The sequence below is a fragment of the Rhinatrema bivittatum genome, chromosome 12, assembly GCF_901001135.1.
Source record: "Rhinatrema bivittatum chromosome 12, aRhiBiv1.1, whole genome shotgun sequence".
In the NCBI taxonomy this organism is placed as follows: Eukaryota; Metazoa; Chordata; class Amphibia; order Gymnophiona; family Rhinatrematidae; genus Rhinatrema; species Rhinatrema bivittatum.
In genome coordinates, this window is record NC_042626.1 from 16,749,522 (window position 1) to 17,009,538 (window position 260,017).

General features: G+C 45.6%; 3 protein-coding genes and 2 long non-coding RNA genes across 13 annotated transcripts; 2 read left to right on the forward strand and 3 right to left on the reverse strand.

Moving 5' to 3' along the window:
• Positions 1–289: 289 nt before the first annotated feature.
• Positions 290–24,186, reverse strand: TMEM183A (transmembrane protein 183A). The gene is made up of 8 exons (XM_029572787.1): positions 23,939–24,186; positions 22,966–23,055; positions 20,512–20,676; positions 14,764–14,923; positions 7,311–7,491; positions 6,246–6,326; positions 4,551–4,709; positions 290–2,792 (listed from the first exon to the last, which is right to left on the reverse strand). Exons 1-8 carry the CDS (start codon positions 24,000–24,002, stop codon positions 2,607–2,609), a joined length of 1,086 nt encoding a protein of 361 aa, XP_029428647.1. The 5' UTR covers positions 24,003–24,186; the 3' UTR covers positions 290–2,606.
• Positions 24,187–24,498: 312 nt separating this feature from the next.
• On the forward strand, positions 24,499–32,685 carry LOC115073874. The gene is made up of 3 exons (XR_003852146.1): positions 24,499–24,619; positions 31,358–31,483; positions 31,912–32,685. It is a non-coding gene; the product is annotated as an uncharacterized LOC115073874 (long non-coding RNA).
• Positions 32,686–57,734: 25,049 nt separating this feature from the next.
• Positions 57,735–133,793, forward strand: PPFIA4 (PTPRF interacting protein alpha 4). Of its 8 annotated transcripts, XM_029572608.1 has the most exons (29): positions 57,735–58,328; positions 65,337–65,360; positions 67,147–67,248; positions 67,890–68,054; positions 69,350–69,424; positions 77,977–78,078; positions 78,701–78,922; positions 79,657–79,803; positions 80,532–80,666; positions 81,729–81,812; positions 82,179–82,310; positions 84,067–84,158; positions 87,254–87,395; positions 93,916–94,124; positions 96,154–96,394; positions 99,545–99,580; positions 100,164–100,297; positions 100,614–100,780; positions 102,781–102,874; positions 103,533–103,614; positions 105,730–105,930; positions 107,424–107,486; positions 108,795–108,970; positions 110,416–110,513; positions 110,956–111,131; positions 112,076–112,144; positions 123,311–123,485; positions 125,181–125,281; positions 127,779–128,194. In XM_029572608.1, exons 1-28 carry the CDS (start codon positions 58,080–58,082, stop codon positions 125,237–125,239), a joined length of 3,651 nt encoding a protein of 1,216 aa, XP_029428468.1. In that variant the 5' UTR covers positions 57,735–58,079; the 3' UTR covers positions 125,240–125,281; positions 127,779–128,194. The 8 variants fall into 8 exon arrangements, with proteins under 8 accessions (XP_029428468.1, XP_029428463.1, XP_029428469.1 ...); XM_029572603.1 differs by lacking the exons at positions 125,181–125,281; positions 127,779–128,194 and adding an exon at positions 129,764–133,793; XM_029572609.1 differs by lacking the exon at positions 125,181–125,281.
• Positions 133,794–134,462: 669 nt separating this feature from the next.
• Positions 134,463–203,793, reverse strand: MYOG (myogenin). 2 transcript variants are annotated; one of them, XM_029572612.1, is made up of 3 exons: positions 147,353–147,893; positions 136,211–136,292; positions 134,463–134,611 (listed from the first exon to the last, which is right to left on the reverse strand). In XM_029572612.1, exons 1-3 carry the CDS (start codon positions 147,851–147,853, stop codon positions 134,490–134,492), a joined length of 705 nt encoding a protein of 234 aa, XP_029428472.1. In that variant the 5' UTR covers positions 147,854–147,893; the 3' UTR covers positions 134,463–134,489. The 2 variants fall into 2 exon arrangements, 1 of the variants encoding a protein (XP_029428472.1); XR_003852103.1 differs by lacking the exon at positions 147,353–147,893 and adding an exon at positions 203,658–203,793 and having other exon boundaries at positions 134,562–134,611.
• Positions 203,794–220,705: 16,912 nt separating this feature from the next.
• On the reverse strand, positions 220,706–240,160 carry LOC115074572. The gene is made up of 3 exons (XR_003852279.1): positions 240,095–240,160; positions 226,404–226,642; positions 220,706–220,890 (listed from the first exon to the last, which is right to left on the reverse strand). It is a non-coding gene; the product is annotated as an uncharacterized LOC115074572 (long non-coding RNA).
• Between the last annotated feature and the right edge of the window lie 19,857 nt (positions 240,161–260,017).

Here is a 260,017-nt window from a genome sequence, read left to right on the forward strand (position 1 = left end):
CGTGCAGGTCTGTCATGCACACAATGGGGGGGGGGGAGGGATCTTTAAAAAAAAAATTACGTGCAGCGACGCAGGCAGGCCTTGCCCAGTTAAAGGTGGGAACTTCCCTAACCCTATCCTTCCTCCCTGACTCCTAAACTATCCCCATACTTCCTTCCGCTCCGGAGGAGCAGTATCTTCTGCGCGCTTCCCCGGGTCAGTGGCTATTATTTACATGCACGGCCCTTTTAAAAATCGGGCTGAAAGTGGTCAAGTACTCCGTTTATTAAATAAACTGCAAAAAAGCTGATAAACTTCTCTTAAAGTTTAATATTCTTTTTGGGAAATAAAAACCTTTAAAATGTTATTTGATTTTGCAATTGACATCATAACTCCTAGCCACGCTACATTCTTCATACATTCACTCTACACTCAGCTGCTCCTGCCGATTCTGAATTCATTGGGACAGCATCCCTAAAACAACTCTGTACATGCAAATCATATACAATTTATAGTTTACAAACCTACCCATCCCATATTCCAAATAAGTCTTTAAACTATACATGATTTTCAATATATACTTAACCACAGTGTTTTGGCCTTAAACCAAGCCACCCCCATCCTTAATCAGATACAATCTTTGTAAGATTAGATGAGACTGCAATAGCTTTACGAAAAAGCAAGGGATTCCAACTTTACTACGCACTCTTTCATGTCCAGGGATAGCCAACTCTGGCCTTGCTGTTCACCAGGCTTCATTTTGGCTACACTGAAAAGCAGACCCACTTCCGGTTCCTAAGGACGGAAGTGAACTACCCTTGGTCGGGTGACACAGACGGCAATTTTCTGAGATTTTGCATGGCACTACTGGTCCTCAGCCTAAGCCAAGGTTGATTTTCAGTCCCCCCTCTCCCAACCCCATCCCTGGGATTAGTAGGTCCTGCCAATTGTGAGCTCTTTGGCGAGTGGAATTAGGGTTTCTCTGGATTAGGAACGATCTGCTGCTCAGGACCTTTGCCTCGTGAGCACTTGAGTGATGTTTTAATAAACACAATTTTAAAAAGACATTTTAGACTGCATGTGCCCAGGCACAACACGTTAATTTGAGCCCTGAATAAAATGCAGGTTCGTGAAGGCATTCCCAGACCTCCAGTACACCTCAGGTCTTGCACACAAGCTGTGCTCAAACTTATGCTTACAGTTTAGAAGCCACCACAGGGGAATATCCTCTCATGCATGGCAGGAGATTTTTTTTTTTTTTTTTTAATCTATGAATCAACAAAAAGGTTCTGAGCTGAAAGGCACTCAGCAACCCCAGGGATGGTCTGTAGCCCGGATTCAGGACAAAGACTTTCAGTCGGGCCTGGTTTCCAGATTTCCACTCTAGTGCAGTTGGATCTGTAGTCTGTGTGCATTACACTGGACGGCGCTTCCAGACCAGGATTTACTCAAAGGCCTAACGTTTGGGGCAGATGATTATAGGTAGCCCAATTATTGGAAAATGGGACTAATCACCCAATCTGCACATGGACCAGACATTAAATACAGAAAATTATTATTAGTACTCCACTTTTTAAATCTGACTATTCTGACACACCAAGTACCAGCTTAAAGAAAAGAAATCACTCTTCTGCCAGCAAAATGAAGCAAGGGCTGGATTCTGATGACCCCCTAACATGTGTTAATCTGGAGGCATGACAGCATCTCCCCAATGATTCACTTTATCCAGATGTTAAGGCCAGGGGAGAAGCAGAGGATGGAACCACAAAACACAGACTAGAGAAGGGCAGAAAACCCAGACAGAAGTCCTCTGCTTTGTGGCACTGTCTCCCCTTACTGGATGCGACTTCTGACACCATAAACTCATTCACCTACAGCAGAGGTTAAGTGACAGCTGCTTGTGTTTTTATTTATTTTGGGGTTCTTGTTTATAGCTGCAGTGTTTTCTGAATATAATCTTACATTTGCAGAACAGGAATAAACCTTCAGTTCTGAAATCATCAAGAAAAGCCGTAGCAATAATTAAAAACAGTAATCCTTAATAATGCTTCACTGCCCATGGCAGGTCTCCCCTGCTCATGCTAAACTCTGAGACCAGGACTACAGAGTTCCTCTTCGAACCCCAGCACTAGCTCTCATTCACAAATGATACAGGGCAGGAGACACGAGAATGTTAAAAGTACAGAGGGAAGGGAGGGGAAAAAAAAAAAAAAAAAGGTAACATTTTATCTTAACATAAAAGTTAATAAACAGAACCAGGGCACCTTGCGGCAGAAACAGCCTGAGAGTATGTACAGAACACAAACAGATATCCAAAATGCTGCCTCAGCTCCAGACCTAGGGAGCTGCGAGAAAGGTGCATGGCAGGAGGAAAATGCGAGCACAACAGGGAGAGACAGGAAGCCACCTTAACTCTCACTTATTTTAAGCCCTGTTCATAGCACAGTAGCACCAAGAAAGGTTTCCAGACGCAGGGATCAGCAAACGCTGCTGCTCCTCTTTGTAATGCAATGCAGGTAAACTGTCGTCAGCTCTGAATAACTTCACGCGCGTCACCCAAGTGATTCAGAAGATACCGGCATCTCTCAAGGCCCTCTGGAAGCTGCACACTGGAAGGCGCAGAGAGACTAGGATTTGGGAAAGAAGGGGTACTGGGGGTGCCACCAGTCCAGCAGTCGTACACTATGTACAGGGTCCAGCACCACCTGCATGCCTTGCTCCACTCGCGGCTTCTTCCCATTCAGCACCGGGAAATCCTGAAAGAGCAGCCTCACCCGGTGATGCCTCATGTCCGTGCTCACGTTGATTGTGAACTGAAGGGAAAAAAAAAAAAAAACGAACAAGTAGGGAGGGGAAAAGGCCTTTAAATAACAGCATTACACCCCTGAAACAGGGAGGGTCAGAATTAAGGCAAAACACTGAAAAGCCTGGAAATCAGTTTGAAGGATAATTCATGTTTCCTGCAAACGTCTGAAAAAAGCCACAGGAAAAAAAAAAAAAAAAGTGAAGGGGAAACCTTGCACAAAGCCCAGTGGGCGGTCTGGTGGCTGTGTACTGTCATGCAAGAAACCTGGGTTCAGATCCTAGCTCAGCAATTCTCCCAAGGGCCCCTGGGACAAAGGGAATCCCAGTCACCTGCCGCATGGCGACCTCTAATGAGCGGATTCAGAGCCCATGACGGTGGGACCCTGGGAGGAGCCCAGCCAAGGACTGGCTCTAGGCTAACCGGCACTCTGTGCGGAAAACAGAAATAGGTGCCCCCGCCCGGTGGCAGCTCTGGCACAGCACTCCCTCCTTCAGCGGTGGAAGGGCCTCCATCTCTTCCCCTCCCCCTCTTTTCTCTCTCCCATTTCCTGCCCAGCAGCAGTTGCACCCTTATTCTCCCCTCCCCTCCTCCGGCTGATCTTTCACCCACCACCACAGACAGAAGCTTCCTCCCTCATGCTCAATGCCCGCCCCCCCCATTCTCCTGCTTGCAGACAGCACATGGAAGGAAGCAGGACCTGGGCAAAGGTGCCTCTTTAGGCAGGGCGCTCCGTGTGGCCACACCCTCCAAAAAGCCAGCTCTGGTTGCTGTGATGACCGGACAGTGCTGCGAGGGAGCATAAAACAAGGGGTCCTTCCCTCCCCCATGTACCTGGAAATGAAGGCTCACAGCGCCGGTTCCAATTGAGCTCGAGTCGTCGTACACTGTAATTTTTTTTTAAGCAGTGGTTGCCCGGCCAGTCTGGGTTTCAGGATATTCCCAATGAATATGAGCGAGATTTGCAGGGCATGTAAATATACGCCATGCATATTCATGGTGGATATCCAAAAAAAAATAAAAAATGGGCTGGGTGGGGCCAAGCCCAGGGCTGAAAATACTGTTTTAAAAAAAGGATTAACAAATAAAGGTGATAGAATATGTGCTTTCCGGATCCCACGGGCCTTTGAAACCTGGTGAGGTTTGTGCCCTTTAACAGATATCGCCACTCTCAAAGCTTCTGGTTTTCCCCAGGATCCCAGGGCCACTGGAACCGTGCACCACATGAATCCTAGTGGCGTTTTCTCCCACACGGCTGCAAGGGAGAGAGCACCCAGAGCCTCCTGTTTTCATCCAGCAGGATGTGGGCAAAGCTAAGCAGTCTTAAAACTCTCATAAACACATCAGGCTCTCTCCACAACCGACTAGATACCAGCACCTGAAAAGCCTGGGCTATAAGTGGGTCACACGAAAGGTAACTTAAGGATGAACCTGGCTTCACTGAAGAACAAAGTCGGCTGCATGCCGATGAGTGACCAGCGGGCTGTGAGTTACACACAAATTCCAGGTCACAGAAAGAAAAAAAGAAAAGAAAAACCACAGAACATGAGAAGCTGGACTGTGTGTGTGACTTTTTTTATTCCCTGCTCTTGCTCCTTGCGGTGGAAGATGGACACAAACCTACCGCTTGCAGTTCATGATCGGACACTGAAAGAAGCCTCTGCCGACTCAAATCAAGCAAGAGACGAGGAGCACTTCAAAGCAGAGCATCAGGAAACTGCTTCCCCCTCCCTTCCCCTCCCCGCCCGCAGAACCGACGAGCACTTACGAAGGCCAAGGTCATGCCCATGACGATGGGGGTCCAGATAAAGTTGAGTGTGGTGACTTGCAGCAGGCAGCAGTCTTGCTCTGGGTTGCTATGCACCTCCTTGTACTGCACTGGGGGATACAGGAGCCCATTATGACAGCTGTTCCTATATCTGGGAGGCTGAAATGCAAAGAAAATAAAGAGTCAACATTACAAGGAAGCTGGAAGGAAGTCATTTTGCAGTTAAGGTTTTTAATGTTATGGAGACTTATGTTCATTCCATATTCCCCTGAACCTAGTTACATGAGCAGTTATCCCATTCCAGAGCCTTACTATGTGGGACAGAAAGTACATTCTTCCTTTAAAGAGTGTTACATTAGGCCCTCTGGTTTCATCTACTGGATTTACTGTGTACTTTTCTCCAGATATGGGAGACAACAACTCATCTTCAGCTGCCTCTCTGCCGGTTCCTTACTGCTCATCAAGGGGGAAGCATCAAGAAATATCACAAACATCTCCCAATAAAAATATCAGCATGAATCAACATGCGAAGTCAAAGCTGAAACCCCCCCCCCCCCCCCCCCCACTGATCTTTCTCTTCTCCGTAATGTCATCCAGCCTTCTTGCAAGAACATCCAAGGATGCAGCCAAAATTACTTCCTCTGGAAACATCCCATAGCTTTACCTCTAAGGGACTGATTTACTGAGCCTTTTCTCTTTGTATCTATGGGAGGAAAAAAAACTTAGTAAAAGAGGCCCTAAGAGTGAAAATAAAAATTCTACTCTGGAAATGATTAAACTCACATCTCTCTACCCTCCTGTTGTTCAGAAAAAAGTCAATAGTTACCCTTGAAGAGCACAATATAACTGTTCGGTGAATTCCTATAGAGCAATCATGGTCACTCGCAGCCTTTTTCCTAAGCAAGAGCTAAGGACTGACAAATCTTTCTTCTCCCGATAACCCTCTGCTCTGGATAGCTCCTCATCTGACACTTTTCCCTGATAAATGGAGTCCAGAATTTATTCCACAATTCGAATCTGGGTTGGCAATGCCCCTAGACAATAAGAAAATCCTTCTCTCTCAATTGCGCCTGTACATCTTAAGGGTCAGTTCCAGTTGGAAACCAGCACAGATCTGGATTTCTGGCACATGGGACAGCAAACAGGAGCAGGATAAGGAGGAAGTGACCGTGGAAGAGCAGGACTTCCAGATCATGTCCTACGATTTCTCCTGGCACCTACGCCATTGTGTGAACCACTAAATCTCACACCGATTCCCAGCAGGGTTCCTCCTAGTTAACATAAGTGGGTCAGACATCAAGCCCAGCATCCTGTTTCAACAGTGGCCAATCCAGGTTACAAGTACCCAAACATTAAATAGATCCCATGCTACTGATGCCAGCAATTGCAGTGGCCATTCCCTAAGTCAACTTGACTAACAGCAGCTTATGGACTTCTCCTCCAGGAACTTGTCCAAACCTGTTTTTAAACTCAGCTACACTAACTGCCAAAGTGGTAACTCTTCTTTCATGTGGCAGCAGCCAGATGTAGAACCACGCTCCTTTCTGATCCCACACACAGGCCCTGTGGATGTTTATCCTCCCTGCACTACACAGATGCTGTGAATGCTTACACCCCCTCTGCACACAGGCCCTGTACCCCCATGCATGTTTACCCACTCCCACGTGGGCCCAAAATCAGGGTCATCTTACATACCTGTTTTTTGAATTTGAAATTAAACTCCCATACTGCTTCTTGCCCGTTCCTATAAATCTTTCTGCACCAAAAAAGTAAACACTAGAAATAAAAAACAAAAAAACACAATCATACATTTACAATTTAGTTTGAGACTTTGCACTGAAATACAGAAATAAAAGAAAAGTCTGTAAGGTCCTAAGAATTTAACGTATACCAACATGGCTTTATTGCATTACTCAACATGCCTTTATACTTTAATACATTTAAAAACCAGGCGGCAAACTAACAGCCTGGCTCCAATCCAGGGTTCCTCGTCGTCTTTTACTAAAGTGCTCTGGCATGGAAGGACACAGGGGGCTGCGGACATCCTGGTCTAGGCCCCAGCCTACCACAGGTGGGATGAGTGGCATAATATGTTGAGCATGTGGTATCTGACCAGTTACGGGACGAGGATCCTTCTTCATTACACAAGGCAAGTTGCTGAACGATGGCATCCAAATGAGCCGTCTATAACAGACAGAACCCACAGCCATCTGTCCTGAGAATCTTTTACGCCATTCACCTACTGGCCCAACTCCTTGAACTCAGCTGAGTATTTAATAAAAACCGGTAGCTATATTCTCTGTGTAAACATTTGCCTAGATAAATCAAGACATTTACAACACAGAAATGGGTGTCCATGAGCTTGGTTTATTTTACAGGTGGAGACAGGTTTCACTAGATCAAATAATACATAGAAGTCATAGTACGTTAACTTTTGGGGCTACACAGGTCCCTCCCTCAAACATCTTGCCTCACAGGCCCTAAAAGTCAACGTAAGGTAACTTTATGCCCAGTTTCTTTTTGATGATTCAATAACAGACAGAAATCTCCAAAAGATCATTTTTCCTGGGACCAATGTATAAATTTTGTTTATACGTTCCTTATGTCATTGATTAGTTGTCAGAATTATTAAAAATGCAATAAATTAAAAAAAAAAAACAAACCAACCCCGATTCATACAAATTAGAAAATAAGTGTTCATTGGCCAAGAAACATGCATCGTTGCGTACTGTAGAAGTCACGGGCCAGAAACTCACTTACTTTGGAATTGGCGAGCGTGCTGGGAGTAGATTCAGGAACAGCAGGGTTTTTGGAGATCCGGGAGCAGAAGGGCTCATACATGTGGTACAAGGAGCGAATGACCCTGGCACGCAGGCAGTACAGCACCTCTATGCATTCTGGCTGCAACCGCAGGGGCAGGTAGACATCCCGGTGGTAATGCCTGCAAAGCAACAAGGTCACTGAGCACCAGAGCAGTGATAGGAAGAGCAGCCTAGTGCGACTGCAGAGAGCTCCACGTTTTCTCAGTCAGATTTCTGGAAGGGCAATTTCTCCCCTCAATTTTTATTGCCATTTCGAGGCCTGGCTACATTTTTTTTTTTTTAACCACTCTGAGGAAACTTCCAAGACACCAGCGCCTCACACTCTCAGATCTTCGGAAACACAAAATCCATCCATTACATGTGCTGTGGCAGAGGACATTCACATTCGACAGTAGCTGGCAGGGATTGGGTTTGCCACAGAGGCCTTGTGCTGAATCCCTACTGCAGCACCACTGCCGAGAGCGAGACCTTCTTACTATACTAGAGAGCACGCCAAAGAGACATGCGAGAGGAAACGGGGGGAGCTTAAAGCATCTTTTCCCTGCTAGATTCTCCAATTCAAAGAGAAGGAGAAAGCACAGCCTCAGGGAGGTACTCAAATTATTTTCTTAGATCCCCATACACAAAATGTCTGGGCATCTACTTTTAAATGTTAGGAAACTAGGCCTTTTCCTGGGCTCAGCACCTAAACTTAGATCCTTTAAATCACAAGGCTCCTAAAAAGTGGAATGAACTTTGGCTCTCAACACTAATGCCCAGCTCTGGCTCCCTAAGTTAGGAACACGACAGCAGATAAAGACCCTATGGTCCAGCCAGTTCCTGATCTCCCCACTACTAGTGGACACCGCAGCTGCCATGTCCCAAGAAACATCTGGCAGACTGAGACCACCTAGCAACAGCCCCTCCCTATATCAAAGCAAGTTTGTGAAGGTCTTCAGTTAAATCCCTATTCCTTTTCTTTGCCTGCGTCCCCCCACGCAGGCAAGGAATATTTCAGGGAAGATTCCCTGTCCGCCACTCGTTTGCTCTGTCACTGACTCCACAAGGCCTTAATCCTAGAGGCCACAGAAGCTCATGCAATTGTCATGCAGCAAAACTCAGAGTAGTGAAGAGCTTCTCAAATGATATTCAGCTTGGACAAAAGTGCTAAGGAGACCTTCTTTAAAAGAAAATTAGGCAAGTCTAACAACTTTTTGACGGAAGAACAACAAAACCCTGAAGCAGGAAGGTGTATCTAAAAATCTAGAAGTAGAAGATGCAACAATACTGCATAGATTAGAGAGAAAAGATCTCCAAAATATTATTATAGGAGACTGAAACGGATATTGAAAAGTGCTTTAATAGCACAGAATAAAATACAAGATATCAATTTGCAATACCCATACTCTTCTACAGTTTTAGAATTGTAGACTGGCTTGATAAAGATCTCAAACAGTTGGATGCAAGAACAAGAAAACTGCTCTATGCCCACCCAGTAACTTAAAGAATCAGAATGCCAAGATTGTATCGCATATTTTAAGAGCTGATGGCCTTTAGAAGCAAAGTAAACACAGTGCTGCCAATATGGGCTTTCAAGCATACTTAACAGCATCAACAGATTCAAATAATCAAAAAAGTGCAGAAGTACAAAAGTGAATGGCCAAACTCAGTCTCCATCCTTAAGCTTGGACAATCGTTTTGATGAGCAGAAGCAAGAATCAATCAGCACATGACAAGACAGCAATAGAATTTGGAAAATGACAAAAAATTAAATAAAAACTAAAGAAATCAGTTCCGCAAACAAGAGTTAACCAGCAAAAGCACAAATACAATGGGAAATACAGATCTGATACAGAAATGGCTGAGTTGTGAATTTAAACCGCAGCATTGAATAGTGGACTGCATTCAATACATAGGCACCGCTCATCCACTGGAAACTGGAGACCACCGTACCCAAAAATTTGTGGGATCATGACCCTGAAAGAACTGTAGACATTACCCCATTGATATCACTCCCAACATAATCTGGCTTACGATTAGGTTCTTTCCTGATGAGCTATGTGCAAAACAAACCCCATTTGGAGAGACACTGCCCCTCGAAAAAAAACAAACTGTAAAACACCAACATTACTCTACCAGCAACTCACTGGGATCACCCCCCACATGACCCTGGTGGAACGGTAGAGAATGAAGTTGTAAGCACCTGGGACATCCTCATTGCAACTGAAAAAGCTTGCAGGCAAGAAAACCAGACAATGGCACTGCCAGTCAAAGTGTCAGTACCAAGAGATTACTCTGTACTACCTATGGGGAGAGAGAAAATTCTTAGGTATGACGAAAAGCAATCAGAACAAGAAAAATGTGGCAGAAAGATACAGGAAATAGGCCCAGTTGTATTGGCCTGACTAAAAAAAAAACAAAAACCAAAACCCAACTTTCAAACACATCTTGATATGCAACCTGTACATATTACATTCTCTGACCTCCAAAAGGAAGGTTTTTGGCACAATGCAAGTGTTAAGAAAAGCATTGGCAGTCAACTGGAGACCCAAATATCCAACAGACCCTGGGGCTTTCAAGGTTCACTCCTGTAATGGCGAGTTTATGAAGCCAAGTTAGAGGACCGTCAAGCAACGTCAAATGACATTATGTGGGAATAAGAATAAACCGGTGAACCCCCGATGCAGCTGCGAGAAAACACAGGAAAGCTTAAATGTGCCTCCGAGATGAGTACTTTTGGGACATTTTATTTGTTCTGGATTTTTGGGAGGGGCTCGCATATGAACTTTTTGGTGATATGTCGACTTTGCAATGTAATTTTATTTGCAAGAAGTAAAATTTAAAAAAATCAAATTTAAAAATGGACCAAGTGGATGTCATCACTCTATAATTTCACATATCTAGGCTATATATATATATAGCAGTCCTACAAATATAAATAATTACTCGTGAATGTTTACAGTACTACGGGAGATTTTCTGGTTGTGTTGTGAGTATAACTAACATTTGGAGACATTACCAACCCCTTCCCCCATCAAGTATAAAGTTGTGATTGTACAAAAGAGTTTTTAATGCATAAAGCTTCAGTGATGGCATGCAACGTGCAACCAGGAGTTCATGAGAGGTAGGCACGACTTTCAGAATAAAAGCTACATTTTAACCTAATGTCTAAGGTAAATCCTTTTACTTTTGGGTACATACAGTTAGCATTTCTGAACGGGAAAAAATACTTAAAAATTCCCAATAGCTGAGACTCTGGGTCGTAGAGGATAATCCCTCATAGAAAACAAGATGCCGAACCTGCTAGCACAAGTATGTAAATAGCCAAAAAAATCCAACATCCAGAAAATGGCGAGGGATGAGCGGCTAGCATCTCGAGAAAACCTGCGAGATCAATCAGAGAAGCCAGATTAGCTTTCAATCAGATAGCTTTTGGTGGTTGTCACTGGAAACTGGTTATGTCATGCCCAACGCAGCAGAAAATAAGCAGAACCCAGCTGTGAGTCAGTCACTGCCAGAATTCGTGTTAGATTCAGTCTTTCTGCGGCTGAGGGTGGGCAAATTTTGAGACTGCAGCGGGGTTTCCTTTGAAAATGAATAGGGATCTCAAATGAAAACCCCCATACATAAATTTACCTCCTTCCACCCTATTTCTGCCTAAATTTTCCCAATGGGTAAAAGTATCTGCTGGAAGAAGGGGTCAATTTTCAGTAGGGCTTTTAATTTTAATCAGGTAAAAACAGTTGTTTATTCATTCATAAAGCTATGAAAATTACTCTGCTCCCTAGCAGTACGAGTGTTCTGTCTCTACAGTGTATGTTTCTTTAGTATACTGCCACCCTGTGGTAATTTGTGATACTGTTTAGCTTAGAATTTCTTCAGGGTTTATTCCCCTTGCCATGACTGAATATTTGAAGGTTTCTGAGATTTTTATTGGATCTGTTCCTGCTTGCTCTCTTCCTATTGGTCCCTAGCCCCAAAGCAGCCTGGGACAATTTACTTCCTGGAAGGACTTTCCTTAGCTCTTTCTGAACCCCATCAAGCTCCGCAGAAGCATTGCTTTTCACCATTCATACTCTACAGCTTCCACGACAGCTCCAGGTGTTCCCTTCAGACTACTGGGTGTCCAGACAGGACTTATCACAGCTGTAACTCCCTCTCCTATCCGCGTGGCTACTCTTGATGCCTTCTCATTCCATGAGTCTTGAATTGTTCATCGTTCTAATGACCGTTGCTAGAGTTTTCTCTGGGAAGAAGATTTAACTGGCTGTCTACGAATGCAGTGCAGTGAGCTTTAATAAATTTGTATTCTGGCAATAAGATTACATGTACAAAATACATAAAACAGGAAAACCCATTTTGGTTGCCGTCTCTAGTCAAGTCTTAAAAATAGGGGGAAAAAACCAAATGAAGTACCTCATAAGGGAACATTTTTCAATTAGCAATATCTAATCCCAGCAGGCCACACCTTAATTTGCGCTTAAGTGGAAACTAAGCTATTTCACAATTTTGCTGAAGTTGTGGCTGAGGGATTCGCTCTTTACAGGGGAGTGACAAGTTTCTACTGACTATTCTTGGCAGTCACGTTGTCAAGGTCAAAAAAAGCAAATTGATTCCCTTCAATTTAATCAGACACTTACGTGGGAACATAAGAAATTTAGCACTAGTGGTTATAATCTCTTGGTACAAGACAAATTTCTCCTGGTTCACTTGAGTTGCCCTAATATCAGGGATACCCCTGCTTTGAAGTCAGTATTCGAAGGGGTTGCCTGGGGGTTAAACAGGTATTTACTTGCAGTGAAAAGTCTGTTCAAAAGCATCTCCTCCACCAGTGCAAGGGAGAGAGGCACGTCTGGGACAGGCTCAGCATTTTTAACTTCACACATACTTCCTGGCAGGGAGTTTTCACCTTTCGTACCTGTAGCCAGATTCAAAGGGAAACTAAAATAAGCTTGCAGGCCCAAGGATATAAGCTCCAGGGGCAAAGGGCCCAGAGACTGAAAAAAACGCCTTCTTTAGGTTTAAAAAAAACAAAACAAAAAAAAACTTTGTAATGAAAAAAAATAGATTCCAAGACCATTTGGCCTGCTGTAGAATTACAAGCTAATTTTCAAAAGGGAAAGCCCAAAGGGGAGGGTTTCCCTTTGAATGTGCAGCCAGCTATGGGAACAGGAATCCTTTTTTGTCTGTACATTTCACCTACTTTCAATAAGATGCAAATATACCCGCCAAATGCATGAGTGAAACTTTCATTTTAAAAGCCCTGCGTGTGCTCTCAGGCAGGTAAAAGTATGTGCGCTGTTCACTTTTATCCGCTGGAAGTTATTTTCAGGGGTGGATTGGCCTATCGGGGGATCGGGCATCCCCCGGTGGGCCGGTCGCTCTAGTCACGTGGTCTGCCGAGCGCGGCTGTGACAGAGCCGCGCTCGGCAGACCAAGTGGTATCTCCGGGGTGGCGAATCCTCGGGCCGGTTGTCAGCGGGAATCCGCCCCTGGTTATTTTTCACAGGTAACTCTCCTACAGAAATCCCTTTGCAAACTCTCCTCACATAGGACCCATTCCTCACACGTCCCTGAGAAATTTCCAGTACTGGAGAGGGTTCCAAACCTTCCAAGGGACATCTGACTCATCCTCTCCTCTCCCATTTGGGAGAGGAGAGGATGAGCCAAGGATATTCATGGGAGACATTGACAATGTACGCTGCTCTTCGTTAATTTCAATGTTCTTATGCAGCAAAGGTTAAGCTTTAATACAAGCAACATTCTGTTCATGTAACAAATCCTCCTCCAGGGCAGTCACACGAGACTCCTACATCAAATTCCCATGGGCATCAACCTTCGTCAAAATTAGACATAATGAACTTCTCTGCAAGTCTCTATCCTAGGAACCATTTTCCAAACTTCTGCAAGTATAATATCCTTTGGTTTCTGCTGCACACACAGAGACATACCAGCTCCTTCCCCACCACAACGAAGGCTGCCCACCGATCCACCCAGTGAAACACCAGGCAACATCACTGAACTCCATGCCAGCCAAGCTCTGAATGCACAGGACGAAACCGCTGCGAGCAGCAGCCACCACTCTGGGGACGATCTCGGGTCCTCCAGGCTAAAAGCTGTGTCGGGATCTGGGGGAAGGTCTCTGGAGAGGCTTTGCACCACTTGCCTCAGCTAAGGATGTCCCAGGGCCAAGCACCTCGAGCCACAGAAGAAGCCACTGATCCAGAGGCTGACAAGGTGGGTCCAACAGGGTAAACCTTGGCCTTGCTTTTTCTGCTCCCCCTCCATCAATTACATTTGTTACTCTGGAGCACAAAAAGAAAAATCATGAACTCTTGAGCTCTGCTTGCCGACTGCTGCTAGGATCTGCTATCCTAGCAGTGTGAGCTTTCTTGTCACAGCAGCAACCTGGCCATATTGTGCCAAACATATGGTTAAAATATTTAAAAAACAGACAGAAGAAGAAAAGTCTTTAATTGCATCAAGTGTAAAAATATTATTATTAAAACATTCTAGGGGACTGAAATTAGCCTCTAATATCCCAGTGCTTCACTAGTACAGTGCTGCGTACTGTGACGGCTGAAGCTGCTTCTTTATCGGTTTGGGGGAATTCCTACATTTTCTTTTAGTTCATGGAAGAGTTGAAAAATGTTCCCGATTATACTTTTACATTACAAGGAAAATGGAGTCAGCCCCATTTCTCCCCCACTTCCCCTAATCTGTGGGACAAGTCACCTAAGAAGGGGGGAGTTCCCATCCTCCAAGACAGATTTAAAAGTGATCCCAAAGCTGGATACCTGTCTTTAAGAGCAGGTCATTGCCTGGCAGATTAGATACTCCAAATACACTATTGGTGTTACTAAAAATGCCTATATGTAATGGATATCCTGCATAAATTAAAATCCTGCACAGGCTTTTAAAAGGAGAGACTTTTCTGATAACGTTTTGACATAGTTGATTACCTATACAAGGAATTCCATTCCATTTAAAATACTAGAAAGAACTTGCATCTGCCTCTTGTTTGTTCCGAGTAGATCAGTGTTGGCGAACTCTGGTCCTCGAGGGCCACAAACAGGCCAGGTTTTCAGGATATCCACAATGAATATGCATGAGAGAGATTTGCTCGCACTGCCTCTGTTGTATGCAAATCTCTCTCATGCATATTCATTGTGGATATCCTGAAAACCTGGCCTGTTTGTGGCCCTCGAGGTTCAGAGTTTGCCATCACTGGTGTAGGCTATTAGGCTGCATGCAGACCGCTCACCACAACCTGTGCAGAATTTGGTCACAAACATGCCTGCCTCGGGGGCTTAATGTCCTCACAAGGAGCTTCCCATTAGGTCACAAAGAGGGAGGAAAAAAAAATGAAGAAAAGTGCAATACTTCACCGGCTGCACCGTTTCACATCACACCTTTTGTACAATCTCATCCAAAAGACAGCAGTGCAAGAAACGGTCCAAGCATTCTTACAAATAAGAGAAAACTTCCCCACATCTTCTGGGCGAATGTAGGAGGCCAGCACCAGCCAGATGTCTATGGGATACTGCGCCCCCAGCTCTCTGTCCGTATTGTCTGAAAGGAATGCAGAGAAGGTCATTAAGGGTGGGGGTAGCCCAGCTCTGGGTTTAGCACGTGTGATTACATGGTAGGTACAGGAAAGGCTGCTGATCGCAGCACAAGCCTGTGTGCACGTGACAGTATATGAAGCACATTCAAAGATTTACTCCAAAATGAAAATCCTGGGAGTATCCTCACTGCTCACAGGCATAAAACAATGGGGAAAATGCTGCAGCAATGCTCTATGAAGGAAGGAATTTCACCCCTATCTCTGCCTTTGAGGTGACTAAATTCATTACCATTTACAGTATAAAATGACATAAATGATATACCTTATAAAATCTATACCAAAACAGGAACTGATAAACCAAGGTTAGACCAATTCCTTCTTGAAGTCAGATAGAGCCAAACCACTGTTTAGGGTGGCAACTGCCACTCACTGCTCATTACCCCAACACCTCTGCCACCTCTGGTAGATCCCATACTTAATCCAACATTCAGTGCCCCTCCCCACCCCATACCTTATTAAAAAAAAAACCCAAAAAAACCAAAAACAAACCAGAACTAGACAGCTATCAAAACCAGTAAGGTTTTTTCTCAAACATCTGGCCCCCTTGGACAGTATCTGGCCTCCTTGGACAGTATCTGGCCAATGCCAACCTGTCAGCATCAATTTGGTTGTTTCCGGGAAGCTGCAACCTCATGGCAACAACCTGGCCACCCCGTGGCCTGGAGTATCGCTAAGATGTGCTTTTGTTTTGTCCTGACCACCACTCCCCTTGCCTCTGTTCTTGAAGGCATGAAGGGAGGATTGTTTACAATACTAACCCCTCCGGTTCTTGTCTCTACCACTATCAAAAGAACATTTATTTATTTAATGAGTTTTATATAGTCATTCGGTTTTGCCATCACAACGGTTTACAAAGTTATAATGTTTAACAGTGTTTCAAAAAATGGTTTATATGGTTAACATAGAATATATCATTTGTGAACTAGGTTCTTATATTACACCAAATATTACATAACTGAGAAATAATAAAATGAAATAAATAGTTTGTTGGGTCCATAAGTCTTCTTAGTGTTATATGATGGTGGTGAAGTTTTGATTCATCGGGCCAGTTGGTAATCTTTAGTAAACATCCATGTTTTTAGATCTTTTCTGAAAGTTTTTAAGTTTTCTTGTGTTCTGAGATCTATTGGGAGGGTGTTCCAGAGTTTGGGGCTTAATTAACATGGCGTAAGGCAGGGACCATGAGGCCTAACTTCACTCCAAGTGCAATGCAAAGGAACCAGATGTTTCCAGCAAGCCCCTCAACTCTTTGCCACTAGGAATCCTCTGTTTATCTCTAACCACTACCAAAAAATTAGACACCTCACTACCAAAGTCTGCCCAGCAGTAATTTTATCTGCATTTACCCAAAACAGATTAAACTCCCACATGGAACAGTGCTGAAGGCAGCACCTTCATAAGGACATTGAGAGGATGTAAGTGTTGAGAAGGGGTTACTGCAATATAAACCTTACACATAGGCTTAAGAAACATTCAAAATATACTTGTTAGGGGAAGGACAAAAATGGTGGGATATGATAAAAGCCTCCAGTAAAGTTTAGAATGGTGACATTTTTCATAGGTCAAAAATTCAAGGCCAAGGAGTCATACGAGTTACAAGGAGGTAGGCTCTGAGAAAATACTTTGAGTGACACAAAAACTTCTCTAACAAGTTCCAAACATACTGTAATTATAAGTGGCTAGCTTCACTAGTTCTGGGGACTTTGGCAGGGGCCCTGAGTGTTTGAATAAATATGGATTTATAAGAATGGAAGATGGAGGCCTTCAATAGCCTCCCTGTGGAGTACTGTAATGGAATCTGAACATCCTTGGGACAGGCAGAGGGCAGTGGTAAGAAGAGGCTGGACAGGTTGGGTAAAACACAAGAGTGGGAGGAAATTGCTGTTGATTTGTGTAAGGGAACTGATATGCTCATCTACCCAGAATGGTAGAGAACTAGAGAGGAAGACCACAGGGCAGAATGGATTGGCCTCCTGGACTTTCTGCCATCATCATCATACACGGCTAACTTGAGTACAGCTCTATTTGGTTGCAATATACTATATCAAGGCATAATTAGGTTTAAACTTGTGCCATGTAATAATTATCAATCTATTTTTCTCATATGCATTCTGAGCTGAACTGTACCGAACAAGCCCCCAGATCTCAGCAGCAGCTTATTTTAGGCTTTGCATATAGATTGCTTTTTGACAATTTGCACAAACTTTCCATATCCTGCAATGCACATATTAGTAACTAGCAACTGTACCTGTTCTACGCCCAGGCGGCGAGCCTTTTGATTGGCACATCTGCTCTTGTTTTGAGCAGAATTTCCCTAGAAATTAACTATAAGTGTCCCTTCCACATACACACATCCTCATACAGGCTCCCTCACTCTCTGGCACACACACACACACACATCCCCTCATATAGGCTCCCTCTCTGAAACCCACACTCAAGCATCCTGCACACTCCCCCTCTTACCAACCAAGCTGTCTCTAGCACTCCCCCCCCCCCCCTCTCTGTCACCCCCCCTCTCTCAAAGTCACATTCTCTCTCACCGGCATCCCTCTCCTGTCATAAAGGTTCCCTCTCTCTGAATCCCACACTCAAGCATCCCCCCACGCTCTGTCATACCCTCCCCACCCCCCTCTTACCCACCATGCTCTGTCAACCCCCCCCCCTCACAAACACACACATTCTCTCTCATCTGCATCCCCCATGCTCTCTCCCACCCTCCCCTCCCCGACACACATTCTCTGTCACCGGTATGCCGCGGGACCTGCGCCGTTCGCGGCCAAGATGAAGGCTCGGCGCGCCGTTCGCGGCACACAGGGTCCTTCCCTTTTCACTGCGAACGGCGCGCCAGGCCTTCATCTTCGCCGTGAACGGAGCGTGTGCCGCGGGATGCGCTCCGTTCGCAGCATGCCAGGGTCTCCTCAGCTATTTTCAGCCTGTCCCGCGATGGCCGCTGCAGAATCCCCCCCGGAGTACCTCTTGTACCTAGTGTAGCGGCGTGTTTGAGCCTCTAAGGCATCCAGGGAGCCGCCTGTGCGCCCAAGCCCGATATATTATAGCGCCATCTATCGGCGGGCTGGAGAACATGCACGAGCACTGACAGACACACTACAAAGCCCGATATATTATAGCGCCATCTATCGGCGGGCTGGAGAACATGCACGAGCACTGACAGACACACTACAAAGCCCGATATATTATAGCGCCATCTATCGGCGGGCTGGAGAACATGCACGAGCACTGACAGACACACTACAAAGCCCGATATATTATAGCGCCATCTATCGGCGGGCTGGAGAACATGCACGAGCACTGACAGACACACTACAAAGCCCGATATATTATAGCGCCATCTATCGGCGGGCTGGAGAACATGCACGAGCACTGGCAGACACACTACAAAGCCCGATATATTATAGCGCCATCTATCGGCGGGCTGGAGAACATGCACGAGCACTGGCAGACACACTACAAAGCCCGATATATTATAGCGCCATCTATCGGCGGGCTGGAGAACATGCACGAGCACTGGCAGACACACTACAAAGCCCGATATATTATAGCGCCATCTATCGGCGGGCTGGAGAACATGCACGAGCACTGACAGACACACTACAAAGCCCGATATATTATAGCGCCATCTATCGGCGGGCTGGAGAACATGCACGAGCACTGGCAGACACACTACAAAGCCCGATATATTATAGCGCCATCTATCGGCGGGCTGGAGAACATGCACGAGCACTGACAGACACACTACAAAGCCCGATATATTATAGCGCCATCTATCGGCGGGCTGGAGAACATGCACGAGCACTGGCAGACACACTACAAAGCCCGATATATTATAGCGCCATCTATCGGCGGGCTGGAGAACATGCACGAGCACTGACAGACACACTACAAAGCCCGATATATTATAGCGCCATCTATCGGCGGGCTGGAGAACATGCACGAGCACTGGCAGACACACTACAAAGCCCGATATATTATAGCGCCATCTATCGGCGGGCTGGAGAACATGCACGAGCACTGACAGACACACTACAAAGCCCGATATATTATAGCGCCATCTATCGGCGGGCTGGAGAACATGCACGAGCACTGACAGACACACTACAAAGCCCGATATATTATAGCGCCATCTATCGGCGGGCTGGAGAACATGCACGAGCACTGACAGACACACTACAAAGCCCGATATATTATAGCGCCATCTATCGGCGGGCTGGAGAACATGCACGAGCACTGACAGACACACTACAAAGCCCGATATATTATAGCGCCATCTATCGGCGGGCTGGAGAACATGCACGAGCACTGACAGACACACTACAAAGCCCGATATATTATAGCGCCATCTATCGGCGGGCTGGAGAACATGCACGAGCACTGACAGACACACTACAAAGCCCGATATATTATAGCGCCATCTATCGGCGGGCTGGAGAACATGCACGAGCACTGACAGACACACTACAAAGCCCGATATATTATAGCGCCATCTATCGGCGGGCTGGAGAACATGCACGAGCACTGACAGACACACTACAAAGCCCGATATATTATAGCGCCATCTATCGGCGGGCTGGAGAACATGCACGAGCACTGACAGACACACTACAAAGCCCGATATATTATAGCGCCATCTATCGGCGGGCTGGAGAACATGCACGAGCACTGGCAGACACACTACAAAGCCCGATATATTATAGCGCCATCTATCGGCGGGCTGGAGAACATGCACGAGCACTGGCAGACACACTACAAAGCCCGATATATTATAGCGCCATCTATCGGCGGGCTGGAGAACATGCACGAGCACTGACAGACACACTACAAAGCCCGATATATTATAGCGCCATCTATCGGCGGGCTGGAGAACATGCACGAGCACTGGCAGACACACTACAAAGCCCGATATATTATAGCGCCATCTATCGGCGGGCTGGAGAACATGCACGAGCACTGGCAGACACACTACAAAGCCCGATATATTATAGCGCCATCTATCGGCGGGCTGGAGAACATGCACGAGCACTGACAGACACACTACAAAGCCCGATATATTATAGCGCCATCTATCGGCGGGCTGGAGAACATGCACGAGCACTGACAGACACACTACAAAGCCCGATATATTATGGATTTTTCCTCTTGTGAATTTGTAATAACTCTCAAGTTACAAACTTAGGAGGTCATTCTTCAAATCACAATAGGCTATCACATGCATTAGGGCGTTACACTTTTCTAAAAGTCTTAGCATATCAGGACCTTTGTCCCAAAACATTAGTCACTTCACTACCAAGTCCGCCCAGCAATAACTTTATCTGCATTTACCCAAGATTAAATTCCCTTATGGAACTGAATCCCCAATCGCACTGTCCTCCCTTTACAGTTGCAACTGCTGCACTGTGCAGGTTTCTCCATTGTTGTTACTGAGCAACCCATGTCAGTACCCTAAAAATGCGGTGAGGTATAATTTGGCACTAGCTCTCAGGATGGTGCCATATTACCCCTGGAAAGAGGATCATACCTTTGCTTCTTTTACTTTTCTTCTTTCTGAAGGTGGAAATCTTGCAGGTGCTCTCTAGAGCATCCGACTCATCACAGCTTTCAGACAACTCTCCATTCTCATGGGCAAAGGTCAGTCCCTCCTCCATAGGAACCTGAGAGGCCTCCAGGCCACATAGTGCTTTCACTAAAAGCAGGAAAGTGGTACAGGTATTACAAAGCTGTGCTTTCAAGCACCTCTAACAGTGGCCAACTGCCTTGTGATGTCGTCATCAATTACTGAAAGAATTGCTTTATTCCTGATGGCTCTTTCACAGCCATATATACAAATGAGCTTTTCTGCTGCTTCCTGCTACATCATGTTCTCACAAAGCAAAAGAAATATTTTATGACCAAGCTTTGCAACAGGAAGAGAAAAATGAGCAGAGAAGCTGTGTCTTGTGGTGCTTATCCACTCATGTTTTATTTTTCTGTGATTCTAAGTATCTGAAATAACTGCCGCAGCATTTGACATTGGGGGTCGACGACTATAAAAAGCAATAGTAAGCTGTGCCCTAAGCTTTTTAATACTATTGCTCATTAAGTTGTGAGAGGCCAACTGTCATAAAGCAGTCTTTAACCATCTCAAACTCAGCATATGCTTATTAAACTTGCAACATCTGTGTTGAGAACTTTTCAGCACTAGTCTGGAATTGCAATTCAATAATAAAATAATCAATATCAAAGTGGCTCAAGAGGACTGCTTTCTCAGAGGCTAACTGCATTACAAAAACATTGGGAGATACAGTGAGAAGGACGAGTTTCCACAATGGAGCACCGAGATGGTAACAATGATATTTTCCAGGGCTTTTTTTCAGGGTGTATTCACCAGTACCACCACCTTTTCCTCAACCTGTTTGAGGAACCTTGTGGTTCCTCAAAAAAAAAAAAAAAAAAATGCATCCTGCATGCGAGTACAAGCATCTTTTTTGCCCAGAAATATAGCACTGATATTTTGTATTTCTAGACCATCAATTTCTCAAAGCTGTTTACAATATTTTTTCCAGTACAGGCCCCAGTTTACCATTTAGGTGGGTACCTGAGATAACAGAATACAAACAGGCTCAATGCACGATTGGATGCATGACCATAACCCTTGATGCAAAACAGGGGTTAGCACGATCGAAACGCACGTCCAACTGAGCGTGTAGCTACTAGCACTCATCACATGTAAATTAATGGTGATGAGGCTATTAGCTAGTCCCCTCGATGCTAACAAAAAAAAAAGAAAAGAAAAAAAAAAGTGCGCCCAACATGTACAATTTTACTTCCCAAAATAACACCTGCCCCAGAGCAGGCATTAATTTTTGAAGAGCCCAAAAAGTGTGCAGAAAAGCAGAAAATACTTTTCTGTACTTTCTGCGACTTAATATCATGGCGATATTAAGTCAGAGGAACTGAAAAATTAGAAAGAAAAAGGTGTGCAGGCGGTCAGGTTACAAAAAGGACACTCAATTAATGAGCACCCATTTTCTTAACCCGCTGACAGCCACCTCTCCAGGGTGCCCACTGCCAAGGAGGCACTAGGGGTGCACAATGTCCCCATGTATTTATTTATTTGATGCTTTTCTATACCGGCATTCATGATACAACCGTATCATGTCAGTTTACATGGAACAGGGGTACAATAACCTTAGATATTAACAAAGCGAAGAGAAGCAGAAGTTACAATAAAACAGGGGCGCTGGAACTGGGGGAAGAGGAAGAACACAGCATAAGTAACTCAACGGCAAGAAGAGCAATTATTTACATTGTGCTGAATGTACAGTAATGATTGCTATGTTGAATCAGTGAGTTTCTGGAAAGGCTTGTGTAAATAACCAAGTCTTAAGCCTTTTTCTAAAAGTCACCAGCCTCCTTTTTACCAATCGCAGCCCATTTGCATATTGCATTGGTCACCCCGGAGAGCTTGATCTGTGCGCATTAGGAGAGTGGGCGCTTATGATCGAGCACCTGTTTTCCGTGCACTGATATTGCATTGGCCTGAAAGTGACTTGCTTAAAGTCATGAGGAATAGCAGTGAGCGAAGCAAGATTTAAATCCTGGTTTCTAGCCCATTGCTCTAATCTCTAGGCCACACCTTCCTCCCAGGCAGTAAATGTAGCTCAATTCAGTGCATGAGTATAGCTGCTTTTTCAGGACAGTTGCTACATTTTGCATACAGAATTCTATGCCCCATGCCACCTATTTCACGTACCTCCTACATCACAACTCCCCCGTGAAATACCCTCCTGCATATCTTTCATTCTCTTTCCAATGATCCACCCACATTAAGTCTCCATCTCTCCCATCATACTTTGATCTATGCTATTGGTCATTCCCCCTCCAGTAAGACTAAAAATAAAGTTAGAAAAGAATACAAGTAGAACAAGTTTTAAAGGCTAACCCTCACATTCATTTACAAACCTAAAATTCTAACCATAGCTCATGTGCTCACCCTCCTTTTGAATTGCATTGGCCACAGCTTTCTTCACTCGCCCAGACTTCACTATGGCTGGATCAGAATTGGCAAAATCAGCTACTGTTACTGAAAGTGGAAAAACAGGTACATGTGTTTACATGCTGTAAAAGCTCTAGTTCTAGAAGCATCAAAGTAATCTCATTAACAAAAATGCACATGGCCTTCCTCACCTTGAATACTTCATGACAAGTCACAAAATTTATAACATAAATATAAGTCTGATTACTGAATGCCAGCCAAAAACATACAATTTTGAAAGCCGATTGGAATTCTGTAACTGTGGCAGCAACCTGCATCCCATCTGCATCTACTCAGTGTAGAACTGGGCACAGTGGGTGGCCTAGTTAGTCTTTTTCTGCTGTCATCTACCACGTAACTAACTAGAGGCTTTGTTAAAAACCATAACCCAAAGAACTTTGCAATGCAGGGATACCCACTGGAGATGATACCTCCTTGTGTTCAGAACAAGTAATACCAAAGGGAAATACAAGTGACAATATGCCTGCGTATACTCTTCACCCCCAGTAACCTGTTTCCCCAAACTAATGGCAGTCCCACATTCCCATGCATGGCAATGCTACCAAATAAAAACCAACCAGAAATGCCTGGGGCATTAAGCCATGCTGACACCAGCTACACGTCACAGAGAAAGGCATCAAGAGTATAGCATTGTCAGCGAGGTCATCAGCATGGACGCTGGCAGCAAGCAATGTTGAGATGTTTTGCTGCAAGACAAACTTCTTCCAAACAGTCCGAGAAGGGAGGTTTGAGGGTGCACACAATAAGCAATATCCTACAAACTGACATGAGATCTGCCATCAAACTCACAAAACAACCGAACTGGCCGAATTTTATTTGCTCAATTCAGCATTTATACATTGAACAACCGTGAGACAGAGCCCCCCCCACCGCCCGTCCTCCCCAATATTTCTTTCCGTAGTGCCCTCACCTCTCCCCGGGCTCAGCTCCTCCGAGCGGAATTTGAGCCGCTTCCTGCCCCCTTTTCTGGGCATGTCTGCGGCTCCCCCGCCGGGGTGGGCGCGGCGCAGGCTAGCGGGGGGCCGGGCAATATCATGACGCGGGAGCGGAGTCGCTGCGGAGACCCGACGCGACCGGACACCCGCTGTCAGGAACTCCGCTGCTACCGGCCGCCATGACACGAGCACCCCCCCGCCCCCCCGGTCAGCGCCGCCTCTCGCGAGATCTCGTGCCCGCCCTCCCTTCCAGCGAAGCGCTCCAATTCTCGTTCTGGCCCACGAAGGGGAGGCTTAATTGGTTGCTACAGCATGACTTCCGCTCTTCGCTCCCCGATTGGCTGATTTAGGGTCCAAGTATGGCAGAAGTTGATTGGCTGAGTTCGTCTTGCCTTGGGTTTCTGTTCGTGCTGGGGGCGGGGTGAAAGCGGTAGCAGGTTCGTGTGAGTGGGTATAGGGTAGGTTGCGAGCTCCTTTCACCTCTTAAGGACCTGGGGGAGGGTCATGGGCTTGCCTGCTCCTCCCCTAGTGAAATGGATCAGGTTGTGGGGTATCTCTTCCTCCCCAAGGACTGTAAGCTCCTCTGGGGCCCTTAGGGCACCAAGACCTCCATCGCTCCCCGGTAGGCTCTCGGGGGTGTACACCATCCAGTCCAGGTGATTTGTTACTCTTTAGTTTGTCAGTCTGGTCTACCACATCTTCTAGGTTCAACGTGATTTGGTTCAGTTCATTTGAATCATTCTTGAAAATCATCTCCGGAACGGGTATCTCCCCAACATCCTCTTCAGTAAACACCTAAGCAAAGAATTTGTTCAATCTTTCTACTATAGCCTTATCATCCCTAAGTGCCCCTTTAACCCCTCAATCATCTATCTGTCCAACCTACTCCTCGCAGGCTTTATGCTTCGGATATATTTTAAAAAGTTTTTATTATGAGTTTTTGCCTCTACAGCCAACTTATTTTCAAATTCTCTCTTAGCCTCTCTTATCAGTCTCTTGCATTTAACTTGCCAATGTTTATGCTTTATCCTAGTTTCTTCTGACTGCTCATTCCAATTTTTACATGAAGATCTTTTGGCTAAAATAGCCTCTTTCACCTCACTTTTTAGCCATGCTGGCAATCGTTTGACCTGCTTTCTCCCTTTCTTAATGCATGAAATACATCTGGATTGTACTTCTAAGATGGTATTTTTTAAGTGTGCATGCCTGTTGCACACTCTTAACCTTTGTAGCTGCACTTTCCAGTTTTTTTAAACTATTTTTCTCATTTTATCAAAATTTCCCTTTTGAAAGTTTAGTGCTAGAGCCGTGGATTTACTTCCTGTCCCCCTTCCAGTCGTTAGTTCAAATTTGATCATATTATGATCACTATTGTCAAGCGGCCCCACCACTGTTACCTCTTTCACCAAATCCTGTGCTCCACTGAGAATTAGATCTAAAATTGCTCCCTCTCTCGTTGGTTCCTGAACCAATTGCTCCATAAAACTGTCATTTATTCCATCCAGAACTTTATCTCTCTAGCATGACTTGATGATTCACTTACCCAGTGAATCATCAAGTCATGCTAGACTTGAATCGCACCAACTTAAAGACTTAAAATCGCACCAATTTCGACCGCGGTCGAAATTGGTGCGATTTTAAGTCAGTGGAGTTGCCGCTTAAAATTGAATAAAAATTTGTCCTGCTCTGTAGAGCTTTTGAACTTCCTTGTGGTTTGGACTAAATTCTTTCTGCACTTTTTGTCTGGATAATTGAAATCTCCCATTATTACTGCACTGCCAATTTGGTTAGCTTCCCTAATTTCTCTTACCATTTCACTGTCCTCATCATTTTAGCCAGGTGGACGGTAGTATACTCCTATCACTATACTCTCTCCAACACACAAGGGATTTCTACCCATAAAGATTCAATTGTGCATTTAGTCTCTTCAGGATCTCTATCCTTTTGGACTCTGTCATTCCAGTTATAAAGCGCTACCGAGTTGCTCCTCTCTATCATTGTGATATAGTTTGTATCGTGGTATAGCACTGTCCCATTGGTTATCTTCCTTCCACCAGGTCTCTGAGATGCCAATTATGTCTGTCATCTTTCACTGCTATATCCTCTTAACTCTCCCATCTTACTTCTTAGACTTCTGGCATTAGCATACAAACATTTCAAAGTGTGCTTTTTGTTTGTATTAACATTCTGCCAATCAGTTGACAAAGATAAATTGGAATCTTAGCTCAAGTGAGTCTTAATTATAGGCACTTGGACTACTTTTCTTATTATTGGAATCTCTCTGTTGCAATGCCCTAACTCTAATGTTTCAATAGTATCCTTCAAAGATACCTCCCTCCGAACCATGCACAGCTGGGTGACTGTCTGCTTTCCCCTTTGATTTAGTTTAAAAGCTGCTCTATCTCCTTTTTTTATTACCTTTTCTCACCTTTCATCATCATCTAGTTATTTCACACTCTTCCAGCTGGTGAATTCAGAGCTTGTTACACAGTAAAAGGTCTACAGAAAGCCCCTCGAACAAAATGAGAGGGATTACAGTGTGCAGGAGTGCAAGAAGGATATAGGTATAATGTACAACTGCAATAAAAGAACAAATCATATAAGAAAAGGGGAAAAGAACAGTAAAGGAAATCAACTTAATCTTTATAAGATGGAGCGAGGTGAGGCAGTCTAGAATATCTGGGACTGTAATTCACAGGTAGATGTCAGGGGAGATGGAAATGGTATATGTGGATTTACAGTGTTCAAGGGGTCCATAAACTCATTTCTATCTGGGGGCTCCATTCTCTTGCTGTCATTCCCAGGGATGGGCTCTTGCTGTCGGGGGAAAGGACAAGCTTTTAGGCCCAAGACAGGTGTATCTTCCTTTGTGTGTACATTGTCCTGGCTCTTTGGGGCAGGAACAATTACAGACCAGGCATGACTTACTGGATGGGTGTTCAAATAATATTTTACTGTGATTGGCAGTAAAGCAATAAAAATGTATAAGCAACATAATGTCCAAATACATCCAGGTTTACTGATGGCCAGAGAGTACAAGTTCTTAGTGTCTCTCTTCCTGTGTAAGCATCCCTCAGGGTAGGTCGTTGAGGTGTTTGTATCCTTTTTTATATCCCATTGTGGCCGGGGTGTCCTAGCAGTGGGTAGGGTCCCTGGTTCCCACAGTAGCTGAGGTTCAGGGTGCACATTCTGATCTCTGGCCTGGATGCTGTCCTGCATCCTGGGGTGGAAACTTTGGTTGGGGTTCTCTATAGGTGTCCTCCTCCTCTTCTGTCCAACTCACATAGCAGGGGACCTTTCTGGGGGAAAGGTTTGTTCTGGAAGCAACTCTTAACTTCCAGATCTGGGCAAGGAAAGGAGGCAGAAAAATACTTCCTTCCTAAAAAGATGGCAAAACTCAATCTTAGAAAAAATACTGGAACCTTTATGTGGTGGCTGCAATGTCCTCTTGGCTGGCGAGAACTTGTACAGCTTCCTCTTGCCCTCCTGGAGAGGGGTTTCTGTCTCCCAGAAGGTACAGGTCAAATACACAAAAATCACTGAACTCATCAAAAGGAAAAAACCTCTCTCTGTCTTCCTTCCTTCCCAGCAGTCTTTATTACAAAGACCTGGCATGACAGTGTCTCCCCTTCTCTGTGCTAGACTGAGGGCTGAACTTGGAGAACACACAAAATACTTCTTCCCTCTTCAAAACGACACTGTTTCCATTGTCCCTAGACTCGGTCGCCTTTCTGGAATGAGAATATATCACCCAGCCAGCATCAGGGGGAGGTACTGTAAGGTATGGTATATCCCTTCTAGCTGCAAGGACAGGGATCTAGGGCCATCTAGCGGAGACTAGGGATGTGCATTCATCACATCCGTTTCGGCGGGTATGCACATACCACCTCGCTGACTTTCTAGTTCATGCAGGAAATGGAGCGTGTGCATGTATTTTTAATAATGAGATACATGTAATAGTCTCCATTTTCCCGTGTGTACTAGAGGTACATGCATGTCCGCCAAAATGGATGTGATAATGCACATCCCTAATGGAGACCTCTCGGTCAGTAAGGGAAATGAGGTAGATTAAGGCTGCAAGACTAGCATAGAGTTCGGTGGCCAAGCTCGAGAGAGGCAAAACAATAGGGCCTAGGTTATGGGCCAAAGACTTCTACAAACAGCCTGGTTTGTTGAAGGGCCAGAGATCAGGTGTACGCTTGATGTCAATCCGATCCTTACCACGTATCCTTTTATACTATTCCTTCCCTCCTTTCTCTTCCTACCTGCTGTTTCTGTCTCCTCAGCCCTGCATTTATTGTCCATTCCCTCTTCCCCGTGTCCCCTCCCTCACCACATCCTTTTCCTCTCCCTCCCATTCCTCCCTTCCCCTCTCACCACTGGGTAGCATTTATAAACCAGAATCCCAATGGTGGGGGGGCTTGCCTTGGGTCACGGATGCTGATCTGAAAGGAGCAGGTTGGTAGCGGAGGGACTCAGCTGTCTTCTGCTGTTCCTAATGGTAATGGCTTGGAGGGAGTCAGGTAGATGCCTCCGTCTGTTTCAGAAGGGAGTCACCAACTGTCTCCCCGATTGCGTCCTTTTGGGTCCTTTGTAATTGTGAGTATGCCTTCCTTACACTAGCAGAGGAAGGAGACAATATCAACAGATTCAGTACTGCCTGCGTCAACCAGGGCTGGCCACTGTAGGAGACCCTGGGATTTGCTGGATACTTCCAGGCAACCTGGACTGGCCATTCTATGAGATAAGATGCTGGGATCAGTGGACCATCGGTCTGAGCCAGCATGGCATGATGATCTGTTTCAGTATTTTGGTACATTGCAATGTCCTTTCCAGGGAGTGGATCTAGATGGTTTCTTCTTGAGATATTTGGCAAAGGTCCAGCATCACCCTTAGTTTTTGGTTGGAATGTCATTGTTTTATGAGTGGTGGCGGGGTGATTTGAAACTATCCTCCCAGTTAGGAGTGGCACGAGTTCCTTTTGCTTGATGAATCAATAGGTAGGGGCATCTGAAACTGTTCATTTTTTTTTGCAAAAAGGAAGAATGAAGATTGTTTTCCTACGTTATCATCTGTATATTGAAGCAATATCTAGACTATGATTATCTTTACCTTAAAAATGCCGTTGGTACTAAAATTATAGTTAAGACAAGGAGCAATGCTCATAGTACACGGAATCCAAAATAGACAAGCTCCTCGGTATTTCAGTAGAATAATATTGTTCATAGGAGAGTTTTCTGTTTGTTGTCCTGACAGAATTTTATACCGCTTGAATATTTGCTCTCTTGGCACATCCATGCAGCATATGGCTGTCTTGGCACATTTGTATCATTACACAGACACTACTGCTGTTACGTCATCTCACGGAGCAGTAGATTCATTGCAACAATTGTGTTTGGTCTAGTCATGTGATCGATTTTCCTCTCTACATTGCTATTCCTGGGAGGTGCATGTAAGCATCCAAGAGAACCGGATGGTATTATTTCAAGGGAAACACTGATCTCTCTTAGGAGTAAGGTTCAATCCACCTTTTTGAGAGTTTAACAAGATATTCTCCTTAGGAATATTTTCGTGTTCTTCCACACCTCCCAGCCTAGTGGTTAGATCTCAGGGATAAAAGTTTGAATTTTGGCTTTGCTACTGAATCTCTGTAAATATGGGCATGTTGTTATCTCTTAATCCTGGTTATTATACTATCTACTAGGCAATTTTGGGAAAGTCACTGTTTCCCTGTGCCTTTGGCATGGATTCTTATTTTGGGCAATGTAGAATTAAGGGTCAGCAATCAAGTTGTAGGTGATACCAGTTTATGGGATTTAGTCATTCCCTTCCTAATAATTCCTAATATTCTGTTTGCTTTTTTGATCGCCACAGCACATTGAGCCAATGATTTCAATTTATTTATTTATTTGTTGAGTTTTATATACCGTCATTCGGTAGAGCCATCATAACGGATTCAATGTAGTACCCACTCTGACACCTAGATCTCTTTCCTATGTGGTAACTCCTAAGATATAACCTAACATTGTGTAACTATAGCATGGGTTATTTTTCCCTATATGCATCACCTTGCACTTGTCCACATTAAATTTCATCTGCCATTTGGATGTCCAATCTTCCAGTCTTGCAAGGTCCTCCTGCAATTCATCACAATCTGCTTGAGATTTTAGTGCATAATTTTGTGTCACCCGGATGTTACGGTCCCGGGCCGTGCCCCGGTCCCTCCACCTACCTCGGGGCCGGCCTGGACTGCTGGAAGGCTTCTTCGGCGTCTAGGCCTGACCTGGCTCCTGCCGCGGTGTTTCCCCTGCGAGGGAGACACCGCCAATCCTCGATGCCTGGCCCCGCCCCCTTAGCTCACGTGCGCATAGGGGCTCCAGATTTAAAGGGCCAGCGCGGGAAAGAAGGACAGCCCTAGAGATGATGTCAGACGCTGCTGGGATATTTAAACCCTGCAGCTGCCTCAATGCCCTGCCTTGCAACGAGGCTCCTTCTGAGTTGAGTTGTGATTCTTCTGAATTCTCTGGCTTCTGACTTCTGGCTTTCGACCTTGGCTCATCCACTGACTCTGGCTTCAGCTTCTGCCCCTGGCTTTGACTCCGGCTTCTGACTTCTGGCTTCCGACCTTGGCTCGTCCACTGACTCCGGCTTCAGCTTTCGTCCCTGGCTGGACTCTGGCTCCTGACCTCTCGCCTTCCACAGGTATCCGGTTCTTCACCTGCCAGGAGGTGTTGCCTAAGTCCCAGTGGCTCGGGTCCTCACGGGCTTCTCCCTGGGGGGGACGGGGGGACCGTGGGCTTCCGAGGGTGAAGTCTCTTCTGACCTCCTGGCTCAGCCGTTTCACTGGACTACCTCTTCAGCATCTCTCTTCAGGTCCTTGGTCGCAGAGGATCTTGCATAAGTCCAAGAGGCCCGGATTCCTACAGGCTCCTCCTGGGGGGACCTCAGGCTTCCAGTGGTGAAGCCTTCCCAGGACCACCTCTTCAGTGCCACCTCCCGGCTGCGACATCCGCTGTGGGCTCCCCACAGTGCATCACCATCCGACTCAGCCGGCCCAAGGGTCCACGAATCTAACACCGGAAATTTGATCATCTCACTCATTATACCCATTTCCAGATCATTTATATACATATTGAAAAGCACTGTCCAAGTACAGAACCCTGAGGCACTCCACTGTTTACCCTTTTCCACTGAGAAAACTGACCATTTAATCCTACTCTCTATTTCCTGTCTTTAACCAGTTTGCAATCCACGAAAGGACATCGCCTCCTATCCCATGACTTTTTATTTTTCTTAGAAGCCTCTCATGTGGGACTTTGTTGAACACCTTCTGAAAATCCAAATACAGATAGTTTAAGTTGACACCCACCCCCCTTTTTTTTAACCAATGCAAGGGACCTGTTGGAGTCAGCAGCGTGCAAACTTTGGTGAGATGGATCGATGAGAATTTAATTTACATCAGAAGAATGAAAGGACTTGAAAGGGAGAGGATTGCCAAACTAGTCAAAGGATGTAAGAAGGTATTGTACATATCCATATCATACATATCCAACACAGCAGCTGTACCTCATCTCCTTGTATATAATGTAGTCTCTGCTAAACTATCTTTATTTCCTCTGATCCCAGTTCAATAGTCCTTGTTAATTGTAACTGCTTTCTTCGACACATTATTTCTGTTTTGATGTATTTATTGCACCCCTGTTTATTTGTAAACCAGCATGATGTGATCGCTTCATGAATGCCGGTATATAAAAACCTTAAATAAATAAATAAAATAGTTTCCCACAGTTTTCTGATATTTTAGTTCCTGATTTAAAAAAACCCAACCCAAACACATCTGTCATAGCTAGGTGATAGACCAGATTTAAGATCACTGGTCACAAGCTTGCCTCTAACAATGAGGAATTCACCCTCTCATGCTTTTCTCTCTCCTCCCATCTTTCACCAGCACCCCTGTTATATTCATCAGCAGGGAGCCATGAGGATCTTTTCGGGAATACTGAGATCAACATGGCTCGAATGGCTCCCAACACCCTGATGTCTGCAAGGAAAACAGTCTTTTAGAAAAACACCCCCAGCTGAGATGGCCTGTGGAACTGTTCTTTTGATACAAGATCTTAAAAATCTCCCATGTATTTGCTTGAAGTCTTGCAGCTCTTCTTGAAACACAGCTCGCATCTTCCAAACTGAGGCCAGCCCCACGTCGAGATGCTGCAGATAATGCCATCAAGAGAAACTTGGTATCTGACCCAAGTAAGGAAGTCGCAGGGTTGAAACTCACCTGGAGAATTTGGAGAACCTTGAATCATCTAAGATCAGGCCATGGAAGGTGGGCCTACCTGTTTCATAAACAGAATGTGAGGAGCAGCCCAAAGTGTTACTGGCCACCCAGATCGGTCACTTATTGAAGTTCTCTGCAGAACAGCCCATTCCTCATCTGAAGCCCTGGAGTGGATTAATGACCTTGTCACTAAACTACAATGCGCTGCCTTCTCCAGCCATGCAAAGAAGAAGACATCTCTCCATTATCATTCCCCACCCTCAGACTCCCATAGCATTGTCATCAGGTCCGAATTTATTCGTTCTAACTGCATTTTATGTCTCCCTGGAGAATTCGTTTCATTGGTGACTCAGCGGGGGAGAAGGGCTTGGGTTGACCTTTTCTGCATTGTACTACCAATATTCGCCAGAGCTGAGTCCAATTTAAATCTCTTTTTCTTTACTTTGCCACTGTCTGTGTTGCATTTAATCCAAACTGTTTGCAGCTCTGGGGGAGGGCGGTTGACTCATAGAAGCTGTGAACAATGAAGCCAGGTGGCACTGTTCATGTAATTAGAGATTAGTGATTTCTTTGTTGTGCTGTAACAGTTAGACGTACATCTCCATGTCTTAAAAAAGTAGTGGGGTGAAAAAAAAGCTATGGGAGTGATTTAAAATAGACATCTGAGAACTGGATACACCAGTCCTGTCTGCCTTCCACACGAGTAACACAGCCAGCATTTTTGGCAGTCGTGCAAAATCGTGGCTGAAAGGGGACATCACTTGTTACATACATAACAATGTGCTGCTTGGAGACAGGGCAGCAATATCCAGCCTAAAACAGCGGGGAGGCCTCGATTCCTGGACCAAGAGTTATGGGTTTTCTGGTTTGTCAGAAACCAAGACTAGAAGGGACCTCAAGACGTCATCTAATCCATCTCCCTAACTGCAGGCAGCTTCCTCCCTAACTGTACATCCCCAGATTAAATGCTTCTCTAACTTGCTGTTAGTCTCCAGTGCTGTGGATTTTACCATCTCTCTGGGTATCTTACATTACACACAAAGTTCTCCCCTACTGTTTGAAGAACTGGTCCATGTCCTCATAGGGCTGCTGTTGCATCACCCTGATGATACTGATCCTGTGAACAGAAAAACCCACACATCTCCTTTTCTCAAGGCTAAAGGAACCCAACTCCTTTCATCTTTCCTTGTGGGTCACACTTTTGCTTCTGCTGCTGAGATTGCAGTTCCCATGTCAGAAATATCAGCAAAGTGCAGTGCATCCACCATGCCATGTCATTATTGGCTCTGTTATTGATACTCTTGAAGGCAGTACACATAATTTTCCCATTGGGGAAAAAAGTAATATAAAAAAATTATAAAAAAGGACCCCCCCATCTATGAATCCCCCTCCTCCCTGTTTAGTTTGCATGAAACAAACGATTTGAGATGCTTTGCAAAAGAAATCTGTTGTTTATTTTTATTTATGTTTTTACCTCCCACTGCCCCCCTATCTTTAGAAGGCTGCAAAATGACTGGATTCTCGGCATGCACTGGAACTCTTTGATGGCTGCCTGGCTAATTAACGTCATCTGATCCTGTGAATTATAAAAATAGCGGTGGAGTTTGCGCCTCGCTCGCTCTCGCACCGGCTGTGATGTTTCCCAGCATGCAGCAGGGCAGCGCCTGGCAGATGACAGGTCCGGGGAGCGGTGCTGCTCTGTTCTGCTGCCTGGCACCAGCGCCTCTTCGCGGGTCCCGGCCGTGGTGGTCGCGCTCTGGGGAGAGGGGGGGGGGCGCGATCCTCGCTCCTTCCTGGGGCTCCGCTGGCGGTTCTTGGTTGCTGTCACGGGGAGCCACCCCCGACCCCACCCCTCCCCCGGTGCCGGGAGCTGGCTGCTGCGCCGGTGAATCCCGGCCCCCCCCCCTCCTCCCTAGCCCCGGAAGAGGTGAGTGCCGCTCTCTTCTCTGCTTCTTACCTCATCCGTGCGCTGCCTGCGGGCGCGGGTACCGGGGCGTGCAAGTGTTCAGGCTGCACTTCTCTGAAACTCTTCCCCGCCGCTGCTTGAGGTGGAGCACCCCTAAAGTTATTCTGGGAGTAGCTAAGCTGGGAGAAAATGATGGGAGATGCAGAGCTTGCCAAGTGACCAGCTCCGGGGGGGGGGGGGGGGGGAGTTTTGGCCAATCCTGGTTTTTGAACTTACATCCCACTGCATCGTGGTATTTGTAGTCCCCGCTGCCATAGGAAATCAGCACTGCAAGGTATAAGAATGCGTCTGGATAGGGGATGGCGGAAAGACAGGGCTGACCTGAAATCTGCCTCCTTGAAATGAGTCATTCAATAGCTTTGGATGTACTTTAAGGCTGCAAACTGCCTCCTTTTTCTGTTGGTCAGGTTGATCCAGTCCTGGTTTTACTTCATTGCATGATTGATTTTTGCTGTTGTTGTTTTGTTTTTTTTTAAGGGAAATTGGAACTAGAGGTCCACACATGCAGTGCAGTAAAACCAGGGCCAGATCAGCTAACCAACAAAAATGGAGTCAGTGGGGAAACCCTAGAAATGCTGTTGGGGGTCAGTGTTAGGGGGGGGCACCCTTCCTGCCAACTGGGGGAAATCGTATAAAACCCACCTCGGATTTTATAGGATTTCTAGGGTGGGATTTGGTTGGGAAGTGAGACAGCTGCATGGGGCTGGGAGAAGAGGGGTTTGGGGGTGGGGTGACTGCTGGAACAGTAAATACATGTCTGCTAAAATAATGTTCCTAAGGTATTTTGTTCTGTTTCTGTTACAAAAGGGGCATCTGGTGTTTACACTACGAGCCCCCAGATCATTCTCAAAATATCATTGTGACAGGATGGGGGTTGAGTGGCAAAACAGAAAAGGGACAGGTGGCTCATTTATCTAAACTTAGCATGGTCCTGATATATGTGTGTGTGTGTATGTGTGTCATTCCCCCAGTGCTGTCTCCACACGCTTTCTGCTATTTGTGTGTATTGTCTGTGTGTGCTTATGTGCCCCTGCCATATGTTTGTGTGTACTGTCTGCTGTGTATGTGTCTCTTTATTCTCTGTTTGTGTTTGTGTACAGCCCAGCTCAATGTGCACGTGCTTGAATCTGTACATCCTATGTGTGTATGACCCTTCTTTGTACCCGATATATGTGTGTCATTTGCCCAGTGCTGTGGCTGTGTACTTTCTTTTGTATGTGATCCTGCCATGCATGTCTGTGTTTCTGTACCCTCAGACATTTGTGTTGTGTGCATCCCAGCTCAGTGGGGGTGTGCTTGTGTAACCCTCTCCTCAGTCCGTCTTAAGATAAGGGAGTTACACAGAACAGTGCCCCACGTTGGGTGTCAGTCTGTGTTACTCCTTTCCAGGTCTTGCCCTATGGTGAGGGGGGGCTCACTCAGTTCCGCAGCTGAGTCCTAACTCCCTCCTTACAACCTTGGGAGTGAGAAATTCTCTTTCAGGGCCTGACACTGCAGATTTTCCCAATCAGAGATCTTCACATGGTGATGGTGTTTCAGCAGGACAAGCTATACTGAGCACGTCTTCAATGAAAATAACTTCACATCAGTGCAATTATCTGGTGTGGCATCCATATTAAACAAACCTTCAGAAAGTAAATCTGCTCTTCCCTGGAATGTTCCCTGAGGTTCTCTCCTAGATTTTAGGGCTCTTCCTTTTTACCTAAGATTCTGCTTTGTACCTGGGATCCATTGCTTGTTCTCGGCTGTTAACTCCATTCCTGCCCTCTGCAACTTAACAGGTTGGCACTGATTCCACTGTCTACGCTGGTTCAGAACCGGATGGCTAGCTCGCGTTTCCTCCCCGACAAAGCTTTCTGTGCTGTGGGTACTGAGTCCCTCGGGCTGAGTAACACTGGAGTGAACCTCCAAGTTTTCCAAAATCCACTGCGCAACCTCCAGTCACAACGGGTCCCCCCTCCAAACTCTTAGCTGGGCTCTCCCCTTCAAGAACCTTGAGGAAAAATGAGGCTTTTGTCAGGCTTTTGGGCTACTTCTTTCTTCTGCTAGGAAGGGTAAATTTAATTTAATTTCAAAATAAAAAAACTACAAAAAATGAGCCCCAGCTCCCTAGCCCCAGCAGAGGGCTAGTATTGACTCTGGAAACAAGTCCCAGGATATTGGGCCTGCAGATCTAGTGCAGGGGAGATGGAGCCATAAAGCTCCTTGAACCCCTGTCTGAACAACTCCTGAAACACTTAAGGGTCACTCACTAACTTAAAACTGAACTGGACCATTGCACCAACCACCACTGGAGGTGCTGTGGACAGTGCTTGGGATCGGCCACTGTTAGAAACAGGACCCTGGGCTTGATGGACCTTTGGTCTGACCCAGTATGGCAAGTCTTATGCTCTCTGACCTAAGCGGCGTAGTCTGACCCTTCTAATGAGACGCCCTCCGCCGCGAGGTTCCCTTTACGGTCTCACGCTTGGATCTGTAGGTGCACGGCCCTTGCCCTGTATCTGGCCTGTTGCATGCGCCTGCCTTCTCTGTTACTTCGTGTGCACCTCCATGTGTGCGTCCCTTCCAGCCAGAACCTCCTGCAATCACAGGTTTGGCTCTTAGGGCACCTCCAGGTTAGACAGTTTTGTAAAAATAAAGACTGTGTGTTTTGTTTTAAATTTTGCTAGCTAGGCCGAGAGCTCCAAGCTTTCTGACTCTGCCTTTTCACAAAAAAAAAATACAATTTATTTTCTTTTATTTATTTATTCAAGCATTTGATCCTCTGCCTTTCTCCAAAGCGGATTGCAATCGGACAAGGACTCGTGATAACATTCGTTCCAGGGTCATGTGCTGTAATCCTTCACTTAGTCTGGGGAGCACTTGATAAGGCTTCCTCACGAGGGAATGGTCTGGGGAAGCCTTGCCTTGCTTTCCTTTGGACGGTGCGAGGTGAAGGGCTGGGGGCGCGTTGTTCCAGATTTTGGGTGCACGGCGGCTGAAAGCCCAAAGTCTTGTGCAGGCCACTTTCACAGAAATCAGAGGAAAGGGCCTTTTGGAAGGGTGGTGGGTGGTATAAGAGACAAAACGATGAGGGAGGTACTCATGGGCCTGCTTATTCGCATATTTAAAGACGGAAGTAAAGGGTTTTAAATGTAATCCTAGTTTCTACCAGGAGCCAATGCATTTTATGTAATATTGGGATTACGTGCTCTGCTACTTTGGCTCCCTACCAAGATTTTGGCCGCAGTATTTGGCAAGAGTTGGAGGCATTTCATACTGTAGTGGGAAATACTATTCAGTAGAGTTAAAATAGTCGATCCGGTTGGGGATTAGTGGATGAATTACTGCAGTTAGGTTGTGTTGATCAAGGTAGTTTCCTCATTGGCGGACCTGGCATAGATACATGAAGGAAGCTCTTACTACCTTTGAGCTATGGGATTCCATCCTAAGGTTTGTCGCGTCGAATTCCGAGGCACGAAGGTGGGCTCCTGACAGAGAAGGCAGGGGAAGCAGGGGATGAACTCGGTGGTGCAGCCAGAGGCGGTCCAGTTTAGATGGCTTTCGTGTAAGTTTGTGGTTGCCGCAGTATGACAGCTATTAGGATTAGCAATGGAAGAGGCTTGCTCAGGTCCGGTTTTTAAAAAGAAAATTTCAGACTTTTAACATTTTGATCGTTTTACCTCTCGTGTCTTGGGAGTTCTGAATCCAAATGCGTGGGCTGCCATTGCATGATGACCGTGAGTCCTCCCTCCCCTCCGCTCCGCCGGGGAGCTGCGAACGCTCAGCCCTGACCAGCCTGGGGAGTGGCGATTGAACCCAGGTCCCTCCTGCATGACTACGGGGCCTCGGGGCCGGTGCAAACCGTGCCACCAATGTGAAGCTGGACACTTATTAGCCTCAGGAGGCTGGAGCGCTAGGGCCGTCATTCCTGCAGTTGAGTAACAACTGCTTTGGCCCTTCAGCTGCACCAGCCAGGGCAACAGGGCACCCCCACCGCCCTGGATTTTGATGCTAAGCACAGCCACCTTATTAATGCAGATGTCTGGGCTGGCGCTGTGCCATCATGGAGACAGGACCTGAACTTACCAATTGTCATGGCAAAACGGTGTGGCCATCTAGAGACCAACATACAGGCAGCTGACCACATAAAACCGCTGTGTTCATGCGCTCTGGCCATCTCGGCTCTGCGAGTAGGAGAGGCTGAAGCAACAGCGTCGGGTTGGATGCTGCAGCCAGGGTGAGCTCCCCAGCCTTGTCAACCGAAGTCAACAGGTTGATCATTGGCCTTTATTGATGGGGAAGGAGGTGTGGAAAATCAAAGTATACAACGGATTTAAAAAGTGGAAATTCATGTATAAAAATGGCATCAGCGTGTTCGAGTTGTAGCCTAAATGAACAATACAAACTTCAGAGTCCTGGTCACCATGGCAACTGTAACAGCATGGTTTTTGTATTATTATGACATCACATGATATCGCAAATGCTTTTCTATGACATCGTCCCAGAATTATGTGACATGCAAAAAGGAGAGGCATAGGAAGGTGGGAAATGGGAGAGGAGCTGGGGGCATATGGGGCAGATGCCACCAGGAGGAGGAATATTTGGGAGATGGACACTTGAATGGTGTGATATGAAGGAAAGAAGCCCAGGGATAAGAGACACAGAAGGTGCAGGAAGGAGATTGGGGGAGAGGAATGGGAAGAAGAGTAACATGGACATAGGCAAAGGGACCCTCCCTTTTAAGTGTATCTTAAGTACAGGGGAAAAGAACGTTCTGGAATCGTCTGGTATATTTTACATTATTGAGCTATTGAGAAGCAAGAGCTGGGGAAAGCAGGATTTTCTATGGGATAACAATCTGGAGTCTCTAACTTGCTAAACTATTTTGCTTGCAATTGGGATTATGAGAGAGATTTATAGTGCAATTTTATAAAGGATCTACGTGCAGAAATCCTGGTTTCTGCAGATAAAAATACCCGTTTGAAAATCAATTCAGGGTTGTCTGTTCGTAAAAGGGGCAAAACATGATTTCACGCATAATTTCACGTGCATAGTGAGCAAGCGTTCGAGGGAGTGGAGTTGGGGGCAGAGAGAGGATTTCCAGGCACACTTTCGATTTTCAGAAGTATGTGTGTGAATCCACTTGCACAAAGTTATACCTGCTCTCGAGTGTGTACGGTGCAGGTGGTTCAGCGCATACCCTGGAATTTTCAAAGTGGATTTATGCGTTTAAGTCCACTTTGAAAATTCTGGCGGGTTAAAAAGTACCTGTGGTCTTTTTCCTACGCAGGCTGTTTGAAAATTACCTTCCCTAAATATAATCATTTCTATTTGGGAGTATGATTGAGCTGAGAATACAGTATAACTTTAGGTATATTATTTGCTGCTTGAGAGTATGAACATTTTAAAGCATACTATTTAGCTCTCTGAGAGTGTGACAGCGCTGTTTCCTTGTTTGCAATTGAATAACAGCTAATTTGTTTGAAGCGTCAGTCATTACAGGAACTATTGGGATACAGATAAATAGGAAGGCAATGGTAGAATAAATCTGTCTTGAGGGAGATGCACTGGATAAAAACTGTGGTCTGTAACTTACTAAAGTATTTGGGATAGAGATTTAAAGTATAGTATTTGCTGTTTGGGAGTGTGATAGAGTTTTCAGGTATATTTTCTGTTTGGTAGTGTGATAACATTTTGCATACTCTCTGGCTTTTTGAGAGTATGATAGTTCTGTTTCCCTGTTTATTTTTCCCACCCACCTATCTCAAATCTACATTTATAGACTATTGTGCAATTGGGGTAATTTTCAAAAGGATTTATACAAATATAAATAGCATATATCACAGCAATTTTCAAAAGTGCACTTGTGTGTGTAAAACTTATTGACAATTCAATAACATAGAGCGAAGCAGTTTCCAAAACCCCACTTATGCACATAAAACCTTTTGAAAATGACTCCCTTAGGGTGCTGGAAGAAAATTTACATAATAGGAATTAACTAGTACTTTGGACAAATAAGTGCAAAATAAACCCTAGCTGAAATTTAAAAAGAAATAGGTTAATTTTCAGGGATGTACTTTGGTTGGAATCAAAGCAATGTTCACCAAAAAAAAAAGAAATTCAACTTGGTTTGGGTTTTGTTTAAAAAAAAACAGTTTAATTTGGGACCGCTGCACACCATTGAAGACTCTTCAGGGGCAGTCGCTTTTGCCCTGCTGTTACCATTGTAGAACATGGCGCCAGTCAACCCAAGCTTGGCACCATTGGATATAATCAGGCATGGGGCTGGCTGGCGTTAGTACTGCTGGCCTTGTTTGTACATTTACATCGATGCCTTCTGACTCTGAAGAGCCTTCGAAGCCTAAAGCTGTACTAAGAAGTTGGGCTGTTGGACGCGGCAGCACAGGAGTTATTTTTTTGTGGTGGTTCAGAGTGCACTGAGGGGGAGGCTGGAGCTGACTTATTTGTTTTATTTCATTTTTTTTCTCTTTGATTATAAGCAAAACAAACAAAAAAATTCCCCCCCCACACAAAATGTCTGTGCACGCTGGTATCAGTTACGTTTTTTTGGCTACAAACCAAAACGTTAAATTTACTTAAGAAATTATTTTTTTATAATAGCATAAAAGGACGCAGACAGCGAGATGGAGTCTACCCATCTCTTGCACCGAGTGCCGTGTATCTAATTAGCTGCCTGTGAGGGGGAGGTTATGTGTTTGCATGCGGTGCAAAGAGCTCGTGGCTGTCGGAGAACAAGGCCAAACGCTGGAGGCTGGAATGGCAGACCTGGAGGAGCCGAGGCAGAAAGCGCAGTATATAGAGGAGACTTTCAGGGACACAGTAGAGCAGTCCCACCCCTATGTTGCGATCCTGTAGCTAGGACCTGCCCTCCAGGTGATGAGCTATCCTCTTACATTGTGAGATTGTCTCCAAAGGGTTGTGCCCGGGTGGCACGCGATAGGACTGCCATTATTGGTGGTTCGATCACCAGAAATGTAGATAGCCTGGTGGCTGGTGCTCTGCTTATTTGGTGTGAAGGTGGCAGGACCTCAGGTGTCACCTAAATAGAACTTTAGAGAGTGCTGAGGAGAACCTGTGGTTACCAATGAGATAGGAAAGTGTAGGAGAGAGGTTCTGGAAGCCAAACTTAGGATTTTGATTAGGGAAACTGAAATGCAGAACCTGCAGGAGAGCATTCTCGGAAATGCTCCCAGTTCCACATGCAGGAAGGTTGAGCTGCGGAGTCTCAATGCACAGCTGAAACAATAGTGTAAGGTTTTACGTTTCTTAGGAACCAGGGAACATTTTGGGGAAAGAAGAACCTATTGTGACCGAATGGGCTGCCTTCTCGTATTAATAAGTCGTTTTAAAGTTGCTCTATCTCCTTCTTAGATCAGGGAAAGCTGACAGTTGCTCAGGATACTTTGCATCAAAGTTATCTTCAACGAATATTCTTAAAACAGAGAAGTCAGAATTTCCTGCCAGAGAGAAGGTAATAAAAAGTGAGGTAGCTCAGGTGCACTTAAATGAAGAGTAGACAAATCTGAATATTTCAAACTTACTCGAATCACCCACTAACAATAAGGAGGCTGTGATTGGGGATGAAAGACACAGATTTACTTGTCTGTAAACAAATGCCAGAAGTCTACAAAACAAGATTGGAGAGTTAGAACGCAGTAGGATGTGCACTTGTTTTCTCTGATTCGGCGGTACTCGTGTACCTCACTGACTTTATGGTTCACGCGGGGAAACAGAGAGCATGCCTGTAGTTTTAATAATGAGATGCACGCATACTGTGTTTCTCCACGTGTACCACAGTCAGCGCGTACCATGGAATCAGAGGAAACTAATGCACATCCCTAGAGCCTATGGCACTGAATGAAGATATAGACTTAATAGGAATCAAAGAAGATAACCAATGGGACACAGTGATAGCAGGGTACAAAATATATGAAAATGACAAGGCAGATAGAATTGGGGATAGGGTGGCACTATATGTAAAGGATGCAATCAAACAGGAAACAAACTGCATTCTGGGATATCTATGGCCAGATATTCCATGTGAGATGGGGAAAAGTATATATAACAGTAGGAGATACTATCGTCCTCCTGACCAGGATGATGAAACAGACTGTGAAATGCTAATCATTTTCTTGATACAATAAAGGGGATTTCAATTACCCCAATACTGATTGGGTGACCATCTTGTCAGGGTTTGCAAGGAGATAACGTTTTCAGATGCCCTGGAACTGGTGCAAGGGGGTAATGGTGGTGGGGTCATTTGGCAATGGTGATCATAATGCCTCAAAGTGAGCTAATTGTGAGAAGCTGCAGGAGAATGTTTATGGAACTGGGGAACTGGACATCTAAATGGCAGATGAAAGTTAATGTGGACAAGTTCAGAGTAGTGCACATAGGGAAACATAATCCCAACTATTTATACATAATGTTGGGCTCCATATTAGGAGTTGCCAGGAAAAGGACCTTGAGGCCATTGTGGACAACATGTCGACATCGTCGGCTCAGTGTGCGGTGGCCGCCAAAAAAGCAAATAGAATGTTGGGAATTATTTGTAAAGGAATAGAAAACTGGGAATATAATAGGGATCCTGTATCGCTCCATGGCGTGCTATTCTGGTCAGCTCATCTCAAAATAGTTTTAGCAGAACTAGAACAAGAACAGAGAAGGGCCAACATAGAAACATAGAAATGACGGCAGAAGAAGACCAATCGGCCCATCCAGTCTGCCCAGCAAGCTTCACACTTCTTTTTTTCTCATACTTATCTGTTTCTCTTGGCTCCTAGTAACCTTTGGTTCTATTTCCCTTCCACCCCCACCATTAATGCAGAGAGCAGTGATGGAGCTGCATCCAAGTGAAATATCAAGCTTGATTAGTTAGGGGTAGTAACCGCCGCAATAAGCAAGCTACACCCATACTTATTTGTTTACCCAGACTATTTTATTCAGCCCTTATTGGTTGTTTTACTTCTCCCCTGCCGTTGAAGCAGAGAGCTATGCTGGATATGCGTGAAGTATTAGTTTTACTTCTCCCCTGCTGTTGAAGCAGAGAGCTATGCTGGATATGCATGAAGTATCAGTTTTACTTCTCCCCTGCCGTTGAAGCAGAGAGCTATGCTGGATATGCGTGAAGTATTAGTTTTTCTTCTCCTCTGCTGTTGAAGCAGAGAGCTATGCTGGATATGTATTGAAAGTGAAGTGTCGGTCTTCCTCCCCTGCCGTTGAAGCAGAGAGCTATGCTGGATATGCGTGAACTATTAGTTTTACTTCTCCCCTGCCGTTGAAGCAGAGAGCTATGCTGGATATGCGTGAAGTATTAGTTTTTCTTCTCCCCTGCTGTTGAAGCAGAGAGCTATGCTGGATATGTATTGAGAGTGAAGTGTCTGTCTTCCTCCCCTGCCGTTGAAGCAGAGAGCTATGCTGGATATGCGTGAACTATTAGTTTTACTTCTCCCTTGCCGTTGAAGCAGAGAGCTATGCTGGATATGCGTGAAGTATTAGTTTTACTTCTTCCCTGCCGTTGAAGCAGAGAGCCATGCTGGATATGCGTGACCTATTAGTTTTACTTTTCCCTTGCCGTTGAAGCAGAGAGCTATGCTGGATATGCGTGAAGTATTAGTTTTACTTCTCCCCTGCTGTTGAAGCAGAGAGCTATGCTGGATATGTGTGAAGTATTAGTTTTACTTCTCCCCTGCCGTTGAAGCAGAGAGCTATGTTGGATATGTATTGAAAGTGAAGTATGCATTGAAAGCCACATTATCTATCAACAAAATGGTTATGGGATGGATCAGACTCCCTTATGAAGAAAGGCTAAAGAGGTTAGGAAAGGTTATTTACACTCTGATAGTCTGAAACTAATAGCTAGCAGATTTAAAAGAAATGTAAGAGTATTTTTTTCAGTCAGCACCAAAGCTATGAATACCGATTGCAGAAAATGCGGTGAAGGCTTGCAGTATAACTGAATTTTAAAAAGATTTGGAATGACAGAGCTGTAAATAAGTATTAGCCAGATAGTGTTTGGTTTTTCCGCTTGTTAATTCTTTGGGAGAGCAACCTGGAACAGACTTTCATAGGGGGACTGGCCAGGTACTTCCCGATGACTGGCTGCTGGATTGGGCTCGATTGGACCATTGGTTTGATCCAGCACGGCACTTCTTCTGTTCTTAAACCCAGAATTCGATGGCAGATAAGTAAGACCTGCGTCGTCTGACTTTTCTTCCTGTCGTAGGACCCAGGACCCCACCAACTAAGGTGCGTCTGTGCTTATTCCATAATTTACAGTGTTTGCCTCCACCACCTCCAGTTGGGGCCGGAGTTGGGACACCCCTCAACTTCCCAGCCAGAGGAGGCTAATACACCCCGAGCACCTCTACTTCCACCGGTTCTGACTGAGTGAAGGTAGGAATAAGAATCAAGCTGCTAACAGTTTGCCTACACTCATACTTCCCCATTCAACTCTAGTTATCCAGCCGCTTTCCCCCAACACCAGATCATGTGGGGCTCAGATTTCATCCAATCCAGTTCCCCCCACCTCTGACTGAACGTCCTCGCTCCATCAACCCGAAGATCAGTCCTGGGAGCCCCTTCTTTCTAGAATACCAGCAGCCTATTTAATGGCAAAGCCATTTCCAGAGGGAGTCCAGCAAAAGATGGATTCATTGCAGAGCCAGCCTCTGTTTCAGATGTCACAACCATTCCCACAGTGACGCTGGCTGTCATCATCCCAGAGTTTGGTAATACTTCAGGAGACATTTCTATAAAAAGGTCATCGCTTTATTTCATAGAAAGGACAGTGGAGACACTTGAGGCAGGCGCTGAAAACCCAAGGAGGCCTAAATCATGTTAATTTAATAAATGCTAGGGTTTGACTTGCACGGATTCAGGAGTGATGACGTTTCTCCTGCTCCAAAATCATGCAATGTGGACTGGTACTAGCCTGATGTATGTAAATCAATAAAGAGGGCTGAGACGGTGGCACCCTAGAGAATCAACTGCAGACATCGGCCATTCAGGCTAAGAGCAAGGGGACACTTGGTGGTGGGTGAGGGGCTGCAGCCACCACCTGCCAGCTGTCATCTCCTGCTCAGGCTGAGAGGGAGGGAATCAACAACCCCCCCCCCCCCCCTGCACAGACTGAAAGTGGGGAGGGGAAGTTACCTGCAAGCTTCTCTTGTTCTGAGGGAGTTGAAGGCTCCTGGAGGTGGGGATTCAGCTGTAGATGTTGCTTTTTCACACCGAGCCAGAACCCCCCCCCCCCCCCCCCCGGTGCTTTAATGCCAGTGGGGAGCACCTTGTGCCAGCCCTTTCTGCATAGCACGGGCAGCATTATTGAATGCGAGACGAGCTGATCGCTGCCCGCTCCGAGACTTCTGCTCAGATGGCAGCAAACAGCATTTTCTTCTCGCCCCTTTATTTAAAAGAATTTTGTTTGCCTGCCCCGGCTACAAACTCCAGGCAGTTTTACACGTAAGACGTTGTTCTATCATTCACAAAACTGGCGTCACGGGAGCATTAAGTAAGGAAGAGCAAAAGTCTGGTCATAAGTCGGCACCCGTCTACGCTGGGATGAAAGCGGGCGCAGAATCTGCACGAGGAGCCTTGGGCGACTTCACTTAAAGCCGTAAAGGTGCGGGGGAGGGGGTGGCGGGTGTTTGACAAACTCATGTGAATGCCGCAAAGCGATGAATATCACAAGAGGCAAACTCGTCATGGTAAGAGGCTGAAAGGGCGAGACTTTTAAACATGGCAAATAGCTCGGGTACTCGCCCATCTGCACGCTTAGCGGGTCGGACGATGGGATGGGGGTTCACCTGCTGCTTTAGGGAGCTGGCAGTTGGATGAATGGGTAGAGCAGCAGCATCTCTGGATGGGGATACCCAGGGAAAAAACGTTCTCAGAGGAAGCTCATTCTGCGCATCTAAAGATCGGAGCGCGGCCGGACCCAGGCCCAGAAAGACATTCACCTTTTTTTTTTTTTTTTTGTGTTGGTTTCTTTGGGTGGAGAATACGAGTAGCTGTACTGGAGAACGCTGGAGTCTTTCTAGGGCTCCGAGACGGCACAGGCTTTGGGCCTGTACTATAAACACGTAAGGGAAGTGAAAGAAACAGCTCCTGCTCTCTCAAATGCAAACTAAAAATAAAAAATAAAAAAATCCACCCGGATCCCAGCGGTCATTTGCTAAAATGGAAAGCTGGACTGAACCCTGGCAGCAGCCAGCAGTGAGGGTGCAGTGGCAAAGATGGTGTTACGCTGCTTTGACCTAACGTCTAGGGCATGAAACAAAATGCACACAGTCAGCATTTTGTTAAAAAAAATACATCCCTATCACGGAGCACTTGCTGGCAGATGACAAATCACAGCAGCTTCATGTTTGAATAGGGCACTTTCAGTACAGAAACTGAAGCCACTCAGCACCGCCTGGCAGTAGGCATTCTTCACAAGGTCCTCCCCACCCTCGGTACTTGCAAACTGGATCCAAAAGGAAAGTGGAGCTTTCCCCGTGCACTTCAGCCGGCCTTTACCCGATGTTTTCCCCGGAGCCAGCAGCTCTGTGAAACCTCCCCCCCCCCAAGAACTCGTCTTTCTCCGAAGCACGGAAGAAATCCGACAGACGAGGACCAGGAGACCGAGTGACCTCTTCTCTGGTTCCTTGGGATAACTCAGCAGTCCAGATCCTAAGGGCCTGGCACCCCCAAGCGTGGGACTCCATCAGCCCCACGCCCTCAGGACAGGAGACCGAAAGGGAGGGACTGAGCCCCCGAACCAAGTGGGCTCATGAGTTCTGTCAAACCCTTTGCTTCAGACAGAGCCATCCCACTGGGGAGTGTTAGAGCCCCCACGTAACTCCTGCTCGTCCTGGCCTCATCTGCCGGTGACGGTGGAGACCCTGGACGCTGGGCCGACACCCTTAACCCCTTCACAGAAAGAAATAATAAAGGTCAGTATGGCCAAAAGGAAAAACGAAAAGCTGAAGCATTGAGAAATGTAACGGCTCCTAAAAATCTGTGCTTAGGGCCCAAGCTTTCTATAGGTTTTTCCACTGCTGGGAGGAGACGTCTACAGGAAAAGAAATGAACATCACAAACTCATTTAAGCACATGGATCGTTCCCCTGCAGATCAAGAAATGTGATGTAGCTCATCCCAAAAACAGCTGTGTGCGAGGCCAGACCAGGCCCTCCAAACCAAGATGAAACCCCCTCGTTTCACAATATCTAATTTGTGACTAAGCACATCTTCCAGCATGGTTAGGAGACAATTTTAAAAGCGTACAGGATAGATGGACATAGGAACTGAAATATATTCATTTATTAGATTCTAAAGACAAGGAACTGATTTGCGACTCTGGATTCGTGACTCGGGATGGGAGCCTCTCGCACCTTGCTCTCAGTCTGGAGGAGGCGTTAGATTAACACCCTGTTCACAAGGATTGTATCGCCTCCAGTGGCTAAGTTGCTGCTAATTTGTCTCTTAGCTGGTGCTAATCCGGATAACTCTTATTGCAGGAATTCCCAGCCCACCGCAGCCCCTCGACATAAAAGCTTCCTTGGCACAGCCCTAGAGCACCACATCTGAAAAGGGGACCGGAGTAGTCGCGAAGGCTCGTGTGCTACCATCATCTTCCTCCGTGGTCCTTTAAAAGAAATCAACCTGCGATCATTCCCGGTTGCTTTTGGGATTCGGAGAGCTGCTGGGCACGGTGCGTGCAGCGGCAGGAGGGGACACGATGACAGTATGCCGGGCAGCCGGTGCCAGTGTGCCCGCTGTGATCCAGTTGGAGTCACCACTGCTTGGGTTTTTTTACACTTTCTGCTAGGAAGCTTTTAATCTAAACAGAAGGTTGCTGCAGGCATTTACTGTGAGTTAGAATCAGATGGCAGGGCGCCCTCTCTAACAGCGACCCTGGGCCACAGGGACGAATGACTTTTCTTATTCTCAAGAGCTGTTTCTGTGTGCAGCAGCGAGATAAGACAGCTACAGCGATCGACGCGCTGGTAGTGGCATCCACTTTTTATCTGTGCTAATATCATACGGGTAGTGCCACCGGCGTAACTGGGGCAGGGAAGGCCATTGCGGATCCCGCAGGTTGGACTTGGATCTGTTGTGGAGAAAAGAAGACCCTAAGGGCGCCAGCTGGCAAAGCGGTAACCTTACTCATTAGTACCTAGTGGTACACTGGCATATAAATCTCCAGGTGTCAGCTGGGGTCAGCAAGCCTTGCCAAGATGACCTCAGCCAGATATTTATATGGGAGACTATTTTGGGTCCTGCAATTTCCTCTTCTTTTGGGCTTCCAGCTCAGTTGGAAAACAGCTTCTACTGGGCTACGGCGCCAGGAGGCTCGATTTGCAACTACCTGGAGTTTTTCCCCTATCTTTTTTTTTTTTTTTTTAATAGCCCCTGTCCAACTCAACCCAACTCAGCCATTCCAGCCACAGCTCTCAACCCGGGGAGGCCACAAACTGCAGTTCCCACTGGAACCAAGCCACCATAGACCCGAGGTCCAGCCACTAGGTGCTGCCAGTGAGCAAGGGCTGGAACTCTCTCCCCCCGCTGCTGCAGCATCCCCCCCCCCCCGGCCACGCCCGGTCCGAGGAGCAAAACCCGAGCCTGCGAACGAAACCCAGGTCTTCTATGTGGCGGAGCCCCCCGAGCCCGTCCTGTGTGAGGGATTTTAAAATTACACACCCCACAGAGACAGCAGATGCTCAGCACCAGGCAGGGGTGCTGAGCCTACTTCTACACTGGGCCTTTGGAAACGACCTCGCCCCGATCCATGACCCTGAACAACGCAGGACATTTCATTCTGTCAGGAGAGAGATGATGGTTATTCACCTGACCTGTGTTGATGGTTAGTTTCATCGATAGCCACCCTGAGTTTAATGTAATTTTAGAATTTATAAACTGCCTTTACAGCAGATCCGACCAAGGTGATGTGCACACAGCATAAACCCAGTAGATAACCAGCATGGCGCCAAATCCTAGAAGACTTTCCACGCAGTCAGCAGAAGCATCCCTTATACACACTGGCGCGGTCATCCAGACATCAGCAGCATGAAAAAGGTGCAGTGGAATTTACGTTAGACCCTGCTGCAAAACACTGGGATAATAGCAATTCATACTATTTTAGTATTAATTTGGATAGCTCTGTCAGGCGTACACAGTGCTGTACAAAGACATGAGACGCAGACCCTGCTCCCTGGAGCTTACATTCTAGTCAAGACAGACAGACAAGACACCCAACCAAAATTTAAAAAAAAACAAAGAGGTGGCTTTGAGTTAAGACAGTGAGGCCGTGATTTGGGGAGAATTGAGTCAGGTGGTTTAACATTGGGATTAATTGAGGAAGAGGCATCTTTGAGAAGTGCTGGCAGGAAAGAGTCTTGTATAAGGAAAGAGCCAGGAGGGTGGGGTAGAATAATAAACCATTCTCCTACCTTAATATAGCCCTCTGCAATCCTAAACAAGCCACACTAGCAGGAAAGAATGGGGGGAAATAGTTTAAATCAGCAAATGACACCCCCCCCCCGCTCCTGTAGAGATCCCATCTTCCTCAAATCCATTTAATCCAATTTTCTCCATAGTGAAAAAGATGAACCATTTTTTGTGATGCTTCAGTACATCACTGCCGACCTCTGCTCATTACACAACTCAATGCTGAGAGCACAGCGCTCTTAAAAGAGTACAAATTGACTGCGAGCCTGATGCGGCAGGCCATCTTACCAAGCCCCTGGATGCTGTCCATCACACCAAGTGGGAGGAGATGGCAGATCTCAACTTCACCCATTCCAGCCATGAATGCTAGAGCCTCTTTAATCTGCCACCTCAGAGCGGCACAAAAACCATATGTCCCAAATCGCACCTCCGTAACCCTCAATCAAGTCGCCAGCCATCTGCCGTGTGCGGCCAAGGCACCAGCGAAAAAAAGATTATTATGCATACCATTCATAAACTGCAATAGCATTCCCAGCAAGACCATAAAAGTTATAGCCCAGATCCCTTTGAGGTTTCTGAAATGTGCCAAAGCAGCTGCCTAGGAAAACATCTCTGTGCAAAAAAAAAAAAAAGGCCTTTTTTCTTGATATGATAACCTCTCCAGAATTTCTGAACTCACTCGCACCCTGTGTTGATGTCTGGCAGACCTGGTTCAATGCAAATCATCACATTGGGAACACTCCCCGAAGATCTGGTATATGGCAAAGGTTCTTGCTATTCCAAAGCCTTAAGTTGGTGACCAGCTCTCAGCCGCAATCGTTACTTTTGTTGCATTTAAAGATCCTGGAATTCCTGATCCTCCAGCAGATCTCTCTACTGGGGCAGAGCATCGTATAACGAAATGATTTAGTCTGAGTCTGACCACCCTGGCTAAGGATGTATTCGGAAGCTAGGCCTTTAGTGGATTCAGCGTTCTCATGCAGACAAATGTCACATAACTATAACTGTGATAACATAAGAGGGAAACATGTGCAGAATAACATGAAAAGCCAGTTGTTTTGGGAAACCACTTGTGTTTCTCAAAACATTGTTTCAGATGTGCAGACGGAAAGGGTATAATTAACGGAGGCAGGAGGAGGGAAAGGGCAGAGCAACAGACAGGAAGAGAGTCCTCACCGACAGAAGCAATTCAGCTGCCCTAACCATAATAAAGTACATGATCAACTATTGCCTTTGCTATATCTGGAGTCAGTCATTTCTAGAATGTAACAGCATTAATAATAAGCACTGCTAATCTCTGTATCTATTGTGTGCCGACTCCGATTGTGAGTAAATGTGGATAAGTATGGCTTTGTGCTTTTCTTAAATAGTGGGTGCTGTCGGGAGGGGAAGAGCCTGGGGATACCAGCCTTTTGTGTCTTTGTTTTTTGTCATTTACTACATTCACACAGCGTGAACCTGCAACACATCCTTAGCATGGATCGTATAGGATTCTGCAAAGACTGCAGCGCATGTGATGTAGTTCTGGTGCTTACTGACTGCAGAAAATACGGGTGCCAGAAGAACCTGAAGATAGGTGCTCAATTGTTGAACTCACGGTTGCCTTCAATAGGGTGACACTGGTTTGTTAGTGATGACGTCAAGAGTAATTCCAGAGTTGCTGAGATGCTCTCTGCAACAGGAAATTTTATAGGAGCCAATGGCCTCAACAACTCCATTCAACCTGTATACAATGATCTACCAACAACTAGGTCTCCTAAGTTCATATATGCAGATATTTGCTGTACTAGTCAAGCTCCATCATTTTATGTATTAGAGCTTGTATGGAGGCCAGCAGCTTAAGAAAGGCTTGAATAAATTCCACCCAAGATAAAGCAGCTGGGTCCAAACCAGGCCCAGAAGGAACTGGAGCTGGTCCCACAGAACTGCCCTCGCCAGCGGAGGAACCTGTTAAGGGAGAACCAAGATCTGGCTTCCCCCCCCCCCCCCCAGTCAAAACCGTGACCAAACCATCATCAGAATGGGAAGAGCCCGGCTTAGCAAAATCCCTGAGCGTCTGAGCAGTGCTGACACAGGTTAAAAGCCAGGTCAGGCTGAGAAGCCCTAATGTGACAGGCAACGCAAACAGGAAGACGCTTAGACTTCTTGTTTATCGGCACCATAGTAACCGTAAGTGTGCGTTGGCACGATTCGCGCTTAAAAAAAGAAGTGCGCCTAGAATTACGTGGCCAAGCGCATGCACAACTTGTGCGCCCAGTGAAGCTCGTAAAAAGTTTGTGCATAAAAAAAAACTAAGCACACAATGCGTGCGCAGAGCCGATGGACTGCACACATCGACAGCCTATAGAGGGCAGCAGAACACGCACAAGAGCGCACGAAAATGACTGCCGTGGCCTACCACGCGGTGTGCAAGAACAACGCCTAATTGCGGGGCCTAGCCCACTGAGGGCTGCTCAACCTGCCTGGCTGATCAGTTCCCCAACCCCAATGGGAGCGGGAACGAACGTCGGTATGGTGCGCCAAGAACGGAGAGCGGAGGAAGTGCTGAAACCCCTCTGTCTCTGATTCAGGTGAAAACTTTCTTTTTTTTTTTTTTTTAACCTTACCTGAACTCAGCGCTTACCAGCCGAGTACGGAGATGGTCTATGGCTGTGGGGTGAGAGGGCATCTGCCGTCACTGCCACGCTCTGCCTCCAGCACCTGCTGCCTTTCAGATGAACTAGCAGCTAAGTCCACACCAGGAGACCCAGCTACTGGACCAAGGCAGACCTCTGAGGGACCATGGAAATCACCTCAGGAATTCTCAACTGGGGGGAGGTATCACCGCAGGAAAGCGGGGCTTTTTCTGAATTTAGAATTTCAGATTTCTCCTTCCAGAAAGCTCGAAGCAATCCCCTTAGGGAAAGCATGTCTGCATCTGCTGGAGATGGAGAATACTGGCAGGCTGGGGTCTCTGCAGGGTTATATATATACTGTGAGGTCAGCTTGTACTGTCTCCATCAGCTGGCAGGGGAGCATAAACCCACTGGAACTGAATCCATCTGTCTACATGCTAGGAAAATGTTTAATCAGAAGAGCAGGACATTGACCCAAGAAGAGAGACAATTTGGTTATATTTATTGTATATTCTGTTCAAAACTTTGAATCTGAATTTAAAAATATTAAATCCAAATGTTTTTGAGGGGGTGGAAGGAGGAAGGTAATGGAAGCGTTAATTGAGAAACTGCCCATATTTGAATTTCAAAAGTTGCTATTAGGGATGTACTTTTGTTGAAACAAAATGGGAAATTTTAATGAAAATTACCAGTTTTGTTTAATTTTTAAATTGAAAGAAAAACAAAATTGTTAAACTACCAGCTCTTCCCTCTCCCCATCCCACTGCTAGAAACAAATTGTCTCCAATTATTTTTTTTTTTAAGTTCCTCATCCCAGGTCTTCCCCGTTGCTGCTCTCCTACAGCCCCATTACCCTTTCAGATAATACAAGGGAGGCACTCAGAGAAAATTCTTTATCACTCAATGCACAAGCTCTGGAATTCGTTGCCAGAGGATGTGGTGAAAGCAGTTAGTGTAGTTGGATTTAAAAGGGTTTGGATAAACTCCTGGAGAAATCCATAAACTGCTTTTAATCAATAGGGCATAGCCACTGCTTGTTGCCTGCATTACTAGCATGGGATCTATTTAATGTTGGCTACTTGCCAGGTACGTGTGACTTGGCTTTCCCACTGTTGGAAACAGGATACTGGGCTTGATGGACCCTTGGTCTGACCCTGTATGACATATCTTATGTAGAAATCCAAATGGCACAGGAGCAGCCCCCAGGGACTCTTGCCCAGCTGGTCCCCACCTCTGTACCTCCACCTCTGTCACTGTCCTAGGGCTGGCTGACACCATTTTTAAGAAGGGATCTGATCAGTCAGGGGCACCAAGGGATCACTCCTGCCCCATTTGGATTTCTATAGACCCATGAATGGGGTAAGGGTCTCTGGAGGAGAGCAGGAGGAAGGGGGCAAGGCCTTGGGGGCTTCAGGTTTTTTTTTTTGTTTTGGGGCGGTGCTGCATGTTTTTGCAGGGGAGAGGGTCCCCGGTCCCCAGGTTTTGTTTTTCATTTGATTTATTTTGGTTCAAACGAAACAAAATAAATGCAAGCGCACACCCCTGATAAATTCGGCACCCAAACCCTTGCAGGGAGCAGAAGCCCCGGTGTCTCGTGGATCCCAGGTGCCAATGGGTGCGGCTCAAGAGCCAGAGAATCCCTCCTCGCCACTATAGCGGGGCTGTAACAGAGCCAGCAGGGGCTTCCGGGCACGAAAAAGGGGAGGGGCCGCCGCCCTGCTCCAGGGCGGAGTTACCGAGACCCCCCCCCCCCCCCCCCCCCCCGCAGATGTCCACACCAGCTGATGCCTTTAATTAGCGTCAGCGCGAGCGCCGCTTCCTTCCTCCCTCTGACAGCAAAGCCCGCTGTTCCCGTGCAGCACGCGCCCGGGCTATAATTACAGGGGTGGGGGGAGACGTGAGTAAAGGGGGCGGCCCTCTTCTGGCTTTTTCCACTGCCAGAAGAAGAGTGGGAGGTAGTGCCTCTTTGCTGGGCAGCTCGGAGGTTCTGAGCTTTGCAGGATATCTGTAATGAATATGCATGAGCACACGATATATATGCATACGTTGCAGACCGCCTGTAATGCATGTTCACTGTGGCGAGTCTGCAAACTCCACGGGTTTAGGTTTGCCTCCGCCATTAGGTTACACCTGTTAGTGTGTGGCGTGCCCCCCACCCCTCCCCAAATTGGGGCAGTTATTTTCCAAACATGGGTCAGAACCCACGGAAAATGTGTCCGGAATGGATTACTTTAAAATAAATGACAAAAAAGTCAATCGAAAATACATCTCTATTACAAAACTACTTAAAATGTTCTGAGAGAGCCATTGTCATACATGCAAACGCGCATATGCAAATTATAAGAGGACCATCAGAGCCACTACGGAGTCAAAAGCATTGCAATCGTTGGTCCTGTTGAAATGTATCTGTTAGATGTGGTTTTGTAAATTTCAGAGAATGCAAATAAAATAAATTGACTTATTTTCTTGGGAATTCTTTAAACTCCTCCTTCAGCAGGTCATGTTTGTAAACACAAATTGTTTTTCAAGTTTGCAAGTAGCATGCACTATTTACTGAAAACAAAAAGTACTCCAATTTTTTTTAAATGTTTCCGTTCCTTTGAAATGAAATGAAAATGGGCTTATTTGTCCCATTTTATACTTTCATTTCACCTTTCATGGCTGCTTGGCCACTTCAAAGCAGAGTACAATCGGATTAGATTACTATTAAGTCACAGGGTTGAGGTAATACAAAAACATAACAGTTCAGTTGTAGGGATGAGTTGGTCTAAGAACATTACAGATAAGTCATGGGGTAGAGGGATTGCATGAGGTTCAGTCAAAGTTTGCCTTCCATCCCCAACTGAAAACGTGGCTCTTCAGCCAACAAAAGCACAACCATAACAGACCGGCCCCCAGGAACCCCCAATAGACCAAACAAACAAATATTACTAGGGAGGCACCTTCGTTTCCGACGCTCCATCTTCCCATATGTACCGCCGAATCGGAAACGAATGAGTTACTGGGGGCCGGTCTGTTCTGGCTGTGCTTTTGTTGGCTGAAGAGCCACGTTTTCAGTTGGGGATGGAAGACCACGTAGTCACTGGTGGCTTGAAGGGGGGAAGAGAGAGAGAGTGCCACGGCTCAGGTGCCACTCGCTTCAAGGTTCTAAACCTGAATTACCCTTTTCCGAGAGGCCCTTAGGAGAGGGAGCGAGCAGACGTGGTTTTTGGCTAGATCCCAGATTTTGGATGCGGTGCTAAGCACTTCATTTCTCAGAGAAGAAAGCCCTTCAGTGCCTTGAATGTGAGGGATAGGGTTTTGAACTTAGTGCACAAGGAAATTGGAAGCCAGCATAGCGAGTGTAGGAGGGGGAAGGCCCACATCCCAATTTCTGTTGCCAGCTCGGCTGGGCTGTGACTGTTCCTAGAATTAACTGATTGGATTAAATTCTCCTGGAGACCACTTATCTGTCCCTGGGTCGGATATTCTTATACTGTAACATAGAAATGACGGCAGAAAAAGACCAATCGGCCCATCCAGTCTGCCCAGCAAGCTCCCACACTTATTTTCCCATACTTATCTGTTTCACCGACCACCAAGTTCAGGATCCTTGTTGGTAACTGTTTGATTCAAATTTCCTGCCACCCCCTGCCATTGATGCAGAGAGTAATGTTGGAGTTGCATCAAAGGTGAGCATAAGGCTTAATGCTTATGGCTAGTAACTGCCACAGAGATGCAGAGACAACTGCTGTCTGTGAAGTTTTAAGAATTACACCTTGTTGCATCTGCACTGAATTAAGCCCAGTTCTTTGCACTTTTCTGTTTGCTACTGCATTAAGGGGCCGATGCAATATTTGTGCGTAGAAAACGGGCGTTCAGTGTTGAGTGCCTGTTTCCCCAGCCACCTCTCCTGGGCACGCGATGCAATATTTAAATGAGAGTTCACACTAAAAAGGAAGCACTAGGAAAAATTGTGCGTTCCTAGCGTCTCTTCGGCATCGGACGTACAGGAGAAGTGGCTGTTAAGCGTCCGTTTTCTCCCGCTACCGGCACAATATATACGCTCAGATACACAGCCTGGACTGTGTATTTCGTGCGTTTATATCGGGCACCCAGAATTAATTTTTTTTTACCTGAGACTTTTTTTTTTTGTACTGGAATGTGCTTTCTGTAAAATTTGCTGTGTTGCAATGGTGCATTGGCCATACGGCAAATTTTTGGCATTGCTGGTATTAGCTAATAGCCTCATCTACATGGAATCTACGCGGTGGTTTGGATGCGCGTTTTGGAAGCGCTAATCCCCGTATTGCATCTGGGGTTATGGATGCAGGTCCAAAACATGCGACCAGACAGTCTGCAACTGTAAGTCTTAATTTACGACAACGCTGTTACTACAGAGACTGAACTGTGTTTTGCTCTACTGTTTGAATTTTAACCACCTTAGAATATCAGTGAGCATTTAGGAAACAGCCAGAATATTGCGTGCGCTGTGTGTCTGTCAGTGTTGGAGGGGGGGGGGGTGCTACATGTCTCAGTGCTGGGGGGAGGGGGTCATTCCTCAGTATTACAGATGCTGTGTATCTCAGGTTTTTTTGGGGATGGGCAGTAGGGAGGGTCAGTGCTGAATATTGCATATTTTGTGTGTCTGCCCGTATGTAGGGAAGTTTGTCTTGGACCCTGGTTACAGAATTTGTGGAACTTGCACTTCAGAGACAAATGATGCCACAGAATGTTCACTTCTTGCTTTTCTTCTGACAGGAGAGCCACCAGTGGTGCAGAATAATAGATCTGAGAGACTTCTGTGGCCTGTGGGACTCACCCTATAAACAGCTGCTGCTATCACGGGCCTGACAGGAGGGCTTTCGGCCTCATCCATCGCAAAATTGTAAATCACGTTTCTGAAGGAAGATGGAATGTTCCGAGAGATCCTAAGTCTTCCGAAGGGCTTGCACACATCTTCAGGAATCAGAGGATACTACAGTAAGAGGTGCGGGTGCAGTCTGCAGCATTACGAGCGAGTGGAGGGCTCCCGTCTGCGGAGCTGCAACCTGGGAGCTTGGTCTGCAGCACCCAGGGAACGGGGAGGATTCTGGTCTGCTGAGCTGTATGGGGGGGAGGGGGCCTGGTCCGGAGAGCGACTCTATGCAAGCGTCATGCTCTTTCTGGTTACACATGTTATCCTTTGGCCAAATTGATGCCATATTGGAGTTTGAATCTACAACTTATTTTTGTGAAGTTCTGAGTTACTTTGGAGGAGACCACAGTCAGCAATGCCGATTCTTTTGAATGAGCATCTGGGGGTAACACAGCTGATGATTCCAAAATGCACTGTTGCTAATTGCAAACTTTTCTAAAGAAGAAAAATGTTATTAAAAAAGGTAATATGTTTGAAATGCACAATGTCTAGCGCATCATTCTACTGAGTATATCAGTCCTGGAGACAGCCGAGTGCTTTGCAGGTCCTGACACCTTTTACTAGACCAACCTAAAAGAATTCTGAAATGCACCAGTCCCTTCAGGATCACATAGGTCCCTTCTGCAGGTACAAACCTTTGGACATTTCAGAAAGAAATGTGGATTGAGGTATTGGAAAGAGAGGATTCCCTGACCCTTGGCTACTCCATCCACTTCTCACTGAGCATCTCTCTCAGGCGATAACCTGCTTTTGGGCTGCTGTAATGACGTGAGCTGGTAATCCTGGGACTGCGCTTGGTCGGAGACGGGCAGGGAGCAGCAGGAGAGAGTCGGCCCATGAATCAGTAGGCTCTCTGCTGCCTTTTTTTGACACTTGGATATTACGGGGGGTGGGGGTGGGGGAGCTGGAACCCCAGAGGCGCCATGATGTGTGAGGTGATGCCTACCATCAGTGAGGGGCAGCCCCTGAGCCCTGCACTAGGCCCCCAGAATGGATCGGACTCTGACTCAAACTTGGAGCAGCTGATGGTGAACATGCTGGACGAAAGGGACAAGCTGCTGGATACGCTGCGAGAAACCCAGGAAGCACTGGGCGTGTCGCAGACCAAAATGCAGGAGGTCATTCATGAGAGGGATCAGCTGCAGAGGCAACTGAGTAGCGCCCTCCCACAGGTAAGGAATGAGTCCCAGGCCACGTGCTTGGTATCGCAGGCTGTGAAATCTGCTTCTAGAGCTCCAAGACTTGTTGCAGTTATAAAGTTTGGTTCTGTTATAGTATATGCATTGCCATGCATGGTGTTGGTGATGTGGAAGAGGTGTTGGCACAGGTGGCTTGAGAATGAGAGAGGGATGTTAACACATGGTTTAGGGATGTGGGAGAGGTGTTAACGTGGCTTGGTACTGAAGGGGAGCTGCTGACATGGGGCTTTAACATAGGTTTGGTGAAGTAAGAGATTTTGATGTGGGAAAGGTACCGATGCTTAGGACTTGAGGATGTAGAAAAGGTGTTATGGCTGTGGCTTGGTGATCTGCCTGATAGAGGTGTTGATGCGCGTGACTTGGGGATCTGGGAGAATCGTTGACGCACGTGGCACAGGGGTATTGGAGTAGAGTTGATGCTTGTGGCTTGGTGATTTGGAAGAGATGTTGATGCACATGGCGTAATGATGCGTGTGACTTGGGGATCTGGGAGAATCGTTGACGCACGTGGCACAGGGCTATTGGAGTAGAGTTGATGCTTGTGGCTTGGTGATTTGGAAGAGATGTCAATGCACATGGCGTAATGATGCGCGTGACTTGGGGATCTGGGAGAATCGTTGACACATGTGGCACAGGGCTATTGGAGTAGAGTTGATGCTTGTGGCTTGGTGATTTGGAAGAGATGTTGATGCACATGGCGTAATGATGCGTGTGACTTGGGGATCTGGGAGAATCGTTGACGCACGTGGCACAGGGCTATTGGAGTTGATGCTTGTGGCTTGGTGATTTGGAAGAGATGTCAATGCACATGGCGTAATGATGTGTGTGACTTGGGGATCTGGGAGAATCTTTGACGCACGTGGCACAGGGATGTTGGAGAGGTATTGAAGCATATTGCTTGGTGATTGGAAGATGTCTTGATGCACATGGCGTAATGATGCGTGTGAGTTGAGGATGCAGGAAAGATAGTGAGCTGTATAGCTTGGGATGCAGGAGAGATGTGCAGTTTAGGGACGTGGGCAGTAGTAATTTTCCAAATAGAAAAAATATGAGGTTGGATTCAGCGGGGGCCTCCACCTTCCAGTTTGTTCCTAATAGGAAAAAGGAAGCAGGTTCCGATAGGTCAGGGTTGGTGAGCCGGCAGAAAACCAATGCTGGATGTGGGAGAGGTGTTTGACTGTGGCTCTGGGATCTTGGAAAGGTGTTGCTAATGCAGAAAAGTGATTCTTGAACTGTTTCAAGCGTGCATTAGATTTTTCTGTACTGGACGCATAAGTAAAGACTTTCTAAAAGAAAACCCGAGCTACAGTTGTACAGTGTAGCACCTCCCTCAGGTAATACAGATCACCAAGAGAGGGGAGTCTACTGCCACGGAAGAGAGAAGCCCACCTGCACCTGTGTGGATGGGCAGGCAGAGCGGGGGCTGCGGGTTACCAGTGCCACATAGCTTCTGGGATAGAGGAGCCCTGCGCCTTCCTGTTCCAGCTCCCCTTTTTCATAACAGGGTACCCAAACAATCGCCACAGGTGACTGATAACTTATAACTGAACTCAGGCATAAGGGGAAGGTGGGGATAATGAGGCATAAATCAGCAGAAGCCCCCCCCCCCAATAGGAAACAACCACTGAAATAAAATGTGCAAACATCACAGCAGGTGACAGTGGGGAGACAGATCATGCAACTGAATAAAGTTTTATCAAACCTTCCCTGCCGCTTAACTTCTGGGTACCCAGGAGCCTGAGTTTTTCCCCTTCTGCCGAAAGGGACGTGAGCTTGAAAAAACAAAGAAGAGGCAACTGGGGATGACTTTTTGTGTCAGGGAAATAGACATTTTATTCCATCTGCAGTGTTGATCAAGTTTCCTGCTATCTGTCTTCTTGTAGGGCAGCCTGGGCCCGGTTTTGTTTTCTGTTCACACAGACAATGACTGTAACTGAAAGGTGTATTTTTCTGCTGTCTGTGGACCCTTGGGCAGAGGCGAGATTGACCCCTCCCTGCAGGTTCTCACCGTCGGCAGGCAGCGCAGAGACTGCTCAGGAGCGTCACCTTTACCAGGCAGAGACTGCTCAGGAGCGTCACCTTTACCAGGCAGAGACTGGTCAGGAGCGTCACCTTTACCAGGCAGAGACTGGTCAGGAGCGTCACCTTTACCAGGCAGAGACTGGTCAGGAGCGTCACCTTTACCAGGCAGCACACGTTCCCCTTTGGGTGCCGGGACCAGCAGGGCTTAGGCGAGGGTCTCCGCTGACGACTGGAGACATGGTCCAAGGCCAGGCCAGGGTCGTGGGCAGTGGTCAGACGTGTTGAGGACCCAGGTCGGGGGGCAGGCAGTGAACAGGCATATCCAGACTCCAGATGAAGGTCCAGGGCCCGCAGCGGTCAAGCGTATCCAGAGTCCAGGCGAGGATCAAAGCAGGGATCCGTCTGAGGAAGGCAAGAGGGATGGAGAGGCAGAGGCAGGCAAGGCTGGAACAGGTAGGGATGAAGACCGAAACAGGCTGAGACAAAGGCAGGAACACGCACCACACAGGGTAGCTGGGCCTGTTGCTGAGGCAAAGAAGGGCCGTGGGTGAGGTCCTGAACTAGGACTCGGGCTGGTGATGTTACCTTCGGGTGCTGCGGTCTTTTCCCACTGCGGGCCCTTTAAAGGTCGGGAGCGCGTGCGCCCACGGAGGCCTCGGGGAAGCAGCAGTCGCGGCGGTGTTCTGCAGCGCGACAAAGAAGCCGAGAGGCTTGGCATGGGAGATGAGTAGCGCGGCTCGGGGGTGCTCCCTGCGAGCTGCGAAAGCATTTTCCAGATCATTTCCTGGTTACGAGGACCTTGACACGAACCCCCCCCTAGATTTTCTGTTAACCGGCTAAAGCAGCAACAAGGTCTGAAATGTTTGCCGAGATAAAGTCCCTCTAGATTTCTTTGTCACTTATCACTCAGCTCACTGAGGGGAGTTCTGGGCTGCAGCTACAACTCCTGGATCTGTTTACAGGTTGTAACTCCCAACAATCTCCCTCCCCAGCCTCTCCTCTTCTGCTGCACAGCTCTTAGCCACTCCTCCAAAAAGCCTCCCCCCCCCCTTCTTTTTTGTTTCACTCTTACCATTCCTTCCTGGTTGCTGGCCAGTTCTCATAGGCTCTCTAAGGTCATGGGGTCTCCTCAGTAGGAGATGCCTAGTTAACCAAGTAGCTGCTGGTTCTACAAGAGGATTCAACTTCATGCAACTGCGTAAATCTTTGATTTTTCACAGAGGGCCGTGCAATGTCGATGCCCCTATGGCAGGTCTGAGACATAGTTTTAATACTTCAGTCTTAAGACTTTCCCTACTGAGGGTAGTAGGGACTCAGATTATGGCACCCTGCTAGAATAGTCACTTATGTAGTCCAATACACAACGGTGTATATATTTTGTTCTTAATGTTATTCGATGACTTTTTTGTAAAAGCTTGTACATTGCTTGTAAGTTGATGTGCAAACCATTTGCCTTTTCTCCATGAGACAGATAATGACTCACTGCAGACAGAGATGCAGTGAGTGCAGGAAGTGTGAAAAAGCAGCAGAATATTAATGCAGGGAGTGCAAGCTCCGAGACACTGCAATTCTGTAGGAAAGTATTTAATGCTCTGCTAGCAGGAAGTGTTAGCTGCCAGGTGTGAAAATGTAACAGATTAAAATGAGCGAATAAAACAGAGATTGGCCAAAGAGAGATGATCTGGGTCATGTAAAATCTGAGCCTTTAAGCGATTCACCTAAAGACCTTTGCAATGAAATGTTGACAGAGGATGCTGCAGAGGGAAGGGACATTTTCACAGACGCAGTATTATCCTAAGTGCTGCGTTCTCCAGGGGTAGGTGCTATGAGCTTGCTTGTATCGACAGGAATTAGAGGAAATGAAAGCTTCTTGTAAGTTTTGGTGAACTTTTCATTTGCTTGGACACGAAGCCAAGCAGAATTCTTTAAAAAATTTTCATTCCCCTATGTTGGTGTTACTGCTGTGTTGTATGGTTTCTGGTGGGGGGAGGGGGGGGGGTTGGGCTCTATATTTGTATCATTGTCTGATTTTTTAATGTTTGTTGTAATCCACTTTGGGGTGCCTATAGGAAGAGGAATATCAAGTATGACAATCAAGTAAATACAAAATATATTGAAAGAAAATTCAAAGGCATTTTGCATGTGAATTGAGAATTTTTAAGGGGGGGAGGGGAAATGGGGCAACATCAGAGTGCACTTTAAATTTCTTGTGAGCGCCGGTTCCAGTAATACCAACCAAACACAGTCATAAATGTCCACTTCTCCTTTCAGAGCAATGGTGATCCCCTCCAGTGATGCAAGCTTGGCCACCTTGATCCCCCAATTGCGGGGGTCAGCTTCCAGAAAACGCTATAGTGAGATGGGCAGCGCGTAATAACTGATCAATCAATTTACTGTTGACTTGTGGCCTATGTTGAGATCTGGAAGGTTCCCTTTAACAGCCCAATAAGCATGAAGAGGTGGACAGGGGAAAAGGAGTCTTAATTTCAGAAGTAGCCTGTCTCACTCGGTGGTGTAGCCCGAAATGATCTTTTGGGTGGGCACAAGGTGAACATGGGTGGGCTGTAGACATGCAGGGCTGAGACCTACATGTTGTATTCTTATTGATAAATAATGCCATATACTGCACCTACAATGGCTTTCTAAGTCATTTGCAACAGCCATTATGCATCATGCATAAAGCTTTAAAACATTTTACCTCAATTATTTCAAGCACTTACCAGCATTAAAAAATTCTATTAATCTGTATTAATTTACTTTATATTTATTGCAGTTTATAAATGCCCAAGTATGTCAGATCCAATCAATCATGTAATAAAACAAAAATCAATGTATTCATGAATCCTCTTTGCAGAAAGCCAGAATTCATCATAACTACAATAAAATAGCATTAATTATCAGAACAGGTCCACAGCAGAGCTAGAACAATTCACATTTTAATCAACATGAAAAAAAATTCAAATTCTGGTGTCACCTCAGCAAAAAATATCCCTCCACTGCTAAACATTTTGTGAAGTTAACACACACTCCTGCAAAGAAAGAGACATCTAGAAACTTGCCATACCATACAGTCACAGCACTGACTCTCAGGACTCAAATAACAGCAACCTTATGAAAAAGCAGCAATGCAAATACTGAAGAAAGAGAGCAAAATACAAAAATATAAGAATTGCACATTCCCAAAGATGGCATATTCCAATTGCTAAAATCTCAAAATTTAGTGTCTGATCTTTGTGATTTTCTAATCAGTTGGTCCCAGTTTTCTCTTTCCCCTTGTTAATCATTTCCTAATTCCTTTTTAGAGTCTCTCTTCTTATTCTGTTTCTTCTTATACTGTCTTCTTCCCTTCCTCTCTCTCTCACACACACAGGCTCATGCGTTCTCTCACAGACGCTCTCACTTTCATTTGCTATCCGTTTTTCCCGCGTGTACTAGAAAGTCGGCAAAATACATGCGTTCCCACCGAAACGAATGTGACGAATGCACATCCCTACAAATTTCTGTAGCATTACTAGACATGCAGCTCTGCACGGATACATATATGAGAGAGTCTCTGATCCGTGGAGCTTACAATAGAGTCAAGAAATACAGACAAGATGAATAAGAGTTGCCAGGAAATATTTTTGTTGCAATAAACATTATTAAGATCAATAAGGCTATGATTTCATATGTAACCAAGAACTGGATAGAGGTTTATTGTTTGACAGTAAATATTTGCTTTGGGCACCATAGAGAGAACCTCATCTTGCTCTGAGCTACACAAAGATTGATTTGGACTTTCCTTGTGACATGGAGCTTGGGGGCAAGCAGTGACATAGGGATATACAGTATGTGATAAGTGTTTATCTATAGGTTGGGGGGGCATGCAGCATCCTTGAGCAAGAAAATAAGAGATGTGGACTGAAATTGGAGTGAATCCCATGGTTCTATTTAGAGGTTGCATGAGAGCATGGAGGTTGGAGGGACTGGGAAAGGGAAGTACCCCTTGAAAACGCCTGCTGATTGAGAGACACTGCACTGGCAGGTTACAAATTGGTGCCCAACTTGGAGCTTTTGGGTGCAAAATCGAATGTGGAAACTTTTTGTGCATTAGCGACATTTGATGTAAAGGTGACATGTTAAATCTAGGATGGCCACAAACACAAACAGGTGCCAAAAACTACTCTGTAAAAATCCTACTCTAAAATACTCAATGTAAACAATCGAGGAAAGGGAAACTGTATCAGCAAGCAATGCAAAATCCAATCTGCAGTCTTATGCCCTCGGTGGACTTTAGACCGGATCATATCAAAAGCATTGAATTTTAAACATTTACAGCCGTGCTTCTCAACGGGAGGCTGCTCTCTCGCCAGCCCTGGTGGGAGCTGGGTGACATCTCCTTTATCTCACTTCCTTCTCCTCTTTCTGGCCTAGTGGGAGGCTCTTCCCTCCTTCTCCTAGATCAGAGCGAGAAATTGCCAACTGCTACTCTTCTGGGCCCGATGGGACACCAACGTTATCTTCCCCTGCCGGGCCTGCTCCCTTCACCTTGTGGGATGCTGGGCAGGGAGACGTAGGAGCACGAGGGCTGCTGAGTCGGAAGGGGTGGGAATCAAGGGGTCGAGGGTACCTGGGCGAGGAGGCAGGGAGCTTCAAGCAGGGGAGAGCAGGAACCCAGAGAAGAGGATACAGGGTGGGGAGTCGGGAATTCTGGGCAGGGATGTGAGTGTGAAGGGATGATTGAAAGGGAGAGAAATGAGGAATGACAGGGCCATGGAAGGGGAGTGACAGGCTGCAAGAGTTAATTTGGGGAATGTGCATTTCTTTTATCTCTATACTTTGCTTAGTGCGGGAGAAAATGTATTTCTGTTTCTAGTTCTCCAGTTTTGCACTGCATGCAGAGTGGTTTTTGGGGTTTCCATTCCAGTTTTAGTCTCCACAACTGTAATTTGTGTTTTTTTCATTCTGTGTTTGGTGCAGGTCAGTTCTATATGTGTGACCAAGGTGAGGTATTTTACATTTGAATCCATCTTATGTGTTGTGTTTTCTCATTAGGTCATGCATTGCTGCCTTCTCATAGGTAGGGCTCTTGTGCCTAGAGTGAGTTGGTGTTGCTGTTACTGAGATGACACCAGCATCAGAGGTTCTTTTGTGTATGGCGAGTTGTACGGGGAAATGTCCTAGCTCTGCTCTGCACCCATTGTTGGGGGATGGGAGGGATGCGGAATATACGTTTAATCATGTGTTGGGTGTGGCACGCATGTGAGCATGGGTAGAAAAAACGCCGAGAACCACTGATTTACAGTATTTCCCCCCCCCCCAATCCTCCCTGTACATGTGCCAGTCCTGATGGCAAGGCTGGTGTTACTTTCCCAAATCTTCTTCAAACAGAGCAGTTTCACTGTTTGTACTTATCTGGATCAAAACTGGGCTTCCAGTAGAAAAGATCAGTGAAGAACCCCGACATTGCTGATGTTTCGGCATTCAGCGCCTGCTTCGGGGGATCGTTGTAACTTTTCTCTTTCCGGAATGTCGGGGTTCTTCACTGATCATGCAGGAGGCGTTACTTAAACGAATAAATAACTGTGTGCACCAGCCTCTCGGAAGGACTATAGAGGGATCTACCTTTCAGTTAACCCTAAGGCAGGCATGCTGAAAGCCTATTTGCAGTCTTGCCCCACAGACTCTTGAAAACGATAGTCCCATGCAGTGGGTGCATGCTGCCAGCAGGCAGCGCCCTGACACAATCAGATGCTCCTGGAGGACTAGCGGGCTCTGAGCTGCTAAATCCCATTAAAACAGGTGTGGGCCACTCCAAATGCTCTTTCGGCATTCCTCCCCTCCCCCCTCCTGTTTCTGTATACTTGACCGCCTGCCAGGAAAGGCTTCTTAAAGCACACGGCACAGAGTGAGAGACCGAAAATATTGGCAACATGCAGAAATTTCAGTACAATGCAGTGGCTGCAAATGCTTGAAAAGCACATGGCCTTTGACAACCTGATAAATATTCCTCCTGGCATTTTAGGCTCCCAGGACGCACCCATGGATAATAGTACCTTTCTTCTCCATTCTCCCCTTTCACCCGTCAGAATGCGTTAAGCATGGAACTATTTCTGTACCTCACCTGATGTAACAGAGGGATTCCCGTGTTCGGGAAGCTTTGTCACCTTTGTTCCAAGATAGAGATAGGGAGAAACATGTAGCTTCACGGTGAGAACGTTGATTGAGCGCCCGGTCCTTACCATTGGCAATCAACACGATCTAACATGTCGGTGGATCAATCCAAGAGAAAATCTCTGATGGGAAATGGGTTGACCTACTGGAAAAACCTTTGCTGAATTAGACAATGTATACAGAAATAAACATTGTTACCAACACGTCACACAGGAACATCAAGCCCGCCTTCTTCCACAGTCTAAGAAAAATACAGATTTCATAAAAATATCACAGAGCCAGGACATTGTGTTAACCATTAGTAAACTCACCTACTCAAAGAAGCATAAGAATAACACTGACAGGCATGAAAAATAGAAATTTAGTAGTCTGACTCGGATCACTAATCATTGTCAGTTGGCCATGTCCATTGGCAAACTGAAAACATCCAACAGGTTTTTAGAAAGATTAAAGTCATAAGTGATGAAGGGAAGCCACAAACCGATCTGTTTGAAGAGAGAGAAAATATAACATGGGGAGATGGTCTTTTGGGCATTCTTGATGGATCACCCTAGGGTCCATTCCACATGGCGCTGCAAACGTGGGCCGGATCTTCTATGTTCCTTTGCTTTTCCAGGAGTTTGCAACACTGACCAGAGATTTAAACGCATGCAGGGAGCAGCTTTTGGAGAGAGAAGATGAGATTTCGGAGCTGAAGGCAGAGCGCAATAACACAAGGGTGAGCAGAAAGAGCTATCTTCCTGGGGGAATGGAAGGAAAGTCAGAAGCTTGTCTTGCTCCTAACCATTAGAATAATGACCCCACTCATTGAAGGAAGAACACAAGTTGGAGCTGGCTAGTTTACCTAATTGTTATCATTTTTCTTTATTACTTTGAGGTTGAGATTCAACGCCACTTGGCCAGGTAAGTTCGGACTTATCCAGCTAAGTGGCGCTGTTTCAATATTTGACTGCATGTAGCAGCCGCCACTTAGCCAGATAATTATTTATCTGGGTAAACAGTTAGCCAGCCAAGTGGGGGGAGGGACAGGGGTGTTCCAAGGTGGAGCTATTTATCTGGCTAGTTTAGCTGGATAAGTGAAGATTTTCAGCCGCATCTGGTTAAGTTAGCTGGATAAACTTATCTGGCTATTAGTTGCAGCTGCACCACTGAATATCCCAGTCAAGTTAGCCAGATATGTCTATTCAGCTAAATGGCTCAACAGCTGAATATGGACCTCTTAATCCAACACCTCATGTTATAAAAATGTATGTGCTTAAACTTCCCAATGAAACAGGTCAAGTCTACAGTCCACTAAAAAAGACGAAAATAGTTTGTTTGCCGTCTATATGCAATCAAATTGCTCTTTTTGACTTGCAGTTGTTGCTTGAACACCTGGAGTGCTTGGTTTCGCGGCACGAGAGGTCACTGAGAATGACCGTGGTCAAGAGGCAGGCTCAGTCTCCCTCCGGCGTTTCCAGTGAAGTAGAAGTTTTAAAAGCCCTGAAATCATTATTTGAGCATCATAAAGCTTTGGACGAGAAGGTGAGAAAGTCCATCATTACCTGCTGCTGGATGAGAAAATGAGAAATTCTGTCATTTCCAAGTTTTGGGTGAGAAGGTCTGTTATTACTTGGTGTTTGGTGATGAGTTGAGAAGGTTTGCCATTGTTTGATTGTGGTTGAAAGAATAACAGTTTCTGTTATTACAGTACTTGTTATTGGGTGAGAAAGTCTGTCAGTACCTGGTAGAGGGTGTGAATGCCTGGTGTTGAGTAAGAAACTCTTGTTACTACCTGGTGGAGGGTGCAATGATGAGATAACCTGTCATTGCCTGGTATCTGGGAAAGTCAGTCATTAGTTGGGTATTCATTGAGAAGCTTGCTATTACCCGGTGTTGGAGAAGAATGTTTGGTGGAAGGTGACAGAATGAGAAGGTCTGTCATCACCTTTTGGAGAATGAAAGGTTGAGCATGGGTGAGAAGGTCTGTCATCACCTGTTGGAGAGTGAGAGATTGAGCATGGGTGAGAAGGTTTGTCATCACCTGTTGGAGAGTAAAAGGCTGAACATGGGTGAGAAGGTCTGTCATCACCTTTAGGAGAGTGAAAGGCTGAACATGGGTGAGAAGGTCTGTCATCACCTGTTGGAGAGTTGGAGAGTGAGAGGTTGAACATGGATGAGAAGGACTGTCATCACCTTTTGGAGAGTGAAAGGTTGAGCATGGGTAAGAAGGTCTGTCATCACCTTTTGGAGAGTGAAGGGTTGAACATGGGTGAGAAGGTCTGTCATTACTTGATGGTGGCTGAGAAGGTATATGACATGCAGCTGGAGAGTGAGAGTTTGAGCATATCTGTCACTAGCTGGTGGGAGCTGAGAAGGTCTGTCCTAGTCTGGTGGAGAGCAAGATGATGAGAAGATCTATTATTCCCTGGTGTTGGAGGAGAAGGTCTTTTTCTCTATTAGTGGTATTCAGAGTTGGTATTCAGTGAGCTTGCCCACCACTCTTCCTCCTCATGATGATGCCCTGTACAGACAAACTTGCTCCAGCCCTACATCCCCCTAGGACCTATCCTGACTTAGAAGCTTTGTTGTTACCTGGTATTGGATGAGAATGTCTGATAGTGACAGAATGAGAAGGTCTGTCATTCCCGGCACTGGGTGAGAACATGCATAATTGACGATAGGGGTTGTTAAAGGGTGAGAAACCCAGAATACAGCTATAACTGTGGGTGGAGGGATGTTAATCTTAGACATTATTAGGTTCAGAGGCATCATTAGTACAGGCAAAGTAAAGTTTTTTGGTAAACTAACTGCTGTTAACTTTTTATATCTAATTCTAGGTGCGAGAGCGTTTGCGTGCATCGCTGCAGAGAGTGGCAATCTTGGAAGAACAGCTGGCAGCTGCCTGTGAGGAGGTATGCTTGCCCAGGCAAATTTACCCACCTAAAAAAAGGGGCGTTCATGATATGCACATGTGACCAAAATTTGTAGAACTTGTACGTTATAAATGGTGCGTTGCTTATGTGCAGAACTTTGCATCCCGTTATTCAGCTGCATAGCAATCCGGCTGTTAACGTGAGCTTCTGTGTGCATCTTAGGCTTCAAAACTGTCTGGGTGGGGCTAGCTCGGTGGCTCAGTGGTGGCACTGCTTGAAATTACGCATGTAACTCTGTACTGGCAGGTTTCCCCTAGTGTACACAGGAACTTGGTTTAGAACATGAGAACACTTGGAGAGTCCCTCTGGTGCAGGTGATTCACATCACCTGCAGCAGTTTATCATAAGCATAGAAAGGGGTGTGTCTGAAAGGAGAGAGGGGGCTGAATTCTCTGGGCAATCTCTGTAGCTCACTTTCCACAGATATGTTGTCACATGTAAAGGTAACCAATGTCATGCTTATACTGACGGGTTATTTTGCCTTCCGTTGATGTGCTCACATCAGATGCACGGCTAGCGCCCTGCACAACGGCAAGAAAGGACACAGTCCTGGAAGATGTGGATGAGTTCACATTGAAAGAATGGATACCTCAACAAGGAGAGAGGGTAGCCCCATGTTTTACCAGGACAAAAACAAGAGCATCTTAGCAAAGCTGCCTTACATTGTGAACTTGTGCAGAGAAGCTCTTTACCTCAACAAGCACTTCAAGAGTTAACATGTAAGATGTCTTGGCATGCTTAAAGTGAGAGCCCTCATTAAAGGAATATGTTTGACGGCCTAGCGTTGACCAACAGGTTGAATGATCAGGAAAGGAATACTTTGTGTTCTGAGCTCAAAGCATGCCAAGATTAACAACTTTCCACCCGAAGGACCAGCTAGACTCAACATGACAGAGGATTCCCATGGATTTTTCTGGTCCATTTAGTAGGGTTGATAGTTGATAGGTTGATCCCATACTGTTTTTTTTTCTCACTGCAAGCAGGGACTTGTATTTCTGTTTTTCTTAGAGCGGGGCTTCCCAAACTTATCCTGGTGACTCTACAGCCAGTTTGGGTTTTCAGGATATCGACAACGAACATGCCTAAAATAAATTTGCACATGCTTGGTCTAAGGTGCAGACAAATATAGCTCATGCATGTTCATTGCGGATATCCTGAAAATCCGGCCAGGATAGGTTTGGGAAGCTTCATTGAGAAATCAATTTGGAATTCAGAGGTCCCTGCATAAAATGGGGTAATGCCAGGACTGGATCAGTGCCAGGACTGGATCAACCTATTCTTAAGAAAAACAAAATGGAGCCAGCTGCTAACCCTTCCATATTCTTTGTCATAGAAGATGGCCGTACATATTCCACACATCATGGACCTTGTCACAAAGTGTGGCTATGGTCCTGAGGACCTTGTTTGATCGTTCTGATATTCCCAGGGCCTGCAGTCTGTGAAAATGATCCACAGTGTGCTGCTTCTTTTCATACCTTCCTGGAGTATGTTCCATCTGCTCCATGCCACTCATGGCTGAGCTGAGTGCTTCCTTCAGACTGTGTAAGAAGGGTCACGAGGCATGGTAGCACACCGGGGAGCTGTACAGCACGACCTCGTTAGTGTTTTACAGCCCTGAAACAACACAGCGCCACAAATCAAACTCCTGTTAACTATTCCCTGGGAGGAAAACATTCCATTCTGATCAACCGTCTGTCTAACATAGGGACAGGAAACGTAGCATTAAAATGGTTCTCTTCTTTTTAGAGCTTTCGTTCTTAATCAGTATACATCTCTGGACATTGGTCTCTTGCTACTGGGGTACCCCAAGGGTCAGCCCTCTCAGCCGTTTTTATTAATGTTTACATTGCCCCAATCTACAAAGTTCTTTCACGACTTGATGTTGGCTACCGTCTGTTTGCTGATGATTAGTTTTTTTTGTGCCAATTTCAGAGTCATATGACTGTGCCTTAAAGAAGATCTCTCACTGTCTGAATTCCCTCAAGGAATGGTTATTGGGAAATAAACTTCAGTTAAATATGTCTAAGACTGAAATCTTATATCTTATATCCAGATATCCTAATTTGAAGGTCCCTAAATCTTTGATTTTGGATGGTGTTGAAAGTCCAGTAGAGGGTGAGGCCAGAAATCTTGGGGTCATTATGGACATCCCCCTATCCCTAAAGCCTCAAATTTCAAAAGTTGTGAAAGGTGCCTTTTTTTTTTAAGCTCCATCTGCTCCGAAGACTACGACCCTTCCTAAATGTGAGATGGATTTAAGAACTGTTCTTCATTCTCTTGCTCTTTCATCTCTTGATTATTGTAACGCGCTGTATTTTGGTCTTCTACAAAAATCCTTGAGGGCTTTACAGCTTGCCCAGCATTTGGCTGCTCGGGTAATAACTGGGACAGTGGTTCGTGAGCATATTTCACCTGTCTTGAATTGGCCTCCATTTACTTCCCATCAAGTGGAGAACTTTCTTTAAAAATCTTAATGCTGGTATTTGAATGGCGTTGCAGCCCCTAGCTTTAATACAGCTTTAAAACTGTACCGTCCATAACGTACGCTTAGATCAGCCAATCAATTCCTATTGAGTGTTCCTTCACCATGAATTATTCGCTTAGACCAATCTAGGGAAAGACTTTTCTATGTCTTATGGAATTCCTTGCCCCGCGGTCTGAAGGAGGAGTCCTTGAAGTTAAAATATCGGAAGCTATTAAAATCCTTCTTGTTCTCTCAAGCATTCCCCGAGGATATGTAGCATAACACATCCAATTATGAGTTTTTATAACTACCTTTGTTACCGTAAAATCTTGGCACATGTATAGTGATAGAATTCATAATCTGTTCCAATTTTAATATTTGTGCCATATTGTAAACCGTTATGATGGTACCTAACTTAATGACGGTATAGAAAAGTTTTTAAATAAATAAATAAATAGCCAGCAGGGAGCAGTCAACCGCATAAAAGTCTGGAGCAAGAACTATAAACTGAAGGTAGTTATAATAGTTATTTTCTTATGTACTGACTATGTCAATGTCTATTTATGGTTTTTATGAATGTTCTTTTGTCAAACTGATTAGAAATTTTGAGTTGCGGTTTACAAGCTTTAAAATAAAATTAATAAAATAAAAAATAAATTGAAAGTGCATTTTTACTAGATGACTGATAGCTGCGATAAGTGTTATCGTCAAGGTTCCCTACAGGGAAACTGGTCTTGCCTGCCCATTGCCCCTCTAATAACTTTTCAGTTATTCATGCGATATCCTTAAAGATTTTGTTATGATAGTAGAGCACCCAGTGACCCTTGGCTCACGTTTAACCTGTGCCTTGGTCTCCCCAACATTTAGAATGCCTGTTTTCCTAGCGCGTGGCCGGATGGACTCAGGACCAATGGGTTATGTGCTCCCCTGTTAGCAGATGGAGATGGAGTCAGGTTTCACTATTTCTCTTTCTCCCTTCCCATTTGAGACCTACACTCATTATCCCCTCTTGTTTGTCCCAGTTCTTACTCAAGACCTTGAAGTTTTCATTATTTAGGGGTTGTAAACTCCAGGCAGTTTCGGGATTTATATAATAGTAACCAAAGCCCTGAAATTCTACAGCTGAAAAGGGACTCGGAGGCTTGGAGCGATCTCCCTGCAGCTGGCCTGGAAAGCTAAATGTACTGAGAATGAATGTATAACCCTGGCTGATGCACCTCTGTCAGCGTGTGCCGTGCTCTGTACCTGGCAGAGCTTTTAATGTCTTGGGGGGGGGGGGGTCATTTTTCAAAAGTCGATGGGCCGTTAGTGCGTGCGATAATGCCCTAACGCAAGCAATAATGACCGCATCGTTATCGTTGTATGCACAAATGGTGACAGTGTCGTGCCTTTGTACAATATTTGTACTTAAATTATATGCAATATATTGATTCATGCTTACCAATCATTGGAGTCTGTTCTGATCCATAGCTGGCTGTTCATGGTACAAAGTCTTCCAGAGACCTAACTAGCTTGCCTAAAATTATCCTTACACATTATCGCCGGCAGTAGTGCCGGAAATAGCAACACCTTTTGCAGGGGCGCTATGGGGGCGATAGTATGCGTCATGGCCGCAACCGCGGCGGCCAAAAACACTGCCACGATGCGGCAGGGGGTGCATGCTGTCAACCCCCTCACCCATTTTCTAGCCATGGCTCTTCATTCCGCTATATTTATAGTGGAATGAAAAATCCTACGGTTAATTGGCGCAGTAACCTGTGTTATTTGGTGCGAAAACCCTTTGCATACAAAGCTCAGCACTGTATGGCTCCCCACAACTAAAGGTGTCTCAGCATGTCATAATCTTCAGCTATATTACTGATCTGCTTGTCTAGCTCCCCTAAGAGATGGGCTTAATCCCTCTGGGGCCATCTCGGCACAGTTTACCCCACAGTTGTGTGCACATTTTTGTGTGCGCAAACTTTATTCTGATGTGGCAAGGAGTTTTATGCACACAACAGTGAGCATTTAAGATAACAACACCCTCTCATGCAAATCCCATGCTAATGAAGGCATTAGCTATTACCCCCTCCCTCCCCCAATGCAGAGAGATGCGCTGGCTTACCTCGTGCTGTCTTAGCCCTGGAAACTTAACTCTTATTCCGAGGTGGAGTAAAATTTCTAGAGCTAAATTTAGTGTATGGGCGGAAGCTGGACTTCCAGTGCCGAGACCTGTAGTTGGGATTTTATGTCCAGAAAACATGATTTAGGTGCGTCAATTATATTTTTATGTACGCTGAGCCTTTTCTGTGCGCACATTTTCTGTTTTGTACATATTTTTTTACACTCCTGATGCATTAGCAGACCATTAGCTTACTGCATCAGGAGTTAAAACATTTTTTGGCATGTGCATTAAGAAACTGTGGGCAGAATTTCAGTATGCAGTTCTAACTCTCAGCTTATTATGGCCCCTCTGTGTCTGTGGCTTGGGTTTCTCTTGGAAAAGCTTTTGCAGTGGGCAAAGAGTTGGCACAGTTAATTACCTTGGAGCCCTCTCATCCGCAGATTTAGAATGTATCTGCAGACATAGTCCAACGAGTGGCGTCTGGGCTGTGCTAGGCCGGGTGCTGATGACGAGCAATCACCTCCACTTTCTCCTGTTCTTGGTACCCCACCTAGCTCATATTTGTTCCTTTTTTTTTTTTTTTATGAACTTGGGAGGCGTGAGGTTTAAAATGTGTTAGATAAATAAATAAATAAATAAATAAATAAATAAATAAATAAATATTAGACCACACAGATCTTCAGATCAAATTATACCTTTCGACTACATTATTCATAAATATAACATACTGACTGTAAGCCTTCCAGTTTTCAATAACCCTAAACACTCGTTAGTAAAAAAGAAAGCTGGGGGATGAACCGCTAGGCAACTCAATCTGATGGATACTTGTGCACAGTGGTCGTGAGAGGTATATTATGTCCTAGAAGCAAATGTTGCAAAAAGAAAACTTAGTTTACTAAATGTTGTAAATATATGGATAATAAATCAGCAAAGTAATATCAACATTGAATACAGTAGCACAGTATGCTGTATATAAAGCAATACAGGTAAATAGGAGACAGACAGACATAAAGATAGAATATTAACAAAGAATAATAAAGAACAGAACACTTCCCTTATACGCTCTCCTCTATATAAGCCAGTGTTCATAGAAATCTGAAGGACTTTACGAGCTCGGGGATTCTGAAAAAGACATGCACCCTGGTCATTTCAGCTCGTCCAACTAAAATAAGCAAATGCTATGTCTTATATATCCCTCTGCAAGTTAGATGTTTCAAAGGCATTTCGGTTCCAGTCCTTTGATCTCCCATTTTGGTAAAAGACATCAATTGTTATAACTCATTATCAGCTCATTGGTATGGGTTCTAGTCTTTAGCATTTGATCTTCCCAGGTGATAAAGAAATACCAAATGTCTTAGTCTTTGATGTCCCCAGAGATACCAGATGTTCCTTGGGGCCATCCCAGCTCTTTATCAGCACATTGGTGCCAGGAAGTCTCAGGAATAAGGGAACAGATGGTGACAGTATCATACCTTTGTACAGTATTTGTACTTAAATTATATGCAATATATTGAGTCATACTTACCAATCATTGGAGTCTGTTCTGATCCATAGCTGGCTGTTCGTGGTACAAAGTCTTCCAGAGATCTAACTAGCTTGCCTAAAACTATCCTTACACAATACTACACCTCAGGTAATCTACTCTCTACCAACGTTTACTTGAATCAGTGCTTGGCGATGCATGAATGCATTCTTAATACATAAATGGAGTACTGAATTACTAATTAATCTTGATGAGGATGACTGGCGTGACTTATGGTCTGAGGCTCATCATTTTTCTTTGGGTCATAGGAGGGCTGACTTAATACTTAAACTTCTCCACCACACATATAGGTCTCCAACATTTTTATACTTTTAATTCTGCTGGAGATCGTGTGGACTTCCGGTCACATATCCATGTTTGGTGAACTTGCCCTCTGGCCCAGAGGTTTTGGGTGAAATGTTTTCTCTGAAATGTCTCAAACTTTGGGCTTTGAGATGACTCCTTCCCCTGAGTTGTTTCTGCTGGGTGATTGGGGACCCATTCAGTCCTCTGCTAAAATGAAGAAGCTCGTTTCTCAAATGTTACTGGCTGCCAGATTCCCCATATTCAAATTTTGGATACATGCACTACCTCTGGTTAGCTGGCATGCTTAAAGGTGAATTTTAAAAGCCCTATGCGTACCAAAGCCGGGAGATACGTGTGTGACTGGGACGCGTGTGTGCCGCGTGGATTTTAAGAGGCCCACAGCCACGCACGCAGTATAGGATAAAAAAGGTTAGGTGAAAAAGAGGTGGGATGGGGTGGAGTCTGGGAGTGGGCAGGACATGGGCAAGCCAGGACTGTACCCATGAAGTCTGTTACGTGCACTAGAGCGTGCCGGGATCCCACAACCGCGTAACTTGCTTCTGCTATGGACAGCGTGTAGTAGCAAAAAAGAAAGGGTAGTCAGTGGGGTTTAAGGGATCAGGGCTAGTAGGGAGGCAAGTTAGGGGGTTTAGGAAGTCTACTCCTTTACTGGGAAGAACTGTGAGGGAACTGGGAAATAGGCCTATTGTGTTGCCATGCGTACCTACTAAAATTCCCCCCCTTACGTGCTCGAGACGGGATTCGTGCACACGGATAGTGGATTTTATAACATGCATGCATAGATGCGCTCATGTTATAAAATCGGCGTGTGCCCAGAAAATGCACGCATATTTGAGCACATGCATAAGTTTAAAAGTCACCGTCTTAGTTTTTCCAAACAGCTCAGATAGATTCATGTGTTTTGGAATACTATACAGCTTTAATCTGTGTTTATTGCATTTAGTCTTGACAGTTATGCTTTATTAATTTATGAGTTTGAATTGTTTTATTATGTGTGATTTTATTTATTTTATTTTTTAGAGGGTTTTTATTTTGTGCGTGATGTTATTTTTTAGAGTATTTTTTATCATGATTATGTATGTACTGTTAGGACATGCCGTGACCTTGTGGAACATGCAAAATATAAATGCTGAAATTAAATAAATAAATACTGAGACACTGGTATGCTGTCATAAAGATACTGGTGGAGCAAGGAAGGAGGTGTAGAAATGTAATATCACACAACATTTGGAGCAGATTCTGGACTTCATACCCTGCTTTCATTAAAAAGATGGCATTCATGTTTTTTCTGTCACAGAATTAAAGGAGTCAATTAGTAGAATGCATATAATGTGACAAACAATATTCAAAGAAGCATTCAAAAACAAAATTAACCAAACTTTTACACTGGCGACATAGCTCAATTGTTGCCGTTAAGGACCATCATAACACCCATGCATGTCACATAATTGATGTATACGTGTCCTTAGCAGGTCATGCTTAATCATGGGTCCTAAATTAATGACCTTTTTTTTTTTTGAAATTTTTTTGCATATAAAATAGTTACTTCCCCTCTTTTTTTTTTTTTTTTTATTGGGATGAATTTCCGTCCAGCTGGACAATGACATGGCGTGTTACTTTGGATGCAAAAATTGATTGAGAAACGCCGACCTTGCTCTCCCGATGCAGATCTTCACTTGAAACGTAACGTTGTGTCCGGTGTTTTGCGGTTGTAGAGCTGCCCACCACCTTGGAGCCACCTTGGACAGAAACTCATCCCGATTAAAAAAAAAAAAAAAGAAAAAAAAAAAGGGGGAAAGTAACTATTTTATTTGCAAAAAAATTTTCAAAAAAAAGGGAGATTAATTTATGTCCCGTATACATCAGTAATTATTTTTCTGTCATCGAGATTTGTTATTTTGCCAGAGCAGCACTGCCTTTTTCTTGTCAATGTGGTCTTTTAGCTGTGACTTACATTGTTTTATAATTTGTAACTTGCTCATTGTCCTATTAAGAAATAGTTTTGTTTTTTTTTTAAGTTGTACCATAGAGGCCCTTCTCCAGTTGTTGCCTGTGGTGCATGCCCTGTACCTTAGCAGTATTCCTGCCTGGTATATGTCTGTGCTCCTTGCTAGGTGAGAGCCCTGCAGCAGGGCCACCCAAAGAAGCAAGCCACTGCGGGAGAAGATGAGGCACCGTGGCAGGAAGGGGAGACCGGGCCAAAGGTTCTGTGGAAGGTGGGGCTTGATGACGCTCTCTACAGGAAGAAGTACGGAGCGGGGCGCTGGGCCCCCATCTGACTTTCACTTTTTGGGTGGGAGGGGAAGGGAAAGGCCCTGCTGGCCGAGGAAATTATTTTTTTTTTGTTTGCTTAACTGGCGATATAATCTTAATATAGCCGATTAAGTTCTAAGGCATCCAGGTACCCAGGTAACTTTAGCTATGGTGCTAAATATGCCTGAATAAAGTTATCGGGATAACTGGCGAGTATGTTCAGCGGGAGGCTTGGCCTTCTGAATATCTGTGACAAGTTATCCATCTAACTTGTCTGCTCCCCGGACCTCTTACGCCTCCAACCTAACTCCACCTCTTGCATTCAGCGGGGAGGTGGGAGCAGTTATCAAAATGCATTTTTAGGTGGGTAAAGATGCAATTACCAGTGTAAAATCCTTTCATTATTGCCTCCTTAAAGCCTAACTGAGATTGCAGAGATATGCACAGTTCTTGGGGTAAGCGTATTTTGGGGACAGATTTGCAGAACTGTCTCTTCTGGGGAGGTACCATTTCCTTCTCTTTCCTTGTAGAGAGCTTTTTCCTGCTGGCACTGAGGTGTAATAATAATGTTCTGACCCATTGCAGCAATTATCCAATGGCTCTGTACATCCTGAGGATGAGGAGAGTCGGGTAGTGGAGCTGCAGGAGCTGCTAGAGAAACAGAACGGCGAGCTGGGGCAGACGAAGGACCGCCTGTCCTCACTGGGTGCGAGGGTCGAGGAGCTGGAAGAGGATCTCACCACAGCCAGGAAGGACCTCGTTAAGTCAGAAGAAATGAACACCAAGCACCAGAAGGATCTCCGAGAGGTGAGGGGCCTGCTCCGTTTAACGTTGGGTGACGCTGCCCCAGGGCATGTCCTATTCTGTCTCCGAGAGGCAAGGCCACACCGCTGCCTGCTTCTCTATCTAAACCTCTGTCTGAGAGATGACATCCCACCGCTGCCCCTGTCCTGCTGTGTCACATTCTCTCCTCAATATTTAGTTTAATTTTGTTGAGTCTGGATACTGTCCCCCTCCTCCCAAACACATGGTCTGTACCTTACTCCTTGGTGTGTTCTGATCTCCTGGACATAGCAGCCATGTCCCACAGTATGATTTGTCCCCGACATGAGCTCTGAAAGTGTCCCGGTGCAGCTTCTCTTTGGACTCTAGTGCATGCGTGTGTCTATTTTCATGGCAATACTCTCAGTTCCTGAGGATGTGGTGCGTGTGTATTTGTTACCAGGGGAATACTCCCAGTTCCTTATGATGGTGTATGTTAATGGCAGAATACTCATGGTCAATGTTCTCTCTAATTTTTTTGTGGACTGTGTGCACAAAAAAAGTCCTTGTGTGTAACATAATGTACAAATTTGTGTGCAGTGGTCTCTGCTCATGCTGTGTGTTCCTGTGTGTGCAGCTTACAGGGAACATTGCTTCTGGTTCCTGGGGATGGTGTGAGGGTGTTGCTGTGGAAATACTACTGATTTTTGATAATATGCTTTTTGTGTTTGGGCCTCTCTCTGTCTTACTCTGCAAATACTCCCATTTCCCTTGTGCAGGCCCTGGCTCAGAAAGATGATATGGAAAAACGAATCACAACCCTAGAAAAACGCTACTTAGCTGCTCAGAGAGAAGTGACTTCCGTACACGATCTTAATGACAAACTGGAGAATGAGTTGGTCAACATGGAATCTTTGCATCGCCAGGTAATGAAGCAGTGCGACTGCCTGTCACTCTGGCACTAGTTTCTGTCACTGTGCAATGCACGTACAACCCTAAGATTACTGCACAATGGTCTTTGTCCCAAAGTGAAAAATTGTCCTCCCCACCTGTATGTCATTCTATATTCCTCTGCAGTACTACTACTATTTAATATTTATATAGTGCTACAAGGTATATGCAGCCCTGCACACAAACACATCAGAGACAGTCCTTGAACAGAGACAGAAAAGAAACATAAGTATTTGTGGAGAATGAGGGAAAAGAATCTGAAAGATGGGTTTATAGGTAGAGTTTAATTGCAGACAGGGATCGTTTTATGTAATAGGGTAAAGCTGGGAGAATTGAATGTTTGCTTCTCAATCAATCTATAATAGGAAAAACAGGAAATGGGGTGGGTGGGAGGGTCCTTCTCCTTGCTAGGGAGGCATATAGCTTTTAACACACAAGGCATTAAGCATCAGAATTAGAAAGGCTGACGTACCCGTACAGGCTCTCTCAGGTCACCGTGTGTCATGCAGCTCTCGTATCTCTGTCACTGTGCTTCACTCTGTAGCACTCACGTCTCTGTCGTCATGGAATTGACGTGCACCTCTCAGGTCACTGTGTCCCACGGTACCACGTAGCACTAGTGTCTCTGTTCTCTTTCTGTCACGTATAACCAGCAGGATTCTTGTCTTGTGCTGTGCATGTCTCCCCCTGGGGTGTGTTGCAGTCCGAGGACAGGGCCCGGAACCTCCAGGAGCGGCTGGAGCTGGCAGAGCAGAGGCTGCAGCAGATGGAGAGGAGAGCCGAGACGCTGCCTGAAGTGGAGGCAGAACTTGCTGAGAGGATCGTGGCCCTGAGGAAGGTGAGGGTGCAGAAACGCGGAAATAGGAAGGGAAATGGGAGCCTGTCCGAGGTCTTATCTGAACTGCTGGAGCCCGTTTAGATGCCCCAGGGCAAAAACAAATGGCATGGATTGAGCCTGAAACCAGAAAACCAAGGAGCAGAATGTGTATAAGGATTTAGAAGGTCACTGTATAATGAGGATACAATTTAACGGTACTCAGACAGAAATTTGGTTTGATTTTAAGAAAGTAAGTTTTATTGCTGTGGATTCTACTGCCTAATGCAGCTTTGGGTGCCCTATAGAGGAAACAGGATATTTTCAGGAGAATCCATCCAGAGACGCAGAATGGGAGTAAATCCTCTCAAAATGATGATTGATGCTATGGAATACTATCGGTATCGGTTCCGTGGACATCCTGAGCTGTAGAAATCTCTCTTCAGTTTAACAATCCTATGACTGATTCCTGGGAGGTCTTCTGCTTACCTGGAGGGGGGTGGGGGGGGGGGGTGTCCTGTTTCTCATCAGCGTCCTGCTCCAGCCCTCTTCAGGGACCTCTTTACAAACTGCTTTCATCACTCCTGCAGGAACATCCTGCGACTCGCCCTTCAAGGCGGCAGGATTAATATCAAACGCTTTGTAGATAAGGTCAGGCAAAACCAAAACCGCTAAGATTCCCTCTCTCCATGTGGAATTTTACCCCATTCCCAAGGGACTGTTAAGACGTTAGATGTTTCCTCTTGCTTCACCACTACCACTGTTAGTGGGGCACTGCATCGGAGCCTCCTGCAGCCATCAAACCAATGCATGTAAAATACAAATGTAATATGAACAGCCGTAGGGTGGACTTGGAAAATGTTTCCAAAATAGGGGGCAGGATTATAATTAAAGGTGCATGTCACTGACCTAAGACATTGCGGGTTTTGAAACGGAGGGTGTGACTGCAAGGAGAGCGTGCGCGGGGAATATTCCCGTAGGATGTCGAGGTCATGAGAGGGGGCTTGCACGGGATGTCTGTGAGGGGTGGGGGGTGTTCCTGCCTTTAATGAACACTCCCCATGAAGTTTCTTGTGATTTTCGCAGGCCGAAGAGAAGCATGGAAGCATCGAGGAACGTCTGCGGCACTTGGAGAATCAGCTAACGGAGAAGAACCAAGAGCTGGCCAGGGTAAGGGGAGGCCAATCCTCATTAACTGGAGAGAGAATTCCAGGGATTAACAGGAAGAGTTATCCTACCTCTGTCCTGCCGAAGAAAATATCGGCAGGACGCAGCTTGGAGAAATCCCCCATTGCAATGCAGTTCTTCTGGAAATGCCTGGTACCTGGCAGCATCTGGATCTCCTGTAATGTGCTGACTCTGGATATAGGTCTGTGGGTCTCTAGATCTGGGTATCCTGTCAGGGGTTGGTTCTGGGTCCAAGTTCATGCATCTTGGGTTAGATATCCTATAATGGGATGGGTTTGCATGTTCCGTCATGTTCTGGTTCTGGGCGCAGGTTTCCAGATTTATGTAATGGGCTGGTTCCATTTCCAGGCCCGTCAGCGAGAGCGAATGAACGAGGAGCACAGTAAGCGCTTGTCGGACACGGTGGAACGATTACTGACCGAGTCTAATGAACGGTTACAACTGCATCTGAACGAGCGGATGGCGGCCTTGGACGAGAAGGTAAAATGCTATGGAGCAAGTCGAGATGAGCTCCCAGGGCAGCTACAATGTTGGGAAGCAAAGCCCAGTGAGCAGGAAGCTCCAGGAGAATGCCAAGGCCACCAAAACGCTCCGGTTAGGTTTAGCAGTATTGCCCACTGGAGCAGGTGTGACGTAGCGTGGCGTGCTGTGCCGTTAATGTGCAGGGAGGAAGAGTGTGAGAGGTGGGCAGGCCGGAAGAGCATTGGGGAGGCGCAGGGAGGAAGAGTGTGAGAGGTGGGCAGGCCGGAAGAGCATTGAGGAGGCGCAGGGAGGAAGAGTGTGAGAGGTGGGCAGGCCGGAAGAGCGTTGAGGAGGCGCAGGGAGGAAGAGTGTGAGAGGTGGGCAGGCCGGAAGAGCGTTGAGGAGGCGCAGGGAGGAAGAGTGTGAGAGGTGGGCAGGCCGGAAGAGCGTTGAGGAGGCGCAGGGAGGAAGAGTGTGAGAGGTGGGCAGGCCGGAAGAGCGTTGAGGAGGCGCAGGGAGGAAGAGTGTGAGAGGTGGGCAGGCCGGAAGAGCGTTGAGGAGGCGCAGGGAGGAAGAGTGTGAGAGGTGGGCAGGCCGGAAGAGCGTTGAGGAGGCGCAGGGAGGAAGAGTGTGAGAGGTGGGCAGGCCGGAAGAGCATTGAGGCGCAGGGAGGAAGAGTGTGAGAGGTGGGCAGGCCGGAAGAGCATTGAGGAGGTGCAGGGAGGAAGAGTGTGAGAGGTGGGCAGGCAGGAAGAGCACTGAGGAGGCGCAGGGAGGAAGAGTATGAGAGGTGGGCAGGCTGGAAGAGCGTTGAGGAGGCGCAGGGAGGAAGAGTGTGAGAGGTGGGCAGGCAGGAAGAGCATTGAGGAGGCGCAGGGAGGAAGAGTATGAGAGGTGGGCAGGCTGGAAGAGCGTTGAGGAGGCGCAGGGAGGAAGAGTATGAGAGGTGGGCAGGCTGGAAGAGCGTTGAGGAGGCGCAGGGAGGAAGATTGTGAGAGGTGGGCAGGCAGGAAGAGCATTGAGGAGGCCTAATCTGGCGTGGTGGGAGGACGAGGAGCAGACGCATTCCTGACTGGGGAGGAGAAGCCCTGGAATGCTCAGGCTTGTTCTGCACAGCAGGATGGGGCTATAAGAGCCTCTCTCCAGGAGCAGATCTCTGAGGGCTGCCGAATTTGTGGGTATTCCTGGGGAATGCCTTGCCGAACATTACAGCAGTCGCCTCTTCTGAGGGTTGCCGTTTCCCTCCTCTGTCTCTGGGTCTGAGCTCTTGTGTTCACCTGGGGAGAGGTAGGGAAAGGCTTTGACTCTTTGGTCAGTGCCAATGAGAAAAGGTCCAGGACTCCCTGGCGTCAGTACTGAAAAATGATCTGTTTATCTCAGCCTTGCTATTGAGCAGGTCTAACTTGGGCAGATAAGCAGCAGTGCTCTGATCCGCCCGGTGCCCGCCCCCAAATTGTCCGGCTAACCAGGTAAGCTAGAGAACTGACTTATCCGGCTAACTAGCAGCCGCTGAATATAACCAGATCATTCCTACTTATCTGGCTATCCAGTGTCTAAAGATTGGGCCGCCTGGGCTTTTCTTTGCCCGGTTCCTGTGTGGGCAGTGAGGAGAAGGCCTGCTGAAGGGGAGGAGCTGGGCAACACCAAGAGCAGAGAGAACGGGGATTGGGATTGCATCTTTCACCCCAGCAGCAAACGCTTTAGAGTCTGAGCAGATGACGTGCAAAAGTCTGCCTCTTTTCCGTTAGCCATTTTTCTAACTTTTTTTTTTCAGGGAAGGCTGGCAAACGAAATTGAAAAGTTACACGTTGAGGTTGAGCAGTTGAAATCCAAAAGTGGGGTCCCCGCTGAGAGCACGCATGCAAGGTAATTCAATACTTCTCAGTGCAGCAGTAACCAGCTGTCTGCCCTGATTGTCTCCTGCGAAAGACCACAGGCGATACAGAGCCCCTCCGTATTCACAGCGCCAGCGAGCGGGCAAGTTATCCGCATAACGTCACTGGCATGTTCCGCAGAATGCAGGCAGTGTGTTTCGCTGAGTATATCCGGAAAAAAGTTCGTTATCCTGATAACTTTTAGGACTGCCGTTGTGGGCTGTAAAATAAACACTTAATACTGCAACTTCAAGAGAAAAGTCTTTATTGGAAATGGGGTATCCCAGGAGAGTGCAAGATTACCAGCAAGGCAATTTGGAAGCAGTGTCAGAGAACATTGTTGATACATTAGATTAAATAGGTCACCATCTCTAATTAACACACCAATGTGCTAGTTTGTTTGCATAACATTCTCCTAATTGGTTGGCATGATCAGACTACCTGGATAAGGCTGATTATAAAACACTACATCCTCCTATCCATGACTGATTGTTATATTTTGCTGCATTATATATTTATGTGATGTATTTATCATGTTTGTTTGAATTCTTGTTTTGTATTATGTTTATGTATCATTTATTGTCAATGTGTATATTGTATCCACCTTGTTATGGCTTTTACTTAAGAATGGCAGGCTATAAATGATTTTAAATTAATTAAATGAATGCTGTCACAGGATGTCTATACAGTCCCGAACAAGCAGAGGTGGATGTGTGGCATCACAGGATAAGACTTATCTGGCTAACTTACATGGGATATTCAGCATTATTATTATTATTTATTTATTTTAGACCACCAATACCTAGGCCCTAGGTGGTGGACAATAAGACATCCATAATTCAAATCAAAATAAAATAATGGCATAGACCCGCCTGCTCCTCAACTCAACCCTAAACTATGTTAGAAGATCTTATTGTGAAATTGACTGCTCTCCTTCCAGGAGAGAGAATGCCAAGTGACACATGGAACGGACCCTGAAGTTGGTCATCTTTCTCTCCCTTACATGTCCACTCTCCTTCCTCCTCATCTGGCTCTCACTAGGAGTTATCAGACACCGCCTGTCTGCTTATTGGGTCGCTCTTTGCTTCTTCCCAGCAGTCCTTTCGGTCTTCCTTATTATAGCTCCAGCACTGAGGTCCCCTCCTGTGGCTGAGAGGCGGGCTGGAGCACTAGTTAGTGCTTCTTTTGGGGGTTGCTCGCTGACCGCTGGTTGTCCCGAGTCTCCCAGCTCAGCAGCACCTCACGGCCATTAGCAGCGGGGTCTACAGGATTTATCTCCGTGAAACATTTTGCAGGATGATGGGCTGAGATGTAGTCGTTTCAAGGAAGGGGCAGCTGCATACGGAACTAAAGCATCCCCACCAAAGAAACAGCAAATGCAATTGTTCTTTATCAGACGATCTGGCAGCCTGGCTTAAACAGGTGCATTAGTTAATGGATCCCTCTGGGCCACGATGCATCTTCTCTTACAGGCTTTTCTCAGCAGCTCCAGAGCACAAATGCAGTCCAGCAGCGGGAAAAACGAAAGTGATTTATTTAATCTACGATAGCTTCTGAAAGGTGCGTGCCCGACACGCCACTGAAATCTTTAACGAGAGCCACCCGGGTGTCTTCACGTCGATGGCACCCTCCCTCATGGGGCGCAAGTGAAGTGAGTGAGCCGCTTATCCGCAGGACCTGAGGCAGATGCCTTTCCCTCTGACCCCCTGGGCCTTCTGGGGACTCCCATACTGGATGCTTCCAGATGGGATTCAGATGCAAGCACCTGGACTCGTATGGATTCTGCGGTGTCCTCACACGGGCCCCCGTCCACAGCTTCTCTTGCGATGGACTCTCTCCGGTCTCTTCTTCGCATATTACTTTTTCGCGGGGGGGGGGGGGGGGGGGATCTGATGCTGGGTGCAGATTGCGATTGCATAGTTCAGGGCTCCTTAGACACCATGCTTACTACCGCTCACAAGCTCTTGCTGATCACGGACAAGGGTCACAAACGGAGACGGGAGCTGCAGTGGATGAGATCTGGGAAAGCTTTCCTCTCCAAAGGAATCTTCTTAGACTCAGACTCCCTCACAGTAGGGGCCACTTTGGAGAGGAAAACTATCCAGGTTTCTTGCCTTGTAGAGCCCCAGACGCTTCCACCTTGAGGAAGAGGGCCCAAAAGGAAAGAGCAAAGAACCCTCTGGCATCCTTCACAATAATTAATCTCCAAACCCTCAGACACCTCCCAACTGGGGAATGGGAAGCCCTTTCTGACATTATGGCTTTGTGTCTGGGACGGTTTTAGAACAATTATTTAAAGCAATGCAGTTCACATAGGTGGCAGGGATTGTTCCATCCTGTCAGCTCCTGATTCCATTTCTTTTTCAGTTATTAAGCATTCCTTGGTTTAATCATCCACAAACGAGAGAGCCTTGGAAGGTTTTGTGTGCTATCTTCCCTTTCAAGATGAGCGATGGTTCATGCTCCCTGGCTCACTGGCCTTCTTGTTCCTTCTTGTTCCTTCTTTCTATTTTGACCAAAGACTCCTTCTGTCCTCATGGTTTTTTTTTTACGCGGTTACGTGTAGGTGGACCATCAAATTCAATCCTTTCCTAACCCACATCACGTATTTCCTTTCTTGGGGCTGACTTGTTAAAGGTGTGCAATATCTAACTTGTGATCACCTGGCCACATTTCCTGATTTTTAGTAGCTGTTTATCAGCTGAAATCATAGGTATGGGGGGGGGGGGGGGGGGGAGCTGACAAACTCTGTGCCTAAAAGTCGGGCTGAGTCTGTCTTCTTACTCCAGTGCATCAGTGGTCCATAGAAGCATCGGGGGCGACATGAAGCTTGTTGGCATTCCTATGGCACGGATGTCTCAGGTGGGCGCTGCAATACCAGAGGAATCCGACGATAAACTCACCACCACCCTGGCTTCCGTTTGTCTGCGGTGGGAGGAGAAGCTGTTGAGCGGGGCAGTGCTTCTGTTCTGGGAGCTGGCAGAATTATTGGGCGATGCATATTGGGAGCAGCACTGCTTCCCTCCAGAAACTCGTCACACGCAGCAGGCGAGCCCGCCGTTTGATGTCTGTCTGTGTTTCTTTCAGCTCACACGTCGGCAGCACTTCGGATGTGAGGCACCTGCCCAGCTCCGGCGTGGAGGTGCTGCCCGAGGCTGTCGGCTTGTCCCCCATGCTGCGACGAACTCTGAAGGGACGGTTTCCAGGTCTCCAGGTGGAAGCGACCAAGGTGAGGGAACACTTTGTGCCACATGTTCTCCTTACTGCCGAAAGAGAGGCTATAGCAAGGCCAAACTGTATATTTATTTATTTTTATTTATTTGATGAGTTTTATATACCGTTATTCGGTAGAGCCATCATAACGGTTTACAAAGTGAATATTATTTTCTTAACAGTATTGAAACATTATAACAGAATGAGCATATATAGAAATAAACAAGTCAGGTCAAATAACTATTCTTGGGTTGGAAGTGGAGGGAAGCGAGTTTGGTTGGAGATTAGAGTTGAGAGTTCATTTGATGGTTGGTATGGTCAGTTGATAGTGGGTCAGTGAAGAATTTGCGGAATAAAAAAGTTTTTAGGTCTTTTTTGAACGTTTTTATGTTGTGCTGAGTTTTCAAGTCTTCAGGTAGTGTGTTCCAGAGTTTGGGGAATGCGATGGAGAAGACTCTTTCTCTTGTTGTAAGATGTGCATCTTTTATGGTAGGGATGTTTAAGTAACTTGAGTTATTGGAGTGTTGGTTTCTAGAGGGTTTTTGATGAGTTATGTTAAGCATGTTTAGGCCTTGGTCATCTTTGTTTAAAATTTTGTGAATGATGGTCATTGCTTTTCTAGGCAATACTTGCAGTGATAGGAAGCCAGTGGAGTGATGTTAATATGGGCGTTATGTGGTCATTTCTTTTTGTTCCTGTTAGGACTCTGGCTGCTGAGTTTTGTAATATTTGTAGAGGTTTGAGGGTTGAAAAGGGTATTCCTACTAGTAAGGAGTTGCAATAGTCGAATGTGGAGAAAATGAGTAGTTGCAGGACTGTTCTGAAATCGTCTGGGTTGAGAAATGGTTTCAGATGTCTTAGGGTTAAGAGTCTGTGGTATCCTTCTTTGGTTTTATTTATGTGCATGTATATATATATGCATGGCTGCACCCACCTCCCCCAGTGAATATCCCTTCAGCCTGTCTCCCACCTCCCCTATTCACCAGCTCTGTGATCCAGACGCCCCCAGTCTCACACCCACCAGCCGCACTCTCCGTGCCTCCACCGGCACTAGTCTTCCCCTCTCCCAGCTCCCAGGCTCAGTGGTCCCTGGCCTCACAGGCCCATTCCCTGTCTCCTACCTGCCTGCTTGTAGCCTCTAGCCCCTACCTGCAGCCTTTTTTTATCCTGCTCTGTAACATAGGAACACAACAGCAGAAAAAGAGCATTCAGCCTGTCTTGTCTGCCCATCCAGGCACATGTCTAGAGGTTCCAGCACCGTGGATGTGGAGTGCACAGGGGCTCACTGTCTCTGTGGGTGCCTGCCGCCTCCTCCTCCTCCTCCTCGTCCTTTCCAGCACTTCCTTACTAAACTGGAGATGTGCTGTGGGGGGGGGGGGGGGGGGGGAGGCGGAGGCAGGCATCCCCAGAGACGAGGAACACACATGCATGTGCTCTGCTGTCACCCCCACCTCCTGCCCAATGGGGAGAAGAGGAATGGTGCGAGCTGCAGGCTGTTTTTGGTTTGGGGCCTGCGGTCCCTCTCCTTCATGAGGGCACAGGACAGCGGATCCTTAGTCACAGACTCCTCGTCAGGACGTCCACGCAGGTGAATGTCTGAGTGGGGGGGGGGGGGGGGAGGGTTCTGTGGATGCAGCCCGGCTGCCGCTGGTAGGAACTTCTCCTTGGTGAACTCCCAAGCTTCCATCCTGTGCTAATTCAATCAGTATTATTATTATTATTTTTTTTGTGTGTCTCCAATACGGGTGCGTGTATTTGTTTTCCCACGGAAAACCGAAAGCCCTTTCTCGAAAGCGTGCCAGGGAAGGGAACGCGGTGCGCTCTGGATACGGGGAGCGATCGGTGCTGAAGCGCCATGGGCTTTTCGGCGTTCCCTGCCTGCCGATTCTGTAATGAATGGCCCAGGAGTGCTTAATTGGGCTGGATCTGGTTACTCCCTGAGCCGCACAGCCGCTCCGGCGTGTGTCGCAAACCTCTGCCTCCGTGACAGCTGCCTTGGCCTGTAAGAATTCATGGGGGGGGGGGGGGGGGGATTTGCCATTTCATAATGCAGTGACAGCTGCGGGGAGCTCAGCCTAAGCCCACCTCTCCGAAAGGCAGAAAGAGGCCTTTATTGTGCCCGTGGAAGAGCCTGGATTTCAGCCAGGGCAGCATGCTAGGTTATTTTCAGCAGTGTGTATTGGGGAGGGAATAACTTTAAGATCTTATTCATTTTTGTTCCTGAGTGTATATCGACTTATTTTTATATTGATTTAGTGCTTGTGTGCCTACACAAGTATTGTAAATGGGTGTGTGGGCATAAACATGAATTTAGCGGTTATCCCAAACTATTTGAACATTGAACATTACCCCATTCTCTCGACCCCCTCCCCTTATAATGATTACAGATGTATCCTATATGTCTGTCTTTGAGGTACACCCTTAGATTTGAAATGTTTCCTTCAATGTTTACCTGTATGCATGCCTACCTTTGTCTGTGAGTGTTAAACCTGTGCACCGTTGTGATCTAGTGATTCTCACATGGAATGACGGTACATAAAACACTCAAATACATTTCAAAGAAACAGCTAATTCTACACTGCAGTACATTCATGTAGGTGTGTGTGTGTGTATATTTATATATATTCATGTGTGTGTGTGTGTGTGTGTGTGTGTGTGTGTGTATGTATATATATGTATATGTATGTATATATATATATAGCAATCCTAATATTAGGCAATGCTACTCTCTCTTCTTGTGCCTATTAAATAATAACAATCAAAAACACTCATTTCAGAGTGGAGTAAAAGCACAATTATATTCTTTCTGATATTTCCTTTATTTCATTTTTATATCAACAAATATCACAAATTCAGACTTTCATAAAATGACACATATCTCATCTCTACCTCACTAAAATCAACTTTCATTCATACTCAACCACACCAGTCTCACTTTGTGCAAAATTTTCAAAATAGAAATTACATAATATTTCCTTTAAATACTGTAATGATAAACATTAATGTAATTTTATACAACTTGATATAACTCAACTTTATATTAGCAAATTTCAGTAAAAATACATGGTACCAATATTTCTATTTGACAACTCTGGGTAATCACAAAGTGCTTAACCCTGATGTTATTATTAACAGTTCTAAATTATATATATATAGGGATGTGCTTTTATCTGAAACGAAACAGGAGATTTGAACAAAATTTCCATTTCATTTCATTTTGAAAACAAAACAAAACAAAAACAAAATTTCACTTGTTTCTTTTCATTTTCAAATGCAGAGGGACCTCCCCCCACCACTAACCTCCTCTGTGGATCAAAGGGGCAGGGGCACACCCCAGACTCTCCTGCCCCTCCAGGACTCTGTTTCAAAATGATGCTGGCGGGCCAGGATTCCAGCGCCATTGTGTGGCGTGGATGTATATCTGTACCTCCCTACAGAGTCCAGTCATCGTAGCCATGGTCCTCGGCTGCTGGACACACATCAGGGCTCTTTGCAAAACCTTACAGTGGTGGACTTTCAATCCAGTCAGTGGGCGTTGCTGTGTTAAAACGACTGGGACTCCCCTCCACAGCACCCTCAGCCCCAGTCAAGCCAGGGAACGCCGAAAAGCCCATGGTGCTTCTCAGTATGCAAAGTGCCACTTTGACTGGCCCGCATACAGGTTGATGCGCTCGCGGAAAACGGGTGGCTCGTGATTGAGTGCCCGCTGACGCACCTCTCTGGGGCGCCCAATGTTATATTTAAATGGGCTGCCATGATAAAAAGGAGGCACTGGGAAAATTGTGCCTCACTAGCGCCTCGTCGGCAGCGGGCACTCAGGAGAGGTGGCTGTCAGCGGGTTAGGAAAACAGGTCCTCAATTTTACTAGCATCCATTTTCCTAACCTGTGTACAGCCTCGGGCTAGGAAAATGGATGGCACACTTTTTATTTATTTTTTAATTAATATATATATATTTTTTAGGGTTCTCCTTTTTTGGTTCCTCCAACTTAATATCGCCATGATATTAAGTCGGAGGAACTACAGAAAAGCAGTATTTTCTGCTTTTCTGTACACCTTTTGGACGCCTCATGAATTAAAGCCTGCTCCAGGGCAGGTGTTAATTTTTGAGGGTAAAAAATGTGAGCGTGGGAGGCTCATTTTCCTTTGTATCGGGGGCGCTAACCCCTATTTTGCATCGGGGATATGGACGCGCGTCCAGTCATGTGTTGAGCCATGCGCTGCATGGTATTTATTTATTTAAAGTTTTTATATACCGCACAAATGGATATGATATATCCGTCTAGGCGGTTTACAAATGTTCAAAACACATACATAATTTTAAAAACAATGCAAACACTTTATACAAACAATGTTAAAAATAGGATGCAGATACAAGTGATTTAGATATTATTGTAAATGAAAAGCTTGAATGAATAAATGAGTTTTTAGTAATTTTTTGAATTCTTTACGATTAGAAGTCATCCACTTTTGTGTGTTGCTACAGACACACTACAGGAAACCTCACTCCTTCTGGAAGGCTGCATTATTGTGCCATCTCTTGCCCCCCTGCGCTCATCGGGGATAATTGTATGACAGCCTGCATACTTTTGTGGGCTCTTACATGCACAAATTGCATCAATTTTCAAAGCTAATTTTAGGCCCGTAAGTTTTTTGCCCAGACAAGTTACGTCTGCTGATTTGTGCGGGGAGTTGTTACAAGAAAATGCGTGCATGTGCTTTTCAAAATCGAAAAGTAAGCCCAAACCCCGCCCAGTCTCATGCACCCCCCGCCCCACCAGAACACCTTTCCACTATGCACCTAAAGTTACGCCCATGCAGACTGTACCTGCATATTGGGCGGGAAGGTTTTAAACGGGTCATTTCTGCAGGTAAAACCCCATTTGTCATGCAGAAGTTCATTTGACAATGACCCTTGTTATGTGATTTAATTGCTTGCCCTACAGCTCCAGATCCACACTAGCAGTCGCCTTTAACACTGATTCCTTCTCAATGCCTCTAACGTTTCAGCCTGCTGCTGCACTATTAAATAAACCACACTTTTATCTGAGATAGCAGCTCTCATACAACTGTAAATTGCTTTATAATCTCCTGTCCTGTAGAGATGAATTTCATTCCATATATTAGGTTTCCAGCCCATCTTGGCGCAAAACACCCAGAACAGGTTACAACAATCAAATCCAAATCCAATGAGAGAGAAATACAACGCAGAGAACACGACAACATACAACCACGCTATAACTTAGTCCCGGCAACCCTCTCCCTCTCATTCCCAGTACAAATCCCCTGACCCATTCGCCTTGAGCTGCCAATGAAAAGGTATAAGCTGTCCGTACTCAGCCACTGTGCAGCTCTGCTAACTAGCATTGTATATTCAGTGGTGCAGCCGTGCCGCTGAATATACCCGGCCATCTTAAAGTTAGCCGAATAAGTTGAACTGGCTAACTCTAGGACAGCTCTACGGGCCGACCAGAATTAGCCAGCTAACTCTGAATAACACGTCCGGCTAACTAAACTCCTCCCCGTTATGCCCCTGGAACGTCTCTAACTTATCTGGCTAAATTCTACTAGAATGTAGCCGGCTAAGTGTCCAAATATTAATTTAGCGGGCTAACTTGTGAATATGGACCCCCTATATAACTAAATACAAATATTCATATGTTGAGATTAGGAAGAGGATCCGAGGACAAGATCTTTCCCTCTGTGTTAATGCTGGCAAATTTAGCACCAGGCTCCAAGCGGCTGCTAAATTTACCAGGGACCCATGCCCTTAGTAATATTTAGCTCTTGTTAGAGAATAGGGTGAGAATAGCTAATGAGGGTTTTAGTGCTCTATTTGAAGGTTTTGCATGCACATCCCCATCAATTTTTAATTGATTAAACAAAACCCTTCGTAATTGCACGAGCCTCTTTGTAAAAATATTGTGATGCGCGTCCTCTTAATAAGAAATGGGCAGCCGATCACTGGAGAGGATTTACAAATTGTGCTTGCTGAGGGTCTTCGTGGCCCGGAGGAGGATCTCATAGATATTTAGCCGGAGAAATCTGAGCTAAAGCCATAGGGTTGACTTGTCCAAGGGTAATGGGATCGCAGAAGGTGTTCTGGTGGTGTGCAGAGGTTGAACAGGTGGATCGTATTTGGAAATCTGTGCGTGTAATTCTCCATTCACAAAGTATCTGTACACAAAGCAGGTGCAAATTTTCGTGGCTCCTAAATGAAGTAATTGACATGATAACAGTCTATTAATAGTATCTGGCAGTAGCTGATAAACTCCATCTGTTGTATCGTGAAAGGAACTGCTTATTCAATAGGGGAACATTAATATCCTTGGAAGCCTTATCCTGCCCTGCCCGCAGTGCTCCATGAGGCAACTGCCACACCAGTTATGTTCTGTTCACTCCCAGTGCATTTGTGATCCAGGCGGGAGATTGTGATGCTGAGGGGGATAAAGGAACGGCCATTGGGCCAAGAAAAGCAGTTTAATGCCATTGAATGCCTTCTTCCCTCTGCTTAATGTTGTGGCTTCTTCTTGGCAGGATCTGGACCATGTTCCGCTGCCCGGAGTACCCGGCACCATGGCGCACACTACCGACAGCGATCTGGAGCTGTCAGACCTTGACGAGGACGATGGCAGAGACACGGTCTTTGGTTCCATGGAGGTGCTGTCGTCCAGCGGACACTCGGACACGCAGACCCTGGCGTTGATGCTGCAGGAACAGCTCAATGCTATTAATGAAGAGATTAGGTACAGCCGTTCTCCCGCGTTTTCCGACACCAGCCTAGCCGTACAGCCCATAGAATAATTCCTCTAGTAAATGTGCATGGCCAGAACTGCTCCATCATCAAGCCTTCATCTGACAATAAGGAGGATAATTTGAAGTGAAATAAAACTCAATGGAAGAGTAGATTATAGTCCCCAGTGCCTGAGTAGATTGAAATAGAAGCAGAGATGACAATCTGCCCATGCTCCCTGCGTACTGCAATATCACAGACCCTATGGGATCTTCACTTTCCCACTGCTATTAATTCTTTCTGTTTATTCCCAGGCTTTCTTGAAATTTTTTTTTTTTTACTGTTTTTGCCTTGCCTTGCCTCCGCCTCTCCCGTGAGGCCATTCCATGCATTCACCATCCTTTCTGTAAGAAAACATTTCCTTATCTAGTTTCTGTGTCTACCCACTTCCAGCCTTACATCAGGACACCTTGCTCTGGAACATCCTCACCGAGAAGTGTCTGCTCCCTGTGCGTTATTAATACCTTGCAATGTCCTTCCTCTACTAGTGGGTGTGCCTGTTTGGGTCCTCAGGTATCCCTTCATAAGGTTTCTGGAGTACTCACCGCACACACCATTTTGGTTTTCGTCCTCTAGAAGGTCTCTTTCCCGTCTATGCGTTTCTGGATGTGCAACCTCCAGTACCGGACACAGTACTTCCCTTCCGGAGGAAGTGGTGAAGAAAAGATCAGTCAAAGAATTCAAAGGAGCTTTGGATAAATACTGGATCTCTAGAGGCTAGAGGACGGCAATGAAATAAGCGTTCAGGGGGTAACTTGCTGGTACAGCAGTTACTACCCCTTAGCAGAAGGCATGGAGATTACTACCCTTAACCAATAAGTAACCAATAAGTAACCAATAAGCTTTTCTCCCCTGCTTAGACGGCAGGGGAGAAAAGAGGAATTGGATTCAGATGACAACCGAGGGCCCCGACTTCCATGGTCTGGGATTCTGTTACGCAGTAATGATAAATCAAATCTAATTATGAATGGCTTTAAATAAACACAGCAGACATAAAGGAAAAAGCACAGGTCTGCTTCTACGGCCAAGTCCTACAGGAAACGAAGAAAGCGTGCATGGGGATAACTTGCTGGTGCGGGGTTACTACCCTTAACCAATAAGCCTTGATACCATTGATGCAACTCCATCATTGCTCTCTGCTTCAATGGCAGGGGACAAGGGGAATTGGATTTAGACAGCAACTGAGGAGCCCGACTCTTACAGTTTAGGAAACTGATAAGCATGGGTGTAACCTGCACAGAGCAGAAGTTACCACCCTTAACAGAAGGCATGAGATTACTACTACCCTTAACCAATAAGCCTTGATACCGTTGATGCATCTCCATCATTGCTCTCTGCTTCAACGGCAGGGGACAAGGGGAATTGGATTTAAACAGCAACTGAGGAGCCCAACTCTTACAGTTTGGGAAACTGATAAGCATAAGTGTAACCTGCACAGAGCAGAAGTTACCACCCTTAACAGAAGGCATGAGATTACTACCCTTAACCAATAAGCCTTGATACCATTGATGCAACTCCATCATTGCTCTCTGCTTCAATGGTAGGGTTTAATGCAACTGCAACATCGTTCTCTGCTTCGAAGGAGGGTGGTGGGGGGTGGAGGGAAAGAGGAGTTTGGATTCAGGGACAACCAACATGAGCCAAGACGTTTTTACAGTCTGGGGTACTGATGTGCGGACATTAAGGAAAAAACACAGGACTGATTGTACGGCTAAGTCCATAAGCAAAGCAGGTCAAGCATAACTGACTGATCATCCATGGGGGTAGCCTGCACGGCAGATACCACCATGGGAAGCTTGCAGGGCAGACTGGATGGACCATTGGTCCTTTTCTGCCGTCATTTCTATGTTTCAGATGAGGTTTTGACGATAAATGTTACAGAGATATCACCATTTTACCTTTTCCTGACCCCCACCTCCCGCCTGCCCGGCCCTTTGCTTTCCTCTGGCTCTCACCACAGCCTTGTTGCATTGTTTCCGCAGGATGATTCAGGAAGAGAAAGCATCTGCCGAGCTCCGAGCTGAAGAGATTGAGACCGCTGTGACTGGTGGAAGCATGGAGGCCCTGAATCTCACCCAGTGTCGCAAGAGGCTGTCCATCCCAACGTCCCTCACCACCCTGTCACTGTCAAGCCCCTCAGCCCCCATCAGCGGCCGCTCAACACCAAAGCTGTCCTTATGGAGTACCCCCCACGAGCTGGGCCGCATGGGCATCATGACTCTGGTAGGTTTCCCAAACCTTAATACCCAGGCCATGTTCTCCTATTGCACATGAAACAACAGTCACCATTTCCAAAGAGAGATGATTGTCTTCTAATACTGTGCATGTAACATGATGGCAAGAGCAAAGAAGGCCATTCTAACGCGTGCTCTACTATCATGCAGTTATTTTACATTTGTGCATTTGTAAGCAGACCATGACGCATTGTGTGAGGACCTCCTTGTATCCATTAAAACAGCTTGCCCTGAGCCCATGCAGTATCCCAGCAATGCCGCCACCCAGCAGGCTACGACTCCTGTTTCCTTGGGGTCAGTAGGGGTCTGGGAGGTGCTCTGTAGAGGTTGCTTTGGAGCCTCTGGGAGAGAATAGCAGATGCTGCTCGACAGCAACATCCAACGACCTGGTTTGTGGGCATCCGCTTGCTGGATTCTGAAAGCCGTGGGGGGGGGGCATGATTTGTGAGACTGGGCTGGAGCACTGCTGCTGGGACACTTGGCTAGTGAAGGGGGGTGGGGGGTGGAGAGAGAGACTAAAAGGGAGGAAGCCTGTCAATCACAAACGGACTTCAGATACCTCCCTGTTTCCTTTCCTGGTCATGAAGTGAGGCTCGAATAGGATCCAAATGGCCTAGAAGCCTGCCAGCAGTTAAGGGAAATCAGTAGATCAAGATGAGCTGGAAGGATGGTTGCTTCACAGCCAACTGAATGCAAGACCATGGCTCTTTAGGGTGCATAGGAGGACTGGCTCTGCCTTTGCTCCCCTCCATCCCCAAATCATCTCCAAGTTTTGCTGTACAAGATCAGAAAGAAACAGACACAGGATTATTGTCTCTCCGCTTGTCTCTCTGAGCTTGTTAAAACTGCTCGTTTAGTACCCAAGCCAAATCAAACTCAAAGCTTCTTGGCATCGTATTCCAAACTACCTTTTTTCTCATTGTATGGAAAACCTTTTTCTATTGAATAATCTGCTCCTAAGTGGGAAGAGTGGTGGAGGGGTGAGAGTACAGAGCGGGGAACTCAGATACTCCTAGATCCATGGCCTTCAGTGAGTCCCTGAGCCACTCAGACTTAGGGGCCTACTTATCAAATTACGCTAAGGTGCGTCATTAGTAAAAAGTCCCCACTGAGATTAAATTGTGAGGTTTTCAGGAGTAGGAACACAAGACTCCACTTTGAAAAGGGCGTGGAGCTGATTTTCAGTTGAAGCTACCTAAGCTTGCTCAACCCAAGGACACAAGGAGTGTCAATGTGGGAGAAGCAGGATTTGAATCCTTGTCCTTCTGTAGGTTGATTATAGATTAGGGACATGCTTTTGTTTTTAATGCCTATTTTGTTTCATATTGTTTCTAAACCAAAACAATAAATACATTCACAAAATTTTGTTTTTTAAATTTTTCATTTAGTGCACACTATTTTGAGTTAGTGCACACTATGGGGTAGATTTTCAGAGCCCTGCTCGCCTAAATCCGCCCAAAACCGGGCGGATTTAGGCGAGCAGGGCCCTGCGCGCCGGGAAGCCTATTTTACATAGGCCTCCCGGCGCGCGCAGAGCCCCGGGACTCGCGTAAGTCCCGGGGTTCTCGGAGGGGGGCGTGTCGGGGGCGTGTCGGGGGGCGGGCCCGGTCGTCGCGGCGTTCCGGGGGCGTGTCGGCCGCGTTTTGGGGGCGGGTACGGGGCGTGGCTACGGCCCGGGGGCGTGGCCGCGCCCTCCGTACCCGCCCCCAGGTCGCGGCCCGGCGCGCAGCAGGCCCGCTGGCGCGCGGGGATTTACGTCTCCCTCCGGGAGGCGTAAATCCCCCGACAAAGGTAAGGGGGGGGTGTAGACAGGGCCGGGCGGGTGGGTTAGGTAGGGGAAGGGAGGGTAAGGTGAGGGGAGGGCAAAGGAAAGTTCCCTCCGAGGCCGCTCCGATTTCGGAGCGGCCTTGGAGGGAACGGGGGGAGGCAGCGCGGCTCGGCGCGCGCAGGCTATACAAAATCGATAGCCTTGCGCGCGCCGATCCAGGATTTTAGTGGATACGCGCGGCTCCGCGCGTATCTACTAAAATCCAGCGTACTTTTGTTTGCGCCTGGAGCGCAAACAAAAGTAGGCTGTTCGCGCTCGTCTGAAAATCTACCCCTATGTGTGAGTTAGTGTGCACTATTACAACTCACATAGTGCCCACAAAATCAAAAATAGTGTGCACCACCAACTCAAAAAAGTGCACATAAAACAAAAATTTTAAAATGCAAAAAAAAATCTTGACGAAAACAAAAAAAAAAGTGAAGTGGTGAAACAAAATAAAATGAATCTTTATTGATGCACACACCCCTAATATAGATATGGTTTGCCCGGGTAACAAGTTATCTAGACAAAGCGCAAGATTTGAATATCTCACTTGATGTCCGACTGCACAAAATTTTGCTGGATGAAAAGAGGCAGTGATATGGTTGTGGTTACATTTTAGCCGGTGAGAGCTAATATTCAGCACCACTTGGCTAAAGTTAGTTGGAATAACACCTGTGCTAAAAGCACCCGGTTAACTGTTTCTGAATAACCTGAGCTGGGTGTATTCAGCGGATCACGTACCGGCCATGTTCTGTTGAATATCCGGTTAACTTTATTGCTTACTGCTCACTGAATATTTTTTACTTCAATTTGGCAAAATGCTACTGCAGCAATTTATAATAAGCATGAAAAACAAATACAATCACAACATATAATATTAGAGTTAAAACCAACCCATCCGTATAAATCATCAATAAATTACATAAAATACTAAAAAAAAAATCAATAAACCCCTCCACAGCAGCTCAGATAGGTTCCCAGTCCATTGCTCTAAGCACTAGGTCACATCTACTCATGATTTTGTGCTCACTTACTTACTGCTGCTCCATGGGACATCGTGCACAGTCAGGACAGCGCCACCGCAGGATGTCATGCACAGTCAGGACAGCGCCATCATGGGAAGTCCTGCTCAATCACAGCTTTATTCTGTGTGGAATTCTGGGCTTTAGCTTGTCGATATTCATGGTATCAGATTTGTGCAGAAAAGTGGAGTATCTCGGGGCTTAAATCCAACACTGCTTTAATGGAGTGGGATCTTGCAGTTTTTTACATAACAAAAGAGCTTGGTGCTAACCCCTTAATATTTTGTCTTCTCGCTTGTTCAATCAGCCTAGTGACCTAAGGAAGCACCGTCGGAAAATACTGGTGAGTCTGACACGTTACCCACGTGCCGCGTTTTCACGCTATATGCTTTAACATGCCTTGATGGGGTGATGGCGGTCCCCCAATTTAAACTGAGGTAAAACTCATGCCATTCGAAAACTGCAGTGAAATAGGGTCTGGCGTGGAATTTTTACGCAGTTGGCTTAGCGCGTATTGGAGGAGACTGGGGTGAGGTTTTTTTGTTTTTTTTCACAAATACGAAGCCGGAGCGCACAGAAAATACACAGAATTTAGAAGGGATTTTCCCCCCCCTCGCTTAATCTTTAAATGTGGTCCTTAAGATCTTTATTAATGTTTTAGTTTCTGCAATTTTAGGAGGCAGTTTTGGAAGGCTTCACTTGGGTACATCATGGGGGTTACGTGGGCAGAAAGACTTCACTTCCCGGACCTGTGCAGTATTAGATGGGGAAGGGGGATAGAGAGACCCTCACGCTGCTTAAGACACTGATTCTGCTCCTGACATTTGGATCTGTGTCTTATGTGGGGCCCATGAACCCAATCTGGCCCTCCTGGTGTGCAATGTCTGTTGGTCTTGACCACCCCTGGTTTTTTCTTCTTTGTGCAGTCGCCAGTGACGCGGGAGGAGAGCAGTGAGGATAAGGCCACCATAAAATGTGAACTTTCACCTCCTCCCTCTCCCCGGAACCTGCGACTGGAGAAGTTCGCACCCCTGGCACTGAACCTGGAGGATGGGCCAAGGTAAACAAAGCAGTAGGGACCCCTGTGAGACTTGAAGGGGATTGGTGGGGATTCAGGAAGAAAATCGCTGCAAGAGAGTTTCGCTGTTTCATTATCCCTTCTTTATCGTGTGAAAATCCCTAAGAATCAGGAAAACTAGGTGAGAGAAGTCTCTTCGCTTCCTGCGTCAAAGGCAGGGAGAAGAACATAGTGCATGTAGCCCATCCGATGACTAGCCGCAGATTTCCAGGCTTAATTACTGGCTGACGCTGTAATTGGTGTAAAATGTAAGAAAACATAAGGAGACAACATTGTTTTGGTTGTCTCCCTTTCCCAGCTCCCTGGATGATCAGGCCAGCAATCCCAGCAGCAGCGGCAGCAGCCAGGACTCGCTGCACAAAGGCGTGAAGAAAAAGGGAATCAAATCCTCCATTGGACGTTTGTTCGGGAAGAAGGAGAAAGCACGCTTCATCCATCTGGGCAAGGAAGGAGCAATGCGGCAAGGTCTCGCTCATTAGCATTTTCAGAAGGAGACATGAGACATCTCTTCTCATTATAGCCTTCAGGAAGGAGACATGGGAGAAGGTCTCTCTCATTGTAGATAGAGGAAGGTGACATGAGAGAAGTTCTCTCATTAGTCTTCAGGAAGAAGACATAGAAGAAAGTCTCTCTCATGGTAGATACAGGAAGGAGACATAGGAGAAGGTGTCTCTCCTTGTAGATACAGGAAGGAGATATGGAGAACTTCTCTCTCATTGTAGATAGAGGAAGGTGACATGAGAGAAGATCTCTCATTAGTCTTCAGGAAGAAGACATAGAAGAAAGTCTCTCTCATGGTAGATACAGGAAGGAGATATGGAGAAGGTCTCTCTCATGGTAGATATACAGGAAGGAGACATGGGAAAAGACCTCTGTTCATTCAAGGATGATTTTCAAAGGTATTTAACTCGATAGTAGATTCTTCCAGGTGAAAATTTCATCCAGCTTAGCACCTAAGAGATTGATATTCAGCACCACTTAGCCTGATAAGTAGGGACTTAACCGGCTAAGTGTTGATGTCTGAATACCCGACCCGTTCAGCGGCCACAATTTAGCTGATAACTACTAAGAGGATCATATTCAAAAGCCATTTAGACGGATAACTCTAAAGTTATTCATCTAATTGGAAATTTTGGCATATTTAGCCAGATAAAAGAGGCATTCCTGGAAAGGGTTGAGGTATCTGGCTAACCTAGTTGAAAATTGGGAATATCTGGCTAGGTTAGCCGGATAACTTTAGGTATGCTTCAGAGCTGGCCTAAAGTAATCCGGTCTTGTATAGCTCTATAACGTTCTACTTAACTGAATATCTTCAAAGAAGTAGTGCCATCAATATAAAAAAAAGGAAAAAATCAAAGGGCCTGCGGCCAGAATGTTTCCCTTCTCCAGGCTTATATATAAAGGGTCCTGTCGGGCTGGCCACCCCGCAGTCCCCAAACATCTCTGGGCTCCCATGGCACCCTTTCCCCAGATCTTCAGACCCCACAGTATCAAAGGACTTGGGTGCACCTCTCCCCCGCCCCCCCCCCCGGACCCTCCCATCCCACCCCTCGATAGCCAAAACCCGTCCCGCTGGGAGCGAGGGTTTTAACTCACCTGTTTCTGACAGGCAAACACCTGGAAGCATAAACTAAACTAGGGGTAACGCTTCCACGTTAGAAATGTTAAGCGAGGCCACCCACATTAAAAAAAAAAAAAAAAGCGTTGATGACTTAGTGCCCAGTCCCTCTCACATCCCCCCACCTCTGTCAGCATCACAGTGGCCCATGTCCTTCCCCTCCCACCCGCCAGATCTGAACATTCAAGAGCTGGCTCCAGGTCCCCTCCTGCCTTCTGCCCCACCTGGAACCCCACAAATTCCCGAGGCCCAACTGGGAGGCGGGAGGACCCCCCCTCACTGTGCTCCCGCCCATGCCCAGTGCAGTGAAAAGAAGAGAGTACCCCAAAGCCCTGGCAGCTTTATGTGCAAGGTTCAGAGTGGAAAAGGCAGGGCAGAGATAGGGAGGAAGGAGGGGACCGAGCTGGGGACCGGTGGCACATAGCGAGGGGGGTGACTTTCAAAGGGCCTTCCGCTGGCAGAAACCGCCTTTTACAAAACTGCCCACCCCATATACGGGGGGAATAGAATCTCCACTCTTTGTTACATGAGGTAGTGGTCCCTGCCCTGTCCCGCCCTCGAATGCTGGCCCCTGCGTTTTCCCACATAGCTCTGCCTCTGGCCTTTAAGCCCTTTTGGGCACGACATCAATTGCCCGTAAGTGGCTTGCCCGTCAGGGATTAGTGCTTGAGAGCAAGGTTCCTGCCCAGTAGAGCTTAGCACGTAGGCGACAGCACAGAAGGTCGGGGCCTGGAGCTGGAAGGTCGCCCTCCTTTCTTCCCTTCCGCCGGCTCATTAAACAGAGGTCGGAGAAGAGGTTTCCGGGGCTGGACTCTGAGCAGAATCCTCTTGAAATCCTTTCCCGCAGGTATCGCGCCAGATGTGGAGTTCGTGTTCCAGGATTCGCCGGGCTTTGGAAAACTGGGCACGCAGGCCGAGAAGGACCGGAGACTGCGGAGAAAGTGAGATTTTCTGTGCGCGTGGCGTGTGTTGACTGGCAGTGGTGTCCTTAAATGTATGGCCGGCCGTACATTTATGGCGCAGGCAAGCCCCGAAGTGATGTCAGCTTGGTGCTGTCCCCCAGGCAGGCAGCGCCATATTTAAGGTGCTTGGTGCCGTGGTACGAGCCAGGACCATGGGAAGGGGGGTAAGTGCGGGCCGAGGAGAGAGAGCTCCCTGGCAGATTTTAACGGGGGTAGGGTTGTGAAGGGCACAGGGATGTCTCGGCTGGGCCTGGGAGGGACCCGGCTGGGTTAGATTTGTGGCAGGAGTGGGGCTTGTGGAGGTCCAGCAGGGCAGGCCTGGACCCCAGGTTAAATTGTGTGACAAGGCAGGAAGATGATTCTTGGGCTGCAGGAGATCTGGGTTTTTTTTTGTTTTTTTTTTTTTTTAAATTGTTGTTAAAAATAACAAATTAAAATATATCCCAAAATTTGGGGGTATTTTCATAGGCCATTTTCGGTTTCAAGTGGCCTTCTTCGTTGTATTTCATCCCTATTTCCACTGGGTGCAAACTGGTGTGCTTGGTCCCTAAATCCCCTATAAAGCAGCCACACTTGCTCTCAGTACCTGAGCTCCTGGAGCAGAGAATTAATGCCCGCTGCCCTGTTCATTCTCTAGACATGACCTTTTGGAAGAGGCGCGGAGGAAAGGCACCCCCTTCGCTCAGTGGGATGGTCCGACAGTTGTCTCTTGGCTGGAGGTGAGGACTGCGTGCGTCTCGCCCTCTGGCAGTGAATGCGGCAGGAGAAGTCACCGAGGGGGAGGATGGGCCTGGAGATAGCGGGACTCCTTCACTCTGCGGTGCATTTTCAAAGCCAAGAAATATCAATTATTCATTAATAAATACATAAAGATAAGTGCTAGCTATAGCCAAATTTTCAGCTGAACCCAATGGGCCAGGTGTTCTGTCTAAGAGCTCAGACTTAGCAAGCTTAGGGCCTGATTTACTAAGGCTTTTCTTGTGTCCTGTGCCTGTGGGAAAATAACTTAGGGGAATCAAACCCCTAGCTGGTTAGCTCTGACCAGCGAAATCCTTACCAGAGCTGCCCCAGTCTCCCTCCCTGCACCGACTGTAATCTAAAAAACCCCATTCCCCGCAGCCCAACATAAAAAATGTTATTTAAAAAAATTGCCCGGCTGCTCCCTCCATATTAAAACCCCAAATGCCTGCTGCCCGTCCCCACCCCCCACCAAATACCCCAGAAAACCTCCATCCCCCAAAGTGTCCCCAAGTCAAGTGGGAGGAGGGCGCAGGCTTGACTCCCCCCCCCCCCCCCGTCCCGCCCAGCCCCCGCTTCAGGCATCCAAAGAGCACCATCCCAGCGGATGGACTGAGCTGATTCTCATCTGTTTTCACCTCCCCCTCCTCCTCTCCCTCCCCTCCCCCCCCCCAAAAAAAGCAGTTTTAGATTTCCCAAAGAGCCAGCCCTTGGCTTTGATTTCAGAGTCACATTTCTCTTTCCACAATTGCAATTAAAGCCTTACAGTTTTTAAGATTTGTTTTATGGATGGATACAGATGGAATTGACATTTCAATTTTATCTGTATTTAGTTTTTAAGAAGAAACGCCATGGGAGAAAAAAAAAATTGATACACATTAGTGCCACTAACGGGAGTCATTGAGGAAGAAAATATGTGTCTGCCAGCTGAAACCTCCTCCAGAAAACAAAAAACATATAAAAGCAAATTAAGTTAAAATGACAGTGCAAAAGAAAAGCGTCCGCAGATAACCAAGCAGGAAAACTCCTGGAGCCTGAGTCACACTAAGGATGGGATATTTCTGTCAAGCAGTCCGGAAAGCCCTGGCTTGGACCGTTCTAATTAAAGCACGGGCTGGCTTTTCGTTATTTAACTGTCCCGTGATGTGTTTGAAACTGGTTTCAAACTGGTTTTAATGAATTCTCTGATGGCAAAACACAGTTCTATGTGGCTCTATATTGTGGCTATATGTGGCTCTATATGTGGCTCTATATGTCTCGCTACTATATTGTTTTCGTTAATTTTATCACTCTCCAGTTGTTATCGTTTAAAATCTCTCCTGTTTTCCATCTCCCATGTTTTCGCTCCCTGTTTAATGTAACTTTACCTTTCCACTTATTTATTTATTTATTTATTTATTTATTTATTTATTTATAGCTTTTCTATACCGACTTTCCAATAACAGAATTACTGATCAATTCGGTTTAATTCGGTTTAACTTAGTTGTTAAATTGGTTTCCCCCTCAGTTATATTGTAAACCGGTACGATAAGACCTTGTCTTGAGTATCGGTATAGTAAAAGAAGTTAAATAATAAATAAAAAAAAAAATAATAATAATGTGGCACTTAAAACCGGTTTGAAACCACTGTCTCAACTCATTGCGGAGGAACGTTTTTAACGAGAGCCGATTTGGGTTCAGATTCGGGTCTGTCAAGGCCGGTCAGGCCTGGGCTTGCTGGGGGGGGAGACGGGGATAATACGTTCCTCTGATGAAGGCCTACGAGTGGCAGTGAGGGGATGCTCTAGGGGCCCCAGGCCTCTGTATGCATCAGTTCTGTTGGGTGCACTCTTACCATAGTGGGGGCGGCTGAGTGGGCTTTTATGATCATTGCCGTTACAGTCTTCCTGTCTGAAAATCGCGCACAGAATAGCCTTTGAAGGTCAGCCGGTCCACCACTGCCGTGGGAGTGGCTGCCACGGAGCGGCGGAGCCGTTAGCCAGGCGGTGCCGCTGTGGCTGTGACCTGGCTCTTCCACCTGCCAAAGCTCTTAGCAGGGAATAATCAGGGAAAAAGATGCGGCGTGCGGGCCTCAGTTTGCTCTTCTCTCTCGGCAGCTGTGGGTAGGGATGCCAGCCTGGTACGTCGCGGCGTGCAGAGCCAACGTGAAGAGCGGGGCCATCATGTCCGCCCTGTCCGATACGGAGATCCAGCGGGAAATCGGCATCAGCAACGCTCTCCATCGGCTGAAACTGCGCTTGGCCATTCAGGAAATGGTTTCGTTAACGAGCCCTTCTGCGCCACCGACTTCCAGGACGGTAAGTGCCTCGGCGACGCGTCCTTTGCCCGCATGGAGCCGATGCAGAGCAGTCAGATTTGGGGGGGAGGGAGCCTCGGCAAGGGTTGGCCACGCAGCCCAGGAGCGCTGGGACGCAGTGGAGAACGGGATTGACTGCTCATCGGTGGGGGAATGGCCGGGAGCACAGTTCTCCGCCACTTCTTTTCAGCCTTTAAGAGGTTAGAGCATCTGCTCCGGCCCCTTCCCTTCAGGCAACCTGCAGGGAGAGGGAGGAGAGGGAACGAGCCTGGAGTAGGCAGAGCAGAGAAGAGCCACTCTGCTCGGTCATGCAGCCCCCTTCCCTGCCTCTTCTACAGGGAACAAAAGGAGAAGGGGGTGATAACTGAAGCGGATGCTGCAGATCAAAAAAAAAAAATAAAATAAACACAAGCAGGGGTTGAATTAGCAGAGGTTTGAAACTTACGTGCAGTAATGCCGGTCGTCAAGGCTTCAGCCCTGGCCTTGATTGGCACCACAGCTTGCACCAACTCAACCCCTTTTTGTGCCTGTACCCAGGACCTAATTTCTGGAACAGCCTCAGAATGGCCTTCTGCCACCTTATTTTTCCAGGATGCAAGGAGACCGAGTAGAGCCGGTGTAAATCAGTTCCAGCTCCTTGCAGCAACGGAGCAGAGCTCGTGGTGACAGGATTGTTTCTGGCTGCCCTCCCAGGCCGCAGAGAAAGCAGGAGAGCAGCCACACAGCCTTGATATTTTTTTTTTTTGTGCACTTTCCTGGCACGGCTGAAAGGCAATGTGAGAGGACGGGGAAGGGCGAAAAGACAGGAGGTGAATGCCCGTCTGCCCCACTGGTTCTGCTGCTACTTTTTTGACAGGAAGTTCCCTGTACGTACCCGGATCAGCCCAGACTGCTGGGTTATGCCTCCCTTCCAGCAGATGGAGACAGAGAAAAAACTTGAAGGGCACCCCCTGTACGTAGGATGCGCCACCTGCAGCCCCCCCTCCAGTATTTCTCTGTCTCCAGCAGATGAAGATGGCAGAACCTGCGGTCCTGGTTGATTGATTCTGTAAAAAAAAAACCAAACAATAATTATTATAAGGGAAGGCTGTGCAGAAATCCTCGATTTGTTTGGCTGAAACCAAGTTTTGTTTTTCAGTGCAGCTGGCTTTGTCCCTATGGCAGAGATTTATCCCCCACTCCATATTATACAGGATTTCAGGCTTAGCTAGAAGGTCAAAAAGTTATCAACCGTAGCACAAAAGGCTGAAAGGCGACCTGCAACCGGAGAATAAAAATTTAGGGTAAACACTGTTAGATCTGCAGCCAGGTTTCTGATCTAAGGCTGCAGTAAATTCATCGCTTACTGTACATCAGACTGGAACAGAGGCCTGAGGGTGCTATCCAGTACCAGCGCCGTTTCCAAGCTCTCTGTACCCAAACCAGTTGCCCTTCTAGCTGCACGCTGTGGTCTGTTCCTTAATTCATGGTTGGCTTCTTGGCTTCTCCCCTTAGTCCTCTGGAAATGTCTGGGTCACACATGAAGAAATGAAAAACCTGGCAACCTCAAGCAAACTGGTGAGTCTGACTGCAGAGAGTACCTTACGTCACGCCGTTTAAAATCCCTGCACGCAGCTCCCGCAGGGTGAGAGTGCGCGGGGCCCAGCACCAGGTGGTACCCCGAGGGCGCAGTGCTTTCTAATCCCCCGTGCCCAGGGGGTGTGAGAGCCCATCAGTCCCTGGTCCCTCAGCGCCAAGGGGCATGGGGTAAAGGAATGTGAGCTCCCAGTGCGCCGGAGCCTGGCACTACCAGGTTCCCCAGGGCAAGGGGGGGGGGGGGGGGGTAATAAGGGAAGCAGGTGCAACTCGTTCCCCAGGGCAAGAAAGCGCGAGAGCCTAATGCTGGCTGGCTGTTACCTCAGCGTTTCGGGCTCCAAGCCGTGCAGTAACAGCAGAGACATTTCCTTACTGTACCTCAATCTGTTTTCTCCCGACACGCTGCATTTATTACATGTAGGACAATGAGGAAGGCAGCTGGGCACAGGTGAGAATGTTTCTTCCTTCTCTTCCCCGGCGATGGATATTATGGTGCTATCTCCGATGAGGGTGTGGCATGGCCCGCCATAGCGATGATGTCAACTGGACACCTGCCATTTGCGGCTTAGCCAAAGCAGTGCTGCCCAGCCCCCTTCCGGGGGCCATTCCTGGGGTTTGCTTTTTTTTTTTTTAACAGTGCATCCCAATTAAAGTCGCCACCGATCTCCACGTCCTGAGGGGCAGGCTGAGTCGCTCCTGGATTTACTCTCGTTGCTCCCATGAACTTGTAGTCTTTTTTTTTTTTTTTTTCCTCTGAGGGGAAACTGGAATGACAAAAACATAGACGCCATAGGGAGAAGTCCAGGACTGGCTCAGCCTGTCCGCTGTGACCCGGAGCCTGGTGACAACTTCCATCTCAAACGTTTCGTGGTCTGCTCTCAATGATTCGAGAGAACGCTCATAGTAATAGAGCAGGGGTTGCCCTCTACCTTATGCGTCACCGTAGAGTCTGCTCAGACTCCAGTCAACGCTCTCCCTTGCCTTTAGCACTGCCCTCTGCAGAGTAGGACTTTATCTGGATATATTCAGAGGAGCACCTAACCAGCGGCGCTCCACTAACTTCAGCCGGATAAATTGTCCGCTCGCTGCGCTGCCGAATGTTGTCCTCGCGGCCTCGTTGTGCACAGATTCAGACTGGGACAGGAAGGACCTGGTAAACCTGTAGTTTGTCTTGCTGTAGTTATAGGGGATGAGCACAGACATGGCAAATGCCGCCGCCATGTTTACGGCGCTCTGTAGTATATGCAGAACTGCCCGATTCGGGTAAATGTTTTGGCGTTTGGTTTTCAGACTCTAGCCTATGGCGATATGAATCACGAATGGATTGGGAATTACTGGCTCCCCAGCCTGGGGCTCCCTCAGTATCGCAGTTACTTCATGGAGTGCCTGGTGGACGCGCGGATGCTGGACCATCTAACCAAGAAAGACCTCCGAGTGCACCTCAAGATGGTGGACAGCTTCCATCGGTGAGCGACCGGAGATTCTCAGTATGCAAGGAACGTGAGCTCGGTTAGGGCTAACGGGCTTTCTCTATTGTACAGGGTCTAATTATTGATCACGTTGTATCCTGGCAGTCGTTTCCCCTACCACAGAAAGCCTCCGTAGGGTTGCCTCGGGGGCCATCATTTTCATCACAGTTACCCACTGTCAAATCTCCAAAAGTCTGCACCGTGTGCAGTAAACGATACCAGACTGAAATGATAAGTTGTCAAGCTGGACTTTCTGCCACCCCTCTAACACTATGGGGGCAATCTTCAGATGCTCTATGAGCTTTGAAACTTGTAGGGTGGGGGGAGGGCACAGAGCAACCCACGGACTTCTGCAGCCCTTTTTTGCATGGTTTGGATTTTCTCTGGAAAACAGCATGCACAGAGGCTTGAAAACATAGTCTACACGCGTTATTTCCCAGCCCTGTCCCTGGGAAATGTCTTCCCTATATGTAGCTCAAAGCCCGCCCATCGTGGAAATTGAATTAACATAGACTCTTCAGTAAAACCCCTAATCCCCGGTACTTAACCTCTATTGCCACTTAGTTCTTCTGCTCGCACCGCTGAATTATTCACCACCCACTGGCGCACGTCAGGAAGATGTGTTGAGACCTCCAGGGTGGAGAATCCAATCCGGGCAATCTGACATGGATTGATTTATTTATTTAAATGACTTATTTTCTGCCTGTATCAGAAAATATCCATTCTAGGTGGATTTACAGCTTCAGACAGCTGGATCCTCTGGGCTGGCCTTGTCAGAAGAGAGCTGATGGCACACAGCTCAGAAGGGGGGACATTGCCACTTCCAGGAACATCTGCCCAAACCATTGTTGCCTTCTGCACATGGTGACTGGAACATACCAGTCTGACCAGTAACGGGGGGGCTTTCTTCAGGTAGACTTTTAAATACCTCTGAAGGATAAATAAACCACAAGAGGCATTTTTCAGTGGAAGAGAATTTCTAGAACAAGGGGTCATGGAATTAGGCTGAAAGGGGCTAGAGTCAGGCCTAACGTAAGGAAATATTTCTCCATGGAAAGGGTTATGGATGCTTGGGAAGAGCCTCCCAGAGGAGTTGGCGATGGCAAAAACAGTAACTGATTTCAAGAAAGCGCAGGATAAGCACAGGAGGGAGGGGATCTGTAGTCGCAAAGAAGTGAAGCAGAAGCTGGAGATCTAGTAAGATCTGTGGTGCAAGAAGAGAAGAGAGGCGTCTTGCCGTCATTGCCTGCTGTCACATTCTGTCCCTATGACTGGCTAGCCAGCTTGGAATTTCATTTGTAAAAGTCAAAGCCCACCATACCAAGCCAATGCTCTAAGCAAAGTACGATGAATGATGCTTACAATATGATGCGTACAATATCACGGTGTAAAATCATTCATTAATGCACAGTACGGTATTAACCGGCTTCTGCCCTGCACAGCGCCAGCTTACAGTACGGCATCATGTGTTTGAAGAGGTTAAACTACGACAGGAAGGAGTTAGAAAAGAGGCGGGAAGAGGCGCACCATGAGGTCAAAGGTGAGTCTTTTGTGTTGATGTAGCATACAATGTTTCCAGACTGTTATAGTCTCCATGTATTAAGACTGCGATGAGGTTGTCTTTCATCTGATGATCTTCCTCTGTAGACGCTTCCTCAAAGCTTCTGTTTCTTCCCCAATATTGGAGCTACAATGCATGGGGTAGGCAGACTTAGGTCTGACTCAGTGTCAGTTCCTTACGCTTGGCTCAGAGTGTTGGTCCCTTACGCTGCCTTGTATTTAAGAGCTAAGAGACCTCTCAGTCCAACCATTTGCAGGAGGCATCCCGTAGACCATGCATCCTAAATTTGGTTCAACCATTGTACAAGAGTTTGAAAAGATATGTGCTTTCATTGGGGGAAAGTCAAAAGTTTCAAAGAGGTTTAGAAAACTTTCAAAGCAAGGAGTAGTACAAGTGTTGATGTGATCTTTCTGTTTTAAAGATGTTTTGGTTTGGAACAATGATCAAGTGATTCACTGGATTCAGTCTATTGGACTTCGGGAGTATGCGAATAACCTGTCTGAGAGCGGTGTCCATGGAGCACTCATGTGCTTGGATGAACACTTTGACCATAATAGCCTGGCTCTTGTGTTACAAATCCCCAACCAGAACACCCAGGTACAGTAATCATCAAGATGAGAAGAAGGGGTTAAGGATATTGCAAACTATAGACATATGATTACATAATATAGACTGATATGGATGGATTCCGTGGTTATTTATTTATTTAGGTTTTTTATATACCGGCATTCGAGACCGCAGTCACATCATGCTGGTTCACATAAAACAGGGGTGCAAAATAAACTTAAACTTGAACTATGGTGCGGAAAAGGCAGTTACATGTAACAGGGAGAATAGAACTTGGCGAAAGAAGGAAAAGAAAGGACAAGATTAGTTAAATATGGCTAACGAATGTTGTTAGAGGTAAATAACAATGATGTTGATGGTGATGTCTGTTGATTGTGAGGAGTTAAATCACATTGGAGTCCGGAAATGCCTGATTGAACAGCCAGGTCTTGAGTCTTTTCTTGAAGATTGAAAGGCTGGGTTAACTGACAGCGGAAGCCACACTGAATCTCGCTGCTGGGGCAGTGGCAGACCTGGATTTTATTTTTATTCTTCTTTTCCAGTTCCCATTGCCAGCAGTAGCCATGCCACGGGCAGCAGGCCTTATCAGATGATGGCCCTTGCTAGGTCCGTAGGAACGGGTACCTCTGCTTTTCAGCAGATCCATCTGTCAGTGAAGTCACTTAACTACTGATTATGTCTACACATTACCTCTTTGAGTTTCAAGTGGTAATTGGACATGCAGTTGGACACAGTGGGAAACCCAATAACTGATGTGGCAGATAAGCAGAGATAGGGAAAGGAAGCAAGGGAAGATTGCTTCCTCGCTGGCACGGAGATAAGGAAAGCTGAGGCAGTGAGAGGAGGAACATGGGGCCTAAAGCCTGCAGTATGTAAGAGTTTTGTTTTGTCAAAAGAGATGGCTGCCGTCTCATTTGGAAGGGCTAGAATAATAAATTGTTCCTTTCTAATTTATTTTGTTTCCATATTCTCAGGCGCGGCAGGTTCTAGAGAGAGAATTTAACAATCTGCTGGCACTGGGATCAGACCGACAACATGAAGGCGTGAGTTTGTTTTTTTTTTTCTCTCCTAACAAATACAATATGCAGGCAGAGTTTAAGCATGTACTTTCATTTGATTTATGTAGCACACACCATTTTAATGTGTGTCGCGTAGTTTCAGTGTACTCTAAATGGTTTTAGTGCACATTAAGTGAAACAAAACAAAAAACAAATGAAATGAAATTTTGTTCCCTGCACAGCCCCTACCAAAATTAACCATGCCAAGGCAGGAGTGATATCCTTGGCAGGATGCTTACTTATGCCCAAGGGATTTTCAGTTGGACTTGTCATAAGCTTATCAGCCTGAGGAGGTGCGGAATGCGACAGCAGCTTTGTGAAAGTCAGAGACGCTTGTGGCCCTTTCAAGCCGGGTTGAGGGGTGCACTTTTTGTGATGGGTATGCTCCTTGTTTGAAAAATCCCATGGTCTACATTAATGTTCCATTCCCTCATGCCAATTGCAGGAGAGGAATGAAGGTCAGCCAGCTAAGTAGCCTCTCTTTCAGTTGATAACCTTGTTAATTCAAATTTGTTTGTGAACACAAATCACAAAGCCCTTCAGACCAGGCTCAGTCAGAAACAGAGCTGGGATCTGGCGGCAGGAGCCTTCATTCACAGCTGCTTGGGCATTTTTTCCCCTGTATTTTGTATCCCCTTCCAATTCATCTGACCTAGTCATCACAGCAACAGTCTGCAGGCAGGGACCATGCACTAGGGCTCTTCCTGGAATCCTGCAATGGTGGGTCCTTAATTGGGCAGCTAGGTGTTGCTATTGTATGATAGATGGGGACTTCCTCTGCAGCCTCCCCTCCCTCTCAGAGGCTCTGAGTGCTGCTTTGACAGCATCTCCGGCCCTGGCTGACTTGGGGAATAGAAGACTCCAGCCAGGGTTAAAAACTAGGGCCCTTTGCCTGGCAGTGCACAGAACCACCACTGAGCCTCTGGGCTAACCTAAGATTGCTTCTGTATTGAATATGGCAAGACCTTTTCCACCTTAGTGATAACCTCTGCAGAATACTGCCAAAATAACTTCACCATGAAGGGCATTTTATTAGCGTAATTTCTGGAGAAAGCTGATGAAATGTAATACATCTGTTTGCCCAATAGAGGACCTCTAACACATGCAAACAATAGGGTTTGTAACTGCAACGTCCTGTGTTTCACCTGGGAAGCATCTAACTTACGCCTGTTGTATCAATCAATCCTCTTCTGCTTGCAGAACAGGCTTACTACAAGTATCTTTCAAAGCTTAGGTGGTTTTAAAGTTTCCATAGAAACACACAAAACTCAACAAAACTCCAACTACAGAGCTCATTTTATTTGAAATCTAATAAATAAATTCTTAACTATTTTAGTTTTGCATCTAGAGATCAACTAGAAAGCATTAGCACAGAAAAAAAAAGAATCGGAGGTCAGATGAGAACCATAAGGTCCTTCTAGTCTGCTCAGTTGACTTCCTGCCGTAGAGCCCTCTCATATCTGGCTTTCTCTTTGCTTCTTAGCCACCAGGGATCCTCTGTGCTTATCCTGGGCTTTCTTGATTTTTGTTCCACCATCTCTCCTCGAAATGCTGTCCCATGCATCAACCACCTTTTCTATAAAGCAACGCTTCCTTCCATTATACCCGAACCTATCCTCCAGCCTTCCACCTTGACCCTTCATTTTAGAACTTCTCATCCAAAAAATGTTTGACTCTTGGCATGATTTGTACCTTTGAGGAGTCTGGATATCTTGTTTATGGTGCAATCGCTCGTAGCATTTCGGTAGCTCTCCTTTGCGTTGCCTGTGTCTTTCTGAAGCTGCACCTGCAAGAACCGGGCACAGTACTGTGAACGAGGTCTTGCCGATGACTCGCACAGGGGAACTGTCGCCTCCTTTTCAGCGCGTTTGAAAGATTTGATAAGCAGGGCTGGCCTGGTTGCTTAGGTGGTAAATAGAGAAGGTCCCTGGTTCAGCCCCTAAGCAGGGTCTCCTGCTCGCCTACGTCAGCAGGGGCGGAGGTTGCTGCAGGAGCGCCTGGGGGGGGAGGGATCTCGGTCATTGCTCAAAGGTGACCCCTGATGGCCGGATTCAGGGCCCTGGTGCGTGGCCCTGGGCCAGCACCGTTGCTACAGTGACCAGACGAGGTATATTATGGGAGGATTGGGGGGAGGGGGAGATATGAAGTAGGGGGAAAACCCCCGGGTTTTGGATCCCCAGCCCTGCAGCTGTTTGCAAAGATAAATTTATTTTTAATATTCTGATTTTCTGTAAAATCAAAACGGTGTACCATAAAAAATGTCAAAACAAGCTGTAGAATTATAACAAAATAATTATAAAACTAACAACTTAGGACTGCACAGGCCTTCCTAATTAAACACCAGCACCAGCATCCACATAACAAATCACGATCAATAACTATAAGACTATCCTGACAATTAATTAAAAACGCAAGTAAATAACCAGGCTTCCAACAAGTTCCCTAAATCTTAAATAACTCTTCTCTTCTGCCCATAGGGCGGAAGTTTAGCAGTTGTCAACATGACCCAAGCAGCGCATTTTAATAAACCTTTTACATCTATTGATCAGTCTCGTTTTCTGCTGGCTCAGCTCCCTCTCCCTGTTCCCTCTTAGCATTCCCCCGGCTCTCCCCACCACTGCCCTGACGACCTTGAGGTCATGAGATGCAGTCACACCAACGCAGCGATACATTGCTTTGTGGGGGTTTTTTTTTCCAGTAATATTTATTGATTTTGCTATGAATATGTTTCATGGATTGATGTGCAGCAAACTCCTTATAGAAAGAAAGAAAGAGCAGTAAGAGCTCATCCCGCCTGCTACGGAATATTTTTGCACCAGTTTCCACTTGCAAGGACGCAGGACAGCAACGCGAGCGAAAAGATAACGGCTTGATTGTATTTCAGCAGAACCGCATTATCACTAATCTCCCAGATGGAAAAGTGCCCCGGCAGGGTCCCGCGTTTTCCCGAACAGCTTCTGACGGCCTTTCACCTTATCATAGACTTTTCCCATGTAATCAGGCGCTGGATTTCATTTTGCCGCTGTCGCGGAGACGGACTATCACCTGTTTTCCGGGTAGCCAGCATGACCCGCCCCCCCTCAGTATGAGGAAGGCATCCACTCGGATTTATTTGATATTGTCCGGGGTCATGCACTGTTTCTATTTAGAAAAGCCACAATTCCATTTCCCAGGCGAAATTCACTTCTAAGATTCTCATAAGATGTTCCCTAAACTTCTTCAGTTGTTATACCTACACAGTACAATTTTGATTTATAGCCTTTCTTTCTAGCATAAAATACTACTCAAAGCAGCTAATGGCAAATACAGGAATTAAAATCCACATCCTGTGAGTGAAGGTGCGGTCCTATGGTTTTCATTTTTGTGCCCAACTCTGGAAGATTTCAGCCTTTCTGAGGGACACCGAGAGGGATGGGAGAAGGACAGAGGCAGAGAGGGGAAGGAGAAGGGGTTTATAGGTAAGCAAGGGGGGGAAGGATGGAAGGAAGGAAAGCTGAAGATGGAGGAAGGGAGGCAGCAGCAAACTCAATGGAGGCGGGAGAAGTTGAGCAGAGGAAGGAAGAGAAGGAAGGTAAAATCTTAAGCGAGAGGAACTGAAACGTCAGGGTTTTCTGATTCGTGAGAAAGTGCCAGGAATCCCTGTGCAGGCTCCGGTGTGGCTTTGCAGCAGGCGGGTTCATTGGCACTTCTGTCCTGACTTCCGGCGCAGTCGTGCAGCAGAAAACACTCGGCGAGTCACCCACCTCCCACTTCATCTGCCGACACAATCCCGACGCGCTAAAAACCTGCGTCCAAACTGGACGCGCTTTTTTTTTTTTTTTTTTAAATGCGCGCACAATCACCTCCCCTGGGCGCTCGATGCAATAGGCAAATGAGCCGCCGCGCTGAAAGGACGCGCTAGGGATAAATTGTGCGTCCCTAGCGCGTCCATGGCATCAGACACCCAGGAGAAGTGGCTGGGCATGGGATAGGAAAATGGACCCCCTCTACCACCTTTGGGGGTTTCTCAAACTTAACGCCAGCTCCGGGGCTGGCATTCATTTTTGAGGGTAAAAATGTGTCCGTCCGGCGCACTTTTATTTTTTACATAAGGGGGTAATAGCCAAATGCCTCATCAACATGGCATTTACATGTGATGAGTGCTATTAAATACGCTCAGGTTTGGGCACGCGTTTTGGATGCGCTAATCCCCTTATCGCATCAGGGGTTATAGACGCGAGCTGAAAATGCATGTCCAGCGGCGGGTTAATCTGTGCGCTAGGCAGAACTCATGGAATTGCATCGGCCTAAGGGTGAGTAAAATCCCCAAAGTTCCCAGGTACGCCCTTCCCTCCCACCAACCGGCTCCATGTCATAAAGAAAGGACCGAGCCAGTCCTGGTTTTACCTTCCCTCTTCAGCCCCCCCCAGTGCATCTATGAACTTGCCTTCCTAATTTTCTTAGAGAAATTTGGGATTTCGAGTCCATGGATGCAGTGGGATGCAGGTCACCTGGGGCCAGTTGATGTCTGGAGCTGGCAGGGCCTTTTATTAAAAGAACAGCTTGAAATGGTGTTTGTGATTAACGACGGGGCAGGCGAGCCTCTGGTGGTAATGTACTTTCCTTTCTGGCACTGTGGGAAGAGCCGCAGCGAGAATTCATGACTGGGCATCCAGTATAACTCAGCCACCAGCCTGAGGGAGGGGGGCGGATTTGCAGCCAGCAGCAGAAAGGCACTAAGCTGCGGCAGCCCGGCCAGACAGTCGTAATTGAAAGAACGTGGGGCCGCCGAGGTGACAGACTCCCATCTCCGGTCCCAACCTATCCGCCTCTGCAAAAACACAGATGGCTCCTCCGTGGACGCGCAAAAAAAAATAGACCTGCAACCAGTGGGCTAGCATCCGTTACAGCTGGACTGCTTCCTTTCCTTGGCCCCGATCTGTCTACGGATGTCCCTTTAAAAGACGTTATCAGTGGGTGTCCCGTTCATAGGAGAATTCGTGCCGCTCGTTGCATGATAGGGGGTTGGCGATAACAACAGTGTTCAGAAAAGCCAGCAGGGGCCGCCACCGTTGTCCTGTCCGAAGCGCTGTGACCCAGGCAGGGTTCTGGAGTTCCATGGAGGGAGTGCGCTCGAGCCCAGAGAGAGAGAGAGAGAGAGAGGGGGAAGCTGCCGGCTACTGCAACAGCCCCTGGCGGCCATAGAGCGGCCTGGAGGAAACATCCCTCCAGGCCCCCTGGACCGGTGAGAGTTCCAGCTATCCAGGACGGGCAGTTTATAAACGAAGGAAAAACTGGGGAAGGAATCTCCATCCTGCTCCCCCTTAATCCCTCCCCCAAACAAACGAAGTGGCTGAGCAGAGTGCAGGCTTTTTTAAAATTCTTGGTGAATATTTAAAGATGCAGCAATGTCCCATTTACATCTCTAAACCTTCCTTTACTGTATGAAAGTGTTTAATTATTATTTTGGCGAGCTAAACCGCACTGCTTTACCCATTTCTGTGACAGGAAAGCCAGAGATAGCATTGACCAGAAGTGAAAGCCGGCAGACCTGTGGCTCTGGTGGCCCTGATTGGCCCTGGTGGTCCTTGTCGACTTATTCCAGGCTTCTGTGAAGGGAAACGTAGGAGGTGGAGCTGGTGGTACCCAATGGGTCCCACTGCTCTGTCTGTACCCCGAAAGGATCTGTCACTTAACACTTTCCTCCCACTAAAATCATGCAGAAGGGTTAGCCAGAAGCCAGGCTACGAATTGCAACCCCTGCCTGGGATGGGGCCAGTTTAGGGTTCATATTAGTCACGGTTGATCAGATGGTGTAGTGGGCCAGGGGGGGCCGAATCGGTCACTGCCGAGGACTGCCCAGGCCCCTCTGTGGAACGATTCCAGTTCTCCTTTGATGCACAGCAGTTTCTTCTGCAACCCACTGGGAGCCACAGCCAAAGCAATAATGACAGGGCCGCAGACAAGGGGGTTGTGGTTCCGAAGGTCAAGATCTTTACGTGGTCCAGTCCTCAGGAGACATCGCAGTGAATGCCCTTCCATTAAAGTCTCTGACGCCCTAGCAATAACCTGCAAACTCTATGTTTCTGGCAGACCTGGAAATGTGCAGCATTCAGACTCCCTCCCAGGAGAGCTTGGCGTGATGTGCAGTGGTGTTGGCTGACGTCTGAGCCTACCAGAGCTGATTCTGTACCCATCCAGTTGCCGGAAGGGGGTGTGTGGTTCATGCAGTTCCCAGCAATAAGAAGATACTGCTCGGAGTTCTTAGGGAAACGCCACCTGGTTCCCAGGGAGAAGCCCAGGACTGGCCTGATCTGCTGGTTACGACTCCAACTGCCTCCCTTACAGCTTCTCAGATTCTCTCAGAGCGAGACTTCTGAGCTTCTTAAGCTGTTTGCAAGGCTTTATAGGCAGCCAGCGGCGTTACCAACTCCGGGTTCCCTATCTTAAAGGAGCCCCTGGCCAGAATGAAGGAGTAGGTGTGGAGCAAGGTGCGGTGCTTCTTACTGCCAAAGAGCGTGCGAGGCTGAGTGAGAGGAACTGCAGACGAGAGTAGGAAGGGGAATGGGTTTTGCCTTGCATGCATTGATACTCTCTTATGCCATAAGACTATCGGACGTGCAGCGTCCCGGTTAATGGACGCTGTTAGAAAAGAGTCAAAGTGCAGAATGCAAGGAAAAAAAAAAGATTGTTCTTGCTCTTGAAAGTAATCCTAGAGGACATGCGAAGTACACAGACGGCAGAAAGCTGACTAGGGATAATTATCAGTCTCTTTGAAGAGGGGCAGGGTGAATAATCCCAGGGATGCAGAGGGATATTAAATATTGAAAGGAATGTTTGCATCTGCATTTATTAAGGAGAAGCAGTTGGTGGGGCCATGTGAATCAACACAAAAGAGGGCAGAGGAGGCCACAAACCTAATTGAAGAAGAGATGAGGGAAGATTTTTACGGCGTCGGAATTAATAAGGCGCCAGATCCATGTGGCATTCGGCCAGAGAGGTTTCAAGGAACGCAGGACTTCTTGCCTTTATTCCTGCTCTGTGCAGGAAAGGCGCCGAGGACCCTCGGGGGAGGAGGAGGGGGCGTTTACCAGGGTCAGTGCTGATTTACTCAGGTAAGAGGGCAGTCCGAAAATTGCCCACCCAGGGACGGTAACTTTCAAAGGGGTGTGCGGGCACACGTGTACCATGTGTGTGTTGGCGTGCACCCAGAGACGTGGCAATTTTATAATGCACGGCGCACGTGTGTATGCACCCAATTTTGCAAGCGGGCACACGTAAAGCCACGTAAAGTCGGGTTTGAGCCACACAAATGGAGGAATTTTATAACCGTCGCACGTCCATGCCATGACCAGTTTCAGCAGTTCCTCCACCAGTTCCCCAATTTAGAGCTAGGTCCTCCCCCTGCCAGTTCTTTAGCTTGCATCCCCTCAGTAACCCCAGATGCCTGGAAATACGTTTATTAAGACTCACACCCGCTCCATAGCAGAAGTAAACTTACGCAGCACTGGACCTGGCGCACGCCCAGGCGCGTAGGTACTCGTGCGCACATCTCTCGTCCTGACATGGAACCCCCCCCCGCCCACACCCCGCCCCCTTTCTGTTCAAAGTGAGATATTCGCGTATCGGGAGACGCGCACTCATGTAGGTGGCTTTTAAAATCGGGCGGACGCCCGCATGGCCTGTGTGCGTGCACATCTCCCGAATCTGGTGCAAAACAGATTAAAGGCTTATTCAAAGGGAATAATTTATCCTATGGGACTAGAAAGCTCCAGAACTAGTTTTACACTGAGGGGCCTGCATTAATGTCCGTGTTAAACACACGGGTGTTTTTATTTATTTATTTGTTTATTGAATTTATATTCCGCTTTTCGGCACTTCATTGAAACATAGAAGCACGACAGCAGACAAGGACTGTATGGCCCATCTAATTTTCCTGTCCCCCCCAATTAATTTAACAATATAATTCCCAGCACTTCCTCAGAGATCCCCTGTATTCATCCAATGCTTTCTTACTGATTTCGTCTCCACCACCCTTCACTGGGAGGCCGTTCCATGCAGCCACCACCCTCGCTGTAAAGATATTTCCTCAGATTACTCCTGAATCTCCCCCCTTTTAACCTCATCTCATGTCCTCTCATTCGAGAGCCTCCTTTCCATTGAAAAAGGCTCACCCCTTGTGCATAGAAACCTTTGAGATATTTACATACCTCTGTCATATCTCCCCTATCTCGATCTTTAAGTCTATCCCCATATGCTTTAGAACAAAGACCACTGACCATTTTAGTAGCCCCCTCTGGACCGACTCCATCCTGTTTCCATCCTTTTATCTCCAGAATTGTACTCAGTATTCCATGTGAGGTCTCACCAGGGACCTACACAGGGGCAGTATCACCTCCCTTTTTCTGCTGACCACTACTCTCCCTATGCCAGTGATGGCGAACTCTATTCCTCAAGTGCCACGAACAGGCCAGGTTTTCCGGATATCCACAATGAATATGCATGTGATAGATTGCATAAAATGGAAGCAGTGCATGCAAATATTTCTCATGCATATTCATTGTAGATATCCTGAAAATCTGGCCTGTTTGTGGTATTCAAGGACTGGAGTTTGCCATCATTGTCCTATGCAGTCCAGCATCTTTCTGGCTTTTACCATCACTTTATCCACCTGTTTGGCCACCTTAAGATCATCAAATACAATTAACCCCAGATCCTGCTTATCCTTTGTGCTTAGAAGAATTTCACCTCCAATACTGTACCTTTCCCTTGGCTTTTTACATCCTAAATGCATTAGTCTGCGATTTTTAGCATTAAGTCTCAGCTGCCAGACCTTTAGACCATTCCTTGAGATTTGCTAGATCCCTCCTCATGTTTTCCACTCCTTCCACCCTGTTACAGATTCTGGTATCATCAGTCTAAAGACAAACCTTTCCCGATAATCCTTCCGTTATGTTGCTCGCAAAAATGTTGAAAAGAACCGGTCCAAAGACCGATTCCTAAGGCACATCACTAGGAACAACCCCCTCCTCAGAGAAAACCCCATTTACCACTACCCTTTGTCGCCTCCCTCTCAGCCAGCTAGTCGGTCACTTTAGCTAATTAATGATTAACTTGCACTGCTGGTTCCCCTATGGTAATGCTAACGAGCATGCAAATGACACCAAAGCAAAATCAAATATTAAAATTGCCTCAAAGCTATTAACACTGAACGTATTATCCTTTGTTAATAGCTGTGAGGTTTAATGCGGCCTGTGTAAGGTTGCAACATCACCCTGAAAGCTGAAAACGGGGCCCTCAAGCCCTCACCCCACATTCACCCTCCAAAAATGCTTCCAGGATCTTCACTTGCCGGAGGGAGTTGATTTCCACTCTGCCATCAATAGCACCAGATCCAAAACAGCACCTCTGATCCGCCAAAGTGCCACTGATGGCAGGAAGAAAATCAGGGCGCCAATTTTCAAAGAGTTTAGGCTCCTAACATTTGGAGTTGGCTCATAAATTGGCCTTTTTGAAAATGTATTAGGATTGAGTCCCTAAATTTAGGCTCCTAGTTTCATTAGGTTGTTAAATTTAGGACCCTAAAAAGTGGGTGACTACGGAGATAGAGTTAGGGCGGGGAAACAAACAGGGTCATTTTTTAAAATTTGCATTAGGGCCCTAACACACGCGATAAATATCACAGTGCACGTTAATATGCAAATTTTACATTTAGTATGCAAGAGGCGAAAATGTGTGAGCGAGAGAGAGAGAGCACTTTAATAGGGTGATTAGGCCTGTATACATAAGTAGCACTGTCGATGGGCGGGTTTTGGGGGGTTACATACACAGTCAGAAGAATTAACTGCAAATTTGGTATGAGTGAAGAATTTCTACCATTTGAATCCATAAAAGGTACAACAAGAGGAGTTGATTTGTACAAAGCAGTCTCTCTCTCTCATGTGAATTTTCAGCTGAAAACTTAGGCACCTAATTTAGGAGCTTGGCTTTTTCCGAATATCTGCCTCCAGATCCCTCTTACCAGTGAAGATTTTGGAAGCCTTATGAGGAGAGGTGAGGATAAGTGCCCAGTTGCTCCTTTTTCTGTACTTTAGTGGGGGAGGGGAGGGGTGATGCTTGAGGGTGAGGAGGTCTGTGTTTTACTTTCATGGGGTAAGGGTGCCCCTGGGCTGTCTGTCTGTCTCACGTTAGTTGGGTTAGCATGTGGGAGGACTGAACTGCCCAATGAGGTAGCATTCCTATGGCTGCGCTGTCTTTAACAATGCCCTATTATTGCTACCGCGTTATGCATCTCAGTAATTCAAGCTCATCGATCATTAGATCCCGCTGTACCAGTTGCATTAAAACCGGCAGGGAATGCGCATTAACCTGCCAGTTTTAATGTGGATTAGTACGTAGACCCCTGAGAGTGGCAAAGCTGTGGAATGTGCTTCCAGAAGAGGAACTTCTGGCTCTATGTATGGACGAACTGAAGAGGTTGGGTGAGTTCTGGAGGACAATAAGATCACTGGGCAGAGATGGGTCAAATGACCCCGTAGTGAATCACTTGGTGAGACTATAGAATCCAAAACACTTCACAGATCTTGATCCGTGGATTGTAGACCTAAGATTGCATTCCCTGAATTGTGATATCCTGCAAACTGCAATGAGTGAATCGCAGGGTAAGATGGCAAAACCCAAATGAATGTTTGCTGGTCAAGAGACTTGCAGAACTGGCTCCTAGAAGCACCAGTTTGGACTGGTCCTTCTCTATTGGTGTTTGATGATCAGCTTAGATTTTAGATATGAGACAACTGATCATGACAAACATCACATATTCCCTTCTCTGGGAGTACTGTCAAAGCACCAACCTAATCATCTATCTGGTCTACTGTGTATTGATACGGCTGTACATGGGGAAGAAAATGGTTTAATTTTTTTATTTTGTTTCTCTAAATTCTTTTTTTTTTTTTTTCATTTTACTGTGCACTGAAACCAATTATCACGTACAAAAATTGGCAAAAACAAAAGAAAATTGTGTTGTTTTTCTTGTAGTGTTTCAGATTGGAAATGACATAAAATGAAACAGATTTCGTTTGCATTCTCCTGTTGGTTTAGAACGACCCCCCCCCCCCGTACTGAATGATAGAAAAGCTCAGCACACCTTCGCTGCTATGTTACGTTTTGTTGCAGGGCGATGAGAAGTCCTGCACTCGAACCCCGTCCTGGAGGAAGAGGTTTCGACCTGGAGAGTTTCGCAGCGTGAATCTGATGTCTGGGTCCACGGAGACACTGCCGGAGGCCTTCCGCGTCCTGGGCTCTGCGGTGCCACCCCCTGCACTCCCCTCCAAAAAGATGCCACCAGAAGGTAGGGCTCTGTGGGCGAGCGGCCCTTGCGTTTCAGTGTGCCATTGGGCTCATGCTTGCCTTCTCGTGCGATTTCCCCCGCATCCTGGCAGCGTTTCCCCAGTTAGCTTCCGGTGAATATTGGCGAGAGACCAGACAAGTTTGCAGTCTGGCCGAGGGGTGCTGAGCAGGGGGAGGGGAGATCAACTTGTTCAAAGCGGGATAGATTTTCCAAGATCCACCGAGCAGGAAAGCTAACCGGTTAATTTTGTTAAGAAATTCATCTGCAGCTCAAGTTGTGGCCGAATATCTAGTTAAATCTAACTGCGCAAAGCTTAATGCGGTTAGATTTAAAGGATCCATTTCTGTGGCTACACTTACGTGGACAGAATTATCTGGTTAGCACTGAGTACTTTACTAATTGGCTAAATTTGAACATACTGACCCGGCCCCGTTTTTGTCCTGCTAAATCTGTGCACACCGAGATTTGTGTGGACAGAGTTTAGCTGGATGGGTTGGGGGGAGGGGGGGGTGGAACGTTTGACTGGTCAGAGTTAAATGCATGCATCTTTTGAATATCAACCTCTGACCACTTTGCCATATTTCTTATTTCTTTTTGATGGTAAACAAATCTCCCAGTTACTGGTTTTGAAATGCATAAGTTAAGGGCATCAGCACGGTCAGATGGCCGAAAGGGTGCACGATCTAGGAGTGCGGCCTTAACACCAGATGCATGGAGCTACATTTTGAAAACGTAGCACGTCTAAACCTGCTGTCCCCTTCTGTCCTAGGTATCTGTGTCTATAACTAGGTGTCCCCATCTGGGGGCATCCATTCTAGTAATTGAATAGCATTTTCGACATCTGATACTGATTGAAAATTTGTCCACAACCTTACGCGCATAAAATGTCACATGGGCACACAATTACTTATCTGAGAAATCCCTCCCCTCTCCCACTGAAAGCATTTGGAGCATGTGCTAGAGGAAGGAGGCGTCGTCTTTGGTGCACAGCAGACTGCTCGCTTGCCAGCACTTCCCTAGCTGTGCCCGAAAATCTACATGGAAAAGCTTAGGAGAAAATGCTTGGGAAGGAGTGTTTAAGCATAATCTATTCACCCCTTGCCATTCATTTAATCCTGAGAGAAATAGAGCCTGACGGTGATGGGGACTTTTGTGGGAGGCTACGAAAAAAAAAAAAAAAAGGAGCGGATCGTTCTACCCAAAGCCAGCCCCTGGGATCCTTGTGTTTCTCAGTACGGCCGTGGTTCTCAGCCCCCACCTTGGGGAACCGACCGACCGGCTAGTCTGGCTTTCAGGAGGCAGTATATGCAAATGGATCTCATGCATATTCATTCCGGATATCCTGAAAAGCAGACTGGCTGGGTGGTCCTCGAGGGGGTGGGTTGAGAGCCAACGTTTTAAGGTGACCAGATGGCTTCAGGTCATAAGGGACAGGCTGACCCGGTCCTGGCTTAACCGAGCCCACAGGGGCAGTGAGGGGCAAGACCGAGACTGTCTTGGCCTGCCCTGCGGCGAGACGCCGGTCCCTTCACTGCTACGCTAACCCAGCTTTATTTTCATGCCACGCGTGAACTCCTGTGGATCTCCCCCCAAAGATAATGACTTATTTGGGCTGTTTCCTGCCACTGGTATGTGTGTGAGCACGAAGGGCTGCATGGCCTCCATGGGCACTAACGGCATGCTCTGTGTCTGTAGCGGGAGCGCTGGGGTCCCAGTGGCTGGAGGCTTCCGTGGTCCGAACGTACTCCTGCTGAAGCTCAGCCTCAGGCTCTCAGGGCCGTCTGCACTCGGACCGTGTAAGTAGTGGGGAAAAAGAGAACATAGACAACTCTCGCTGCAGCAGGTGAACCAGCAAAGAAACAGGATTTTAAGATTGTCCTTTGCTTTCAATGTAAACTGGTTACTGTACACGCTTTTTTTTGCTGAGAAAAAGTTAAACTGAAAAACAGTTGGATAGCGAGTGCCACTTCTGCACCAGGACATGATGGTGTTTGGGAGGAAGAGTGATTAGATGGCACAAATGACCAAAACATAGAGCAGAAATGGGAATGGATAGTGGAGACACAGTGTGCGAGATGGAACACAGGGGAGTCAGTGTCTCTGGGTGCGAGGGTCGCAGTGGAGTCTGTGTCTGGTAGCGACAGGGCAGTCAGTGACTGGGGGCAGCAGAATCAGTGAGAGTCAGGGTGTTGGGGAAGTGTGGGTCACAAGGATGCCTCTCTCTGGGAGTAGCAGTCACAGGGGAGTCGGTGTCTGGGATTAACAGGGTCAGTGGGAATCAGAGAAGTGAGGGTCACAGGGGTGTCTGTCTCTGGCAGTCACAGGGGAGTCAGTATCTGAGATTAACAGGGTCATTGGGAGTCAGGGTCACAGGAGTATCCATCTCTGGGAGTGAGGGTCACAGGTGAATCAGTGCCTGGGAGTAACAGGGTCAGTGGGAGTCAGGGCCACAGGGGTGTCTATCTCTATGAGTGACAGGGTCACAGGGGAGTCAGTGTCTAGATCATGGGAGCGTGAGGGTCACAAGACTCAGTGTCTTTGGGAGTGACAGGGTCGGGGGGGGGGGGGGTCAGTGTCTCAGAAGGGCAGGGTCAGTGGGCGTCAACTTTTTGAAGAAAGCAACGTAAGTGGGAGATGAGCACATCAGATTGTGTTTGACGTTTCTCAGCATAGTCTTAGATGTTGCATGCATGTTTTTGGTGTATTGCTAGCATGTTACCAGTATGTGTGTACGCTGTTGGCGGCATGTGATTACCATATTTATTTATTTTATTTTTATTTATCTAAAAATGTGTAACCCACTCAATCTTCAGTTCTCGGTGGTTTACAGTAAAACATCCATAAAATTAATAAAAATAATTCACATTAAACTGAGGTAATGTATTAAAAACATGCAGTAAATGAGGTGAACCTGGTAACCTGACGCGTCAGCTGAAATAAAGATTCACCCTAATAACTGTGCTAACATTTTAGGGCAAAGCTGATAGGTATCACTAATTAGTGTCTACTTCTATTTCTAGAACATTTACCTAATAGAACAATGAATATGCAAATTATTATGTGCTGAATTCCTTCTCCCATAAAGCACCATAGTGGTGATGCCATTTTGCAGGATCATTGCGCTACCACAGATAATTGCATAATTGTTTGTACATCATGGCATAAAATGCGCATTTGCCAAAGCACATGCTGAGCCTGGAGGGAGACGAGGCAGCTGTAGGGACGAGGGTGGCCATCTCGTTGTCCCTGCAACCTTTACTGCTAGTATTGCCGTTCCAGGGCCATGGACTCAGCATCCTCTGGGAGGAAGCGTAGACTGGCCAACCGTGCCACCTGAAGATTCAAGGGACTTGGGCTGTCTGCTTTATTCAGACAGACAGAAAGATGGACATGGACACACATACGCACTACAGAAAAGGTTATTACATGTGAACAAAGGTCTGGGGACGAGAGGTGCGTGAGAGGCATCAAATGATCTCTAGAAGGGCCTGAAGGACTCAGTCAGCTGTCGGTCACAGACGTACCTGGGCGGCCGTTTCCTCCTTTGCTGCTGGTGGGGTAGCCAGAGGGAGATAGGAAGAATGCCCTCGGCTTATTGGAGCTGCTACAGCCCTAGGCTTTTATTTAAGTGGATAACTTCTGCTTAGTTACAAATAGTGCGGTGCGTCTAATGGCAGAATAATACTTTATATAAAGGCAATCGACCATGAGTCTATTTTCTATAGACTTTCCATAGAAAGTACCCTTTTACAACTTTTATGTCTAAAATAATCACACACTGAAGGGAAAAGCAGGATGCAGAGAAATGTGAAAAAGGTAAAATAAAGTGGAATAATAATACAAGGAGAAGACTAAAAATGTAAAAAACCAAGCGCTCTCTCTCTCTCTCTCTCTCATATGTCCCACCTCTATTTTTCTCTCAGAAAAACCCAAATCCTGGTTTTCTCTTCTGTCTCTCATTCTTTCTCCTGCCCATCTAATTCTCTCTCCTTCTCCTCCTCCTTCACTTCTCGCTTTCTCTCTTCTTCTCCTCATCCCTCGCTGTCTCGCTTCTGGAAAGCCAGGCACCCACACACAGCGGCAAGGCCAGAATTGTGCGCGACGCTCGTTACCGTGGGTGGAGCTTGAACAGGACGTTGCTGGTGGCAGTCGGCCCGTTTCCCAGCGGGCGGGTCACCCTCTCTGGGATTCTCCAGTAGAGATCCTGAAATCCGCCCGCAGACCTCCCAAAGGTGTCGGTAAGGAGACTTCTAAACGGAGGAAGCCAAATTAACAAGTGCTTTTGCTTTGCAGTACATTCCCACTACTTGTACGGCTACATGCTCTCTGCCTTCCGGGATTAGGCCACGGGATGCCCAGCAGTACGTGGACAGGACAGAACTGCAGCTTACGAAGACAGCTCTCCTTCTGTGACCTCAGAGACAATCTGCTACTAGGCACGGGCTTAGTGTGTTTAGACCAGTAATCCCTGCTCTCCCTTTTATATATTGGTTCTGTGGTACTGGTCCAGTTCTGTCTGTTATCCCTGCCAATGAAATCCCATTGGTACAAGAGATATACTCCTGAATGTCAAGATATTTTTTCATATATGAATGCAGTTCGTTTTGTAAATAATTCTGTATTCTGTCATGGACTTTTTTTTGGGATATATTGTAAAAGCATTTAGACACATGTATGCCTTGAAATCTGTCTTAAATATTTGAAAAATGTTTCCATATCCTCATTCTATTTTTTGCCAATATGCCAGAGTGAAGTTATATGATGTAGTTGCGGGGGTTTCATGATTGGTTTAGTTGAAAGAACGCTGGAAATATACAGAGCCCAGCCCTGTTTTGCTACCTAATGGCTGTCTCCTGGAGGACCAAGCTCCAGATCATGGTCCCTTCTTTTTTGAGATGTATCAATACCCGAGCTTCGGTGCACTATGCAGAAATCGTTCTATTGAGGGGCCTGGTGTCAAACTTTTCAAAAGGATAAAACTGGTTGGCTACAAAAATGATCAGTGGTCTTCATTCTAAAGCAGATGGGGACAGACTTAGAGAGCTAAACATATCTACTCTAGAAGAAAGGCGAGATAAGATAGACATTTAAATACCTCTGAGGCTTCCATGCACAGGAAGCGAGCCTCATTCAATAGGCAGGAGCTAGACTCAGGAAAGATTTCTTTACAGCGAGGGTGGGGGATGTGTGGAACAGCCTCTCAGGAAAGCCTGGGATAAATGCAGGGATCTCTGAGGGAGTGATGGGAATTGTAAAGCTAAATTAGTTGGGTGGATGGGCCCTATGATTTTTTTTCTGCCGTCCCTTTTGTCGTCAGGGTGAAGATTGAGTTTGTGTTGGTGATTATACTAGAGGAGCCCTTGTTAGTTTCATTTCTGAATACCAAGAGAGTGCCTCTCTCTGCATGGAGCAGAGTCTGGTCAGATTTGGGGGGATTACGGAGCAATAAATAGCATCAGACAGAAAGGGCCAAGCCTGGCTTGGAAGCTCTCTTCCAGCTTTTCTTGCTGAGTGGGGCTGGGAGTGCAATTTTTGGATTTGGTCTTGGGAGGGGATTATTTTTGAAACAGTTAAGTTTGGGAGGGAACCTGTCGGGAGAACTCTTGCTTCCTCTTCAAATTATCGTATTTTATTTAGCAGTCACTCCATTCGGCACGGTGTCCTCATTCCCCTATCGGCCTGCTGTAACATCTAAAACGGCTTTCGTTCCGATACCTTTCGTTTAGTCGTGAAGTTTCCATTCCCCTATCCCCGCTATGTTTCTTCAGTGCTGTAACTTGTTTTAAGTTCCTTGGTAGGAAAGCTCGTCACATGTTTTCACAGGAATGGGGTTCCTTTACTCTCTCTCTCTCTCTCCAGTCCTCTACTCTGATGTCCCATCCTTCCCCTGTGTGCGGCCTTCCCCATCCCTCATATCTCATCCTTCTCTTTTCCCCTTCTTTACTCCTGTCCGTCCTATCCAGACCCTCCTTACTTTCTCTCTACTCCTACCGTTCTTCTTTCTTCTCCCCCTCCTGTCAGCCAATTTCTAATTCAGGCGCCCTGGGGGGTGAGATGAAGAAGGGCATTTCAATGAGTGATTTTAAAATACAGCAGAATAGTCTGTCCGAAGCAATGAATTAATCAGCAGATTAGAGCTGTGCCTTTGCATAGAAAGGGAGTTGATGTGGCAGCCTGGAAAGAGCTGCAGGAATTTTCCAAAAACTTTAGCATGATTTTGAAAACAATTTTTGAAAGCTATTTTTTTTTTTTTTGTCTTTGCGTTGGCGTAATCTCAGCACTGGGCACTTTGCAGCATTTGTGCACTTTGAGGTCATCATGGAAATGGAAAACTGTGTACATACGAAGACATATTGTGCGGACTTTCCGGGCCGATCCTGTTGTTTTGTGGGCAATAAAGAAGGTTTTATATCAATGTAACCTGCTTATTAATTCATTTTCCAGTAAGGACCTTTGGCCTGTAGCAGAATATGCACAGCAGCTTGTGGGGTATTTAGAAAATAAAGCCGGCAGCGTGTTACGGCAGCAGGAGGAGCTCATTTGGGTGGGGAGAGCTGGGTTTGTGGTTCTCAGGCCCACCCAGCAGGTCTGGTTTCCAGCACATTTTGTGCAGTTTTCTTCCGGTTCCCCTGCAAACCTGATCTGTGGAGAGCGGGGGAGAGGAAAGGCTTAGGTCAGGGTTCACAAGCTGGTTTTTCCCCAGACTGGGAGCAAGGTTACAGACTGGTTATGTTTCTGCTGGTTAGGCCGAAGCAGGCCTGGCTGTTCCCCAATCGTATGAAGGGACTTGTAGGCTGGGGTAGTGGAAAATGTGACTAATAGAAATAGAATCAGTTAACCACCCTGTCTGGGAGAGCAGCAGAACAGGCTATTACAGGGGTGGGGGCAAACGATAATCCTATCATTGCTTCATCAGGCACTACTTGATCTGGACTGCAGTTATCAGCCCAGACCTCACATTTTGTATTGCTGTTTTATATTCAGATATTACAAAAAGATTGTGAGCTATACAGAGTGGCTCATGATCAAAGTTTACTTCTTCCTTTGAACCTATTTTTCCTGTAAAATTTAAGGGAGTTTATTTTTTATTGACTACGTAGTCAGGAGGAATGACACGTTTTAAGGGGTCAAGCACAGGTCACAAGCCTCTGGAACAACTGCGGCTCATGTGCATGAACTCTAGACATTTTAGCCCATTTCATGTGAAAATAAATAAATTCGGGCCTCGAGCCACCAAGATGGTTAGTGGTTTTGTCTCTGTGTCGTCTGCCTGTGTGAATTGTATGAATTACAGTAAGGCTTGAGCAATTGGCTAAGAAAGCATTAAGCTCTTGAAGAAATAAAATTGACGATGACTTCTAAACTGCCAAAACCTTTTCATCCCTTCCTTCCCTCTGCTGTTTCCAAAGCGTCCTCTGTTTAGGACATCTGGCCACAGGCATCCTACTGATAACCTTCTCCATGCTGCCTTTTTTTCCAGTGTTTTTGGTCCAGAAGTTTACTCCTGCCCATTTTGGGTGATGGAGCCATGAGCATTCATTCACAACTGCCTAGGATTTTTCCTCCTTTCCTTTCCTCCTCCTCCTCCTCCTCCAGCCTGACCCATCTTCTAACCTCCACCCTTCTTCCCACTTCACCAGTGGGAGTCTTTGACCAGGGCTACCAGAATTGGGTTCCCTCTGGAACATGTTCCACATGCACTATGAGCCTCCGGCCACTGGATGTCACTGTTGTGCATTGGTTAAAACACCCCATTCCCTCCCCACCCATGCCCCCCACCTCCTTAGCACCTGGGAAAATTGCCTTTACTACATTCTCTGCTTCAGCCATCCTCAACCAAAATGCTATCTTTTTAATAAATTCAATTTTAAAAGTGTTTTTTGGGGTGTGGAGAAGGGCAAGAGAACATCTTTTAAGGTTACTGAATTTTCTAGGGATTTATCTTTAATAATATATTCGACAGGTATTTTTTGATCCATATTTAATTTTTATGTCTCTATAACTGTGACGTCTTCCTCCCCTTCTGGCTACGCCTTCTACAGATTCTGCTATCTTTTCTAATGAGGTGCTGTCTTAACATCCCGTTCTCAATATTTCTAACACCTCCAGAAACTAAACATCAGCCAATTAATACTAATAGATACTTATGCAGTCTCCTCTTGAAACCTCCTGATGACTGCCACTGTGGAAACTTCTGCTGCAGAACGCTTTCTTCCTTCAGCGTTGTATCACATCTCAAGAAGAAACCGATGTAGTCTTGAATAGACGTGCACTACAACATTGTTTTGGTTCCATGACATACTGTATATTGCAACATATAAGGACTTGAGCACTTGGGTCAGAGAGATGACTTGATTCAGAACCGTCTGCACTGATCTCATGTGAGATAAGACTTTATATAAACGTAGGGCAAAATGGCGTCAGCTCCACCGGAAGCAGGCACGGAAGTGATGTTTCTTTGGTGCCATCCTCCAGGCAAATGGTGCCATTTTTAAAGTGTCTAGAGCTGGGACAGGAGAGAATGGACTTTGCTCTAAAGATTTAGAATGGCACGCAGGGAGGGAACTCCCCGGTCCCAGCAGATTTTAATGGAGGGTAGGGAAGAGCCTAGGGAGGCTTGGGCTAGGCCCAAGCCCCGAGTTGGATTAGATTTGTGGTGGGAGTAGGGGTAGAAGGGGCTTGGGGAGGCCCAGCCTGGAGTGATTTCTGGGCTGTGGGAGGTCTGTTTTATTTTTTTTAATTTTTAACTATGAATGAAAATACCCAAAACTTTTGGGGTGTTTTCGTAGGAGGCCATTTTTGGTTAATTCCATTCAGAATGAACTGAAATGCCCCATTTATTATATTTTATAAATGTTCTAAATTAAGGCACACCCCTATTAATGACAACAGAATTAGAATTTTTTTTGTATGGTGGTAGTAAGGGGAAACATCCTAGTTCAGACCGGCCAGCCATTTTAGAGACAATCTTCAGGCAATGTGGTATAGATTTCTTTTAATTTATATATTTTATGTATTTCTTGATTTGTTTTTTGTGCAGTCTACCCCCAATAATCACAGGTGAAACAATTAGCAGATCCTGTATCATTTTTTGAAACATTTGCATATATGTATGCGTGTGTATACACAGGAAAATGTGCTTTATCTCTCTCTATTTAAAGTATGTGTTTTTTACAGGATTATTCTGGGTGGGATAGTGGTGACATAATTAAACTCATCAGTCATGATTATCAAAATCATAAGGGGAGTGGCCTATCGACCTAAAAGTTAATTGGGGGTGGGCGGAAACAAGGCTGAAGGTTTGCCTAGGGCACCTAATACCCTTGCACCAGCTCTGGATTCCCCCCTCCCCTGTCAAGTTATTTGGCCCCATCATTGCAGTGACAGTGCTTGGCCAGGGGCCACGCATTGCAGAGTTCTGATCCCTCTAGAACCCTGCAATCATGGGCCCTACATCCAGCCATTAAGTGCTGCTGTTGGGGGTACTAGTAAATATTAAATACCAACAGCCAGTAAGAGAAAACTCTTTAGTTTTTTTTATTATATCTCAAAATAGGCACGGTGAAGCTTACCAGACAATGCAGAATAAACACCAGCTCAGTTCTTCTAAACTGTTACACTCCGTTAAATATGTCATCACCTCTAAACTTATACACCAATGGGTTAGTTTGTTTGCATAACACATTCCAACTAGTTGATATAATTTTATCTCGTATATGCTAATAAGACTAGATTTTTGTAAGTCATATGATTTCTTGTAAACTGAGCCCAGAAGGCAGAAACAAAACTTAATACTGACTTTTAACATACTTTTTAGCATTTCAGCAACCTTGGCTATTCCTACAGGTAGGGTCAGTGCAATCTCATTGTGCTGTAATTACCTTTTTATTTCTTCAGCACCACCAAACTAGTCTGGCTTCAAAGAAAATCTCAAAGCACCCTTAAACTGCTGTTGTGCAATGATTGAGACTTCCTCCTGGGAGTTGTGAGTGCTGCCTTTGCAACATCCACAGCCCTAGTCAGCCTGAGGAGCAGAAACCCAGCCTAGGAACTGAATCCAGGTCTCCTGGGTGGCAGTACACAGGCATTTGCTTCTGAGCCACCAGTCTGGATCATATGCATTAAATTTGCATTCCTCCTTTTTTAATTTGCTTGAGTAAATTCAAAGGCTGGGATATTAACATAACAAATATAACTCAGCAGATATAAACCAATTCAGGAATATTTTCAAACATGAAATATTGTATATTTATTAAAAACAAACAAAAAAAAAACAGTCAATCAGATAAGTTAACAAAAATTAAAAAAGCAAATCCACACACTTCTCAGTAGAAAAACAGTTTGTCATTTACATGTGATTCTTGGAACCTCTATGGGAAAAGTAGCTTGGTCAGAACAGCAATAAAAACATTGGACCCAAAAGAAAAAAAAAGATTTAGCAAAACACACATTTCTTTAACAAAATAAAAATCTAAATGTTAAAAGATGGAATTCTTTATGGATAAATGTAACCGAGCCCTAAACCAGCTCATCTTTTATCACTTAATGCAAGGATAGTGACCTGGTTCTCTTTCTTATAAATATGCAACTGTTTTCTTTTCTTTAAATAGGAGATTTATCTCTTTAATTCAGTTTTGCCCATCACATGTGGCCTATTTAAAACTGACTTGTTATTGCAGTTATTTTAATTGTATCACATAACTTAGGTGCAACATTTAAATATTTGGATTAAATATTAAAGGCAAGATTGCTGGGCAGCAGAATTATGACGGTTGGGTTTTTTTTTTCTCACCAAAATCGTCCCAGGTTTCCCGTCCCACCAGTGGATCTTTTGCTACAGTGCAATTGTTGCATTAGGGCAAACAGTTTTTACTTGCAACCAGCCAGAGATCCTTGGGGGATCAGGAGAGCGACATCTCCTGTTTGTCTCTGCTCCCTTTCTGTATGGGCGTGGTCTCTTCACGGTCGCACGTCTGCGCTCAGCAATCCTCCCCTCCTTAGGGCTCAGTTCTGCACGTGCTGCTCCGGGAATGGCAGAGACGGGTCGTCCATGGATATGCTCTCCACGATGGAGGTTAGGGAATGATGGGTCCGCTGCTCGGAGGAATCATCAGTCAGCAGGTTATCTGGAGAGGAAGACGAGGATTTCAGGTTCGAAGGAGGAGCATCACAGGAAGCAGAAAGCGATACTGTCATACCTGGGAGCTCTTGAGTCGTGGTAACCCTGACCCGGGATTGCTCTTGATTAGTAGAGGGTGGAGGGAAGGAATGCACACAAAACTCTTACTTCCAACCTACCCCCCCCCCCCCCCAATTCTAATCCGCACTGTCTCTCCTGCACATTCTCTCTTCTCCCAGCTCTCTCCCCCTTCCACCAGGCCTGACACCAGTACTCTCCTCCCTTCGCTAACCCCCCTTCATCCCAACCCCTATAAGTCACTGCCAGCATCTTGAGTTGTGCTCCAGGGTATCATCTTCCTCCTCCTCTACACTGCCCTCAATATCACAAAGAGTCGAGGGCTGTGTCTGCTACAGCCCCAGTCTCCTGTTTCTCCCCATGTGAGGCCTGTTAATATAGGAGGGGGTGAGGGGAGGCTGGAGCAGACACTGCATTCAGAAGGGGCTGGAGAAGGAAACAGAGCAATCACATTTTGCTCTGATATGCCCAATTGCTCTGCTCCCTCCTACCTGCAGTGTCTGCTCCAGCCTCATCTCCCCTCCTGTGTAGACAGAAAGGGAGACTGGAGCAGACTAGAAAACAATTGCTCTGCCCCTTCTACAGTCTCTCCCCTCTTGTTCCCTGCCTGCTGCCTGAAGAGGAGGGGCTGGAGCTGTGAACAATGTTTCCCCAGTGACCTGGCAATTTAGGCAAATTCTCTGAGTCTGGGTTTCACCTAGAACGTTCCCAGGTATGGGTACTGTATTAGCCTCCCAAAATAAGATTTCTTAAAAGAAAATCAACCAAGTTGTTGCACATGATAATGCCTGTATTATGCTAACAAACGATTTAAGATGCAAACCTTCCTTGATGCTGAATCCCTCACTCATCTCACTGACCTATGTTCCTTTGACATCTAGGGACACTGTGGAGTACCTAATAGATGATTTTACCTATCCTCACATGTACAATCAAGCCTCTCACACATCCCATTTACCCTCAAGGATACTGTTGACCCCACCACACAGCCCCTCTATCCCCCAAAATTCTAGTGACCTCACTTACCCTTACAGATTCTATTAACCCTTTCACGCATACAACTTATCCCCAGGAATTATGCTGGGCCTGTCACATAGCCCACCTACCCTCGGGGATACTGCTGATCCCCTCCCCCTAACATCTCCTGCTACCTTCAGAGATCCTAGTGTGCCCTTCACACAGATCCTCCCTATCCTCAGGCATTCTGGTTTCCCTTCATACAGATTCCCCTTACCACACCTCCCCTCTGCCCTCAGGGATTCTAGTGCCCCCTTCACACATATTCCCCATGCTCTAAGAGATACTGCTGACCCCTGCACATTTACCCTCTGGTTCTTGACCTATTAATGGGCCACTACAACAGCAGCATAAAAGCATCTATTTGGCAGAGCTACGGCAAAAACATTTAATACGGACATGGACTGAACGTGCAGGGCCCCTCGTGCAACCCTCTTGCCCCCAGTAACACTGCTGGGCCCCTAACATATCTCACTTGCCTCCCCATATTCTTTCTGGTCCCCTCACGTACCCCCAGGATTACTGCTGAACTCGCTCTGGCTGCTCCATTCCGGGCTGCAGGATGAGCTGCTCAAGCTGCAATCACTGGTCACCTGCAAGAAAGGTTGGACAACATCTATGAAGGTCATTGGCCAGGTCTGTAGTTCAGCAGTGCCAACAAGCAGCACTTAACAGAGAAATATTGCATTGCACTGGCTAGGACTATATTCAGAAGTTAATCAGAAGGAATAATATTAATATTACATCCCTCCTATACACAGCCAGCTGCAATCTGCCTCTAAAGTCCGGTGAGCTATATCTTTGGGATAAACAAAGAGCTACGCCACTTTTCTACAAATGACGGGCAGATTGGGACAGAGATCACTGGGACCCTGTTGTTGGTCAACACAAGTAAGGAACGCGATAGCACCAGCCTGGCAAAACCACGGGAGAATGCAAAGCATGAGTGAACAGTTAAAATCAAGAAAACAGAAAGCGGACGGTGTGTGCTTGTTAGATGGGGTGGGGAGAAGAGTTATCAAGCAGCAGAGGACAGAAGGGTGATTACGGAGAAAAGGAACAAGCAGACTCTAAACTTTGTCACGTGTTATAAGCCACCAAGTATAAATAGGAGAATAGGTAGAAGTGTTGGTCAGATCTGGGTGTATTGCTAGGACAGTGACTTTATCCTGATAGGAAATGCTGCTCTTGCTGCTTATCCTGATAGGAAGTGGCAGGATGGTATGCGGGGCACTTCGAAAGAGACCTTAATATAGTAACATGCTGGACTGAAGAGAAAGTGGATTATTCAGGAGTTAGGATCCTGGTGTGGCTCCAACAAGAAAGCCAAGGGAAATTAGTTAGCTTGGGACAGTTTGTTACTTAGCTGGAAAATGGCAGCGTCCTGGCCCCTAGATCTTTATAGCCACTAATCTCTTTGTCATCTAGGGACACATCCAACCTCTTCTTTAAGTTGCCCTTGGATACTGCTCTGGAAGAGTGTTCTAGAATGTGATCATTCTGAGTCTAGGAACACTTCTGGAGATGATAGAACCTACCTCAATGTGATGTCAGTGTATGCCTCATTGTCCTGATAGTTGCTCTAGGGCCAACTAGTCCTTCTGTAAGGTCCCTCTACAACCCTACTTCTGACCTTCCTGTGGGTACCCGCAGACTTTGCACCTTTCTATAGTTGGCACTGTAAAGAAAGCATGGGGATTTCAAAATTAAATTCCTGTGTGCTGTTTGCTGGCTCCATCCTCCCCGCTGCTCTAAGCCTCATCCCTTTGCCCTCAGAAGGGCAATTTACAGCCAGCAATTTTAGTTAAGCCACGTAAAATCATTTGACTATTGTCCCTTGTACGATTCTACTTTTCCCAGACGAAGTGGATAAAATTTTAGTGGGAAATACACTCTCTGAGTGTTTATTTTTCTGATCCTCTCTGAACAACGCCCAAGGAAATGCCTGCGCTGAATGTGGCTAAACGTGAGCATTTACTTGTAGCCATCTGGAGGGGGAAGGGGAAATTTGTCAGAAGGGCCCAGCTTTGGAAATTGTTCTGCCCTTGCATATGATAAAGCATTATCCATAAAGCATATTGTATACGAAGATGTTGGGGATTATTGTCTCAGACATAGGTCATCTTTGTAAGTTTTACACTGGAATGTTATGTGTGATGTTACTGAAATTATTGTAGAAAATACCCTGTGTTTATTTAATGCTCTGATTAATAAAGCATATGTATTATAAATTAAAAAAAAAAAAAAAAGACAATGCAGAAGTACAAAAGGTTCAGACATATTAAAGGGGATGCGACAGCTCTCAGCTTGGAGAAAAGACAGAGACGGGATGTGATAGGGGCTTATACAATTATGAATGGTGTGGAACGATCATTCACCCATTCAAACAGCACTAGGACTAGGGGCCACTCCATGAATCAGATTTAAAACAAATACAAGAAAGCAGTTTTTCAGTCAACGTTTCTGTGACCAAGGCGAGTGGCATAGCGGTGTAGCCCTGGTGTAAATTTGGAGACTAGGGCAATCCAATCTGAGCAGACTGCAGAGCTTAACGTACATCATCAAAATATAAAACCCCAGAAAACGTACTAAAGAAAGAATCAATGCTCTACTTTCACTGAGGCTCAGCCTCGGTCATTAGTCGGACTTCTGCGGTACAGGACAGCCTTTTATTTCTCTGTTCCTCTGAGTAATAACCTCGGGGTGGTATATCCCAGGCATCCTGGGTTCTGAGGATCTCCCTTAGGTCCTGCTGGCTTTGCCTGTCCAGCAGAGCCTCTCTTTTACTGTGCATGCTCATGGGCCAAAGAACTACTCTTAGGTGCTCAGGCGACATGGTTTATCAAGAGCACTAGGAAGAGGCTTGGACATCACCGAGTACCAGAACAATATACTCCCAGGACAAAGTTTGAGCTAATGGACTCAGGACTATGAATGAGAAAAACCTGTTTCGTTTAATCATGGGGTGATTGTTCTTTCACGTGTGTGGACTGCTTGAGCTGCTATTCAGGTTTGGGATCTGTTGATCTTTCTGCAGTAGGATCCTGTGACTCGCTCTATTGGTTTGTGATTATGCTAATTTTTACTGCTGCTGCCCCCAGAAGAACAAATAAAAGTTGAAGAAGTTGGAACAATATTTTATTGCAGTGGTATTCACTCCCAGTCATATTTTCAGATATTCCTATTTAATATACACGAGATAGATATTAGGGATGTGCCTTCGTCACATCCATTTTGGCGGGTGCACACGTACCTTGCTGACTTTGTAGTACACGTGGGAAACTGGTATCAGAGTTTTTAAAAAAGGAGTCAAAACCTGGCTTTTTAACCAAGCTTTTAACAACAAGGATTGACTCTCTTGTATTATCTCTTTTATCATAATTTATAGTGGTACACGTATTTTTTTAGGATGTGTTTTGATCCATACTTTTATTTTAGCTTTTGGCGAGACAGATATGTTGTAGATTTTATATTTTAAATGAATTTGTTTTAGATGTTATTTCCCTTTTTATGCAAATGTAATAACCTACATTTGATTTATGATGTAAACCGATGTGATATGTACTGATATGAATGCCGGTATTAAAAAAAAGAATTAAATAAATAAACGGAGAGTATGTGTGTATTTTTAATAATGAGATACACATCACACATACTACTGCACAACCATAATAGATATGCATACACACTGCCTCCATTGTATACAAATGTATCTCATGCAATTTCATTAGGAACATCTTGAAAACTTGACCCATTGGTGGCAACTCTAGGGCTGGGAGTGAATACCACTGCTGTATTGTGTGAGACTACCTGTGTGAATCCCAGGGTGTGGGTTAAACAAAGAAGATGCACTCCTGTGAAGGGCTATAAGGAGTAATGAACTTCTGCTTTGGGTAAGCAGATAGATGGTTGCAGAGAGGAAAGCACACACCATTGCCCTCTGAGCTCATTTATTTTTTGTGACCTCACAGAGCTTGTGCCAGGACAGAAAAAGCCCAGCATTTATTTTATGTGCCCTAGCAGGGATACAGCTGGGTTTAAAAAAAGGTTTGGACAAGTTTCTGAAAGACAGGTTCATTAACTATTAGACTGGCAGACGTAGGGACTGTCACCTCTTTTACGAGTGAGCAACAGGAAACGGATCTCCCCTTTAGGATCTGCTAGATACTGCCAAATGATCCAGATTGGGTGCTGTCAGGGACAAGAACTGGGCTTGATGGACCATTAGTTTGACCCAGCATCACATTTCTTATCTCTATTGTAATGATAACCTCTCTCAATATAATTTGACAGGATATCCCTCCATGCCTCCTACAGCACTATTTAAGTAATCCCACCACTCCATACAGGATGTATCCTTCCGCCTGCTTCATTGTACCACCTCCTGTGACATCACTCAAGTAATCTCACTATTCAGAAGAGGCTGTATCCTTCCACACACTGCACTGCAACATCTCCTGAGACACAATTAAAGTAATCCCAGTATTCAGGAACATTTTATATTTTAAGAACTACTGGCAGAAGGATATTCTCAGAAAAGGCCTATCTATCAGAGAGATGGGAGTGCTATCTGTTGGATGAGAAGCAATACTGGGAACCAACAACATTCTAGAAACAAGAGAAGATCTTGGTAGGAACGTATTAAGAGCTAACCAAGGATGAAAGTAACAGGTTAATATGCTAACAGATTACAAACCTGTTGCCAACATAGTAAGTGTAACCCCCTCCCCCACACCTTCCAGTATCTCGGTGGACATCTGGGAGGAGCTGGGTCATTGCGCTCCCTGGAGTTCCTCTGACAAGAGAAGGGGCTTTTGCTTCAGAGCCCTTACGGCAATTGAGATGCTGCCATGGTCTTGAAGTAAGGACAATGAACACCAGATTTTGTCTGGTGTGACTGGAGTAAAATAAATTTGAGCAGTCACATGACAGTTCAAAGACATACAAGGGCCTCCCTTCAGGCTACTCCAGGGATCTATCCTTGATTCTTCTAAACCTGAATTCTCCTTGACTCCTCTGGTAGAATCTCCTCAAACTAGAGAAAATCCTGCTGCGTGCTCCCTGCTGACTGCAGGCCCTCCACGGCCTCTCCAAGTACGCTGGATCACCTTGACCTCTTGTGTCTCTTCCACTTGTGCACAACGCTGGAAAGACAAATCCCAGCAGGAGAAAGAGTCTCGCTAGGAATCCCCTTCAGATTCCTCTTGAAACTCCCTCAAGGGCTCCTCCAGCAATTCTCCCCTTGAAAAACCCATAGGCTTTCTCCTGGAATCACTTCAAAAGAGCCCCCAGAGCATCCGGAGCCTCTGCTTGTCTTCAGGGCCTACGCCATCTACTCACATGTGCCCCCTGGTGGAGACACATGCGAGGTACCCTTACACCAGCACACGCACGCAACGTGTTGGGCACAAAAGACAGGAAACAAAACTAAAATAAAAATAATTGTAAGGGGGGGTCACACATTCTCCACATTTACCAGGGTGGCTGCAAATCTCTAAAGGTCTTGGCCAGCAAAGTGGAGCATTAAGGTATTGTGGCGGTACAGTGACATCACAGTGGTGGGAGGAGTCTTTATGCTGAAACCCTATGCGTTGGGCAGGATGGGGTCCAGTGCTTGGGAGAACTCCGGCTCCATGGTAGTGGATCCCCGGCACAGGCCTGAGATGCGTGCGTGGCTCGGGGAACCGGTGAAGCCGAAGCTGGCCAAGATGCTGGCACATGACCAGAAGAGCAGCGGCCCCCCCCTGCGACAAAAAGGAAGACTGCCTGCTCATGCTTTCTGAAGAAGCCTCTGTCCAGAGGGAAAGGAAGGTCAGAGAGGTCGCAGAGGGTGTGGGGGATCTTTCAGAAAACCTTCTGTCTGTTGCCACTTGATGTGAACTATAACCCGCTACTATCTTTTTGCAGTTTTTATTTTGTATGGACTGATCCAGCGTCGGTTTTTAGTAAATTTACTTTTAATGGAAGAAGGACATGGGAAATCCACAGAGGTAGGTCCTTAAAGCTCGCTTTCCCTCCACTCAGCATGTGCCTGGGGTTAGGTGGAGGGTTGTGCCAGCCCTTACCCCCTGGAATATCCTGGCCACTGCCATAGAAGGACCCCAGGGCTACATAATTAAAACCTGGGGGTGAGGGGGGGGGGACATTTTGGGTACTGAAACAGAGCCCACTCGGTAAAGGTTAGGCGCCTCTCCTGAATGGCAGTTCACGTGCGAATGTGCGCGTGAAGAGTGGCTGAGATTGCACGGTGGTCAAAGAGACTGATTTGTATGGCTGGAGGAGTGGATGTTGGGTGCATGAATATGGACGGAGCTTTGACATGGTTGGGACTGAGTGGAAAAGGAAAAGCTGAAGCTTTTGTTGAGTTGGATGTTTGACAAGGTTGACTAGAAACTCTGTGCCTGAGTGATCGAGGGCTGATGTTTGTTTGTTAAATGGTATGTTGCCTGCCTTTTTCTGTATATGTAACTAGCTGTTGTAAATGAGGACCCCTGAGCCGGAGCGAGAGGTGTTGACTGCCGAGGAAACCCCTCAGAGGGACTCATCTCCGGGAGGTGGCGAAGGCGAGCAGAGGACTACAAGACCTGGTTCCGAAGAATCAAGCAGGACGGCCCTCCGAGGGGCGGATAAGCCGATGAACGCGGAAGAGCCCCCGAGGAGCGGGTACTTGGGAGCGTTCACCCAGCAAGATAGGAACCAACCTCTCGAAGAGACAGCGCAGTCCAGGCCAAAGGTCTGTGGCAGGCAGCGAAGAGACGAAATGACGGTCACAGGAACATGGAGACGCTGGCGGCACGATGACACAGCAGACGCTGGAGGCACGGCACCTAAGCACAGGGAACGCAGCCTAGGAGCAACAGAGGACGTCTGTTCCAAAGACCAAGAAAGAAAGCAGTTGCAGGGTTTAAAACCCCATCTGTGGTGATGTCATAATCTGACATCATAATCCAGAGCCGGCTTAGCTCTCCAGCTGAGGTCCCTTTATGAGGCGGGACCTCCCACACACGCACGCGCGTCAAGGGAGGCCCCCGATGCCGGCCGGGAGAGAGACGCTGCAGTCGCCGTGCGGCCCGGCGTTCGCGGCCCAGCGTGAGAAGGAGGCCGCCGCCTCATCGGCGGAATGGAAACGGTAGGAGGGGTTGGCGCCTGTCGCAGCCACGCGCAGATGCATCCCTAACAACTAGCTACAGAATAACAATTATTTTGAAAAAAAAAAGTACATATATGCGTAAGTATATACAGAGGTAGGGACTATCCTATATGCGTGAAGTATAAACAAAAAGCAAAATACCTTCAAAGAAAGGCTTCAGACCCTCAGAATGTACAAGCCGGAGGGGAGAAGGGAAGGGGGATATGACAGAAACACGGAAATATTTGACAGTTTCACTAAAGAACGGTTCCCTAGAAAAACGAATTTCAGGGACCAGGGATCATGATATCAATCTGGAGGGAGGGAGGCTCAGAGAAAGTAGGAGCAGATGCTTGGAATAACCCGGTACCGGAGCTTGGGACAGACGAGGACAGTACCTGAATTCAGAAAAGCACGGGATAAACAGTGAGGATCTCTGAGGAAGTGGTAGGGACTGTGAAGCTGGTCTGGATGGCCAGAAATCGGGTTTCTCTGCCTAGATAGTAGGCTGTGCGTTTTCTCCCGCCTTCCAGTACCTCGACTGTGGCATCATTACTAATACAAACCTATAAAAAAGCAGGAGATTTCGGCTTTCCATAAGCCAGAAAAGTCATTCATCCTAAACTCTTCCTATTTTTAAATGCTTCAAAACTTTCTAGGGTCAGATTTTCATTTTGAGCAAAAAAAAGTGTGCAAGTCAGACCTCTTCCTACCTTTATCCAAAATGCAAATCTGGGCCCAGGCCCTCAGTGCATCCCAGCTAATATCCTTATTTGACCCTACACATCCCCATCATGTGAGATCCCGGAGTCTGCTCACAGGTGCCCAGGGCTCCTTCAGAGTGCCCCTGAACAAGAGGGTGTTCGGGGGGAGCCCAAACTGACCCGAAAAGCCCATCACTCCAGCAGCCCCCAAGGCAGAGTGCATGGCATTCACCGGAGATGGCCCGGTCAGGGGCGGTTCTCTTCCCTTCCCCATAGGTTGGGAGCATACCGGCTGCTCAGCTGTGCGCGCATGTTACCGCACACTTGTGCACATTGTTGTGCGTAGAAATTTACTCCCAGTTTAAGATGAGCCAGTATTCCCCATGCAGAGAAGTGGAAATGTAACTCCTGGACAGAGATGGAGTAAAGATGGGACTGATTCTGGGGTTTCTGGCACATTTGCACATAATTCATGTTCTTTTGTGCACTGTGGTGCACGTTTGCAGATTAGTGCACTGTTTTTAAAACTCCCGATGCATTAGCTTATTGCATCGGGAGTTCATTCTTCTTTTAGAGTGTCAATAAAGAAAAAACACGTGCCGAAGTTCAATGCACATTATTATTTTTTTTTTACTCAAGTCTAACAACATCAGGGTCTCTGTGATAAAATAAACCTGGCAAAAAGAAAATATTTGATGATGTGACTGCATTAGAAGACATGGAAGCACACCTGGAGGAAGACGTGTTTAAGATGAACTGAAGGCTGCTCTGGTTTACAGGACAAAGATTGGGAAGGGAAAACATGCACAGAGATTTTAATTTCACAGCCCCGTGTGCCCTTTCACAGCTGCTTTGAAGCAAACTCTCCACAATCCCCCACCGGCCCGCAGGGAGTTTGCCATTGAACATCATCCATATAGGCTACTTAAAGATTACTCCCTGAATGACTGCAGAGATATAGAATCGTGTTCCCATTACTCAGGGGGTTAATATTCAGCCACTGGATAAAGTAATCCAGCTAACTGGCAGATAATCAGTGGTGCGGCCACCGGCCGCATCATTGAATATTTTATTTAATTTGTATTCTGCCTTTCAGATACTTGATTAACTTTATCCGGCTAACTTTAGGGTTACTCTCCTCAGCGTGACCGGACTTAGATGGATAGGTTTTCTGTCCTAGAGGTGACAGACTGTGTGTATATCTCTGTGCCTATCCCCTGAGCCCTCCAGTCCTAGAGGTGACAGGATCTGTATCTCTGTGCCCATCCCCTGAGTCCTCCAGTCCTAGAGGTGACAGGCTCTGTATCTCTGTGCCCATCCCCTGAGCCCTCCAGTCCTAGAGGTGACAGGATCTGTATCTCTGTGCCCATCCCCTGAGTCCTCCAGTCCTAGAGGTGACAGGCTCTGTATCTCTGTGCCCATCCCCTGAGCCCTCCAGTCCTAGAGGTGACAGGCTCTGTATCCCTGCCCCCATCCCCTGAGACCTCCAGTCCTAGAGGTGTCAGGCTCTGTATCCCTGTGCCCATCCCCAGAGCCCTCCAGTCCTAGGGGTGACAGGCTCTGTATCCCTGCGCCTATCCCCTGAGCCCTCCAGTCCTAGAGGTGACAGGCTCTGTATCCCTGCCCCCATCCCCCAAGACCTCCAGTCCTAGAGGTGACAGGCTCTGTATCCCTGCCCCCATCCCCCGAGACCTCCAGTCCTAGAGGTGACAGGCTCTGTATCCCTGTGCCCATCCCCTGAACCCTACAGTCCTAGAGGTGACAGGCTCTGTACCCCTGTGCCCATCCCCTGAACCCTACAGTCCTAGAGGTGACAGGCTCTGTACCCCTGTGCCCATCCCCTGAACCCTACAGTCCTAGAGGTGACAGACCCCATGCCCATCCCTGAGCCCTTATGCCTGTCCCCTGAGCTCTCCATTCTTAGAGGTGAATGGCCCCGCATTTCTGTGCTAATACTTTCAGCCAAACTGACCCTTCAATTGTGAATGATTTAACGTGAACAAATTAGCTACCAAGATGTCCATATTGGGCAGCATTTAGCCAGATAGGTTGTGAGTTATCTAGCCAAATGCTGACTTTTGAATATTTCAGCGACATGATCAGCTAAGCTTAGCTGGACAACTCATTATCCGGCTAAAATTTAGTCAGATGAGATGGGACCTTCCAGGGGTGTTTCTGAGTGGAGTTAAGTTATCTGGTGAACGCCAATATTCAGCCACAGGCAGGGCCGGTGCTTCCATTAGGCAAACTAGGCAGTTGCCTAAAGCACCAACATCTTGGGGGTGGCAAAATCCCACCAGCACGAGGCTCAGAGAGGGAGACCCAATACCACCCCAGGAGGGAGCGCTGTGCCGGAGCCGCTGCCACCCCAGGAGGGAGCGCTGTGCCGGAGCCGCTGCCACCCCCAGGAGGGAGCGCTGTGCCGGAGCCGCTGCCACCCCAGGAGGGAGCGCTGTGCCGGAGCCGCTGCCACCCCCAGGAGGGAGCGCTGTGCCGGAGCCGCTGCCACCCCCAGGAGGGAGCGCTGTGCCGGAGCCGCTGCCACCCCCAGGAGGGAGCGCTGTGCCGGAGCCGCTGCCACCCCCAGGAGGGAGCGCTGTGCCGGAGCCGCTGCCACCCCAGGAGGAGCGCTGTGGCCGGAGCCGCTGCCACCCCAGGAGGGAGCGCTGTGCCGGAGCCGCTGCCACCCCAGGAGGGAGCGCTGTGCCGGAGCCGCTGCCACCCCCAGGAGGGAGCGCTGTGCCGGAGCCCGCTGCCACCCCCAGGAGGGAGCGCTGTGCCGGAGCCGCTGCCACCCCCAGGAGGGAGCGCTGTGCTGGAGCCGCTGCCACCCCCAGGAGGGAGCGCTGTGCCGGAGCCCGCTGCCACCCCAGGAGGGAGCGCTGTGCCGGAGCCGCTGCCACCCCAGGAGGGAGCGCTGTGCCGGAGCCGCTGCCACCCCAGGAGGGAGCGCTGTGCCGGAGCCGCTGCCACCCCCAGGAGGGAGCGCTGTGCCGGAGCCGCTGCCACCCCAGGAGGGAGCGCTGTGTCGGAGCCGCTGCCACCCCCAGGAGGGAGCGCTGTGCCGGAGCCGCTGCCACCCCCAGGAGGGAGCGCTGTGCCGGAGCCGCTGCCACCCCCAGGAGGGAGCGCTGTGCTGGAACTGCCACCAATAGGCAACTTGAGGGTGGGGGGTGATAGGCCAAAGGTTCGCCTAGGGCATCAAATACTCATGCAATGGGCCTGGGCACAGGAATTCAAAGCCTATCACCTCTAGGACTGGAGGGTTCAGGGGACAGCCACAGAGATACAGAGCCCATATGAAGAAACATCAAAGCAGCTGCAAATGCTTCTCTTGGAGAAAAATGTAACATATGATCCATTTCCTCATTATAAATACTAGAAAGGTCAATAGATGGTTCACTTAGCAAATATCTTTACATTGGTTAACATGGCAAGGACATAATTTAAAGTTATAAAATGAGACATTTTATTTGCTTTTAAAGGAAATAGCATTAGTTTGTTAACCATTTATTTTCTATTTTCCATGCCTCGTAATCTTCGGGGCTCTTTACCACTCTTACCTCTATACCGTATTATTAAAGGTGTTCCCCTGTGACCTTGTAACCTCCTGGGCTCTGCTCCACTCTCACCCCTATACTGTAACTCTCTCCTGTGTAGTGACCACTATAGGACTAGAGAACACCAGTATAGTTTTGTGGCCAACGTGTCTGCTGACCTCTGCCTGGAGTTGGCACTGTGCCAGCGCTGCTCTGTCTGCTTCTCTGCCCTACCACAAATCACTGTGGGATAGAAAGGAGGCGGTGCACGTGAGCCTTACCCCCTGCTGGGAGCCGGTGCTGTGGTACCGCTGCTCTCGCTCCTGCTGATTGAGGGAGCTGAGCAGAGCCTGGAGCCTCTCGATGTACTGGATCGCGCTGCGCAGGATCTCCACCTTGGGCAGCCTCTGGTTGGGGTTCAGTAAAGTGCTCCTCTTCAGGGCCTCGAAGGCCTCGTTCACCTTCTTCAGCCTCCTTTTCTCTCTCAGGGTGGCAGCCCGCCGTCGGTCCATGGACACCGTCTTCCTCTTGCAGATTCTGCATGCCCAGGGCAGGCACTGGCCGGGACAGTGCTCCTGCTGCGGCAGGCCGGGCACCGGAGAGACCTTCTCGTCCAGCGCAGACACGGAAAGCACGCCGCCGCCAGAGCAGAGAGCCAGCCCAGGGCGCTCCTGGTACCCTGCCTGCTCGAACCCCGGCTGCAGCCGGGAAGGGAAGTAACTCTCGTCCTCGTAAAACCTCTGATCTGGGAAGAAGAAAGGGTTGGTCTCAAAGAGCTCCATGACTGCCGGGCTGCGAACAGTCCTTCCTGTGGCTGCTCGCACGCCGACTGCTCTTCTGTCTTCTCAACGCCAACTGTTGGGTGGCATTTAAACTCCCCGACTGGCATTAAATCACAGAGATAAATATAGAAAACCAAGAGAAACCCGATCCACCTTTAAGCTGTTGCTTCACATCAAAACTGTACATCTGATTCCGTGTTCCCCTCTCCCCTCCCGGAGCTGGGATGCAAACTCATTCATGGAGGAGGTGTTTTAAAAAAAGAAAAAAAAAAGTTTGTGTTGGGGAGAAGGGCTGGTGAATGAAACGTTAGAGATTGAGTACTGTAGACTCGTGCTGTAATTTGATTAGCCTCCATGCTGTTTCAATGCAATGCAGGAGAAGAATGCCCCTCTGGACTGGGCCAGCCTTCCTGCACCCAACATTCCTCTGTGCATGGTGCTGGTGGGGGTGGGGGTAGGCTCCCTCCACTCCTCCTCACCCTGTATCATCTGCTGTCATCAGTTACTGTAGCATTCCCGGCATGGTTACACAGGAGTCCCTCACTCCAGCCTGCAGGCTCTTCCAGAACCCAGCCGGCAATAGGAAACACTGTAAGCACTTACCAACAAAGGGAAAAACTCAATGAAGTCTACATATTGGCAACTATGTACCAAGAAGGGGCTGACTTCAATGCAACAACTAAGTTTCCCCTTCTACACCCTCTGCTCAGGGCTGGTGCTGACCCCTCCAGGGAGAGCAGTGGCCGGTGGCAGAAGTCACAGAGCACAGGGAGCTGGCTTGCTTTCCTAGGCCCTGCAGCGGCTGTGGGTCTCCTGCCTTTTACCAAACAGGAAAACCTGGACCTGAAGAGGGCACAGATCTGCCGACCTGCACTCTATGATTGCTGCCACCCATTTCAGGTGTGCTGTGTGTGGGGGGAGGGGGAGGAAGGGTTGAATCTGGGATTAAAAGTATCACTCAACCAGTTCTGTATGGCACTGAAGTCGGGGATCCACCATGAACCCGGATCTATACAGAATGGGACAGAAATCCCAGTCGTATCCCCTGCACCTCCAAGTCTGCAACAGTCTTCATCCAAAGAAACAGAACGGTCATCGGACATAGCACCCGAGGTGGCCAGAGGGGAGATCCCCCTCTGATGAGGCGGCTGGACCAGGAGGCATTTCCCCTGTGAAGATGCAGATGGCCCCACTGATGAGAGCAGCTGCACGGGAGAAATCCTCGGCTGTTGGACTGAAACCAGCAATGCCATAAATCCCCCCTCCCTCCCTCCCCCAACCTGACGTTTTGGCCGCGCACCCTTCTTGCCTCTTCCTTGCAATGTCCATGCAAAGAAACTTCCCCAACAGCGGGTGTAGAGCAGAACCAGGACATTTCCCCTTACTATTCACCATACCAAAAAGACAAATTCAATCAACACCCTCAACCTGGCCAAATAAAAAGGCAAGACAAAATTTGTATTTTGTCAATTGATGTTGTAAATACAAAGTATGGAACAGAGAGCCGAATTAAAAACCCGATGAATTTGCAGGTCCAAACTGAATATTAAAAACATTGTGGATGCCCATTGTAACCCTGTCTGTTTCAGTGGTACTTTAGGAAGTGCTGGGGCCACAGTCTGACCCATACTCCCGGGGGGGTGGATCGAGAGATGGGAAGTCCTTTTGTAAATATTTACTCATAGTTCAGGATGGGATTCAAAATAACCAACATAAAAGCGCATTCATAGACCGACAATGCCCTTAGTCTGCCTTGAGGTCTTCTGGTGACTTCCAGTAAAAAAAAACCACAACTCTGCAGGTGGACTTCTCACTCTAGCAGCATGAGGGCTGATTCCAGGCCAAAAATCACTCTTCAGGAGTCTAGGACAGCTCCTCTCGGCCTTTGGTCTTTTCCACTCTTGAGATCCTCTTTGGAGGAAGCCCATGCTTCCAGGACAGGAGATGGAGGAAAGAGAACCCAAGCCAAAGCAGACTCATGAGCTTTGTTAAACCCACACTGCCTGCAAGACCCCTCCCACTGGGGACACTGCCCACTCCCACGCTGTCTTCAGGAGCCGTGATTACTTTCATGTTTATTGTAAAGGACGTGTTGGGGCCACCCTTATGCCATCAATAGGGGTGCTCATGCATGCAAAATCATCTTTTCCTTGTGGTTGTCACTATTATAATCTCTGCCCCAATCCAGCTCTCTCAGATACTTCCACAGTGGTTTTAATTCCAAATAAAAATTCCTGTTATTGACTCATCAGTTTTTCTCTTGGGCGACCCACATCTGGTATGCTGATTATGAATAACTGAAATGTTCACATGAGCTAACAACAACTAGAGATGTGCATTCGTTACATCAGTTTCAGCGGGTATGCACATACTTCACCGATTTTCTAGCACACGTGGGGAAACGGATCGTATGTGTGTATCTCATTATTAAAACTACACGCATACCCTGTTTCCCGCAGGTACCAGAAAGTCATCGAGGTATGTGCGGACCTGGCGAAACAGATGAAACAAATGCACATCCCTACCAACCAATGATGAACATGTCCAAAAAGACGTCTCTCAGCACCCTTGTGATCATGAGCATCAGTGACAGTGCAGGAGATCCCACACTCACTGGCACTGGGTCTGTGCAGTCAAATTGATGCCATCTATGTTCCCCAAAGGCCCCCTTCATTGCTTCTAGGATCACAGACATCCAATCAGAATGGACAAAGCCCCATCCAATCCCTCGTCCTAACTCCACTCATTTTTTTTCCCCAGGGAGAATCAGAGTGAGTACTTTAGCTCACATAAGAGGTGGGGACAATTTCCTAAATGCATCTTCACACGTAAACACAATTTTATCTAAGTAAAAGCCTTTGATTATTGCTCCCTAAATATAGCTATTTGCAATGGACAGATTTATTAGAGAGAGAGAGTGTCACAGTACGAGTCAAAAAGTAAGAAACAGGGCAGAGCAAAATGAATGATGATAATGAACGTAATCCTCAGCATCTGATGCCATTAAGATTACTTTGTATCCAGGGAGACGTGGAAAAATGGGACTGAGAAAGAACTGGTCCCTTAAATAAATAATAGTTAGAACAGAATAACCATCAAGGAGTGGAAAGGCATTTTAATACAACTTTCTGTAATATTTGTGTGCACAGGAGCATCTAGAACTGGTATATTTTCAGGTTGTGGGAGAATATTGAAATGCTAATACTTTCTTAGCTCAGGCTGTTAACATGTCTGACTGCTTTTCCAGGGCCCAGACTGAATTAAAAGGTCATGTGTGTTCACGTCCCAGTGAAGCACCCGGGGAAGATGTTACTTGATCACTTGGCCTTGAAGACTCGTTTTTGACTAACAGTGGTTGGTGATCTCTTTGGATCTCCACTTCAGTTCGATAGACATAACATTGAACTCTCAGTATGTTGGCCAGTACTTTGCAATGAATTTCTGCATAGTTTCTCTTGGTGGATGACATGTTCTCAATTAGCAGATAACGAGTAACTCCATTCCATTTTTAGAGTCCTTCATTTTCAGTTTAAACCCATTTTTACCCATACATTTCTGGATTTTTCTAAAGGTGACAATCGGTTTAAACCAATACGCACCCTAATTTTAGGATGATTAAACAGCTGCTTTGGAGCTGCAGATGTAGCATTTCAAGTCCTCCAGCCATTGCTGAAAGCCAGCGTAGGACAAAGCCCATACTGTGTTTCAAGTCTGATTCTCCACCAGTGAAAGTGCTCGCCCTCCAGTGCCGCCTATGCTGTGTCAAGTCCTTCCTCCTCACCCCCCAAGCAGCCAGCTGTCTGGTGCTGTGAATGCATTTAAGGCAGTCCCTGTCCACCAGAAGCTCCCTGGCCTTGCATAAAAGCAAATGTGCAGGGTTACAGAGTCAGGGAGCCTCAGTAAGCTGCTACTGAGGGAGAGAGGAGAAGCCTGGAGCCATCACTGGTAAAGATGAATGCTGTTGGAATGGGGGGGGGGGGGGAGGTGAAATGGAGGGAGGAGATTCTCTGTGAGGTGGAAGGAGAGAGAGAGGGGGGGCATACTAAGCAGAGGATGGGGGTAAGATGGGAATGCTGCTCAGTGGGTGGGTGGCAGAATCTGATATCGTTTTATTATCCTGGCTTCTATCCACCAAAATAAGTTTACTTGGAAAAATGAGTCTTTTTTTTTTCAACTAATTTTCTCCGGTTTCGTTTTTATCATAACAAACACTGATAAACTCCCAGGCAAAATACAGAATGATAAAAATCGAAAATGAAGGTCCCTATCCATTTGGTATCTTGTGGCTCAGAACAGCACCCATACCATAGAGTGAAGTACCACACATGAGAATTGGGGTCATTTTTTCGTTGCTTTAGATGATAACTGTTTAATTGTGTAGAAGGCATCTCCATGACTGCTTTTCCTCTTCCGTGGTGACTTCTTGACCCCAAGGTTGGGGAGAGTGTTGGTGATCATTTCTTCCTCGAAAATACAATCAAAACTAAGGAATCCTGTTTGGAGTGGGGTGAAGGAGTTTCATGGATAGCCTGGACCTTCTTATTTGTCAGTGGAATTCTTTGTTCATCCATATGATAACCCAAGAATTCTACGTTGGACACTCTTAAAGAAAAAAACAACCTTTCCACTTTCTGATCAATAAGCATAAGTCGCTTTAGGAACCCAATAGCCTAGATTTTGCATTCTCAGATTTTTTTTTTCATTTGACAGACATTTTGATCAACAATCACTGCAAACTTGGTATATTTCTATTGACTTAACCAAACAGGCTTCATTTGTGTGTTATGATATGGCCTCAGCCACAATAGTGTTCTCTCAAGTGACTGTGAACATTGGTTTGATCTGGGCATTAGGGAAAGTGCATGCAGCACAATGCTCTCAGAGAGAATACTCCTGGCTTCCCCTCAGCGACTGGAGCTAAACGCTGCATGCTAAGCTGAATATATAATGCCATCCCACTACAGAACAGCTATAGTACAGGTAGTAGTAGAACAAGCCGCACACACATACACTCTGCCCTGCCAATGTACCTCAACCCTGTCCTGGAGAGAGTGCCTCCAAGTATGGGAGAAAACCAAGAAGCACCATGCTAGGCCAGCAAAATTAAAATAGATGAAAGAAAATCAATACTACAGATAAAGCCATAACAATAGTGAAATGATAGCTCACACTCTTTGTTAGGTCAATATTTAGCTTCTGTTAAGGCTTCAAGCAAGGCTACCAAGTTGTGGTGTGGTTTTTTTTAATATTTTGGGTTTGACTCCCTGAGCTGCCTGTAGATCAACACTAGTGCTGTGACTGCAGTGGGCCCTGTGACTGGGGTGGGGGAGGGGGTCATTCAGGTGCACCCGCAGAAACCCAAATGCATGGTGGCAGCAGGAGGACCCATGAATGTCACCCTTCCCTATCCCTCAGTAAGGAAGAAGGAAGAGGGTGAGAGTGGCGAGAGCAAGGGGAGGGGGAGTAAGAAACATATCTGGGGCAGTAATGAAAGGAGCCTCAGGGGGTGACAGGGATGGGGTGAGGGAGCTTGCTGTCCTCCAGCTGTCCAGACCACTTTGATTGGATGGAAAGGTGCTTGGCGCTTGCCCACCCTGATATTCCCTGTGCCTCTTCTATGCCCCATATACAAAGATTTCTGGAGCCACCACTGCCCAGCATAGAGATAGCTCTGTTGGCTCCTGTCCACTGGGAACTGGAACAAGACCACCAACCCATTTCTCACAGGCCATCAACTGCCTTTCAGAAGCTGACGACTGCTGACCCAAGTTGGATTTCAATTGGTGACCTAGAGGTGAAAGGCTCCGTAAGTCTGCACCAATCCTCTATCTCATTAATTCTTTTTGAGAAGCAGATATTACATTTTCACACAGCTCCTTGGAGCCATCAGAATACCCTAAGAGAGGGGGACATTTCCGTCCTTACCCGGGACCTGGAGGCTTTGGAAGATCTGAGTCGTGGGCAGTCAGCAGGATACCTGTGCCCGAACTGAAGGACCCGGGACCTTTAAACGCAGTGTGCAGTGGTGCACCGCTGCCGGTGCACCTAAGCCATGCACCAAAGGGGCATGCCCCTTATGCCATTTTTTTTTCGGCCAACACTATGGGAAAAAAAGGAAAGGAAAACCAATGGCGGCTGTATCTTCCCCCACTGTAATCCACAGGCCAATGGACCAACACGTCCATAAAGCTAATTCCCCACTGCAAGATTTGAGTATGGAATTAGCTGGGATTTCTTTATCCCCTGAAGCACGTTCTCCTCCACCTAAACCCCAAACCTCATCAGGTTTGTTGCTGGATGATTCCAGTATTTCTTTGAGTTTTCTTGTTGCCCTCAGAGAGACTTGGATACTTGGGATGTTCAGAGGGTCTTAGAGGTAAAGGCTAACTCCAATATTCCAGACACTGAGACTGCTGGAACCTGGTTACATCTATTGTTGAAACTACAATGTCTATGACTGCTGCGGGTCAATCTATCCCGGACCCTGTTCAACTGAATTTGCTGAAGGAGGGTCCATGTTATGCTCTCAGGAGGAGCTACCAAAAATGTCCCTTCAAGATATATAGAGAGTGATTACTAGACTTGATAACTCCTTGACAATTTCCGTGAATCAACTTTGTCTTTATACTGAAAAAGCATCCTTGAAGTTTTCAGATTTGGAAAGAAGATCTTCCAAATTAGAATCAAATGTAAAATTGCAGGCAAGGCTGGAGCTAACACAAATCTGCAATTAACTTCAGTTGCAGGCATTAAGGATAATCTAATTATTCACCAGAAATGTGAGATTTTGGAGAACAAATTATGTTCAAAAAACTTAACGGTTATTAAATTGTCCTATAACTCGCCTTATTTCAGGGGTTGAGTTATTTAAGAAATATGTAAATGAGGTTCTTCAATTTTCAGGTGATAAGATTTTGTTGCTATTAGTTCTTATTATTTGCCCGTTAAAAAGAAGGGGGGTAACCATGGAAGAAGGGTCATTTGATGCCCTAGCGCTTCATTTTTTCTTGAATCAGACGATATAAACATGTTAGCTTTGCACTAGATTCAGATAAAGATATATTTTTCCGCCTATACTTTAAGTACAAGGAGAGTCTCTTCTGTGGTGAAAAGATCCAGATTTTCCGGGATGTTTCTAGGGAGACTCAGCTAAGAAGGAAGCAATTTACACAACTGAAAACTCGGGTTTGAGCCCTAGGAGCTTCGGTTTACCTAAACTTATTAGTTTTCAGGGTAGTAAGTTTACCTTCCTGGATCCTACACATTTGGAAAGACCTAGTGCGAGGTGAAGGTGGGGGATGGGTGGTCCCGGTAGGATCACTGTTTTTCCTCTCTCCTGTGCCTTAATTTCTCCCCCTAGATAATGTGGGCTTTTGCATGTCTTCTTCTCTGATAATATCTAATGGTATATTATGTCGATGAAGATGCTTTTTCTTGTTTTGTATCAGGCCGTGAAGGGCTCAGATTTACTCCCTGACAAATATCTCCTGCTACGTTTAAGTTAAGACCATGAGAGTCGCAGACCTGCAGCTAAGGCAGGATGGCAGAGCTGGCTGAGAGTTACGCCCACTTCTTCCACTTGGACTTCCAGTCCATTTCTTTGTCCACTGGGTAGGATCTCAACTGTGTTCTTGTCCCCAGGCTCAGATGTCATCTGGGCGTGGAGTGGAAACAAGTGCGCGTTTGACTTCTATAAAACGCGGAATACGGGAGCAGCAGCTGCTTGCACGTGTCCGTGCTCATTTTTGTGGGTGTAAAGTCTGGAAAATTCACCCTCTCTAATGTTTGGTTTTCAAATGAAACACAAAATCAGGCTGAAATTCAGAATGTTTTAGTTTTTATTTGTTTTAGCAAATAGCACACACTATCTGCCAAGACAAATAAACAGAAACAAAAACTCCTACCCCCCCCCCATGAAAACAAGTCACTCAAAAACACCCCCCAATATAATGAAATAAAGCAACATTTCTTGACCTGCAGACTTTCAGAGAGTGGAAGATCCAGTTATGTGGATTCAGCTTTTCTACCCATAACTCCTTTTTTACAAACTGTACCAAGAAACAACGCTTGATACGGAAATAAATCACCGTCTTGTCAGAAATTCTAACACATTCTAACCATTTAAGATAAAAGCAGAAAAAAGAGGGGGGCTCTCGGCATCAAGTCTGCAATGAAAAGCAGAGGGGGCAAGACAGAGATTAATAGCAAATCAGAAAAAGGACAAGCAGAGGCAGATGGGTTTGCCAAACATGAATTGGAAAAGCAAACACCTAGCAATTAACACATTAAACATCCCATCTGCATGTAAACTAGCAGCACCCCCAGTGGCACTGGAAGGAAGCACTGTGGGGGGGTCATTTAGGAAAGCACTCACCCTCCGAAGCGCGATCTCCACAGACGTTCATAATCCAAGCATCGCGCCCAGCTCCCCTCCATTGTTCTCAGGTACCCCCTTTCCCCACTCGTGGTGAATGCAGTGGGGGTGGAGGCCACAGTACGCACCCCCTCCCCAGCTATCTTTCATGCTTGGAGCCCCCCCCCCCTTTTTTTTTTTTTTTTTTACTGTAGAATTCACATGGAGGCGGCACAATCCCAAAACTGGGAGAACCCACGCTAGGCAGGGGAAAACCAATAGTGACAGATGTCAGAGAAACCCGGACCTGAGAGTACAAGCTGATGCCAGCGGAGGTTCAGTCCAACGCAGTCTACATGCATGAGCCCAATCCAGGAAAAAAAATAAATCAATAAAATGTTGCTTTTTTGTTTAAAAAAAAAAAAAAAAAAAAAAAAGCTGGTTTCATATGCATTAGGAATCCACTGCGGGTTACATCAAATCAACCAGGGCATAGCCCCCGTCCCATCTCTTCTCAGTGACAGGGGCTCACAAGTGATGCCATGGGTCATTGCAGCTCCCCCAGGGGATGGGGGAAGGACAACAGTCCAGAAGGGGAAAAAAATAAAAAAAAAAAGGAAACCTCAACCACTGTAAGTGTCGCTCAAAATGAAGTTCTTTACTGCAGGCGGAAATCACAGCTGGCACGCTCCTGAGGCGGGCACACCCTGGCAGCAGGTACGCTGGGTAAGGAAACCCCTCCCTGAGCACTTCCCTGGCAGCAACTTACACATCTGGATGCAGCTGCATGGCCCTGAAGGCCTGGGCATCCTGGCCTCGAGGCCCGGCCATTGGCCCAAGACAGGCAGGAGAGAACTCACCCTGAAGAACCTCTCTCTTAGAAAAAAAAAACTCTCTCAAAGAATCCTGCACCATGAGGGCAGGACGTTTGTGCCAACCTGCTCTACTCTGGCCTCATACTTAGGGTCTGTTGAGCCTCGAGGCCTACCGGTAAGGGACAGTTTTGTGACTCCCTTACAGATATATTACAAGCCTAAGTGGCTAAATACTCTAAGCTGCTGTATTTCAAATACTTGTGAAATGATGTCATAGAACGCTGCTTGTGATGTCATCGGTGATACAATAGTGCACACTAGTGTTGCATTAAGGGAGCTGATACCTCTGAATATTCTGATTTCTGTGCTTTTTTTTTTTGTTACCCTATGGAGCTGCTCCATTGCAGCCGGATCCGTGAGGATTGCAGTAACCTGCGTACTTTGCAGGGGCAGCGTGTGCGAGTTAAACAAGAGGTGCGGAGATTTCAAAACAAAATCTCACGCTTACCTCAGCCGGCCTGCCCTGGGCCCAACCCTGCTTCCCTGCAGAGTGGTGCAGGTAATTTTCAAAAAGAGTAACATAGTAACACAATGAATGACCATAGCCAAAGACCAAATTGGTCCATCCAGTCTGCCCGGCAAGTTGTTTTTTTTTTTTTTTAGGGTGGTAGCGCTGCTGCTCCGTGCAGGCCACCCCCAAGCCCTCTATTAAAGGGGAGTAGCAACTGCTGCCCCGAGCAGAAATGCAAACCTTTAGGTGTAACAGAAAAAAACCAAAACATTTCTTCATTTCCATTCTCTAGCTAGCAGGGATCTTCTGTTTGTCCTACGCCCTTTTGCACTCTATTACCGTCCTTGTCTTCACCACCTCTTCTAGCAGGGCAGTCCAGGCCTCCGCCACCCTTCCATGAAGAAATATTTCCTGACGTTGCTCCTGAAATCTTCCCCCTTGCCATTTCATATCGAGACCCCTAGTTTTGCAGCTTTCTTTCCAGTGAAAAAGATGTGGTTTCTGCCTCTCATTAATTGCCCTCAGGTATTTGAAGGTCTGTATCCTATCTCACCTGTCTCGTCTCTCTTCCAGCGAATACCCATTTACTCAAGGAAATCCCTTTGAAAATTGCTTATACCCAGGACATTCTTATTTATATATTTAGTTTTGGAATGCATAGGTGCATATGCAGGCACTCGTATACCTCTATATAGATAGATTAGAACCTGTGTTCGCATAGGGATCTGTCAGAATAAACATCATATTCCGAGTATAGACAGCATGCTTTCCCTGCTTACGCCTGAAAAAAAGAAAAACAAACAAACAAAAAACGGCTTTCATCAGTGACACCTCCCAGTGAAAAGTAGACCTGCCTGCCTCTTTCATGCAGGGCAGAAAAAGAGCTTGACACCTTATAAACAGCCCCTGGCTTAGGGTCTCATTTCCACATTGGCCGCAGGCTCTGGATGCCGCTCTGAAGGAAGGCTTCCTGGCTGGGCTGCCGTGGGGTTAGGCACTCCTGCCTGCTGTCAGCTTAAGCCCGTGACGGATGGCCACGGCTGCTGGCAGCACAAAGACAACACTGTGCGTCCCCTGGCCTCAACGTGTTGCCATCAGTCACAGGCGGCACCCCGCCCTACGCATCCTCCAGCAGCTCCACACACAGAAGGGGACGGGTCATGGGTGCCAGAGTGACAGATTCATGCCCGCCAGGTGCTGCCAGGGGGACGTGGCTTATAAAAGGAAGCTTTGTTTTCATGCGTGGATACCAATAGTGACTGCAGGGGAATTAATCCACTTCAGAGCTCAGGTTTTCTTCCAAATCTTGAAAAGGCTTCACTAGACACGCAGAGGGGCTGTTGTCAAAAGCCACTTGAGGGGTGAATAGCGATTTACCCGGGTAAAGCGTCCCGGTTCAAGGTTCACCAGGCCGTTCTTACCTGGGTGATAAAACAGATGCTCCCTGTTGGGAGATTTTCAGAAGCCATCCCTGGATTAACCACTGCAAAAGGAGCCCGGGCATAGGGCACCACACGGTGATGAAAATGTGCATTTTTGTCTGTTGCCCCCTACTTATAAGTAAATAAATATGCTTATATTGTTTACTGCTATTTAGTTTTAAATAAATAAAATTAAAAAAAAAAAAAGTTTAGATGTAATATAGTTGTGGGGTCTGGCCTGGGAGAAAACCGAATTTTTAATCTCTTATTTCTCTTAATGTCATGTCAGTTTGGCAATGGAAGGGCCGAGGGGGTGCCATTGTTGGGCTGTGCTTAGGGCATCGGTTGGCCCTCATCCAGCCCTGTCCCCCTCCCCCCACCCAAGGTGCTGTTACTGAGCATGCAAGTTAATGGTCAAAAAGATACCTGCGAGTATGCTTTGTAAAAGTACCCACCTACACTGTAACCGCGTGAGCGATTGTAAAATTGTCTCTAAAAGATGAGCAATGCTACTGCATTGGCTTCCCCAACCGCTCCCACACACGGTTCAAACTGCTCTTGCTCCACTATAAATGCATTCACTCTGCAGCGCCTCATCACTGCACCTCTTTTTCCCTACGCTCTTCCTTATGAACTCTGAGTCATCCAGAATCTATCTTCGGACCTTGTTAAAAGCACATTTGTTTACGCTCGCTTTTAATGAACAGGGGTGAGTCAATCTGACTTACCTAGGGTTGCTCTGGATCATGGGGTCTTTGTGCTTCTTTCTTTCAGCACAGTTGGCTGCTGCATGACATATTCCAACTACTTTTATGTATTTTGCTGGTTAGGTTAATTCAGATGCTGCAGTGTTCACTTTATGTGTGATGGATTTATTGTCCTGTGTCATGTTGTGTGCTTGTGTATGTTCTTTGTGACCTGCCTAGAATTGTAGCTAGAGCAGCCAATAAATCTTTTAAATAAATAAACTCCACTGATCGCACAGGACACTCCTATCTGTGTCCTTCTCTTCCATGCCCAACTCCCGACTCTTTGCTTTCTCCCCTGTGCACATTCAGGCCAATGCAATATCAGCACACGTTAAACGGGTACATATGACTGAGCAGCCGCTCCCTTAATGCGTGCGGATCCACTTCTCCCAGGCGCCCGATATTGCATTGACCTGATTATGCCTAGAACAGACTCCCTGAGTCAGTGCGGCATGCTCCCTTTCTGGCCATATTCATATCCAGTTTAAAAACTCATCTTTTTGAGGCTGCTTTTAATCCTAAGCACATCTCTGTAATACATATACTTTCCATAGACTCCAGTTTGCCTATATTTGCCCTGATTGGAATGAAAGCTCTATGGAGCAGAGACCATCTCTTATTTGTATCTAGTAGTGCTCTAGAAATGATAAATAGTACTAGTGGTACCAGTAAGGGGATCTAGCTGGCTAATAAGGAGTTAACTGGCTAGACTCCTAAGGTCATAAATTGCCCCATGCAAAAAGGCTAAATAGAGCTGTGTGGCTTCACTGGGTCATTATAGGTAGCCTTGTTTAAAGCGGGCGTCCATGGGAACATGTTCATCTCATGAGAGTAATCTACCTCAGTCATGATTTCTTTCCAAGCTGAAACGTACTTAAAAATTTAGTTAACATCCATTCCATAAGACCAACTGAAGGAGGGACCCACGTGGCACGAAGGCTACCGTTAAAAGGTATCACTGCCTGCTAAGATTCGAGATTCGAGATGAAATAAAGGGGGACCTTTCAAAACAAAGTATTCTATACCTTTATATCTCCACCTTTCCCTTCCAAGAAAACTCAATAGAAAATATTAGAAATCAAATTAGCAAGTAGGAACATTTTTTTCTTCTTGGATGTTCTATGTAAAATAACCCAAGCAAGTAATCATTTCATATTGGAGGAACCCCATCAATTCTTTCCCACAACAGTAGAGATCACCATCTTTCCAAACGCACATAAGGCTTCTGCCAATACGACAGCCCAAAGACCCACTCAAGAACCAGACCCTCAGATGATCGTATGTTGCAGGTATGTGCAAACAGACGGCTTCCAATCTATGGTCATTAAGGAGTCTTCTTCTATTTGGCATTCCTGTACTTAACGATGCCATCTCAAGATGCTGAATGTTTATAACCTGGTAAACAAGTCAAGCCCAGTACTGCTACGGGCTCTCCTGATCACTTGGGACCAGGAACTGAACCAAATAAATGCCTTTTCCCTTCTCTTCCTCTGGATCCTGAGATACATGTCAATTAACTCTGAAAATACATTGTCTCATTTCTTCTGTCTTCTGCGCTGATGTGAAAGTATTTGATATTGGAAGCTTTAGGAACTCTAGAGCTTAACCTTACCTTGTAATTTCTAGAACCTTTGCCTGAAGTTATCTGCATCCAGTCTCTCTTAAAATATCTTCATCCAACAGAAGGATCTGAAAGGGGGGCCCTTGCATCTTCATGCAGGCTGGAAAAACACTTCTCGGTTTTCTTCTCCGGTCATTCGGAACTGTTTGAGGGGCTGCAGCTAGAACCTTGCAGTCCCTGAACCTCTTTAAGGAGGATCTCCGCAATGAAAACCTTCTTTCCTTCCATCTTGTGGAAGGTAAGAATTTTTGCCAATCATCAACTTCTTAAAAAGCAAATCAAAACCTTCCTCAAACAGAAATCCTTTGAAGGATGAATTAATTAAATGCTCTGAGGCAGAAGCAGAGCTAGAGCATGCTAGCAATGCTGCTAAGTCATAAGGTGACTCAGAAGATATTGTGCAGTCGAAATAATGGTAGATAAGCAGCACTATCACAAATGTCTCTTCTATCAGCCCCAGTAAGCCTGTGTCTTTCCACTTATGGTTTCTATTCACCAGCTCTCTGCTCTTCTATCTATAATACTGTAAAATGGTGGAGGACTTTGCGTGGCTGGATGGATATCTGTCTGTGACCCTGGCTGGAGGGTTTCTGATGTCATAATGTCTTGCCCACCCAATCAGTGCCAACAGTGGATGACCACTCTTGCTGATTGGTTGGCTAGAAACCAGCAGGGCAGATAACTTAACAGCCAATATCAGAACATGCTCTCCATCCCCTGGCTCCCAGGATGAGGAGCTGGTGACCTGATCAGTGAGGCTGGTCCCATCAGCATCTTTGGCTTCTCTCTGTTCCCAAGAGGCATCAGCAGAGGCAGCTCTTCCACTCCCATCTGGGCCCTGGTGGGTAGGAGAATGTGGTTTGGGCCCCATAGGGGACAGCAGCATGTTTATTAACCCCTTCATTTTTTTGAAGGGTTAATAAACTTGTGGATAAAGGTGAACCAGTATATGTAATGTATTTAGATTTTCAGAAAGCATTTGACAAAGTCCCTCATGAGAGGCTTCTAAGAAAAGTAAAAAGTAATGGGATAGGAGGCGATGTCCTTTCATGGATTACCAACTGGTTAAAAGACAGGAAACAGAGAGTAGGATTAAATGGTCAGTTTTCTCAGTGGAAGGGAGTGGGCAGTGGAGTGCCTCAGGGATCTGTACTTGGACCGGTGCGTTTCAATATATTTATAAATGATTTGGAAAGGAATATGACGAGTGAGGTAATCAAATTTGCGGATGATACTAAATTATTCAGAGTAGTTAAATCACAAGCGGATTGTGATAAATTGCAGGAAGATCTTGTGAGACTAAATGACAGATGAAATTTAATGTGGATAAGGGCAAGGTGATGCATAGAGGGAAAAATAACTCTTGCTGTAGTTACACAATGTTAGGTTCCATATTAGGAGCTACCACCCAGGAAAAAAGATCTAGGCGTCTTAATGGATTGAAATCGTCGGCTCAGTGTGCTGCAGCAGTCAAAAAAGCAAACAGGAATTATTAGGAAGGGAATGGTTAAGAAACAGAAAATGTCATAATGCCTCTGTATCGCAAAGGGCTTTGCACCTGAGCAGAACAATGCCAGTTGGGATGGTAGAAGTAATAATGGTAAATGGAAAACCAGCCTGGAGTAAAAAGAGAACAGTGCATGCGACTGATCGATGTCGCCCAGTAACCATGGGACACTCATTGGTGATCCTGGAGCAGCCTGACCTCCCAATTGGGTTTACCGAAACTCTCTTGCCCTACAAACCACCCCTAAAGCATCCCAAAGGTCTTTCTTACCTGACTTCTCTCTCCCTCCCTCCTCCTATCAGGGCACTGTTCATCATTCTCCCTCCCTGGTTCCTCTCTTCCTTTCTTCTTCCTGTCCAGTGTTGCCTTTTTCTAGGTAGCGTTGTTACTGTTTGAGTGTCGGCGGTTAGTGCTGTTTTGGTACGGAAGGCTTACTATATTGTAATAGTTTCTGAGGACCGAGCCTCCACCCAGTGCCATATGGGTTCCAACTGTCTCTTGCATGGTGGGGAGAGGGGCTAGAGGGAGTGAGACTGATGAAGAGGAGGGGTTGAGGGAGTGAGACTAAATGACCCTGCTATAAATGCCACTGCTTCTTTGCTCTCCTTCCCTGGTATCACTGGCCTGCCTTTTTTCTTCTTAAAGTATCCCTGCAATCTTACCACACTCATTTCTAAAGGGTAATGGCTTCCCTATGGCGGAGTCCTTGATATCTCTCCCATCGGGTCATGTCAGTCAGAAGCTGTTTTTATTCTAGGAAGAAGGAATGCTAGCATATCCTGATCTCTTAAAACGCATCGTAACATTATTTTCTGGGTACGCCATGCAATGATCATCGTAACGCACACTTTTCTATGAAAGCTGTCATAGGGAACCAAACCATGTGTAAAAAGGAGTCTGCTAGAGCTGTGCACTAAACATTTTTTTTTCATTTTGTTTCATTTATTCAAAATGGAATAAACAGCAAAAAAACCCCAAAAACCCACCCCACAAAATTAATGAAAAATGAAAATAACCCGGGCAAAGTTTAAAAAAAAAAAAAGCTGGCACTTTGCTGGTGGGCAAGGGATGGGGCTTGGAGGTCCAGCTTTATTTTGGTTTTCTTTTATTTTAAAAACAAATTGAAACAAAACAGGTCATTTTGTCAAAACTTCACATTTTGTTTCAAACAAATCTCTTTATTTATTTATTTATTTATTTATTTTAACTATTTCTATGCCTCACCATCCCAAGTTCTGGATAATTTACAAACTCCACATACATAAAAACCACTTCAGACACAACTAATATATAGAAAGAGTTGTAAATTGGAAATTAGAACATAACAATGTAATATATATTCCAGAGCACTAAGATCTAAGGACCTTGTTATCACCAGATATAGGCCTGATAACTGTGTCCCTGGATTAAGACCAGGAAGTGGCCAAATCAATCAAAGGCAAGCTTGAACAGATTCACTAAGGTCTCTGCTGCTGTCGGCAGAGGGCACATCGAGATTATCAGAGTAGTGAGTGGACAAGCATTTCTAATGCTACTCCCCGCTAGGAGTCGGCACACGGGTGCAGTCCAGGATGTGATCAGAGAAGCCCAAGAATATTCTAGTTAGCGGAGAGGAAGGGAGAAGTCCAGTTTCTTATTTCTCTGCAGGAATTTGGAATTTGGAGAAGGCGAAAGCCTGTCTCCTGTCCCTAGATTTTCATAATCCTATAGTACGTTACATACTTAGGGTTGCGCAGACAATTCCCTATGGTGGTGCTTTTGATCTGCACTGTAAGCAGCAGCAGAGTGTGGATTTTTTTCTTTCTATGGGGAGAAAATAGTTCTGTGGCTGAAGTCGGATCTTTGCAGGAGGAGTGAGAAGCGAGTGTCGGGTTCCAACAGGCGCGGAAGGAGAAAAGGAGCGAGCTGTGCATCTGCATAGTAACATAGTAATGATGGCAGAAAAAGACCAAAATGGTCCATCCAGTCTGCCCAGCAAGCTTCTCAAGGTAGCAGTGATAAGCAGGAGAAAAGTGTGCCGGAGATCGATGCAAATCCTCTGGGATTAGGGAGCCCGAGGGAGTCTTAAACACCAGGAAAAGGATGAGCGGACCCCCTTGTTAAACTCTCAGTGCCTGCTGAAGACTGGACCACTTGCCACTTTCTGATCCGAACTGTTTTAGTAAAGACCTTGTGTCAGGCATCTCCTTGCTTTGCGCTTGTATTCCAGCTCAATGCCTTGGGTCCTGAGGGTAATCCTGCCCTTCCTTGGAGCATCCACAGCAGGGCTTTGTGATGCCAGGACTAAGCTGGGACCAAGCTCTGGTTTCGAGTGTGTCTTCCAGCTTTAAAGGTGTACCTGGAACCGGTGGGGGGGTGGGTTACAAGTGTGATATTCTGTTGTACTGTGCCATCAGATTGAAAATAGCTATAATTATTTCTGTGGCACCCCACGGCTGCAGCTTTCTTCTCTGGCAATGCAGCAAGCAAGCTTGCTTGCATTCCCTGGCTTAGCTGAGCCGCGCAGGCCAGCAGGATGTTCTGAGGCCGGGGTCCCTTGGGCAGCCCTGATGGAAACTTTCAGTCAGTGTCATGAGCTTGTTTTTCCCTTGCATCTCAGATGGATTTTTCTAGGTTTAAAAGTAGCTATACTTGTTGCCGTGAGATTACTTTTTAAATGTTAAGCCGAGGCATCCATGCAGCGTATCAGTGATGAAGAGGAAACTGAGAACTGGACATATCATGTGTTATGTATAGATCATACGGCTCTGTGCTAGATATATCTGATGCTAAACCACTGATTTTTTATTTCTATCAGCCATACTCTGGGGAATTTAGTCCTGATCAGGGGCCTGATTCAGTAATGCAGGAGTAGGAGGGAATAAGTTTGAGTAAGCCACATAGTGTAAAAGTACTTTGTACCCTTGTAACTTTAGATGGATTTTCATAGAGAGACTATCCTTCTCATAAGAACATAAGAAATTGCCATACTGGGTCAGGCCAAGGGTCCATGAAGCCCAGCATCCTATTTCCAACAGTGGCCAATCCAGGCCACAAGAACCTGGCAAGTACCCAAACATTAAATAGATCCCATGCTACTAATGCTGCCAACAAGCAGTGGCTATTCCCTATTGATTAATAGCAGTTTATGGACTTCTCCTCCAGCAACCTATCCAAACCTTTTTTAAACCCAGCTACACTAACTGCACTAACCACATCCTCTGGCAACAAATTCCAGAGCTTAATTGTGCATTGAGTGAAAAAGAATTTTCTCAGATTAGTTTTAAATGTACTACTTGCTAACTTCATGGAGTGCCCCCTAGTCCTATTATCTGAAAAAATAAAGTATTCAACATTTACCCATTCTAGACCTCTCATGATTTTAAAGACCTCTATCATATCCCCCCTCAGCCGTCTCTTCTTCAAACTGAACAGCTGTAACCTCTTTAGCCTTTCCTCAGAGGGGAGCTGTTTCATCCCCTTTAACATTTTGGTTGCCCTTCTCTGTACCTTCTCCAGTGCAACTATATCTTTTTTTAGATGCAGTGACCTGAACTGTACACAGTACTCAAGATGCGGTCTCACCATGGAGCGATACAGAGGCATTATGACATTTTCTGTTTCTTAACCATTCCCTTCCTAATAATTCCTGTTTGCTTTTTTGACTGCTGCAGCACACTGAGCCGACGATTTCAATCCATTAAGATGCCTAGATCTTTTTTCCTGGGTGGTAGCTCCTAATATGGAACCTAACATTGTGTAACTACAGCAAGAGTTATTTTTCCCTCTATGCATCACCTTGCCCTTATCCACATTAAATTTCATCTGTCATTTAGTCTCACAAGATCTTCCTGCAATTTATCACAATCCGCTTGTGATTTAACTACTCTGAATAATTTAGTATCATCCGCAAATTTGATTACCTCACTCGTCATATTCCTTTCCAAATCATTTATAAATATATTGAAACGCACCGGTCCAAGTACAGATCCCTGAGGCACTCCACTGCCCACTCCCTTCCACTGAGAAAACTGACCATTTAATCCTACTCTCTGTTTCCTGTCTTTTAACCAGTTGGTAATCCATGAAAGGACATCGCCTCCTATCCCATGACTTTTTACATGCAGTGGTATGCGCATTGTGAATTAAGTCAAGTACTGAAGAAAGAGTATGCTGGGAAGAGTTTAACTGTGAAAATCTGTGGCCTGCTTTTCTTAGCAGAATATTTCTTAAGCATGCATCACAGCATAAAGGCCTTCTGTTCACAAATGACTGCTGAGCTATAGTGGGAAAGCACTTTGCATGAAATTGCTATATAAAAATTAATACAATACAATAAAATTAAATAGATTTCCCTGGGGATTGCCCAGCCAGAGCAGGCTGCAGAGGCACCAGACAGCATTGCTCCGAGCTCAGAATCCTTCTCTCTGCCTTCCTGTACATCCACTCCTACGGCAAGATGGCTACTGGGTTAATGGCTCAACTGTTTTTAAGAGACTTACGAGGGTCAATTGCTACTGCTGTGATGGGAGCTGTAACTGACCTTCAGAGAAGTCCTTGTAAGTAAAGATGTAAATATTGATGAAAAAGTTAAACAACTGAAATGTAAATGGTTAACTGTTTAAACGATAAATACATGGAAGAGTTGCCTGCAGTTATTGGGGGGGAGGTGGGGGGGGGGGGGTGAGGCCCCAAACCCAACCCCTTGACGTGACTGCATGCTCCCTGCCCCTTTCCTGACATACCTGTACATTCCCAATAGTGGTCCAGCCTGCCCCAAAATGCGTAGCCATGTAGCATGCTGGGAACGGAGAGTAGCCATGAGCGGACCCAAGTGGAGATCCTGGAAGGTAGCCATGAGCGGACCCAAGTGGAGATCCTGGAAGGTAGCCTGAGCTGTCTGGCAGATAGTAGCGATTAAACAATTAAACAGTAAGAATTTACTTTTCATTTACACGATTAGTGTTTTACATTCTACCTGAAAAAGCTGGAACACTTGAGCCCCAGTGGAAGGAACGGGGTCCTCCGATAAGTCCACAAGCACCAGTGCTTTCCAGTTCAATGTGGTCGTGGGGAGGGAATCTTCCAAAGCATTCTAACCTGCGTAAAATCCACTGCTGGAAAACTGCCCACCCTCAAGGTGTGCGTGTCGTGAAACGGACGATTAGGTCAGGAAGAGGCAGCTTCAAACCCACGCATGTAGTTTTCAGGCAAATTTCTACCACCACGAAAAGTAGATGCAAGCGTCCATGCACACTTTGTGTCTGGGCAAGTTTCATAGTGAAAGTGATAGACCGTGGGTAAAAACTACAAGTGGGCAGGCGGACACATAGAGGATCCCCCTGGGTTCTGCTTGGTTAACTCTAGCAGCAGAATATTCATGACTGGGAGGAACCGCATCCTACGAGATTCACCAGCAGGTTGGAGATGATCAGGACCATGTGGCTGGGATTTGCAAAAGATGAACTTAATACTGAGGACAGTGGAATAAAAGAATTCTTAAGGCCTCCAGTTGCCATCTATGAGGTTCTGAGAAGACATTTTAGAGATGGATTTTTCATCTGCCCCTTTGATTGACTTCTAGTGGCTCTGCTGTTGACTTCTGATGACAAACTACTTTCCTGGGGATTAAGCTGGAAAAAAAACCAAAACAAAAAACGGCAGCAGAGGTTGTAGATGGGAAATTGCAAACAAAGGATAAGAGCATTGATATTTTGTCTTTTAAGGTACCAGCATGAACATTAAGGCAGTCTTTCATGTGATAGCTGATCTGCAATGAACAGCTAAAGACCAGTGGCAAGTATTGCCCGATTCCCTGAGAGTCTGAAGGTCTCTGGAATGGCCACCACAGCATGGCAAGCCATTCATCCTATACTGTAAGATAATGCAAGGTACATAGCTTGGAACAGTGCTGGTGATGCATCAACCTTGGGAACAAAAATGGATGCGGACTGAGAAGGCCCCTTACAGTAATAGATATGAATGGGTCAAATGCTGGGCTGCTCTGGTAGCTTAGTGCAGAGACCTGGTTAGATCCCCATCTTGGGACTTTTGCTTCTCATGCTGGCCAGGACTGGGGATGCTGCAGAGGTAGTGCTCACAGCTCTGGTGATGCCTGGTGGCCAGATGTAGGGCCCAGGACCGTCACTGCAATGGCCAGACTAAACGCAAGTTGGAAGGGGGATATAAAAATCCCCAGGTAGATGCGACTGAAGTCTGGGTCCAAATCCCAACCCTGGTTCTGACTGAGCCGAAAGCCCAAAGGAGCAGGAGGAAACTTCCAGATGAAAAAAAAGAAATGGTACAAATTTAGAAGCCTATAACCTTAGAATGAAAACTAACATAGAAAAGGCCTCCAGGATACGAATAATGAACCGTGTGCCCGAGTGGCAGACACTGCGAGGGAACGCACTGCCAACGCAGTATTATCGGGTTACGTGAGATGAACCCACCTGTTAGGTTTCGTGAGCTTATGCTCGCGTGTGGATTGGACCAGCTCCTTCCCTGACATCACAGGTGCTAACTGCAAGCCTCTTTCTTGTGTCTTCTGGCACCGTCTAGGGTGCGTCAAGGCCATTAGCCAGAAGACAATGACATGCAGCTGCCATAATTCACAGTAAGTGACCACTAACGCACTCATAACCAGCCGCAGCATTAAATATTTAGCTGCTCTGCAGTAATTAAGTTCCTCTGCATCCAAGGACAGAAGAGCTTTCTTTTTTGTTTTCTAGAAGAAATGGGAACGGCTGAGCACTCGTAAACCGTCCTCGGGAGGGCAGCCCAGGGTCCACGACCATCGTTCGAGTGACGTATGTCACTCGAACGATGGTCGAGAGCAGAACATTTCTTCTATGCTCGACCTGCAATCAGCTCCTTTTAGGGCTTCTCTGCTCTCACCCCTGCTCCTGTTTATGGTCTGTAGATCAAGCCCCCCCCCTCCCCCAATAATCCTTTTATTCAAATCAGATCCAGTAAGTGATGTGCCAAATTAGCAGAAGAGGAACAGAATATGTGAACAGAAAGACAGGGTCCTGGCAAGGAATGTGTGTTTGTCTGCCTTTCTCGCAGGCGGGCACACTTTTGGCTCTAAGGGCCACAGATGGGGGCCAATGTCTCAAGTGTTTAAAGTCAATCAATGAAGGTAATCCACCATCTGTGTCTTGTAACCACGTCTCAAGTTTATGGAGTTGGGTAACAAGTCCTGATTAATGATTACCCCCGAGGCCGCCCTTGCTGGGTGAAGCGTGGCTCGTATTGGGAGTAGAGCAGTTTGTGAAGATGATGTAACAGATGGTGAATTACCTTCATTTACTGGATTTAACATCACTTGAGCAACATTTTTTGTTTGTATTTAAGAGATTTCACTTTTCTGTCATGATTTGTTGTGCTACATTAACGATGTTAAAGGATTCTATGAGGATAAGAAGGCAAGAGGAGGTCCCAAACATTGTAGTCCTCACACAGAGACTCTCACGCCAAATATCCTCACTCTGCTGGTTAAAGTTGTAGGGGCCTGCAGTCTCCTACAAAAAATACTGAAATCCAGTCTCTCAGAGATGGGATCTGTTCTGTGCTCCCCTTCCCAGTGCTCCAATAGCCTCCACCACCTTTCAACACAACCTCTACCCTCCCAGCCTGGCTGCTACGATTCCTACTTCTTATTCTTTCTATACCACTACCAGACCCACACGGTGACGTTCAGACACCCATAAGGGACAGTCTCTTCTCCAAGCAAACCTCTGTCGTGCACATTCCTTGTAGATATACAGAACACCCGACTGGCTGGGGGAGGCTCCCTGCTCTTAGAACACCCTCTCTTTCTCAGCAGGTACTGACCAGCGTCCCCTTCTGTTCCAGCAGTACCATATGACTGAACACACTCACGGGTGGCATTGCCTACTCCTCCCAGGAGCTCAGACGTCACTAGGACATCGACAGTCAGCTCCATTCTCACTACCGCACACACCAAGCTCCAACTCAAGGCTGTACTGAACACATTCCCTGTGGGACATTAACAATAAGGCTTAAAACACTGAGGTTCACTCTCTCTGGGACATGACGAGTCCTGTAATCCAAATGAGGACAAAGTGTCAAGGGGCAGAGAGTGGTCCTTGGTGCTGAAAGCACAAGATAGGTCAAGTATGAGCAGGCGTGAGTAAAGGCCATGAGCACAAAGAGGTCAATGCAGACTCTGGCATGGGCTATTTCCATGCAGTGTGGAGAGGATCGAGGTGCAGGAAAGTCAAGACAGCAGAGGCGAATGGCGCTTTCAAGTAGTCTGAAGTGAAAGGGAGTAGGAAGGAGGGCTCTTCCCCCCCCGGCTCCCCTGGACCCTCTGGCCCTTTTTTGCAGCTTTTCTTCCTTCCAGACTCAGCACTCCTCTCTTTTCTTCCTGGAACCTCAGGAATGGCTCGAGTCTCTGTCATGTGGTTCCGAGTTGCTCATCGCAGGGGAAACAGAGATTGCTCATTACATCGCGCAGCACTACGCCCCTCTTCAGCGCACGCAGCAGAACGAGCCTTCATCCCGTACATTATGCTTCGTCCCAGTGTACTGGTTTTTAATCACACGCCAATGCTTCCGGTTTTTTGCCATGACACTTTTACAGAGAATTTTAGGTTTGCAATAGATCTTGCCTAAAGTTCTGTGCAGTAACCACATCACAGGCCCATGCATGGGTTTACTAGCAGTGATGAGGACCAGCTTAATTAACCCTCTAAGCACCAAGTTTCTATTGCAGCCGCAGTGCCGAGCTAACATCTCTTTAAAAAAAAAAAGAAAAAAAAGAAAACAAAAACCAGTTTCCAAAACAAGACCTCCGAGCCACAGAATTCCTTTTCCGTGTACCACATGGCTTTCATTTCTGCTCCACTAATGACGGGCACAGACACATTTTTGGAACAGCTGTAGCCAGAGAGAAATGCCTGAAACGTGGGCTGAGCGGGAGGTGGAATGCCGGCCGCATTCCGCTCACGGGACACCGAGGGCTTCAGCACCAGCAGCAGAGCAGGGGTCCTGCTTCAGTGACAGCGACAGGTGGCGTCGCACCAGCGGTCACTTTAGGGTCACTGCTCGGCTCCAGGCTGCGCCAGGGCCTGGTTTTGCCCTACTGCATCTATGGACTTGTAGTTCCAGGTGCTCTCAGAAAACTACAAGTTCATAGAGAGCATTGGGAGTAAATCCCAGACCGGCTCTGCCAATCCCTGAAGACGTGGAGTCATCTGGTAACATCGTCTTCCTTCAGGCTATTCAGAGCGGGCAGAAGCTCTTGCAGCAGCCTGAGAGAAGAAATGGCAAAAGTGGGGGTTGTGAAAAGTCATTCCAGTGAAGGAGGAAGACAAAGGGTGCGGAGACCTGGGAAATGAAATCAAAAGTGACAAGTGCTCCGCATTTAGCAAGAAAGATATTCCAGTATTTTCAATGGGAAAACGCTTGGGCACTGCAGACCTGCAGCAATGTTTGCCCTGGAGGAAACCCGCGGTGCTTCTGCTTGCTTATGTATTTATCACTATCACTATCACACACACACCCCAGACTCACTGACAATACAAAATAAATCAGCTCCAGAAAGACCTTCAGTGGTGCTCTGTAAACATCCTGCTCCATAAATGCCTTCTTAAATAAGTCTTTAACAGCTTTTAAAAGGTTATGGTGCATTCAAGCATGCGCCGCTCTACAGGTAAAGAGTTCCACAATCCCGGGGCACTGATTGAAGAAGTCCATTCTCCAGCCTCCACAAGATGCACGTGCTTTACAGAAGGGACATCTACAAATCTTCTTTGCGACAAGCGCAATATTCTAGGTGGATTATAGACATGCATTTGGTTTATCCAGGGGAGAGAATCAATCTTCAGAAAGTTATGGATCAATAAAGCAATCTTATATTGAATCCTCTTGCTGACCAGAAGCCACATAGAAAGGCAGGCTTATTTTATAATCCTTACACAATAACTCTTATCCCATCACACAAATCATACCTGAAATCAGTCTCTGAACCATCTGCAGAGGAAGCGGTCTATCTCAGAAGATCAGTTATAAGGACAGGAATTAGAAATTGTCAAACCAAAAAAAAGAGATCTAGTGGTACTGGCTCAGATGGACTCAAGGCAGCCAATTAATGTAATAAAGAAACTGAGAAACAGGGCCAATGGAAGAGCCAGGAAGAGTAGGAACTCAACTGGGGCGACAGGGCACCAGAGTGTCCTGCTGCAGAGGCGGAAGTAAGCTGCTTCCGGGCAGTCGCATCACTGGGGCGGGACTAACATCTCTATCCCCAGCTGACCAGGTCACCACCCTGTGCCTGCATCATCAAAGGGGCCCCTCCCCTTCCCGGAAGCCACATCAGAGGGAGACCCTCCCCCTGGACCACCCAGGGCACCATCTAGTGACAGTTCTGTTGGGAAAGCTAACAGTAGGCTTGGTTGTACAAGTAGAGACATCCTCAGTAAGAAAAAGGAGGTAATGTCGCCACTGCATGGGTCACTAGTGAGACCTAACCTTGAGTGGTGTGGTCATTTCTAAAGGTTGTACCTTCAAGACACCATTGAAAGGATGGACGTGGTTCAGAAAAAGGGCTATTAAAATGATACAAGATCTTCAAAACAAACATTACAGAGAGAGGCTTAAAATAATCACCGAAGGAAAGGTGTACATATGGGGAGGAAATGATAGAAACATTACAATATTTGACAGGCTTCAATAAAGGTGAAATTGTCCAAAGAAAAGGAGATCCAAGGATCAGGAGTTTCAGGGAGGAAGGTTCAGAGGAAATATAAGAAAATATTTCTTTACTGGGAGGGTGGTAAATACCTGGAACAGCCTGCCAGTATAGATGGAGGAAGCCAGTGCAGAGGTAGTAAAGAGAAAACAAGGCATGGACAAACGAAGCACAAGCTAGTGACACCGCACATGTAGCTGGTGGGAATCCTCAGCCTACACTTCCCCAGAAACTAACTGGGTTGGTGTTGGCAGGTTGGTGCTGGCCACTCTACCATACAGCAAAAACCACAGGTAGATGAATGTTCCGGCTGCAGCCTCATTTGATATTTTACAAAGCTTGATGGTAGGTCATGTGGGAGAGAAGGATCTAGGTATTGGATTAAGCATGGGATCTACCCAGGATGGAAAAATAACCAAAGCATCAGTATGTTAGATGCGCTCAAGTTTCTACAATTAGCAGCTAGAATACATCCAGAGCAGTGTAGACTAGAATGGGTCAATTAATCTACCATCATCAACTATCATACTATAGCTTTAGATTTACTTATTACTGTCACAGAGTAGAGAACCAGCAGGATGAGGATTTCCCCTGCAGGAGCAGGACCAGACTCTAGGGCAAGGCTGGACAGGATCTTTTGCCTGACCAGCCACCTACCCCGCAGGTTGAGCCCTTGGGTTCTGGTGGCCAACAGGACTTAGGCTGTAACTGGAGACAAACTGGGTCTAGAAGCAGGAATTGGAACCAGAAGCACAAGCTGCAGCCAGCGGCACCGGCTGGTACTGAAGGTAGACAAGAGCTGCAGATAGGCAGGGGCTGGAGAGAGGGCTGGAACAAGAGGCAAAGCCTGGACTGGAGACACAGCTGGAAGCAGAGACAAGGGCTGGAACAGGAGACAAAGTCAGAGATTGGAGACATGGGAAAAGCCTGGGACTGGAGACACAGAAGGCCCACTGGGAACTGGGAACACAGGGAGAACTAGAGAGGACAAGACAAGGACTGGACAGATCTAGACATGAATAGGTCAGGAGTAGACAAGACAAGGAATACAAAAGGTCTGAAGCCCAAGGCAGGGCAAGGAAGTACTAGAAGGACTGAAGGCCAAGGGCAAAGCTGAGCAGAACAAGAAGCCACAGGGCAGGGCGAGGAGGCCAGAAAGGCCACAAGCAAAACAGGGGGTCACAGGACAAGGCAGAAGACCAAGAAGGCCATGCAGCAGGAAAGCAAGGCAAGGTGGGCCAATACAAAGAGCCAAGGCAACTTGATGAAGAGGCACCGAGTACTGGGAGGGGCAGGGCTGAATAGGCCTGGAATTGCATTTATTTATTTATTTATTTTATCTAACAGCTTTTCTATACCGACATTAAAGTACACATCATATCGGTTTACATAATAACAAAAGGAGGAAAGTTACAATAAACAGGGATGGGGGGAGGACAACTGATAGGGTTCCAACAGTGGAAACTGAACACTTTGAAAAAGAAGAGAAAATGGATAGAGATAACTTATCTTTATTATACAAGGTTACTAGATTTACATATTTACAATTGTAGCTGAATGAGGTAGCATGGTCTATAGGATCGCTTTATACTGATGACAGGGAAGGAAATGCTAATCTGGAAAGGCCTGGTGGAAAAGCCATGTTTTTATCAGCTTACGGAATTTAAAAGGACATTGTTCTAGGCGGAGGTCGGGAGGAAGAGAATTCCAGAGGGTGGGGCCCGCAATGGAGAGGGCACGTGCATAATGGGAGCATCAAGAAGCTGGCTTGCAGAGGAGAGAGGGTGGCTCTGTGAGGACTTCTGCTGGCAGGGACGCTGCCTAACAGCCAGGAACACAACAGTTCTATAGGTTCTATCAACTCTGGCAGCTCCCACATCATCATCTGCCTTTCCATCCTCAGCTACTGCTAGCACAAAGGGAAGAGCCCATCCAAGGACTGAAGCCCACTATTTTACCTGTCACTTCTATAGTATTATTAGGGATATGGAACAGGGTACTAGACTATTAACTGGTGGAAGCTTGTTACAAGTCACAAGATGGATGAGATTTGGACAGAAGACCAAATCTCTGAGCTACCCACTTCAGGATACTATGCTGAAGTACCAATCCGGATGCAGGGCTACTGAATGGCCCAGTTTCTGAAGAAAGGCAGTCCAGAAAGCTTGCATCTTTAACTAGCCATTAGGCTAAGAAAATGTAACATCCGCCTTCAACAATTGTGTTGGTTTTCTTCTACATGTATTTTTTGGTGGGCTAATTAGGGTCTCTTGGTTTAGTTTCCAGAAGGAGAATGTTATAAAGCCAGGACTAATTTATGGCCTCCCACTAGAATCTTTCCCTGGTCCCCTCATCTCTATCAGAGAATGGACAATGAGAATCTGAGGCACACAGTGCCATGCAGAACATCTTCTGATCACCACCGAGGGCGTTGCCAGCACTCCCAGTGCTCTCTGCATGCTCAGCTGTTCAACTGTTAGTACAAGTGGTGTCATGTTGAGTCAAGAGGCTGGAAATCTCGGCGGGGGAGAAGGGGAAATGCAAGGCACAGATCAGGTTTCTAGAACTCTGGGCAGGACCATGCCTGTCCAATGCCTCTCGTGCATTCCTGGAAGTAGCAGTATCGGAGCACTTTGCCCACTGTTGCAGCTGGTTCTGTCAGTTTCCTGGCTGGACACTGCACAATTCTTTCCCCGTGCCAATTGGACCACCAAAGAAAAGAAGGAAGGTAGAAAGGGCCACTGCTAGGTAACTGCTGACCTGCTGTAAAGGTGACAGGTACCTGGCAGCACTAGCCAGGTGTTTCATTAAACAGTAAAACATTTGGACAGTGCAACACTTTCCAGTCAAACAGAATTCCAATGTGCCTTACTATTAATCCCTTCAGCCACCTATGGATTGGATGGAGTACCTGCAGATCTGGTCCCCAGACAACATGGACATTCTCAAACTGGTAAGGAAAGAAAGAACAAATGGCCTGGTTTACTAACCTTTCTTTCCCCTCCCCCAATAGGCACAGAATGTGGAAAAGCTTTATTAACAGGCCAATACAGTAAATGTTGCGGGAGAGCGGGCGAGCGCCCACTCTCCTGTGTGCGCAATTCAGTAAAAAGAAATATTCAAATTAGGGCCCGTGGTAAAAAGAGGCACTAGGGACACTAGGGCGTCCCTAGCGCCTCTTTTTTGACAGGAGCGGCGGCTGTCAGTGAGTTTGACAGCCAACGCTCAATTTTGCCGACGTCAGTTCTCAAACCCAGGTTCGGAAACCGGACGCCGGCAAAATTGAGCGTCCGGTTTTCAACCCGCGAGCCACAAGCTGATTTTAAAATGTTTTAAAATTATTTTTAGTTATTTTTTACTTTTGGGACCTCCGACTTAATATCGCCATGATATTAAGTCGGAGGGTGTACAGAAAAGCAGTCGGAGCGCACTGTACTGTATCGGCCTGAATATCAGGCCAACATGTTAGTAAACTTGTCCAATAAGGGATGTATAGAAAGACGAGGTGGCTTAGCCAAATCAGTGGCAGAAGTGATGTGAACTGTTAAACTAAGCAACCGACTCCATTTTTCAAAACAGCCAAGTCCAGTCCTGGTTTTACCCCATTGGTCGCCTGGACTTGTGGTTCCGATTTCCCCAAGAACAGCAGGTACTACGAGACCTGGCATGCAACGGGAATAAAACCAGGGCTGAATCTGCCTGTCCTGCAAATATGGAGCCAGCCGGTCGACCTCCTCATGGTTCAAGGCCCTAGCATTTCTTCCCACCTGTTTGGCTGAGCTGGGGAGAGGAGGCAAGCCTGATGCAGTCCTGTTTTTTTTTTTGCCCCATTGCATGCAAGCAATCAGTGGAAAAATCAGAACTACAAAGTCACAGATGCAATGGGGCAAAACCAGGACTGGATTTAGTCTGGTTCGGTTGACCTGACATGAAGTGGCAACCCTACACTACGCTAGATTTCCCTAGGTGAACCTTCAGCCTTGAGCATCCCCCATTCCCCCAAGACTGATAATTAAATTCAGTCATGATGACCCCGCCTCCACCCCTCCCAGAACAAGCCTGTTAGAAAACCACATAATTGGACATCACAGTTTTAAGTTATCACAAAATACTTTACAAATACTACAGCAAGGCTGTAAGCATACTTAGAGTGTGTAAAGGCAGGTGGAAGTCCCTTGATGATGCCATCTATTCCATGGCAAGGTGTAATACCATCGGTAATGACCGATGTCAGCCGCTCTTCATGGGCCTTTCAGAATATTCTGAATGTGACCGCCGGCGCTGTGTGAAGGAAGAGGATTTGCACGTGCAGCCCTACCAGTCAGAGACGTTTCTTCAGGAAACAGCGACGCACATGCCAAGCTCACATCTTAAATAATAACTTCTCCGCATTCGAACGTGGTAGATTTGTTAGCCCCATCACATGGAAGGGGGCAAAAAATCCCAGCAGGTTATTTAATAAAACTACTTTGTTACTATGCAGAAAGATGGAGAGTTCCCAGCATTCCCTCAGCTGGCACGGTATAAAGGATTCATCTTCAGAAATAGTTCACCTCAGAATAGATTAAATGGTATCCAGGAATTAATGATTCATCTCTCCATTTGGGCAGAGCGGAGACATCACACCAGTATAGACTAATGGGAGTTTCCAGGAATGAGAGAATCATCTCCGTCGAGAGACCATGTAAATCTATGTCGTCAGGCTGATCCATTCTTAGGGAATCAAGAACTATATATTTATATACAAAGATCTCTGTGCGTACAGGGGTAGATTTTTAAAAAGTACATGCGTGCGCACATGGATGTGCGATTTTATAACATGCGCACGCCGGTGTGCGCATGTTATAAAATCGGGGGGCAGCACAGTTTAGCAAAATTTGCGCGGTGAGCATCATCGGCCTTCCCCAGTTCCTACCCGCCTCGTGGCACTGCACACATAGGTGTACCCGGCAGAGAGGGTGGGCAACCCTCAAAAAGCCCATTAGTGCAGGCAGCATGCTGCCATCTTTGGGACTAAGATGATTCAGAGGTAGAATACACTTCAGATCTCCTCTCCCCGCTACGCACACACACAGCCTCCCCACAGTACATTAGAACTGGAAAAAGAGCTTTTTACATTTGTAGGTGTTCTTTCCACTGACTGCACTGTGGTGTCTTATACTCTGGCATAAATTCAAAACAGAGGTTCAATACAATTCCTAATATGTAATTAAAGATATATATATATATATATATATATATATATATATAGTATTCACAAATTGGCTTTTACAATTATTCTATATTGTGTGGGTACTTAATAGAACACAAAAAAAGATCCTGTAACACCACCACCTGTTTGATTTGTTCCTGTGCTTTCTTTGCTATCCTTTTGGTTCGTTGTACCCCCTTTCCCCCCTCCCCTGGTTTATTGTAATTTCATGCCTTTACATCACATAGGCACACACCATATCCTAATCAATCATTATCCATTCACTGCAACCATTAAAAGAATCCTAAAATGTTATGTGCAATGCACTTTGACTCATTTGTACTTTTGAATAGAACAATTGCTGTACATTGAAGATACTACATGACGTGGTAAAGTAATTGAAACCAGCAATGAAGCATATACACAAACTTTCAAAGAAAAGGATACATTTAAAGCAAAGTTCAAATAGAGGATACTATGTAAATCGTTTGACAGGTTTATGTTGTATAGAGTCCAATTCTTTGCCCTGTTATGCTCAGGAAAGACGCTGATGTAACCTTGGTACTGTATTGTTAGCCATTTCTTTCAAGTTGTAATTTGTTGTTGTGGATACATCAGCACCGGGGTTATACCAGCCTCTTTCCTAAGGGTCACATTTTGTGGCCTCTAATTTGCGTTGTTAGCCATTTCTATCAAGTTGATGGTCATTTGAATTGTGGATGTGTGTGAATGGTGTGCATGACTGTGAGTGTATAACAATAATACAGTAATTGTAATAATTGTTTTTATAAATAGCATGATTATGTAAGGTTAATCTGAGATGTAAACACAGTGCGGACCTTTATGGGATTTTATACTCTGTTGCCAGTTTTGTACATGTTTATAATATGGTGTTAAATTGATTTCTATGTGTTTAAATCAAGGAATTCCTTTCTGTATATAAATATTTATTTATTTAGAGCTTTTCTATACCGACGTTCATATAACATATCACATCGGCTTACATAGAATATATATATACATATGTACATATATATGTACATATATATATATATGTACATACATACTATGGCATGCCTCATGTGACCACTGATTTCTGTCTGCGTCCTATTTAAACTTGTGTATGCAAGAATGTGGATGGCTGTGACTGCATAGGAAGAAAACAAATATATTTGCTTGGTGTCCAGGATGGCACCTGGCAGAAAGAAGTCATGTGTTTGGAATGATTCTAAGCCCTTCTGGATAGGAACATCTAGATCAAGGTTTATATCTGAGGGCCCAGGATTCAACTGGAATTCAATCTAGATCTGGATTATGAAGTGCCTGTGAATGTGGACTTCTAAATATCTTTATTTTAACTTTTTACTACTCAACAAGACAGATACCAATAAAAAACAATCAAACTAACAGCACCAGATATAACAGGATAAAATATCACAGTAAACAATTAAATTAGCCCACAATGGTCCAAGGAGATACATAATCAAATAGAAACATATGCGACAAAGCAAAGCCAATAAAAAAAGAATAGGAAAGAATAGAAAAAGAGAAGGAAGAGGACAAGAATCTGGCAGCCCACTGTTTTAAGGGCTTGAAATAGAATAATAGGTCTAACACCTTCCCCAAATTCGATTGTACACAGAAAGCCATCCATTCAATGAATGGGAATGTTTTTTCAGTTCAAGCAATTTTAAACATCTGAGACTTCCATTTGTCAAAGTTAGGGGCACATTTCCAAAAACTGAGCAATAACAGTTCTAGCGGACAAAAGCATCTGAGATAACAAGCTTTTTCATCTTGCAGGCTATTGAACTATCATCCCAGTGACCCAACAATGCAAGCTCAGCGAAGAAGGAAACTCAAAGCCAACTGTAAATACATCAGACCGGAAGCTTTGAAGAATGGGGCATGTCAAATACATATGTAAATGAGAGCCCCTGACACCACATTGTCTCCAATTTAAAGGGTGATAAGGGTGCAATAGAACAGAGGAAATAGAATACAATAGAATATATGAGGTCAACCATATTGAACTATGAGGTCAACTTTCCTACGACATATTGAAATGTGGTGAGCTTCTCCCCATAATATAGGCGAGTGTGCAACGCCTCATTCCATTTCAGAATCAATGAGTGTAGCTGACCCTCAGCCACATTAGAGGGTAGCAAGAGACTGAAAGGGGAGGATTTGGATGGCACACTCTGGGGTCCCTCATGCTTCCACCTTTCCTCCCCCCCCACTTCATAGGTTTGAGAGGGTGGAGGGGGACATTGCCTGCCATTGCCATGCTGCCTCGGGTGCCCGAAATGTAAATCCAGCCCTGCAAATACCGGATTTAAAAAAAAAATAAGTCTTCAACAATGTCCTAAAACACAAATAATCCTCTTGACCCCTCCACTCACTGGACAACACATTCCACATCTTGGTCCAATGGTAAGAAAAAGCCCTGGAATGAGTATCCTGTATGGAGTATCCTGTATGGATTATTCTCCATACAGGATGGAACAACCAACAGATTTTGTCCTTGGGAATGAAGTGCCAGTACAGATGAATATCTATGATTTTATGAGCGAGTCAAGACCTTAAAATTGACTCTTTCATAAATGAGGAGCCAGTGCGGACTCTTTAATGCTGGGGTAATACTTTTTCTATATTTAGTATCTGTGATAACCCTAGCTGGAGCATTTGAGTCATGTGCAGCACTCGTACTTACCATTTAGGAAGCCCTTACCATTTAGGTGTTACTGTAATCAAAATTAGGTAATACCAGTGTTTGGGCTACCTGCCTAAAATCCTCTCTAAAAATACAAATGTTTAAATGCTGGATTGCTTTAAATTTATAAAACAGTGCTCTAACCACAGCTCGAATGTGTACTTTCATGGTTAATTTGGAGTCTAAACTAATTTCTAAATTTCACACCTCAGGCACAGCAGGCAATTTTATATTGGCCAACTCTTGACAAAATAAGTCAGTTGGAGGAGATGAACAGGATAGTCATAAAGTCTGTTTTCTTGGCAGCAGCCAAGAAATCAAATAGAATGCTAGGGATTATTAGGAAAGGAATAGAGAATAAAACAGAGAATATCATAATGCCCCTGTATCGCTCTGTGGTGTGACCTCATCTTCAGTATTGTGTGCAATTCTGGTTACTGCATCTCCAAAAAGATATAGCGGAATTAGAAAAGATACAGAGAAGGGTGACCAAAATGATAAACAGGGTGAAAAGATTCCCCTATGAGGAAAGGCTAAAGAAGTAAGGACTCTTTAGCTTGGAGAAAAGACAGCTGAGGGGAGATATGGTAGAGGTCTATAAAATAATGAGTGGAGTGGAACAAGAAAAGGCAAATTAGTTGTTTACTCTTTCAAAGAGTACAAAGACCAGGGGACACACAATTAAATTACTAAGTGATACAAATTAAACTAATAAGAGAAAAACATTTTTTACTCAACACAATTAAGCTCTGAAATTCCTTGCCAGAGGATGTGGTGAGAGCTATTAGTGTAGCTGCATTTAAAAAAAAAATTGGACAAGTTCCTGGAGGAAAAGTCCATGAAACTTTAAATAAATAGAAGCTATTTAAATAATAGAAATAAATAGAAGCTATTTAAATAATAGAAGCTATAAATAAAAGAAACTTTAAATAAATAAAAAATAAATGAACAATTATTAGGGTGGAGTTGCAGAAATCCACTTCTTATCCCTGGGATAAGCAGCTTGGAATCTACCCCTTGGGATCCTGCCAGGTTCTTCTGACCTGGATTGGCCACCATTGGAAACAGGACACTGAGCCTAATGACCCAGTATGTCAAATGTTATTTTCTTATATGTAGAGTCGAGAAGACCTGATAGATAGCACCTATGCTTTTCACTCTTGCGTCTTTTCTAATAAGGACCAATTATACTGAATTCATCTGCCTAAAACAGTGCCCATCCTCATGTTTTCTATTGGGGGACCTTTCTAAAGCTTGGTATATGGACCTAATGGACTACAAAATATTTTACTTATAGACAAGGTGTTCAAAGGAGACCACACAATCTGCTGTCCTTAGTTGACTTATGAACTGCAAGCCTTTAGCTTCCCAGTCAGCCAGGTTATCTCAAAAAAGGCAAATTGAAATTGAGGGATTTTGATAAATTAGAGAAAGTGGAGCAATATGACTTCCATGCACACCCATGTGTCTCCATATCTGAAGAGTAGGACCTATAAGAGGGCCGTTCCTACAAATCCTCTGTACATGAGGGTGAGATGAGGGAAGAATGAGCAAGTATGCTAGATCCCAACCTTCTGCATAAGCTCTTTCCATTTCTAGCCATCCCAACAGCTGAGTAGAATCAAGCCAACTCCTCAAGTACACCAACCTCCCTGCCAGGTAGTAATACTGAAGATTCAGTAAAGCCATGCCACCTTTATATTTGGAAAGCCAAAACTTAATTTAATGCGAGCCATCTTTCATGCCCATATAAAACTAGAGATCAATCCATTCAGCTCTTTAAAAATTCTTCCTAGAACGTAGACAGGGCAAATGTTGAAAGAGATAAAGCAACTAAGGTAACACATTCATTTTGAAGATAGATCTATCAAACCATGCAGTTAAAATGTCACTCCATAGCAATATCTTTCTTTATTTGACTTGTGAATAAATCAGATCTGTGTTGAATCCACAATTAACAGTAGCTGTGTGACTGCTACATCAGGTCTCTGCAAGGTAAGGAAGGCCAAAGATTGTAGAGGGATTCTGACAGTGTACAGGGAAGAAGAGTTTCCCATCCCCAGACTGATCTGGTCAACTTTTCCAAAATGGAGTTTCATCCCTAGGTTCTGTACAACATCTGCTCAGTCCTTACTACTTAAGAACCTAATAACCAAACAGGGCTTACCCCCTGTACCATCTCACATTCACAGTCTTTCTCAATGAAAAGAATGCCCTTAGGATATTTTATGTACTCCCACATGTTCAATCTTTTTTTTTTTTTTTAGTGTAATGAAACAGAAATTATTTTCTTCTGTGGGAAATAAAATGTAATGCAATCCCATAACAGATGGAATTACTGAGCCTGAAACATAGCAAGAGATGGATGAGCTGCCTAATGTGAAAATCCATTTTACATCCAACAAGATGTAAATTCATTTTTTAAATTTCTTTGTTCAAGTTTGTCTTTTAGAGAGTAAGAAAATTTACACAATGCCCAACCCCCCCTCAAACAAACCTGACAGACACGCACTTTGGGTGGCTAGGAAAGAGAAAGGCCGAGAGTGGATCAGCAGAGGATTCAGAGCATCACTGAAATCAGCGGGGAAGGAGCCTGATTGTGACGCTGGGCCAGGACAGACACCTGAGGAATCAAGACTTTCATCACATCAGACTAACAGGATTTTCAATAGGAAGTAATTCCAGGGGACTGGAAGAGATGACACCCAACTCAATGATGAATTTGCATTCTCAGCAAATCTCCAGCACACACTCCTAGCAACATCAGAATTCTGAAATCAATAAATATCTTCCTTGCATTTTCTTTCAAAAAGTCAAAGCAGTATAAACAGCAGCAGAAAGTAACATAAAAGCAGGCAGACACACATAAACACCCCAACACATCTTTCATTGTTTGTATCATCATAGAAACATAGAACATGACAGCAGATAAAGACCAGATGGCCCATCCAGTCTGCCCATTCACATCTTCTGCTCATCTTTATAGATCCTCCCTTTCACTCAGAGAGCCTCTATGCTTGTCCTATGCTTTCTTGAATTCAGATACTGTCCTTGTCTCAACCATCTCCAAGAGGTTATTCCATGCATCCACCACCCTTTCGGTAAAGAAATATTTCCCTAGATTATTCCTGAGTTTACCCCCTTTCATCCTCATCCCATGACCCCTTGTTCCAGAGCCTTCTCATTGGAGGTATTTACATGTCTCTATCGTATCTCCCCATCCTGCTTGTCTTCTAGGGTACTCAAAAAAAGACCTGTTATATGGATGTCAATAATCTGAGTGTACCTTCATACGATGCTGTAAAAAAATACGGCTATCGTGACTGTGAAGCCTATGTGTAGGCTTTAAAAATCATTAGGTACCCCAGTGTTGGAATGCAAACTTTTGTAGTGCTCACTGTCCACTGTGCATTTGTTGCTAAAATGATCACATGGATACTGTTGCAATATTCACTTATCTCAAAATTGTAGTCGGTCTTGCCTCAGCCGACATCCTGATGTTTCGGAGGCTGGCTCCTTCTTCAAGGGCTGGATATGCGCAAGAGAGACCGGTATTCCAGTGAAACATTAGATGTTGTGACAGTGAATTTGATTACTGTGCCAGCAATGTTCAACTTGTTAAGTTTGTTTAGCGGTCTGTGAAGCTCCGTGAAAAACAAGCGGCTGCTCCCACGACTCTGTGCTGGCGCCTGGCGTCGTGGGAGCAGCCGCTTGTTTTTCACGGAGCTTCACAGACCGCTAAACAAACTTAACAAGTTGAACATTGCTGGCACAGTAATCAAATTCACTGTCACAACATCTAATGTTTCACTGGAATACCGGTCTCTCTTGCGCATATCCAGCCCTTGAAGAAGGAGCCAGCCTCCGAAACATCAGGATGTCGGCTGAGGCAAGACCGACTACAATTTTGAGATAAGTGAATATTGCAACAGTATCCATGTGATCATTTTAGCAACAAATGCACAGTGGACAGTGAGCACTACAAAAGTTTGCATTCCAACACTGGGGTACCTAATGATTTTTAAAGCCTACACATAGGCTTCACAGTCACGATAGCCGTATTTTTTTACAGCATCGTATGAAGGTACACTCAGATTATTGACATCCATATAACAGGTCTTTTTTTGAATTCATAATTTTTTCATGTTATATTGTTTGGGTTTATAAATTTAGCATTTATTGTCTTCTAGGGTATACATGTTTAGATCTTGTTGACCATTTAGTCTGGACCAGCTCCATCTGGTTTCCATCCTTTTGAAGTTGTGGTCAGGGTGATTGGCCTATTGGGGGATCGGGCATCCCCCGGTGGGCCAGTTGCACTAGTCACATGGTATCTTCTGGGCCGCGAATCCCCGGGCTGGTCTTCATCGGGAATCCGCCGATGAAGACCAGCCCGGTCTCCAGAACTGGGCACAATATTCCAAATGAGATCTCACTAGAGATAGAGAAGCGACATTACTTCATTTTTCCTGCTGGTAATCCTCTTCCTATGCCTCCAAGCATCTTTTTGGCATGTGCTGTCACCTTGTCAGTCTAATATAAACATGAATGGAATAAATAAATATCCCCCTCCCATCCCTTCAGGAAAAAAAAAAAGCATTAGCAATCAAGCCAGTTAATTACAAAATCCACGCCACATCATTCATCAATAAAAACTATTAACGTCTACATGAAATGGAATAAATATCATCACATCAGTTTGTTTACATAATTCCATAAACCTAATTATCAAAGATCAGATTCATTCCTTGTGTATTCCTAGTATCTAATTTAATTATCCAATTACCATCTCTCTTTGGTATATTGACCTTCAAGAAAAGAGAACCCCGTCCTCAAACTAGCCAATATCACACTCCAAACTGTCTAGCAATTGCATCATTAATATCCAATCTTCAAACAGAACTCATTCATGAATTCTAACCTTCAAAGTCCTTTCTGTATAGTACAAGCCCACTCAGCCACAAGGACAAACTACAAAAGAAACACAAGAACTCATTTTTGTCCCAGAATGAATGCAATGATTAATGGAATCCAAGCCGTTTCCAGTTGACTTCTCCGCAGAGTTAGCTATTTTTATGGATTTACAGATTGTACAGTGACCCTGTCACCCTGCAAAACATTTTAGCCTGGATTTCCCATTTCCAAGATGCTTATCAACAAAGCTAACCATCAAATGAGCTGTTTGGCCACCAGGACAGGCATGAAATGCCCAGATTTTATGTGCAGGCTGGCCTGACTAGCTCTTTGCTTGTGAGCACTTCCCTGTGGTGAAAGGGTTGAATTAGCCCCATTATTTCTATTTAAATAATTACAGATTTAAAGTTTCATAAATTAAATATAGTTATGTTTAGAGATAAGCATTAACTTTCTTTTCATGTATTTAGCATTTAATGGGAGTTATTATTCTGCACTCATCGCACACTGCGGTTCGAGGCGGAGAACAGGCTAAATCACCTACATAATAAGAAAAACATACAGGAGGAAAGGTAAAATACAAGGCAAATACAAGTGCTGCCTTTCATAACAAAATCAAGCCAAAAGAAATATTTCCTCATTTCAGATAAAAGAAAGACAGCTTAATGGAGATCATAGGTCAACTAGCCAAGTGATATCAAGATGGTAATGCAAGTCGTTCCAGACTATAGGCCAGCTTAAATAAAAAGGTTTTCAGGGTCTTCTTAAAAGATTTATGCATTTCAGGAAGGCAGAGAATTCCATAAGCCTGGGCCCGCTATTGAAAAAGCTTGGTCTCTGGTGAATTCTAAGTGTTCACACTTGATAGAAGGGATTTCTAACAGATTGTTGTGCTCAGATCTTGGTGAACATGTCGGCTAAATAAATCCTTTAGTGCTGTGCTGACCCAGGAATTAGGATTGCCTTGGAGCCAGTGTATATTTATTTGGTAGCCAATGAACAGAAGTCAAAACTGGGGTTCTGCAATCACGACGTGAGGGTACCTGCAATGATACGGGCAGCGGCAGCATTTTGGACAAGTTGAAGGGGGTGCGTGGTGGACACTGGCAGTCCTGTGTATGGGGCATTAGAGTGGTCAATCCCTGCGAGCAGTAGTGCGGAAATTAGAAAATTCTGAAAGGGGGGCATAGTTTCTGCAGCATACATCACTTGATATGAGGGATGAATGATAACCTAGACCCCTGCTGCTTGACTGGAACAGAACGGTTTTCATGTACCAAAAGAGAGGGAGCATTATTTAGAGGGAACTTACTTAGGACAGTGAATTCGTTTTTTTCAATATTCAATTGTAACCACTTATGGAATAACCATCGGTTTATTGAACTCAGGCCCAAAGATACAAGGTGTCAGAGACCAGGTGGTAGATTTTTGAACCAAAAACTGTATGTCATCAGCGTAAACATAACAGTTTTCCCCAAGACAAGCAAATATTCTGCAGACTGGGGCTAGACAGGCTTTAAACAGCGTTGCGGAGAGGGCCGATCCCTGCGGTACTCGATTCCAATGTGAACAGTTCCATCCAGTTCTGACTTGTTGCAATCTGCTGGATAGGAAACCAGTCCAAGACTGTGCCGGTACCCCCAGAGGTTTTGATCAAGAGTGCTGAATGCAGCAGAAATGTCAAGGAGTACTACTTTTTATAATTTTATCTAGTCAATTTATTTAAAATATGTTACGCTCCCTGAATAAGGAATGATTTTTTAGGGGGAGGGAGGGAGGAGAGAGGTTCTGCAGCTTCCTCCGGTTTCCTTTGGGTCCCAACTAGCGCTATGATGTCATAAAGCTTTATGTACAGCTACATATAATGTTTCTGCCCTGACCATCCTCCCTCTATAACCCAACCACCACTGTGATGGTCCTCGGTAGGGGGCTACTGAGCGTGGCTCTCTTTGGAAGGGAGCGCGTGTGCAGCAAGACTCTCACCTGTCAGGGTCACTGTTGCATGAGGGCTATGCCTATGATTAATGCTCCCTCTAAGTCTAAATTGGGTTGCAGTGAGCAAAACTCTTTAATATGATTACCCTATGAGCACTATGTTCTTTGATGCAAAAAGCCTATCAAGTTCTATGCTCACAGCAACCCGGTCCTTAGTGGGAACATCGGCTAAGTCCATCCCTTAAAATAATCACCTCATCTACTAATAACAGTTACAATAAAGTATGTGTATTAACATTCAAAACCACTTTCTCCATGCAAGTGAACTGAATAAAGAGCCAAATTTTATTAAAACAGAAATGAAGATGATCGATGCCATAAAAAGACAGTGATAAGTACCATTACTTTCACAGCAAGAATTAAAGTTACACAAGAACTAGATATTTAAAATACAGAAGACCCTCTTCTCAAACAGAATAGAAATACCATAAAGTATAAATAGAAATGTGCCAACAAAATCTAAACTGGAAATCAAAAGCCCGACTACATGATGCAATGCGACAATGGAAAAACAGAAACATCATAATTCCACACAAAACATCAAGCAATAAAAGTCAAAAGACATAAAAATCATTCATAATATTATAAGCATAATAATAAAAAGAATAAATGTCAAAACAGCGAAGAACATTTAATAATTAAAAAACTCACATAAATTTGTTCTATTTCCCCAAAAACCAACTAAATTTTTCAAAACAACAGAAACACCAAATAACACCCAGTAAGGATCAAAACATTTCCTGCTCTCCATACCTGGGATCTTTTGGTTCCAGTTGAGTCAAAAAGATTTATTGTATCTCTCTGTTCAGTCTAGTGCAATATAGTTCACTTTAGCTTATAATGTTCTTTCCGGATTTACAGATCAACTCCATCCTCAAAGAAGGTTTCTTCAAGCTTCACATCCTGAAGAAACTCAGACCCCTCCTCCACTATCATGACTTCCGCACCGTCGTCCAAGCCACCCTTTCCTCAAAGCTGGACTACTGTAATGCCCTCTTCCTTGGCCTACCCTCCTCCACCACCAAGCCCTTACAAATGCTCCAGAATGCCATCGCCAGGGTCATCACCAACTCAAGGAAAGCTGATCACATTACCCCAATACTCAAAGAACTCCACTGGCTCCCCATCGCATCCCGAATTCTCTTCAAAATTCTAACCATAGTGCACAAGTCCATCCACTCGCACAATTCCAATTGGTTGGATGAACCCTTTCGTCCTATACGCACTGAACGACCCACTCGCACTGTCAACAAAGGCACCCTCTCCATTCCCCCCTTTGAAAAAAGCCCACCTCTCCTCTACTAGGGACCGTGCACTATCCATTGCAGGCCCTAAACAATGGAACACCCTCCCTACCACTCTCAGGCTAGAGCCATGTTACGCCAAGTTCAGAAAAAAACTTAAAACATGGCTCTTCCGACAAGCCTACCCTGATTAAGTACACCGACTTCTGCAAGTATCTTGCCTACGCCTTGTATATTCCTGTAAATAGTCCGTTGCAGTTTTTATTTATTGCTTTAATTCCTCCACCTCCTGCTCTTTGTATACTCCTCCTTGTTCGCCCTCCCTGTTCATTGTAATTTCTACCTTTAAAGTTACATTGTAAACCGGTATGATGTATGCATACTAATACCGGTATATAAAAGTTTTTAAATAAAATAAATAAATAAATAAATGTTATGTTTGCTATAAACAAAGATAGAAGCTACTATTTAGATTATAATAAGAGTAAAAATATGAAAACAAAATTGTACAGGTTTGTATATCAGTAGACTTCTTGGCTCCATGAACAAGATAAAAGATAATTTTAATTGGTAGAAAATAGATAAAATGATATGTGATCCTTTCTTATCATAACAAAATATGCTGTGCTTGCAGATAATTGTAATGAGAATCTAGGTCAGCTGACCTGTTGATTTTGTCAGGATCTAAAACCTATAGTATTTGAATAAAATGCAGAGATGTAATTGGTATTGGTCAAGCTAAGCTAAAATTCGTTTAATGTTTTGCTTTATCATTCTGACTTTGTGTTTAGAAACATTATATAAGCCTGACTGTATGTACTGGATTTTAGGAGCATGCATTGAGTGTATGTCCCTCATTTTATATGGTTACCTTGAACTGCAAAAAAGATTTGTTTATTTTTATTGTGGCAAAAGTAAGAGGGAATAATCTTTTAGTTTCTACACAGTCACCCTGAGATTGTCATGGATTAGGAGAGGCAGGTCCAAACAAACTTTATCTTTTCTCTCACACACTCATTCCCTCTCTCATATACTGTACATGCCCATGCTCTCACACACACAGGCTCTCTCTCCCTCACACACACTCGTTATGTGTATGTGTGCATGCCTGTAATAATCTACTGTAAAAGTGACACATAAGCTTTCACAGGCACACACTTATACAAGCACACAGGCTCACACACACGTACACACAAGCCCCCACACACGGACACAGGCTCTCTCACACATTCACATACATGCACCCATGCTCTCTCACATACGCACGCATTTATACACATGCAAACAGGCTCTCACAAACACATACAATGAGCATAACCTGGATCTGGGTATCAAACCCAGTCCTGCCTCTGGACAGCACACCAGATCTTCTGGCTTCCATAATTGTACTCATTTATCTGTACACTAAACTTTGGTTTTCATAAAAATTCACTGCAATGCTTGCCACTGAGTTCCTCTCTTGCCAGGAAGATTTTGAGACTTAATCCCTTAAACTTGTGAGCGACTGGCACAGAATATGGGCAATCCGGGTCGCTTGGAAAAAGTACCCGACTGCTCCTGGCAGTGAAGGTGACATTCCTTAAGCTAACCTGGGTAATAGTTGTTAACCAGAGCTGTCCTCTGGAACCTTGCCCGTAAACAGATTTTATTTTCTTCGGTTACGTTCGTAGAATTGGCAGCATGAACAGGATTGATTTGCTCTGGTATGGTTAACAATTATTACCCAGGTTAGCTTAAGGAATGTCACCTTTCACTAAGGATCTCCATTCTAACTTCAAGTTCTGAATAAGAGCCTACCTGACACATTAACTGTTGTTAATTTCCTAATCACCACGTTCCTTAAACTTTTTTGCTTCTAGCAGTCTTTGCTTCCAAGTTTACTACCCCTGTTAAATGTAACTTTGTTCTTCCTATTTTTACCTATGGTTCTTGTTACAGTTCCCCTTTCGATGTAAACCGATCTGATATGGTCCTCAACCATGAAGGTCGGTATAGAAAAGTGCTAAATAAATAAATAAATAAATAAATAAATAAATAAACTGCCAGGAGCACGGTCATCTGGAGATGGACAAGTGAAAGTTATTATCACCAGTAAAGGCTGTGATGAAACAGCACAAATGCCAGGGAGCAAAACACAGCTAACTTGTGCTCAGACGCTTTGTGCAGGCGTGAGAACAAATCCAAGGGCCGCAGAGGATTCACAGTGCCCTCAGGCTACCCTTTCTTGGCTGTAGGTGCCTGGGAAGTGAAAAGGCATTCAAAATTAATGTGGAAAAGTATAGGATAAAGTATGAGTGGGGAATGAGTGTGCAAAACAGGGGCGCAGGTAGGTGTGCATTGTGGACCTGATTTTCAAAGCCGTTTATATGCATAAAACATGATTTTGTGGCTGTTATAAAATAGCCCGGGAGGGCTTGGTGGATGGAACCCGATTCTCATGCGCACTACGCATTCCAGGAGGGGGGCAGGGGCGGGAGTTGGGACTTGCGAGCACACTGTTCATGCGAGGAAGTTAAACCAGCACAAGGAGCCGGCGTAGCTTCGTGCAAGTCATTTTCTGCACACGCCGGGACGTTCCCTTTAAGTTCACTTTGGAAAACGTGGGGCTAAAGCCTGCGCAGAAAAGGGTACACGTGGACTTCATCCGCACGCCCGCGGCGGCTATGAAATCCTTTCCCCCAGGAGAAAATGGCTCCCCCTATCTGCGGGTAAGGGGACTCGCCACAAGGCCTGGCCAGGGGGAGAAGGGGTTTGGAACCCGTCCACGCTTTTCCATTTTTAAAAGTCCGCAGGGGTTTCTCTCCAGGAAATCTACCCACACAACGTGGCAGGCGTAAACGTGGGCAGATACGTTTCTGGGAAACAGATCCAGATGATTGAATTAGCCCACGTGTCCTGAAAGATTGCCCAAGCTAGCGCTATCTGCCTACGGAGACAGCGGGCTGTGGCAGGTTGGGGGAGGGGGATGTCATTTAATTACACTGCACAAATACATCCATGGACTCTACATGGATCTTTTCCCTCAGGGACCCCCTCTATGGCTAAAAAGTCTGAACCATCTTCAGAAGGAGGGATGCTTTACTTAACAGAGTGTAAAGTTCTGGGTTCATGGTTACAGCGCTAAGTAACTTTGCATGAAATATAGCCAGTAAAATGGTGTGGGTGGGTGTGTCTCTGTCTGTGTGTGTCTGTGTGTGTGTGTGTGTGTCTGCATGTGCGTGTCTGCGTGTGCGTGTGGGTGTGCGTGTGCGTGTTTGTAAAGTAATGGTAAAATCCAGGGCAGGATGATGCTCCAAGAGAACCTAAGCTGCTTGTGGTCATATTTTGCATCGGGAAGGAGGACTATCTGCAGCCTGTTGGTTTTGGATCACCAGCCACTAAGCAGGAATTGCAGCAGTTGTTTGAGTGGGACACAGGCTGCATACCCGGGGAAATGTCGACTAACAGGCTGGCTGCTCCGCAGCTCCTTCCTTGCCTGTGCATTAAAAGCTGAAACCACCCAAAACCACGTCAGCGCCACCTAGTGTTGTTCCTGAAACATGCTCTCATCACGTACCCTCCCCTCCCTTAACCAATAAGCCTTGATGCTTTTGACGCAACTACAACATCGCTCTCTGCTCTGACGGCAGGGGGGGGAGGGGAAAGGAATTGGATTCAGACTACAAACAACACGGTCTCTGACTTTTACGGTCTGGGATACTGATACGCAGACATAAGGGAAAAAGCACAGGTCGGCTTCACAGCCAAGTCCATAAGCAAAGCACGTCAGCACTGTCTGAATTTTCAAGAAGGCTCAACACCCAATAAAAATGTTGCTAGCAGTGAATTATTTTTTATGGGTTATCATAAGGCTTGGGGATAACTGCACGGGGGCGGAAGTTGCTACCTTTAAGAGATGAGGGTGACCAGCACGGCGCGGCAGTTACTACCATAAGAAGCTCGCTGGGCAGACTGGATGGGCCATTTGGCCCTTTTCTGCTGCCATTGCTAGGTTACGCATGAAAGCCTCCCTGAAACAAAGGAGAAAGTTATTGTAGGTAAGGATGTTACCAAAGGGTCCCTTACTACATGCATAGGTGGTCAGGAGTGCGTGGTGTTCCAGGACGCTCCCCAGGGAGTGGGATTTCACAGAATTCATGAGCCCACCTTGCTGGCTGAGGCCGAAGGGCGGATCCCCAGAACAAGTCACCATTGTTAAACAGAAAGCACGGCAGGGCCACGCGGATATTTCCAGTAAAGGTCACAGGGGGTGTTCATAGTGGAGCAAGTGCATGAGGGGCCAGCGACTCAGCCTGCTGGAAATGGCCGCTGTGATGCAAGGCAGGTGACGTGCAGCAAGATGCCGTTGCTGCTTCTGAAATGCAATTGGCATTCCTGTTTCTTCACAGGCGTCCCCAGATAACAGGAGAACTGCTGAAAAGGGACTACACTGGGACTCACTGCTGTTTATTTCGCATGGGTTGTTTTTTTTTTTTTTTTGGACATTACACGTCGGAGGGCCTACAATCACGGCTGTGCCCATCGCCGGCCATCCCACTGGCCTGTTTTGCGCTTGCCGTCATGCACCAGTTTGAAAGATTGGTGCAGTCTGCTGTGCTTCACATTCAAAAACTTGAGTCGCAATTTTGTTCGTGTGACGGCCACAGCTTTTTTTTTTTTTTTGGTTTCTTTGACTTTGCTTTATTTTTCAGACATTGTTTACTCAGGGATGTGAGTGGGGAGGTGCCCCATGGTGCATGATATCTGCCTCCAACGCATTGTGTTATCCTGTGGATATTTTAATGTCAGCAATAAGGCCTCCTGCCGATAGCCACACTTGCTGTAAATAGGATGTGGGATGAGTAATGCACAGCTCTGTCGCCCATGTATCTCTCCAAAAGGGGGACAATGTGTTCTCAGTGGGGATCGCGGGACCACGTGAGTAGATAGCCACGTGAGATGTGACCTGTCAATGAAAGCCCTGGTCAGGCTGAGAAAAAAAAAATCTGTGGGCACAGCAACTGACTACAAATAACATAGTTTAGAAAGCTTTCACCACTATTTATCAGTGTACTTCAGTGAGTTCTGCTGCCACTTAATGATGCTCCATGCAAAGAAAACAAGCAACAGCTCAACAAACACAAACAAATCACATGAGCATCTCTTTGACTTTCAGATCTGGAGAAGGGACCAATCTGGTCTCAAACTCTTGACCAAATTCATCTCTGGATACTTCTTTTGGACCTAACCGTTTTTCTCCTGCTCCTTTGCATCTCTGGCTGGGATAACCAGGGCTGGGATTTGGTTCCATGAGCCTTCATTTACGACTATCCAGGGATTCTCCCCCTCATTGTAACTCCTCTCTCCCTCAGCGTACCCAGTCCGGCCATCGCAGCGACAGTGTTGGGCTAGGGGCCATTCTCCAGGCTCCTTCTGGCACCTTGATATCACAGAACCTGGAATCGGCCTTAAACAATGACCCTTGGGGGGGAGGCTGTGACTGCTACCTCCGCAGCGTGCCCAGCCCCAGGGAGCGGAAGAGCCGACTCGGGGAGCTTCCGCACTGCCCTTGCCACCACTGTTCCCTGTGAGCTGCCCACGTCTCCGAAGCCCGGCAGAAGTGGAGGTGACCGGCTGTCCCACCCGCAAAGGAAGGAATCTCCAAAGCCAGGCAGCATGCAAGCCAGCTACTTTACTTCCTCCTCCATCCCCGAGGGCTTCTCCTCTACCTCAAAATTCAGGGTCCAGAACTCCTGTGCTGCGTACAACAAATGAAAAGCCATAGCCATAGTCATAGCAAAAGCCTGCTCCAAGCCGAATCTCACTTGGTGCAAGGACAAAGGTTCCACAGGGGAGGGAGGGAGGGGTGGAGAGAGGAGAGGGGGGGGGGGGGGAACAGGTCATAAAAAGCAGCGGGCAAGCTCACTGGGTTCAGGAGGTGGAGGGATGGAGGCTCACTGGGTGCAGGGCAGAGACATGGTGAGGGCAGAGCAGCCTCGGTAATCAGAGTCTGGGGACTGGCGCCTTGGGCACACGCAGAGGATGTTTGCTGGTAGGAGGAAGGGATAAATAAATCATCAGCCATTGCAGAGTGCATAAGAACCGTTCAGAGAAATTAGAAATGGACTCGTACCCTTAATGACAGCAGTAACTAATGTAAATGCGTTTTTTTTAATGACTCAGTAAGCGCTCCAGACAGTGCGGTCTGATTCTCAGCCGGCTGAGTCTCATGCAGTGACATCTCGCATCCTTCCTGACTTCGCCTTTTCCCGCCCCATCACGCCATATCGAAAAGCTAAGACCCACCCAGCCCTAAACATAAAGAGGAATTCTCAGCAGCCTGCTTAGGGGTAAAGCCTGCGGATACTCTGTATCTGCAGAGCTTAGCCTGAATTGTTAAAGCAGACGTAGGCGCACAAGTCCACTTTGAAAATTTGCAGGGGTCCCCAGTATGTGCACCGACACACGCGCACGGAACTGCACCTGCTCCCAAGCGGGCGTGACCGGGCATGTAGATCCACGAGCCCCAACACCCCCTCCCAGAATGCATTTTGCAAGGGTGGTCAGTGTGTGATTGCGTTGCGTGCGCACTTTCATATGAGCGTTTGTGTGCCTAAATACTCTTGATCAAATCCTCAAAAGCTTTTCCCCGATTAACATTTGGTGTTACTCAGACAAAAATAAAAACAACGAGATTTCAAAAATTCACCGTCCCCTCCAGCTCCAGCCCAGACCATTCTCCAGCTAAATTATGTTCAGGTCACTCATTACCTGCATAAAACAGAGCCAGGAGAAAAAAGGTGGCACTAGAGCCATTCCAGGCTGGGGGCCACCCTTTGACTAACGAATGCTAACAGCAGCCGGAGCCTTGGGTGGGCCTCAAGGAAGTGGCCGGCTCGGAACCTGTGACGGGGAATCAGAAAAGTGAAAGGACGCCACAGGCATGAAAGAACCCTCCTTTTCTCTTGTACACACCCCACCCAGGTGGCAGCTTTTCTAGACTTATTCCCTCTATGCACCTCTATGCTCTCTCTATCTCTATGCTCTCTCTATGCACGCTCTATGCACTCTCTATCTCTATGCTCTCTCTATCTCTATGCTCTCTCTATCTCTATGCTCTCTCTATGCACTCTCTATCTCTATGCACTCTCTATCTCTATGCTCTCTCTATACACTCTCTATCTCTATGCACTCTCTATGCACTCTCTATGCACTCTCTATGCACTCTCTATGCACTCTCTATGCACCCTAGCACCTCGCTCCGGCTCTGGCCAAAGCCTTGTGGTACTGTTTCACTACCTTGGAAACATCAGTTATAATAACCCTGAGATCCCTTTCCTGCTTGGTGGACGTCTGTGTTTCATCTCTTCCTCTTCCTCATTGCCCCCTCCCATTGATTATTGCTTCCTTGGATTTCTGCATCCGAAATGCACAACTTTAGTACTGAAACTAAGATGCAAAGCAGTCTAATAATTCTTTGGCTTTCTTAGATCTCTTCTCATGCCATTTACTCCCTCGGGGTTGTCCTCTCTCTTGCAGATCCTAATGGCATCCGCAAACCCATTCGTGTTTGCCTCGGAATCTCATTTCGCTTTAAGTACAGCTCCCCCCTCCCCCACCGAAAACAAAAGAACAAGACAGGAAGTGGAAACGCTGCGTATACATTCATTTTCCAGCATGTTCTAGAAAGCAAATCTACTGAAAATTACCTCAGCATCATCAGGTTTAGGTCATTTTCAATAGGATACATTTCAGGTCCATGGTTGGGCTTCACCCCAAGTTTGACCTTGAGTAGTCCTCTGGGAGGAAAGTTATCGTGCCTCTGGACAGTCGGAAGGATCGAATCACCGCATAAGTGCTTATCTGATGGGTTTTGAAAAAATGCTAAAAATAAAAAAAAAAAAGCATCATCAAATGAGAGAGTAAAGCAAAGCACCCCACCGATGGTACTTATTTTGGGCATGGATTTAGGTTGGCTCCTGGTTCTTATGAAAGTACAGAGGTTGTTTTTTTTTTGGGGGGGGGGGGGGACCCAGAAATGTATTTTTTCCCCCTGCTCCTACTTTGTGTGGCTGTTATTCTTGATTTAAGCTGGAAGACTGAAGGCCACAAAAATCCATTCCTCCTCTACAGAAACCCTTTTTTTTAATCTGCAAGCTAATATTAATATTCTTAAGAGCTGCTCACGAAACTGGAATCATACCAAGGAAATAATTATCTAAGTGGATGGAAGCGATATATAATCAAGCCAGGTAGCTTTATCAAGCTGAATAATGGAATAAAACAAATGCTGCCCAAGAGATGACTGAGCAGCGCATGTGCTGGCGCAACCCCCACATACCTGCCGTTTGCATGCAGAAAACATTTCCTGGGATCTGAGAAAATTAAGCCTGGAAAGGACCTCAAGGGGTCATCTAGTCCAGCCCTCTGATATAAGACATGACCTACTGTACCCAGAGCGCCCCAGCTACTCTGCTCTTAAAAGCCTCCAGTGATGGAGTCTCCGGTGGCTCATTCAGGAGCTTCTCCTTGTGCTCGGCTACCCTTTGATGAGGATTCCCCAGCCCTTCCCATTATTCATTATAAAACCTTCCGGCTGCCTACTCTTACACGGGCATACAGCCAGAGGCACAGAGGGACTCAAAGATGCACCAAAGGGTTTTCCAAACTTACTAAGGTCAGGTGCCACAACAGAAGCTTCCCCTACCCTAAGGGATGAAATGCCCCCTGCCCCAAGGAGGGCAGAAATCCTCTGGTAATGTCAGGACTCTTCCACTGTGTTGCTGTTAACTGCCGCTCCGCCACTCACTGAGCTCACCAACACCAGAGCCACTGTCAGGCCAAAACTGCTCACCCCCCTCTGACTCCACGGCCTCTGTCACTGACCATGGATCTTCATCCCATGCAGAGGGAGAAAGGAATCAACTCCCCGGTACAGCCCTGAGGGTAGAAAAGGATGAAGAGAGACCCAACTGAGTGCTCCCAACTGGCCCAGATGAACGCTGCCAAACATGTTTGGAGGGTCTCGGGGCTGAGGAAGAACCAGGAGAAGTAGGTTGAAGAACTGGGACTACCTTACTTTCTGGACACAGAGCCCAAAAAGCCCTTCTTAGCCAAGCAGGTCAAAATGGTTACCTGGCGATCATCAGCTGGAGAGAAAGAAATCATTCCTTCCCCTTTAGAAACATAGAAGCATTTATATAGAGAGAAACATTTGAGCTGGAGCTCCTGGAAAGGCCTGCCAGAACAGCCAGGGTCTTCACTTTGTACCTGCAGGTCAGCAGAGCCTGGCATAAAGGACTCTCTTTTGGAAGGGGATTTCACAGTTTAGGCGCTGCAGCAGATAAAGCACATTGCCGAGTGCTACTTAACTGCACGACTGGGGCTTCTCTAAGACCTCCTCAGAGGAACGCAGCTCATGACTACAAAGGTCAGAAGACAAGCAGCACCTTTTCCTCTCAAAGCTTTAAAAGCCCAAAACTGAGCCCTGTATTGAATGGGCAACCCATGCAATCTTTTCCAACCTAGACTGGTTCATAACCACTGCATTTTGACCCAGCTGCAGACAAGAAGAGAACCCAACCATCTGATTCTGTCATGCGTGATGTCAGCAGAGATCCAAAAAAAGTAACCCCCCCCCCCCCCCCAACCCAATCAGCTCTTTTCGAGGCTCTTCTGCACACCTGTCCAGTCACACCAAAAATCACTTTTCACACCAGTTCTATTGTTCAAAATAAAAACCTTTACTGAGCTGATGGCCGGAAAAATAAATCAAAGTTCAACTGCACCTAAAGGATAGTGGACCACATTGTACACAAGTCCAAAAACCCAGATCTCAGTCTCTTTCCCACACTCCTCCCCACAAAGGTAAGCTCTTTTGGACAGGTACCCTTTCAGCCTGGGCTCTCCCAGTACCTTTGGGATACTGCAGATCTTCTCAGTTCCTCTCTCTTTCCTCTGGGGAACTTCTGGCTGAATTGCTGGATCAGCCAATGCTCTGTGGACTTTCCCAAGCAGATGCCTCTCCCTTCGGGCTCCTTGGTACCCTCCTCGAGACTCTGCAGCAGTCCCTTCTTTCCTCAGGGACAGCTCCCTCCAAACTCTCCTAGGAACCTCCCCTTCTGGCCAACCTCTCCTTAGGTCCCAGAAACCTCTTGAGCAAGGTCACCTCTCCTCTCCACCACCTTCCCTGTGGAGGGAATAGGCCCGGCGAGTGTCCTCCACAAGGAGAGGCACCTGCAACCCTTCAGCCCTGAGCTAAGGCTGTCTCTGACTCCCCTGCTGTGTCACACAAGTGCAGGAGTTTTGTTAACGCACCCCCCCCCCTCCCAATAGGGAGTGGTCCACCACAAAGACTTCACCTTTAGGGGCAGGGTCTGGTGAGACCTCGGACTCACACTGCTGGCAGGATGACCTATTGAGGCCCCCAACTGCCATACCAACAAGAGGCAGATACTGCTAGTAAGCAACAGATTTTGGGAGCCCCTTAGATGCAGATAATTGTTTACAAATATAGATTCTAGGTAGAAGAGAAATAGTACAGCCTGAAGTGAGCATGTAGATTCTAACGAGACAACGGATTGCAAGACCTGGCTAAGTAGGGTCAGGGGTCAAATAATATATGGACCCTGCACATGGGCACAGAGTGTGGATGGAAGATCAGATTTATTTATTTTATTTGATAAAGATGTTATTGATCCTACAAGGAATTAACTGGAATACTGGAGGTAAAGATATGATGAAAAGAGACAATATAGCCTGATTAGCCCTAGGCTCCCAAGTTCATTGGTGGGTTTTTCCCTGCATCAGTTAGTACAAGATATGCTGCTTGGATAAAGCATCACTTTCCTTGTACAAAGACGTTTTGTGCGACTTTTCTAACATACACAGGCCATTTGAGACGTTTGCTTTTTTTAAAAGTAGGTTCTGATTTTTTATTTAGTGGAGGGTTTTTTGGGGTGTGTATAGGGGGTTAATATCTGTCTGCTGGAGATTCTTCTAAACCTCTTCTTTGGGTGAACAGAGGTTTCCATACATTCTTGATTTGCAAGACACTTATGAGTACAGTATGGATATTTAAAAAAAATAAATGGTACTGTCTTTTACATCTGAATGCTAAATGACTGGATTGCCATATGCGAGCATGGCCAAACAAATAAATAGATATTTCTGATAGTCTGAAAAAAGGATTGATTCTTCAAGCAGATGTTGTTTCCAAAATCATAATCACATGCGGTTACTGCAGTAATAATCTTGATCCATTACTGGGCTGTGGGGTGGCTCAACTTTAGGACTGACTTAGGTGGATGAATGTTAATAAATGAGCTGTAGGAGAAGCAATGCCAGAGCATTCAACAAGGTAATTAGACAGAAAACATTCAGCAGGGGAACTTAACACAGCACTGGCAGGAAAGAGCCCTGTTTGGACCGGTGCCAGGAGATAAGGTCTCTGTTCTTGGACTCAAAAACATGACGAGCTTTGGGAATGCTTAAAGGGAGCACTTGCAGCAGATATTCCGGTAATAAGGACGAACGGCTTCACAAGGTTCCCTCTGCAATGGGAAGTACCCCCTCCCCCCATGCACAAAACTGAATTTAACAGCCCCACCCCATCCTGCGGAAGAGTGCCTGCCGAACGGGTATCCCAATTTAGCAAATTCATGTTGACACCCCCTTCTCCTCCAAAAATTAAATAAAACCAACTAGCAATCCTAACTCCGAACAATGCCCTTCAAATGACGGGTGCAAAGATCTTTCCAAAGCTGGAGCTATCACCAAGGGTTTGTCAGGGGGCTAGGCCCAGCACCTTTGACATTGCATTGGGATGTTTGCTGAGCAAGCCTTTGTAGGGTGCGACAGTGTATGCAGACACTGCGATCTTTGTCTCTGTGCCCGACTCTGCAAATGAATCACATTTACCATTTATATGGCCTCACTCTCCCTTACTTACCCGAAGTCTCCTTTGCGGCCCCCTCAGCACCTGCTCTATTAATTGCTATGCCACTAATTTTAGCACCATCAGCAAATATTGTCCTATTACTTCCTTGCCTCCCTATAAATAATTCCTAAACTTTATGGAGGTGCACAGGGTCCCAGGGTGGAGCTCTGCCTTACCCCACTGCACCAATCTGGAACCCATTAATCAATACCACCCAGCCAGTTCCTGATCATGTGCTGCCTCCTGTTTGCTAGCGATGTGTTTTTATACGTTTGCTTCACATGTGCCACACTAACCGGACATCTCTCTCTCTCTGCTTTTACTGATTTGACATCCTATAAAAAATAGCAGCTGGATAGAGGAAAGACAAGGAAGTGGGTAAGAGCCAAAATAACATTTACGAGCTGGGAAATAACTGAAGGAGAAGAGGAAAATAGAAAAAAAAAGTATACAAGAAGAGGAGAATTAAAAAAGGGGGCAAACCCCCCTAAACCCTCAAGAAGAAAAATGGATCGCGATGTCAACAAAGAGAAAAAAAATTGGGACAAATCCGCAAAGGTTTTATTTCTGGCTTGGGTTACAAGGCATGTGCTGTGCCGTGTGAAACAGGAAGGGATGGAGGAGGGGCTGATGGGAACCTGATCGAGCAAGCTGCGGGTGCTTAGATCCGAGACTGGGAAGAGACACGAGAGCACTCTGCATGTGCAAGTTCAGGGGTCTTCTTTGTGACTTTAACAAGAGGCGAGGTGAGAAAGAGACAACATGACTCGCTGAAATTATTATAGATCAGGCAGTCCTTCAGGTCATGATGGGAAGAGCCTAGGCAGGTACTATGGGATGAATTCAGTATTTCGATACGCACCTCTCTCTCATCATATTGGTTGATATCCAAATGCTTTACCCGGGTAGCTTTTTGAGTTATGTAGGTAACCCCCCCTCCCCTCCCTAGATAAAAGGAGGTAGACATGGAGGCTTGGGGCGAGGTTCAGTTTTAGCTGGTGAGCACCGAGTGCCACCTGACTGAAGTCAGGCCGGTAAGTGTGGTCAGAAGAACGCCTTTCCTATGGTTTCTGGGCAACTTTCGCAGGGCTTATTCTGTGGGCAGACTTATCCGGATAAGTGCACTGATTATCCAGGCGAAGTTATCCGGGTCATTTTCCCGTTCATCAGTCTGCGAAATATCCACCTCACAGATGTTTTGCCACCAGTAAGAAAAATTCTACAGTGCACGGTTGGGTGAATTCCATCTGTCCCCAGCACAAACCCTTCTTATAAACGGGTACAGGCTGCCTCCAATGAGGGAACCCCTGAAGACTTTTGTATTCAGATTCACATTTATCTACGAGTTGGAGCTCTACAGAAGAAATTGATAACGGCACCGTCCTCGGTCTGCCAGTGCCATTTACAATTGTAACACTGGCGGGGCAGGAGCAACCCGTGGATGGCGCCTGCCCCGAGAAGAACGAAGACTTGGGGGTAAAGAAGATCCAGGGAGGCTGGGGGGAAGGGGGGGGGGGGGGTTGCCACAGGGTGCCATGTTAAATCAAAAACAACAAAAATGAGCACAATTTTATTTTTCCTTTTGTTTTAAAAACAAAATGAAGCAAAATGGGGACATTTTGCTAAATGTTTCTGTTTTACTTCCATCTAAGTCACCTCCCTTTACAGCACTAAAGTTTATAGTCCATCCCTTAAGAAATGCTATTAAACCAGCCCCTTTAATAGTGGGCAAAACCTCGTCAATCATTACATTAAAAATATTCCACAATTGCCTTGTTAACCTGATGTAACAAATTTGCATCCTCCAGAAACCTAGCGTTAAAGAGCCAAATTGCCTTGGAATTGCTCCCAGCCTCCCAGTTTAATGTTAGAGCCCATTCCAGCAGGATCAGACACTGTAACACTCTGCTTGAAGGCACCAGTAGTGTGGGCACCAAGTTATGGTCTACTCTAGGGATGTGCTTTCGTCTGAAACGAAACAGGACATTTCAATAACATTTCCCATTTTATTTCACTTCACTTGTAAAATAAATGAAAGCAAAACAAATAGTTTTTAGTTCATTGTATTTTCCATGTCAGCCACCAGCTCTGCCCTTGCCCTGGTCCCAAGGTAAAACCCTAGCACCACCAAAGTTTAAACAATCAATGTATCCATACCTTCTAGACCCATCTTTGCTGGGATTTCCAGAGACCAAAGGGGGCAGGAACGATGCCCAGGTGCTCCTGTCCTGTTGGGTTGTTCTTTCAAAATGGCGGCAGCTTGCAGTGAGGCTGACGCCATTTTGTCATACAAATCTACTTCCCTACAACAAAATGGCGCCGGCCTCAGAGCAGGATGGTACCATTTTGAAAGATCAACCCTGAAGGGCAGGAGAGCATGTGGAGGAGGCACTCCTTCCCCCTCTGGAGACCCAAAGGGTAAAGATGGATGTGGGAGGTGTGGCAGGCCCGAGAGGGGCTTTAATGTTTTTTTAATTTGGCGATGCTGCAGGTTTTCGGGGGGGGGGGCTCTGTACCTATTTTTCTTTGTTTCATTTTGAAAAAAAAGCAAAATGACATAAACCACAAAATGACCCCCTCCAGAAAAGCCCAAACAAAGAATCAAAAAAAGAAAAGGGAAAAAATGTAAGTGCACACCCTAGGCTCTTCTATTATTTCTTTACTGCAATCCTTGAAGGTTAAAAATCAGCGTTTTCCAAGTACTTTACTGAGCACAATAAAATATCCCTTCTCTCTCTCTCCGTGCCACATTCATTAGTGCCCCTCTAACAGAGAGCCAGCGGCTTTCCCTGGCATCCTGGGGAAAGAATCCCAGAGCGCGGAAGGACACTGACTGGGGGGAGCTGCGGTAACGTGGCGGAGTCAGAGACGCAGGGAAGGTGCAAAGGGACAAAACTGCCCAAGTTCAGCTAAAGCCTCGCAAGAGGGTGACGGATCTCACGGGGGAAAGACCACATTCACCTCGGGGTGCGCTGGCTTGCAGAGCAGCTGATCAAAGCAGATAGAGCACGGGAAGATTTCATATGACCGAGGTCTAAAGGTGGAATTCATTCACCCAGAGAGCCCGTCCCCTTGCAGAAATGATCAGAGATGGAGGAAGCACCATGCCGATTTCCTCTCTTCTTTTAACTTTGCCCTTTTTGAATGGTTTTTGTTTTGTTTGTTTGTTTTGGCTGAGAATAGTGGGGGTTGGGGGTGGGGCAGGAGGTGAGTCAAGGTCAGGACAGCTGGCAGGGCCTTTGGACACAGCACTCATCAGATGCTCTGCTGGCTGAACGTTTTGTTTTGTTTTGTTTATCAGAAAACCAGAAACAAAGGCAGAGATTTACTGCACAAAAATAAAACACAACACATCTGCCCCACTGTCCCATCACAGAAGTAATGTGAGAAAACCTCTTCAGTGGGATACTGCCTGTTCACCGTACTGTATCAGTACCATAGAGGCAAGAGCATAAGGCACTGAGCACAAGCAATTTAGGAAGGCAGTAGTGGAGGCTCTGATATTTTTCAGTACTGTGACTACCATAAGAATATTTTCAGTCAGGGAAATGACAGGTGAACACAGACTCTGGAACACCTGTTGGTCTGCTGGTTTATTTTTTTTTTTCAATTATTTCTTTATTAGCGTTTTCAAACATTCTACATAAACATATTGCATCACAAATCAAGGAAATCCTAACATTGGATACATAACCTTATACAACATAAACCAATTCAAACATTATATACTCATATTTTCCAAGTTGGATCTAATAATGAGAGGGGTCCGTATCATAAACAGAAAACAAGTACATATACATTTATATAATTAGACATCATGTGAAGGGGCATCTTCTTATTTTCTAAGGTCTGCTGGTTTATGGATAAACTATGCACCATGGAATAACCTGCCAGGGCTACAGATCCAGCCACATTATGTGCCCACTTCTGTGATTGTAAGGGCAGAACCCCAAAAAAAGAGAATGTATTAACTATCTTAGCAAGTTCTGCAAGGATGGTGCACTATGCATTATATTGTCAAGTGCCTTATTGCTATTATTCTGCTACCCTGTAAGATTTCATGCTGCTCACGGTGCTCATAATCTTATCTTCACTCTCCCTGCGTGTCCATCTGTCAAACTGTGGACCCTGTTCTGGCACAGCTCACTGGACACAATCTTTAGGCCCTTGTTGTAAGATTACCCTTTCTGGGTGGTAGAAAATGTCATATTCACACCGGTCAGTATTGTGGAGAGATCAGGGTGCTACAGCGTCCCTGCACCCAGAAATTCTCCTTGGGTTTCAGTAAACCTCCTGGTTGAGCCATTGTCACTGTACTGGCATATGGGCTGGGAAACCAGGTTCCAGCAGAAGAAGCAAGCAGTTGGCCACCAACATGCAATGAATTTTAGAGCCATCGTATGCTTCACAGAAAATCAGCAAGGTCCTGCCAGTGGGTTCCCAAAATATTACATGAATATACCATGAATATAACAATATAAATTTCACCTGTCTGGCTTAAAATAATTAAATGCCACTTTCTAATACCAGAATTAAAAATTCATGCACTTCAGCTTTCTGCCTAAAAGTCCTTCTAGCACAAAGCATTATGAGCCAGTAAGGTTACTATCTAATACAGTGTTGGTTGCTATGCTGGCAACTAGCAATCCATATGACGTTCAATGTACCACATCATCAGTAAATGAATTGAACTGCAATCCCAGTTCCCTTCAAGACTTCTGCATTATCAGGTCTGGATGGAGCCACTGCATAACCAGTTCTAAATCAATGTAGGTGACACCAAAGCTTGATGGTACAAGATTTGTGGGGAGGTTGGCTCAGCCTACGGGGGCCCGAAGGCCCTCAATGACAGAGCTATGTCAGGAAGAGACGGGACAGGAGCTGCATCTATACCAACCCCTTTCCCCTTAGGTTGAGTCCTTGGGTTCTAGGGGCTGGCAGGTCTTAGGCAAGAGCCTTTATGGAAGTGGTGTAAGCACAGGTCCAGGTCCAGACCAGAGTCAGAGGCAAGCTAGAAGGGTCGATGTCCAGGCAGCAAATTAAAATGGTCAGTATCCAGACACAGTTCAAAGGCAGGCAGTGGACAAGAATGGTCAAAGTCCGGGCTAGGGTCAGATTCAGAAGGCAGTCTGAGGGCAAGCATAGGAGACAAGGAGAAGGACTGACACAGCAGGGCAGGAGAGGAGGCAAGGGCTGGATAAGACGAGGCTGGACAGGTTGGAAAGATGAGGCAGGTTGGGCTGGAGAGAAGAGGCAGACGAGAGAGGATCAGGAACCCAGGAACCAGCAACTCACATTACACACAGGATGTGAGTCACCAAAGAGGAGGCAGCAGGAAAGCTGGAAGTGACGAAGTCGGCCGCGCGTGCGCCTAAGGATGCGCAGAGATGGTGGCAGCCGAGGAGGCGTTCTGCAGTGCGGGTGCAGGTTGGCGGCGTACACTGCAAGAGGAAGGTCCAGATTACCGACACCGTTGGGGTGAGTGCGGAAGCCGGCAGGACTGTCCCACAAGCCGCCGAACGTCATGTTATGGCACATTCTGTGGGAGCTCACTGCAGTCTGACCCAGTCCACTTGATTGCAATTGTGTCTCGAAGGGCAGCAGATTTACTGCATCCAGTGCATTCAGCTAATTGATTCCTGTCTGCCTGCGATGATTCAGCGGGCGTGCAGAGGAAACCTCTGTCCAGCACAGATGGATGAAAAGCTGTAGATTTCTCTGCCTCTCTCCAAGCAGCAAAGACGCCTGCAGACCTGAAATCTGTGCCGTTTATTCAGAAAGACAAGGATTTCTTTGCTTATTTGCATACATCAATAATCAGAGCCCTTGGATTCCTGCGGCAGATTTTTCAAGATTCTGTGGCAAGAGTTAACAAATTCTGTGGCAGATTTTTCAAAATTTTGTAGCAATTATGTGGCAAATTTGCATAAAGCTTTACACCTCTGACTCTGCAAAAAAAAAAAAAAAAGTCAGTTTTTAAAATTCAGAATCATTCAAATTGTTTTTAAACAATACTTAAATTGTATACAAATAATAAATGTGCCAAATACAAAAATCAACAATGTATCAAATTAAGACGTATAAATTACAAACGTTTAACTATGAAACATCACTTTTTTGATTTGAAACAGTGCAGCCATCCCTTTTATATTTTCTTGAGAAAATCTTTGTTGTTTTTCTGAATATATGAGCTTCTACATGCTGAAAATGCTCTCAGCCTCAGCAGTTTGCCCTGCTGTTAATTACACAAAGATATGTGTACATAGATTGGGCGTATGCTAACAGATACAAAAAGGGATTGAATCAGCACAAGTTTGAAACTTGTCAGCAGTAGTATCTGTCATCAAAGCTTTTATAAACTGAAATTAATGCCCTTTCTGGCAGCTATGAGAGGCCAGCAGATGCAAGCTTCCAAAACACATCCAAGTCTTTGTAAATGGTGTCTGATTGGCCACATATGCAGGTACAAGGACCCTTCTATAAAGGTGAAATTCTTTTATTAGACATATCACTCCATCCTGGAATTTGAACATCATCACTCTCCCTCCACCCCCCCTTTCACTTCAGGACAGGAGGAAGGAAGGTGGGGGAACAACCTTGGAAGGTTCCCTGCAGGCTGCTTGTGAGGAGCAGAGAAGGGGCCAAGACTGAAGGTTTGATCAAAGGATTGCGTTAAGAGATGTGAAAGGTTTCAGAAATGTTCCTTCTGTGGCTGGTTGTAAAATATACGGCAACAAGCTAATTACGGGATTTCTCCCATGGATCGCACAGTCCTGAGAATCTAGGGGCGCTGGTCATTCATAATAAAGATCATCACAGCTGCCACAGGTCCATCTAGCCCAGAATCTTGTCTCCAACAGTAGCAAGCCGCAGGTGCTTAGAGGAAGTGTAATTGGGCATGAGTAAAGTGGGTCATCTCCTGTCATCTCTCAGTTTCCAGTCGTCCTGGTTGAAGGGTCTAGCCCTGGGGGTCATATGCCTGGCTGTTGAGTATAATGGTGTCAGTTTTCATTAAATATGCCTAATTCCTTTTGAACTAGGTTATACTACTGGTCTCAACGTCTTGTGGCAGGGAGCGAGGTGTTGTGTGAAGAAGGGAACTGAATTCGTCACCTCGGGGGACAAATCGATAAGACACAGTAAGCTTGGACAGCCTGGCCAAACCTACATGGACTGATAGTAAATCCAGGGCAGTTTGTGTGTCTAGGATCAGTGAAACATCATCATTGCTATCATGGCCATCACAGTCATTCAGTCTTCCAATCCTCGTTATGTTAAAGGCCTGTAGCTTTCTTCCATTTTGTACTTCGATGCTTCCTGTCCAATGAGCAGGGGAGGAAAACCGAAGAGGAGGCAGTGGCCTTGAGGGGTGATGAGAGAAAGAGAGAGGAATGGGTAAAAGATAGCATTTGGCTATACAGTGCCGCTTAAAGATAGGGGAAGTTCTCGCCTTCCCCCAGCTCCTGCCTGGGAGACAGGGAGATAAAAGGACAGAGGAGGCCTGTAAACAGAGAGAGTGTGGTACAGAAACAGGCCAAGGAGAGGAGAGAGAAGGGGAAGAGATGAAATGATAGAGGAGTCTGAAGATAAATTTGAAGAGAGAGTTCTGACCTCTTTTCACTACTTCCCAGAGTCCTTATCTCTCTGAGAAGAATCTGGCAAGCATTATTATGCATTCGTGATCTGACAAGGTGATTACCACCATGCTCTTTATTTGGGGTTTTCCAAATACCAACTTGAGCAATTGCAAATGATACAAAATTCTCTTTTACGTTTAACACTGCGAGAACCTATTACTCTGGTCCTGAGTAGCCTTCATTGCCTTTCTAATGAATTTTGATCCAAATTTAAGATATTTTCTTGGATTTTTACAGCTCTAAGAATGGAAAGTTCCAAATAATTGCATGACAGACTACAATCTTGTGTCCTGATGCGATTATTACACTCCTTGCATGAAGGTTTGCTTTCTATTCCTTCTGCTATTAGAATAAAATATGTTGAAAGATCAAAAATAACTTTTTCCTGGGCAGGTCCAGCTCTTTGGAACTCTATTGCCTAAATATGTGCGCAATTTAACAGATTTTCTTGTTTTTAGAAAACATGTAATTACTTGGCTATTTGAATTGACTTTCTATACCTTTGAAGGATGACAGTTTGTAGGTTGCTCTGAAAGAAATGGGGTTTTATTGTTGTAGACTGTATTGATTTGTTAAATGTTTGAATTATGTTAGGTTTGTTGTTTGAGTTTATAATGTTGATAATGTATGGTTGGTATATATTTGATGTATTTTTATGTTATATGTATGTGATTGTAAATTCACCTTGAACGTTGGGGGTGTGGTGAATAATAAGTCAAACAAATAAATAAGAATTTTTTTGCTGATAGAATGTGCACAAGTTAAGAAATACAAGAGACAGTTTTGTTTCTGGACAATGTTGACAATTTTGGAAGGAGTGCACTGTAGACATTTATTATTCCCACTGATATTTCTGTTGCTGTGATTTAATCCCTGAAAATTCCAGCCTTTCCTTGTTAAAAACAAATGGCATTGAAGAAGCTGCAAGAAGAAATTTAGAAGAACCGAGCCAGACAAGAAATGGAAAAAGAGATTTGTTTCTGACAGGGAATGGCAGAAAAGGATCGATGTTGGCACTCAGCACTTTTTAGACGGCAGGCAATCTGCCATGGATCTCTCTGCAGAAAGCACCTCGGAAAAGTGAGTTTATATTACGGAAAGCTCCAAAGTTCTCAGGACGCAGTTCTCTAGGGCTAAATCTCAGTTTGGATAAGTTCCTAGAGGAAAAATCCATAAACTGCTATGACAGTAATTAATAAACAATAGCAGCTTGTGATCTATCTAATGTTTGGGTACTTGCCAGGTTCTTATGGCCTGGATTGGCCACTGTTGGAAACAGGATGCTGGGCTTGATGTGCCCTTGGTCTGACCCAGTATGGCATGTTCTTATGTTCTTATGTTCCGTGCCATCGTGCAAAGTTAAGTGCATGCTTTGAGGCAAGCACACAGCAGCCAGAGTTTGAAATACAAAGTACCCACATAAATTGTGTTTGAATATTGGGCTGTTATGTGGGCAGATGCATGTGTGTAACGTTCTGGTTACAGAAGTAGCACGCCAGCTACCCTCATGCTTTATGAAAATTTAAGTCTCATAGATTCATAACATTCCCCTCCATCACCACAAAAACTACGCGCCCCAAAGTGCCTCCACCCCCCCCCGGAACACCTCACGCTTATGTGGCCAAATGTATGCAGATTATGAATTTATGCACATGGTTTAGGCATGGCCTAGGAAGCCCCAAACTCTGGAACACCCTCCCAACCGAACTTAGAACAACGCAAAACATAAAAACTTTCAAAAAAGAACTAAAAACCTGGATGTTTACCAAAGCCTACCAAAACACCCAATGACTCTCAAACACCACTTCACTCCTTCTGACCCTAGGCAAACATGTGGAGCCAATGCCAGCACGGAATATAACACATAACCGAAACCGTATAGTTTGACATCCGAACTACGTTTATAAAGCCAACACTATCTATCAGGTCGATCCAGTAAAGTGTGCTCCGTCGGAGCGCACTGTCAGCCTGCTCTGGACGCGTGTTTTCCCTTACCCCTTATTCAGTAAGGGGAGGAAAACACGTGGCCCACCCGCGGCACCTAATAGCGCCCTCAACATGCAAATGCATGTTGATGGCCCTATTAGGTATTCCCGAGCGATCCAGTAAGTAAAATGTGCAGCCAAGCCGCACATTTTACTCTAAGAAATTAGCGCCGCCCAAAGGTCGGCGCTAATTTCTTCCGGCGCCAGGGAAGTGCACAGAAAAGCAGTAAAAACTGCTTTTCTGTGCACCCTCCGACTTAATATCATAGCGATATTAAGTCGGAGGTCCCCAAAAGTAAAAAAAGTAAAAAAAAAAAAAAAAAAATTTTGAATTCGGCCCGCGGCTGTCGGGCCGAAAACCGGACGCTCAATTTTGCCGGCGTCCGGTTTCCGAGCCCATGGCTGTCAGCGGGCTCGAGAACCGACGCCGGCAAAATTGAGCATCGGCTGTCAAACCCGCTGACAGCCGCCGCTCCAGGCCAAAAGGAGGCGCTAGGGACGCGCTAGTGTCCCTAGCGCCTCCTTTTCCTCGTTTGCACCGCGTCGCCTAATTTAAATACTGGATCGCTCGCACCGGCGAGGGGCCGGTGCGCGCGCCGGGAGAGCGGGCGTTAGTCCGCTCTCCCACGGACTTTACTGGATCGGGCTGTATGTTAGCAATCACAGGAACCTTTTGGAAACTCTGTTAAACATCGAAACTTTGTAAACCGTTGTGATGGCGAACCTGAACGACGGTATATAAAACTCGATAAATAAATAAATAAACATCCTGCTAGAGCGCATTCAGCCATCTGCGTGCACACTTTTTTTTTTTTTAATTATTTTATTTATGCATACATCCTGATATGCAGACGCATATCCATTTTTCTCCTTTTACAAACCACATTAAAGACAGAGAATAACCTTGACAGGACTAACCCTACACACCACCACAACACTCGGACAAATTTTCGCACCACACCCAATCATCCAGCATCCATCCAATTTTCAGGGCAAAGAAAAAGCCTACTACAATAGCCAATTAGTCGAATAGCCTGCTAGAGTTAAGCTACTTTGAAAATTAGTAGGCAATTGAGAATAAAAGGCATTCCATGCAGCCATATAATTTTGATTAGCGACTTTATGTAGAAATCTGGCATCCATTCGCTGTAATTGCATCCACAACATCATTTTCCTTCTCCAGAGTGAGAGATCAGGGGGAATACGGTTTATCCAATGTTGCAAAATGCACCATGTAGTTGTCAGTATAGCTGTACGGATGCATTTCAAAGATCCATTTGGCAAATCAGAGGCCCAGTTCACAGAGCCTAAAAGTGCTACTGGTCCTTCATAAGGTGGCCTTCAATCTGGAGAGATACAGAATGGGAGGATCTCATGGCAGAGGAGAAAAGCAAGCAGAAGGGTCCCCCGTCTCACTCATTCTCTTCTTTTGTTTTGGTTAATGATTTCAAATGTGTCATTAATATTTTTGAAAAGAAAATAATGCATCATGTTTCCAAACTCTGACAAGAAAAATAATCCTGTAGAGAGAAAAAACGACCCCAAGCATGTCATCCAGTCTACAAAATGAGGGGAGAAAGATTAAGAAATAGATAGGAACCCTCTCTCATAAAGGGGCGGAGCGCGGGCATTTCAGGGGCCTGGCACGTACCTACTTACTCACCTGGGCGCTTGCCCATGTCCAGTGGCGCGTAAGTTTACTTCTGCTATGGATGACATGTAAGTTACAAAAAAAAATAAAAGGATCGAGCTATTTCTGAAGGGTTTAAAGGATCTCGGGTAACGGGGGAGGGGAGGTGTAGGCTATCAAACCAGGGATTTTGAAGGACGTAGCTGTTAACTGGGTGAACTGATGGATGAACTGGGTACGTGGACATGTGCCCCTTTAAAAATTCCCCGACTTACATGGTAGAAGCGGGATTTATGCGCCTACGTTCGCATCTACTTAAAATCTGGCGGGCGTGTGTGTGTGGCCCGGCTATTTTATAACACGCGCGCGTACGTTTGTTATAAAATGGCCGCGTGTCTTGGCACGTGCTGGCGTGCATGCACATATACGCGCCCGCATGCCGGTTTGAAAGTTACCGTCCCTGGAGTGAATTTTAAAAGAGTTTCTCGCACTAAAAGGCCCATATATGCGAGTATCTGGGCCACGCACGAGCGGCTCGTATTTTAAAGCAGCCAATTACACGCATTTATGTGCGGGCGCGAGCAGCCCAACAGCCTGGAAAAGGAGGCGGAATCAGGACACGTCAGGGGCATTCCAGAGCGGGGCCAACATTTATGCACGCAGATTTGTATTTTAAATCTGACGGCTGCAGCACGCGGCGGGCTCTTAGCCGGGTGTATTTATGTCTGCTCTTGATGAGGTGTAATTTGCAGAAAACTCATTATAGGCCTAAAACCACTGGGTGAGGAATCTGGGTAACCAGAGGGGGGCGTGCAGGCTGAAAAACCAGAGGGGTGTGGATGACCTCACACTGGTGGACAGAGAGGTAAAACTGGGACTGGCCTTTGCGTGAGCGTGTTTTAAAATCTGCTTTCCAATGCGCGTCGAAGCCGACAAACGTCTAAGGAAGACAGACGAATTCATTTTGCTTGAGTAAGCGTTTAAAGTTAGGAGCACACATACACACGGCGGGCGCATTTTAAATCCCATGCGCACAACTGCGTGCACTATTTAAAATACCTGCATATGTGCGCTTGCACGCACGAACACCTGCGTGTGGGTGCCCGCACGCTCGTTTTAAAGTTTACCGTCCCTAGGAGAGATTTAAAGAAATATTCTGCCCCAGTGGCTTGCGGAAAAGCTTTCTTCCTAAATTGAGTAGGACAAGAGAATATCAGGGAATATTCTGGTTTTCTGCCCATTAGAAAGGGAATCTCTGCTACAAAAAACCCGAAACATTTGAGCCGCCATTCTCGCTATCTGGGTCCAAAGTGCACATGCACACATTTCTCCGAGATATTCAGGCTGTCCACTAATATGACATCAAAATCCCCTTCAACTAGGATTTGCCTCATAACAACACAAGAATTGCCGGACTGGGTCGGGCCGAGGGTTCATCAAGCCCGGTATCCTGTTTGCAGCACATCTAGACTGGACAGATAAGGAACCCTGGGCCTTCAAATCTCCATCAAGTAACTCTCGCTTTATGCCCATAGCTCTTGAATAAGCTTTTGAAAATATACCCTGTAATGACTAATTATTGACTTGATGAGATTTACAAGATTCGTTAAGATTTGGGAGTTTAGCAGTGCTGAGAGCCTGCATCATTAAGCTCTGCCGGCCCTGTGACTTGTCCTTCATTTGCCATTAACGAAGGAGATGTGCACATCTGCATGGATGGCGTTAACGCTTTACAGGAAGCGTTAATGCCATGTTATAAAATAGCCGGGCCACACACACACACGTGCGCCATGAAAGATGATCACAGGAAAATGGGGATTCATGAAGGATCCTAAAGACCCAGAAATATGCACCCTCCATATGTGTTTGGGGAAGGGGTGCTCCTGACTTTTAGGTGGTGGGTCCCAGGAATCATATACAAAATATCATGGGCTGTAGCACAGGAGGATTCCTTTTCCCAGTGGTGAAAGCCACTTTGAAGGACTAAGAAAAGCAAGAAAAGTGGCACCTGAAATTACTCAGAGAATCAAAGGGCGAGAAATCACCCCCTGCCTCCAGGCAGGATCTGCCATCATCCAAGACAAATGTTTACCTAAGCAACAATAGAAAGTCCGCCGCCTCCTTTGGAAGGTTATCTTAAAATGGCATGCAAATAGCTGGATGGGACCGAACAGCCAGGGATGGATGTATAGCTTTCTTTTTATAAATGTGGGCTGACATGAGACGCACACACGCAGGAAGGTTGACAAGGACTGTGTGTGTTATGGGGGGGGGGGGGGGGGGGGGGAGCTGGAAGTATAAAATGTACTTTTCAGCGGGTGGGAGTAAATGATGAATCTCAAAGGAAGGCACTGCAATCCAGGCACTAAATCTGCAATCAGGAACCAAGTGAATTGTGCAAATGGCCACAGCCCTTTGTTCTTGATATGGAAACCTACCAAAGATTTTGTTTCTCAGTCTGGTTTAGCTAAGATGAAATATCAGTTCTGAGAGTTGAGAATGGCCCTTTCTTGACCTTTTGGCTCAGACAGAAAACCTCTATAATACAGGTAGCTTAACGCCTGTCACCCAACTCCCCCACCGAAGTCACAAAAATGATACAACTATGGCCAGAGCAAAAGGATTAAGCCTCCTGTCAAAAAAAAATAAAATAAAATGGAGCCCAGAACTGAAGCTGATGATAGAGGAGGTTTTTCAGAGCTAGACAGTAACATCGTAGATAACAACAACAAAAGACCATCCAGTCTGCCCAGCTTTCCTTGTCCACACTACAAGAAAATATCCCAGCTGCCAGCTGTAGGATGCTTATAGCAGGGGTGTCCTACTCCGGTCCTCAAGAGTCACAAACAGGCCTGGTATTCAGGATATCTAAAATGAATATGCATGAGCCACCTTTGCAAACAATGAAAGCAGTGTATGCAAATCTGTCTCATGCATATTCATTGTGGATATCCTGAAAACCAGACCTGTCTGTGACTCTTGAAGACCAGAGTTGACCATCCCTGGCCTCTAGGATATCACAACATAGCAATACTGCAGGCCACTGGCTAGTTGGGTTGGTAACAGCAGGTTACAACTTCCCAGAAACCAACTGGGTCAATGCTGGCAGGTTGGTATCAGTCTGGTACCTTCCATCAAGGCCACTGGGTCCTAGGAGGCCGGATGATCGGGAAACGGTCTCACTTATTTTGGCAGCCGTTTATCGTTTACAAAGCTTGATGGTAAGACATGAGGGAGCTGAGTACTGGATTGAGCGATGCATTTGTTCTTGGATTTGGCAAACAATCTTTCTAAAAGCACAAGGCAGGATTAAATAGGGGAACCCAAAATAGCAGAGAATCAATGAGTAAAGAAAATACAAACTGACTTAGCTCAGGAGTGTTTTTCTGTATCTGCCTTTTGTTTCTCCTTATCGCCTTCCTGGACACCCAGAGACGTGTGAATGACATACAGGAATGCACTGAAACTTGAAATAGGACTGAAATCATTAGTGTCAGGCAGAGACTTTTCAGAATTCTGTCGAGCCATTACTAAGAGTAAAATAACCAGATTGAATGGTGGAAAGAAATTAGAGCAAAAAGAAGAAGGAGAAGCGTGAACATTTCATGACACCTCATTTAATACACATAGTTATGACTACCAACCAATAAGGATGTGCACTGAACATTTTTTCGTTTCAGTTTGTCTTCCTTTCGTTATTTTGTTTTGTTTGTTTTATTTTGTCTGTTTAAAATGAAACAAACAAACCGGAAAAGGAACAACTGTTATTTCTACCCGCTCCTTTCTGTTTGCTACTGCTGTCTCCTCCAAAGATCTCCACAGTGCCCTCTGGGCTTTCCTGGACTCCCTTCCCCAACCACTTACCCCCGTCCACACTCTAAGGGGCAGGAGTGATTCCTAATCGCTTCTGCCCTGCCAGGCCTCCATCTCAGTGGGCCGGTGCCACCCTATCTCTGCACAACAAAATGGCACCAGCCTCAGTGCTGGCTGGCAGTGTCTTGGGATGGAGACCCTGTGGGGCAGGAACTGCCGGGGATCGTTTTCTACCCCTTAGTCAGAATGGAGGCTGGGATGGAGGCCTCCATGTTTGGAAAAGGAGGCTAAATGAAAACAAACATTTTCTTTTATTTCAAATTAAGACACATTGTGATGTCACTGAGAAGCTTTCAAAATGCTCAGTGACATCACAATGTGCTTTGTCCTCCCTGGGATTTCACCTGGACTGAAGTAGGGATGTGCTTACATTTGAAACAAAATAGAGATTTCAATGAAATTCCTGGTTTATTTCATTTTGCTTTGAAAACAGAACAAAAAACAACAACTTAAACTGTGTTCATTTTGTTGTGTGTTTTAAACATAAACTATTTGCAGCTAGCCTCGGGACCGACTGGCCAACAGATCGACGAGCCAGCATTACCCACTACTGCCGTCACCACAAAAGTCTGTATGTCGAAAACATATACATAAATATAGATTCCCCCGTGTCTGACACCACCCCAGACGGCCCGGACCCCCAACTTACTTGTGGCTTACCCCATTCAGGCGTCTTCCAGGGCAGAAGCAATTCCCTCCAGGACAGAACTTCCCACACTAAAAAAACCCCCCATGAAACAAAAAATATATAAATAAAACCAAACCAACAACCAAACCAAATGAAAACAAACAAAACAAAAATATCCTGCGCACACACCTGGCCTGGTTCCCAGTAAGAGAACTTTAAGTATCTGGGGGGTGGGGGCCATGGAGGGCACATGAAAAGTGTGATGGGAAGGGGGTTATGGTGGTGCTCTGCTGTGCGAGGCAGAAATGTGATTGAAACCGGATGAATGGTTTATAAAGCTATTAGAAGGGGGAAACACTTCCAGAGGGAACAGCAGGGTCGGTGGAAGCACTAGGTGGCCATCTAGAATGCCACAGGTCCCTGGGCGGCGACTGCATGGCCCGGAAGAGGAAGTAGAGGGGCCGCCTGTGCGGGAAAAAAGAAGAGGAAAACGGCAGGGTCATCCCCAGCCCACGTGGCATTCGAGCGTAGGGCGAGCAGTGCTCCCCCCCCACCAGGGGCAGGAAGCAGAGCAGCAGCATCACACCCCCCCCCCCCCATGGTTTGGAGAAAGATGAAGATTCCCATCTGCTGTGGGGGCTGAAGGAGGAGGCTGCCGCTGTGCTTCTGAGGGTGAGGTGGGTAGGAAGTGAGCGAGAGAGTGTGTCTGTGTGTGTGAGCAGGTGTGGCTCAGGGCAGTCTGCTGCTTGATGGCACCACCCCCCCCCCATCCCCACCACAGCACAGGTCAAATCACCCAGAGGGGGTCAATAGAGGGTCCCCCGGTAGTCTGGCCCTTTCGGTGATTTGAAATGCTACAGAAAGTGGGAAACAGGGGTCAGAGTTCCCAGAGTGCCAGTGATCATGTTTCTAAGAAGCCGGCAACTCTAGCACACTCCCAGGAGCCCTACCACCTGCCTCCCACTTTCCTCCACTATCTGACCCAGGGGCAGATTCCTGACGACGACCGGCCCAGGAGATACCATGTGGTCTGCCGAGCGTGGCTTCGTCATGGCCGCGCTCGGCAGACCACGTGACCAGAAAGACCGGCCCACCGGGGGGATGCCCGATCCCCCAATAGGCCAATCTGCCCCTGATCTGACCCCTGGAGAAATAGAAAATAGGTGAAGGGGGGGGGGGGCCTGTGTGCGATGCACTTTTACCAAGTAGGTCCAAGGGTATTAGGTAACTTTAGGTGAACCTTAGAGCCTTGCACCCTCTCCTTCCCAGCCCTCGCCACCCACAATGACAAATTATGCATTCAAAATAACAGATTTTACATGAGAAACTACATTCACGATCTTCTGAGGTAAAGATATCACAACAAAACAAAAAAGTCATGCTTGTACATGCACTGCTGGAGTGCCAGCTACAAAACCCTGCCTAAAAACACTTGGAACTCCTATGGTGTTAGGTCTGTTGCAAAGTGCATTTGATGTGGGCTTGGACCCCAGAAAGCCATGCGGAAACTGAATTACAGTTACAATACAGTAAATCTCCCATACCAAAACAGCACTGACTGCCCAGCACTCAAACAGTAACAACCCCGTCTTATGAAAAGGCAATGCTGCAAACATTACATCGGGTCCTAAAACACTCTTAGACCTCCTATTATGGAAAACAGAACGAGGCAGGCTGCTATAGATCAAGAAACAGAAATTACTTGCCAGCAGAATACCTCGCCTCAGTCACACACGCAGAACACAGACAGACCCTCAACAAATACAGAATAAAGACACCATGAAGTGTGAATAGGAATGTGCAGACAAAAACTGGACTGGAAGCCGCAAGAAGCCAGGCTGGTGTAATAATTGCAGCGTTGCCTCTTCATGAGTAGGGTTGTTAGTGTTTGAGTGCTGCCAGTTATTGCAGTTTTGGTATGGGAGATTTACTATACTGAAATTGTAATTCATTTTCCTTGTGGCTTTTTGAGGGTCAGGCCCACACCCAGCACACATTACAATACACCTAATACCAATTCCAAGAATCTTTTTTTATTTTTCTGCAGGGTTTTACAGCACTGCATGTAAATATAAAATACATGCTGTGATGTTTTTACCTCAGAAGACTGTACTTTAAATGTTCTTGTTCATCTAAAATCTATTATAAATGCATCATTTTTAATTGTGAGTGGGGAGGGTGTGACCGGAGGGTGGAGGAGCAACAGGATGTAAGTTTCACTTGGAGCTCCTAATATCCTTGCACTGGCCCTGGGAAACAGACAGACAGACATTGAGATTTTATAAAGACAGTTTTCCTGTAGGAAACCAGGCTGAAAATATATCCCCAAAGCTTTCAAGTCAGCTTGTTTGCACAGTTTTAAAATAGCACATCTTTTGCCCAAGGTAAAGTTACCAGCAACTTCTATAGGGGAAAAGTTTTCACGGAAAAATAAAATGTGCAAGCAAACAGGTGTGAGGTGTTGGTATTTGTTTCTTTAAAAGATGCATAACCTACACATTCCAAAATAGCGCTTAGATTTAGTCGGCAGATCGGTGACGATGTTACTCCACCGCAGGGCTGTGCGAGGAATTCATTTTAATTTCATTTTCTTTTCTTCTTTTGTTTATTTTTTTGAATTTTTGTTTGACTGTTTTTTTTGTTCCATTTCTGGTTTGTGTTTTAGCACACGTTAAACGGTTTTAGCGTGCACTAAAACAAATGAGCACGTGTTAAGTCATTTTAGTGTACTAAAATAAAAAATAAAAAAAAATGAAATGAAGCACAATTTTGCTGGCTTTTGCGTCATTGCCAATGCAACATGATGCAGAGCTAAACGAGTTGTGTTGTTTGCCTGCCGTTTTCAAACAACAGCACATCCCTAGGCTTGCTGATTAGAAGATGGTGCCTCTATGGAGAATGTTTTGGCATGTACTGCATGCATACCGCTTATCTCCTCTTTGTACTACCCTTATTAATTAATCCTTGAGAGATGCCTGAATGGTTTCCATGACTCTGGACCCAGGTCGCACAATGAAAATGTTTCTTTGGCTAATCAGGTTTTCGTTTGGCTTCAGGTCTCCGGATGTAGCAGATGTGATTTTTTGATCCTGATAGACTTCTCTAGGGTTTTACTGTAGCGGTTTCAGAATGTCACACTTTCCCCAATGACTTCGCATTTAAAATTTCTATTGAGAGGCACCTAAACAACAACAGGAGAATGCTAGGAATAGCATTGTCCCCCTTCATGTATGCTAGGAATAGCGTTGTCCCCCTTCATGTATGCGACAAGCTAAATAATCAATAGAAAAAGAGGTGAAAAGTCACAAAACTCACTAAATCTCTCCTTAAAAATACTTACAACGAACATGGCCTCAGAATTACCAAAGTACTAAGATTTATCTGATGCCTCTTGCCTTGCAATGGGCTTCAGGCATTTTCAAAATGATTTATCATTTGCCAGTTCACCGAAATATGTTATGCATAAGTAATTTCTTATAAATATTCCTCAAAACAATCCCCATGTAGTAGAACAAATAATACTTAGCTTTTTCAAAAATTCACTGCTCAACACCAAATATTTCTATGTATTCTTAACATGCTCGACATAAGCCCATGTTTCGACAAGATAACCTGTTTTCCTCAGGGGTCAAGTTATCTAAACAAAAACACAAAGAAACATATCATTAGAAAAAAAAAGACTTAAACTACTGTCATATTAGAACTGAAAAACAGGGTACACCTCCCACCTTCTCATATAATGCAACCAGTCCATTCACAGCATGGTGGCGGTTGAAACATGTCAATGTTACCTTTATGAAATGGCCAATCAATCAGTAGAAATCTCACTTTTAAAACCAGCCTCCACCAATTCAGACAATATATACAGACACAATCATGTCCACCAACTAAACCAGCTTAACAGAAATGCCATTCCACTTCTTTGTTTAAACCATACGGATGGGCAGTTTTCAGCCTACATATCCATCGTTGTTCCTGATGTATTAATAGTGAATTCCCCCCCCCCCCCCCCCATGCCCGAGACCTCATTTTGAAATTGAATGATGAAGTGTATGTTTATTTTTTTCCTGAACAATTAAAGATGTTTCTAGACTCTCGGAAAAGAATGCCCTCTTCCTCCTCTCCGCAGGTAAGCCCTATTGCTCAGGAGTGAAAGTATTAGGTTGGAGTTATCACCGTGACTGGTTTATTAATATTTTCCTAAATTAGCTCCTAATTTGCTGAATTGAACTTCTGTATCCACTCCCAACGTATTGTGGTCTAGGAAATTAAGATGTTTATTTCCATTGTAATTGATTTAATTTCTTATCTATAATGTTTCTGTTTTCTGTGCAAAGTGTGTACTTTGTAATCATTTGAGAAAATTGATAAATAAAAAGAAAAAAAAACACCCACAAGATTTGCCATACTGGGTCAGAACGAAGGTCTATCAAGCCCAGTAATCTGTTTCCAATAGTGGCCAGTTCAGGTCACAAGTACCTGGCAAGATCCCAAATAGTAGACAGATCCCATGCTGCTTACGCCCAGGAATAAGTAGTGACTTTTCCTAAGTCTATCTGTTAATAACAGTTTATGGACTTCTCCTTCAAGAACTTGTCCAAATACTAGCTGGCTTTACCACATCTTCCGGCAATGAATTCCAGAGCTCAATTGTGTATTGCATGAAAAAGGCTTTGTTATAAACATGCTATTTACTAACTTCACACAGTGTCTCCAAGTTTTTGTATTATTTGAAAAAGTAAATAATGGAATCACATTTTCCCGCTCTATTCCACTCATGGTTTTATGGAGGTCAATCATATGCCCCCTCAGCCGTCAACCTTCCCCACACATATTTGTTAAAATTGCACGTGCTCTTTTAACATCAGTTATCAAGTGGATTTTCTGTAATAATGCCTTACCAAGATGAAGTGATTTTAAATACATTCATGACTTAGTTCTTTTGACTGGATTGTTGATACCATGAACATTGAAAGAAATCTTATTCAATGTTTCATTATTTACAGTGGCTTTGTACTCCCAAAATGACCACAAAGAGTACCGAAAAACATAGTCTACACTTTTCCACTTTGAATATATATACCAAAACATTTTAATGCTTAAACTTTTTATTGAAAAGATCAGTAACACAAATAAAACAATGTGTATAAGTAATAGATATTCATCCTTTCTGTTAACCTCTCCCCACAATGATTGCTATGGAGTTGGACTGTGTAACCAGTTTGGAGCATCTTGAAACGAGGCAGGGAGATTACTGAAGTGTTGCAAGCATTTTTAGCTTCTCCCTCTTGTTCTGATCGGAAATCATGTTGTTGTCATTGTGTTCCCTGTCTCCAAGTTCAGATGTTGGTGACACCAGATAAATGACTCTGTATAACAGGAAAGGAATGGTGAGGATGAGCCACTCACCTCCACATAAGTGTTACCTACCAAAGCTGGGCTGACGGAACTACCATAGACTCGTATGCAGTCAGGAAACCTTACTTTTCAATCTATTTCAGTAGATCAAAACAGAGAATAAGGTGTCCTGTTATTAATAGGTCCCATTTATATTTGGTCGGGCTGGTACCCAAGTCCATTCCCAGAGATACTTGGGTTTCCAAACTTATAGGCGAGCCATTAGTGTTGAGATGTATAAATGTTAAAGGTCATGGGAGAAATATGACCAAGTAATTGCTATGAGCTGAATTTGGGGAAGAGGTTATCTGCGTTTCTAATCACACCATTCTCTGAGATCATATGCTACAGTTCTTTAATAAGAAACATCAAATTAGAGCCTCCTCTCTTGCTTTTCCCAATGACCAAAGAACACAGATATTTTATTCAGATAAAAATCCACTGCATAAATAAGCATCTTGACGGAGTCAGTCAGATGCTGGTACAGTAATAACTGTGGGTGGGATGCTGAAGTACGTCAGCACATATGAGATATCCAGAGCCTTCCTTGGCTCTCTCCTTCTGTAAATTTGGAACTGGTTGGTGTGTTTGTTGTACCTGAAAGGTTCTTCGTATGCATGAAAACAAAAGGCTTTTCTATTCCAAAGTCTCAGGTTCCTAGATTAGCAATTGTAAGGACACGGTCAATGACCTAAGTATATACTTGCTTAGTGTGATTTCAGAAATGCAGGTATAACTTGTTTTGTTTATACCCAGCAAAGTTATCATCACAGCAAAGTTATGGACTCTTCCAAAAAAAAAAATCAGTGAACAATACTTACATTGACCTTCTCTCTCTCTCTCTCTCCCCTCCATCTCATTCTAGGGAACTTGGTTTCCCTGTAGGGTACCAATAACCAACACCAAAACTAATAGTTTGATAGAGAGGCTAACTAGCAAAATAAAACGCATGCACTACTTCTTCTCGTCTAACTGAATATGTTCTTTATACTTTCTATAGAACAGACCTTGGATATTCATAAAAGGACCTCGCCTATAGTGGATAACACATTGAAATCGTCGGTTCAGTGTGCTGCGGCAGTCAAAAAAGCAAACAGAATGTTGGGAATTATTAGAAAAGGAATGATGAATAAAACGGAAAATGTCATAATGCCTCTGTATCGCTCCATGGTGAGACCGCACCTTGAATACTGTGTACAATTCTGGTCGCCGCATCTCAAAAAAGATATAATTGCGATGGAGAAGGTACAGAGAAGGGCTACCAAAATGATAAGGGGAATGGAACAACTCCCCTATGAGGAAAGACTAAAGAGGTTAGGACTTTTCAGCTTGGAGAAGAGACGACTGAGGGGGGATATGATAGAGGTGTTTAAAATCATGAGAGGTCTAGAACGGGTAGATGTGAATCGGTTATTTACTCTTTCGGATAGTAGAAAGACTAGGGGACACTCCATGAAGTTAGCATGGGGCACATTTAAAACTAATCGGAGAAAGTTCTTTTTTACTCAACGCACAATTAAACTTTGGAATTTGTTGCCAGAGAATGTGGTTCGTGCAGTTAGTATAGCTGTGTTTAAAAAAGGATTGGATAAGTTCTTGGAGGAGAAGTCCATTACCTGCTATTAAGTTCACTTAGAGAATAGCCACTGCCATTAGCAATGGTTACATGGAAGAGACTTAGTTTTTGGGTACTTGCCAGGTTCTTATGGCCTGGATTGGCCACTGTTGGAAACAGGATGCTGGGCTTGATGGACCCTTGGTCTGACCCAGTATGGCATTTTCTTATGTTCTTATATCCAGCTTTGCTTGTTCCACATTTCTCCATTTCTCTTCTTTCCCTCTCCTACCAATATTATAGACAATTTGCCTCTCCTTTAAGTAGAGTCTTCAAAAACATATCCATAAGGGGTAGGCTGTGCCAGTCTTGGTCCCAATCCAGTGCACCTACGAATTTGTAGTCTCTAAGGAAGGCAGGGCTACAATGGGATAAAAACTAGAACAGTCCCAGGTGAAAGGGAGCGTGCTGGCATGCCTGACCAGCATCTGTTATTCCCTCATCAACTCTATCTTTTGTGCCATGCTGACCCAGGGCCGTGCCTACCTGTAGAGTTTCCTGCCTAAGTTTACTCTCGCACAAAACCAAATCTGATTTTCAAGCATAAGGAAGCAACACAAGCTGAATTTGAAACTCAAGTTGCTGTGTGTCTAAATATGTGCAAAATATGTTTCAAAAGTGCAAAATAACGTGCAAAAACAGGATGCTCTTCGATAAATTCACAATTTTGTGAAAAATTCATTTTGAGGGCCTTACTGAAACAACATTTTACCTATGGAAATTGGAGCTTTCATGACTGCCCAACCTGTCCACTGGTCAGCAGGTCTGCACTGGTCAACGGTGCAGAGTGAAAAGGCGGGAAGGTGCTGGAGATTGGTGCAGTGAGCATAATTTTGCATAATCAAATCACACACATTGTTTCCAATGGACAAACTGCCCCTCAGAGGGGCCGATGCAATAAAGTGCGCTCAGCCTAGTGTACAGGATAATGCATGGTCAGATGCACGTTTTGGACGTGCATCTGACTATTACCCAATGCAAAAGGGGATTAGCATGTCCAAAATGTGTGTCCAAACAAATGTGTAGCTAATACGATGTAATATATTTTCATCACATGTAAATGCCATGTAGATGAGGAAAAAAAATGCTGGTCACCCAACGCACCCTTTTAAACAAGGCAAATTTAACACCAGTCCCGGAGCTGGTGTTAAGTCCTACCGTAAGCCAAGAGCGCATGAAAAAAACAAAAATACTGCGATACTAAGATCTACTGCTTGAGGAAATGAAAATAAAATGAAAATGTAATGGGTTGATAACCAAAAACAAAAAAACGTTTCTGGGCGCACAATGTACATGCACAATATACATGCTCCAGGGCAATGATATTATTTGTTTATTATGCATGTAAATCAGCTGTGGGGCGAGAAAACAGATGCTCATATTGAGCACCCGTTTTCCTGGCATGCGCATATCCACAGCTCCTGAGCGCCCAATGCTTTTGAGCACTAGGGACACACAATTTCTACCTAGCGCATCTTTTTTAACACGGCTGCTCATTTAAATACAGCAACGGAGAAGTGGATGTGCACGACAGGTGAGACTGCATCGGCCTGAGAGAGAGCAGGGGCAATCTCTATGGGTAGATTCTTTGGAAAAATAATTAAAGGGAAAACCTGTGAAATTAAAAGTGTCTGTGGAGTCTGCACCAATGTAGGCAGCTTTGATTATTGCTCCCTTTGTGTATATAAGTCCTTAATATGCCTGTGGACAGGCTCCAGACCTATTTACAGCTCCAGCCACTCCCCCTTCAGGAAGCCTGCAGGAGTCGAACTGGAGCATGAATTTACTTCTAGGCTCCTGAACATCCATAATGTATGCCTAACTCCTTATTTTACTTGCATAGGTTTAAGCTAGGCTTTTGAAAATGTACCCCATAAATCACAACTTGATAGCTTCAAGCTCAGGCTTGCTCATATGTTGCTTGGTTTGGCTAACAGCCTCCCCTCATTATCCCTTACTGAGTATGTGTCCCTTTCAGATGGCACCATGTGCATTTCCTGCGCATTGGACAAACTGTTATGTCATCACAGAGGAAGGTCACAAAAGGGGGTAACGCTTGAACATAGCTGCATGAACTTTTACGGGTATGAAATAATTGTAGACATGCATCTGTTAATTAAAATGTCATTTCTTCTCACCTTTTCCCCTCTTGGCTAGTAGGCGAGCTCCTACTTCTTTCTATTTATTCCTTGTAGCCATCGTGCAAAATGGCTTGGCTTTCTTTAACAGTTGAAAAGAGACTGTGTGTATGCGGTCAGTGTCGGCTTGCCCAGCTGCACTCTCCCGACAGGTCTTTGGGATTAGGATGTTCCCGTTCTTGTACGTAAACTAACCTGAGATGTTTTCCAAGAGTGGGTGTGGGCTGGGTTATGGAAACCTAGAAAACAATGACAGATTAGCACCCCAAGACCTATGTAGTCTGTTCATTCTGGATGCAGTACCCTAGAGCCCTACCAGAACTCTGACTTTACTCTCACATCTTCGCATCTAGGGATACTGTCCTACACGGTCTCTACACTCATCCTCATAACATCTCTTAGTAGTCCCCCCTCTCAAGCAGGCACATCTGGTTGAGTCCGGAGAGTGTATTTTTAACATTCCTGGCCCAGCCCTATGGAATGAGCCACTGGAAAATATAAGAGCCAAAACAGATTTGCTTAGGTTTAGAAAGATGTTAAAGGCACATCTGTTCTCTCTGGCCTTCTCTACATGAGGACAAACCCCAGACTTGGTCCTTCATCCCTCAGCCAGCAGTATTCACTTTGTTGTTTTGTTTTGAGTTGGTTTTGTTCCTTTGTCGTCTCTTGGTGTTTTATATATTCCTCAACATAATATTTTGTATGATTTTATGCATGACCCATAATCTGCTGAGAATGGTAGATCAGCGAACTAGAACTATTTTAAATAAAGAAATACATTTGTGCAGATCCCATGCTTTATTGATTTATTGTTACTAGGAGGCCATTCCATGTGTCCCTGTTCATGAAGAAGCAATTTCTTATTTTACTTCTCTCTGCCTTCTTTGAGTTGCACATTATAAACTCTTGCTCTAGAGCTCTCTTTTCATTAACAAATATGTTCTCTCTCTGCATCATTTATACCTATGAAGTATCTCAGAGACTGTTGTCAAATCTCCTCTCTCTCCTTTCCTCTAGGGGGTACATATTTAGGTACACATGTCTCATTTCATAGGGCTTATATTCCAGACTTTACACAAGTTTGGTAGCATTATTCTGGACTGCTTCGTTAATTAATGCATACAAGTACCTTCGGTACAATTATTCCCTCGCTTACCAAGGGAGGATAAGAACTGCACAAAATGTTAGATGGATAGGAACCTCCACATGCAAACAATAAGACTGAGTGCAGAACAGTGAGCTCCCAATGCTTCAGAGACAAGCAATTAACACAGCCACAGAAATACAATGATTGCAGTTTTCTCCCTCATTAGCAAAACCTAGAGTTAATTGGTACAATTATTTGTTGTGTCCTAAAGCAGAAGGTCCAGTTTGAACCCCTCAAATAGTAAATGATTCTAATTCCATTATCACATGGAGCTTGATTCACCCACAATTCAGGACCTAGAAAAATTTCTGGCAAAAGTTACTCATTGGTTTCAGTGATTAAAACAAATTACTTCCTTTATGTGATTAAAATCAGCACAGCTCAGAGGCCTTATGTATCTGGGGGGAAAACACAAATAAACTCTCTTCATTGCAGCTTTTAAATCCCCCTTGTAATCCTATTATCAACTTTCTTACCATACACGACCCTCATTATCCCACCACATCAACAAAGTTAGAATTTGGCAAAGGAAGTCTGCACTTCAGTTACCAGGCTGACTCATTTAAATATGCTCCAAACCACTGACACAGACTAATTCCATAGGCAGCCAAAAAGCCTTGGAAATGCTATTGGGATCAAAATCCTCAAAGCTACAGACTGGAAGAGAAATAAAAACCTAATCTAACTATTGGGAAAGGGACATCTTTAATGATGTCTCTGGTCATGGACACTCTTGTGCGATCTAATAAGCACATTGCAGAGGGAAGGTAAGTAACTTGCTGTGCACACAAGCATCTACAGGCTTTACCTAGCAATCAGATGGCTATCAATGAACTAACACCATCATTGACTACATATAAGAGATATAGTTACACATGTCCCACCTTTACTTGCTATGGAATAAATGCACAGGGAGATGGAGGAAACATCCAGGACATCACTTCTGGGGACAGCGATCAGCCCAGGGGACCGTGATTTCTCAAGACTGGCCCATAGATTCCAGTGGCCAAGACCCAGGCCAGCTCTGAGACTTTAGGAACTAAAGGGAAACAGAGGCTGCACCGACTACTGGCAAGCAGTGAACTACGTTCAGAAAGGACAGGAAACCCTACAAGGCCAACTTTCATCTTAGGGAAGAAGTCTTTGGTCATGAGATGACCTCATTCTTCTCACAGCTACATGGGGAGCACTCTATAACCCCTGGCATTGCTAGGAAGCAGCAGGTCTGGCATCGAGTCCAGACTGTTGTCAGTAGCATTGGAGTGGCATTCAGGTAAGTGGAAGAACTCAATCATAAGTGGTGAGATGTGAGATCACAAGTGATCTATATGGGAGCCCTGACAAGGTGCCACTTCTACCATTGGTGAAAAGTAGGAACAAAGATTACAAGTGGTAAAAGAGTCCCCAGAGTTTAAAATGGGAGCTGGCAAGCTGATTCCAGCCTTCAATAGGAGTAAATATATTCATGCTGAGGGCTGCTGGTGGTGAACAAAAAGTGCATATGTGTATGGCTGACTGGGTGATTGTCATACCTGGAAACTCTCTGGATTTCACTCAGAGACTCAGGGAATTTGTATCAATTCTTGGTCTTCAGGGAAATACTAAAACACTCTGGACCTATTTACAGCTCCACCCACTCTCCCTTCAGGAAACCTGCAGGAGTCAAGTTGGAGCACACACACTGCAGGCAGCATGTGGGGAGAAACTGGAGACGGGCCACAATACACACAGCTCAGCCTGCAGCTGTGATTCCACATTTGGGACTTAGGTGAGGCTAGAGGAGGGGAATAAAATAAGATAGATGGGGGTGGCTTGCAGTTTCTACCCTTAACCAATAACCCTTCATTCTGTTGATGCAACTCCATCATTGAACTGTACAGTCTGTGATAACAAATAAGCATGGGGGTAACTTGCACTGGTGATGATGTGTTTGTGATTTCAGAGTTTCTGAGTAACTCAAAGGATTTTTCCAGAAGACTCATATGGTCTCAAAGGCTCATGTACAACAGCTTTGGATAATTCTTGACTTGGTCCAATATGAAGTATCACAGACTGCAAAGAATCCAGTCTTCTCCAGGACCAACCATGGCTAGTAGAGCTCTGGACTTAACTAGGGTGACCCAATTGAATGCATTTCATCTGGATAGTTTGAGCAGTGCCATGGTAAATAAGAATTGGTTCAGCCTGTCCAGATAAAGTGGATCCGGTCAGTCATGGACATCCGAAGAGGCAGACAGCTGCCTGGGGTGCCAGCGCACATTATTGTCATTCTAGATGACTAAAGTTAGCTTCGTCCCTAACCAGCTGGGGTGCTGTTTAGCCTGGCAATGGTCCTCCAGTTGATATTCCTCCTTATAGCCCACCCTCTCAATCAACTGGCATAGGCTACCTAGGCCACTTGTATGCCCAAAGAACAGTCCTAATTTGAAAGCCTTTCTATTATTTTAAGAGGGTAGGAATGATTGTAGGTTTTTTTTCTGAAGTACAGTGTGTGAGGAGCAAAGTGGAATGAACTGTGCCTTGAAGTCCTATTGCTGCTGGAGGAAACTGGATTCTTTGCCAGTTTGTGATATTGGTTATTGGACCAATGTACAAATTATCCAAAGGCAATGTGTACCAGCTTTCATGATTACACGAGTTCCTTCTTCAGATATGACAGCAAGGATCAAGTACGGCAGCAATTTTACTCCTGAGGAAGTGTAGGGAGCTCAAATTTCGACTACAAAAGAACGTTCTTTCATCATTGCTGGATCCACAATATGGAATACTATGCCCTCTGAATTACGCCAGGAACTTTGCCACAAAAAATTTAAACAAAACTTAAAAACCTGGCTATTCAAAAAAGCCTTCTATCAATAAACTGAGTTCTATTATATACCTTTCTGAATATTTCTACAGACACTCTTATATTAATTTTTTTTTTTTTTTACAAAGTTATAATTAGTCTTATATTCATACAGTTATTATGTTATATTGTAAAGCTCTTTGCTGAATTAATGTTTGAATGTAAACCGAGGTGATGTTTCTTACGGACCCCGGTATATAAAAATCCTTAAATAAATAAATAAATAAATAAATTTGCAATGCAGGTGTCTTCAGTTGATGAGAAGTGGAACACGAGCCAGTATCAATTAGCAAAAGCTGAGTCCTCATAGGTGTTAGAGATATTGAGAGTCAATAAATGTGTACATGGAGGGGTCAAAAGAATTTAAAGGTTACCAGAATGAGTCCTAAAAAGACAATTTTCATAGCCATTTCTATTTAACCAGGCAAACTGGCTGTCTGAAAATTGCCCTGTTAATGATTTTGTGCCCAGGGTCCACAATGAATTAAAATGCAAATACATGAATGCTGTACAGTAGAAATGAATGAGTCATGGGTAAGAACAATGGCTGAGCCTTATAGCATAATCATCTACAGGTCCCCTTGCTGTGCGCCCAGGAGTAATACAAAAGCAGCCTCCTTCTTTACATGGTAATTGCAAGAGATCTGTGCAAGTTGGATGGATTGCTTTGCTCTCTAATCATTCTGCAGCAGTGGTACAAACCTGAAGGTTCTTGGTTCAGATTTCACCATTATCAGTTCGTCTTTCTGGACCTTTTTGGTCTTTATCTGACATCATCCACTATGTTACTATGACTTCTGATTATGTATTACAGCTAATGATGCTTGCAAAATGTATCTTTAAACCACTTTAGATAGAAACACTATACAAGAACATTACATATGTGTTGCTATTAGAAAACAGTGTGTGGGGGGGGGGGGAGAGGAAGCAGAGAAGACAGCATGAGAATGGGGGTATCAGTGGCAGGAGAAGCAATAGAAGGAAGAGGAGATGGGGCAAAGCATTATGAGGAGGGTGGAAAGAAGAAGGCGAGGACAGAAAGGAAATGAGGGAGAGTGGGGATGGCATGGGGACTGGAGGTGGAGAAGAGCAGCAGTAAGATGAGAAAAAAGAGGCTAGAGAGAGGGGACAGGAGACTGGAGAGAGCACCAGCAAGGAGAGGAAGGAGACTCAGGGCAGCAGGGACGAGAAGAGGACAGGAACATCAAGAGAGAAAAGGCTAGGATGAGGGTAGGCAAACCCAGTCCTCATGTGCCACAAGTCAGTTGGGTTTTCAAGATATTCACACTGAATATTCATGAGAGGCATTTGCATGCTCAGACTCCATTGCCTGCAGATGCATTTCTTACATATTCGTTGTGGATATCCTGAAAACTCGACTGGTTTGCGGCACTCGAGGACCGGAGTTGCCTACCCCTGAGTTAGAGAGATAAGGACAGGTCGGGAGAGCAACAATAAGGGGAAAGATAACCAAGAAAACAACAGGAAGTGTGTGTGAGGGGGCAATGAGAGGAGCAGGAAGAAGATGGCAGTCAAAGAGATCCAAATTGATTGAGTATTGGAGGCTGAACTCCAGTCCCACGAGGTTCAGCTTTGTCTGATCCCATTCATAGCCTGTGATCATCTGAATGGTTATCCAAACCTCCTCCTTTCTCATAGGGTTCAGGTTGAATCAGAAGTGGTGCACCCAACCCTAGACGCCAGGTGAGGTCATGTGATATGGGGGGGAGCAGTTCTAGGAATACCTGAATCAGAAAAAGACTTGGGCATACAGACAGTGCACTTAAAAAGACTCTGGGGTCATGTGGCTGCCGGCAATGCCCTGAAGGTCTGAGGGTACCTGAAAAGGATGAATGGCAGTAAGAAAAGGGAGGTGCTCTTGCTACTATGTAACGCTTTAAGGCTTTTCTGTAATGTATCATTTAGAGCTTCTTTCTATCAGAAAGACATCGATGAGACTTAAAGTACAACAGTTTGTAAGAAGAAAAGAGAGTTTATGTCTGCAAAGACTGGAAAGACTTGGATTTCACTGTGGAAAAGAGAGATTACAGGAGGATCCGATAATACTGTATACATATTGTCATGACCTGGGGATACAGACCTCTAGCACCCTACAACTGGTCATGAGGATTGGTTTTTTTTATAGGATGAGTGTTTAATCTAGCTAGGATGTGTCTCCCAGGGCTACTGCCAAGGAGGGAAGAGTTAGGTCACCTGTCATAGTTGGTGATTCGACTATTAGGAATGTAGATAGCTGGGTGGCTGGTGGGCATGAGGATCACCTGGTAACTTGCCTGCCTGGTGTGAAAGTGGTGGACCTGATGCGTCACCTAGATAGGATTTTAGACAGTGCTGGGGAGGAGCCGGCTGTCATGGTACATGTGGGTACCAATGACATAGGAAAATGTGGGAGGGAGGTTCTGGAAGCCAAATTTAAGCTCTTAAGTAGAAAGCTGAAATCCAAAACTTCCAGGGTAGCATTCTCTGAAATGCAGGAAGAGCTCCGGAGTCTCAATGAGTGGATGAGATGATGGTGCAAGAAAGAGGGATTCAGTTTTGTTAGGAACTGGGTAACCTTTTGGGGAAGGGGGAGTCTTTTCCAAAGGGATGGGCTCCATCTTAACCACGGTGGAACCCGACTGCTGGCGCTAATTTTTAAAAAGGAGATAGAGCAGCTTTTAAACTAGAACAAAGGGGAAAGCCAACAGTCGCTCAGCAGCGCATGGTTCGGAAGGAGGTATCTTCAAAGGATACTAATAATGCATTAGAATTAGGGCATCCCAACAGTGAGGTTCCAATAATAAGAAAAGTAATCCAAGTGCCTATAATTAAAAACTCACCTGACGTAAAAGATTTATCCCTGTCAACTGAAAAGCAGAATGTAAATACAAACAAAACACACTTTGAAATGTCTGTATGCTAATGCCAGAAGTCTAAGAAGTAAGATGGGAGAATTAGAATGTATAGTAGTGAATGATGACATAGACTTAACTGGCATCTCAGAGACATGGTGGAAGGAGGATAACCAATGGGATAGTGCTATACTGTGGTACAAATTATATCGCAATGACAGAGAGGAGCACCCGGGAGGCGGTGTGGCGCTTTATGTCCGGGATGGCATAGAGTCCAACAGGATAAAGATCCTGCATGAGACTAAATGCAAAATTGAATCTTTATAGGTAGAAATCCCTTGTGCGTTGGGGAAGAGAATAGTGATTTAGTTACCACCCAGGAAAGAGATCTAGGCATCATAGTGGGTAAATACATTGAAACTGTCAGCCCAGTGTGCAGTGGCAATCAAAAAAGCAAACAGAATGTTAGGAATTATTAGGAAGGGAATGGAAAATAAAATGGAGGATATCATAATACCTCTGTATCACTCCATGGTGAGACCACACCTTGAATACTATGTGCAATTCTGGTCACCATATCTCAAAAAGGATATCGCTGCATTGGAGAAAGTGCAGAGAAAGGCGACCAAAATGATAAGGGGCATGGAACGGCTGCCCTATGAGGAAAGGCTAAAGAAGTTAAGTTAGGGCTTGTTCAGTTTGGAGAAGAGACGACTGAGGGGGGATATGAAACGGTCTACAAAATCATGAAAAAACTTGAACAAGTTAATGTAAATTGGTTATTTACTCTCTCTCAGATAACAGAAGGACCAGGGGGCACTCCATGAAGTTAGCAAGTAGCTCATTTAAAACAAATTGAAGAAAATTCTTTTTCACTCAGCGCATAATTAAGCTCTGGAATTCATTGCCAAAGGATGTGGTTACAGCAGTTAGTGTAACTGGGTTTAAAAAAGGTTTGGATAAGTTCCTAGAGGAAAAAATCCATAAACTGCTATTACAGTAATGTTTGTGATTTATCTAATGTTTGGGTACTTGCCAGGTATTTGTAGCCTGGTTTGGCCACTGTTGGAAACAGGATGCTGGGCTTGATGGACCCTTGGTCTGACCCAGTATGGCATTTTCTTATGTTCTTATGTTCTAGGATGAGTAACTGATTCCTCGCTGGCCCCCATCAAGCTTACAAAGGCTCCACAACTAGGGAGAACATTTCCACAAACAGCCAAGAATTGAGTAAGATCTTAACCACTAACTGTTCTCACACTGCAGGCAGGAATGAATTGCATGCAGTTTTGGTTCAGAGACAGCAAATGCCAACGGAAATTAATTCATGCGTCTGCCAGTTATTAAAGGGCAATTCAGAATCTTCAATGGATTAAATAACATTTAATTTTTCCTTTCACTTTTCTCTCTTTTGCCTTTCTCTACCCAAAAAAAAGAATACACGCACTGGAATGAAAATACCAGAAAGGCCCTGATTTACCAGAGAGGTACATACTGTACCGATATCATTGAAAATTTGCAAGAGGGATGACCGCCCTGGGTGCCAAGCCAAGGAGAGGGGGTGGTGACCATGTTACCCCTTTTGAGTCAGTCTGCAAGCCCAAAAGCACCAGATAAATAAAAGATGGTAATTTGCCCTTTCAAATAATACTAAAATAAATTATAAGGATGTGCATTGGTTACATCTGTTTCAATGGGTACGCATGTACCTCACTGACTTTCTCGTACACGTGTGAACATGGAGAGTATGCGCTTACCCACCTAAATGGATGTGATGAACGAGCATCCCTACCAAAGGGACACTCCATGAAACTAACAACCAGCAGATTTAAAACAAATCATGGAACGTACTTTTTCACTCAACTCACTATCGAGCTCTGGAATCTGTTGCCAGAGGACGTGGTCAATGTGGTGAGCGTAGTGTGATTTAAAAGAGATTTGGACAAATTTGCAGAGGAAAAGTCCTTAAAAAATCATTAGCCAGGTAGATTAGGGAAAGTCAGTGCTATCCCTAGGAGTGGGAAACAAGAAATAGGTCTACGTTTTGGAATCTGCTGGGTGTCTGTGACCCAGACTGGCCAGTGTTGAAGACAGGATGCTGGGCTCGATAGACGTAGCTCTGACCCAGCATGGTATTTCTTATGCTCTTATATTTTTTTTTAAAAGGGAAGGGGGAGCGCAGAACACATCTTTTTCCTGGGGTGCTATTCTCTCCAGTGACTGTTCTGGGAACTGATATACTAGAAGAGTGCACACTGCATCAATATCACTGAAAAAGTGCCAATTTACCAAAGGAGGTCATAGTGCACCGGAAATGTTGAAAACACATTGATATGCCAAGGAGGGCACACCGCACCAATGACCCCCAAAAGACAACAATCTCTCCAAAGAATGCCTGCTGCATTAATCAACACCGAAAAGATGCTGACATACCAAAGGAGCATTATTTCTCATTTACCAATGGAGGAGAGCTGGGCTCATGATATAAACACTGGATTATGATACAGAAGCCATTGTGGGACATGAATTCAAGACTCTACTTTGCCATTGATGCTGTGTGACCTTGAACAAATCAAATTTATCAGCTACTTCTGGGACCCAGTTGAAAACAAGACTTTCCACTTAATTGACTTGCCAGTCAATAAATACTTTTTATGAGAAAGCAGGTGATGTAATGGTTTGCATAATGGACTGGGAGCCAGGGGACCTGGGTTCAAATCCTCCATCTGTCGGTGATGCTTGTGACCATTGGAAAGTCACTGCAGACCAGCCAGCCAGGTGAGAACCTGCAGACTAGCATTTCCTAGAAATCTGTGGCAAAGGGCATCCAGCAAGGCCACCGTGACATAGGAGGCCACATGTTCAGGTAACAGCCTCACCAGATTTGGTAGCTGTCTGGACTACTCCAAAACTTGGTGGTGAAGACATGGGAGGTGGGAGGACTTGGATGTTGAATTAAATTTGGGATGTTTGCTCATCTACCCAAGTGGAAGTCAACATAAATGGACTTGGATAAGGAATGGTATCCTACAAATGGTCAGGTTTCTATGGTTGGCAGCTGGGATATATCCTTAGCTGTTTGCACAGAAATATCTGGGCACCCTGATGGACAATTTGGTCTTTATCTGCCATCATTTACTCTGTAGTTTATGGTTTATTAAAATTTGGATGCTGCTACATCATACATTTTGGAGAGGTTTGCAATAAAAATATAGATAAAACAAGATCACATAATCAAATAACATTCAAACAAAATCAACAATCTAAATACAAAATAAATAAACAAACTGTACATCTGCATAAGCATTCTTAAATAACAAAGTTTTTATAGCCCTCTTAAAGGACTTGACACAAGGCTCTTAGCTAATCTCATCTGGGAGGGAGTACCACAAACTAGGGCCTGCAACAAAGAAGGCCCTATTGCGCGTGATGTTAAAATAGACGAGCTTCACCTCAAGGACATTTTTCTGGGCAGATCTCAAGGCATGTGATGTCCTGTAATTTTTTAAAACAGAGCTCACCCAGCTGAGATGATCGGTATTGAGAAGCTTGAAGAGGATAACTGCCACCTTATACATAATTCTCCCCTTAATGGGAAGCCAGTGCAGATCAGCCAGGACGAAAGATAATGTGGTCACGAAACTTGGCGCCAGACAAGTGTCAGGAAGCTAACTGTAAAGGTCTTAGAGCAGTATGGGGGAGACCAGCATATAGAGCATTACAGCAGTCGGGATTGCAAAGAACCAGTGCCTGAAGCACTTTATGATTGCTAACCTGAATGCACACTGCACCACCAATAAGAGCACGATGTCCCAAAGGAGCTTACACTGCCCCAAAGAATGTGACAAGATAGGAAATGATGCTAATAATTCTTACGTAGGTGATCGTGTAAGTTGTACTCATCCTTCATGGCCTTGTGCTTTGATTACTCATTACCCATGTATGTGCCATACAAAAGTGACATTTTACTTGTTTCCCTGTATTGCTTAATAGCAGTCTCATTAACACGCAGTTAAATAAAATGGCCAGACAGTGGAAAAAAAAAATAAACGATTTGAATGCATTTTTAATTGGCTCTGCTGAACCGTGTGCCTTGCCTGTGTGACCTCTGCCTCAGTGTGCCCTGACCGGCAGAAACTGGATGCGTCTCTGTGCCCGCTGCTGACCCTGGGCTGCTCATTTCTGAAGCAGGTGCGTTTGGGTAGCCAAGCCTGGCAAGGAAAAACAAGGGCTCTCTGCAACCCCCAGCGCTTGCAGATGGTCACCCCACCCTTGGAATCCATGGGAAATGCAGGAGTCCGAATCAGAGAAAGTTAATGGGGTGCATGGAATTCACGAAGCCACTGAGCAAATCATGTGCTCCGCACGCCTCCGTGTAGGGAACAGGAATGTCCACATGCGGATTAGTCAGCTAAAACTAGGAGGCATTCAACTGTTTCATCCAGCTGTGGAAATAAGTCCTGCTTTCTTCTGACAGCGGGCTTCCTGCTCCAGGGACGCAGGCTCTCTCCTGCAGCTTGGGAGCTGTCAGATGAGGCCCTGCAGACTGTCTCCTGCAGCTAGGCAGACCATCACTTGACATGCCTGGCTGCGGGCTGTCACCTGGAGCCCTGCGGACCATCTCCTGCAGCTGGTTGAGGCTTCATTGCATGTCCTGCAGGGCTGCTCCCTCAGGAGCCTCTGTTATGCCGCTCACCAGTGTACTATCCTGAGCCTGTCCAGCCGCAGGCTGGGTGAGTGAGTCATTTCACTCAGGAGAATTTTGCCCGTTTTCTAAGGCACCAGCACTCTGTGTCTCAGAGGATATCTGGGCCTTTTAGTGCAAGCCATCCCTTTGCTGTGAGATTTATCTGAAAGCACTGTTCACTATAATTAGCTAAAAGCCTAATTAGAAAACTGCTAAGTCTGCATGGCAAAGAAATGCCGATCTTTCACAGATGATTGTTGCATCTTGTTTTAGAAAATGTAATTTGTGACAGACTATCTCAGTGCATAGAAGCTGCTTTTACAGGAGAAACAGGTAGTGTCATGACACAGACTAACACCCACCCTCTTCTGCCCATGAAAACAACATCTGAAAAGTCAGATTGAATCCTGTCACTGTGGGGGTGGTGGGGCTCCATGGCTCAGGGGTTACAGAGCTTTCACCTCCAGGTCACTGCTTCACATCTCAATAGTCACCAAAAGCCTTTTGCTGTCCTGAGGGAAATGAATTGCTGGTCTCAGCCCTGCTCTTCATGTCGCATTTATTTGTTCCCCCCCCCCCCCCCCCCGGACAAGGATGCCAGAACCATTGTAAAAATGGGGAGGGGGCAAGGCTGGGTTTGGTGGGAAGGGGACAAGCAGAGCACTACAAAGTCTCCCCCCCCCCTGGAGAAGATGAGCGACGTCACCGAGGCAGAGCGTCAGGGAGCCCCCGCGCAGGCCCCTGGGCAGGGGCCACACCCAGAGGCTGTGGGTGCGGGGCCAGCGAGATCCCTAAGTTTGCTATTGAAACTGGAGCTCCAAATATGGTTTTTGCAATAAGGTGTTTGACACAGTAAGTGTTTTTCTGAAGAAATGACTGTGACCTTACTGATTTAAACCTCCCCGTGGGAGATGAAGGGACCTTCGTCAATATCAGGGATTGTGTGTTTGGTCTGAGAATTTATTGTAATCTGAGTAAATGAAAGCAGTCGGCAGATTTTTCTCAGTGGGAAAGACAAAAAGTGGCGGCTGGTACTGAAATTTTCATTCCACGTTTTCGCAAGAAATCATTTGTTCAGAAGGTAGATGGTTAGCTCCTAACGTGACGCTCGTTTCAGATGATCGGAGATCTATGTGGCTTTTTAAAAAAATGTTTGAGTGTAATTGGATCGGTTTTCTTTAGTGGTTTGGAGGAGAATGTAAAATATTCCTCAGAAACCTTAGTTGATCCTGTGTACTTTATTTATTTTGATTTTCGTGAAAAGTGCACTGAAGTTGAGGAATTGTCATGTTCTAAATGAAGTCAGAGAGCCCTGGACAGCGGCTCCCCTCACACAGGGTTTCGTCTGCAAAGAGGCGCAATGGGAAGCCGGGCAGGGGGAGTGGGCGGGGCTCGGCCGGACAGGAGGAGTGGGCGGGGCTCGGCCTGAGTGCGCACTGAGGACGCCCGGGTCTGCTGGGAAGGTGCGATCAGAGCAGACGGAGGTTTACAACATCTGGGACCGGTTTCCGAAGGCTGGGTCTACGGGGAAAAAGCTTCACCAATCGTGCCCATAGGGAGCAGCACCAGGCATTGTTTTGATTTGTGCAAATTGCATTGTTATTGCTCACATTAATTAGATTTGAGCCTAACAGGGCCTGTGGCAATAAAAAAAGTGGTGTAATTTCAGTCTTAAAAAGCTAATCAAATACCATTAGCTCTTAATTGGCAAGACTCTAACAAAATATCCCTTATTGTTATTGTCACCTAAATGCATTCTTAGGCGAGAGGAATGGTTAGTTTGATTTCTTTCTGTACTTAGAAATCAATTAAATAGAGTTCCATACACAGACAAACAAACATTTGCGTGGCGGGCAAGCTCTGGAAGAATGGCAGTGAAGTTGGAGAAGAGTTGGCAGTTTTTATTTTAGTTTGAGAAGAGGAGGGTCCAAGCAAGGGACCGAAGGTGGGGGCAGCAGCTCCAGCGTTCTCTGATCAGAGTTACCGCGCAATGCATTACTGTAATACAGAGCTCTGTAGTGAGAACTGGGAGCAAATTAACTACCCTTACCGACGGAAGGGGGTTACATGAAAGAGAAACAAAGCTGATAAAGTGGCTTGGCGATGAAAGAAACGCGAGGATAATTTCCAAGCCTTGTGGTCGGGAAAATTACGATTTACCTGCGTGGCTCGGCCATCTGTGAGCCTCTCGATGTACAACGCGCGGAAGGCGGTCCCGGAGGCCTGTTTAGGTCAGGGGCGGAAAATAAATGCACGTGCTCTGTATATTTGAGTCTACAAAAAGCACTCGAAAAGGCTGTACCCGCGCACGTGTGCGAAAGCACACGTGCGCTTTCTCTTCTAAACCCGGTGCGGATTTTGCGCGTGAAAAATACCCACTGACCTTTTCCCAGTGTGGACTGTGGCAAACTTGACCCATTAAGGGTGGATTTTAAAGCTCATTATAAAGTTGCCCGGGTTTTGTATACATAAAGGTCTGACAGTTTTTGTTTTTTTTCAAAGTGTGCACATAAATTAACAGGTACAAGTTAGGTCCTGCAAACAACAGGTGGGATATAGCATATGGCCGGTTATTTCCAAAGCAAATATATGCGCATAAATTGGCTTTGGAAATTGGTGTAACTTATGTGTGGAGCTGCCGCACTCGTTACCGCTATGGTACACAATTACTTGCTTATTGTTTACTGCTTGAGCTTGGTTAATTCGTGATTTGGCAAATTTTAAAGGCGAGAAATGTTGTCCGGTGTTAAAAGTGGATTTAAAAATGAATATTAATTCTTCTCTGGTCCACCCATCTGTTTCACAGTGGCACCCAAGAGAGGTGATCCTGAAAAATGAAATATTTCAGTGTTGTGTCTAAACCTGCTCATGACTGAGCTGGCTGAGCCATCACCTGCTGCTGCCCCTCCCTGCATGTGAGACTCACCTGAGACCATGGGACACAGGCCCCGAAACAACTGCCCCTCCCTGCATGCTGAGACTCACCTGAGACCATGGGACACAGGCCCCGAAACAGCTGCTGTACAACCATGGCAGTGCCACGGGACTTGTGGGATGGCTCCTTATTCCATTTCATGATATTTAGGGGTATTCAACAGTGCTAGAAAACACATTGTCCCTCCGTGCACCGTTTGGTTGGAAAATCCTCTGTGTTGGGTAAATAAATGGAGAATTGGTTCTGAGGTGCTCACGCGTGTGTCCATGCCTCTCCTCTGTCTAGGTCATTCTCTTCTTACTCTTCTCCATCTTTCCCTTGTTCCATACTCTACATCTCGTATCTCCTCTCTCAGTAACCTCCAAAGTATCCTGTCAGCTGAGCACTTTTAATAGTGTACTAGCCTAAAGCATTAAAAAGTAGGCATTGGTGTCTGGAAGACAGGGCTGGTGGAAGCACTAGGCGATCCAGGCTGGGGCCTATGGTGCCAGGGTCTCATGGGGCAGCAAGAGCCAGCTGCATAGTGACTGTTTCACTGTCTCACGACGATGCAATAATCGCGGGGGGAGGCTCGGCCGCTTGGGGCGAACGACTGACATGCCGTGCGGTGCAGCCCGTGCCGGAGAAGAGACAGCCGCTGCTGTGGGAGCTCAGCAGCTGCCAGCAGGATATTTTATGTCAGCGACGAGTAATTGACCCGTCCGCCTCGCCTGACCCGGGGGTGGAAGGCAGGCTCAAGGCAGAAGGACCGCCTAGGGTGCCCTGCTGGAAGGGAACACACCATGCTGCTCAGGGGCCGCTCGAGGCAATCTGCTGCCTGAGGCAAGGGGTGAGATGGTGCTCCCCGCCCCTCTGCCCCCTCTCTCCTTTTTCCACACGCATCCATACGTGCATGCACACATATACACTCATTCACTTCTTTCCCTCTTCCGTACACACACGCACCCTCGATTCTCATTACACCACAGGGGCCTTCTCTTTCCCCAGGCCTGCAGAATTCTGCATACTTTATATTGGTTAAAGTAACACCATATACATGATAGTCTTTAAGTAATTACATTTTAAATTAATACAAAAAAAAGTTATTACTTAAAGATGCAGAACTTTAAATACGGCCGGCGCCATTTTGCAATACGATTCGAGTGCAGGAGGTCGCTTCCGGACACCCGCTGGACTATTGGCAAGTCTTGTGGGGATCAGGAGGCCCCCCCAAGCTGGCCAAAAGTCCCTGGGGGTCCAGCGGGGGTCTGGGAGCGATCTCCTGCGCTCGTGACGTCGGGGGACAGGAACCAAAATGGCGCCGGCGCTACCTTTGCCCTGTCATATGACAGGGCAAAGGTAGCTCCGGCGCCATTTCTATTAACGCACCCGTGGCCCGAGAGTGGAAGATCACACCGGGACCCCCCCATTGGACCCCAGGTAATTTAAGACATTTTGGGGGGGTTCGGGAGGGTGGGGGATTTATTTTAAAGGGTCGGGGTGGGTTTTAGGGTTGTTTTAGTGTGCCGGTTTTCCCGCCCTCCCCCTTCCCCCGATTTACGATTTTTGACGATAAATCAGGGGAATTCCTTTTGTATATCGCCTCTAACGATTTTTGACGATTTAAAATATATCGGACGATATTTTAAATCGTCAAAAAATGATTCACATCCCTACTTAGCAATACCCACTGCAGCCTCATTTGCCTGTATCATTCCTTCATTTCCATGCATGTAGATGTTATTTATTTATTTGCTTGATGTTTACATTTAGTGCATGCGCTCTAAGCCGTTATAATATAATGTTTGATAATAGTTTTTGAATTTCCAGCCTGCCTTTCCAAATGTGGCTCACCTTATCAGCATGTGCTAGGATCTTTGTGTGCACAGTCTATAGGTCCCCATAATGGCAAATACAGCGCATCAAATCTGGATGAGCACAAATATATATTTTTTTTTTGGCAGCACTAATTAAGATAAATATGTTGTTAGTGTGACAGATACACAAAGAGAACTATTAGGAAAAGAATTAGGCTGGTTAAATCGCCCCCGCAGGGTTGTGCTTAAGTAAAGATAAGCCGCCTTCTCTGATTACTCACTAATATTTTCAGGACATAATCGAGCGATCGGAAACAAACACAAGCTTGAGAAAGTGGCTCAAATAGCTTGTAGAAAAATTCAATCAGCCACTATTACTTGCGGAAGTGAGAAAAGCTATTGGTTCATTAAAGAGAGAGCAGCAGGTCTGGGACTTGCTGCTAGCGGAATTAAACTAATGACTGGCCAGTTCTCTCCTGGCATTTAATAACATCCAGCAGGAGAAATCGCTCCCCCCCCCCCCCCCCTCGTTCTACAGGGCAATGCGATTCATCAGGACAGATGGAGATCCAAAGCTAAGTGGAAATTATCTCTCTCATTCCGGAGGGGCAGATGGGAGCCAATATATTCCGGATATGGTAAATCTGGATCAGAAAGGGTTTAGAGCCTGGTGATGCGGCGCTGTGCACCGCCATGCAGCGGGAATTGAATTCAACCCCCCGGGGTGGAGTCTTTCACTATCCGGGTCTGCCGGGGCTGGGAACGCTTCGGAGGAAGCATTAGGCTTCCAAGAAGACTGGGGGTAACTGGCATGGAGTGGCCTAACCTTACATCAGAAGTGTGGCTGCATTGGGCTTTCACCAAGGCCGGGGGTAACCAGCACGGAGTGGCCGTAGTTATAACCTTAACACCAGTGAGCATGATTGGGACGGATATGGAGGGCAATGCTGGGAGTGGGGTTGGGATGGCTAAGAATGTAATCAGACGCTAGGCCTTCATGGATTCAGAGTTCTCACACACACATCATATGACTGTAACAAGTGTGAGAATAGAAGAGCTAAACAGATGTGCAGAATCGCAAGAAGCCAGTTGTTTTGGGAAACTGTCTGTGTTTTTCAAAACACTGTTTCAGATGGGCAGACGGAAAGGGGGTGTAACTGATGAACAACTAGAAGCGACAGAGCCATGCTGCGCTGCTAGGCTCTTGTAACAACAGAGAGAAGGAAGTATGACCTGGCTTTATTATTGTAACTATTGCCTTTGCTCTATATGTGTGTGGTACCTTTGCTGCATTGCCTTCTGCTGGGCATATAACAAAGTGCTGCTTTTCTGGAATCTATTTGTGCAGTGCTCTGAGTTTAACCAATCTTGTTGGAGGGGAGGGGAGAGCCTGCAGGATGCTGGCTAGGGTTTTGTATTTAGGGCAGCAGGGGATTGTGCTTGGGGGAAATATTGGCCTTGATTGAGTTCCAGGGTAGGGAATTCCCCAGGGAAGGGGTCCTGGGGGATTCTGGTCTTTGGCTTTTGCCGCAAGCACAGATTAAACCTGTAACAGGCTGATTGGGTGGAGAACATGGAAGGAAGCCAGTGTTGGTTTGGGTACTGGCAGTCTTGCATGCTCATCCACCCAGAGTGGCAGAGAGCACGTGGGAAGCCAAGTGGTCAGTCTAGATGGGTCAGTCGGTCTGTATTTGCCATCATTTCACTAGGTAACCATGAAACCTCAGGTACTGCAGTATCATTCTTGCTAGTCCTGTAAGAGGCATCACAAACTACAAATACTCCAGTTTTCTTTAGGACTAAATATGGCAACTGGAACTTTGCAGTACATTATTTAAAGGGAAACAGAAACCGTTTATAGACCTGAATGTGGATGATTCGGGGGGGGTTAGCAGGCATATATTTAAGGACTTTGCTTGGCTTATAATACGGCCATTGTATGATTGTTTGCATGAAGATTCAGGTACCCTAAGTGGTTCTGCAGAAGAGAGGGTAAGCAGGGAGGAATACCTGGCAGGGCAGTATGAGCTGGGGGAGGGGGAGCAGGGAGGAGTACCTGGCAGAGCAGTATGATCTGGGGGAGGGGGAGCAGGGAGGAGTACCTGGCAGGGCAGTATGAGCTGGGGGAGGGGGAGCAGGGAGGAGTACCTGGCAGGGCAGTATGAGCTGGGGGAGGGGGCACAGGGAGGAGAGACTGAGAGATGATTCTACAAAGGCCATGATGATAAGGTATTTGATTTCTTGTTTTTGTTTATTCTTTCGTATGCTTGGCTGACTGCTGTGAATACTCCAGGTAAAGGTTTTCGGCCTCTCCTGTCATCTGCCAGTCACAAAGCTCTCCGAATGGCCTCCCATGGAACTGGCGTACAAACCTGGGATGGCTAATTTGACTTGTCTGTGTTTCTTAACTAGTTTGTAAGCTCCAGGGAGCAGGAACAGTCTCTTGTGTGTTTGGACAGTGCTGCACACTTCTGGAAATGCTGTAGAGAAGAGAGACATGGTGACATTATTACAAGGCAACAAAATCTTGCACTATAAACCATAAAAAAAAAAGAAGCATTTTCCTTCTATTCCCTGTCACATTCAATCCCGAAAATGGAAAAGCTGCAGCCACACTTTGCAGCCCTCCCTCTCCTCCGCTTTCCAGACGGGTACATTTCCACCCCCTTTTGCCTATCCTTGCTTTACCAATTAGCGCCCGTCCAATGAAAGCCTCCCATGCTCCAGTGTTTACAGCTGTTTCCGCTGAATGTCTAACATCTGGCGCAAGTGCCTGCAGCAGTCTAGACGCTCTCTGTGACCTGCTGTCCGAGTCGGGGAGCGGTGGGGAGGAATGGGGCAGAATCAAGGGTAAGGGGCCTAGTGGTGCAGAATGTGAATGAGTGGGGGAGGGGAGGCCGAGCCCTCTTACCTCACACCTCCTAGCCCTGGGCAAATAAATATTAGGGGAGATAAACAGGGAGCTTTTTCAGCCTCTTCCTTTAAAACAAATCAGTCAGCAAATCTTTGACTTGCAGCAGTTACCAGGCAAAATGTATTTAACCTCCGAAAGAGACGAAAACAAAGTCAGCAGAGCTGCTGGAGATGCAGTACTGGCTCGGGGAGCATGGATCTTGTATCAGGGGCTTGTGGTTTTAAATCTTCATCAAGACAAACAGGGAGATAATTTGGATGGCTTTCCGGGGTCAGAAGTTTCTTCAGGACTTCACAGGTTTTCAACGAAGAAAAAGTGGCAACAGCAGGTGCCCACGATAGCGGAGCTCAGGGCTCACCTCCTCTCGCCCTTGTGCTCCTGCACTTCTCCCCACCTGATGTTTCATGGCTTCCCACTTGTACAGTAATAATAATAATTCCCTACAAATTTAGTTGCTTGTACCGGAAAAATACCCTGCTGCTCCATTTCACAATATGGGGCTTAAGAAAATGCCATGCATAAGAACATGCCCTGCTGGGTCAGACCAAGGGTCCATCAAGCCCAGCATCCTGTTTCCAACAGTGACCAATCCAGGCCATAAGAACCTGGCAAGTACCCAAAAACTAAGTCTATTCCATGTAACCATTGCTAATGGCAGTGGCTATTCTCTAAGTGAACTTAATAGCAGGTAATGGACTTCTCCTCCAAGAACTTATCCAATCCTTTTTTAAACACAGCTATACTAACTGCACTAACCACATCCTCTGGCAACAAATTCTAGAGCTTTACTGTGCGTTGAGTAAAAAAGAACTTTCTCCGATTAGTTTTAAATGTGCCCCATGCTAACTTCATGGAGTGCCCCCTAGTCTTTCTACTATCCGAAAGGGTAAATAACCGATTCACATCTACCCGTTCTAGACCTCTCATGATTTTAAACACCTCTATCATATCCCCCCTCAGTCGTCTCTTCTCCAAGCTGAAAAGTCCTAACCTCTTTAGTCTTTCCTCATAGGGGAGTTGTTCCATTCCCCTTATCATTTTGATAGCCCTTCTCTGTACCTTCTCCATCGCAATTATATCTTTTTTGAGATGCGGCGACCAGAATTGTACACAGTATTCAAGGTGCGGTCTCACCATGGAGCGATACAGAGGCATTATGACATTTTCCGTTTTATTCACCATTCCCTTTCTAATAATTCCCAACATTCTGTTTGCTTTTTTGACTGCCGCAGCACACTGTACAGATGATTTAAATGTGTTATCCACTATGACACCTAGATCTCTTTCTTGGGTTGTAGCACCCAATATGGAACCCAACATCGTGTAACTATAGCATGGGTTATTTTTCCCTATATGCATCACCTTGCACTTATCCACATTAAATTTCATCTGCCATTTGGATGTCCAATTTTCCAGTCTCACAAAGTCTTCCTGCAATTTATCACAATCTGCTTGTGATTTAACTACTCTGAACAATTTTGTGTCATCTGCAAATTTGATTATCTCACGTCGTATTTTTTTCCAGATCATTTATAAATATATTGAAAAGTAAGGGTCCGAATACAGATCCCTGAGGCACTCCACTGTCCACTCCCTTCCACTGAGAAAATTGTCCATTTAATCCTATTCTCTGTTTCCTGTCTTTTAGCCAGTTTGCAATCCACGAAAGGACATCGCCACCTATCCCATGACTTTTTACTTTTCCTAGAAGCCTTTCATGAGGAACTTTGTCAAACGCCTTCTGAAAATCCAAGTATACTATATCTACCGGTTCACCTTTATCCACATATGTATTAACTCCTTAAAAAATGTGAAGCAGATTTGTGAGGCAAGACTTGCCTTGGGTAAAGCCATGCTGACTTTGTTCCATTAAACCATGTCTTTCTATATGTTCTGTGATTTTGATGTTTAGAACACTTTCCACTATTTTTCCTGGCACTGAAGTCAGGCTAACTGGTCTGTAGTTTCCCGGATCGCCCCTGGAGCCCCTTTTTGGCGCCTATATAACCCTGCCCGTAAGTGGCGCTCTGAAAATCAATTAGGGGTTTGCGTGGAAAGCCCATTTCACGCGAGCTTCTACCCACACTAAGAAGAGGCGGACTGGGGTGGAGTCCGGGCAGGGAAATCATTTAGATGCGTAGGCTGGGTATGCACGTACTGGAACAAGCGGCGGATTTTCAGCCAATTTATGTGCATAAATCCTGAACATTCGGGCTGTTAATCACTCTCCTTGGGTGTTTAGGAAAGATTAGGCTGTGTGCCTCTGCCACTTTTTCTCCCCCAGAACACGCTTTCTCTCTTTACCCCTCTGTTTCTTCTCCATCTCTATCTCATGTTTTAAATCTTCCCTTCTGCATCTCCTTCCGTCTCTCCGGGCTGTCGGTCTTTCTGCCCTCTCCTCCTCTGTCTCCCTTTGTATAGTTTTGTCTCTCTCTTGGGTTTTATTTTTGTCTTTTACCATTATAATTCATGAATGTTAAGCTTCCCTTTCAATATCTTGCTGACTGAGCCTCCTAGATGCAGCTCCTCACTTCCCAAACCTCTTAAAAATTCAGGTCTAATTAAAAGAGCTGAACCGCAGGTGCAGGAGCAGAGAACCTCCAGTCTTTGGGTTTTAGCAGTTGTTTTCCTCTTCTGGTGGCAAAATCCTTCAGGCGAGGGGGGCCGGGTCTGTTTACAGTGAAAGCGAGCACTGCCTGCAGCCGCAGACGGACAAAGCCACTTTAATGGAACCAAACCCAATCAAATCCCAGCAAAACCTCTCTTTAATCTGGCAGCCTCCCCTCCCCCTTCTCCGCTGCTCTTTGCCTTATTAATCTTCCGCTGATGCAATATTTTGCTGCCTTTCCAGCTCCGCCACCATTTTGCAAGGGTTCTTGCTGATTTATACCTAACCGGGATGATTAGGGTTCTTTCTACTCAGGCATCTCTGGAATGCAGATTCAGCATAGCTGGAAGCTCTCCTGGAGATATCGCCGCTCTTCAAACCTTAACATATCTCCTCTGACAGGCTTCACAGGCTTGTTTACTTTTGCCAGGGCCAAAGTGGTCATTATTTATTTTTTGTTTTGTTTTCAGAGGTGACTGAAATCAATCTCAGCCTTGGGGGTGGGGCAGTAGTACAATTCATTCCTTATCTCCGTCTCCTGTGCTCTCCCTACTGCCCTTCTTCAGGCCTGGGGCACTGAGAGCAATGAGCCCTTTCATGTTGGAGGTGTGGAGATCCATGATTGCCATTCAACTGGCCTAATGGCTCACCTAGGTTCAGGCCCAGCTTTCAACTCATCAGGCCAACCTGGCTTGAGGATGTTTGCAGACCCTGTGAGGAGGGAGTAGGGTTGCCAACTGGCTCCAGGTTTTCAGGACAGGCTGATCTGGTCCTAGTTTTACCACACTGCACACTGGGATTTAAAGTTTTTCTTCACTTAGGGCAAGGCAATAGGAAGTCAGAACTACAAGTCCCTGCATGCAATGGGGTAAAACCAGAACTGCATCAACGTGTCCTGAAAATCTGTTGCCAGTTGGCAACCCTAGGAGGGAGACCCAACCATCAAGGAAGCCAATGCCAACAGGTGGGATTAAGGGCTCAAGCACACAGGATTCGAAAGGTCTGTGGATCTCTACGGAGGTCTGCAGTGTTGCTGCTGTGACTGGATTAGGCACGGAGGAGGGTGAGGTCATTTTAAACAATGATGGAAAAGTCTGACTGAATGAAGACTCAGGGTATTGCAGCCCTAGGGGAGGGCAGGTTCCGATTAAACTGGAAGCCCAAACTGGAGGAAACTGCCAAGTAACCCCATCCTACCCCGAAAAAATCCAGACATTCTCTGCAGCCCCATGAGCCTCAAGAGTCATCTACTTCTGTTTTCAAACCCTTTCAGAAAATTCGTACCCTCTCTTTAGTGTGCAAAGCTCATATTGCAAAACATGTTATTTTTTAGGCTATAAATACCCTTTCCTGTACCTCACGATAGCCATCTTGACTGTTTCATCTATTTTTGCCTTGCAAGCACCTTATTTCCTTTCTCAGGACCTCTGAACCTGAATCCCGAAATTCAGCTTGTGAGTTCAAGTTGTAGCATGGTGGACCCCACAGGGCAGTGCAGGGTGGGTCTGGAGTGAAAAATCTTGCCTTGTTCCCTTGATTAGGACCCTGGCTTCTAGGATGCGTGCAAGAATCTCTTGAGTTTCCGTTAGTATACGAGCAACTGATAATCAGAAGGCGTAGCCCCCTGGCCTCAGTGCAAGGACCAGGAGAACGTTGTGGCTTTCATCTTTGAACCAGGACACCCAACAGTTGATCCTCTCTGACTGAGGGTCTCCTCAGTCCCTTTGTTCAGTTCAGGAAGAGGAAGTTCGTCTTGCATTATTAAATTGCAAACAGCGTCTGAAGCATAGAGCTACATCACCTCTATGCATTTATCTCAGTTGAAAGGACAAGATATGCCTAACACAGTTATAGGACCAGATGTAAGCCTTGGGTTCCGTCTGCAAGTTTTTGGTTCTGTAAATTTTATTTTACATTTTTTTTTTTACCTCTGTATGAAATTTAAGCCTTGAAAAAAGCGTGCATTGTTTTAAAAATTTACATTTTTCCATTTTTTTTACAGTAATATTAATTTTACGGAGCATCTGAACTGTTGACTATGTATATTTTAAGTGGGATTCTTCTCTGCCACATTTGCTGGAGCAAAATTTTAAATGAGTTTTAACTCTGGCACAAACTTAGGGGGTCATTTATCAAAGGCTTATCGCATGTGATACAGCCGAATCGCGTGCCATAAGCCTCTATCACATGCAAAAAGGGCCTTTTCGCATGCGATAGAATGCAAATTAGGGGGAGGGGAGGAGTCAGGGAGGGGAGGAGTCAGGTGGGGAAGGGCAGAGTCGGAGGTGTCTTTGCTGCTGGCGATAATGTTACTAATGTAGTGCACCAAATAGCACCATCTTTCATGATGACGCTATTCGGTGTGAAAGCCAGCAGCCGGTGCACCACCATGGTGCGAAGGCCTGCCCCCCTTTGCCTCCTGTTTTCGCAGGAATGATGAATCCAGGCCTTAATTTGCAAGGTTTTTTTTAAAGTTTTTAAAAACTGGTGCAGTTTCATAATTGATTAAGCAAAACAAGGGTTATTTATGTTACTTACACGTTCATACTCCTCAGAAGAAAGGGAATTGACACAGGTACTTACACTATATACATTTTAGCTGTTATTTCTTTTTACTATGGTTAATTAAACATCCTAAAATGTTAATATCCAAAAATTCAAACATTAGTGTTAGCAAGTTTGGTGAAAAGGTCGATTTGCCTGTTTCTTACCTCTGTTGCTTCTTTCTTCAGCCTTTTGTAAGTTTCATTTGGTTTCTGCAATAATATAGTCTAGTTTAGGTCCCCCTTGGTATGGTTTCCTATCAGTTTTGGTTTATAATTTCAATTTGTTTGTTTGTTTTATTTTGTTTTCTATCGTCCTCATTGTTTTGTAGGCAATGGCATGCAGTGAGGGAGACCAAGGACTGGACGGCACTTGTAGAGAGGGCGGTTGACTGAAGGATCATGAGTAGGGGGGGTTTGAGGTGGGGGTTGGGGTGTGGGGGAACTGACCAGCAGTTTAAAATATTTAATTTTAAAAGCACTGGTCTCTTGTTTAAATGATCGGTTTAGCCCCTCACAAAACTGTGGGCTTGCATTTTTGCCATGATGAATAGTGGCCAAGCTTTTCTCTTTCCTGTGTGCGCCGCACATGCAGACAAGATTTCCTTTCTGTAGAACTGTAATTACTTTAATTTCATGATGAAGCGACTATAGATTTATTGCACTGTCTGCTGATTCTGCTTCCCTTCTGCATAGTCACCATTAGCCTTCCTATTGCACGTTCAATTCAACTTTTATTTTTCTCTCGGGGAGGGTAATTTTCACTTTTTACTCGCAGACTGTAGCCTGAATTTTCGAAGTGGATTTATTCTCGTAATTCCGCTCTGAAGATATGTAGTTGTGTGCAGAATCTGGCACAGTGTACACGCACACAAAATTAAGGCCTGAATTTCAAAAGCATTTACATGCATAAAGCTGGATTTTACACATGTAAATGCACTTTACCTGTGTAAGAAGGCTTTTGAAAATTGCTACAATATATGCCATTGAATTGTCCATAGGATTTACCCGCATAAGTGCACTTTACGCTAGTAAATGAATTTTGAAAATTGCTACAATAGTATATTTCATTTACCCACGGAACGCCTCTGAAAATTACCTCTAAAATACTACACCTGCTCTGGAGCAGGTGCAACTTTCAGAGGTGTGGCTGCATTGGGATTTCACTAAGGCGGGAGTAACCTGCATGGAGTGGCCATAGATATAACCTTAACCCAATCAAGCTGATCCAGCCCAGGTTAGGCCCTCATTGCATGCAAGCAGATGTAATTCTGATTTTCTTACGAAAAGTAGGTCTGCATCTCTCTATATGCACCTGGACAAGACCAGAACTGGACCGCATGAAATAAAAAAGGCAAACATGCAAAGCAAAATTGTACCAGTTTTAAAATCATGAGAAACTGCTTGATTTTTTTCCTGTGCATTTTTTTTTCCATTCCACAAGTTGCAGGAAATTAAGAGTCCTATGCACTAAAACTCACGCTAGAACATTTTTTTATGTGGGAGTGGGCTACAAGTATAACACACAGACATAATAAAATGCCAGGTAGCGGGCAATACACTACATTTTTGCTTGTGCCCACAAACTGTCCCCATGATGTGCCCACAAGCTATTACCATGCTTACTGACTCAAAGAGTTTAGCTTGCATGCTGTGTGCCGAGTCTCCCATGCCAACTAGCTCAAAGTGAAAGAGCCGGTCAGCAAGGGGGATTTAATTTCTTCCTCTACCCTGACACAAGAAAGAAGGACCCCCAGATCAACCCCCCCCCAATACACACAATACATACAAACAATGACAAGGCCAGGGGCTCAGCTACCCCAACATAATAATGGAGGGAGGGTTCTGATGGGGCTGTTGAATCTCTTCCTTACTCTTATGTGTGTCTGTATATGTTGGGGGGAGCATGTATTATCTTCAGCCTTACAAGTCCCCATTCTTGATGATGTGTGGAGGGGGTGGGAGTCTTACACTGGGGTCACAGTCTGATTTCCCATTGTTGGTATGGTGCATGTGTAAGGGGGGGGGGGGAGGGAAGGGGTGAGTCACTGTGCTGCTTCTTTCTTGTTCTGTAGGGGGAGGGAATGAAATCCCCCATGCTAACTGAGCCTTTTTTCTTTGGGCCAATTAGCATGGGGGATTTTGGCATGCTGAGAATTAAGGTAGGTGTTAAATATTAGGCCTTAGCAAGACATGGGGGAAATAGCTCATGCTTGGTAAAATCTCAATTGCATCTAACATTGCTTAATTTATATGCACTTTAAACTTTAATGTGCAGGCCCCTAAATTCTTGGCCAATAAATGCACAATTTCAGCAATGTGCAGGCGTTTTGTACGTTCTCGGCAAACCTTTAACCCTACATTTAAACCTGTCCCTTAATTAGAAAAAAATATAATATAGCGCATGTTTCCATTTCTCCTGGCAGGGCTAACAAAGAAACCCACTAAAAGCTCACACCGGCCCAATGGCTCTGCCAAGAGCAGGAGCTGCAGTTTGGGCCTCCTCTACCCTGCAGATCTCTCAGGGGGTGAAAACACGAGTGTTGGATGCCTAGTGCGGACATTTTAGATAACGTGGGGAAAAACAACAAAAATCTGAGACAAATAACTTAAAACAGAAAACTATTTCTCTCATCTCCCATCAACCTCGAACAGATCTTTGCCACAAAGCCCCTCACGCTGAAAAGTAACAACGGTTAACATTTCATAAGCAGCAGAAACCCAACCAGTGCCAGGAGGAGACCGTAGCAGATGAAAAGGAAAAGAAAACATGGAATATGATGGCTGAGAACAACGTCAAAGCCCATCAGATCCCAGGGCTCTCTGGTTAGGCCTCGTTTCCATTTTAGGGATTTATATATCTTGAGTTGCACTGAATGTCAAAAGTTTTCACCTCTGTCTGTTCCATGCATCATCCACCCTTTTTGGAAAGAAATATTTCCTTATCTTACTCTTGAGTCTACCTTCAAGGCACCTCATATCACATGACCTCTTGTTCTAGAACTTTCTTTCTTCTGAAAAAAACGTTTGCTCTTATGCTTTATTGATTTCTTTTTTTAACCTTTGAATTATTTAAACTTCTACTTCATATCCTCACAGCCCCCCTTTATTATCGCTCCTCTAGGGTACACAGAATTAGGTCCTTTTTGGTACAGAACCTGCACCATTCTGGACCACCTCCATGCTGTATCCTTTGGGAGATGCATCCTCAAGACAAGAAAGGGGAAGAAAGATAAAAGCACAGTGTTAAAAACAGCAGCAGTACCTCAAAAGCCGATAAAAAAACAAAGGGAAATACATAAAGTGAGCGAAAAAGAACCACAGGGACATAGGCTAAAAGTATCTCTTAGGAAGGGAAAAGATTGCGCAGATCAGACTAAACCACAGCAGGACTACAAAAGAAGCACCAGGAAACCAGAGGCAAAACAATACCACAGAATGTTACAGAACTAAAATAACAGCAAAATGCCGGAAGACCTAGGGAGAAGGATAAGAAAAGAGATGGAAATCCAAGACTGCGCAGTCAGAAATACATGGATCTTAACAAAATAATAGCTACACAAATGTGACCTACCAAAAAGTGAAGCAGGACCTTGAAAGGAACATCTGGAAACTGAAAACAAATATAACAAGTGAAAAACACTAATTTTGGGCCAACCTGAATTGGGGTTCCAATTGGCCTGGCAGGGACTGGAGATGCTTGGATGCTAGCATTTACAACCCTAGCGGGAGGGAGTTTCAGCCGTCACATGACGGGGACATCTATAGGTGGAATTTGGGGTATAAATGCACTAGGATTCTGATGGGGTAATTTTCTGTGGCCTGCTGATAAGCACATCCCGAAATGGCTGCAGGGCAGCTGAATACATGATTGACAGAGTAAAGTGCTACCAGCTGCCCTGTAAATGTCCTAATCATGTGACTATGACCAAATGGGAAAAGGCTGGGCAACATGCTATAGACGGGCATAGCCAAAGCAGCAAGCCTTAGGACAACATCTCATATATGGATATGTCCATATAGGGTTGAATGATAAAGAGAAAACATCTATGAACATAATAATGGCACCAATCCAAAATAGCCCAAGTAAGGAAAGATATAAAAGGCTATGTTACAGCAATGAAGTAACATAGTAGATAGATAGATGTTGGAGAAAAGGACCAAGTGGCCTATCCAGTTGTCCCCTCACCTACACTGCTCTAGCCAAGGATATTTCCCAGCTCTCGGCCATGCAGGTTTGATCACCTCCACTGCTAGTTCTGTTCATCACCTTTCATTGCTCGTATCACCTCTTACTGTGCTAAAAGTATCAAGTTGATTGCTGTACAAGCTTGCCTGCTGCAGAACATGACTCTTTATCCAAGTCAACTTTGTTCTCTCCCATTTTTGGTCCTCTACCTTTGGATGATGTCATATTACTTAGTTTATTTGCATCCTTATTTACATCAAAGGCTTGATAAATTAAAAAAAAATCTCCCATAGAGAATCAGGAATATAAGCTTTCTAATATATGACATAACTAATGAACAGATGCCAGTTGACAAGAAACAAGTAGAACATAACACTTTCAAAGATTCTGCATGGAAAGAAAATGTTATCTCTCTTGCATCCAGTGTTTATAGGTAGAAACACAGATAAGAACCACATACACCATTCTAGTCTGTCCATTTGATGCTGCCTACTGTGCTATCACATAGACCTGTGGTCTTCTGACCCTTCCCTTTGTGTCTATCCCGTGCATACTTGATGTTCAATCTTTTTATTATAACAAATCTTTACAATCAAAAAGAAAACAATAGTGAAAATATCAAGGGCAACCAAAATGATAAAGGGGATGGAACAGCTCCCCCATGAGGAAAGGCTGAAGAGATTAGGGCTGTTCAGCTTGGAGAAGAGATGGCTGAGGGGGGATATGATAGAGGTCTTTAAGATCATGAGAGGTCTTGAACGAGTAGATGTGAATCGATTATTTACACTTTTGAATAATAAAAGGACTAGGGGGCATTCCATGAAGTTAGCAAGTAGCACATTTAAGACTAATCAGAGAAAATTATTTTTCACTCAACGCACAATAAAGCTCTGGAATTTGTTGCCAGAGGATGTGGTTAGTGCAGTTAGTGTAGCTGGGTTCAAAAACGTTTGGATAAGTTCTTAGAGGAGAAGTCCATTAACGGCTATTAATCAAGTCTACTTAGGGAATAGCCACTGCTATTAATTGCATCAGTAGCATGGGATCTTCTTAGTGTTTGGGTAATTGCCAGGTTCTTGTGGCCTGGTTTGGCATCTGTTGGAAACAGGATGCTGGGCTTGATGGACCCAGCACCAGCATGGCAATTTCTTATGTTCTTATGTTCTTACTCTAATATGACATTTCCTAATAAGTGAGACATAACATTAGGAATCTAAGCAGTCAGATATAGATTGCCTAATGGAATGAACTCGCTTTTTCTGACACAACTGCTACAGCAAGTTCATCTAGTATTCCACCAAGAAGTACCATTAAGCAATCTACTGTCCTTCCAATTACCAAGTACCATTGGAAAAACATGTGCTAGCAGGATATCCAACAAATTACTTTGATTAGCAGTTAACGTATCTAGAGTGGCGTAATCATAAAATGACTATTTTGTAAGTTTTGTTTTGTTGAACAGGCACAATTCTTGTAATGAACTCCCAGACTTGGATCCAAAAGGGATGAATCTTAGTGCAACCATAAAAATATATGTTGTAATGTGCTATAATCCTGTTCACATGCCAACATACACCAGATGCTCGCAAACCAGTTCTATGCAATTTCACCAGAGTCCATGCCATCCGATGTACTGTACAATATAAAGTCTGAGTGAGACTCACTGATAATGGTTCCCTTAATGTTTGTGCCCATAGGCAATTCCAACTGAGGAGCTCAGGTGCAATTGATAGCTCATTTTCCCACACCGCCTCCAGCCCTGTACACCGATACGTGGAATGAGCACGAGGCTCTCTATAAAATAAGGAAGTCTGATGACCTTGGGAATACAATTTTAAAACATAAGGAGCAGAGTTCAGGGTTATCAGCCAGAGTGTTCAAGAGAGGAACAGTCCGCTTCATATTGTGACACAACTGAAGCCTACAGTCTGTCATCTGGCCAAGAGTCCAGATCCCCTTTGCTTGCCGTATTGGCCAGTTGATTATCTTATTATTAATAAGTAATTGCATATTATACTATAATAAGGAGCATTTATTAAAATTCCAACAAACCTTAACAGTTGGTTTAATGTGCATAGAGCTTGATGCATGGCATACCAAGTTGGTACCTTCCTTATGGCCTGTGGAGCTCTCATACCAGGCAGTAGGCTCAACGGCAAAGGATCCACCATGGCTTTTTCTATGATAAGTCAGTTGGGTTTGTAAAAGCATAATAGTAATTTAGGAAATATGGGAAACCAACTCCACCCTGGTCTTTGTTAAGTTTCATTTTTCTCAATGCTATACCTGGAGGTTTTTTCCTCTATAAAAATGAAATTAACAACCTATCAATCTTGGCATAAAAGGATCAAGGAAAAAGAGAGAGAGAGACATTCTTAAGATATAATTTATTTGCAATGCTAGCACCAATTTTATAGCCTCCAGCCTCCCCCACCAAGATAAATATAATGGAGGCCAATGGCAAGTCGCTTCCTCCAGCAATTTTGTAATTTGCAGCATTAATGTTTCTGACATTGGATTAGCCTCTGGAATAAAAGTAATCCCCAAATACTTAAAGCCTTCAGGAAACCATTTGTAGGGAAAGAGGCTTGGGTACATAAGGTATTAGTTGTAAACCGGGGTGAAGGCTAATTGCTAATCCTCGGTATATAAAAGCTCTGAAATAAATAAATAAATACATACATACATACAGTTTTATCCCAATTTACCTTAAAGCCTGAGAAGATTGAGTATTCTCCCATTAAAGTCAATAATGTATATGTGATATGTATATTATACAGGAACATCCGGTATATAAATCCTATAAATAAATAAATAAATAAATAGTTGAGAATACACTCAGGATAAGATAGAAACACTAACAAGTCATCAGCATAGGCAGCAATCTTGTAATCCCAATCCCGATAGAAATCCCAGTGATGTTACTATTTTGCTGAATGGCAGGTAGAAGTGGCTCCAAGGTTAAGATAAAGAGCAGCGGTGACAGTGGGCATCCCTGCCTACTACCTCTGCCCAATGTAAAACCATTGGAGAGAATCCTTGAGTGTGGATTACTATATAATACCCCCCACATATCTAATTAATGTTTCTCCAAAACCAAACCAATTAAATACCCTGAACATCATCTCTGCTGGAGGTCAGTACCAGGTGTCCAGCTCAATCTCAGTAAAAAAAATTAAAAATAAAAACAATGATATACTTACAATCCTTTTGAGCAATTTCATACGATGAACCCTTGCTCCTGAGCTTTTCATTCTAGGTCATATTTCACTCTTTCAGTATTACTCTACTACCACTATATATGCAGTTCTGTATGCTCCTTGCTCCATGGAGCTTACAGTCTAGACAAGACAGACAAAACAAATAAAGTGTTTGTGAGAGCCAGAGATTTAATGTATTTTTACAGTTTTTCTACCCAGTTTTCCAAGATAGAATGACAAACGTTGGGTACAGAATTAGTAAACAGGGGATAAGGTTTAAAGTCTCAGAGGTGGGTTAATAGGTGGGGATTTAATTGAGGAGCAGGTCCACAAAGGTGCAAGAAAGTAGATCTTTGCCCCACAAACAATCTACAGAAGAGAAGCAGGACATGGGGGTGGGTGGGATCTAGGTAGTTAGCAGCAGAAGACTCCTGACCTTTACTGAACTAGAGTTTACTTGATAAACCTACAAAAAAGAAATGGTGTTAGGAAGCAAAAACAACAGAATGTAATTTAGAGGATGCGCTAGTAATAATAATACTAATATGAGCTGTATTCTTGTGTGCTTTCCAGTGTAAAACATTTATTTATTTGTTTATTTGTTTTTATATACTGGTATTCTGGTATTCTGGTACAATCAAGACTACGTACATCAATTATATAAAATAACTTATGCACCTATACAATAAAATGTATATTAGCTTGTGGCCTCAGTACAATAAGGTACGCGAGGCTATACACTTGTCTGTGCACACTTCTGAATAGAGCTTTGCGTCTAGAACTTCACTCCCGATACAGAAAGGAGTTAAGTGCACAAACCTAAGTAAAAATGCATATCAATCTATGCATTGGCTCTTACTCCCCAGTACAGAGGGGTGCATAGGCTCAACTCAGGTTTTCAAAGGATGCACAGGGTAAAACATTTTCATGGGGGGTTTTTTTTTTGGGGGGGGGGGTTGGAGGGAGGGTTGGGATTGGGTTTATTTAGGTTTGGTTCATTAGTCGAACTGAAATACACATTAAATTAAAAAATACAACCCACACAAAACAAAAAACCCCAAAAGAAATGGCCCCGCTCCACTCCCCCACAGCCTCCTCCACCGCTGCCCCCTTACCTTTCCATGGGCTCTCCAGAGAGCAGATGCAATCCCCAGTTGCTCCTGACTTGCTGGCTCTGCTCTCAGTGCCTCCGGGCACCTGGTCGCTTTATGACTGTATTGCTTTATAGTCACTTAAAGATAACTAGCTTTATAGCCAGAAAACAATTTGGTGCCAACCGCAACTGAAACCAGTGCCATTCGGAAATCAGAATCAGTGGGGCAGAATCACAGAGCCTGCAGAAAGGGTAAGAGGGCTATGAATAACATGCCATGCTGGGTCAGACCAAGGGTCCATCAAGCCCAGCATCCTGTTTCCAACAGTGGCCAATCCAGGCCATAAGAACCTGGCAAGTACCCAAACACTAAGAAGATCCCATGTTACCATTGCTAGTAATAGCAGTGGCTATTTTCTAAGTCAACTCAATTAATAGCGGTAATTCTATTATTCGAAAGAGTAAATAACCGTTTGAAACAAGACAAATCAGAAATTGGCTTTTTTGGTTCAGATTCGGCATTCATTTCAAATGATTCAAAGGAAAGCACATCCCTAATATTTTCTTAATAATGAAAATGTAACTCCTGGTCAGAGGTAAAGGCAGGGATAGTGTTAGTCTATAGGAGTGAACCTGGAGTTTGTGGTGCGGAGGTCCAATTTGGGATTTATGCACATAAAACATGATTTATGCAGATTTTGTGTGCACAAACAAGTGGTGCACATAAGCCATGATTATGTCTCTAAAATGTGTATTTTTTTATGCATTAACTATAATTTATATTCATAAAACATGATTTCTGTGC

Excerpts from the sequence above, each read along its gene's own strand:
- PPFIA4 (XM_029572603.1), top strand. The coding sequence starts at position 58,080 with ATGATGTGTGAGGTGATGCCTACCATCAGTGAGGGGCAGCCCCTGAGC. Across the intron at positions 67,249-67,889 it reads CAGAGCGCAATAACACAAGG|TTGTTGCTTGAACACCTGGA; the intron begins GTGAGCAGAAAG and ends TTTGACTTGCAG. Across the intron at positions 103,615-105,729 it reads CAGTTGTCTCTTGGCTGGAG|CTGTGGGTAGGGATGCCAGC; the intron begins GTGAGGACTGCG and ends CTCTCTCGGCAG.
- MYOG (XM_029572612.1), bottom strand. The coding sequence starts at position 147,853 with ATGGAGCTCTTTGAGACCAACCCTTTCTTCTTCCCAGATCAGAGGTTT. Across the intron at positions 136,293-147,352 it reads GCACCGGCTCCCAGCAGGGG|GTGACCAGTGATTGCAGCTT; the intron begins GTAAGGCTCACG and ends CCTTTCTTGCAG. Across the intron at positions 134,612-136,210 it reads GTTCAGCAGTAATCCTGGGG|ATAACCTGCTGACTGATGAT; the intron begins GTACGTGAGGGG and ends CTTCCTCTCCAG.
- TMEM183A (XM_029572787.1), bottom strand. The coding sequence starts at position 24,002 with ATGCCCAGAAAAGGGGGCAGGAAGCGGCTCAAATTCCGCTCGGAGGAG. Across the intron at positions 20,677-22,965 it reads CAATGCAATTCAAAAGGAGG|TGAAAGCACTATGTGGCCTG; the intron begins GTGAGCACATGA and ends TCCTGCTTTTAG. Across the intron at positions 4,710-6,245 it reads ATTTCAAATTCAAAAAACAG|CCTCCCAGATATAGGAACAG; the intron begins GTATGTAAGATG and ends TTTGCATTTCAG.